The sequence below is a fragment of the Eschrichtius robustus genome, chromosome 3 (genome assembly GCF_028021215.1).
Source record: "Eschrichtius robustus isolate mEscRob2 chromosome 3, mEscRob2.pri, whole genome shotgun sequence".
Classification (NCBI taxonomy): Eukaryota; Metazoa; Chordata; class Mammalia; order Artiodactyla; family Eschrichtiidae; genus Eschrichtius; species Eschrichtius robustus.
The window spans coordinates 19982077-20263963 of record NC_090826.1 but is presented as its reverse complement, the minus strand read 5'-3'; the positions used below and the strand labels follow the sequence as shown (position 1 = coordinate 20263963).

The 281887-nt window shown below is 45.0% G+C and overlaps 7 protein-coding genes and 1 long non-coding RNA gene across 21 annotated transcripts; 4 read left to right on the top strand and 4 right to left on the bottom strand.

Moving 5' to 3' along the window:
* Positions 1-25728: 25728 nt before the first annotated feature.
* On the bottom strand, positions 25729-49846 carry LDLRAP1 (low density lipoprotein receptor adaptor protein 1). 2 transcript variants are annotated; one of them, XM_068539191.1, is made up of 9 exons: positions 49675-49846; positions 40933-41075; positions 40002-40114; positions 37559-37673; positions 32167-32239; positions 31695-31781; positions 31029-31159; positions 29314-29348; positions 25729-27762 (listed from the first exon to the last, which is right to left on the bottom strand). In XM_068539191.1, the coding sequence occupies exons 1-9, from the start codon at positions 49760-49762 to the stop codon at positions 27618-27620; spliced, it is 930 nt and encodes a 309-aa protein (XP_068395292.1). In that variant the 5' UTR covers positions 49763-49846; the 3' UTR covers positions 25729-27617. The 2 variants fall into 2 exon arrangements, with proteins under 2 accessions (XP_068395292.1, XP_068395293.1); XM_068539192.1 differs by having other exon boundaries at positions 29314-29345.
* A 29586-nt stretch (positions 49847-79432) lies between these two features.
* On the bottom strand, positions 79433-135881 carry MACO1 (macoilin 1). The gene is made up of 11 exons (XM_068539190.1): positions 135612-135881; positions 120773-120914; positions 119080-119206; positions 114298-114421; positions 112577-112755; positions 110828-111329; positions 91979-92137; positions 90426-90608; positions 88271-88391; positions 85275-85449; positions 79433-80600 (listed from the first exon to the last, which is right to left on the bottom strand). The coding sequence occupies exons 1-11, from the start codon at positions 135689-135691 to the stop codon at positions 80398-80400; spliced, it is 1995 nt and encodes a 664-aa protein (XP_068395291.1). The 5' UTR covers positions 135692-135881; the 3' UTR covers positions 79433-80397.
* An 8548-nt stretch (positions 135882-144429) lies between these two features.
* RHCE (Rh blood group CcEe antigens) lies at positions 144430-180053 on the top strand. 2 transcript variants are annotated; one of them, XM_068537795.1, is made up of 11 exons: positions 144430-144577; positions 154966-155152; positions 158708-158858; positions 161085-161232; positions 162015-162181; positions 163725-163862; positions 166219-166329; positions 171953-171972; positions 172380-172459; positions 175431-175504; positions 180027-180053. In XM_068537795.1, the coding sequence occupies exons 1-11, from the start codon at positions 144430-144432 to the stop codon at positions 180051-180053; spliced, it is 1251 nt and encodes a 416-aa protein (XP_068393896.1). The 2 variants fall into 2 exon arrangements, with proteins under 2 accessions (XP_068393896.1, XP_068393895.1); XM_068537794.1 differs by lacking the exon at positions 171953-171972 and having other exon boundaries at positions 166219-166352.
* Positions 180054-181845: 1792 nt separating this feature from the next.
* Positions 181846-199817, bottom strand: TMEM50A (transmembrane protein 50A). Its single transcript, XM_068539188.1, has 7 exons — positions 199665-199817; positions 197869-197974; positions 196027-196139; positions 193723-193790; positions 191543-191635; positions 188987-189047; positions 181846-182346 (listed from the first exon to the last, which is right to left on the bottom strand). Exons 2-7 carry the CDS (start codon positions 197959-197961, stop codon positions 182301-182303), a joined length of 474 nt encoding a protein of 157 aa, XP_068395289.1. The 5' UTR covers positions 197962-197974; positions 199665-199817; the 3' UTR covers positions 181846-182300.
* Positions 199731-220736, top strand: LOC137761976 (uncharacterized). Of its 6 annotated transcripts, none has more exons than XR_011073486.1 (6): positions 199731-199997; positions 200671-200993; positions 202677-202826; positions 204650-204731; positions 206450-206504; positions 218950-220736. It is a non-coding gene; the product is annotated as an uncharacterized lncRNA (long non-coding RNA). The 6 variants fall into 6 exon arrangements; XR_011073482.1 differs by having other exon boundaries at positions 206450-206576; XR_011073484.1 differs by having other exon boundaries at positions 199820-199997; positions 200692-200993; positions 204650-205163; positions 206450-206576.
* A 10765-nt stretch (positions 220737-231501) lies between these two features.
* Positions 231502-235333, top strand: RSRP1 (arginine and serine rich protein 1). Of its 7 annotated transcripts, XR_011073479.1 has the most exons (6): positions 231502-231658; positions 231901-232471; positions 232878-233029; positions 233410-233454; positions 233656-234298; positions 234868-235333. XR_011073479.1 is itself a non-coding variant. In XM_068539186.1 (5 exons), exons 2-5 carry the CDS (start codon positions 231961-231963, stop codon positions 235003-235005), a joined length of 885 nt encoding a protein of 294 aa, XP_068395287.1. In that variant the 5' UTR covers positions 231502-231658; positions 231901-231960; the 3' UTR covers positions 235006-235333. The 7 variants fall into 7 exon arrangements, 2 of the variants coding, with proteins under 2 accessions (XP_068395287.1, XP_068395288.1); XR_011073480.1 differs by lacking the exon at positions 233410-233454; XR_011073478.1 differs by having other exon boundaries at positions 233410-234298.
* Positions 235334-239247: 3914 nt separating this feature from the next.
* LOC137761972 (pre-mRNA-splicing factor SYF2-like) lies at positions 239248-253848 on the bottom strand. The gene is made up of 8 exons (XM_068539185.1): positions 253780-253848; positions 253454-253564; positions 250082-250207; positions 249464-249496; positions 241970-242057; positions 241772-241862; positions 240825-240923; positions 239248-239521 (listed from the first exon to the last, which is right to left on the bottom strand). Exons 1-8 carry the CDS (start codon positions 253804-253806, stop codon positions 239356-239358), a joined length of 741 nt encoding a protein of 246 aa, XP_068395286.1. The 5' UTR covers positions 253807-253848; the 3' UTR covers positions 239248-239355.
* Positions 253849-257523: 3675 nt separating this feature from the next.
* SYF2 (SYF2 pre-mRNA splicing factor) lies at positions 257524-264086 on the top strand. Its single transcript, XM_068539184.1, has 7 exons — positions 257524-257579; positions 257811-257921; positions 259844-259969; positions 260387-260504; positions 260852-260942; positions 262106-262204; positions 262993-264086. The coding sequence occupies exons 1-7, from the start codon at positions 257553-257555 to the stop codon at positions 263156-263158; spliced, it is 738 nt and encodes a 245-aa protein (XP_068395285.1). The 5' UTR covers positions 257524-257552; the 3' UTR covers positions 263159-264086.
* The last annotated feature ends 17801 nt before the right edge of the window (positions 264087-281887 follow it).

Here is a 281887-nt window from a genome sequence, read left to right as displayed (position 1 = left end):
GGTCATGAGGAATTATGGGGCGCTGGGGGCAGAGTAAGAGGTAAGGGTGGGAGGAGGGTGAATTTGATTTCATACCCTGGGGTAGACAGGATCCCTTCTGACTTTGGATGTTGGCTTGGGACCTATACTCAAGGATCAAGGGTTTCAGGTAAATGTTAGTTCCTCTTCTATTAATTTGTTATTATGTGTGTGTTATTGTTGCTATACAGCACCCACTGCTTAGAAAATGTATTTCTTCAATTTCCCAATACATCAGGAGCATTTTTCCATGAAGTTAAATATTCTTTTGCCTCATCATTCTGACAGCCAGATAGGATATTTTAAACAGGTAGCCCAAAATTTGTTTACCCAATCCGCTGCCGTTGGACATTAAGATCATTCCCATTCTTAATTGCATTTACCACTCTTACAATGCCTCGGCTCCTACAGAAGGCATGGTCAGAGGACACGTTTAGATGGAGGAAGGTATGATCACCCCACGGCGTCCTTCCGGCAAACTGGGATTTTACCACATACGATGCCAACTTCTGTGGAAGTGAGGAGGACACAGCCTTCTCTGAGCACTGCCAGGAGATCTGTGTGAGGTGAAAAGAGTGTTGGAGACCAAGGGCTGTGGGTGGCACCAGGTTCCACCACTTATTAGTTCTGTGGACCTCTTCTCTGAGCCTCTGAGAATGAGAATAATAATACGGCCCCTTGGTATTGTTGTGAAGATTAAATTAGACTGACTATAAATTCTGGCTAAATAAGACAGATCGAGCACACACACATAACTCCGCTCCCTCCTGACCCTCTGCTAACATGAAGGCAAAAGGGATTTTTTTTTTTTAAGGAAGGCATAAAACCACAAGGATAATTAGCCCAGAAGAGGAGATAACATTAACAAAGTTTGGAAGGCAGAAAAGCAGATCAGTGGGTTGTAACTTAGGGCAACCAAGAACCCTGAACCCTGAACTGCCAACAGAGAAAGCTAGAGGTAACCTAACTTATACTGCAGAACCCCCAAAAGGCTCAGTGATTACCTACAGGGGCCAAGGGTGGGAGGGGCTCAAAACAGGAGAGTGGGTCCCTTCTCTGCCTTGTCTTCCCCTGCACCCAGTTACTGCTCCTGAGGGTCTGAGGATGGGTGGGAGAGAGGCCGTCCCTCGCATGGGCAGGCACAGCCCTCTTGGTGCCAGGCCCCAGGTGTCCGTGTTGGGGGAGGGTGGTGGACACAGAAACCCAGCAGAAGCGGTCTCTCCCAGGAGGGGGACTCTGCAGGGGGCAGCAGAAAGGCCAGGCTGCCATGGAGAGTTAGAAAGAATGAGCAAGGGGCCTGGAGCAGGAAGGGCTGGTGGGCAGAACATTTGCTTCAACCACCCAGGCCAAGATGGGGGCCCTGAGGCCCGAGAGGACGGGACCTGGCCCCAAACCCCTACCCTTTAGCCTGTTCCTGTCACCTTCCCGGACCCCGCTCTCTCTGTGCCTCCCCTTTCTCCACCCAGCCAGACAGTGGCCTTCTCCAGGTCCTGCTCCAGGAGCTTTCTTTTCAGCCTTTGCTCGGAGACACGCAGGAAGGGAAACCCCTCCTTGACAGAAGTTTTCAGGAGGAGGAGAAAAATAAGGTCATTTCTTCTTTGTAGCTCATTAATTCCAACCCACTAAATTCACTCATTCAACAAAGATTTATTGCGTGCCTGCTATGTGCCAGGCACTGTTCAGTAAACAAGTGGACCTACTATGATCATGCTTCGTATTGTCCCCGTTTGAGGAAAACTGCAGTCCAGAGAAGTTAGGTGACTTGCCCAAGGTAACACAGCAGCTAAGTAGTAAACTGGGATTAATGTGTCTGATACCTGAGTCCTTGCTCTCTCCACTGTCGACTCTGTAGAGGTATGGGGCACAGAGAATAGAAGGAACTAGTTAGGTAAAGACCACATAGATTACCAGCAGTCCCCGAGTCATTATAATTTTATCTCCTAAATATCACTGATCATCCACTTTGCTCCCTTTCAATCATTAACCCCCAGCCCCACCCCACTCCCCCTGTCCAAACCAGCTTCAGCTCTTGCCTCAACACCTGCATTCATCTCCAGGCTGGCTCACCTCTCTGGATCCCCCTCCAGTCTGTTCCCCACACAGCAGGCAAGGTGATCCATGTGAAAGGTAAACGCCACAGTGTCACCTTTCTACCTAAAATCTTTCCGCAAAAAAAAAAAAAAAAATCTTTCCGCAGTTTCCCGCTGCTTTTAGAATAATAACAAAACTCCTAACCATGGCTTACCAGGCTCCACATAATCTTCTCCAGCTTCATCCCTCTTCCTCTTACTCCATCTGCCTGTACAAGTCAGTATTTGGGTTATCTATTGCTGCCCAAAAAATCACCCCAAATCTTAGTGCTCTCTTGATTCTTGGGTTTGACTAGGCTCAGCTGTGTGGTTCTTCTGGGTCTGGAACCATCTGGAGGCATGACCGGGCTGGGCTTCCAAGGTGCTCACTCACATGTCTGGTGGGTGATGCTGGCTGTTGCCTGGGAGGTCAACTAGAACTGTCAAATAGAGGCCACATAGGGCCTCGCCATGCGGCTTGGGATTCTCACTGCGTGCCAGCTGGATTCGGAGAGAGTGTCTCAAGAGTGAACTTTCCACAAGGTAAAAAAGCAAAAACTTCCCCCTCTTAACGTCAAGGCTCGGCCTGGAATTGATAGAGTATCACTTCCACCACTTTCTTTTGGTGAAGAAGTCACAAGCCAGCCCACGCTGAAGGGGAGGGGAAACAAGCTCCATTTCTTGATGGGAAGAATGTGTGGCCCTCTTTTGTCCACCACAGTCCAGCTAAGCTTCAGATCACAGAAACCACTGCAGTTCATTTAAGCAGAAAGGAATGTAATACAGGGAAACAGTGCTCACACACTATTGGGAGGGCTGGAGAGGTTGGTCCTAGGCTGAGCTGCCAGAAATGATCCCCAGAGTAACACTGCAGCCTCTGTCATGACTGGGAAGCCGGGAATCTGGATGCTGCCACCACCACTGCTGGCTGCAGGACTATACTCTGCCCTGATCCCTGCCAGCAGGAGGGGTGCCCCCAGCTCTTCGTCTGCAATCACAAACAAGGGGCTAGACACTGAACCCTCTGCAACAACAGCCGCAGAAAAAAAAACAACCCAGTACTCCGCTTGACTGAAAATCAGAGAAGTATGGCCTCAGGCTTCCAGTGTTAACGTCCATGGTTGATAGAACCTAAATCGCATCTGTATGCTTGGCTTCAGAAGTCTAGCTTCTAGGTCTGTCTAGTACAGGAAGGCACACTACGAAAGATGCTGAGTAAGCCAAGCTAGGGTGTCTCCACAGTCCTGGGCCTTCTTTCAGTCCCAGGTAAAGTGCTCTGTTTCCTCTTGCCACAGGGCCTTTGTACATGCTGTTCCCTTCTGCCCACAATTCTTCTCCCTCTCCTCTTCTCCCCCTCTTCCTCAGAGCCCAGCCCAAGTATCTTCCTATTATTTTCTCTCTCCATTTTTACAGACGAGGAAACTGAGGCCCAGAGAGATTAAGCAATTTGCCAAAGAGCACATAACCGGTAAGCAATGCAGCTGGAATTTGCACTCAGGTGGCCTGATTCCAGAGCCTGCCCTTAACAGATGATTATGTTATGCAAAGAGAGTTTACCTGCGTTAAAAGGCCAGGGGCAGGGCATAAAGCTGACCTGCAAACAAGCAAGGATGACACTTCAGCAAATGTTGATGAGCCCAGAAAACTCTGAGAGTGACAGGAGGCGCAGGTGGAAGGTCTCAGGACAAGGTCGGTGTTGTGGAGCTTGGCCCCGCTCCTAGACAACGTCGATAGGCGGCATTTCAAATACCGCTGAGCTAGAGGAGTCCACAGAGCCCTGACACTGCCGCCATCCGCTAGGGAGCGGAGAGCAGCACACACTGTGTGTCAGGGGAGGAAAACATCTCGTGCCTCTCCCAAGAGGGATTATCAGTTTCAGTGGCAAAGTCCACAGTCCCAGTGGACAAAGTGTGCTCTGTGCCCATAACCTTAACAGGCAGAATTTTGTAGAGCAAAGAGATGTTGCTGAGGAGAGGGGGTCATCATAAAAGAGAGGCTGGGGGTAAAATTGGTGCCCCTGCTTGCCTCCTTTTGGCAGCCAGTTCCCAGTGAAGGGAGCCAAGGAATCCTGAGGACCACAGTTAATTTTTTTAATATAATATGTCCTCAGTCCGTAAGTAGTGATTGGGATCATTTGCCCTCCCTAGGAATTCCTGGGCTAGAAGAATAGCATTCCCTCTTCCCTGGCTACCATAACTCAGGTCCCTCTAAAGCCAGCAGATGCTCAGCAAAGGAAAAAGACAAGGCCAGGAAACCTGGGTTAGCACACTTGCTCTGCAACTTACCTGCTGTGTGACCTTGAGCAGGAAGCTTCTCCCCTCTGAACCTACTTCCTTGTCCATGAAATGAGGGCACTGGATGAGAACAAAGGGTTTAAACATTTTTTTTCCTCTTAGCAACAAAACCCTTTGTTCAAAAAAAAAAAAAAAATCCCACATACTCCCATCCTCTAGTTAAGTAGGGCTGTAGGGAATCGGAGACTAGACCACTCACAACACCCACCCTGCGAGGCCCATCTGGAAAACCACGCAGAGATCATGTCTAAGGTTGCTTTGAGGCCTGACATTTTAGAAATGCAGGAGTAGTTTATGGGCACTGGAGGATTTATCTTGAGAAATAAAAAGGTTCCTAATACTGTGACTGGCTCATCCTGTGACCTGCCCACTCTGCTTTCCCATCTAGAAACTGAAAGCTTTGGGCTCAGTGGTCTCTGCCGTCCCTTTCATCTTTGACAATCTAGGACTCTACCCTGGTAAGGTTATAGGAAAATAAGACCCCTGGTGAGGAGGAGTGTATGAGGGGAAGAGGTCAAGGGCAGCAAGAATAAGGTGATTTTCAGAGATTCCATTTGGGGACAACCCAAAGGGAAGCTCGGGGAGGACTGAAGCTTGTAAGAGGCAATGAACACCCAAATCAGAACTCAGCTAAAGGGGTCATAGCCACAGTTTCTATTTTAGAAGGAATAGGAGAACTAGGGGTCAAGACACTAAGTGTGGAATGTAATGTATGGGATGGATGGAAGGATGGATGGATGTTGGATGGATGGTTGGGTGGATGGTTAGGTGGATGGATGGATGGATGGATAATAGGTAAATAGGTAAACAGGGGAATGGATGGGCAATGTTCAGGAGAGCAGTTGTATGGAGGGAATGGGTGCATGTATTTGGCAGGTGAGAAGATACTCAGGTATATGGGCAAGCAGGTGAACAAGTGGGTAAGTAAATGGATTTGTGGGTGGGCAAGCAGATAAACAAAAAGGTGGGTGGGCATACGGGCAGGCTGATGGATGTCCAGGTGGTGGGATGGATGGATGGACAGGTTTTACAATGTAAGAGGAGTGAGGGAATACAGTTTGATTGATTGGCTTGTTCAGTTTTCTTGGCCATCTACCCCATTTTCTCTTCCATACCCTACTTCTGTTCAGTCACAGACATCTGAAAGGTTTATAGTGAGTCTCTGTGGAAATCGTACCACTGGTCACATATAAGATTATTTTATGTCATTATGAAATAATCTTAGAAGAAATCCAGATACAGCTGAAGTAACACTGCCTCACACAGTAAGAAAGATTTTAATATTTCCTTTGAACCCTCTTTGAATCTTTCTGATTATCTTGTCAAGGAGCAAGTCCCGTTTGGTGCTATCTCATCTTTAACAACTTGCCAACATGTTAATCTCTTTTTTTGACAAGAGAAGGTAGACTTTGGAATCAGAACCTTAGCAGATGGTGAAATGGAACATTATTTCATTTTCATTAGGTTTAGTTTTACTGTTAGTTTGTGTATATGACACAAGTTGTTAGGATAGTTTACAAAGGGTTTCCCTTTTAAATGAATGTATTTAAGTAAAATGAGTCGGTTACATGTAAAGTATTAAGTGAATAGTATTTATCACTGGGTTAAGAGATGCCAGATATGGCAAAGTTCCCGAAGATTATGAATGTTTAGAAAACACTGGTAAGCAGAAATATGATCTGGTCATGTTACTTCCTGCCTTATCGTCTGCTCTAGATGCTTTGTGAGCGGACCCCTGCCCACCATCCAGTCTCTTCTGTGCCTCTTCCCCCTCCCCACTCTGATCCAGACACACAGAACTTTTTTACATTCCATCAACTTTCCAGGCTCTCTCTTGCCTTCAGGACTTTAAACCTTTACTTCCCTCTGCCTAGAATGCTCTCCTCCTCCCTCCTAGTTGGAGAATTCTGACTCAGTACTCAGGTCTTGGTTTAGATGTGGCCTCATCCAAGAAGCCATCCCTCATCCTCCCAGCACGGTCCTATGCCTTTCCTCGCTGTCCCTCCCCCCCAGCATCCCCCATGCCTTCATCACATCACTCAGCGCATGACAGAGAAACTGCCCAGTTAGCTGGCAGCGCTGCCTATTAGAAGGGGAGCCCCTTGAGGACAGGGACTCTGTCCAGTTCACCCCCCACTTATTCATTCCGCAGTTTGCTGAGTGCCTACTTAAGGGCCAGGCGCTGTTCTAGGAGATACAGCAGTAAACAGGACAGAAAAATTCCCTGTCTTCATCCTAGAGGGGGGTGTTGGACAAAAATACAAAACAAATAACGTTTTAAAAGGCATATATATTCTATACACAATTTCAGGTTGTAACAAGTCCTCTCAATAAATTAAAACAGAGTTGGGGAATTTGTTTTTAAAGATGGGCAGTGATGGGGACAGTGGCTGCTGTCTTAGAGTGGGGTCAGAAAATGCCTCTCTGAGGAGGAGATGTTTGCACAGACACCTGACGGAAGTGAGGGGAAGAGGGACAATAGGGACAGCAAGGGGGAAGACCCCGAGGTACAAACAGGCTCGGTGTGTTTACGGAACACAGAAGGGGCCGGAGTGGCTGGAGTGGGGTGAGCGTCCAGGAAGCAGCTGGGCTGTGGCCCCCACTCGGGATGTAGGGATGAGGTTCCCCGAGGGCTGAGCAAACAGGAGGGAGGATGCCTTCTTTGCCTGAGTGCCAGCCAACCCCGAGCCCTGCCTGAGAGACCGCCAACATTTGCAGGGGTGCTTCCTGTTAACATTTACCTTGGCTGATGTTTATTAATTGAATCTATTAATAGACTTTTTTTTTTTTTTGGCCTCTCCTAAGGAATAACTTCTAGAAGAAGCCTTTCTCCCCAGTTATCCCCTGCCTCGCATAATACTTCGGAAGTGTAAATTGCTTTTCCATCCCTTATCTCTTGATCTATTTATTTATTCATCCATAACACACGTCCAATTTATTGAGCAGGGAACAAGACAGACTCAGCTCCTACCCTCACGAAGCATATATTTTTGTTGAGAGACAAGTCTGAAGAGGCTTGGAGGCTCATTTTCTTCCCACCTTTGGTAGCTTAGCAGAGAGCTGGCTTGGCTGCACCAGACTAGTCTGCGGGCAACAGCCAACCCCAGCTTTGGTAGGTATCCGTGTTCCTGCCTGCTGACACTCTTCAAGACTCTTCCACATCCTTGGGGTGCAGCCCTGGGCCTTGGCAAGCATACTCCCTAGTGTCCCTAACACCCAGACATCCCCTGTTATATTTCTTGTTACTTAGAGAAATTACACATTCCCTCTTACCTCTTTGGCCAACAGTCCGGAGTGGGTCCTTTCTCTTGGCGACGGTTGCACGTCCAGCTGGCTGGCTGGGGCAGGCCCCTCTGCAGGAGCACTGGCCCTGTGGAGGACATGCCTGCCATGCTGAGAACCCATGAGGGGGATGATGAGAGCTCAGGGCACTGCAGACCCTACTACGTCTCTGCCTCTGAGTTTTCCCCCTGCGATCTCCATATGCACCGTGTGCTGCTAGCGCTGTGTGCATGCCCTCTGCATGACAATTCCAGTACAAGGAGACAGGAAAAAGGAAGGACTCTGCATTCTCATAAGTGTTCTAGAGGAGATGACCAAGTGCCACGGGTGTAATTTAGGGCTTGGCCTGGGGGTGTCAGAGGCTGGGTTCTCTGGAGGTAGAATCTGAGACGGAGGTCAGCATGTAGGTGCTTAGCAGGGAGTGTTCTGAGATCAACACCTGAGGAAGGGAGGGGCAGGAAGGGAGGGGCAGGAAGGGAGTTGTCTGGAGTTGGTCGGAGATGGCTGCAAGGAGGTCTTTGATTCTCCTCCTGCCATCAGTCCCTCATCAGTCACTGGATGTGGGCAGCCCTGAAGCGGTGACCGCTGAAATGTGAAGGCTGCCTGCAGACAGCGCTCCAGACCCAGGGCACCAAATCTTTCACTGAAGGATGATCAGGGCTCATGTTATGTCCACCACAAAGCACTTCAGGAAGGCTGCCTAGAGGAAGGGGCATTTCGCTTTGGGGATGCAGGAGTGGGCAAGGAAAGAAGAGTGGTCCAGGCAAAGGGTCAGTATGTAAGAAGACCTAAAGGCAAGATAGAGACTACATTCTCAGGGAGGTACATGACCCAAGAGGAAAGCAGGTGGATCCTTTTTTTTTTTTTTAATGATTTTTTAAAAAATTAATTAATTAATTAATTAATTAATTATTTTGGGTTGCATTGGGTCGGTTGCTGTGCGCGGGCTTTCTCTAGTTGCGGTGAGCAGGGGCTACTCTTCTTTGCGGTGTGTGGGCTTCTCATTGTGGTGGCTTCTCTTGTTGCGGAGCACGGGCTCTAGGCACGCAGGCTTCAGTAGTTGCGGCTTGCGGGCCCTAGAGCGCAGGCTCAGTAGTTGTGGCTCATGGGCTTAGTTGCTCCGTGGCATGTGGGACCTTCCCGGACCAGGGCTCGAACCCGTGTCCCCTGCATTGGCAGGCGGGTTCTTAACCACTGTGCCACCAGGGAAGCCCAGGTGGATCCATCTTAAGATGAAGAAGCAACAACAGAGAGGCCAGCGGCTTCCTCCCAAATAAGGTTACAATAAATGAGGGAGCCTAGCTTAGATCCACAGCTATGGATTCTGAGTTCGGAGTCCTTCCACCCTCTCCGCATTTGGACAGCAGTACTCCCCTGGCCACTCCCTTCTCTTTGAGATGCCACTTCCTTCTCCACTCTCCCCCTCCGAGCCTCCGTGCACATAGGCCCCACAGCTCTGCCCGGTGAAGCACTAACGTTCCTTCTAGGTCCAACACAAATTCTGCCCTATGAAGGGCTCCTGGGCTCCCACTTGGGTTACATTTCAGGTCAAGGGTTAGTTTGTTGTTTGGAAAGTAGAGATCAGTCTGTGGCCATGGTCACAGTTCAGCCAAGGACTGAGGTCAGGACTGAAATTAGAGCTGGCTCATGATTGAATTTCTGACCAGAGTCAAGTTGATTGGGGGCTAGGTTTAGAGCTTAATCTTTGGTAAGGGCTCAGCCTGGGACCAGGGGCAGGGCTCAGTCTGGGGCTGTGATCAGGGCTTGGAATGGAGCTGGGGGCAAGTCTCAGTCTAGGGACAGTTTGGGATCTTAGCCTGGAACCTGAGTCAAGGTTAAGCCTTGGGCTGGGGCTCAGGGATGTGAATCTGCGTCTGAGACTGGATTAAGGCCCCTGAGGCCTGGAGGCAGAGCCCTGCCCAGGAGTGGGCACGAGAGGCCCAGCGAGCCCAGACACCGCCCAAACTGCATCGCCACTGCCATGCTGGGCCCCAAATCCTGCCACGTGGTGTATGGGATGCAGGGATCTGGGTATGAGACCCTTGGGAACGCTGTGGCACTGCTGGAGCCTGGTGTCTGTAGGGAACGGTCTGCACACATCGATGGGGCCCCAGGGCAATCAGAGTCAACTCCCAGGCAGGCCCAGAGATGGCTGCAGAGAGGGGAGGTGGCTCAGGCTGCGGTCCCCCCAGCACAACTATCATGGGAACCCCAGTGCCACTCATCTTCAGAAAGCTGGGCCTCCGCATCAACTGCCCACAGTGAGTCCCCTGGGACTGGCCCGGCCCAGACTCCTGAGAGGGCAATGGCCAGGGGTAGAGGAAAGAGCCCTGGGCTGGGTGTTGGGGGCCTGGGCGCCACTGCCTTGCCTTCCTTCTCTGGGCCATCTGTAAAATGGGAATAAAATAAATTAAGAAAGGTATTTGACAAATGAGGAAACTGACAATCAGAGAGGGGAGGGACTGACCCCTCAGGACCCACGAAGAATGCACACACGTGCAAGGTGGTGAGTCAGCATTCAGACACCTGCCACGCTGAGGGCACTGGCTGCCAGCAGCATCAATCCACAGAGAGGAGCCCGGCCGTGGGTGGTAACACGGAGCTGTTGCCTGCTGAGCCCTGATTCCTTCAGCCCCTACACCAGAGAGGCTACACCTTAAGAATGGAGAGGGAGGAATGAAGCACTGACACCTGCTACCACATGGACGGACATTGAAGCCATTATGCTAAGTGAAAAAAGCCAGACACAGAAGGCCACATGGTGTGTGATTCCATTTATAGGGAACGTCCAGAACAGGCAAATCCATAGAAACAGAACATAGATCAGTGGTTGGTAAGGTGCGGGGCTGGTCGTGGAAGATGGGGTTGAGGTGTTTAATGGAAGGGAACGTCCTTTTGGATGATGGAATGTTTTCAATTTGATTGTAATACTGGTTGTACAACCCTGTGACTGGACTCAAAACCACTAACGTGTACACTTTAAATGGGTGAATTGTATGTTATGTGAATCATGTCTCAATACAGCTATCATTTTAAAATGAGGGGGATTTAGCCTGGGATGATACAGAAGTTCTGGAGATGGACACTAGTGGTGGTTGCACAACAGTGTGAACGTACTTAATGCCACTGAGCTGTACACTTAAAAATGGGTAAGATGGTAGATTTTATGTTATGTATACTTTACCACAATTTCTTAAAAATAAAAAATTTCATTTTAAAAAGATGGAGGGGGGAAGTATCCCAGAAGAAGACCATGGAACCCCAAATACTCTAAGACACTAGAGTCAGGACACCAGGAAAGAACCAGCATCCCTGCTGCCAGCCCCCCATGTGGGGTAACACACACACACACACACGCACGTGCGTGCAGGCACACACACACATACACACTACTCTCCAAGTCCCATAAGCCTAGTGGCTGGGGACAGAGGAAGGAAAAGCTTTGAATTGCCTCTGGGACTGGGATTTCAAACAGATGGCCTTGTAATAACAAAGTGACCACAGCACCCTGGGATCTGCCACCGCACAGCTGGGGCCAGAGATTGGAGAAAAATGAAACCGCTTCTTGTGAAGCCCCCTGTATGCCGAGAGCTCCACAGACTGCTACAGATGCTCGATATCAGCTCTCCAAGGAGCATAAACTACTTGAAGGCAGGGACCGCTGGGTCTGGCTTGTGCTCGGGGCTCCACACAGAGCCGGGCACATCGTGGGTCCTCAGTCAACATCTGATGAAAGAAGGAAGAGTCTCCCCCATGAGACAGAGAAGAAACTGAGGCCCCGGGAGGCCACAGCCCTACCCAGGGCCACACAACCAGGTAGAGGTGGAGGCGGGGATCAGGACCCAGATTCCCAGCTCCCTGGCCCAGGCCGGCACCGGGCAGGACTGGATTCCACCCAGAGCCCCTCCTCCAGCTGTGCACATCTATCGGCCTCCGTGGGATGAGGCAATTGCCCAGGAACCTGGCCAAGGATGCAAACATCCAGGACAGAACAACCGGAGGCGTTTCCAAGGGGTGGGGTCGGCAGCCCAGGGCCAAGCCTTGGTCCCCACAGGGCTGCCCCCTCCTGCCTGGCTCTGGGAGCTGCATTCCTAAGGCCACACCTCCCCTGTCACCCCAATTCCTCCTGGCTGGGAGGCAAGAGTCCGAGGATATTGTCTTGGACAGCTACCCGCTGGGGGGTGAACTCTGCAGGCGCCTGCCCCTCTCTGGGTCTCAATTCCCCTTCAGTGTGATCAGGTTCCATCCAGCTCTGCTGGTCCTGCTCCTGCAAACTGCATGGCTCTCGCTGACACAGACTTCTCAGAACACTCAGCCCTGCCTTCAGGTGCCCCTGGTCTGAAGGGAGAGACACTCCTCCCTTAGAAGCCCCAGTCGGAGATGGGGGCCATAGCCCTGCACACAGGACCTCCTGATGTGTTGGAAGAGATAACACTCCACTCGCAGGAGCCTCGTCTAAGGAGGGAGACTCCCCGCCCCGACTCAGGTTCAGAAACTCCCGGTCGGATGGGGGAGACCTGGGCCGCCAGCAGGAGGCTCCTGGGTTGGGCTTTGGCTGGCTTCTCCCTCCCTTTCAGATGCCTTCTCCTCTTCCTAGTTGTGGGGCGAGGGGGCTCACACCTCTGTTTCTCAGAACCCAGCATCTCTGTTTACATAGCAGTGGGCACCACCTCAGGCTGTTGGCTGCAGCCAGCTTCGTGACAGACGGTCCATGTCCTGAGGCCCACCAGAAAACACACGTTCCTGACGCACCGTTTGCTTTTGGTGGCTCAGCTGTGTCTGCCACCGTCCCCAGGATGGTGCCCCCTTGGTCCAGGACCTGTTCCAGGCAGGCCAACAGCAGTAGCATCTAGAATTAGGCAGCGCTCAGACTGGACGGGTTCCTCCCACCTCTGTGGCGCCCCATTTAGGGCAACCCCTCCAGAAGCCTGGCTCTGAGGCGTCCAGCCTGGTCTTCACAGTACCCCAAAAGTCTGGGGTTATTACTGATAAAGAAACTCGGAGCTTGTTTCCCTAACTGTAAAATGAGGTTGATAGAAGTAATACCGCTCAGAAAATAATTGTGAAGATTAAGAGATAATTCAGGCAAAATGTTAGCACGGTGCCTAGCCAAGGTGAATATTTGCTGTTTTATGATTTTGTTTTTTCTCCTGCTCAGCATTCAAACCCCTTTCTTGTTTGGGGGACTCCCCTGTGGGGTGAATCTTAGAGGAAGGCAGCTCTGCCCTCCCATTGCAGAGGCTGACATGCCCCCGGGTCAGTAGGAGCAGGCACGTGACCAGACTCCGTCCGTCAATCAGGAGCCCACCCTGAATTCAGGGACCACTACGGTGCTACAGAGGACAGTCGGGGCGGGGCTCATTCCTGGGGACCAGAGGCCGTGCCCAGGCCGTGATGCCCAGCGAAGGCGGCCCTGGCAGCAGCACCAGAACCAGACGCTGCCTACACGGGCCCCTTGCCTGTGTCCCGAGCTGCCAGCCTCCTTCACATCCGCCCTTTCCCTGAGCCTCGCTCTCAGTCTATTCTGCCAGCTCCTTGGTGTCCTTCCAATAAGTTCCTGTTCTGCTTAATGAGCATCAGTTTCCATTGTTTTCAACCAAGAAACTTGACTGGTTTGGAAATTGGTCTGAGGGGGTAGGTTTCAGACAAGACACCCTCAGGGAAAGGAAGGAAATAATAATCTATTCTAGTTGGGGCTGAAGGTGGTGAAAATCCAGTTAGTATCCAGGATGAGAATCTAGCAGCCTGTGGTATGTAGTGGTGAAACAGCTAATTAAATTAAATTAATTAATTAAATTATGGCCTGTGGCCATCTGGAAAAAAGTGCCATTGAAGGCAAAGCTGTGAGGGCCTCAGTGGCCGCAGCCATTGAACACAAGAATGGCACGATTTCAAAGATGGGGTGGCTGCTTCTATGACACTAGACAATTAAAAGAAAAACAATAACAAACCTCAATACCTAAATCCTTGACTCAAGGCATGAACTGGAGCCTAGGAACTTTCTATAACTGGACTAAAAATTCTATTACCTTTTACTGCAGTAGGATTAAGTTTGTGGAAAACCAAATGCAAAGCATGATCCTTTGCATTGTCAAACTACAGTGGCGGTTGATTTCACAGCCTCTTCTTCCTCTGCCCGCTGCATTCATGCTGGTGGTTCCTTGAGGCTGACCCTGGGTCCTCTTCTCTTCTTACTCTGCATCCCCACAGCACATGGGATGCATTTGGCTGCAAGCAACAGAAAACTCTGCGACAGTGGAGGTCCAGGGAAGGCAGACTCCTGGAATGCACAGCTCCCGGCAGCTCCCAGTGCTGTCAGAGGTGCCCATGCTTTTCTCTCTCAGCTCTGCCATCCTCCAGGTTGACTACATCTAGTGGTGCTGGAGCTGGTTCATGATGGCTTGCAAGAGGTGATTGTGTGTATCCTAACTCTGTGTTCAGTGGCATCATGTTGGCAGTTTGAAATTGGCTATGGAGGAGATATTTACACCATGGAAATCAGCAAGCGCTACAAATCAGGGCTTTTTTTTTTTTTTTTTTTTTTTCAGTTGAAGAGGAAAAAACACCAGCACATCACTGGCTTTATCCTAGCTCTCATTCCCTAAGGGGTGGCAATGGAGCCACCTGCTTGTGTAGGTACCCAGGAGGGAGAGGAAGAGGGAGAGTATGAGGAGACAGGGAGGGAAAGGGGAGGAGGAGGGGGGGAGATGGGAGAGGCAGGGGGAGGGGGTGGGGAGAGGGAGGCTCTCCCCTGACTCTGGAACCAGGCCGGCTCTCCAGTCTCACTGAGAACCAGCAGCAGGGGAATGCCATGACCATACTTGGCTGAGTCTCACCAGACCCCCTCTGGAGCTGGTGCGTGGGATCAGCTGCCATGAAGAGTAAGGGCTCTGTTGCGGGCAGATCTCTGAACAAACTGGGTCCTTCAGGGAATGAGGAAAGAGGAAGTGGAGGTGATGGGTGGCAGCAGTGCCCACCATTCTCTCTTGAGGTGCCCACCCACACCAGTGGCTTCACTGATGACCACCAGAGCTAGACCCCCGCCCAGACATGTGTAACTGACCACCCCTGGACATCTCACCTTGGAGGAGAAGAAGAAGAATCCTAAGAGCTAGTGCACATAGCATTGACCGTGTACCAGCTGCTGGTCCAGTGCTGTCCGTGTATCAGCTCATCTAACTACACAAGAGCCCTAGGAGACGGGTTCCGCCGTGGATCTCATTCACAGGTGAGGAAAATGAGGCTCCGAGGGGTGGGGTAACTTGCTAGAGGCCACAGACGTGGCGCTGGGATGGGAAACCAGCCACCTGGATCCAGGTCCTTACTCTGACCTCCACTGTCCCCTGCCCCCCACAGGAGCCTCCCCCCAAGCCTGCTTGAAGCTCTCCTCTTCCTCATCGTAACTGCAACTCAATGTTCAGGTGTCACTGCAGGCCGGCATCAATGTTCTAGAGAGATTTCCACCCCCAGCCCAGGTCAGACACCCGTCTATGGCTGCTGCAGTGAACTCTGACCCCCCGGGGGCACTGGGCTCTGTAACTGTCTGGCTTCTTGTCTGTTTCCCTTGAGGGCAAGAAACGGGTCCTACTCATCTCCACAGGCCCAGTGTCCTCAGGCCGGGAGCCGGCACACGGAATGGGTGGGTGAGAGCCCTGCCCCAGGCCCTCAGCTCCCTTCTCCCCACTGCCAGATCCCTGGGCCCTGGTGGTCCTGGAACATGCAGACCCCTATCCCCAACCTTCCAGGCAAATGTGCTGGCAGCCCCTCCGCCACTCCGCCGCCCAGCTGGGTCTACTTCATACGCTCAGCACAGATTTGCTTACCTCTGCTTCTCAGCCTCCTTCCTGTTTTACTCTTTTATTAAGATTCTAATTAAATAATTCTAATTAAATGTAATGAGCTGAATCGACAAACTTACTGCAGTAAAGCTGCAGCATTCAAGACATCCTCTCCCGATCTTTCCTGGGCAGTGGAATTGAGATGGCGTTGGGCTTTTTCTGCCTGGGGGTGACTCAGCAGGGCTGGGACTGAATGCCATGCTCACAGGACATCGCCATGGGCCAGAGCCACTGGCGGGACACCCACGGCCCAGCTTAGGCCTCCCCTGACTGAGGCACCCTGCAGCCATGCTTTAGGCAGAATTCAGTCTGTTCTTAGAGCCCAAACACTGGCCTGGCCACACTGGCCCTCTTCCGGTCTGTGCCTCAGGCCAGCCTGATGCCTCTGCCTGACAACACATGGCCTCCTCCACACCAGGAGGGGCAGGCAAAGGCTGCAGACCTATAACTGGGGTTTGCTAAACACGTGGGTGTCCGCCTCTCCCTTCAGCCCTGCTCTCTGAAGAGGAAGAAAGGCCTGGACCTGAGGTCCGACCCCTGCCCTTCCATGTGGCCTTAGTCAAGGTCCATCCCCTCTCTGGGCCCCACCCCAGTTTCCACCAAATGTCGGGCTGACAGGGTGTGTTGAGTGAGGCCTGGCCTCAAATCCTGGCCCTGCCCCTTCTTGGCTGTGTTACCTGAGGCAAGTCACGTTGTCTCTCTGAGCCTCAGTTTCCTCATCTGTAAAATGGGACCAACATCACCTACTCTGCAGAGAGCTGTTGTAAAATTACCTTAAAACAAAAATTAGGCACAGCCTAAGTGCTTGATAAATTATAACCATGAATCATCCTAATCCATCTCCCCTTCGCCACAGCAAACCTAGGGGGCTGAGAGAGGACCCAGGTTAGGGGAGCTGAAGGGGGGAGGCAGAACTTTTAGAATCTTCCCAAACCTGGCCCACCTTCCTTCCCACTCCGCCTTAGACCAGACCCACCAGCCAGCATTGGGGACACAGTGCCCTGGGGACCCCAGGCAGGACTTTATATCCTCCACTCACAAGCCCTGCCTGGGCAACAGCCCCGTCATAGCAGTCTCTGAGCTTCTACCCACACCTGACCTCACTGTACCTTTAGACCACCCTTCAGGGAAGGCAGAGTTTGGTTCATGGTCCCATTTCACAGACAGAGAAACTGAGGCTCAGAGAGGGGGGTGGTGACAAACTCACGTCAATCAGGCAGCGGTGGAGTCAGGACTTGAACCTGGCTCTCTGGCTCTGACACCAGGGAGCCACTAACTGCCACCTCCCCCTGCAGGTGCCAGGTGGCCGGGGATACTCTGTGTGTCCTAGTGACCCAGGCCATGAGACCCAATAGCCCTGGAGGCAGGCAGGGCAGGGCAACTGCCCCAGAGTTCAGAGGAGGATGGGGAAAGGCTGCAGAGCAAAGCTGAAGAGCCAGGCCCCCGTTCCTGGGCTGCCCCAGGCTTTCCTGGTCACCTGGCCTCCAGCCTCAGGCCCTGCTCCTCGGCAGAGCAGCACTGACTTTGGGGTCAGGAGGACCCTGGTTCGGTCCTGGCACTGCGTTCACCTGTTGTGTGATGGGCTGATGACCTCACCTCTCTGAGCCTCGGTCTCTTCACAGTGTCAATGGGGTGCATGCTTGTATCCCCAGAAAAAAATGGTGGGCATTATGGATCTTATGTCACAGGCCTGTTTAAGTTTCCTGGGGCTGCTATAACAAAGAACATGTATCCCCCGCTTTTCAAAAGGATGCTTTATGCCACTTCGCGTTTACAAAAGACCTATGTTAGTTCCTGTTTTCACTAACTGAAAGACATCCAAAGAGGATTTTCGGGGACTTCCCTGGTGGTCCAGTGGTAAAGAATCCACCTTCCAATGCAGGGGACATGGGTTCGATCCCTGGTCAGGGAACTAAGATCCCACATGCCGCGGGGTAACTAAACCTGTGCACTACAACTACTGAGCTCGCGCGCCACAACTAGAGAGCCTGCGTGCTGCAAACTACAGAGCCCACGCGCCCTGGAGCCCCCGTGCCACAACTAGAGAGAGAATACCCGCATGCCACAACTAGAGAGAAGCCCAAGCACCGCAACAAGAGAGAAGCCCCTGTGCCACAGCAAAGAGCCTGCGCCGCAACGAAAGATCCCACATGCCTCAACGAAGACCCTGCGTGCGGCAACTAAGTCCTGACGCAGCCAAAATAGATGAATAAAATAAATAAAGAGGATTTTACCATTTACGAAAAAGCAAGAATAGCGTTCAGCGTTTGTTTTGCAGCAGCCGTCATAGAGGCAGCGTGCACCCCGAGGGGTGAGAGTGGCACCGCCAAGCTCCTTCCCGGGAAACTACCCTCAGCATCTCAGCATCAAAGCATCTCAAGCCACTTTAGCTTTGAACTGTGTCTGAGAGCATCTGTGCTTTAACTGGATTTATTTTCTGCATCCGTTAGCAAGATGTGTCCTAAGTAACTGCTTCTTCGCTTTACACCATTTCAGCTTACAAAAGGTTTCATAGGAACTTTGGGATAATGGGGAAACCTATACCGCAAAGTGGGTGGCTTAGAACAACAGAAATGTATTGTCTCACAGTTCTGGAGGCCAGAAGACCAAAATCAAAGTGCCAGCAGGGCCGTGTCCCCCCCTTCACCTGTAGGGGAAGATCCTGCTTCGCCTCTTCCAGCTTCTGATTGCCCCGGATATTTCTTGGCTTGTGGCAGCATAACCCTGGCCTTCACATGGCCTTCTCCCTGTGTCTCTTCACACAGCCTTCGCTCTGCACCTGGCTGGCCCTGTGTCCAAATTTCCCCTTTTTATAAGGACACCACCCTGATAACCTTGTTTTAATTGATCACCTCTGTAAAGACCCTGTTTCCAAATAAGGTCACATTCTGACGTACTGGGGGTTTGGACAAGTCTTTTGGGGAGGACACAGTCAACTTAGGCTGCAAGCTCTTTGGCACACACCTGATCCTTATAGGCAGGCCAGAAATGAGTGTCCTTACTGTACAGATGAGGAAAAATGGAGCTCAGGGAGGGGAGGTGACTAGTACAAGGTCACACAGTGAATGAGTCACAGAGTCAGGGTCTGAACTTCAGTCTCCCGAGTCTGGTGCTTTTCCACTGCCCTCTTTAAAATTTAAAAGGAGAAAAGAGGGTCCAGAGCTATCCTTTGGGGGTCAAGAATTTGATAGCCGTGTGGCATCAGTAATAACAACCACCACTGACCAAACTCCTACCAGAAGTCAGGCACTCGGCTTTATATTCACTGTGTCACGCTGCTACTTTTGAAGTCACACTGCCTATTTCAAACCCAGGCTCTCCCATTCCCGCTGAGTGACACTGGGCCAGTAACTTCACCTCTCTGGGCCTCAGTTTCTTCTTCAGTAAAATGGGGACAGCATCCACTCTAGAGGGTCATGGTGAGGATTTAATGAGGTGATTCATACAAAGCCCTTAGCACAGGGCCTGGCACAGAGTAAGTTCTCATTTAATGCTCATAATGACATCATGAGGTGGCGTCACACTCTACAGAGAGGAAACCAAGCCATCATTTGACCACAGTTATGAACTAGTTACTATGTCTAGTAAGTGACAAAAGTGGGATTTGAACCCAGGTCCCTCTGACTCCTAATTCTGTGCTCTTTCCACAGTGCTGAAGTCCTGGCTTTTCCTGAAGGCCTCCAGGCTTAGGAATCTGACTCTCACTGAGGGCTGGCGGGGCCCAAACTTCAGACAGTCTTCCTAACCAGGTGGTGAAAGCCCTGGTCCAACTCGGTCCCTGTGGAGGGAGGGGGGCCTCTGGGTTTAAAACACTGCCGACGCGGGAACCAGGGGCTGGGCATCCTCCCTACTTCAGCTGTCAGATAACCCCACGGGACAGACCTTCAACCCAAGTCCCCAAGAAGCATATGCCAACCCCCCTGGGTCCCAGGGGCATCTGTTCTGATTTGCTGTAAAAATTAGAGCTGAGCTCTGCAGAACATCAAGAAGGCAGGGGAACTAGATAGTAGTGAAGGGGCCAAAATCAAAGACATTCCCCATTGCTGCCCCCTACAGACAAGCAGGCGCCCACACATGCGCAAAGAAATACACAGGCCTGCTCCCCACCAGACCAGACGTCCACATGCTCACGTTCAGATACGCACGCCTGCAGCACAACACAGACCGCAGAGCTGACACATGCTCACTCCACACTCCCAGAGGAATGACACACGTGCCTGGGGACGCTCGCACTGCAGCCTGACGCCGGCAGGGACCTAGAGACACCAGCCCTCCATATCACACAAGGAGGCACAAGCCCGGGACCCAGACCCCCAGACTCGGGGACGCCTCAAACCCGGGCCTCTGTCGGAAACAGAGGAGGAAGTGCGTCCTGTTGTCAAGCTCCCACCCGCCCCTTTTCTAGCCCTGAGCCCGCTTTCTCTTGGGCCTGACCCTGGACAACTGCCCCGGCCCCCGGGGGTCTCTGCAGCCTCTGTGATCTTGTCTCTCTCTGCACAGACCACCCACTCCATCTCAAGCAAGTCAGAAGCCCCCGCCCCTGCCCCAGGTCCCCGGCGCCCACCTGCTGTCTGACCTCATCTCCCAGCTCTCTCCTTCCGGCCACACTGAGCTCCTCGCCCCTTCTGTTCTCCCACATTTCACTCTCCCACCTGCCTGCGGCGGGGCCAAGGAGGGGGCACACTTGCTGTGTCTTCTGTCTCAAGTGCTCTTTCCTCCCACTTCCGTTAGGCCCTTTGCTCAAACCTCCCTGACCTCCCACCCCTGTATAAAGCGGCACCGCCCGCCTCCCCCTCTATCCCCAGCCCTGGCTTTCTTTTTTCTTCCTAGTACTGAGCACCACACAGATTACTTCTACATATTTGGGGAGCGGGGAGGGTCAGTATCCCCCTCCCCCAGCGGAACGCGACTCCGTGGGATGGGATCTTCGTTGTTTTGTTTGTTGCCACGCTCCAAGCACCCGGCACCCAGCCTGGTGTGTATGCTTGGTGCTCAATCAATGGGTGCTGAATGAATCACCCCTGACCGCCAGCCTGGCTCAGGGAGCATCCAGAGGCAGGGCCCAAGCTGATGTGCAGACAGACCTGGGGTCCAGCCCTGGTCCTGTCACTTCGCCGCTCAGTCTTGTCTCTCACACGGCTGTCGTGAGGATCGAAGATAACACGTGTCAGCTCTCAACACAGCATCTGACAGTCCACACGGTGGTGAGGTTTCCTCTGGCCCAGCCACCCCGGTTTCCCTGTCCCCCACCTCCCACAGGAGTGTCAGGGGAGGACGGGGTGCCCGGTGGTCTCAGCGCCTTCTTCCTTCCTTTCTACGTGCCCTCTCGGGGGCTGGACGCCTGTGAACCACTTTTCGCACCTCCCTTGGCCAGCAGGCTTCACATCGGCTTCTGCCAGTGAGATCGGATCGCACAGAACCAACCCTAGGAGCAGAGAGCTGCCGGGCCACTGGCTGCAGCTCCCTCGGCTCCAGCCTTTCCTGATTCCCTGAACCCTTGCGGGGCCTCCTTCACACCCCCAGCCCTCCCAGTGGTTTTTTTTTTTTTTTTTTAATGACATCGGAGGAGGTCAGAAATGGAGTGACATCCTGCCGAAGGTTTTTTTTTTTAATTTATTTATGGCTCTGTTGGGTCTTCGTTTCTGTGCGAGGGCTTTCTCTAGTTGTGGCAAGTGGGGGCCACTCTTCATCGCGGTGTGCGGGCCTCTCACTATCGCGGCCTCTCTTGTTGCGGAGCACAGGCTCCAGACGCGCAGGCTCAGTAATTGTGGCTCATGGGCCCAGCTGCTCCGCGGCACGTGGGATCTTCCCAGACCAGGGCTCGAACCCGTGTCCCCTGCATTGGCAGGCAGATTCTCAACCACTGCGCCACCAGGGAAGCCCTCCCAGTGGTTTTGTGAGCCGAATCTATTAAGAGATTTACTTCCTACTTGAAACAGCTAGAGTGGAAGGTATTCTTGCCTGAATCCTGACTGGATATCGAAGTTTCTGGAGTTTTTCCTGGGGCACACTTTGATGGTAGAGAAGGGCCAGGGCGTGCACTTGGGTGGCATCAGGGTGGAAGCTGGTGGGACATGTCTCCTCCCCCTTTGCCATCTTTTTTATTTTTCGGGCTGTGTCGTGCAGCATGAGGGATCTTAGTTCCCCGGCCAGGGATCGAACCCGTGCCCCCTGCAGTGGAAGCGTGGAGTCTTAACCACTGGACCGCCAGAGAAGTGCCCGCCTTTGCCATCTCGGGTGGGGCCACAGCCCTGCGGTGAGACTGGTCCTGCATGTCCCCCCTCCCCCAGAAGCCCTCACAGCAATTGACAGCCACAGTGGGCGGAGTTCTCAGCACCTCGCAAGTACCAACTCATTCATTAGCTCCTCAAAACGTCCCCGTGTGGATGGTGCTGTTATCATCCTAGTTTATACACGAGTAAACTGAGACCCAGACTATGAAGTCAATTGCTCTTCAGTCATTTACATGCCTAATAAGTGGCAAACCTGCGGTTCAAACCCAGTCTGGCTCTAGGGGCCATGCTCCTAATCACAGCTCTCTGCTCTCTCTTCCAGGCATCTGTGCCAGCAGCTCGAGCAGCAGATGAGACCTTGGGGCCCTCGAGGAGGCGCAGTGAAGAGACGGGTGATAAGCTGATGCTTATTACGTGCTTGAGAATTCACCAAGGCCCTTTCTCCTGCCTCTTCTTATCATAATCATTTCCACTTCCCCACAAGCCCTACAGACCTCGAGCACATCGGCCCTCCCAGCACATGTGGGGAAGGGACCTCTCTCTCTTCTCTATGGGGTGGATGGGGGACAGGGCATGGGGTCCCTGGAAAAGAATAACACTCCCATCTCAGCTCTGCTTCTCAACTGCCCACATGGCCCGTCCCTCCGTGGGCCCCAGTCCCCAACTGTAAGCAAAGAGGGTGGGCTGGAGGACCATTATGGCTCTTCTAGCTCTGAAAATTCTAGACTCCTGCTTTGAAGACATTTTGAAAATCAAGATCTTTGGTCAGGTCAGAGGAGTGGACCACACGTTTTACTAAACCAGGCTGGGCTGGGCGTGCTTGGCTGCTGGCTGCGTGATGGAGACCCAGAGAGCCAAAGCCCAGTGTGCGTGGGGAAGTTGACCATCGGGTGGCTTTGCCTTCAGAACAGATAACCTGCAAAGTGGGTCTTTGGGCTGCAGAGACTCCAGCCTTGCCTGCCGATCTGAGGCTGCCCCTGCTCTCAGCAGGGTCTCACAGGAAGCTGGGCTGGTTGTCCCCCTTTTGATGAGCTGACTCGAGTCACTGACGGCCACTCTGTGCCAGGTGCTACGCTGGGCACTGAGGTTCAGGTGAATCAGACCCAGGCCCTGGCGTCTCAGAGCTCCCAACCTTTCTCCCCTCCTTCAAGGCCCAGCTGGAACACCCCTCTTCCAGGAATTCTCCCTGGCTTCCAGCTCTGACTTCTAATGTCCCCCTGGTGTGGTACAAACCTAGCCCACGCCCAGGAGCTTTCCAGGGCACCAGGACCCACAAACCCTGGACTGTGAAGAGGTCAAGACAGGTCCCGGCAGCCCTACCCCGTGCTGGGGCTCAGGAGTTGTGGTCAGAATTGTCGCTTGGCAACAAGGACTTACGACACAGCCCACATCTGTCCTGGCTGGAAGCAAAGGCACCAATTTGACCCAGCACCCATGTGTTGGGCTCAGAAGCTCCTAAGTAAGCGAGGACATTGTGTTGTCCAAATGTTCCAAGTAATCTGCAGAGGGGCAGGGTCACCTTGCGACAGTGGAGAACACAGGGGCTCTGCATCCCAGGCCCGCCTCTTCCCAGCTGTGTGAGGCTGGCAGGTCACATAAACTCTGTGGGCCTCAGTGTCATCGTCTCTAAAATGGGCTAATAATGCCTCCTAGCACAGTCACTGTGCAGCAGCTTAAACTAGTTAACGGGTTCAGATGCTGCCAGTGTTCCAGAGATGTGTTCCCCTCCTTCCCGGGCCCTCTGAGGCTGGCATTCACCACCCCAACACACTGAGTCTGCTCCCAGAGGACACCTTCCCCCTCGGAGGGACACCAAAGCTCACTCTGGGCCTCCGCCCACCCCACACAAACATAGGCTGGGCAATGCTGGCTGGGGGCAAGACAGGGCCCTGATGTGATGAGACACGCCCTGCCGAGTCCTCAACTGGTCACGTCCAGAGAAGCAGCCCCAAGGGCACCCCCGAGCAGTGGGAAAGATCTGTTTCCACCAGTCTGTGAAGACGGCCCCTGCCCCAGGTACCTAGCCTGGCCTGGGCCCTGCTGCTCCCATCTGTGCCATGGTAGAGGCTCCCCAGAACAGGACATGGGCAGCTCGGCTTGGGTTTGCCCTTCACTCTACAGGGTAGGTAGTGCCGTGGAAATATACAAGCTCTGGCATCAGGCAGACTGGGGTTCAAATCCAAGGTCCATTCCTTACTGGCTGTGAGACTCTGGTCAATTCACTTATCCTCCCTGACCCTCAGTTGTCCCATCTTGAAAATGGTGCTAGGACCACCCACCTCCTGGCATGGTTGTTTGACTAGTATCTCTGATGTTAGGTATAAAGGACTAACAGGGCCTGGCATGTATGCCCTGGGGAAAAGCTCACTCCCTGATAACAAAGAGGCCACCTCTGTACTCCGTGCACAGGGAGTGGCAGAGGCAAGAAGGCCAGGTGAAGAACAAACCCCAGACAAGCACTGAGGGCCCAGAATTTGCCCAGATTCCCTCTCCGGGCTTGTCAGAAAGTCCTTGGAGAGATTTAATTGGGATGGGCTCTCCCCCTGGGAGAGGAGAGCCCAGCATCCACCCAGTGAAGCTGAAGGTCACATCAAATCTGAAAGGCGACTTTGTTCTCTGCAGCTTCATCCGTTATGCATGAAAGAGCAGATGGCGAGTGCTCAGGATTCATAATTTGAGACATCCGGAGACTAAAGGCATTGGCCAAATTTAAACCGAAAGACGGACTTGTTGGGTGTCTTCTCAGATTATGGGAGAAGAAGAAAGGAGAGAATTTCTTAGTCATCTACCATCCACTCAGAATTCACAGCCAGTCTACCCGATGAGGGCTGATATCAGAGGTCTCCACCCCTGGGTTCCAGATATTTTTATGATCACTGTTTGAAAGGGACAAAGAGATAAATGTCCAAGGAGACCCCCACTGGAGCTTGAAGAGAGCGGCCTTTCTGTGTGGCTCTACAGGAGGCCACAGGCAGCATGACTGCAGACGTGGCTCCCGGGGGATCAGGACGTGGCAGAGTCAAGGGCCACAGAGATCCGAGTCTGGGCTGTGGTCTGTCAGGCACTGGCAGCAGTGCCTGCAGCCTCGGTTCCTGCAGCAGGAAAGGGAGCCAGTACCACGGGGCTCAACAGGAGCGCCGCGATGAGCTAGAGTTGAGAGCCTGGCACGGCCTTGGGCACAGACGAAGAGCTCGGTTAACGGTAGCCCGCGTTATTATCAATTTTACTTTGACTTCCTTACATGTATTTGGTCCAAATTGCCGTTTGCTTTGAGATAAGCTTTGAGCCATCTAAGTACATCACCAACAATATGATAACTGTCACCCGAATCTCACAAAACCCAGGGAAGCAGAAAGGGTGGTGATTGTTGTACCCTTTTCCCAGATGGGGAAACTGAGGCTCAAGGAAAGAAGTGACTGATCCAGTGTCACAGCCCCAGGTGGCAGAGCCAGAGCTAGACCTCGGGTCTCCCAAGTCACGAAAACACACTTTCCTCCACCCCCCCACCCTAGTCCCCAGTCACACCCAAGCCACACGTTCTGAGTCCACATGGACAGGGAGGGTGTCTGGACTGCTGTCCCCAGCACTGAATCCCAGGCCTGGTTTGTGTTTAGCACAAAGTCTGGCAAATGAATAAATGTCATGGACTCATTTGAGAATGTGATGGAAATGAGAGACACCATCCCCAAGAAAAATGTTCGTGTGGCCACACGCATAATGTACATTTCAAGGGGTCACAGACCCTGGTTAGGAGGCCTTGACCTAGGTTTTCAGAGGCCTCTCCAGTGCTGAGCTCACTAAGCTATCCAGAGATGACCTCATCACACAACCTATCTGCCTGGTGGAAAGGGGGCCCTTTGGCTTCATCTAGGGGATCACAGACCATTATCCCCCATGTCTGGGTCTGTGGCCACCACTGCTCCAACCACCCAGGGCAGGGGCTGCCCAAGGCCACACTCCTACGTGGCCACCAGGACACTCCATGCAAGTGCTCTTTGTATTTCAAAAAGAGAACATTTATTACTTATTTTTTTCCTCATTAGAACTTCCTTTACAGCAACACAAAGTAAAGCACAACAAAACTTATCTGTAGACACAAGGGGAGCACACTGACCACTGTTGGCCAGAGACCAGATGAAGGCCCCATGGAGACTCACACAAACACAGCACAGCCTTTCTCAGGGCTCCTGGACCCTCGTGCCAAGGGTGGCCCGTGTCAGGCCCAAGCCCTGCTGCCTCACGACAAATACAGGGGCTGATACCAAGGAGATCTGGGGTGGGCAGCGGGGGTGCAGGAGCTGGGCCAGGGAAAGGAAGTTATCCTCACATTGTGATAAAGGCAATCCCACCCCACCTCTCACCCAGGCACTCCTGTCTCTGTGTTTTGATTCAGATGCTTAGATACGTAGATTCTAAGAAACGGTGTGTTTCCTGGGCTGGTGAAACCTGCTCCAACTATCACCAGAGACTTAAGCTTGGTAAAGCCAGGCCTGGGAGGCACCTGAGGATGAAGAATGTGCTGGCGGCTTTGCTGGGAGCCCCATGGGGGTGAAAGGGGAGGAAGGGAGACTCTGAAGACAGGCTGCTGCTGGTATGTCCCCGACCTGGGGTCGGAGCATCAGGAAGGAACAGCATGATGCTTATGAAGTTTGGTTTTGTTTCACCCTCTGAATTAGCAGACTTCAAACACTTCCATTTTCACAGAAGTCAACAGCGAGATAGCCAGCAGGGCACACAGGCTCATGCCAGTTATGTGAGTAAAGGCACCAGATGGTTTGTTATGAAACACATTTTGGTCGGAAAATAGCTGGGGCTTTTTGGTTCCTGGGAGGGCAACAAAGCTAGAAAAAAGGAGGTGTGAGTTGTGAGAGGTGTGGGTGAGAAGGCAGCTTTGGCACCAGATCTGGGTTCTACTCTTGACTCTACCCCTTCCATGCATGTGGTCTCAGTTTCCTCATCTAGAAACTGGCAACCAAACATTCGCAAACAAATCTAGGTGTTAGGTTTCATGCACTATCTCAGGAAGTATGGGGAGGTGGGGCTCAGACCGAACAGCAGCGCGGGAAAACCTTCATCCCCGTGGAGGGGGAAGGGCAGGGTGGGAGCTCTGCAGGAGGCGGTCACACGGATGACCCCACGGTCGCAGGCAGACTCCGGGAGCCCAGGGCAGCCAGTTACACCGGTTCCAAGCACTGATGGGGACTCTGGGCCTCATCTCTCGGAAGAAGGGCAGAAAGAAAGCTCTACGCAACGAAGCACCATCGAGGAGCTGGGGGCCACACCTGCTGTGCATGCTTTAAAGTGCCTGCCACGTGTTGTCTTTGGTCAGGGGCTGCCCCTCTGTCTCTGAGAGCCCCCAGGGCCAGAAGCCCAAGCCCCGGCCCGCTGGGCCCCCCACGGAAGGCGGGCTGGATGTCACAGTCTTCTCCCGAGGCTGTGTTGCCCTCCTGTGCTCAAAGGATGACAGAAATGAACGATCCGACTACTTTCAGTAAGGAGCAAGGGCACCTCCAGGGAAATCTGGGCCCTTGAAGAGAAGGGACGAGAAATGCTTTGGTCACCATCCTGACACCCACGGTGGAGCAGAGCTCGCTCAAGAGAGGGCAGAAAGCTGGTTATAACACTGAGCTGGTGCCTGATGCAAAACCAGCTTCTGAGTTGAACCAGGAGTCACTGAATAAATATTCAAGGCATCTTTCAGTTCTTAGAGAAAGAACGGGGTTAAAAAAGAATCTCTACTTCCCTCTGCTTGACTGGCTGCAGCTCTGATCTGCAGACTGACAGCGCTGCCGACTGAAGGACAGTGGCTGGGGGTCCTGGAGCTGGCCCCCGCCCCCGACGTGGGTGGCTTTGGTTTGTCACGTGTCCTGCCAGCCCCAGGCCTCAGAAGTTGAAGAGGTCGTCCGGCTCGGCGCCACTGCTGTCAGGCTTGTCCCAGTCGACAGGCGAGAGGCACTGGGCGTAATGAATGTCCTGTGCTGTCAGTCCAGTGTCCAGGACCTGAGGGTTCGTCCGAGACTGGGCAAGCCTGGAAGGCAGAGCTGTGTGAGCTGGGGGCCCAGGCAAGGGGCTGGCGGGACCCCGAGGAGCCGGTCCAGCCTAGCCAGCACCAGGGTCAGAAGTGAGAGGACGTGGGTGGGAAAACGGCAGGACACACGGCCAAAGAAGCAAGACCCGGATGTCAGGAGAGGTGGAGCCTCTAACCAGAGAGCCTACCCTTGAGGGTCAAGCGGCTCAGAAAACTGTGGGGCAGGCAGTGGCGTTCCCACCATGGAGAGGCTGGGGCACCCACACCGTCCACAGCTCCATCAGGAAATGCCAGGAAAGAGGAGAAAGGGCAGCGCTGCCAGGGCAGAGACGGGCATGCGTGGGAGAGAGCCTGGGGCAACCATGGAAGACCACTGGCTTTAACTATGTTCAACACAGTGCTGTTCACAAAGTAAATTCAAAAAGGGGCACAACTGCATGTACCAAGAATAGGGAGAGTTAAATAAATTACGGCCCATGTCCTTAAAAGAACATGAGGCAGTCAGTGAATGAGGTGTTTACAAGGAGTTTTTAACAGCCTGGAGAAATGCTCCTGATACACCAGGAGTAAGTGAAAATCAGGATCCCCAAATGCAAATATGACGAGCTGATCAATGCAAAAAAATGTATATGGATAAGATTAGCGTGAATTAAGCCCCAAAGTCAGGGCTGTGGGATTATGGGATGGTGTTATTTCCTGTTTAACGCTTTGCTGATTTTCCATGTTGTTCATTAAGGGCACAAGACACTTTAGTAATCTGGAAAAAGCGAATGAAAGATTTCCTTCAAACAAGGGGGTTGTAGTCAGCCAGAGAAGCTGGGAAGATGGTAAAAAGAATCATGAAGGGGCCACACACGCCGCTCCCCCGACCTGGGCTGGGTCGAGAGGTTTCCACTGGCTCTGGCAGGAAGGGGATGGGGAAGCGGGGGAGGGCTGTAGGGGGCTGCTGAGGGTCCCAAGGGAGAAAGGAAGGCCTGGCTGACCAGGGCCCAGTGCTCGGAAGCCTGAGCTGCCCGGGCCTCTCCTCAACCAGCCTTCTCGGTGGCGTGTCCCCAAGCTGAAGGTAGCCATGGACAGAGATGGCCCCTGGGAAAAGGGGAAATGCCACCAGCCTCTGGTTAGACCAAATATCTCCTAATGGGCCTCACATCCCTCCTCTACGTAATGCTCCATGGGCTTAATTAAACACTGCCTTCTCCCTGCCCCTTTCCATAAATGCAAAACCTCTGGAAGGAACAAAGCCTGCAAAAAAGCCCATTTTTGAAGGCTACACCAGGTGTAGGAAGAGGAAGCCAACCTGAGCTGTGGTGTGCTCAGTTCAGCTCAGCCTGTGGTAGAGCGGCCACAAGGAATAGCTTTTGATTCAACAGCAAGAACTTTCTGGCAGACCAAGCCAGATAGTGAGCTCCCCAGCCCTGGAGGTATCTGAGTTGAGATTTTTGCTCTGGGGAAGGTCAGAGTTCACATTCTAAGACATGGCAAAGGGCCCTGGAGACCAACCCCCAAGTGCCAGGTCTCCTCCCCCAGCACCAGGAGCCCAGCTAACATTACCTTGAAAATGCTTCATCCAGGCCATCATCCAGCTCCTTGGGGAAAACAAAGCAGGAGATAAGAACCCTCAGAGGGGGAGCCCGTGCTCAGAGCCGGGGCTTGTCCCAGCCCTGGGTAAGCTATAGGGACATGGCGCACAAGCATAGGAGTCTGGTGGGCGCCTAGAGGAACAGGCACAGGCAGGCCTTCCACCTGGCTACTGCCACCAGCATCTCAGCACAGGGACCCAAACCTGGGATGTGGGACAGGAGAAAGGGCACCTAGGTGCCTAAAGACATGGGGGTTCAATTCCCAGCTCTGCCACGACTCAGCAACACCTTAGGCAAGTCACTGCTCCTCTTTGAGACTCAGCTTTTCCTTCCACAAAATGAGGGGGTTGGACCGGACGATCTCTACAGCTGTCAAATTCCAAGAGGGAGGATGGGAAGAAGGTTTTCTTGCTTTCATCCACGTTCAGAAGCTGAGCCCAAAGTGCAAGCTCACAAGGGATAGCTGACGGCAGGAATGCCACAGCCGAGGTGGGAACACAATGGGCAAGGCTCCCTCCACAGCCTCCGGGAGGGCGGGCAGGTGGCAAGGCTGGCTCCCAGACTGCAGAGAACAGGCTCACAGTGCCTGCCTGGGGGACACTGGGTGGCCCCCAACAGGCAATGGGATTTGATAGGTTTTCAAATCCATCAATGTTCCAGATTTTTAAAATTAAAGAGACGTGCATAGCACAGGGAGATCAGCTTGATGCTTTGTGACAACCTAGAGGGGTGGGATAGGGAGGGTGGGAGGGAGGCTCAAGAGGGAGGGGATATGGGGATATATGTATACACGTGGCTGATTCACTTTGTTGTACAGCAGAAACTAACACAACAGTGTAAAGCAATTATACTCCAATAAAGATAAAAAAAAAGATCTTGCAAAAACGTAAAAAAAAAAGAGACATGACAAGTAAAGTAACATGTCATTCTGCAATAGATCCTGGACTAGAAAAAGGATATCTCCACAAATGGAGAAATGTGAATCAGGTCTGTAGATTATATAAGTGTTGCATAAATGTTAACAATTTTGATCTTTGTAACATGGTTATGTAAGATGTTAACAATTGGGGAATCTGTACGAAGAGGAACAGGAATTCTTTGTACCATTTCTGTAATTTTTTTTATAAGTCTGAAATTATTTCCAAATGAAAAAAATTTCTAATTTTTTAAATAAAAAAATTATGTTCCTCTGGGAGATTCTGCAGGCAGAGGTCATCATCATCAATGAAGAAGTGAAAAAGCTGAGACAGAGAGAGGTCAGAGTGCTTGCCCCGGGTCACAGAGTGAGTCAAGGGCCAGGCTGCCTGCCTGAGTCTCAGGCTTCTCGTTCAGAGGGCCGAGGGGGAGAGGCTTCAGGAGCCAAGTGCCCATGCCGAGAACAAGGGGGCCTTTGGCTGGTCCTGCAGTGGGCAGAGCCATGGATGCACAGGCCAAGAGGCCAGGCATTGTGAGGAGACAGCTGTGCTGGGAGCCAAGCCTGTTGGGGGCGCAGCCCTAGGTTCAAAGGGGACATTGTTCATCCCCTACCCTGGGTGTGGCTGCTGCTAGGCTGGGTCAGGCCCTCCTAGAGGCCTGCAAGTCACGGGTGCCAGGGCCTGCACCCTGGAGCTGCCTTAGGCCTCATCCAGGGATCAGGCCGAGGCTCACTGGATCCTTGGGGGGTCCTCAGGCCACACGACCACTCACCCAGACAACGCTGCTGCTGTTTAAGTCTTGAGGTCGCAGTGCCTCGTCCATGTGAGTGGTGTTAGCGCTGACCGCGGACAGCGGGGCCTTGGCTGTCTCTTCCAAGTCCAGCAGGTTCCCAGTGGCGACCACTATGAGGGGTTAGGTGCGTCAGGAGGAGAGGAGGTCCCTGTCTCCCAGCCCCATCTCTTGGCCCCATCCTGGAGCCTCCTGGGCTACCCTGGTCCTCACTCCCTCCTTGGGCATGGCCTTTCCAGGCCTATCACCCAGACCACCCAGAGCCCCACCCTTGCACCTCCCGAAGCAGCTGGACAGCTGCCCATAGGGTGGGAAGCTCTCTCCCACTCATGGTTTAGGCTGAAACCCATATTCACAACAGGTATTAAGTTTTTTAAGAGATCACACAACAAGATGTAAAGTGTATAGGGAGAGATGTATACACAGATTTATATACCTGTATAGAGACATATCTGGAGGAACATGCACCAAAACAAGTAATTTTTCCCCTTTACCTGCATTTGCTAATTTTCTATAATAAACAAGCATTATTTATTTAACAACAAAACAAAGATAAAAACCCAGGAGTTTACCCCAGCCCAGGAGGGAGGTGGACCCTCTGGATGAAGGGCCCCGTGCCATGCAGCCCCTCCCCCGTCCAAGACTCACGGCTCTTCAGCGAAGGGGTGCTGTCTCGACAGCCCCCACCCAGGATGTCCCCTCCGTCTTGGCTGGTTTTCTCCCTCTTCTCCTTCTCTGTGGGACCAAGGCACAGCGCGTTGGAGCCCCCGACCCCAGCACTCCATCCCTAGCCATCACTGGGCAGGGGGTAGGCTGTGGCCAATCTCAGGGGGCAGGTGTTAGGTCTCCAGAACGGGGAAAAGAAACTTTGCATATTTCATTTAATCCTCACAAGGACCCTGGGGGAGGGAGACAACTGTTCCCAATTCTTCAGATGGGGAAACTGAGACTCGGAGGTGAAGGGGCCTGTGCAAAACCACAAACCAGATAGGTGATGAAGCTGACGATCAGTCCAGGCCTGACTCCAGAGTCTTTACCATCCTCCCCACCCCTACTGCTCTGCTGGTCTTCTTCAACGCCCCTGTACACCCCACCCACCATGTCCACAAACAAGACTCACCTTCCCTGGATACCTGCCAAAACTCAAAGGCGACTTTGAAGGCCTGGGCTACTGTGAGGGTGACAGCCTGGGCCTGAAAAACAGGAAGTGGGGTCGGGGGAGGGGTACAGTGTTAGGCAGGTAAAAGCAAGTCTCAACTGGAGGCCCAGGGACTCCAGGCCAGGCCCACCCTGGCTGTCCCAGGCTCTGGAATGCCTGATGGGCGGAGGCAGAGTCCTGGCCCCTCCCACATCACCAAAGCAGATGTAATGAGGCCACACCTTCCCCAGGCAGCTGGGCCCCATCTTCACTACCTGGAGCCCAGCCAAGATTCCCACGGGTACTCCAATCCCCACCTTGGCAATGGCTATTCACCTCTACTTTTTTTCCTTAGCCTTTGAGTTCCCCTAAATGCAATTAACTGTGAGGCTTATTTCCTCCGAGAAGTCCTCCCTAATTACCTGAGGACTGCACACAGTAACTTAGTCCTTAAAATGAGAGAACAGAAAAGCCAGAGTTGGAAAGGACCCCGCCACTGCCTGAATGAGCCACAGCTGGAGAGGCAAAGCTTAGACTCTGGTTACTACTATGCTGGGTCAGAGGGGCTTATAACTGAATGCCAGAAAGGTAGTAGGAGGCTTCTACATTTCCTGGCAGGAGCAATATGTCAATGAGGGCCCAGGGCAGAAGACTAAAACCATCCAGTGCCATAACCCACCTGTAAAGAAGGGCCACACCTTGTCCCTCAACCCCTGGGGGACTCCCATCTACTCCTTCAAACCCAACTCAAATGTCACCACCTCTCGCACGTCACGTCACGTCGCAGGCACTGGGCTCCCACATCCCTGCCTACTTCTCTCTGGTGTCACGCATATGAAAGTGTCACCAGCTCACATGCCTGTGTCACCCCACCTGGGTGCTCCCTGAAGGCAAGCATCGACTCTGAACACCCCTGATTCCCAGAGCCCTCCAGGGGTGTCTAGGATGTTGGCTGAATTGCATGTGCCCGGGGGCAGGTCTCCTGAGGCCTTACACTCCAGCCAGGACCTACCCTTAGCCCACCTTCAACTCAGCCCTTTCCTCTCTGATTCCAGTTCAGGGTTAATCAGCTCAGCTTCTGGGAGTGGAAGTCCCAGAGCTCGCAACTGTAGCCGGAAGCAACATGTAGCCTCCTCTGCAAGCTCGGCCTGGGGAAGAAAGCGCCAGACTCTTTCAAGTGTACAAGTTCAGGCCTAACCAGCCTCAGCCCCACTCCCTTCGCCTCAGCCAGACAACTCAATTTAATTGAGAAATGAATCTGTGGCTACTGCCTTTAAAAATTTTTTTAAATTTAAAATCCCTAAACAAGCTGACTGAGCCATGCCAATTAAATTTCACGAAGTATAAAATCTCATTTGAATGTCTCTGTCATTTACATTTTTGATGGAAGTACGGGTGCTTTATGGCAAAACTTAAATATGGTAATTAAGTATGAAACTCTTCACAGCTGTTTACAATTTAAGCTGTCACGTCTGGATCAAGTTTAATAGACCCAGTTACCATTGAGAATTGCCCATGAAATAAAAATATGGGCTAATTACCAGCCAGAGTCAGATCGCTATACGCCCAAGCAAGGGCTGGTCACCCAGTGTGGCAGGGAGATGGGAACGCCATTATTTTTGCCTCCAGGAAATCTGAGGGCACAAGCCTGACACTGTTTTTGCATAAATCTGCTTGTTCATTTGCGTACATCCCCGCCCTTTCACCCTGAAGTCCCGAGCTGCAAGTTAAACCAAATATAACTCAAGATGCAGATGCATGCAGGTGACTGAAAGCCCAGGCTGGGCAGAGACTGGGAGGGGGTGGGCCCCGTTTTCCTGGGCGACTGCAGGAATCTGGGCACTAGCGATGGAAGGACTGCTCAGGCCTGCCCACCGGAAAGCCCTCCTTGACTCCGCAGGCCAGAAACCTGCCCCTCCTGAGTGCCTCTGGCCTGTGGGTCTGTCTTATTACCCTGACCAGGTACTGCCTTGCCCAGTTTTTCACGTCCCTGTCTTGTTCTGGGTAACCAGGCTGTCAGCTTCTCACGGAGACCAGGTCTAGCTTAGGGCTGCAGACCTGGGCCAGGACCCCGGAATCCAGGACCCCAGCCAGGTTCTCAGACCAAGTCGGGCTAGGTGCCCTGTACAGCCCTGCTGCCCAGAAGCATAAATCACTGCACAAAAGGATGACCTGAGGAATGCCAGTGGCCTGGGAGGGAGAATAGCCCTGCCGCACCCGACCCCAGGTAGAATTAGGGAGTCCACCTGTACTGCAACCCTGGGCTCCCCACCGATGCCAGCAATGGCACCTTCACTTCAGAGCCCAGAGGCTGAAGTGCTGGCTGAGGCCTCCCAGGTGAGCAGATGGAAACATTTCTTTGTACAGAACCTTATCCTGGCCATGCCCAATAGAAGCCACAGGGAAAGAGAAGCCAGGTGGTTGGGCTGCCTGAGCTGAGCTAAACTGGTGGGTGACCCAGAAAGGGACCCATTTGCCCCTCAGTCTGGGTGGGTCCTAGGCTTCGTGCTCATTCAGGCAGCCCAGCAAGGAAGGGTGGGGATGTGGAGACTCTGGGCCCTTGGCCAAAACGACTGAGGGCTACGTCAGCATCCAAATTCAAGGCTCCCCTGAGGTTGACTCTACCTAGCCATCCACCCAGGCTCTGGTGACATCTGAATCCCCAACCCCCAATCATACCACTTCATTTTGCACCTCTGTGCCTTTGCACGTGCTGATTCCTGTGCTAGAGTGCACCCACCCCCTCACCACCCTGCCCCATTTTTCTTGGCCTGGCAAACTCCTACTTACTACTCATCCTTCAAAGCCCATCTCAAAATGTCTCCTTCTCTGAGAACTCTTCATGTGCCACCTCCAGAGTGACTTAATAACCTCCACCTGAGAACCAAGCTCCCTGTATGCCCGTTACTGAATCCCGGCTCTTCTCTCCCATTGCCTCGTTCGCATCTTCACGGCCACCCTGGGTCCCCAGTGCCCGACACAGAGCTCAGCCTGGGACAGGCAGCAGCAAGAATGTGGAGGGACCTGCCAGCAGGCAGGATGCGGACCGAGGCGCCCATTTCACCTCCTGCCTCCTCCTCAGAAACGTCCACTCCGCCCTGAGAGTCTCAGGGTCTCCAACGTGGCCAGACCATGAGGCCATAACACACTGGCAGCTTGGGCTCAGCTGAGGCCTTGGGAGCCACAAGGACACTACACGCATCAGGTGGTCTACTGACATCGCCCTGGGCTGGGCTGTCTCTCCAAGGGGCCTCCCCAGGGCTCCCTGAAATGGGGAGGCCAGGCGGGAAAGGCTGGAGATGGACAAGCCAATATCCAGCCGCTCCTGATACAGATGAGAATGGGCCAAGAAAAGCGAAGAGTCTGGGCCCTGGGTGTCCAGCAGGAGCCCGTCCCTCTGCCCGATGGCTCTGCTGTCAGCACCAAGCAGTGGCTGGCTGTTTTCCCCAGTACCTGACCTCTTGGCCTGGGGCAGACTGGTTTTGTTCAAGCCTGTCTAAAGTCCTCTGGCCCAAGGCCAGGCTCCCTTAGCCGCTGGGCCAGCATCCACTTTCTTTTACCCCCGACCTCCCCATCCCAGAGGAAGCCTCTACATGTTGGGAGCCCCTGCACTGCAGCAATGGCTGAGAGCCAGCTGCCCCTGCCCAGTGCCTGCTCTGGTCAGTGGGGAGGAAGAGACAAACAATGGGGACATAATGAGCTTGTTCTGTGGGAACAAGGCTGTCACGGGAGAAGCCACCGCAGCTCAGGGACCTAGGGCATCATGAGGCCCCGGGTGAGTGGCTGGCGACACCGAGTCTGCAGGAAAGAAACAAGGTGCAAAAAAGAAACTGAGACCTTTCAGAACAACCCTGGAGGTCACTGAGGTGACCTCCTCATTCTGTTGATGGCATGCAGCCCAAAGAAGGTCAGGGTCTTATGCACGGTCACAGAGGATCAGGCCCCTGGTCTGTCTCCTCCTACAGTGCTCCTTCCACAAGACCTGTGGTAGGCTGAATCGTGCTCCCTCCAGCCCACCCCACCCCCGGTAAGATGTCCACATTCTGATCCCTAGAACCTGTGAATGTTACCATACATGTCAAAAGGAACTTTGCAGATGTGATTAAGTTAAGGACTTAGGGATGGGGGATTATCCTGGATTACCCAGCGGGCCCAATCACAAAGGGCCTTATGAGAGGGAGGCAGGAGGGTGAGAGTCAGAAACAGCAATGTGATGACAGAGCAGAGAGGGAGACTGGAAGATGCTCCACTACTGGCTCTGAAGTTGGAGAACAGGACCCTGAGGGGTAGCAGAAAGCCTGGGCGGGGCGGGGGTCACTTTAAGACTGTGATGTCCTGGATATGTCCTTGATGACATGGGGAGGGGAACGGATTCTATCTCCTTGGCTATAAGGACCATAGGGCACAGGAACTGGGGCTCTGGGCTTCGTACACAGAGGTTAACAGAGGCCAATACTAAATCAATAAATGTCGGGAACCTCCTTACAGGGCGGATGCTCAGACCTTGGGGGCCTCAGAAACAAAAACTTCAATGCCAAAGGCTGACTCACTCCAGCTGCTTGCCACGAAGTTCAAGACAAAAGCCCAGAGACCACTGAGGTCCAGCTCGTCCCAGCTAGCTGTGTCAGGGTGGCCTGGAAATGGGGTAAGGGACTCCTGGCTCCTCACAGTCATGCAGGAAGAGGAGAAACGTGGGTTTAGACCCTCTGCTAGCTAACGGCACCCTCTGCTAGATGACAGCTAGCCACATCATCTTCAGCAAGAGAGCTGACCTCTGTGAGGCTGTTTCCTCATTAAAAATAAAAATAAAAACAATGAACGTAGTTACAGCGCCCACCTTGCAGAGTTGTTCCGAGAAATAAATGAGACGGTACCTTAAAGATTACCACTGAAACAGGCGCAGAGTAGGTACCAAAATATGGCCATTTCCCTCCCTTCTCTGGCCACAGCAAGCCAGGTCCTCTGAGGGCCCTCGCCTTTGCCTTTCACACTGGGTACCTCTGATCACCAGTCTCTATAGACTAATCCCTATAAGGCCCTGCACCTTATAGTGACAGGAGACCCCCCCGCCCCAGATCTCAAATCCATCAAATCACATTATAGAGAGGAAGCGGCTCAGGGCACTCACTGGGAACGAGGGCTTGTCGCTGCCCACAGGCCAGCCGAGGGCAGCCCATCCTGACAGGTGGCCTACCTGACTGTAGCCCTACACGGTGCCCTCAGCTCTCAGCACCCACTTGAGGTTGCCAGGGATTTCATACTTTCTTTAACTGATGTCACCTTTGGGTCCTGCCTTCCCCCCAGTCAGGGCCCACAAGGCAGGGCTGCCAAGACGAGGCTAGAGCCTGCCCAAGCCCAGCCCCTCCCCACTGACCATCTTCCGCTTGGTGCAGAGGAAAGCGTGGCACTCAAGATTCTCGTTGTGCTGGCTCTGTGCGATGTATGCAAACACTTTGTCATGCATCTTGTCTGCTGTGCAGTAGGAGATTCTGAAAGGCAAGTGGCAAGTGTCACCAGACTCCGGCACAGGGGCCTGACCACATCCCGAAAGCCCCTTAGAGCATCTCCTCTGAGTTCCAGAAAGCCTGCCATCCCACTCCACCAGGGTGGGACTCTGGGCCTAGCATCCTGGGCCATCCATGGGGTGCGGGAGAGTGGGGAAACCCAGGCTAGGCAAGAAGGAGTGGTGGTAAAGACTGGAGGAAGGGCTTCCCTGGTGGCACAGTGGTTAAGAATCTGCCTGCCAATGCAGGGGACAAGGGTTCGAGCCCTGGTCCGGGAAGATCCCACATGCCGCGGAGCAACTAAGCCCGTGCGCCACAACAACTGAGCCTGCGCTCTAGAGCCCACGAGCCACAACTCCTGAGCCCGCGTGCCTAGAGCCCGTGCTCCGCAACAAGAGAAGCCACCGCAATGGGAAACCCGCGCACCACAACGAAGCGTAGCCCCCGCTCACTGCAACTAGAGAAGGCCCACGTGCAGCAGTGAAGACCCAACGCAGCCAAAAAAAAAAAAAAAAGACTGGAGGAAGGGCACATCCCCCTCTACTGAGTCACATCCGAAAATAGTAGTAGGTGAGCCCTTACTGTACACCAGGCAACGTTCTAGATATCACCTCACTGAATTTTCAGAACTGCCCTCTGAGATGGGTTCTAGTACTATCCCCACTTTTCAGGTGAGAAAACTAAGGCTAAGAGTCTCAGACCACCAGGCTAGTTTCCGGAGGCCGTAACCACTGCCATGCTGCCTCTTAAGAGTTTGTGCTAACCAGCTGGAAAGGGGGGCAGGACACTACCCTGCCCACAGTGCCCTTCACCTGAGTGTCGCCCACCTGCCCTCCCTTTGATCACACACCTGCGCACAGGTCAGATGAGTTACAGGCCCATCTCTCCCAGGGTGACTGAGACTACTGACAGCTTCTCTTAGAGCCGTGGCCAGGGGAAAAGGAGCTGGGAGTAGGGGGGGGGGCCTAGGAGGGAGACACAGCAGCTCCCTCCTCTTGAAACACCCTCTCCCCCCTTGTCTGATCCCTCCCTGCTGCCTCCAGTCATCCTGGGAATCCCAATCAGGAGAGGAGCTGGCAGCCCAGAGGTGGGACAGGAGCTCAGCAGACTCCCTCATCTCATGCGGCCCCAGTTTCAATCACAGGCATTGACAAAGGGATCAGCACCACTTAAAACCTCCAGGTGGGCAGAGGGAGGGGGTGCCAGGTTCCCAACTGCCTCTTCTCCAACCCAGGGGATCCAGCCTCCTGTCCTAAATGCCCTGGGTCTTCGGTATCAATCAACTAGATCCTGCTATTTTTCAAGCCCCAGCAAGGCGCCACCTCCCGTGAGAGGCCCTCCCAAGTTTCCCCAGGCAGGCCTCTCCTTCTCTGCCCTCTTGGGACACACTTATACTCTATCTCCCATGTCCTCTGCTCCATCCCCTCCTAGACTGGAAGCTCCTTGAAGGCAGGGGCTGGGTCTGATTCCTCACCTGGCACAGACCTCATCAGAGCAGGTACTTGGACACCAGCTAGAAACTCTAAAACCACCCCCTCAACACACATCCACCCCCCCCACAAACCCCAGTACTGGCTTTGCTCCAGCCAGCTGAGCCACCTGCTTGGAGACAAGGCAAGAGAGTGCAGGGACGAGTGGCCTGATAGAACTCTGGCCTCGGTGTCCTGGGCGTAGCTCGGTCACTTCTCACCACGTGGCCTTGGGCAATTCACTTTCTGGGTCTCAGCTACCCCACCTGGAAAATGGACCTGAGCTGCCTGTCTCTTCCAGCTCTGAAATCTTACAACTGACCAGCTAAGAGAGAGGCGGGGACAGCCCGAGGCTCCAAGGGCCAGGCCTGTGGCCCTGTGAACAGCGCCCACCTCCTACAGAGATCATCTACACTCTGGCCTCAGACTCTGCCTGAGGCCTCCCTGGCCTCTCTCTCCCATTTCCGCCTGGCCAGATGTCCAGAGCTGAGCTGCTGCATTCCCAGCGAAAAAAGCAGTGACTGCGCAGCTCTCTGCTCCAAACCTGACTCAGCAGCACACTTGAGGGCTGGGGTGGGGGGCAGGGGTGTCCCAGGCCGGCTGCAACTAGTGATAATGGCAGCAGCAACTGCCATTTAGCCACATGCTCACTGTGAGCCAGGCGCTGGGCATCCAGGGCTTCATAACCGCACAGCAGGCGGGATCTGTTTCCAACCCCACACACAGAGGAGGAAACTAAGGCCCCAAGGTCACCCAGATAGGAAGTGGTAGAGTCTGGATTCAGACAAAGCACTCCATCCACTGCCCCGAGCAGCAGAGTGAATGTGCGCAACGCTGAGCGTACCTGTAAATGGACACGTTCTCAATGAGCTGGCTGGTGGTGCTGTCGGTCAGGATGATCCCCCGTGGCGACACCTTGAGAGTCACCTTCTGCAGCTTCTTCCCACTGGCCTTGGCCTTGGGGCAGACGTGGGTCAGAGGAGCCTACCTGCCTCACTTGGGACCCACCCTCGTGGGCTACACCCAGCTGCTCTAAGCCCCAGACGCGAGGCCCACGGGAGGCCTCACCTTAGGTGACTGGCAGACATGATGGGGAAGACAATTCAGCCAACACCTTCTTCTAATAAAAACAGGGACAAGTGTCACTCACTGAGTACCCGCTGTCTGCCAAGCACGGGACCTCGAGTCATCCTCACAGGCGGCAGGGCTTTGCCTCAGGAGAAAACGGGCTCAGAGGGGTTAAGGGAGTTGCCCAAGGACACACAGCTAGGAGGGACCTCAGACTTTGAGGGCTGAATGCGCTATCACAGCCCAGCAGGATGGGGACTCCACGCTCCACCCACCGTACCTGCCAGAGCCTGAGCAGAGGGGGCCGAGACCACCAAGAGAGGTGGACTCATAGGGCACACGCTCACTCAGAGCTGGAGAGGAAATCCAGTCCCTCAGGCCACAGGGCAAGTGGCTGGGTGCCAGCAACCCTCCCGCTATCCCTCCCTGGCACTAAGTTACCCACCCCAGGCCGGTGGCCTGAGCTGAGGGAGGGGAGGCTTAGAGAGGCCATGGCCACAGCAGCTGGAGAGGAGGGCACTGACTGGACCCTGTCAGCCCAACGGCTGCCCTCTCGAGTCTCTAAGCTGGACGCAGGGGGGCGCAGGGGCAGGGCAGCTGCAACACATTCAGTCAGGGTGATACGCAGGGGATGAGTGCTGTCCCCCGACCCCCAGAAGGAGCTACCCCCTCCTCGTGCTCCCACAGCCCGCCCTGACTGGGCTCACCGTGGCCACGATCCTCTTGACAGCGGCGGCCGACAGCTCCTCACCCTTGGGCTGCTCCACCAGCGTCATGCCCAGGTACTTGAGGCTGAAGAGCATGCCCTCGAGCAGTGTCTCCCGGGTGTCTGTCCAGTTCTCGGGCAGCTCTGGGCAGAGGAGGATAGGCGCTCAGACCCCGCCGGGCAGGGCCCACCACAGCGACAGCGCCTGCAGCCCCCGTCTCCTAGGAAGACCCAGCAGGGACACTGGGGTCCCCCCATCCATCATGACTTTTATCTTTAATAAAGGACTAACATTTTCTAGTATGTACCAGGCACCATGGTAGGAAGCGTTACATAAAATCTTCTCATTGACCCTCATGAGAACCTACGAGGCAGACACTTTTATCATACCCATTTACAGACAAAGACACTGAGGCCCAGGGAGGCGAAATCACATGACCAAGTCCACAGAGCCAGCAAGTGCAATAGCCAAGAATCAAACTCTTATATTCAAGTCCAAAGCCCAAACTCTTAACTTCAACGTTAACACTTGCTGAGGGCAAACCATGCCATTTTCTTATTGAATCTTCAACGCAGCCTGGGGAGATGGGTATTATTCCCACTTTACGGATTAGGAAACTGAGGCTTAGAGAGGTGAAGTCATCAGGCAAAGGCCACATACAATGAGTAAAGGGTTGGAGTCAGAATTCAAAACTGGGTGGTTCCCATGGCCCCAGCCTGGCCTGCTTTCCTCCATCTGCACAGCCACAGAGACCAAAAGGTAGGGAGGAGGGGGACCAGGAAAGAGACAGCAGCCCAAGGAGGGCGGGCGTGGGGTAAGGCTTTGTGGGGAAAGGGGGAGGTGACTGCTCAAAAAACATCATATGAAGGCCACTGAATCTGGAAGACCTGGGTTCAAATCCCAGCTCTGCTTCCCCCCACCTGCATGGTCTTGGGGAAGGCCCCTCTCCTCTTTGAGACTAATAATGCCTGGGCTACAGCAATGGCACACAGCAGGACACATGGGAAGGATCCTCTGAAAGCTCTGATCACGACTAAGGTCAGGAAGGTTGGGAAATGAGGGGATGAGCCTGGCTTACTGGGTGGTGAAACAGACCAGGAGGGAGAGTTGGAAAGAGGCCTCCATTTCACCCCACCCACGTGAGAGAGGGCCCTGAGCAGGCAGAGGGACAGGAGGGGAAGTGTGGTCTTCACTGTGGGAGGGGTCACACAAGAATTCACAGGAGTACCTCGTCCCCCAAACTGAGACCCAGGTGAGCAGGAATTTGTTAACCTGTCATCCAGAGCCTGGCATGCAGCTGGCATTCCTGAGTGAAGGAACCCAGACAACCCCAAGGCTTTCAGGCCTGCAATGCCTCCAACCCCATCCTCAGCTCTGGACCCTGGACCACTGCCCTCCAGCCTCTGCCCTTAGGCCTCCACCCCACATGAAGCCAGCCCCCACTGAGAAGACCCCAAAGTGACCCCATCCTCTGTCCCATCAACCATGAGTCTATTTCACTTGATCCTCCAAAGAGAATCAGAAAGTCCCCGAGGTGTCCCAGTCCTGGGTTTGGTGATGGGAACCCTGGAGCAACTCAGACATGGGCCTTGCTCTCAAAGAAACCAAGAATGTTGCCACCATCAGGGCAAAACAGAGCTACAGTAACAACAAAGCAGCAGCTCTTACCATTACCTCTAACACTCACGGCTACCTTGCAAGCTGGCATTCTTTCATTCCCATTTCACAGAGGAGGAAACTGAGGCTCAAAGGACAAGTAATTTGCCAAATTAGTTGTCTATTTGACACTTAAAGCCCAAGTTCCTAACCATTAGGCAAACGCTATTTTGCCATGAGGCAAACTACCCTCAGTTTAGCAAAAGGTCATGGAGAAGTTCCTAGAGGCAGAGGTATATCCCCCCCCCGTAATTCTTAATTCCTGAGGCTTCCTCTCTGTAGGTAGATGCCTAGACCACCACTTTCAACCCGATATTCATCTAAGCAAGGATGGCAGACTATGTGCTGCCATGCCTGTCGCCTGTGTCCTTGGCAGACATTGCTAATCAACTGCAGCCCTATTCCCTCTGATTTAAAGGCTTTGAACTGTTTCTCAAAAAAAGGCTCCTGGCTGGCAATACCAATCCATCAGGGGTGGCCTTGCTCATCTCATTAACCATCCCTGCCCCACGGCAAACATCCTTCCTCTCCCCATTTTCATGTCTTCTCTCTCCCATTTCCGCCAGCTCAGCCCTTTCCTGGCCCCTCTCCAAAACCACTTCCGCTCCCTCCATTCCGAAAGGGCCAAAGCTTGCCAAGGTCACAGACGACCTCTTTGCTGTCAAAACGTTCCCCAGTCCCCCCCTGACCTCTGAAATGCTTGGCATTTTTCTGCAATCCTCCTTCCCTAGCCTGACCCTTCCCCTCTTCTATGGCCTCCTGGAAGAGAGCCCTGGTAGACTGGTTGCCACTCATCAGCCTCAGAGGCCCTCTGCCCGACCTCCTCACTTGACAGATGATAAAACTGAGGCCCAGAGAAGGATGGGACTTGTGCAAGGTCACACAGCAATCAAAGGGACCCCAGCTCCCAAACCACTACTGGCAACTCCCACAAGGACTGTTGCGAAGTGATAGGTTGCCCAGCCTCGTCTCCCCCACAATATCCCTGCACGCAAGCACACGCACACACACATGCACACGCACACACATGCAGGCGCGCACACACAGCAGAGGTTCCAATCAGACACAGCTTCTTCCCATGACGTAACATTTACTTTCCCACTTCTGTGCCTTTGCTCAAGGAGCTCCCTCTACCAGAAATGCCCTTCCCTTTGCTTGATTGAAACCCCTCACATCCAGCCTCCTCCAGGAAGCCTTCTTTGAGGCAGTATAGCCTAGTGGTTAAGAGCAAGGGCCTTAATCCTAGAATCCACTGAGTGAGCCCGAGCAAGTTAATTACTTTCCCTGAGCCTCAGCTGTCTCTTCTATAAAGTGGGAGAAGCAAAAGTCTCCAGCTCACAGGGCTGTGGTGACCCTTTGATGAGATAATAACACAGGATAATGAGACAATAAAATGTAATGTGCTTAGCCCAGGGCCCCACCCATGGTTTTGCCTCCTGGGGCCTGTTCCTCCTGTCAGGGGTTTCTCTGCCCCTCCTGAGCATGGATCTCCTTCTCTTCCTCCCACAGCCATATCACCACCACCAAGCAGCTGCCTGCTGTGTGTTTTCCTGTTGAAGGACTGCCGTGCACGTCTGCCTCCCCCAGGAGCTAGTATGGAGAAGGCGCATCCCTGCTCAGTGCTGCTGCTCTGTCTCATTCTACTTCTCCCTGCCCCTCCCAGGCCCAGCAGAGATCCTCCTGCCCCTCCAGGGAACCCTGCCTCCGCGCCTATACTTCTGGGCATGATTCATCTCTTCAGTGAGGTGTAAGTTCTCTCACACCCCATACCCTCCCTGAAGAAACCAGAACCAAATAGCACTCAATAAAGACAGAGGTAGGGTTCACTGCCACACTGGCCCGGTCACCATCCAGCCACCTCAGATAGGCTGCAGGCCACATGCTCCTTCCCAGGAGGAGCCCAGGGTTTCAGGAAGAGCTCCCGGAGGCCCCCAGGCAAATACAGGCCTGAGTCCACAGCGCTGTTCCGGTCCTGGTTATTTTTGGCCCTGTAGTGGGTAATGACTGCACTATTTTAACTTTACGATTTTACAGATGACCTGCTGTCAGAATTAGCTGGGGATGGATGGACCATACGCCCAGTCTAACTTGTAGCTGCAAACATGTACTCTTTCCTTATTAAGCGGGCCCCTGCCCAGGAGGCAGAGCTCTTGTGCCCTTGTGCCCCTTCTGCTGCCCTGGGAGACCCAGCCTGGCTGGTGCCTGGAACATCAGAGCTGCAGCCAAACCCATGGGCCAGGGGGGAACCTCCAGCAGGGGTCCTGGCCTCCAGCCTCCTCCAGCCTGGTGGGGAGATGGCCTCAGGAGCCACAGAGTGACATCTCAAAAGAGGACCCAAGCTCTGCTGTGACCTGGAGTGTGGCTGCTTCTCTAGGCCACAGTCTCCTTACCTGACAAATGGGCTCAGGCCTGCAGGAGTGTCATCAGAAAAAGGTTTAGCATGTGAGAAGTGCTAGGCAAATTTGAGAAGTTGTTAAGACTATCAAAAGAAAATGATAATTTAAAAAAGGTAATTCCCTGCGGTCCAGTGTTTAGGACTCTGCACTTTCACTGCGGGGGCCCGGGTTCAATCCCTGGTCGGGGAAATAAGATCCTGCAAGCCATGGGGCACGGCCAAAAAAAAAAAAAAAAAAAAGATAATAGCAGCAGCTACCATTCCTAAGTACTTACTTATACTGTAAGAGAAAAATATGCTGTCAGGGTTAAAATGATGAGGTCTGGAGACGGGCTGTGGGGTTCATAGTCACTCTACCTCCCTGGTCCTTGGTTTCCTCATTTAAAAATGGGGACAACAACTGTACCCACCCTATGGGGTTGTTGTGAGGATGAAACTAGCATACACATGAGGTGGGCTTAGAACGGTGCCTGGTAGATACCGAGTGTGAGTGTTGTGTCATTACCAAGGGTCAAGTGCAAAGAGCTTTAATGTGTACATAGCCATTTGCAGTACTTTATGAGAAGAGTCAAGGATATATTAGGACTCCCATTTCACAGATGAAGACGCTCAGAGGTGTCTGGCCACGACTCATAATCCACAGTGCTGGGCCTTGAGTCCCATAGCTGTGCTCGTTGCCCTCTCCTGCAGCCCACCAAGCCCTTTCCCATGAGCAGGGCCAGGCTCGGGATCACCCAGGAAGAATGGGTATCCTGCCCTGGAGGCTGCCCGAAAGGAGCGTCTGGCTCACTTTCAGTGGGCGGTGGGTGACCTGACTCCTTCAAGCCACACGCCCCTCCCTCAGCCGCCAGACCTGTGAGAAGCAGCGTCCCAGCCTCCAGTTAAATGTCCCTTGCACTTGCTGTTCCCTCTGGCTGGAATGCTGTTCCCAGATTCCTCCCTCCTTGTACTGTATTCATATGTGTGTTCACACCTCCTCCGAGAGGCCTTCCCTGACCCCCTGCACTGACACTCTCAGTGCCCCACCTTTATCTCCTCGGTGGGTACCATTTCCACACACGCCACCTGACACGCCACTCTCTGGCTGCCGGAGACTCAGAGGCCCACGCGGGCTGGGGCAGAAAGAGCTCCTGTTCCCAGCAGCCCCACTCCCACCACTGACGGGAACTGCCCCGCAAATGGAGTAACTGCTCCAGAGCTCCCCACAGGTGGCGTCCCAGCCGCCCACAGTGGAAACTGGCTTCATGTTGTCCACTCTTTGGACTCCTTTCCCTTCTCGCTTCTCCTAAGAACATTTCCTGGGATCTCGTCCCAAATAAGTGACTTTACTCAGATCCCTATCTCAGCATCTGCTTCTAGAAGAACCCAAAGACACCACCCATCATTTCCTCACCCGCTTTATCTTTCTCCTCTTGGCGTCACCACCACCCACAAGCACCCCACTCATCTCCACCCTGGTCATGCTGTCTACCTCCTCCCCCAGAGGGCTGGCGCTATCCGAAGAGAGATGGACGCATTCCCCAGACTTCCCGACACCTCTATCAGTGCCCGACACACAGTCAGTGCTCAATACATATTATGGTTTGGGGTTTATCTATATTTTTCATTATAAACATTATAAATAAGGACGAATAGATCTTCCGTCCCCCGCCTACCACCATGAACCAGCTTTGTTGAAACCTGCACCTCAGATTTTTTACCCATTCTCATGGAGTTCTCTGACAACCCCTGGAGGAGCCCGAGGGTCAGAGGGACTCCTCTTGGAAATAAGGGTACTGAGGGGCCAGGGTGAACCACCCTTCCAGGCAGCTGGAAGAAAGGAAAACCCAGGCCAAGGACTGAGACAGAATATTTATGGTTCCCAAAGAGATGGGGGAAAAGCCATGTGTGGGAGAAGGAGAGAGCCCTCCTTCAAAGTCAGCACTAACTGGGAGACACGGGGCCGTGAGGTTCAGGGCAAAGAAGGCTGTCTGCTGCTGGCTTTGCTCTGGGACCTCAGGCAAGTCCTTCTCTGGGCTTCAGTTTCTCTGCAAATTAAACAATGATCATGCTAATCCCAGCTGAGGACCTTGAGGGGTGAGGAGCGAGTCACAGCCGATAGCGGGTATCAAATCTAACCTTGTATACGCCAATGTGTATAAAATGGATGACTAATAAGAAAAAATAAATAAATAAAAAATAAACATTAAAAAAAAAAAAACCTCTAACCTTAACTCCAGTGGCTTCAGTCTGGCCCCAAAACTCAAGCACAGGGCTCAGAGCTTCTTGAGGGTTGGCTCCAAGGCCTGGCTGGGACACCACCACAGGCCAGGCTGCCCCAGCACTTCCACCCCAGACACACCCCATGGCTTCGCTCTCTACTTGTGGCCACCACTGTCCTCAGGGGCTGCCAGCCCTGCCCCAGTCACTCCCGTGGCCAGAGTCCATGAGGCCACACTGGTAAGACCCCTGGGCTACAGATTTGCAGCTGGCTCTTGGAAGCACTCTGTCGGGGCCAGTGACTCCACTTCCCTGAGCCTCAGGCTCCTTTATCTGAGAAATGAATCTAATAAGAATCCCTGCTCTGTCACCTCAGAGGAGCAAAGGCAATAATGGAAGCAAAAACACTATGTAAAAGGTAGAGGGACAAAAGCAGTAGTTACCATTTATTGAACTTTTTCTCTATGCCAGGCAAAACATGATTTCAGTTAACCTGCACCCCCCCAAAAAAATCTGTGGTGGGTACTCCTGTTATTAACAATTTACAGATCAGAAAACTGATTTAATAACCAGGGACAGGTGGGGATTCGCCCTTGCTTATTCTGGGTCCAGAAGGCTCCAGGATGGCACTCTGGGCTTACTGGGGTCTGCCTAATAGGAAGGGGCCTCTCCTCTTCTTTCCTCCACAGACGTAGACAGGCTCTGAGCCCCCAAAACTCTTTCCACCACATTAAGTATCAGGTTGAAGGTCCACATGACAGGCAGCGGGAAGGGGAATGGGGGAGAAGGAAACCACCAGTTAGGTGCCAGAAGGAAGTGTTATTGTCAACAACCTTCTCAACATCCCTACTGGGTTAGAATTGTTATGTCCATTTTGCGGATGAGGAAACTGAGGTTCAGAAAGGACAAGTGACTTGTCCAACATCAGAGCAGGCAAGAGAAACTCTTTTCCACCATCCAAGGTGGCTAACTCTCACCCTTCCCCATATTGAGTGAGGGATACCAAGGGAAGGGGGGCTCCTAAGTTTCCTTCCCTTGCCCAGAGCCCCACCCCCCTCCTTTATCCCTAGAGAAAACTGCAGGGTTCCCCCACTGCAACAAGCCGTCATTCTCAGTCCTGATCAAATCCCACAAATATTTAAAGGAGCTATTTTGGGAGTCAATAAATGTGGGAGATGGGTGCATCCCTGGCCTAGTCCAGTCCTAATGGTCTCTGATCCCACCCCTACCAGTTGACACCAGCCCACGTTCCCAATGCCAGTCTTGTCTTGGTTTAGGAGGCAGGCACAGCTGGAACCACAGAGCCAGGCAAGAGGCGGGGCAGGGCAGGCTCCCTAGGCCCAGACACGCTGGCACTCCTGGGCCTCTCCTGGGCCTAGCAAACTAGGGCTCCCCTGGCGGAGCCCTGGAAGGCCAAGAGGGAAGGGGGTGGGGTGTGACTGTACTGACAGCGGCTTCCTGGTGCCTGGAAAGGCCAGGGTCCCAGGCGGTTGGGGCATGGGGGGCAGTATGCAGGAGTCCTGGCTTTGGCTCCATATCTACCAGGAAGGCTTGAGTGACCCCAGACAAGCCCCTCCGTTTCTCCTCGTGAAAAGGGCCGGGTTTCTCAGGCCTCAGGGGAGGGTGCCAGGTGACGGGTTCCCTGAGAGTAACTGGAGACAGGGAGAGGAGGGGGAGCTGGGTGAGGTTCCTCCCAGGCTCCCAGACGCCCCTGGGAGAGGTGGCGGCAGAGTCTGCCATTCGCCCGGGCGCCCAGGGACATCAGAAGTTCAAGCGGGGAGGTGCGAGAAACAAACAGGTTTCAAAAATAGCCAGGAGGCCGGCCTTGGCACCACCTGGACCCAGCCAGAGGAGGGGACAACGGGGTCTAGATGGGCCGGTGTGTGGCAGGTACCTCCCAAGACCCCAGGTTGAGCCTCGCCCCCAACTTCAAGTAGGTACCTGCAAACCCGGGCTCACACTGAGTCGGTTTCTGGGCGCCCGGGAGTCAAAAGGTGACCTCGTGGATTGGACTAGGGGAAGGGGGCAAGGGGGCTCCCGCCGGCCGCTGACCTCGGGGCCATAGTGCTGGGGTGCGGGATGGGGGTATCTTCCCAAGCCCCTGCCCCATGCCCCCTCCCCCGGGTACCGACGCTGAGCTCCTGCCTCCCGTGGCTGTCCAAAGAGGGGACGTGCTGGGGTCGCGCAGGTCTCTTCCTCTGACCTGCAACCTCCCTCCGACTGCAGCCCGCACCTTGGGACCCCGAGCTCCGGTTTCTTCCCCCAGCTTCTGCCCTTCCTCCCCAGCCGCATAGAATGGGGACGGGAGTAGGAACACAGCTTGACCCTCGGCGACCCCGAATCCCGCAGGGCCGGGTAAGGTCGCTCCCGGCCACAGGGAGCGAGTCAGGCCCTGCCTCTCCCCCCGCCCCCGGGGCTCTGAGGAGGAGGGTCCGTGCGCCCCGACCCCCGCCCGGCCCCCGCCGGGCCCCGGTGGTCGCGCACGCACTCACTCCGGTGCCGGCCGCCGCCCCCCCAGCTCTGCTTGGCGAGGCTGGGGCTCCTGATCAGCGCCCGCCCGGCGGACTTGAGCGCGTCCATGGCAGCTCGGGCCGCCGCCGCCGCCGCCGCCGCCAAAACTCCGTCAGGGAAAACTTTCCGCCGGGGCCAGGCGGCTCACGGGCTCCGCGCTCCTCCCCTCCCCGGCGCGAGGTCCGCGCCGACGTCCGCCGGGGCGGGGCGAGGGCCGGCCAGGCTCCGCCCCAGGCCCCGCCCCGCCCAGTCTCTGCCCCATTTCCCCAAGGCTGTCCAGACAAAGGACTCCCCTGAGGCAGCGAGCCGAAAGCCCTAGACGCCCCCTCTTTTCCTCTCTCTCCCCAAACCCCTTATTTCCCACCAGGTAGGAGGCTGAGGGTCGGAGAGCCGCTGCTCCCGCCGCGGGAGGCGCTGGGCTAGGATTTCTAGACAGCTGAAAGTTACTTGGAGACCATTTTACAGATGGGGAGACTGAGGACGGGAGAGAATGGGCTTGTCCAAGAGGAAGGTGATGCCCACTGCAGTGGGAGGCTTGGAAAGAGAGCTGACAGTGGTAGCACTTTGCTGGGAACAGGGCCGGAGTATAAAGTTTGCCTTAGCAAGACCCGTTGGGCACTTACTCACCCAACAGACTCAGCCTGCTCCCTGGCACCACCTGGGCACTCTGGGCTGCCCCCTGCCCACACTACTCCCCAAGTAGCCTCAGAGGTGGTGTGGCCTTGGTGTTATGCTCTGAGGTGTGGGGAAAGGAGTCTTAGTTCTAGCACTGACTTTCAGTGTGACTGACCTCGGGCAAATCCTTCCCCTCTCTGGGTCTTAATCTTTATCTGTAAAGTGAGATGAGATCCTGTCTCTAGTGATCCTTCCAATCTACCAGACCTTGACCCAGAGCCTGCCCTGCTTGATAGGAGGCACTTCAAGAGGAGTCTGGATTCTAGAATTCCTCAAGCACAGATGTTCTAAGTCCAGGATTTAGAATTCTCTCTAGAATCCTGTACCTTCCTGTCAGGCTTTACCAAAGGGAGTCAAAAGGAGAGCCCATATATCCAGGCCACAGCCTGGCTTCTGGGGGGTGGGCATGTTGCATCAGTAAGGTGAACTTCCATCTCTGGGATTGCTTCTGGCTCAGAAGGCAGGAGTCCTGTTCCCATGTTGGGGGAAAAACAGGACTGTGCTGTCACCAGCGGGACAGGGAGGCTGGCATTCCTCTATAAGCTAAGTGCTTTTTCGGCCATTATGTCCTTTGCTTCAGCAACACTGCAGCCAGCAGTAGACCCACTTTACAGATAAGAGCCCAAGGCCTGGGAGAGAAGCACTCACTGCAGGTCTCTGCAAGTCAGAGGCCAGGATCGAACTCAAACCCAGTGCCTTAGGCTACAGTAGAATGCCAGGAGTCTGAACTCAGCTTTCCTCCTTTTGGTGGTTGTGAATTCACCTTTCTGAGCCTCATCTGTATAAGGGGCAACAATACCTATTCCACAGGGCTGTCTGTAATAAATAACATGAGTTGGAAAGTCTGAGTCTTCTCCTTAAGAAGAATTCACCTATAAACTTGCCTCCTCCAGGAAGCTTTCCCGACTACCATCCGTCAGGCTTCTCCTTGTGGGATGCCACAGGCCTGAGCTTTCAGCAGTGTTGCAGCTGCCTGTTTCTACTCTATTTGCTTCCACCAGACTTTGCGTCCTTCAAGGGCAATAAGTTTTTCTGATTTATTTCTGAATCCCAAATGCCTAGCAAGGGGTCCAAATGGAGTTGGAATACAGTCAGTGTTTCTTTCCTTCCTCCCTTCTTCCCTCCCTTCCATCCTCTCTCGAGCTTTTCACCACATCAGGCTAACTTCTCCTGCAAAGGGCTATGGTGATGTGTAGGGAGGTCTGCAGGGCAGAGTCCCCCAGCCCTGAGCCAGCTAGGCCCTGGGGCAGAGAGAACATTCTGGAGCCTGAAGGAAAAGTAATCACCCAGGGCTGGCTGGTGAAGGGCAGCTGGTGGTGTCCGGCTGGCAGGGGGTACCATATGGGCCTGGTAAGCAGGCAAGCCTGGGCACTCTGTGCTGCAGTGAAGGCTGTTTCTAGGGCCATCGCATCCTCCCGGAGGTGACCTGCTGGGAGCTGTCAGCCATGCATCCCCCACAGAGGGGCAGCCTGCTTGTGCCCCGTCTGCCAGTCCCAGAAACAGAAGCAGAAAGAGAAGGTCAGAGCTGCGAGGGGCCTCCTCTGAGGTCACCATGTCCAAACCCTCATTTCACCAGTGAGGAGCCTGAGGCCCAGAAAAGGGCAGAGACTTGCCCAGGGTCACACAGCAAGCCTGGACCAGAAGCCAAGTCTCTTGCCTCCTAGCTTGGATGCTTATGAAAACAGAGAGGGAGCAAAGAAATCTTGAAAGTACACCAGTATTCAAGAAAGAGTTTTAAGGTGGCTTTTCTTTTTTGTTTTCTTTTTTGTTTATCTGATCTAACTTTGTAAAAATTTTTACAGTGATCATATGTTCTTTAATAATCAGAAAGGAAAAAAAAAAATAAAAGTGAGGGAAAAGCTACCTATGGGAGTAACTGGCTTTTGTCTTTAGGAAAATGGTATCAGAATTGTGATCTTACTGTTTTCTCCCCCACTGGGCCCTCATGGGACCCCAGTGAGATAGTGGGTGCCAGGGAGCTGGGAGGGCTCTCGGCTTCTCTCCAGCTATCACTTGGGCTTGCAGTGGGACCAAGACCAAAGCCTTAGACTGGGGTCAGGAGCCCTGATTTCCTCAAATAATCTGTCTTCCTGAGCTAGTCTCTTCACCTGACTAGGTCTCAGTTTTTCCATCTGTAAAATGGGAGTTTTTACAGCAGAGTGTGTGTTCCGCCGCCCCCACTCCCCCCACCAGCAAAGCATAGTGGTGAAACCCATGGACACTGGAGTCTGGGATCCCATCTCCCCCATTACCCTACTTTATAACCTTAGGCAAGTCATTTAAATTCCACAGTCCTCAGTTTCCTTATCTGTAAAAATGGGTGGCTGTAAGGATTAAAAGAGTTAACATTTGGGACATCTTTAGAATTATGCTTGGCATATAATAAGTGCTATTTATGTCACATATTTTAATAAAACTAAAATCACTTTCCTCACTGGGTGAGCAGTGAAGATGGAGTGGTTATTATTACCATAATTCCCGACTGGCTCCCAGGGATGGGAGCTCTCTTGGGATTGGAACCAGCCTGGCCCAGTCTGAGCTGTGGGTAGTTCAACCTCTCCTCATTGCTCCCCCCACCCCCACTCCCCTCAGACCCAGGTGGGAGACAGCCCTTTCCCAGGGAATCTGAGGGAACCTGGGTTACTGCCCTGGGATTTCTGATTAGACTTGGCTCTGCCCTTTCACCCAGCCCACAGGGCCTCCTCTCCTGCCTGCTGTGTCCCACCGTCCCAGCAGCCCCAACCAGTCGCCTTGGAACGCTTCCCTCCTCAGACCTTTTCCATGCTCCTTCCTCGTGCAGAAATATCCAGCCAGGTCCAGGTCGCCTCCTCACCTCTGCCCAGAACATCTGGTTGGCTTCCTCCCCAACACCTACAGTCACAGCTACCACCCACACACCTGTCTTCCCTCCCCAGTAGGCGTGCACGTGCGCACACACACACACACACACACACACACACTCCTAGACAACTGTTTGACCTTGGAGTTCTATATACCTGGGCTCTAAAATCAGAGCCTCCATCTATATACACGCAACTTTAGCTAACTGGGGCTCGGTTTCCTCCTCTGGACAATGAGGATATTACCTGCTTTAGAGGGCTTTGCAAGGCTGCGGTGAGATAATATATGGGAAATGCTTAGCCCCATGTCTGGCATGTGACAAGTGCTCAGTAAATGGTAACACTGGTTATCATTCATTTTTTATGGTTTTTGGTGAAACTGCTTTCCCCAGCAGCTGAGCATGCCTCAAGCACGGGGGCTGGAAACCGTCCTTCACCCCAGGGTACTTGAGAGCAGCTGACCAGTGCCTGGCACAAGGGAGGTGCTCAATACACATCCAAGGGCTTGACTTAAGTTCTGTCCTCTGGTTCTTAGAGTGCACCCAGCAAGTGGGTGACCCTCTGCAGTTGGAGAAGCAGCAGCACCTAAAGGGGCTGGGGGAGGTGCTCCTGAGGGGTCCCTACTGGCCCAGACCGCCTTGCTGGGTGGGACCAGCAGCTGTCTCCTTCTCAGCCTGGGCATCCATAGGGATGTCTCTGGCTATGGAGCTGCTGAGCTAATTAAGAATAACAAAGCACCGTGTAATTGCCAGCAACTGATGCGTTCCCTGCCTCTTCGTGCCTCTCCTACCCCTGCCCTCCTTGGCACTGTCCGGCCTGGAGGTCATTGCACAGACACGAAGGTAGGCGGAGTGGCGAAACTGAGCACAGGCTGGTGTCAGGAGACCTGGAGGCTGGCCGCCTCTGCCACCCTCTTGCAGTGGACCCTGGGCAAGGAAGTTCCCTTCTTACCTTGACTCCATTCTCCCATCTGCAGGGCTCTTGACCTCGTGTTAAGGGGAGGGATAAGGCTAAGGGACTGGGACAAGGCTCTGCCGAGGGGCTGGGCTGCACCTGCCACGTGGGTTGAGTGCAGCAAGGCAGAAAGCCCCAGGTTTGACTCCCAGCCCCGTCCCTCACCAGCTGTGTGATCCTGGGCCACTCACTTACCTTTTCTGAGCAGCAGATTCCTCATCTCCAGAGTGGGATTTGTTTGAGAGTACTTAACTCTTACTAGGAGAGCCTGTGTTGTCCTCAACCGATGCCTGTAACAAAGGTCCCTGGCCAAGCTCATCTCTATCAAAGTGGGTGCAGAAATTAAAGGTTGAGAACTTGTAGAGCAATTTGATAGAGTAATTTTATCTTGAATCTCATAATGAGAAAAATAGGCTTGTATTTTTTAAATTTTATTTTTCTAGTAATTCATTTTCCTTGTATTTAACAAAAGTATTGGTCTGTGACAGATTAGAAAATTTTAAAAAACAGTCCTTCTCCACAGATGGTTTGAGAAGCACTGCTTCAGGGGATTTTGTAAAAAGAGACATCATAGAAACCCCGCCATAATATTTCCATAGTTCTAGGAACTTTCAACTCCTGTGGCTCCCAAAGCCTGCGGGATAAAGACCCAATCTCTTTGCCTGGCTTTCAAGGCCCTTCTCACTAAAATCCCAACCTTCCTTCCCCATCACACGCTCTCATCAAAGCACCCTGTTCTCTCTTCCCTCAAACTTCCTATGCCCGCTTACAACTCCATGCCTTTTCCTTCCACCTGGCATGCCTTTCTCCACTTTGCCCTAAAACTGGCAAACTCCTATTCATCCTTCAAGACCCAGACCAAATGTCCACTCCTGGGAAACCTTTTCCCATGCCACCCCTGCACCTGCCCTAGGCAGGGTTAGATGCTCCCTGCTCTGTGCCCCAAGTGCAACGTGAAACGTGGAGGCAGGACGTTGCAGTGGTTAAGGCTACTGACAGGCTCAAGGGTCAGAACAATGAGGATTTTAGACCTGACCTTGCCAGCTGTGTGATCCTGGGCAGAGGATTTCATACTATTGGGCTTCATATTTCCCATCTGTACAGTGGGGTGTACGGTGAGGAGTAGAGGTGATGTGTGAAAAGTTCCCAGCCTCATGACACATGGGAGAGACCGTTGTTAGTGTCATCCCTCTGGTCTAGAAATCCCCAGGTTGTCTTTTCTGTCTCCCTGCTAGACTGCTTGCTCCCTGAGAGCAGGGCTACTTGAGCGCGTCTGATGTACCTGGATGTTTCCTGGGCCCAGTGCAGGGCTTGCGCAGAGGCTGTGTGTGGGACAGGCTCCCTGCCCTGAGGTGCCCATGGCTGTGGCTCCCTTGTCGGTGGAGTGCTGATCAATCAGCTCTGCCAATGTCCATGGTGTAAATACGTCCACCGTGGCCAACTTTAAGTTACCAAAAGTTTAACAGCCAGCTTGCCAAATTCCTGAATATTTAACAGTCTGCTCTTGTGAGCCACCCAGCTCCAGCGCCCCTCCCAGTATGACTGCTCTGAGCAGAAGAGCAGCCATCACAGGTGGCCTCCCCTGCCGGCTGCCCGCGCCAGGCCAGCACATCGAGGGCCACCCGGGGAAGGGCTATAAGGTCAGTCATGCCCCACACAGAGGTCCTTACTCATCCCCCTCCCCCAAGCCTCCAGACCCTTTGTTCTCTGGGATAAAAGCCTGCGACCTCCCTCAGAAGGAAGAAGAGAAGCTGGGGTAGTGGGCCCAGCTGACCCATCCATCAGTGGCTCTTGGGGGCCTAAGTGAGGTGGGGGGCTACCTCTGAAGCCAACAGGGGCCAATTTACTATAGTCCTGTCCCCCTAGCTGTTGCAGGCTAACGAAGCCAAGCCCGGTCCCAGTGTCCCTTGGTCACAGTGGGATCCAAGAAAGCTTGTGTACAAGCTCTTCTCACCTCCTGCCCTTCTCTCCTTTAGTCATGCCAGCCTGTGCCCAGGCAGCTCCCTCCTCTTGCAATGCCCTCCCCTTCCCTCCCCCAGCTCCACCCTGGGAGAGCCCTCCCCTTTCAGTGACCAGCCCAAGCCACTGAGCTATACTTCCCAGGCCAGCGGACGTGGTGGATGCGTGTCTCCCTGGGGGCCCCTTTACCGGCTGCTTGCCCACAGGCCTTGCCCCCTCCCCCTACAGCTGTGGTTCCCCTGGGGTGCTTGTTAAAAACGCAAATTCCTAGGCAACACTTTCAGAGTTTCTGTATCCACAGGTGAGGCCCAAGAATCTGTGCCCCAGGAAATCTGGATTTAGAGACTTGAGAACCTGAGCTTGAAAAGCCCTGTCCTCACATGCTGGGACTGTGCCTGATTTACACTGAGGCCTCATAGTGACCCTCATCAGGACCAAGGGCTCAGTAGGCCTCGATTGTATTAAAGCCAGTGTCCGTTACTGAGGCCACCGTGTCTGGAGGACCCATCTTCCTGGCTCAGCTAAGGGCCCTTCTGTCCTCACCTCCTGGGGGCCTGAGCACCGACAGGTAAGTGGAAGGCGTCTCCATTCTCTGAACACTGCTGCTCCAGCTTCAGTCTCCTTACCTGTAAAATGGGCAGAGATAATATCTACCTCCTGGATTCACTGTGACGATTAAATGAGATCATGCCCAAAGGGCTGTTAGCACCATGCTTGACACATAGGAGGTACTCAGAAATGGTCAGCACTTAGAGGAGAATCCCAATGCCTGGCTTGCAAAGGCTGCCTGCCTCTCCCACCTCAGCCTGAAGCACTCTCCCCCTGCCCCTGGCCTTCTCTTTGTCTTGCCTTGGATTGACTGAGCTTGTTTCCCAGCTCAGGGTGCTATGGACTGAATTGTGTCCCCCTCAAATTCACATGTTGAAGCCCTAACCCCCAATGTGATTGTATTTGGAGATAGGACTTTCAGGAGGAAATGAAAGTTAAATGAGGTCATGAGTGTGCGGTCCTAATCTGATAGGATTGGTAGCCTTGTAAAATGGGAAAGAGGAATTTCTCTCTCTCTTTGTGTGCACACACTTGGGAAAGCCTATGGAGGGCGTAGCAAAAAAGGTCTGTAAGCCAGGAATGGAGCTCTCACCAGGAACTGAATTGGTGGGCACCTTGATCTTGGACTTCCCAGCCTCCCAAACTGTGAGAAAAATAAACTTCTGTTGTTGAAGCCACCCAGTCTACAGTATTTTGTTATGGCAGCCTGAGCCGACTAATACACAGGGCCTTTGCACATGCTGTGCCCTCTGCTTGGAATAATTTTCCCCTGATCTCACAGTGGCTCCTTTTTTTTTTTTTTTTTTTTAAATGGCACAACTTTTTTTTTTTTTTAACTTTGGGTTTATTTATTTATTTATTTATGGCTGTGTTGGGTCTTCGTTTCTGTGCGAGGGCTTTCTCTAGTTGCGGCAAGTGGGGGCCACTCTTCATCGCGGTGCGCGGGCCTCTCATTATCGCGGCCTCTCTTGTTGCAGAGCACAGGCTCCAGACGCGCAGGCTCAGTAATTGTGGCTCACGGGCCTAGTTGCTCCGCGGCATGTGGGATCCTCCCAGACCAGGGCTCGAACCCGTGTCCCCTGCATTGGCAGGCAGACTCTCAACCACTGTGCCACCAGGGAAGCCCCAGTGGCTCCTTTTTGTCTCTCAGATTTCGGTCTAAATGTCATGTCAGAGAGGCCCTCCTTGGCCACCCATCTGAGGAAGTATTCCAGTCACCTGATTTTAATTCTATGTAGAGCACTAACATGTCCAATATTTTTCTTGTTCTTCCTTTCTTTGCTTATCATCTGCCTGTACGTCACCAGAATGTCATCTCCATAATAGCAGGAACCTTGTCTTTCCTGCTTGGACCATAGGCAACATACTGGGGGCCCAATAAATATTCGTTAGATTGTTCTTATTAAATATCCAGAATCTGACTACTCATCCTCCAGGCTGGTCCGAGTCACCATCATCCATCTCCTGGATTATGACAGTAGCCCTCTGCTTACCCTCCTGACTCCTATAGTCTACTCTCAACCCAACAGGAGTCCTTGGAAAACCTAAGTCTGATCGTGTCACTCCTCTACTGAAAACCCTTCCTTGGCTCCCCCCTTCTCTCAGACTAAAAGCCCAAGTCCTTAAACTGCCCCCCAGGGCCTTGCACAACCGGCCCCTCCTCCCTGCATCTCCAGTCTTATGGACCTGCTTGCTGTCCCTTGGTCACACCAGGCATGTACCCAACCCCGGACCTTTGCACTTGCTGTTCCCTCTGCCGTAAACATTCTTCCCTCTGAAATCTGAGAGCCTCATTCCCTTTCATTCTTCAAGTCTTTGCTCAAATACCACCTTCTGAACAAAACTTTCTCTGAACATTCATTTAAAATGATAACCTTTCCTCCCTCCAGGGCTGGCTTCTGGGAGCACACCAGGCCGGGTGCTCAGAAGGGCTCCACACTTGGCACTTTATGCTCCACCACTGCTGTTTTGAAATCCTTAATAATTTTATCTTTGAATTTGTGTTTGGTAAGAGAAGTCTGATGGGACAAGGGAGCACCAGAGGCTTGGCCTCCGCTCACATGTGTCCCAGCTCTCACTGCCTGCTCCCCCGTGTGTTAGTACCTCAGGCTCCCCTCTGCTCCCTGCAGCTGTCTTTGGTGCCTGGCAGGACCCTGTGCCCCACAGAGCCTTGGGACAGGGCATGGCATCAGCCATCCCCAACCTGGGCTGGCAGCACCACTGCACACCTTGTGGGTGACTGGCCAGAGGCCACATCTCAGTGGGGGCAAGACCCCAATCCAGGTACTAAGCACATCCTGGGATGGAAATTTAAAGACCCCAGGACATCTCCCATCTGCCAGGGGTTGGAGCCGTGGACCCGTGGGAAGGAGATGCCTGGGTTGATTTCCCCACACCCCACCCCCATCTGGGGTGTCTGCCTCAGGCCAGCATCTGGCAGGAGGGAGGATTTGGGAGGGGGAACTGGGCAGCTGTCAGGCTCCGGAGAGAGGGTGTGTCCTCGTTGGTGGGGCAGCGCCCCTCAGTGTCTGTGAGAATCTTCACCCTGAGGGTATTCCTGTGGCCAGCAGCGCTCCCTCACTCTGTGGCTGGGTCAATGGTTACTTCTTCCTTCCAGTCTTCCTGTTGGCCTCGTCTGGCGGGCTTGGGGCACCCTTGGGGATGAGCCATGAAATACAAATTGTGTGATTTCCATGATTCCACATACGAGTGAAATGCTCTGATATTTGCATTTAAAACTGGCATTGCACAATATAAAGATGGATAGTAAAACTCATGCTAATAATTTAAATTTTTAATTTTTCTTTACTCAGAGAGACATTAAATAGCAAATAGAAACACAGTGATGAGAGAGAGAGACTGACGAAGGAAGTTTCCTGTGTACCATACCTTTTCTCTTCTTTTTGACCAGCAGCCTACGTTTGCATTTTGCACTGCAAATTACATAGTCGGCCTTGCCTCCATCATTCCTGGTCTTGTTGTTTTAAATAGCTCTCATTGCATCTTGATGCTACATGATTGACTTATTCCTTATGGTTGTCTCTTATGGTCTGCTCTTCCCACTAGAATGCGGACTCCTGGAAGACGGAGCTTTTGTCTGTTTGGTTTGCAGCTGTATCCCCCGGGTACAGAGGTGCCGAGTACATTGCAGGTGCTCAGTAAACGTTTGGGAAATGTTGAATGAATGGATGTGACTTGGGAAGGCTGGGGCCCACATCAGTCTTTCCACTCCCTGGCCATCTGGGCTCCAGGCCCTCCCCTTGCCCATTTTGGCTCAGACAACTCACATCAGAACCTTGTGGTTCCGGCATTTCCTTTTCAGACCTCAGTGCTTCAGCCTTTCTGCCTCCTGCCAGTCCCAGCATTGTTGGTGTGAATGGCAGCTTCCCTGAAGGCCGCAGTAAGAGCTCCCCAGATGCCTGGACCACAGGTTTCTCTCCTTCCTGGAATTCCTTAGGTCATTTCCATCCATTGTCTTTGGCGGCAGCTTCTTGAGTTGGTCTTTCCACCTCGGGAAGGTTCCCTTGCTGGTTTCCCCATCTGCTGCCAGGTTCAAATCCTTTTTGGCTCCAAATCCTCTCTTGGGGTTTCCTTGGCCCCTTCTGCCTCTAATGGCCAAGGTGACCTCGGGCAAGCCCGCCACTCTCTTCTGGGGAGACCCTTGTGAATTGAGGGGGGCTGCCTTTGCCCTCCTCCCAGGGAAGGGCAGCAGAGGCCTGGGTCCTTTGGAAGAACAATGCTGATACAATGAAGCTTACTTCTTTCACATTTGAGTCGCCGTCTGTCCTGCAACCCGGTGCCGCGTGCCCCCGCTCTCTCCCCTCCCTCTTTAGTTACACAAGAAACAGCCTGCAGCTGCCACCACCCCCTGGCCACTCAGCCACTCCTCACCCATCGGATGGGACACACCTTGTCGGGTGGGAGTAGTCCAGACTCTGCTTCCGCTTCTCCTAAAGAGAATTCTGGTTTTGATATTCAGCCATTTCTCCCCCTTCCTTCTCTGTTGTTGAGGGATAAGGCTCAACTCCTCTTTCCTGAGGCAAAGAAACCCCCAAACAAAGCAGCTTAAAGAGCACAGAAGTGTATTTCTCTCTCACAAACCTCTTCGGTGAATGTTCCAGGCCTGGAAGGCACACAAGCATGCAGAGACCCAGGTTCCTTCCATGGCATGGCTCTTCCATCTTGTCAGGCTTTACTGTCACCACGTCTGGTCTCAGCCAGCAGGGAGGAAAGAGAGGGCACCCAAGGCCAAGGCCTGAACGTGGCCTCCATCACTGCCATTCACGTTCTAATGGCCACTGCTGCAAGGGAGGCTGGGAAATGTTGTCCAGCAGCATGGCCACCTGCCGTGGAGGAAGAAGAGGACGGTTTGGGAAGACGACCAGCTGATTTACAACACCTACCTTCTCTCTATAAAGAGAGTCTGGGTTTGGGACAAATTGGCTTCTAGGTTTTGTGCCACAGGACCAAGAAAATCGGTGGAGAGAGCCTCAAGGGGAAAGTGAGAGGCAAGGGACAGGGACGTGGAGGGAAGCAGATTTGAAGAGTATTAGACGCAAGTCACAGTTGGAGTTATTTTTAAATGACTTTTGGTTAATGGTCTGTGTCTTCTGAAGTGCTCTGCCCTCCTGGAGCCAAGACGGGGCCTCCTGGGGTCCCAGGACACGTGGGTTACCATGCTCGGCGCACTGTGCCGAGACTGGGCTACGAGAGAGATCCGTTCTCTGCGCTCCAGGAATTCACAGGCCAGTGGGGCAGACAGACACGGGATGAGAGGCGAATCCAAGCTGCTGAAAAGACATCAAGGAGGGAATTACTGCTGGTGGGGGAGGGGCAGACAAGAAAGGGCATAACAGGGACCCCATATTCTAGGCTTACCTCTGCCTGTGGGAAGTAGCTCTCTAACGCATTTTACTAGAGTGATAAAAAGGAAAGGGAAGAAGATTAAGTAAAGAATCAAGAAACTTGAGTCCTAGCCCTGCTGTTCTGTGTCCTAGGGCAAGTACCCGCCCCTCTCTAACCCCCTTCTCTCCCGCTGCCTGCAAGGCCACTGCGAGCGCATCTGATATCCTCGTAGGAAGTACTGAAAGGCACCCTCACCAGTGGACAAAATACAGAAAGTTGCCGCCTCCCGCAGGCTGATGCAGGCCCCGCGACACACAGGGTGACACACAGAGTGGGGACAGGCTGGATTTCAGCCACACTTACCTCTTGACTTCACACCCTTGTGAAGTGCACACCACACACAATTGTGTTTAGGCAGCTGCCTTGCCAACCAGCCTCCCTGAGATATGGTATGATCCCAAGGGGGGCAACTGCTGTGAGAAGGACTCAGAACCCCAGTGACCCCCAGGAAATCCTTCTAACCAGCAGGCGTTCTTTCCCTCACGTTCTGTAGCACTAGCATAGGGCGAGTGAGGTATCTGGGGCGCATAGGTTAAGGAAGCACTCACTTCCAGGGTGACCACTGAGAATGCATGCCTCCATAAATGCTGTGCCCTAGGTACCTCACCAGCCTCACCTTAGTCCTGACTCTGCCCTACAGGATTCCCACAGATATAGGTGGTGGTGTTTTAAAGGACGGTGCCAGAAAACCATTTGAGGGCAGCTTCCCTCAGCAGCAGAGAGCTACACCCAGGAGTCATGGAGGGGGTGAACCTGGAAGAAGAGGCACAGGGCAGGAGGACCACAGTCCAGAGGGCCGGGTGCCGGAAGAGGCTCTGTGCTGGGAACCTCAAATTCACCTGAAAAGATAGGGAGGGAGAGGGAGGGCCAGGTAGTCAGACCCCTCGTTTATCATCTGAGGGCGGTGTAGGAAGAGCTATGGGGGAGGGGTGGGAAGAGAGGAGGACGGTGGTTCCGGGTCCTGAGCCATAGGTGACCTGGCAGCCCGGGGTCAGGCTGGCTGAGCTCACACCCGAGGAGGGAGGATGCAGCACCTGAGGGAGGGTGGCCATCACCCAGGAGCTCGCCTTCAGGGCCACCAGCACCCTCCCCAGAGCTGCTCTGGAGACAGGGAGCCTGACACCCAGATGCTCTGAAGACAAGGCCTCAGGCCACTGGGAGTCAGTTATGACACGTTCAGTCCAGGGTCCTTCCAGCAGGAGGACACCGGGATTAAATCACCCCACCTCCCTGATCCTGAAACCTTGGACTATGTTTCTCAAACCATGCAAACATTCAAAACCACTTTCATTTTTGCCTGTACTGATAGCTATCTGGTGCTTTTTGAAAAATCAACTCATCTTCACTTAAATAGTTTATTTTCAAAGGAAACTATGTAAATGGAAAACTGCATGATTGCCATAAACAGAAGCTAAGCAATGGCATGAGTATGATGTTAATCAAGCAGTGTTCTTAAATTCTAGGTGGACCCTGGTGCCCCCAGGGTTCTGGATTTGAGGGCCAGTCTCTGTGTTCGAAGGGAGGTCAACGGAGGTCAGAAAGGTTTTAAACACGGAGAGGACCCACCCGAGACTCTCCTTTCTCATCAGAAATGGAATCACTTTCTCCCTTGGTGAGTCCGTATCCTGTGCGCCCACTTAGCCCATCTCATGAATGTGTCCCCTCCTTGTGAAAGACTGTCCCATGGAGTCCTGAACATAAGACAGCAAGAGTGACCTCTCGTAGCTGGGCGGGGTGGAGCTGGGGCCCCTGGCTCTGGGTATGGGCTGGGCCCTGCGCTGTACCCCCCAGCCTCAGCCTGGCTAAGCCTGTCTCAGGTGAGTCTTGGACAGGCCGGTGTGGATGCCCTTTAACCTCAGCATGTGGTAGAGGAGCTGGCACACAAAAGGTGCTCAATAAATGCATGAATATAGAGCCCTTGTTAGAGGAGATGGGTCCAACCTCAGTGAGCCTGTGGGCGTGACTGCAGCAATGGCTCCCAGTGGGCTGGTTCGTCTCAGGGTCCAGCCTTATCCCTGCCATGGGGGGCCCACTTCTGTGGTCCTGCAGGGGGACAGAGAGGGACAGAATCTCAGAGAGAGACTGTTGGGAGGGAGGGGCACATGCGAAGGGAAGCCAGAGGGTTTGCTGCTGTGGTTTTGTGGTGACAACTGTCTCCCACGACTAGAGCAATGATAAAAACAGGAAGTACTGAGCGGCTGGGACCTTCCCCGCCTGACTTCAGCTTTCCCTGACCCCAGCAGCCCTCTGTCCCCTCCATATCCTCACGCACCGCTGGTCACCTGTCTGGCGGGAGGAGCTCTGAGAAGGCCCAGGAATCTCTCAGCACTCGCCCAGCCCCGCTGCCTACCCTCTGACACGCCACCACCGCAGGAGGGGCACTGGGCTGGCTGTGGGGCACCTGTGGGCTTTGTCCAGCTCTGCTCACCTCACTGTGTGACACTGGACAAGCCCTCCTTCCCTGGGCCCGTCTTCCCTACAACCGAATGGAAGGGGCTGGATCGCTGATGGCTCTTCCCTCCCAAGCAGGCATCCCCCAGGATCCTGGGGGCAGCAGGAGAAGCGCCCGAGGAGACCAGAGAGGGGAGGCAGCGCCTGCCACGGGTGCCAGTGTATGACCAGCTCCCTGCAGGCTCCACGACCATGCTGCGTGCCCGTGCGCGCACACACACACACACACACACACACACACAGCAGCACGCGCACACACACAGAGGAGCGCACACACACACAGGGCGTGGGCACAGCTTTGTGAGTGAGAGTGCACAGTTTACACACCTGACCCTGCCTGCCGGGATCAGGGACCACAAAGAAGAACAGAAGTAGCCAGGCTCCACCACGGCTTTGAAGGGCTCTTGGGCCAGGGGAGACAGGCCAGTCCACAGAAATGACAACTTAAAGGCAAGGCTCACAGTTTGGGGTGGACGCAAACAACTCTGTAGGGGGAGGGGAGTATTTCTTATCCTTCCCTTATTCATTATTATCATTAGTTATTTATTTTAATTTTTTATATTCTTGAGATATAATTCACATGACATAAACTTCACCATTTTCAAGTGGGTTGTAGTACAGTCACAATGTCGAACAACCATCCCCACTATCTGATTCCAGAACACTTCCATCAGCCCAAAATGAAACCTTGTATCCCTTAGCTCCTAATTCCTTCCTACCCGCAGCCCCTGGCAACCACTAGTCTACTTTCTGTCTCTATGAATTTGCCTATTCTGGATACTTCACATAAATAGAATCGTATACTGTAAGACTTTTACGACTGTCTTTTTCACTTAGCCTAAGTGTTTTTAAGGTTCATCCATGTTGTAACATGCATCAGTACTTCATTCCTGTTTATGGCTGCATAGCATTCCATTGTGTGGATAGACCACGTTTGCTTATCCATTCATCTGTTGATGAACATGTGGGTTGTTTCCACTATTTGGCTATTAAAACCCATCATTTATCAAGTTCTTTCTCCATTCTGTTCTAAGAATTCCACAGTGTCATGTCAGGTAGCCCCTCACACCAATGAGGTAGGTACTGTTCTCATCCCCTTTATGCAGACTGGGAAGGGGATGGGCTCAGGGACTTGCCTCAGTGAGGGGGTGTCTGCATCTGGACTCAAGCAGTAACGTGACTCCCTTCCAGGGCAGAACACTTTACTGCCTGAGGAAAACCCCGAAGAGCCCTCTTTCTCTTGGCCACAGGGAAGAGCAACAGTTGAGTTGGTGGCTGCTCCCTCAGTCCCCGTGCCTGAGTGCCTACCAGGAGCTGAGTCTCAGCCGAGCCATCATGAACACACAGAGTGCCTGAAAGCAAGCTTTGTAGTTCTAAGCTGTGGGCGTATTTGTTACTGCAGCAGAGCCTGGCCTGCCCTGACTGACATGGCCCTCCTGTGGGCTGGGACCCATACAGCCTCTGTGCTCGGAAGCAAGGCCCAGGCTTGCACAGGCACACACGCAGCTTGGGTATATTTTTGAAGCAATTAGCTATGCGCCCAATTGGATAAAAACCAAGATCAAGCTGTGCTGCTTGAGTTTCCAAGGGCTCTGCATGTACATTTTGAGAGCTGATTTTCATGAAAGATCTGCGCAGTGACTGAAACTTTACCCAGAGGAGGAGGAGGCTCTCTTTTGGATTAGCCTCATCCTAGAGGTTGTTTCCAGATGCTCCTTGTGCTCCTTGAGAACAGCTCACCTCGGCAGATAACCAGAGCCAACAGTAAGTATTTATTGAGAATTTACCAGATGCTGTGCTGAGCACTTTTCATACATTTTCTCCTCCTAACCTGTGGAATAGGTGCTTTTATCATCCCCCTTTTCCAGCTGAGGAAACCAAGGCTCAGAGGGGTAGAGAGACTTGTCCAAGATCCCAAAACAAGCAGGTGGAAGAGGTAGAATTTGAACCCAGGTCTGCTTACCTCTAGAGCTCACATTCAACTCAAAAGTCATCTTGATAACTCATGACTGACTCAGCATCGACCAGTGTCTTGTGTTAGAGTTTACGGTCAGGTCTCCTTGGGGAGACACACCATGGCGTATAAACAGAGCCCAGGGTTAAAAGTCAGGAGCCCTGGGTTTGAGTTTCAGATCCAGCTTTAACTTACTCCATGGCTTAGGGCAAACTCGTCCCCCTCTCTGGGCCTCAGTGTCCACAACCATGAAATGGGACCTTTGGACTAGATCACTGGTTCCAGTGTTTGCTGCACATCTCAGCTACCTAACGATCTGGTTAAAAATACTGATTGCTGGGCTCTTTCCCAGACCTGCATTATCAGGAACCCTGAATCCACAGGTGATTCACACCTGAAACAAGAATTGGGAACCCTGCTTTTGGGACTTTCCATAGCTCAGCCTCTGTGAGTCTACGGAGGCAGAGAAGACCAACCCAGTAACCATGCCTGGCAGTCTGAGTCAAAGACCAAAGAAAACAGTTTCTGGACAGTATGTTCTGGAAAAATCTGGAAGAGAAAGAAGTTGGTTGGACTGTGGAAGTTGGGGAAGTAGAAGCAGAAGCTGGCTTTGTTTCATTTTCGTGGTTTCATTTTCTCCTTGTAAGAAAATCACATTTCCAGTTAAGCCATATTTCTTGACCCCCTTGCAGTCAGGAGGGGCAGTTCTGGCCAACAAAATAGGTAGAAGTGAGGGCGTCAGTTCCAGGGCTGGCCATATAACTCTTGTGGGATCCTTTCTGATCTCTGCTCATTCTGTGGTGAATTTGGATGTGAAGTGTTGATGATGGTAGCATTTAAAAATGGAAGGAAAAAAATGGAAGGAATCTGGGTTCCAGGGTGAAAAGAACCTCCCCTGGACTACAGGACGAAGGGGCAATCAATTTAGATTGTGTTACATTACTGAGATTATGGGGTTGTTTGTTATAGCAGCTAGTGGTACTTATCCTGACTAATACAACCTAGAGGAAGTGGGACCAGAGCAGGCTCTTAAAAGGTAAATAAGATTTGGAAACGTGGAGAAGAAGAAAAGGGCATCCCAGAGGGAAGGAATAGTAGGGGCAAAGGGGTGGGAGCTAGAACAGGTGTGATGTGTTTTCACCCTAGAGAGATATTCAGTCTGCTCAGTACTGAGAGCTACACTGGTAGGAGATGAGACCAAAAATCTTCCAAAAGTGGTGTGCTGGAGCCAGCTCATACCAGCTCATGAGAGCCAATTGTTAGCATCTTTTCCCAGCTCTGTGTTCAGTGACAGACATAGCTTTGGTAGCTTGAAATTGGCCATGGTGGGAGTATTTATACCATGGCAACCAGTAAACACTATAAGCCAGGGCTTTTTTTCTCCCGTGGCTAAACATTTATCAGCACGATACTGGCTGCAACCCACATGCAAGTGAGTCCTGCCAACTTGGGAGGCAGTGGAAAGACCAAAGACCCTGCAGCCAATTCTAATCTTCGCCTCACCCCTTCTGAGCTGTGTGGCCTTGGGCAAGTGAACGTTACCTCTCTGAGCCTCACATTCCTCATCTGCAAAATGGGGCTAAGAATCGTACCTCCCTCATAAGGCTGATGTGAGGATAACAATAAATGAAATTATGCATGTGGAACCCTGTCTGCATCCCCTCAGCATCACCATTCCTGTGCACATGACGGCCTCCTATGTAAGTACCTGCAACCTATCTGAAGGCCTTCTCTGCCCAGAGGGCATGCTTGGCCCCCTCACAGGGCATCTGGGAGCGCTGGGAAGCAGCAAAGTGTCTTAGGGAGCAGTCTTCAACCAAAGGTGATGAGAGCTGGTGGATAATAGCCCAGCTTCTCACCTCTTGAGTGGGACAAATCTGAGGCCCATGCTACCCTATCTCACAGAAGTCTCTAGACGGGCCGATCCTCTGTAGCCTATTCTCTGTAGCCTGCAGAATCCCTGAATTGGATTCGTCCTTCCCTGCCTCACTTCCCCACTTCCCCACCAGGGCAGTACTGCCCAACAAGTTCCAAGGGCACCTCTCTCATCCTTGTCTCAGGGTCTGCTTCTGGGGGGACCCGACCCAGATAGCAGCCAAGATTATCAATAACGAGAATCATGTCTTATGTGGGCACGGGGATTTACAAAGGGAGAACACATCTGCTACTGGCTCAGGCCCTACAGCAACCTCAGGAGGCAGGCAGTGGGGATTATCCACTCCATTTTGTGGATGGAGAAGCTGAGGCTTAGAGAATAGCAATGATTTGCTCAAGGTCATACCACCATCGGGGAGAAGGGCTAAAACCGGGGTATCCATATCCCAAGTTTTCAGCTTTGAGCTGCTCTGGGCTCCTGGAGTGCCCTGAGCTGGCTGGGAGGATGGTTTCCTCCCCTCTGACTTCTCTCCCCTGACGGATAAGGCCGACTCTGGCCCCTTTGTGGGCCTGGGACAGTGGAGGGCAAATGGGTTGGTGGTAGGAATGGCTGGTTTTTAAATTCATCTATCACTCAGCAGGCCTGACCCCATTCTGTCCTGGGAAAGCCAGCTTTGCCTGGGGGTGGCCGGGAGGGGAGGGTGGGGTGGGGGGCTGACCCAGCGGGAAGGGGTTAGGTGGGGGCGGTGAAGGCCAGAGGGTAGCTAGGGTGGGATGAGGTCAGAGGCAGCTTCTGGCCGTCTGTGTCTCCACAGTGTGAGGGCGGCCAGGGCCCCAGGGACAGGCAGGGCCATTGTGATGCAGTGGCCTAAAGAGGGGCCTGCCCATTCCCCCATCACTGCCTGAGCCATGGAAGTTCTGAACCCACCAGATCCGGTACCCAAGCTCCAGAAGACAGCGGTTGGAGCAATACAGTGGCTATGACACGAAACCTGGATGTGCCTGTGACTGCCCACTATTTAATGAGCACCAACTGTACGCCACACACTGTTTAATAAGCACCAACTGTTGGGTACTCAACACACGTCTCATTTCATCCTCAGGCTGTGTAGGTAGTGATTAGGGGTTTGAGTTCAGACTCAAGACAGACCTGGGTCAGAATCCAGGCCCCACTCCATGGGTGTTTGTGCACCTCAGTGAGTTGTCTCACCTTGCTAACCTTAGTTTCCACATCTGTAAAATGGGCTTAATAATAACAAGCATCTCATGGGAGGAACGTGGTGAGGATTCACTGCTAGATCATGTGTAACTTGCTGAACTCAGGGCCTGGCACATCGGGCACAGCAGCAAGGATGACGTTAGCACCTACTGTGTGCAGGCGCCACGCTAAGCACTTTCCATGGGTTATCTTACTTAAACTTTACAACCGCCCCAAAGGGAAGGGACTACTGTTAGCCCCTCTCTTATAGGTAAGGAAGCCAAAGCTCAGAGGGGTGAAGTCCCGGGCCCAAGGTCACACAGCTGCTGGCAGCAGAGGTAGCATTTGAATCCAGGTGGTCTCTCTGCCTTGGAGGCCTGATTAGCAAAAAACTCCCTGGCCTTCTCCATCACCCTCCACCCCATATGTGAGGTTAACAACCCACTGGCTCATTTATTTGATCCTTGAAGAGATACTGCTGGGTGAAGCGTTACTGGAGGCCCAGAGAAGACAAGGCACCAACCTGGGGCTGCAGACAAGATGGTGCCAGAGCCGAGACTAAACCCAGGGCCTCTGGCTCTCCGGTCAGGCCTCTTTCGGGACCCGGGATGTCATTCCCAGCTCTGCTCTGGCCTCTCCTCTGCCCTGCCCCCTCCTCACCCTTTCTTGGTGCAGGAGAGCTCCAGGGCTCCCCAGGCCACTGAAGTGTGGGACTGAGGCCCCAGTCTTTTCTTTTCCACTGAGAGGTAAGGTGCCTGGAACACGTTGAGCACGTTAAAAATTTGGTCACATTGCAACCGTCTGGGTTACCATGGTGACCTCATTTTGAATTTGCTTCCCAAGGGAGAGTTGGTAACAATTAATACAGCACTTAGCGCTGGCTGCCCACAGCGAGGGTGGGAGAGGATCACAGAGTCCCCTGGGACCTACATCCCCAGGGGAAGTGGTGCCTCCTCCTCCTCCTCCTCCTCTGAGCAGGGTCCTGGGGTTCCCCAAGGAGGCAGGGGAAGGGAGAGGATGCCCCGACCCTGCCCACCTCTTCAGCAGTCCCAGCAGCCATGTTGCTGGGGCTGAAGTAGATTGGGGAGCTCCGTTTTACAGATGGGGAATATGAGGCTCCACAGAGCTAAGCCTTAACCAAGGCCACACAACAAGATCCAGGCAGCTTCAGCATCGAGCCAGAAAGCTGGTTTCCTGTGCATCAGGACAGGGCTCTGGTAGTTGCCACGGTTGGGGAAGCCCAGCTCCAAAACTTCTCCACTTCTTAAGTGCCTGCAATACTACCTTTTGTGAGCCATTTTAGAGGGTTAAGCGTTGCCCTCTCTGGGCCCCAAGGAGGGGCTGATGGACCTTTGCTCATTCATTGCCCCTTGAGTGCTAAGTGGATTGATTATAAGAGGGTGCGAGGTGCTAGGGCCAGGCTCTGAAGAAATCTGTTAGAGAAGACTGGGTAGACTAGGATGGGGAGAGCCTGGGAGGGAGACTGTGAAAGAGCTCCAGGCAAGGCTGGGCCTTAGCCATTTCTGGATAGGCGCCCCAAGAGGCGGAAGTGCTCCCCTTCCATCCCACTCCTCCCCATCATTGCTTGGTCTCCACCCGCTCCAGCTCTTGTAGAAAGAGAAGTAGAAAGACATATAGTAGAAAGAACAAGAAGTCTCTTGTTCAATCCAGACTCCATCCCATTTTTCAGATGGGGAATCTGAGGCTCAGAGAAGCCTTAGGTCCAGAGACCCACATCCAGTAAGTGGTCAGCAGGGATTTGAACCCACATCAGTCCAAGTGTACCATCTGCACTCTTAACCCTTACACTTGGACTAGGTTCTCTCCATATTCTCACATTCCCTTTTCAGGCTGGGCTAAGGGCTTGCGGATGTGTTAGCACAAATGCAGAGCTGGAGAGAAAACGGGCCTGAGGCTCTCCAGGCCTGGTGAAGGGCAAGAGACAGGGAGAAGGAGCTGGTTGCTTATCTGCTGAGTAGGTGTGGCTCAGGCAAAAAGCTGGGAAATTGGGAGCATCAACTATAGAAGTTGGGTTTTAGTAAAGGGGTGGGGAGAAGAGGAATGGGGGGAATGGCTTTGATATCTCTGGTCATATCCAAAAATTGAGCTTGCAGTGTTTTGTTCATCTCAAACAAAATAAAACAAACCTGTGACTTTAGTATGCTGCCACCAGGTGGCGGTGTGATTTGGCTGCTGCTATCAGATATTGACCTCCATTAAAATTAAAATTTCACTCATTTTTTTCAAAAAAGACAAAAATCTAGGGAGATTGGGAGGAGAGGAGATCAGAGAGGTAGGTGTCCAGGCTGGTGGGACAGTGTAAGGACTCCTTTCTTTGCTGCGAGGAGTATATAGAACCACTGGAAGTCTTTGACATCATCTGATTTGTGATCTAACAGCACCTCTCTGGTTGCTTTGTTGAAACTGGACCATGGGGGGCAAGGGCTGAAGCAGGAAGGCCAGTGAGGAGGTTCCTGCAGAAGTCCGGGCGAGAGAGGATAGTGGGTCAGACCAGGATGGTAGCAGTGGAGGAGGTGAGAACAAGTCAAATTCTGGAAATATTTTGTTTTTCCAGGGGGAGAGCTAACCGGATTTGCTGACAGATTAGATGTGCAGTGTGAGAGAAAGAGAGCAGTTGGGGAGGATCCAGGGGGTAGCCTGAGCAACTGGAAGGATGGAGGAAGACAGATTTGGGAGGAAATTAGGAACTCGGTTTAAACAGATTGAGTCAGAGGAGTTGTCAAGAGGCATCTGGAAATACAAGTCTGGAGCTGAGGAGAGAGACCTAAACTGAAGATTATGAATGATGTGGGAGTCAGCAGCAAAGAAACAAAAGTTTAAACTCTGAATCCTGGGGAGGTGGGATCACCGTGGGGCAGGGAGGGTGAATGCTCAGGCATGGACACACACACACACACACACACACACACACACACACACACACACACGTGAGTGCGCTTGCGGCCATTTAAATGAGCTTAGAGACTTCCATGCCTTAGCTCATATCATCCTTGCAACAAACTCCCCAGCCTACTTCTCTTATGTTCTTCCTAAAACAGCTGAGAGGACTAGTGACGTGATGGGTGAGGTGAAGTGTGAACCAGCCCAGTGCCCGGCAGGTACCGAGAATTCATTGAATTCTCACAGCAACAGTGTGACCTGGGGACCATTTTCATCACCCCCATTTGACAGATGAGGAAAGTGAGGCACAGAGAGTTCAGGTGACTTGGTCCAAGCTCTATCCAACCGCAAGCATCCTAGTGGGTGGGCGTCACATCACCCGCCTCTGCTCTCACAAGGAATTCAGTTTATTCAGAGTCAGGGCTGATCAGTGGGCAGACAGCCTTATGCACAGGGCTTCCCCCACAAAGGCCCTGGTATCTGCTGAACCGCCTGCCACGCTGCCTGCAGTGCCCCGGCTGGGCTAATTCCTTCGGTTCTCAGGACAGTTTTGGCTTCCAGTGTGGCGGCTGGGATGGCGAGCTCTCAGGAACAGGGAGCACGTTAAGCTGTCAGTTCCCATCCCCGGGGGCCCAGCTATATAGAGGCCTGGGAAGTTGTAACATGCTCTCCCAAAGCTATTTTTGATAGTTCAAAAAGGCTGCACAGGTGACTTGAAAGGTAGAATTCTCTTGCTTTTCAGCTCCACTGGCCCCTGCGGTGGATAGGAAGTCCTATGAGCAGTTACCCCCTAGACGAATACAGTATTGGTAGTAATCAATAATACACGCAGTTACTTTTGTTTTTTGGTAAAATCCTTAAACGTGGAGCTCATGGGAGAGGAAGATAATGAAAGGGGCCTGGTGGCGGGAAGGCTAGGACCCACTACCTGGGGCTTCGTCTACTAGAACTATAGGTGCGGTGACTGTTTGTGGGCTTCTTGGTCCCCCAGCCCAGCAGCACCTTGGCTTCTTGTTTGTAACAACCTCTCTATTTTTGTGTGTAGCTTGGGGCAGGGGACACATGCTCTGGCCCCCACCATGAAGCTGAGGGGGCCCAGGCTCCCGCTCTCCACCCCAAGGTTCAGCCAAGGGGAGGGCAGAAGACTCAAGCTTGCACAATTTCTCTCTATCAGGCAGCTTTTGCTGTGGTAACAAACAGCCCCCAACTCTCAGTGGCTTACACCAGTAACTTCTTTTTGTGTTCACGGGCCTGAGGGTTGGTTTTGACTCGGCTCAGCTCCCAGCTAGGTACGGCCCCTCTCTGGGAAGTACTGTTCTCCTGGCAGAGAGAGCCAGAGGCTAGCCTGAACCACTCAGGTTCACTTAAAGCTCCTGCTCAGATCTGGCACAGGTGCTGTCCACTCACATTCCAGAAACCAGCTGGCACCCAGGAGGGTGGATGTATAATCCTCTCAGTGGGGCTGGAGTGGACGGCTGGGAACAATCATACACATCTACCACAGACTCTTGCTCGAGAGAGGCTGGGTCACGGAGTCATTTACCCCAGGGGCAGGGCCCGTGCCCCACTGAGCACTTCCTGCCTGCGAGAGCCCGCACTGGCTGACTCCTGTCTCTCCCAGCTGGCTTCTCAGCTTCCAGACAACACTGTACGGGCTCGCCCCGTACCTTTCCATTCAATTCCCTTTTGGATTTATACTGGCCACTGTCTGTGTCTATGGCTTGCAATATAAAAACCCCAGATAAGAAGAGAACACATAGTAACAACAAATTTAAGGTGATGCTAACAGAATTTCATTTTGGAAACTGGAGGGCTAACAATTTAAACGGGTAAAATCACCGTGATAAATGTGGTTGGTAAGGCGAGTCCAGGACAAGGGCCAGAAGGGAAGCCCAGGGGCCGGACAGCGGAAGAGAGCCGACTAGGGTCTCCGCAGGGAAGGTGGGCAGACAGACCAGCTTCCTGCACAGCTCAGTTTGGCCAGCTAAAAACACCTTCGGTCCTGGCCCGGCCCCAGGCCTGCAAATGCCCGTAACACCTGTCTGAGGCTCCAGACCCCAGCCAGGACTGAGGCTTCCTCTCATTATCCTCTAGTTCCGTTTCTCAGCCCTGACTGTACATTAGAAACCCCTGTGGAGTTTAAGCAAAACAAAACAAAGCCCAGGTTCCTCCCAGCCTGGTTAAATCAGGCTCTTTGGGGGTGGGCCCTGGGGAATGGGCATCTTTACGAGCTCCCCAGGTGGTTCTAACCAGTGGCCAGGGTTGAGGCCTGAGGCCTACTCCTCCGCCAGATTCTGCAGCGCATGGAGAGGGATGCCAACCCCGGGATGCCAAGATACGTAGATTTTTCCGCAGAAAACAGACAAACAAAAATCTGGATGTGAAATCTCCCAAGTTTCAATTGAAATGTTGAGTTGTTGTTTTGGCTTTTAATTACATTTAAAGTGTGTTTTTAAAAACCATTATTTTTTATTATGAAAGTAATATTAGGTTTATGGTGGAAAATTTGGAATATACAGTGAAATGTCAAGAAGAAAATGAAAGTCACCTATAATCTTAACTGCCCCTTGGGTTCTGAATATGGAATGATTCCAGGACGTTCTGAAAGAAAGTTCCTACTTCAACGCGCTGGGGGAGAGGGGCCCCCCGGAGTCTTTTCCTGTGGAAACAGAGTTCCAATTCTTGAAAGCCTGGACATTCAACACCTTTAAAAGGCTGGTCCCTTAGACTTTTCTTTTTTCTTTTTTTATAAATTTATATTTATTTATTTACGTCTTTATTTTGGCCATGTTGGGTCTTCGTTGATGCGCGGGCTTTCTCTAGTTGCGGCGAGCGGGGGCTACTCTTCATTGTGGTGCACGGGCTTCTCATTGTGGTGGCTTCTCTTGTTGCAGAGCACGGGCTCTAGAGCGCAGGCTCAGTAGTTGTGGCATGCAGTCTCAGTAGTTGTGGCTTGCAGGCTCAGTAGTTGTGGCGCACGGGCTTAGTTGCTCCACGGCACGTGGGATCTTCCCGGACCAAGGCTTGAACCCATGTTCCCTGCATTGGCAGGCAGATTCTTAACCACTGAGCCACCAAGGAAGTCCCCCTTAGACCTTTGGTGCTTGTCAGAGACAGACTCTGAGAACCCACCTTATTTTTTAGATCAATATTTCTTCTTCCTAATAACATAATAACAAAAATTACAATCAGAAAGAAAGAAATCTTTAGGGAAGAACCTCTGCTGTCCAGTGGAGCCAGCGCTGGAGGTGAAAAAAAGACCTCTGGCTAAGATCGCATGTGCCCTCTGGTGGCAGCTGGAGGGGATGGCTTCACAGGGCCATCAAGTCAGTGGTTCTCAAAGTGGGGTCCCAGGACCCGGCCTCACCTGGGAACTTGTCAGAAACAACTTCTCAGGCCCTACCTCAGTTCTTTTGAATCAGAAACTCTGAGTGTGGGACCCAGCAATTTGTGTTTTAACAAGCCATTTAGGCACTTCTGATAAGCCCTAAAGTTTGAGAACCATTGTTCTAGGTAAGTACAGGCCTGGTACCAGATAATGTGTCAAAACAGCACAAGCTCGAGGACAAAAGGGAAGGAAATGGTGAAGGCGCTGGTGCTGCACAAACACCTCCTCAAGGTCCCTGCCCACACTCGGCCCCATCTCCCTCTCAGCCCTGAGGTGTCTGGAGGCCGCAGAGCTGGGGAACAGGGGCAGAATGGACCACTGCCCAGAGTAAACCCATCCAGGCTTCTTGGACGGGGCTTAAAAGGCCACACCACATTGTGTGAAGCTAAGCCTTGGATTCTTAGGACAGAGATCAGAGGTATAAGGGCAGGGTGATTCCAGAACCCTAGCAAGCCCATCCTGAGGGGATGCAAGACTTGAACTTCAGGTAGAGGCAGAGGAATGAAAAGCAAACGCTGAGGTAGGAATAAAGCAGGAACAAAGTAAGCCCAAGGAAGGAGGGGGCCAAGAAAAGAAGTGTGCTCCCCTTGGGCAGATATATCAGTCTTTAACCAGATACCTTCCTGGAGGAAATGCTTTATAATTCGATTACTGTCAGAGTGAAAAAGCCCCACATTGACTCAAGATGCAGCGGGGCTGGCACTTGGGGAAATTGGGTCTGAGGCTCCAACTGCATAGAAAACGCCTAGGCCCCCAGCAGGTTCCCTGCAGCGAGGCTTCCCTGACAGAGAAGTGATGGTTTTCAGGGCATCCAGCTGTTTAGGAAATCTCTGCACCTGGCAAAGTCAAGCAGGAGTTTGTAGAGAAAACCTGACAAGAAAAACAAGGTTTCAGCAGAAACCAGAGACAGGCAGATGGAAGCTGTCATGGTAAATACGCCACTTCAAATTTTCTCCTCCCCTAGAAACAGTTCTGTTTATACTGTCATTCTAACAGTAGTATTAAAGAGATGCTCTGATTCAGTTAAGACGCTGTATTTCAGGTTACATGTCCAATCTATTAACTTTATTCACTCAGTAAGTATTCATTGAGCACCTACTGTGTGGCAGTCGTTGTTCTAGGTTCTGGGGTTAAGCGGTAAACAGATGAAAATCTCTGCCCTCAAAAAGTTTACATTCTAATGGAGGGGAGGGGAGAGATAATAAACAAAATAAGCAAAATGTGTAACACTTTGAGTTCTTCATCTCCAGCTTGCCCCTCAAAAATTAAGCTCTTATTCTGAATTTTCAAAGCTGAACTAGGAGAGTGACAGCGTTGAGAGTCTTCGGGTTAGAAAAGTCAGCTCAGGCAGGGCTTCTAAACAAGTCATATGCAACCGAATCACCCGGAGACATTGTTAAAGGGCAGATTTAGATGGGGGCCTGGGGAAGAGCTCCCAGGTGCTGATGCTGAAGGCCCACAGTGCAGACCACGCTGCTGAGGACCCCACTTGGGAGTCAGGCTGTGGGGATGGAGCTGGCCCGGAAGGCAGACTCCCAGCCAGACAGGCCTCACGGCCACTCCCTGCTGGAGCTCCAGCTCCTAACCTCATCGGAGGCCCTAGCTAGTTCACAGAGCACTCCTCTCCCTGATTTCCACAGCAACTCCTTCTGGCAGGCTGGGCAGCCAGGAACAATACTCCTTCTTAAAGGGGAGGAAACAGCACCTACCCCAGGGAAGTTGTGCTGGTGGCAAAGCTGGGAGCAGACTCCCATCCCTGTCTAGAGGGCTTTGCCTGGCCTAGAACAGACTAGGGCCTTTAAAGAGGGGAGATGCTGCAGGCTTGTGAAGAAGCCAGCACAGCGGCAAGCATCACTGAGAGTCACAGAAAACCAGGCATTTACAGGGCTCAAAGGGCCTTTAACCTAAACAGGTCTAGTTGCTGTGGCCCACCTGAAAACGGTTTACTAGCTGGCCTTCACTGAATTGGCTTTGGGGTGGGTTTCCAGTTTACCTGTTTGTCTCCCTCTGGCGTGATGTGAATTTCACAGGAAGCAATCTGATAGCAGCTGTCAGAGATGTTCAGCCCTTCCAGGTGGCTTACCATAGCCTGAGTGATGCAGCCAGGTGAGCCTGGGGAACTGCGATGGCAGGAGAAGGGACTATTCCCTTTCTTTAGGCTGGGAGCCATGAGGAATTGCTCATTCTCATTTTATAGGATGTCTTGGAAAGATGATCACAGAGGGAATGGGCACACAACAGCTATTTCCTTATGTCAAGTTGGGAGACGTCAAGTCAAAACACACTCAGCCCACGCTTTCTGTAAATATTTAACCATCCAGAATGGCAAACACTGCTTTATGGCATGTCATAAATGATACTGTACTAAGACGGAACCATTTCATGATGGGCCTAGAGTAACAAAGACAACAACTGGAGATCTCCTTGGTGGAAAAGAACATGACAATGAGAATGCTTTGGGCAGACACATTCCTTCAGGGAGGGCCAAGGCAAAAGCCAAGCTGCCAAGCCGAGGCGTTTCCCCTGGGGAACTCCGCTCACGGTATTAAGCGTGGTATGTTTGCAAGAGCCTAAACGGCTGAGACTCAGGAAGGCTATCCTGCAATAGGGATGGGGCTGAGGTGCCAAGAGCAGAATTTTCCGAAACTGGAGCCAAGATCAATTGTAACAATGGCCAAGAGAGGAAAACAGAGGCCGAGAGGGGCAGCTGGCTTCTCAGAGGATGAAAACAGACAAAGCCTCTAGAAACAAGGGAGGACTATAGAAGCGGTTACCCTGGAGATCAGTTCAGGATCTGTAGCAGATAGGAAACCCAATAGGGTATTGGTCACAAACTGGCCTGACAAGATTCCGGAAAATGGAAATTTGCTCTCAAAAATTTCTCACCAACTACCTTCCAACCCCACCCCTAATCTGCTTTTTTAGGAAAGGAGGATTGTACCAGAAAACAAGTCAGCCTTGGTTGTACTCAGATGCCAGAGAGAAAGGAAAAGGGAGGGAGGGAGAAAAAGGGAAGGAAAGAGGGAGGGAGGAAGGATGGAGGAGGAGGGAGGGGGAGGAAGAGGGAGGGAGAGAGAATGAGAATGGATACATCCGAAGTAAGACTAGAACGAAAACTACTTGAGAGCCTGGATGGATTCATCCCAAATCCTGTAACCTGCGCCCCGCGGCACCCGTTGCCCGGGACACTGCCACTGTCAGGGTTCGGAAATGAGGACAGAACAAGAGTGAAAATCTAAGGCCCATTCAGAACAATCTACCTTGTTGTGCCCTCCTGAAAAGTTAAAAAGGCAGAAAACTAGTTTTATCTGTAAGAAAATGTTTATTCTTTTGAACCCCACAGGAAAAAAAAAAAAAAGGAATGCAGCCAAGACCAAGTATTTAACCAAAATAGTGTCCCAAAAGGCAGCAAAATGGGGGAAACCTCAACACAAAGTCAGTGACAATTTTCCATGTTTTTGCACAAAGATGAAAAAAATCTGTGACAATTCTGAGTAACACTTTCATGGTGACAATTACACAAGATGATTCAAAAATGCAAAATGGCAGCAACATGCATACCTGGCTAAAGCTAGAAGGTTTTAATCCCAAAATAAGATCAGTGATTAAAAGGAAGATTCTTTTTAACACTTCTATTTTGCTGACTTGCTTGTCCTACTTAATTTGCTTTAAATGAGACGTACATGCCAATTAACAGGAAATTTTAGAAGAACTATGTCCTTCCAGAATCCATGGCAAGGAAGCCAAACCATTCTATTTGGTTTCTTAATTTTCCTAGGTTCCAAATACAATTTTGCTTTGCCCCTCCCTCTCCCAGCCCCTCCCTCCACCCACTCCCTGATTCTTAGACACTTCCAAAGGTTGCCAGTGCAAACACTTTTCTACCAATGTATAATATACACTTGAGACTGAAATCTTTGTGCAGAGTTTTGAGTTTTAAACTCTTTAAAAACAAAAACAAAACAACAAACCTTCCTTGGCACAAGAGCTGAGGAATTGTCAAGTTTCTTTTAAATCGTCAAACACAAGATGACGAAAAGTGGAAAGCACAGTTAAAGGAAATTTTAAAAAAATAAAACAAAACAAAACCTAGAACTGCAGCTTTTATTAGCCGGCATTGCAGTCTCTCGAACACAAACACCGCCCAGCTCCCCTTCCCAGGGTGCTTGCCTCAAGACAAGTCCAGAACACTGTGGTGCTTTCAATGAAAGGAAACAGAAGGTGTGGCTGAAGTGGTAACACACAGCCCAGCTACCCACCAGTTCTACAGCAGGATCCGTAGTGAGCTTGATACAGAGAGAAAGGTAGATGATGGTAAAGGGGGAAATTGTTTAAAATCAAGTTTCCTCTTGAAATGTCTTTTCCCAAGGCACTGTGAACAAGACTGCTGCTAGCAATTTTCTAGGACTAAACACACCGATGGGAAGATACACATTTCAGACACAACCCCTGTTACATTCTCACAGCTGGTCTCATCACCTGAGTCTCTCCCCTCGGCCGAAATGACACTCCTTGAATTTGTTTGGTCCTTGGAGGGGTAATCAACTTTTGTTTTCTGTAATTTTAGTAATCATCTTCTTTAATGCAGCTATAGCATCAAAGCTGTGTTAGGTTATTTAAACCTTTCACGCTAAAAACTAAGTTTTCATTGTCATCCCATGTGAATCCAATGTGCAGGTTTTGCTTGCTGATTTAAGAACAAAACAAAAATAAAGGGTTGAGAAGGAAAAACTCTGCTTTTTTTTTTTCTTCAAGAGGAAACTGTAAGAATACATAAAAGGCAAAATTGGCTACTTGAAATCCAAGAATGGTTTTAATGTATTGGCCGAGAAAAATAAACTGCAAAGTTCTGTGAGGTCTTCTAAAAACTTACAAGAAAAACTGGTGGGCAGTTCTAATCAGACTTGGATGTTATCTTTTCCCCCCTTTTTAAAAACGACAACATATACAGTCCCACAAAATACAATATAAACTTTTTTTAATCTTGACTGCCAGAGACGCTCCTTTGCGATGCCTTCTGATAACCAAAGCCTGGACAAAACACACTGCTGGCCTTCATTTCTTCAGGGGCTGGTAAACAGAGGCATTGGGATCGAGTCCAGAGGGGCTGGTCTCCACAAATTTGGAAGAGTAGTGTGGGGAAACGGGGCTCAAGGGGCTGGTGGCAGCACTGTAGGTTATGCTGGGCATGACGGCCATGACTTCGGCTATCTTCTGTTTTAGGTCCTTGATTTCCTGGTCTTTCTGAAGAATTTGTCCTGGAAGATCAAAGACCCACCATTAGTGAGAAGGGAGGGCTCACCCAACACAATGCCCTCTTGGGCCCATGGATCCCAAATGGATTCAACTCCAGCTTTGATGGTTTGTAAGGGGAGACACACTTTTCCTGTAATGTGCCAAACAGTAAATATTTAAGCACTGTGAACCACATACTGTCCTTGTCGTTTTTTTTTTTTTTTTTTTTTAAAACCATAGAAAACTGCAAAAACCATTCTTAGCCCACGGGTGGTACAAGAAAAGGTGGCAGGCCAGATGTGGCCTACAGGTCATGGTGTCAAGAGGAACTGCGTTTAGGTAGGTGTGACGAAGCAAAGAGCTCAATCTCCAGGAACCACATTTTCAGCTCAGCAGTCACCAGGGCAGCCGAAGAGGGTGCTGCTTTTGAACTAGGGCTCTACCTCTTGCGCGGAAACATTTTTCTGGGAGGATGGACTATCTCTGAGTATCAGACCAAGGAATCCAACCAGCTCCTGCCTGCCGCAGGGCCGCTTCCCTTTCTGTGCTTCTCCCATGCTCTCTGTGTTAACTCGTGAGGCTTCTGTTTCTACTCCCTCACAAAGCTTTCCCTGCTCCTTCCATCTAAATCACACCCTACCCCCAGCCCCCAACTCCTCGATTCTCAACACACCCTAAACTTTCCTTTCTGTCACTTTATTCTTTGTAATAATGATAATAATTACAATAGCTAACACGTATGTGCCAGGTACTGTTCTAAGTGCTTACAAAGACTAACTCATTTATTTATCACAACAACCCTATCAGGTGGGAATTATCATCATCATCATCCATTTTTTTTTTTTTAAGCTGATGTTTTGTTTTGTTTTTTTTTAATTAATTAATTAATTTTTGGCTGTGTTGGGTCTTCGTTTCTGTGCTAGGGCTTTCTCCAGTTGCGGCGAGCGGGGGCCACTCTTCATTGCGGTGCGCAGGCCTCTCACTATCGCGGCCTCTCTTGTTGCGGAGCACAGGCTCCAGACGCGCAGGCTCAGTAGCTGTGGCTCACGGGCCCGACCGCTCCGCGGCATGTGGGATCTTCCCAGACCAGGGCTCGAACCCATGTCCCCTGCATTGGCAGGCAGATTCCTAACCACTGCGCCACCAGGGAAGCCCATCCATTTTATAGATGAGGAAACCGGGGCACAGAGAGGTTGAGTGACAGAGCTGGGATTCAAAACGATGCAGTTTGGCTCTAGAGTCTGCACTCCTGCCGACTGCATTCTTCTGTCTCCGGTGAGTGTTCATTTGGGTGATGATTTGTGTCCATCATCTCTCCACTGGCCCATGAGCTCCATGAGGGCTGAGACTGTCTCCCCGCTTTTGTCCTTGCCAAATCCCTAGTGCCCAGCCCAGTGGAAAGCTGAGGCCCTGCAAGGTATGCATCTTGCCCAAAGTCATTCAGTTATTAATGACTGAGCAGGATTTAAACCCAGGACCACTTTGTTCCAAAGCCCATGCAATTTCCATCATGCTTTGATGCTCCCTGCTCTACTAGGGGAAGGACACTTAGGAGCAGCCCTTCAGAAATTTAAATGCTGAAAAAAGAAAGAGATTGTATTTGAGTTGCACTCACTTTGCGTCCTACAGAAGACGGTAATATATTTAAAATGTAAGAGAGCGTGGTGGCTTATTTTAAAAAATGATATAGTAGATGAAAGCCATTTTGGAACCAAGATGAATCAAATGATATAGAAAGTAGGAAGGAGAAACCCAACAAGGGGCTTGATTTAAATTATAAAGTTGGGTTCTTATTAGAATATTCCAAGCATGAGCATGACACTGGAGGGGAGTAGTGGGGAAGGCGGCAGCAAAGAGCCACCCCCCTCTGGCTTCCTTCATGTCCCCTCAGCTTCAAGTAAGCATCAAATATCCTCCTTCCCTTTGAACGAAGTAAGCCTCAGATGAATAAAATACCTAATGGCATCTGATATATGAGCCACTGTATCTTTTTTCCATGAAGATTTAAGTTTGATTTCTTTAATCAGTAACGTACAAACATTCCCAGAGCTTTGGAAAAGACAGTTAGTTCTCTTTGCTTTACGAGAATTTCTGGGCCAACAAGGAAGCATAATCTGTGCTGGGAAGCCAAGCTCCCCTCGGCTACTCTGAGACCCAGGTGCTGCTTCACTCCAGGAGACAACCTCTTTCAAGTCTGCAAATCCAAGTAAAAGGGATGAGGCAGAGAGAGGGTAGCTACTTCTCAGGGAGCTGAGCCAGGCAGGCAAAACACCAGCGTATGGTCAGAAGTTTGGCTTTAAAGCAGGATTCCCAAGAAAGAACCTTCTTTTTAAATGCCTTTCCCTGAGTCCACAGATTCATAAGCCTGATTCTCAACCCCTTCTCTTCTTGCTCTGCTTCTGCCATCCCAAGCCACTCCTATGGCTTCACTGACTTCTCACAACTTCTACATCCCACCCCCAACCCCGGGGTTCTGGCCTTTTCTCTGGGGTTTAGGCCCCAAATTCCCACTGACTGATGAAGATCTTTCAGCCCAGTGTCCGGTAGGCAACTCCAGATCAAAGCATCCCAAACCAAACTCATTCTCTCTTCTCATTCCTTAATCTGTTTTGTTCTTCTTTCATGGTTCCAGCAACCCTGTTGGAACACGTCACCCCCTTCCTCCTGAAAATCTAGGGGATACATCCTCTAGTACAGCTTCATTCACGGTCCTACTAATCTCCTACTCTCTTCTTCCATGTCCCCCAGCTAGAGGCCACTGGACTGCTTACCTGGACATTCTCAACACTGTCCTTCCTTTGCTTAAATGCCATTCCCTCAGGTAACAATGTTCTTCCCTGCCATTCTCTGCTCTCAGAATTCATCCTTCAAAGTCCACTCAATGGTCCCTCCCTTATGAAGCCACCCTGATCTCTCCTCTGGCCTTTCAAGCTATCTGCCTCTACCTAGTGGCAGCAGGCCTTGTGCATGGCTTTCCCTAGTGCAGCACTTCTCACAGCGTCCATGTTGTCCTCACGCTAATACTAAGACATTTATCCGCCTTCTTCACGTGCATTCCCTCATGAGCCTAAGTGGAGTCTTCCAGGAGCAACATGGCAAGTGAAATTACAATAGACTGAATGTAGAAACAGAGACGAGAATTGAAATATCTTCTATTAAGCCAGAAATTAAAGAGATTTGCTAAATGTAAAACAACACCACCTTTCTCACTAAATTTTTTTTGTTTTGAGAAATAGTTATTTTCATAAAATGTTATGTTAACAAGTAATACGTTTATTATGTTATTTTTTAAATGAATTAATATATGTTTTAGGTTTTAATTTCTAATACATCAATATTGGTAGACATAATTCACTTGAAAAACACCTCCCTTGGGGTACTCAATAATTTTAAGAGTGTAAAGGGGTCCCTAAGACCAAAAAGTTTGAGCACAACTACCTTAGCGGATCCCCAGCTAGACTATGTCTTGTTCGTCTTTGTCTCCCCTTCACCTTCTAGTAAAATGCTTTACGCAGAGCAAGTGTGAACGCTCTGTAAGTACCTGCTGAAATATTCTTTTCCTTCTATTAAGTCAACTGTTTGAAATTTTTTTTTCAGTAATCTATTGGTGGCTTATCAATTTCTTGAACAAAATCTAAATTTATTTTCATCAGGTCATGTCAGGCCTCTGTTCAGAAGTTTTCCAAAGTTTCCCATGTCACTCAGAGTAAAGTCCAAAGTTCTTTCCATAGGCTGCAAAGTTTGGCAGAATGTGGCTCCTGCTACTTTTGACCCTAAAAACTCTCCCCGTCACTCAGGCTGCAGCCCCAGTGGCCACGACACATGTGCTTTTCCCCTAGAGACTTACACGGCTCACTCAGTCTCTTCCTCTCAGTCTCTGTTCAAATGCTACCTATTCAAAGGTTCTTCCATGTCCTCCATGTCAAACCAGCAGCCCTACACACACACACACAGCCTGCATCACCACTGCTTTATTTTCTTCACTGCACCCATCAGATCTTATATATTTGCTTGTTACTGTCTGTCCCCTTAGGGATTTGCACAGTGCCTGGCACATAGTAAGTCTCAGTAATATCTGCCGAGGGAATAGCCTGCTCTCCAGACTTTCCTCCCTCCACTCCCTCACCTGCGACCTTCGCTCCAGCAAAGCAGAGCCAGCTGCCGCTCTGAACACATCACGCCCTCCTAGCTTCCCTGGCCTTGCTCGAGCTGTTTCTTCTGTTCAGATGCCTCTCTACCTCTCACCGCCACTACACCGCTTCTTCACTGGGCTGACCCCTTCTCATCATTCAAGACCCAGCTCAGACATCAGCTCCCCTGAGAAAAAGCCCTCTCTAACTCTCCAGACTGGCTGAGTCCCTGCCTCTCTATGTTCCCACGGGGCCCTGTACATCCTGTTACATCAGCATCTTTTGGTGACTCTGCAGTTCTCTATTTATTTCTTCTACGACACTCTGAGCTCCTTGAGCAGAGAAACTCATACTCCTCCCTGTGTGCCCTGCACTTGGTATGTTCTCATCTCAAAATATGTCTGCAGAATGAATTAATGTGATGATTCCTAGATGTCCATGGTGGGCACTTATCAAACCACTTGGAGAGGAAACGGAAGTGCCTTTGGTTCGAGCTCTAAGGGAGCTCTGCTCTCCGTGTCCCCAGGCATTCTCAGCCATGCCGCGTGACCTGGGCTGTTCTCCTACCTTGGGCAATCTCGAGCTGTCGCTTTGCATCCCCCAGTGCAGAGAACAGGTCCAGCTTGATTCTTGTCTCTGCGCTCAGGCTGTTCTCCAGGTGCTGCGTTTTATCTTGCATGGCTGAGAGGGCTGACATTAACACCTCAGTGTCCTTCTCATTTTCCTTATACTTCCGAAGCTCCTATCAATATCATCAAAGCAGCAATGTTACAAGATAGTTTTGGCATTGATGTCTACAAATTAGCCTGAAATCACAAATAAAATCCCACTATCATTGACCTGGCCCCTAGAACACAGAATTCTGGTGTTTCATGGGTTTAGAACTCGCCCCTTAGAGGGAGTGCAAAGTGTATTTATACAGTGATGTGCACATACAAAAACGATGATTGTATTGGGCTGCTTTGAGATAACTGTGGACTCTGTCTCCATATAAAACACTTCCGGGCTTCCCTGGTGGCGCAGTGGTTAAGAATCCGCCTGCCATTGCAGGGGACACGGGTTTGAGCCCTGGTCCGGGAAGATCCCACATGCCGCGGAGCAACTAAGCCTGTGCACCACAGCTACTGAGGCTACGCTCTAGAGCCCGGGAGCCACAACTACTGAGCCCACGAGCCACAACTACTGAGCCCGTGTGCCACAACTACTGAAGCCTGTCCACCTAGAGCCCATGCCCCGCAACAAGAGAAGCCACCGCAAGGAGAAGCCCGCGCACTACAACAAAGAGTAGCCGCAACAAAGACCCAACACAGCCAAAAATAAATACATTAAATAAATTAATTAAAACTATATATATATATAAAACACTTTCTTACAATCCTAATTCAGAACCACAAAGAACTGTTTCCCTGCTGCCAGCTGCAAATGTTGCTGTAATGCTGTAGTCAAATGTGCCAAAACTCTACTCTCAACCTACACTAAAAATTGTAAAAATGTTAATTATTTTGACAGGGTATACTGCAAAATAAGCCCACTTAAAACATCAGATAATGTAGCCTATATATATGTGTGTGTGTGTGTGCGCGCGCGCGTGTGTGTATATATATATATATATATATATATGCTGATATTTAATTTTTCTCATTTTAAGAGAGAAATCGAAACTTATTATAGTCAATTAAAAAATACTTAAAAGTTCAGAGAAGAAAATAAAAATCACCCAAAATCCCAACGCTGCAAAAAATTTGGTATTTTCTTTGTCTTTTTTAAGTATATGTGTATCTTTCAGCATAACTGAAATCAAACTATATGTACAATTTTTTAAAAACATATAATCTCAACTGTTCTTTGAAAATGCAATTTTTATTGGCTGTTTAATATTCCTACATGTATATGTATCATAATTTATTAAACAAATCTCCCATTGTTAAGATTATTTCCAATTTTTTTTGCATTTATATACCACTATGATGAACGTCTCTGTATATCAATCATCGGTGAGACTTTTAAATGTTTACCTTAAGGCTGGAGTCTGAGGAAAATATTTTTAAAAAATACGTCGTGACCTTTTCCAGAAAGTTACACTTCCACCAGCAACATACGAGGCCTATTTCATTGTATCCTCACCCAGGTTGATATTACCATTTAAAAATTCTTTGCTGATTTCACAAGAGATAAGTGATATCCAATTTTAATCTATCTGTCTTTGGTGATAGATGAGGATATATTCTTACATTGTTATCAGTCATTTATATTTCTTCTGTGAATTATCTATTCATATAGTTTGCCTACTTTCTGTGTATTTGAGCTTTTCTTAGCAATCTTTATGAGCTATTTACATATTGAGAGTATTAATTCCTTTTTTATAATATTTGTTGCAATATCTGTACCCTCCCCAATTGACTTTTTCATTTTTTTTTTTTTTCACTTTGTGATTTAAAACAAAATGGTTTCTTTCCCTGCATTCAACTCTTCCTCTGGAATTTATTTTTGTGTGGTATGAGATGAGCATCTCATTTTATTTTTTCCCATTGTCTAGCTGTTCCTCAGCCTTTCACTGACTAACCCTTGCTGTTCCATCCATTGTTTGTTTTTTTTTTTCCTTTAAATAAATTTATTTATTTATTTTTGGCTGCATTGGGTCTTTGTTGCTGTGCGCGGGCTTTCTCTAGTTGCGGCGAGTGGCGGCTACTCTTCATTGTGGTGTGCGGGCTTCTCATTGCGGCAGCTTCTCTTGTTGCAGAGCATGGGCTCTAGGCACACAGGCTTCAGTAGTTGTGGCACACGGGCTCAGTAGTTGTGGCACACGGGCTTAGTTGCTCTGCGGCATGTGGGATCTTCCTGGACCAGGGCTTGAACCCGTGTCCCCTGCATTGGCAGGCAGATTCTTAACCACAGCGCCACCAGGGAAGCCCTCCATCCATTTCTGATGCCACCTTCACTGAACACTAATTTAGACTTTTTCTCTGGGTCATCTATTCTACCCCACTGACCTGCCACTAATTTCTTATGGGCTCCATATGACTCAAATTACTGTAACTTTACAACTTATGACATTAGCCTTAAACATCCCTTTGAAGACCCAACGCCACCAAATACTTGGCTAAGGTACACACAGCCCCAAAACTGGCTATGCCCACAGCACTGGCAGCTTTCCTCCCCATGCATTGCCTGGAGTGGCCATCTGTGAAGCTCAGAGCCATCCAGAATGGTCAATTCCTTGGCGATGGACAGAGAATTAGGGCTAAGAAGAGGCGTATACGTTCCAAAGCACACTAATCTGGCCTATAACCTGAAAAAGTGAAATGAATCTCCCGTAAGTCAAATTCTGGTATAAAACATGTCAAGGACCATTAACATTTCTGGCTTGTCTTAGAATCCAGATAAACTAAATATGACTTGAATGAGCTGGACAGGCGAGAGCTTCTTTTGGTCATACAGAGATTTTCAGATGCAATGGGGTTTGGCCTGTATCAGAAGGCACCATCTCCACATGGAAGCACAGAGCACCAACCTAACACAGAAGAGGAATTCAAGCGCGATGAAGTCTGTTTTTCCTCCTTTACCTGAACTTTCAGTTCTAGTTCTCTGATCTGGTCTTCTTTCACCTTCATGTCCATTGTGAGCTTCTTGCCCTCTGCTTCTAATTCTCTGATCCGATTCCGTAAGGTTTCGGTGCACTCTCCCCTTATGAAAAAGAAGAGAAGGGAAAAAGAGGATTTAAAAGACTACAGGTCTAACTATATTGCAGGATTGATGTTTTTCTTATACTCCACAGAGTCAGATTTTAGCTTTTGGCTCAGTCTGCTCATTCTCTCTGTTCTTTATAATTTCAAAAATGATCTAAAATAATTATTAATTGGGTGTCTAATATGAGCCAGGTGCCAAGCTAGGTACTTTACCCATACTTCCTTCTTTACTGGGGTAGGGTTTATTATCCTATTTTCCAGAGAAGAAAACTGAAGCTACTTAGATATAATACTAGTTCAAGGTCACCCAGCTTATAGGTCACAGAACTGGGATAAGAACTGAGGTTTTTCCACCTTGCCAATCCAGCAAGCTTCCCATCAGGCCATATGACTTGAGACAATGCACACAAGCTGAGCAAGAGAGAACCAGACGTGTGCTGTCTCCAGCAGGGGGCAGTGAGTTAAAAAACATTTTCACTTTTGAGGGACTGTGCACTGGGAACGTCACCTTTCTTTAGTCATGAAGTTTTGACAAGACTGGAGTAAACAGAAAAAGAAGGGAGCAGCATTAGGTTGCTTCTCAGGGCTATAATAAGGACAAACTTAAAAAGATGATGGCAATGGCCAGTCCAAAGCTGGTGAACTGTTTAGGTTTCAGAAACAGCCTGGTGGAGAAGGTAGGTGTCATTTGCCTACGAAAAGGAAGGCCCAGTGAGAGACTAAAGCCTTGAGATATACTTAAGAATAAAAACAGCCTCTACATAAATGATGGCAAACAAGGACCATCCAAGGATAAGACCAAAGGCAATAAGCTTAACCAAAAGCAAAAGAAATTAAGGGTAGAGACTGAAATCAATGTACTGATTCTCAGGCATAAGAGACACTAAACAATATGGTTAAGAAACTGTCATATCCTCCTCAGGGATTTTTTAAGAAAGAGTAACTGCTGGATGAATTAAGGAGAGCACAAGCCACACCAGATGACTGTTCAGGAAAATCTCCTGCAAGTGTAAGTGCTTCAGGAACGCTCACAAATCTTTAAATGAGTGAACAAACAACCCCCCCCCCACCCCCCGACATCCTAAGCAGGTTAGTAAAGGGTCTTGTGAATCTATATAGATGCTAATGGGCCAAGTTAGCTCAGCCATCTGCAGTACAGAGTCTGCTGGGGGAAGGCAGGATCACGCAGGAGAAAGAGTTCTCTCTCTCCCACTGCTATTTCCTAAAAGATGAAATGATGGTTCACCAATTATTCTACAAATGCCAGAACCCAAAAGAAGGCTATTAACATGCCAAATACAAAAAAGCAAAAAGTAGAATTATATCACATAGACACAAATTTAGGGATAGAAACTTAAAATTAAATAAATAATAATTTACCCTCACCCTGCATCTGTAAACCCATAACTGACCCCCACCATGCAGATGAACTTCACCAGTCAAAAAAACAAAGAAAAAAGAAAAAGTGAAGTAGAAGCCAAAAAGAGAGAGAGACATAAAGAAAGAAAAAGAGGCTCTTAACTCTCTTCCCCATCTTTTCCAGGTCATTTGACAGTTTGCTGATGTCCAACAAAGACATGAGCAGTCAGTACACAGTGCTTGAGGGACCAAGATTTTATCTTTCTTCCATTTTAAGATTAAAAACACCAGAAACACACAACTAAGAGTAGAGCATAATGATAGTTCTATAAAGGGAACAAAAGTCCAGATTGGTTCCCTCAAAGCATTTAGTAATTATCAGTCTTACAGAAAGTGGCTGGAAACCCCTTTTTGAGCAGCATTTTGCCTCCCAGGTGTGGGAGGCATGGAGATTCCCTCATCCCACTTTATACAGCAGGTCACTGAGGGATGAAGTAGTCATGACAGCATGAGCTTGCACAGATGGGGTTTAAACCAGCTAATAAAACAGTACTTAAAAGCAATCCATCCATGCATGATTGTGTATTTCCAGTCCTGCCCAAGGCATCAAATTCCCATTCTCAGTCCAAGGAAAGCCAACCTTGGATTAAGCACTCAGGTGACATCAACATACCTAGACGCAGCAGCAAATGCAACAGCCCGGGCAGCAGTAGCTTCTTCTAACTTCTTCCTTTTTTTCTCCTCCATTAACTGCTTTTCTACAAAACTTCGGGCTTCCTGCTCAGCTTTTAGCTTCTTCTCCAACTGGCTGATATTCTGCTTATCTTTTTGCTTCATTTGCACAGCATTATGTAACCTATATGGAAATGATTGTCATACAAAGTTTTACAATTAGAAACGTCCAATATAAACCCTGGAGAAACATGGCTCCTCTTTATCATTTTGAGGCCAAAGTAAACAGGAGATTTGAACAGCAAATCATAAATGTCAATTCCCAGAGTGTCCAGGGAAAATACATTGTCATTATTATTTAACAATTCCTAAACGCCCATAAACAAGCTGCCTTGCAAGATACAGAATTGGACCTAGCCTCTGCTTAATTAAAGTGATCTACAGAAGGTAATCCAGAAAATAGGATAAAACAAGTTTCTATCAGAGGAAAAGATAACTGTAGAACTAATTCTAGTGCCCCAAAGCACCTTGAAAGAACTTCAGTCTGAGACCAAGGAAGAGCTGAACCAGATCCATTGAAACTGAGGTAAAGGGTGGGAGGGGAAGGTCTTTCTCTGCCTGAATACAATATGCTGCAGCCTACTGCAGCCTTTCCTTTCCAGCTGGGAGATGTTTTCTCAGAGTATCCCAAAATAGATCTTGTAGTTAGAATCACAGGATGCTTAATTTCAGATAAAAATTTCAGCCATATTCCCTTCCCTGCTACTACCACCCCCAGCTTTACGTATCAATATAAGGTGAGTTTCTCTCAATATATCAATGTAAGGTAAGATGTTCTCTATGTAATAATGCTAGAGCCATCAAATACATACGTGAATCAGAAGCAATGGAAAGGTTATTTGCCTATAATGCTCTAGCTTTTGAGCTACATTCCCTGAAAATGATGAAGGACTGCTCTTTCAAGGAAAAGCCCAGAAAGCTCGGCACCTATAATAGTAATCACTACCCCAGACACACATTGCTTAGAGATTAAAAAAAAGACAGACCCACATTGAGTCAAGAAGTAATTCCAGAATGAATTAATGGAAAGCATAAAAGAATTCATGCAGAAGAGCTAGCTTTTTGTCTGCGTCTTCAAATAAAATCAAAGTTCAACATCATTTTTTAGTTCCAGAAATCAAAGTAGATAGAGTCTAATCTTCTGGAAATTTTCACTCAAGGGAACAAGAGTTTCAAATTGTGGCAGAAATACTTCTTGTCAATTTTACTCATATTGTCACAAAAGCTCAATAACTATTTTAAACTAAGAGAAGTTATTAAATGAGAGAAGACAGAATAGTAATATTAATAAACCGTTTTGTTGCAATGAAATTTTTATAGATTTTATAACATGTTGAATATCTGGTCCTACATTAAATATTTTAAACATTTTGTTTAAAAAAAAACCCTCTGCTAGATCCCTTTGTCGTCATGAGCCTTGTGCTCCAATCCCTGGAAACGAGAGCAATGCGAGGCTGCTTGACTCACGGCCAGAGGCCCACAAGGTGCACATACTTGTTCTGCAGCAGCTCATTCTCTTGCCGGAGCTGGCCCATTTCTGAGCGGATCCCTCGCTCGGTGCTCGAGAGGGAGCTGATCTGACTGCGGAGCTCCTGTTCCACTTGCCTGCTGGCCTGCAGGTCGGCCTTTAACTTTTTAATGTCTTGTTCCAGCCTAGGAGAAGGAGAAACACAGCATCTTCATCACTGAGAGGCCACCCCCAGGGCTCTGCGGGAGACCCTGGCTGAAGTCCCTGACTGCTGGGTGGCTGGTGAAGCACCCTGCCAGCAGCTCCCGACATCAACGCAACTCCCGTCTGCAATCAGCCTTTGAATCAGTGCTTCTGCCTGGGTCTCCCCCTTCCCACCAGAGGGTAACTTTTGATTCCTCCCAAATATCTGTGAACACTGACAGGTGAAGATGGTGCCTGTGAGTATCTGAGCTGCTAATAAAGGAGGAGGGGAAGGCAGAGGGAGGGTGCCTGAAGGGCATGGTCCCCTCCCCACTGGTGAATTCCCCATGCCCCTCAGCAAGGGAGATATGCTAGTAACAACCAGCTCAGGACCCACATGCTTTGAGACATCCTGATAGATCAGAATCTACTGTCTGAGATTCCCTCCCACCATGGGCCTAGAAGAAAACAGTGTCTGAGACGGCCTCCTGAAACTGCTAGCATCCTTGCTAAATGATGTTCACACTTGTGGTGACTGTGACAGAAGAGCTCACTAGACTCAACAACAATGAAAAAAGGAACAAATTACATGATCTACGAATCATAAGAAAACTCAATCTGTGAAATGAAGCTTCTCTTTTCAATTCCTTACTCCTGTTCCATCTATTTTCTTTAATGCAGTAATAGTTTCACTTTAAGTGATATGTATTGGGGGACTATTATATGCACATGTAGGACTGAAAACAAAGAATATAAAGTTAAGCCCCCTTCTTCATGAGAGGACTTTACAATTTCACTAGAGGCCAATAAACAGACATTTAAAATGATTAAACCATAATACAGGAAGGCCATGGTTAAAAACATGCTAAAGGGAGTAACTAATATTTAATGAGAACTTACATGCCAGGCACTGTTCCACAGGTTTTAATGGTATGAACGCATTTAATCTGTACAACTATGAGCTAAGTTGAATAACCTTGGCAATTATTAGTCCCATTTTTACAGATGAAGAAATCTAGATTCAGGAAAGGTTCCAGCCCAAGGTCACACAGGCAGCCTAGCTCTAGAGAGCCTAGCTCTCTTCTCCAGCAGGCCAAACTGTGGCTCTATCAGCCACAGCATGGCATGGGGAGAAGTGTCACATGAGTTTTGAGGAGAGAAGATGGGAAATGAGTTGGGCCTCGAAAGTTGGGCAGGATTTGGAGAAGTAGAAGGGGAGGACAAGGCATTCTAAACAAGGGGAAAACATGCTCAAAAGCTCAAAGGTAGCAACAGCCACAGGCATTTGGAGGCAGAGCAATCAGTCTGGCCTCTGAGGAAGGCTTGTACTCTGGGAACAGGGTGAGAAAGGACAGAAGGGACCTGGCAGATTAGACCATGGAGAACGGCACTGAAGTTCAGGCCAAGGATGACTGCCAGGTGAGACTCAGAAGACACCTTTTCCTACAAACTTACAGTAGGCAAAAGTCAGTTAGCTCTGAAGAGACTCTTGTGCATTTCACTAATCCAACATACCAACAGAACCAAGAATTCTGGAGGGCAATGGTGATCTCTCCTTGGAACTGCCAGGTCCATAGACTAGGTCCTTACAGATATGTTTTAGGAAGCACTAAATCCCCAGGGCCCATCCATCACAGTGGTCAACACTTACTAAATACATGTATCGGTTGCCTGGCATTCCTTAGAAAACCAAAGAGCAGCTTTATTTACCTGTCTTACCTTTAGCCAATTGAAGCAAAATCTCAAAACCAAAAAGTCATGAAACATCAATGGTTACCTCCCAGGCCCAGTAGCCAGTCCCCCCGTCCAGTGCCTGGGAACACAGACTAGAGACTTTGTGTTCCAGAAGAGCTGCCGGGTCTCCTGACACAGCTCGCTCCCCAGGGGAGCGTCACAAATGGACATCATGCCACACTTTCCCTATTGCCAGGGTTATTCCAGTTGAATGTACTCCTGGAACTGCTCTAAACAATTACCGACTGGCATTTATACCATCCCCACACCGTCACTCATTCACCCGAAGTTACCCAAGGGATATTTTCTAAAACAGGTCGATGCTGTCAGGTTATCCTCATTAAGAAGTTTGGCTGAAAAATGTGTTAGGTAATTTTATCTTTTTTGAGAAGTCAGTTTCACAGCCCGAGGATTGCATTTTTGGTAAAAAGGATGAGCTTTAAGAAGAGACTAGGGACTTAGCATGGTTTAGAAACGGGGTATAGGATCAGGATTCTCGACTCAGCTCTGGTGCCAGCTCTGCAACCCTGGACAAGGCATATAACCTTTCAGGACTCAGTTTCCCCATCTGAGGCAAACGATCTCTAAAGTTCCTCCCAGCTTGGTCTAGGATTTCTAGGCCTGACACACTTACCACTGGCTGTTGATCTGCTCCTTCAGATTAGCAACCTAAGCTGTATCATATGCAGAGGCCCAGGAATCAAGTTCCACACAAGCAGCCACTGGGGCAAAGCATGTGCCGCAGTTGCGAATGAAAGAAAAGTTAAATCTGCGAAGTCTAGATGTCAAGCATTTTGAAGTTATTACTTTTTTAGAGTTTTTAACCTATAAAAGCCAAATTTCCTACCATGAACTAAGAGTAACAATTTCTGAGTGAAACTTTAGAGTTCCTTGAAAAATGTAAAAAAACCAAGGGGTTAGTGCAGTTAGGAGAGCAAAATGTGCAAAAATATCAAGAGTGTAACTTCTGGAGACCGCAGAACACTAAACAATATTTTTTGTGTGTAGAACTATGAAAATTTTATCAAAGACATATAGCAGCACAATACAAGAAAAATAAAGTGACATGGTTACAAGGGTGTGTTCACTTTTTGAAAATTCATAAGTTGTACACTTAAGATTTGAACACTTTTGTGGATGTGTGTTATACTTCAATAAAAAGCTTATTTTCAAAAATTAAATAACTTAAGTTCACAAGGCACAGAATTAAAATGCTCCAGGATTTTCATAACTGTTGCCATTAGTTCTGTAAAACTCTGAATGACTGTTTTCCAAACAGTTGCAGCAAACCTGTTAGTTAACACAGCATTCCTCAGTTTAAGAAACACTGGTCTATAGGAAACTGCATAACAACATGTAAGATAACTTAATGTGCTAAATGGTAAATTCTCAGTAATTTTTAAAATTAGGGGAAATTTTTCATTGTCTCTCTGCAGAAAACATTAATTTAATGTTGAACGTTCACTATATTTTAAATCTTAACTGAGGTAGGTGGTAAAATGATTTATAACCCCTTATTGGATTTATGTTTTTATTGCAAAAGTGATACCCAGTCAAAATAAAAAACTGCATACAACAGAAAAGTATAAAGAATAAACATATAAATAACTCATAATCCTTTCATCCAGACAGAACCACTATTTGCATTTGGTTTACTTCATTTCTGTATGTCTTTTTCTTTCTCTTTCTTAACATATGTAAACATTTTTCATATTGCTGAGAGAGTATCACATGTATAGTTTACATATCTTAAGCACCTTTCCACACTATTAGAAACTTTTCACAAACAACTTAATTGCTGCATAGTATTACACTGCACAGATGTACTGTACTACCAATCTCTGCATATGCTCAATAAAAAAATGTATACATGAGTTTTTAAAGAATTACATGAATTAGTAAGTTGAACTGACATTTATTAGACAGATAACTACTACTTGTCATAATGGTAAACTTAACCCTTTTGTGCTGAAGGTCAGTACTTACTAGGTAAAATGCAGATATATAATTTATTGTTGTGAAACACCAAGAAGTACTGATTAAATGGTGTTAAGAGGTTAATGCAAAATCTTCAAATGTATTCATGGGATTTTATTAAAATGTCTATAGCTGCAACCTAAATTTGAAGCACGTGGCCAGGAAGAAAATGAGGCAGAAGTAATAGTTTATAACCCTTAAAACTAATTTCAGTAAATAGGAATCAAAAGAAAGGAGGAAAAAATTTCATCTCCAAGCTCAAACCCATTTATCAGAGCTAAATCCTACTCTCCTCCCTACACAGTAGAAGATTAAGGGATAAAAGAGAACTTTCCTCCAGCAGAACTATAAACTCATCCAAAAAAGAGAAATAATGGGTCAGACAGATCTTAACCAAACTTGTAAGGCTTCGGCAGGAAATAAATGTATTCCCTCCTTTCCCAACTCTCGTGGCGCTAGTCACCCTTACGAAGGCTGCCCAGTAGTGCTGCCACTTGGGATACAGACAGGGCCCACAGCAAAGCTGGAGTCTATGTGTCCAATAAAAAAAAAAAAAAGGTCATGAAGAACCTAGTGGCAAGACGGGAATAAAGACACAGACCTACTGGAGAATGGACCTGAGGATATGGGGAGGGGGAAGGGTAAGATGTGACAAAGTGAGAGAGTGGCATGGACATATATACACTACCAAACGTAAAATAGATAGCTAGTGGGAAGCAACCGCATAGCACAGGGAGATCAGCTCTGTGCTTTGTGACCACCTAGAGGGGTGGGATAGGGAGGGTGGGAGGGAGGGAGATGCAAGAGGGAAGAGATATGGGAACATATGTATATGTATAACTGATTCACTTTGTTATAAAGCAGAAACTAACACACAACTGTAAAGCAATTATACTCCAATAAAGATGTTAAAAAAAAAAAAAAAGTCTATTTGGGCCCAATCAGACAAGCCAGGGGTCTAATCAACTCAGAATGTTACCTGTTAGGTCCAGGCACCTTTCCGAGCCACTTTACTCCACTTTACTGATAAAATTTTAAATCAACTTCTAAACTTGTAAGCTACCTCTAAACTCCAGCAGAGCACCTAACTCACAAGCAAGAGGTGGGGCCACTGGAGCAGCCGTTCCTCAGGGGTCCACTTGCCGGCCCAGCTGACTTCAGAGCAAAACCGCCAAGTTGAGGAACGCTCTTACCCACTCCAAACCTCAACTCTACCTCATCTCCTCCCTCATTCCACCCAACTAAGGTAAGCTATAATGTAAATGGTTGATAATTATTTAATTTTAAGGGAAAAAGTTACATTTTAATAAGGGGTAATTTCCTAGCTGACCAAAAGAACGAAGCTCAAACCTGAGTCTTTCAAGGCAGGCTAAGTAGGAAAAATATCTATGAGCATCTTGAAGCACACCTGGTAGTAAAACAAAGTACAGTATTCAAGTGTCAGCTTTTAGTTGAAAGAGGTATTGTTAAGTATCTGAAAAGGTAGGGAGATATTTATGTCTAAGTGTTTGTAATCCTTATCTTTGTGAATTACTTGAATTACAGCCACAGTGCTATGACTTCAATGAAAGTTTAAAAGTCTCCAATGTGTAGAGCCAGTACCTTCATGTTTTTATAAAGCCTGAGGCTTTATGAGGCCTGACTGAGAACACAGAAGAACTTTAAGACTTTGGGGCAGGAAATTTCCCCAGGAAGCAAGTCCTGCAAAAAAGAGGGAGACCTTTTCTCAGCCAGGACTTCACCTACGGATGACTACATACCCATTCCAGAAAATGACCTAAGTGTGTATTTCTATGGGTCGCCAGCTTGACCCCATGAGGCCGTCAGGAAGATGAGGAGCCTCGGCTCTGCTGGTTATCTCTGAGCTCTAAGAAGCTGTGACAGAGATGCTGTAGGCCTTGCACGACAACACAGAACTTAAGAGTGCTGCTTACTACGTAAGAAAAGGGGCTTCAGAAGGTCACCTTCAAACGATACAGCCAAGACTGAAAGATGAGTTTTCTTCACAAACCCATCATACCAGCCAAAACAACCCACTCCTTGTTTCCAGACATCTTCTGCCTTTCATTATACCACCCCTCCCTCCTGGAGGAATGGCCTCCAATTTTCAAATCTCACTCATTCGAGACCCAGTTAAAAAATAAAAACAAAAACCAAACTCTCCACCATGAGGTGCTGATTTCTAAGGGCCCGAAGTTCCCTCTCCTTCTGAAATCTGAAAGCCCTTACTGTTGGTGTTTCTGGTTTGGCACTAAACCATTTCCCTGTGCTGTTTTTAAATTTGTTTTGGTTTTTAATATTTTCCTGTGTATATATCTTATTTCTAAAAAGCCTATAAGTTCTCTGAAGCCAGGGACTGGCGGTGCTCTAAAATTAGAAGCTGGAAGTGTATTTCTAAAGTTTCTTCCAACCCTTCCAAGACCATGTCTCTAACCCTCGCTCTGTGTCCATTTCTTCAGTGCTTAGATTAGAACAGGGTCAGCGTTATGATATATGAGGCTCTGGAAACAACCTATCTACAGCAGGCCGCCAGATTTTTAGTTTAAATAGTGGCTGAAGGAGACAGGGGTAAAGGGGCATTTGCTTATCAGGAAGGCAGGTGCACATGAAAAGACTGAATGAAGAGCAACTGCTTTATCTCGCTAAGTACCTAATTCCATTAGGAGATCCCCTGGCATACGTTAATCATACAAGACAAGACTTGTTTAGGGACCACACAGCTGTCTATGCAGGAAACTGAGCTCATAAATCAAAGCTGTGTCCCCAGAAGAAATACTGTTTACCCTCTCTACCAACTCCTTCCCTTCCCCCCTTTCCAGGTCATTCACCCTGACAGGTTGGGTAGCATGGGTCATTCACATAAAAACACGAATGTCTCTCATCTTAAGTGAGGCCTACACTGACTTGAAGCTGCTCTAGTATATCCTATAAACCACAACTTTGGAAATAAGGAAATGAAGCTGCCTCAGGTCTCACTGTGGTTACTACAATTGCTTACCAGGCACAAGTATCCAAAAATAAGCAACAGCCTGATGACCTGATTGCTAGGTGAAACCATAATACAAAGTACCTTATGTCTCTGCTCCCTAATCTGTCAAACACATTGACAGGAAAGGAAATCTAGAGGATTTCACTGGCCATTCACGGAATAGGAAACTGACTTCTTGAAGCCCTTTAAGAATAAAGCTATGGGTGCCATGAACTAGTATTTTTAATAAGGTCCTTAAAGGATGTGGTCAGATATGATACTCTGTATCAAAAAAGTCTTTAAAATGTTCATATCTGTTAATACATCATCCCTCTCCCACACTGGAGATACACTCAAAGATTTGTGTAAAAGTGTGTTTGTTGCAGCATTATTTATAATAAGAAGAAAAAAAGCAGGAGCACAAATATTCAACAGAAGAGTGGCTAAATAAATTGTATATTCATGTGTCTGACTGACATGCCACCATTAAAAAACCACTGGGGTCTTCCCTGGTGGCGCAGTGGTTAAGAATCCGCCTGCCAATGCAGGGGACATGGGTTCGAGCGCTGGTCCGGGAAGATCCCACATGCTGCGGAGCAACTAAACCTGTGCACCACAATTACTGAGCCTGCGAGCCACAACTACTGAGCCCGCATGCCACAACTACTGGAGCCCGCATGCCACAACTACTGAAACCCGCGTGCCTAGAGCCCACGCTCCAAAACAAGAGAAGCCACCGCGATGAGAAGCCCATGCACCGCAACGAAGAGTAGCCCCCGCTTGCCGCAACCAGAGAAAGCCCACGTGGAGCAACAAAGACCCAACACAGCCAAAAAAAATAAATTAATTAATTAAAAAAAAAAACCACTGAGGAAGAATATTCAATGACATGGGAGAATGTTCATGATACAGTCAGTGAAAAAGACAATTACAAAACATTATACATAGTATGAGCTTCGTTTTGTGAAAAGAATATGTATGTATGCAAGAGAAAAAAAGACTGAGAGGATACACATTAAGATAGTGGCCACCTCTTCTTTATTCTCAAAGTTGGAAGTAATCAACAGCTATAACTTATTTTTAACATTTTAATTATCATTTTATGATTGGGAGAAAAGTTATTTTAAAAGAGGAAGCTGTTAATTTGCTTTCCATGGCTTTTCAACATTCGCTGTTACTCTTACATTTGCCCATGTCACAGGCCAGTTTCAGAATAATCTGAAAGCCTTAGGGAAAACCCAACTCTTTTACTTCCTAAACTTTTTAGGTCACTCCAAGGAAGGGGAACTTAATTTTCTGAAGTAGAAGACGACTCAGTTCCTGAATCTATATCAACTACCTGTACTTCCCATTCATCAGTTCCTATCAAAGCAATAGTTTGTCTAAATCTAGATTCTAGAGCTGCAGTTTACCACCCTGCCCTGGCTCCCTGTAAAAGAAGAGAGCAGGCATTGCTCTGACATCAGCCTTGACAGTATACACACGTTACAGGGGATGGTGCTGGGAGGTCCAGATTCTAAACTGGCTGGTCTGTGAAATCTGCGAATAACCAGTGTCTATGTCCCCTGTTTCGGTGTATTTTATGCTCCAAGAACACGGCAGAAAAACACCTTGGTGTGGAGTAAGTCACCTGTCTTAGACACAGGAGGCCTCTATACCATATGGTTTGAGGAACACCAGAGACCTAAACTACCCTTCTTATCATAAGGCTGTCCCCTCTCCTTCTAAGTGGTCTGAAGGCCTCACGGTCAGGTGTGAGGATGCAACAAAAAAGGTGGCAGTCTTTGACTCTGGAGGGGCACTGTCAACAGGTGCATGTTTTCCAGGAGCACACGGAACTCAAGGACAGGAGAAGGCAAAAAGGTCCCATTAATACATGGCAGATCAGTTCATGGGAATTACCAGATTGCCCCTAACTACAAGTCCTTCCTGCAGGAGTCCAGTTTTTGACTGGTGGGGTCAGTGGGGGATGGAACAAAATACAAGAATGACAGGAAGGGTCAGGTGCAGAGGTTACAGACTGGTGAGCCAATCCGGCCCATGAACATGTTTTGTTTCACTCTCCCCCACATGATGTAAAAATAAATGTTGTGGAACTGTGAGATTTCACATAAAGACACGTATTTTGGCATCTCCCCTGAATATCAGAAGATTTAGCAACACTGGGCCTGCAACACAGCAGGCCCCCACAGCAACACCTGGCTGGGCCGTCTGGAAGGGCATGTGCTTCCCAACTCCCACGTGCCGGGTGCAGTACTGAGTACGAACGATGCCAATCCCGGCCCCCTGCTCACGCCTGTGCCCTGCCTCGCTCCTGTACGTGCCGGAGTCCGCAACACCCTCTCTAGAGCCAGGGGGACAGTAAGGGCAGTGGTCCCTTCCAGTTCATTATACTGTTTCTGTTTCAAATCTGTTACAACACTCTACCAAGAAAGGTGAAACGTACCTTACGAGAGAGAGGAGTTGTCGTTCTTTCCATAAAAAAGAAACTAAAACTTGCTTTAATTCTGAGAGTCCCAGCTGACTAGAAAAGAGGTCTAAGAGATCCCAGAGAGATTTGCACAGACTGAAGTATACCCACACTGGCGGTCAAAGTACTCAAATAGCCAGTTTCTAAATGATAGCGTGAGTAACATTTAAAGAATACAGTTCCTTTTCCTCGGAGTCCCGCCCCTTCAGGGAATCCACCCCTAATTCCCTTAGCTGGAAATCTCAGTTCGTTATGTGCCAGCAGGGGTACTGACTCAGAATTTAACACAACATTTTATAGTAGTTCCTTCTGAATTCTAGGGAGGAAACTTTCTAGCTGGCTAATCAGAAATCCCTGTTGTTAGAATAAACTCTCAGTACTCAACAGAAAAATGTTTCTAATGTGGATTCCCCCCACCAAATAATTTGTGTTATTTCATAATTTATCCATACAACATAGATAATGATCTTTTTTGATCACCTGGATATGCAGACATTAAGTAAACTGCTGGCTTAAATTCATTAATGCCTAGCTTCTAAAGTGCTGCTTGGTTTTGAAGTCACAAAATAGGCTTGCTTAAGTATAAAATTATCATGCTTCTATTACCACATTTATATACCAGAATATTATAGTTTTAAATCACTGCAATGGTTAAAATAAATTCAAACTATATTATGAATTAATATAATAAACAAAGCTAACCAAATAAAACCTACAGGTACCTTAAAAATTATGAGCATGGCAGAAAATGAAAATAAATCAGGTCCAACAATGTATATCTGCTCAGAAACAATGCTAGACTAATATAAATCAAAAACATGTTTCCATGGTGCTTCCCTGGTGACGCAGTGGTTGAGAATCTGCCTGCCAATGCAGGGGACATGGGTTCGAGCCCTGGTCTGGGAAGATCCCACATGCCGCGGAGCAACTAGGCCCACAAGCCACAACTACTGAGCCTGCGCGTCCGGAGCCTGTGCCCCGCAACAAGAGAGGCCGCGACAGTGAAAGGCCCGCGCACTGCGATGAAGAATGGCCCCCCGCTTGCCACAACTAGAGAAAGCCCTCGCATAGAAACGAAGGCCCAACACAGCCAAAAAAATAAAATAAATAAATAAATAAGTCAGGAGCACTTTAAAAAAAAAAGCAAATTAAAAACATGTTTCCACAGAGACACTGAACTTCCTAATAAATAGAAATATGGCTCTACTACTTTTTTTTTCACTTAATAATTTCCAAATAATTTATTTTCACTTAATAATTTCCAAATAATTTAGTAGCAGCTATATCCAACATATTTAATCTAATTCTTTCTGAAATGTCATGTATTTTTACTAAATTTTACCTCTCAGCTAGTAATGATACTGTTACAAATAAATGGTCAAATGCACCTGTGGAAGCGGAAAGGCCTACTTTGGCAGCCACCACTCACGAGGAGAGCGTCAGGCAAGTCACCGTGCAGCACAGGTTGTCAATGCAGGTGACAGGTAGCACACGTAGGGAAAGCAGCCAGGGTAAAGCCCCAAAGCCCCAGTCACTGTCTCCCAAGGTCAGATTTTCTTCCACAAACTATTCCTGACACACAGCAAAATGTATTCAAATGCAAAAGAAAACAAACAAATATACCATTTTCTCTCTGGCACCAGAGATGACATACAAGCAGTCAATGCATTTTCTAACCAGGGGGATTTCCTTGGAGGGAAGGTTGGAAACATGGGATCTAAGCTCTCTCTCCAGCTACCACAAAGACAAAGAGAATGGCTAGAGCTAAGGGGGAAGAGAGAAGGCAAGACCCACCAGGAAAGATGAATAAGACAAGGCAAACTGAGATTTCCTCCGAGTTCTTGGCTGACGTGTGGCTTGTGCCTAGGTTCCTTGGCCCTGAGGAACAACCAACCCACTGGCAGAGCAAATGGCTTTTTTCAAAAGTCCCTTGGAGGAGTTTTCTCCCCTTGCCCTTGTAACTTCCAGAAATTCTTAAACCTCCTCACAGCCTGGAAAAAAGTCCTGACAGAGTACTTAATTTTAAAACTTCCTGGGAAATACCAAGGAAAAGGGCTTAGAGTGGAAAGTCCTTCTATTTTTTAGAAATAAAATCAGTAACAACCTACTCAAGAACAACAAATACTTTGACACTGGATGGCAGGTCCTTGGCCTGGTCTAATGTAATATTTAGGTTTTCCACCTTCAAAAGCCTTTGAGTTGCACTGCACTGCATCTTTCCTCCCCCTGCCCCCATCTAGTATTTTCCCTGCACAAAGGTAATATTCATTCAACAAGTATTTACTGAGCATCTACCCTGTGGCAATCACTGTGTACTGTGGCAGACAAGAAAAAAGGAGGTCCCTGCCCTCGTCAAGCTTACATTCGTTTATGGGCATAACAAGCCCGTGTAAAAATTCAAAGTATGTAGAAATACACAACGTAGAAAGTAAACATCTCCTATAATCAACTACAATTGACCATTTGGTGTATACTATTTCAAAAATTTTCTGTGTATATAAGAATGATACCTAACCATATTTTGTTAATGGTTCATACCATGTGATCTTTTTTGCTATTTCCGCCCCTTTAACAATCAATCTTGGGGTGTTTCCATTACCTTCTTTTAAGATGGGTTTCCACCTTTCAAGAGACTCCTTTGTAACCTTCCCCACTTAAACTACTGTGATTTCCCACGTAGGACTCTTTAGGGACTTGGGAGAGGGCTGGAAAGGTCCATAAAAGGCCACCTCCCCCTGGAGTACCTGTCTCAGGGAATGCTCGTGGGCTCTTCCTCTGGAATTGACTGCTCTGTCTTGTTTCTTTCCCATAGTCAGGTCTCAACTTTGGATTCTACCCTCGCTTTGTGCCTACAATCTCTAAGATGACAGAACAGGGGCTTCTTGGATTCTCTTTACTTTGTTCTTTTGCACAGCTATTCACACCAAAATCATACTGAACCCACTGATTATTAAAAATCAGTATCTAAAAATATGGCCATTTCCTTTCAATGGATATATAATTTTTAATTGTGTGTAGACATCTTAAAATGTGGGAAATGAAAAATAGGAAGTAGTGTAAACTGTCTGTTGTTTTTCCCCAAACAGCAAGACCACACTAAGGAGCCTTCTATAAGGCAGAGGGTTAGATGACAATCTCAAATGCTGGTGTCTGGAGACAAGTTTAAATTCAGAAGTACAAAGACTGAGAACTGCTAGTCAAACTACCTGAGCAATCTGTGGCACCAGCAAGTCCTGTCAAAGAAGAAAGTTGGCTGTTGTTAGCTTTTGCTATCTTCGTCCCCCTTAAGAAAAACATAAAATCATAAAACATAAACACAAGGTTTATATGGGCTAGAAAGTGGAATGAAGACCAGTGACATTTTGCTCACCTACCAGCTTAACCTAGAAAGAGATTAGTCACAAATACTCATATCACAGCTACTAAAAACACAATCAATATACTCATGGATGGATCAGAACATTATAAGGCCTATTTATAAAGTATGTTGTCATTAATCTATATGATCCCAAAATATTTCCCTAAGACCCAGATCTAGTAATATAAGTTAGTTCCTGGGTATGAGTGTAAGTTAAACACTCCTCAGTGTCAGTGAATGAGTTAAAATGTCTTAAAGTGCTTCTCTATCCCTCCTCTCCTCCTCCCTCCCCTCTGAGTCAGGGCTATCACACTTGCTTAGTGATTACTGGAAAAATCCTGATACACGTTTTCTCCTTTTCTCCCAAGGCTCTCAAGTCTCCAAATAAGCAGAACTGTATGAACAAACTAACTTATGAGTAATAACATTTTGGTGTGCTTAAAATAACCAAATGAATTTAGAGAGGAAAAAAGAGTGACTTTTCAACATACGAAAACATATCCCAGATTTCCACTTTCCCCTGAAGATAACCCACCCCACCCTCACCCTCAGAACTTACCACCATGGCCATGCCCACACCCCAGCACCTCAGGCCTTCAAAGCAGTCACTGGTGGGCTTTCCTCAGGGTAAGTTGATGGTTACATCCCCAATCCTAAGTTTTCCAATTCAAGGCTCTTCGGTCTGCTGCTGTCAAGCTAGGCCTACCCCGGATTTATTCCTAAAGGGCAAATTTCCTGCTGGGTGGCTCTAGGCTATCTGAACCAGACTAACTCCCACGTAGCCCTAACCAGAACTGAATTCTCAGAGACCCTGTAAGCTTTCAAGGGTATGAGTGGATGACCCCCTTCTGTTCAGAAATAAGTACACCCCCCCCCCTGCATCTTTGGCAAGAGCAAGAATTTTTAAAACACTTAAAAGAGCATATCTCTAGAAAAATGTAAAATTAAATGAATTCTGAAATTCTAAGCATTTCTTCTATAGATTTTAGCCATGAGAACATAAAATTTAGCTCTGGTGCCAATCCTTATGTCAGCTTTAGCTGTATGTGCGTTTAAAACAAAAACACAAAAACACAAAATTTTTTTAAAAAACAGAAAAATAAAGCAGGTTGACAAAACTTTTTTTTTTAAGCAGCATGGTATAACAGCAAAGGCAGAAGTCAAGAAATTTCGGTTCCGGTCCTGGTAACTGCCACTCTAGCTGGGTTACTTGGACTAGCCATTTACTCTTGTAGGGCTTGTTTACTTCTCTGCTAAAAAGACAAGGTTGGGGAGGCTGGTCTGTCTCTTAGAACTCCTGCAGTTCCAAAAAAAAAACCCATCATTCTAAATTCTACTCAGTTTTGTAAAATGTATCTCTACTAGGCAAACTGTGGATACTTTTCCTTCATGACTCTTCACACCAAACATTATTCAACTACGTTAAAGAGTTGATATCTTATTAAGAATAAGCACTAGAAACAAGAAAGGTTAATCTTCTGTCTTGAACACAAAAAACAAAGAAAGAAAAGGCGGGATGGAAATAAACCAAGAAGAGACTTTTGCTTCCACATTTCTACAGAATATGGATCACTTTACATTTTGTACTCAGTTTTAAATTCTCTCCCTTAACCAGGAAATTGAAACAAGTAACAAACCCCAACAAGAAACCCCACAGTCTTGGGCTGTATTTGAGAGGGAGCTTTGTGCCAAGTACAAACAAAAGTGTTGGCTCTTCTGCTTGCAGGCCCTGAAACTACAGGAAAGCAGCTCAGGTGTCGCACCCTGACCTGCCGGATCTTAGAGTGACCACTGAATGATCACACAGACCTGCCATGGAATATTCCACATCAAGTGAAAACCAGGGTTAGGCTAAATTGGGAAAATGATTTCAATATAATTTAGGTGAAAAAAGCAGGACACAAAAACTACACAAACATAGCGAACAAACTTATGGATACCAATGGGGGAAGGAGGGGGTGGGATGAATTGGGAGATTGGGATTGACATATATACACTACTATGTATAAAACAGACAACTAATGAGAACCTACTGTACAGCACAGGGAACTCTATTCAATGCTCTGTGATGACCTAAATGGGAAGGCAATCTAAAAGAGGGGATATATGTATACATATAACTGATTCACTTTGCTGTACAGCAGAAACTAGCACAACACTATAAAGCAACTATACTCCAATAAAAATTAATTTAAAAAAACCTACACAAACACTATGGCCACAACTATATAAATTTAGTTGATGAAAATACAACAAAAATTTAACAGTGATTTGTGTCATATATTTCCTCCTTTTTCCACCTAAATTTTCTATAATTTTTTCACACTTAAAATATTTTAAAATTGACCACTGAAGAAAAATATTGAGCAAACCTCACTCTAATTTACAGGATTCCTTTCTAACCCAGCACTTACTTAAAATAACTGATCTTCCTCATTGCTTTTTTGTTTATGTCTAGAAGTTTTCTCCACGTCAGAATTAAAAATATTTTTGGCTACCAATATTATAAGTCTGTTTCTAAATAACTTGGGTAAAGAACTCAGAAATCAAGCTGGCAGAAATTGGGTCATTTTGTAAGATACTATTTCTCAAACCGAAAGAGGACTTTGGAGTGGCTTTAGGAAGTTCCCAAACTTTTCCTGGGAAGGAGCCTACAGGCAACACTTACTGCCAGGTTCCCCACCTTCCCCCACCTTAGTGGATCTATCAGCATACTTTTTCTGTTACGGGCTAGGAGCAAACATCTTTGGCTTTGTAGGCCATAGAGTCTCTGGTGCAGCTACTCAACTCTGCCACAATAAAGCAGCCATAGACACTATGTAAATGAATGAGCGTGGCTATGTTTCAATAAAACTTTTTTTTACAAAAACAGGCAGTGGGCCAGCTTTGGCCTGTGTGCAGTGGTCTGCCAGCCTGTGGTGTACAGCACACTAGAGAACATCCTTGGAGCTTGGAGAGACGGTGAAAAGACCTGAAGGACTGCTTGCTCCTTCACAGGGAACAACCATCGAACCTTATTTTGACAGCCACACCGATCTCCAAGAATTCTTTGAAGGTGGTGTACTAATGAATATTCCCCCCAAAGTCAATGAATTGGTTCCTCAAATATAGTAGTTTTCAACCATGATACTGAGACACACATAGCTATGTAGAATGTGCTGCAATTAATTTACTATTAATAATACAGTACTGGTTTTCAAATGATTTAAAAAAAAAGCTTTATAAAAGGGATGATCAGTCTTATCCTTATAGCCAGCCTGGACCTATACACAGCCTTGGGTGTACCTGCAGGAGCAAAGGACTCATGTACATACTGTCAGCCCATGTATGTTTGCATCAGAAGGAGCTTTAGAAACCACTGAGCCCAGCCCTTTCCATCTGAAGATAACAAATCCACTCTATGGCTAACAGCTCAAACATGTCAGGTTTGGATCCGTTACAGTCTTATTAATATTCATCAAAACATACATGAAGTCAAGGAAGAAGAAACAGGAGATAGCCAAGAAGGGCGAGGGATAGTGTGATAATTCGCTAGGATAGATATACTTTTCCTTTTATAAACTTTCATTGTTGTTCATCATAGAAAAACTTGAAAATGCATGAAAGACAGAAGAAAAATTAAAAGCCCCCATACTATCATGGAGCAATTAACTATTGTTATCATTTTGGTTCCTTTTCCTTCAAATCCTTTCTCTGTGTATATTAGAAAGACAAAATGTTTTTAATAAGATTGCTTTCTACTTTCTTCATGAAATATTATGTCATAAGCACTTCCCTATATTATTTAATATGGCTCAGAAATATGATTTTGTAATTTCCGTATTAAAAATCTATGGAATAGATGGACCATAATTATTTAAATTTCTCCCCTATTGTTGGATATTTATATCATCTCTTTATTTTTTATAATATTATATTAAAAGTTGAAAATAATCCTATGGAAGCTTATAAAACTATTTAAATATAACATTTTATATTTAGGTATTTGACAGCAGGTATTGCCTAAAGCAGAGTAATATTCTGGGGCCCTTCAGATCAAGGCACATCAGAGGACACATTAGTGACCACAGGAAGAGGTATATACCCCAGGAGCAGGCACAGGAGCACTGGACCCACGACTGGAAAATGGGCCATCTGAGACCTTGAAATTCTTTACTAAAGGCAGATCAGGTAGTAGAGTCAACCAACATGACAAGTGGGGCCCAAGTGAGGTGGTATCACAAGACTGAGCCTTGACTGCTCTCTCTCTGCAACACCCTACAGAGGAAAACTGTTTTGACTTGACTGCTATTATTAAAATTGTGTAGGAGAAAAAAGGATGTTAAAAAGATGGTGGCAGATGTTTCATTTACAGCATATAGTAAATTTGCGGGATATTCCCTTTGACATAGAAGGTCAACTAATTGGTCTTTCTCTCATGGGCAAATGGAAGAGAGTTCTCTGCTGAGTGTTTTCTCTGCAGGGTATGATGGGGCAGAATGTCAAAACAAACAGATGTGGATGCCAGCCTGGCATCAGCAACAGCATGGTATGCTTCCAGAAGTGGCAGAGGGCTCTGAAACCTCTAGAGACTTCAGCAGTAGAACCCACATATATTTCCCTTCATCTAGCTGCCAGTAAGAAGACTGAAACAAATTAATAATCTAATTCATATAATTCATAACACTAGAAACCTTCCCTCATAAATTGTCTGCTCTGAAGCAAGCCAAAGGAAGAGGAACAAAGATAACTTAGTGGAGGGAAGGAGTTACAAGTGCCCTCTTGAGTTATGTATTTTTAAAAAGCTCCTTGAAATAATGACATTTACAGCAACATGGATGGACCCAGAGATGATCATACTAAGTGAAGTAAGCCAGAGAAAGACAAATACCATATGATATCACTTATATGTGGAATTGAAAATATGATACAAATGAACTTATTTACAAAACAGAAAGAGACACACAGACATAGAAAACAAACTTATGGTTACCAAAGGGGAAAGGGGGTGGGGAGGGATAAATTAGGAGTTTGGGATTAGCAGATACAAACTACTATATATAAAATAAACAACAAGGTCCTACTGTATAGCACAGGGGACTATATTCAATATCCTGTAATAAACCATAATGGATAAGAATATGAAAAAGAATATAGATATATATGTATAACTGAATCACTTTGCTGTACACCAAAAAGTAACACAACACTGTAAATCAACTATATTTCAATTTTAAAAAATAAAAAATAAGGAGAAACAAATAAAAAATAAAAAAGCTCCAATTCAGATCTCAGTTTCCAAATAGAAAGATATGAAGTAAAATGAACATATGTGTATTTTATAAAACACATAAAATACAGCAAAATTAAGTCTGAGCCAGTCAAGGTAATACAACGTTACTCTTTAACTTAAAGATGGGAAAAGGAACATTTCTGATTAAAATCCATGTCTAACACTGTGCAGTTGACCCTTGAACAATGTGGGGGTCAATCCCAGTGTAATTTACAGTTGGCCCTCCATATCCACGGTTCTTCCACATCCGCAAATTCAACCAACCAAGGACTATGTAGTACTGTAGTATTTACTATTGAAAAATAAACACATATACGTGGTCCCATGCAGTTCAAACCCGCGTTGTTCAAGGATCAACTGTATTTACCTATGGAATTTTTAGAAAGAGATTATTTTTCAAACCTAACTTTCCCAGAATTATTTGGGAGATAATTCATATTTTAAGTGGACAATCAAGAACAAGTCCAAAGTGGTAAAGGACAACTTTCGCCACCCCCACCCTCATTTTTCTATCTGTCTGACAAAGATTTGCATGAACAGGACACACACTCTTCTTTTTGTGTCTATGCCACAAGAACTTTGGATACGCAAACAGAAAAGGTCAAGGACTAAAGATATGCCTCTCAAAACCATGAGAAGAATCAAATTACATGTAAATTTGTCAAATGTGGAAAGTAATCACTGTCACCACTCACTCAGAACACTGGAAAGAGCTGGAGTCAATGCTTCTGGACAACGGCACAGGTGACCAACAAACCCATGTGAAAGAAACACTAAATGTCAAACACCACAAAGTTAATTGTCACAGTATCTGATCACAAACAATTCCTACAGGCACACTTGGAAGTGTGTTTTTCAAGACCTAAGTCAAGTTTATGGAAAGTGTTGGTAAGGTCACAGCACACACACTTACCTTACCAGTGCATCTGGTTTGCTTAGCTGGTTATTAGGAATACAGTTTTCCATTAAGTCCTTGTGTGCACTTGGGCTCTTGCTAGGGCATTTCTGCTTCTTCTCGTTTTTACTAGATGAGGAAGGAATGCTCCCATTTGTGGCGCTGTGACTTCGAGGTGAGGAGTTCACAACTCCACTGGCATTTTTGTAGTTTTTTGAGGAAGCAGTGCATGAGTCCTCTTTCAAGAGATTTTCTGTACTTCCCACGAGATCATTATTTAATCTTTTACTATTGATATGGTTTTCCATATACTCAATTTCTTGTATTTTAGAGTCTACAGGTTGTAGAATATTGTTGTTATTTATTCCAAGGTTGTGTTTTTTGGCATCTTTGTCTTTTTCTTTCCCTTTTTCTCGGTATTCTATCTCTGGCAAAGTTGTGGAGAGTTTTTTATTGGCTGGGATACCTCCGTTGTGGTGTATGAGGATTGAGGAATCCATATCAGGTAATCCTTTGGCTGCTACAATACCAAAAACAAACCAACAAGCAAAAAAAACCCACACTGGAATATTTAGTTGTAAAAAAACACAATGGATTGATTCAATAAACTGCATCATCTACACTTAGAAACTCACTACATTAAGTTGCAAACTCATTCAGAAGCAATAACCACACCACATTATGCTAACTTCAAGAAGCAAATCCAAATAAATTTGAGAAGCTGCACATTTAGAAAATCGCCATCATTTATAAACATCAAGCCATTAAAGTTTTGGCCTTGAAAATAATACGAGGATTTTATAATTAAGTCATACTTCACTTATCAGTCAAATCAAACTTGTCTATCATGGGGGTGACAGGACACAGGCAGATCATACTCTTAAAAGGTCACATTTTAAAAGATGCTTAAACAAACTTAATAATTTTACTGCAAAGAAAGAGATTAAATGAAACAAAAAGGTGTGATGTTAGGATACAGGGCATCTATCCTTTGCCTGGACTCTATCATTAAAGTAATAATAAGTCTATTATCATTTACTAGGCCACTTACAAAGAATTTTCTGTATCAGGTCTACATATTCCAACTTGTCAAAGTCTACTTGAAGAGATAATTTTGCACCACACCAGAGAATAAGGTTTTGTCATATATCAACTAAAAACATGACCCTCTCAAACCAAAGAAAACTGGTATTGCTGTCAATTCATCTATTGAATTGGTTATATATTCATGAGAGAGGTTGTATTAGAAAAAGGTCAATCTGAGATCCATGTTGCATTATACAAACCATTTAAAGTGAGACCTAGCCATCTTTGCTCTATTCAGAAGAATTTTGACTTATAAAACAATTATATATGTTTACATCTCTATCTTGCTTATACTTTGGTTCTTGGTTTGCTTCAATTACAAATGCACATAGTTATATACACTGTTTTGTTACTGAGAATAAATATTTTAAAATATTTATAACAAATAGAATATTAAAATAGAAAATAAGCTATAAAAGTGAAATATATAAAAATAATAAAATAAACGTATTTAAAAGCACATGGCCTTTAGACACTAGGTAGAAAACATCACGCACATTCTGTATTTCATGACCAAACAAAGCAACAGCCCTGAAGAGGCACACCAGAAACAGGAAAAGCCTTGGTAATTTTCCAGAGCCCTAGCAACTTTTCTGAAAAAACAAAACAAAACAAAAAAAAACCTGACAGACAAAATAATGACTAACCTATTGAGTCAATAGCTTTAGAGTAAAGACCTACCTTCCTCGGCCTCTTTTTCTTGCTTTTGTAGCATCTGTTGCTCTGGGGGGAGGGCTTGTTGAAGAAGCTGCATGTAAAATTCGTTCTCTTTTTGCACTTCCTTTTGCTTCCTCAACCGCATTTTGTAGCTTACATAACTTTTGAAGCCAAAGCCCAAAGTCACCACGGGGTACCCAATACTAGAAAGAAGACAATCCTGCCAGTAATTGTAAGTTAAAAACAAACAACACGTGCATCAAGCACATGAGGACACCTATGACTGAAATTAAGAAATAAATTCTAGATGATGATGACAGTTGAGCATTCAGTAAACACACACGTAGTGTGTAATGCGTGCTGTGGAAATCAGAGGCAGCTGGCACGTAGAACAAACCCCCAGGGAACAGCAGGACTGCTGGACCGTAAGAGGCTGCCCATCAGACTTCGGCATTCTTCAAATGAACTCAAGGAGTTACCGAAGGGACTGATGGATACAGTGGCTAATGTCTTTGATTAACACTGAACTGCCTTATGCATGATTAGAACTTAGGCATCTGTATGCTTTTAAAAACTAACAGGGTAGGGATTTTATGAGTGGTCATAAGTAAACATTACAAGTGTTAAAAAATCAAAAGGACATCATTTGGTTTTTAATACTAGAAGACAGGGTCAAATTCAGGTGACTAATCTTCTTGCTGCCTAAGGGGTACTGTCACCAGCTATTCCTGGAAAATTAGTTCATACCTAAACACTCTATCAAACATAAGTTCAAGCATCATTTAACTAAGTATCTGATGTTATCAGTGCCAACGTTTGGTTTGTACCAACGAATTAAACCAGCTTTACTTACAACTCTAATCTCTGGGATAAAAAGTTGAAATATTTTCATTCAACTCATCAGTCTGTCTAATATCATTTCAAAGTCTCTGAAAACACTGTTGAAACTCATATTAAGCTTCATTAACATGAAAACAACAATTATAATTAGTCTAAACATGATCACACCACAAATTTAAAGTGACAAGTTTTACTGACCAGGTTTATTTAATTCACTTGTTTGTGAAAAGACTTCAAACATATTGGAAACTATTTTTTTGTTGTTGATTCCTATTTGTTTTGGTTTCTGCCATAAATATTAGCAAAAATTGGTGTATTTAAAAGAAATATACATTACGTGGTTATTTCCGCAATAGATATAAACAAGAATCAAGCTCATTTTAAAACATGTTTCATGGTTTAAGGTTAAAAATAATATTCCTTAAAAAATTATTAATAATATTCTCTTACTTTTGTAAATAGGCAAAGGAAACTGTAAATTCACTTAAGCTCCATGAAATAGCCATATATTTCATTAAGACTTTTTGGAATCATTATCTGATTACAATAAAAATAGATAACATGTATCAGACACCTATGTGCTTGGCATTAAGTTAAACACTTTACATATATCACCTTATTTCATCTTTCCCATGACACCCCATGAGACAGGTTCCCAACATATAGGTAAGAGAACTAAGGCTTAGAGAGGGTGACATATCCAAGGCAACAAAGCTGTAAGGGGGCAGAGCTGGGATTCAAACACCCATCTGCCTGACTAGAGGGCTCATGTTCTTTACCACACCATGTTACGTTGTCTTCTGGATTCATGTAATATCTTTGAGAAAAAATTTACAATTGAAATTACCATTCTACATTAAAAACACTGAATTGGATTACAGATTAAGAATACACATAATACTCACCAGTGAGCAGCAAATGGACGACAAAGGTCTACATGAAAATTTTTGAGATCTTTAAATCTAATTGCTGCTTCAATATAAACAAAGAGTATCCAGAGGGATACTGTGGGCAAACACACTCCCCTTTCTGTGGGAAAGCAGCAGAGAGACAAGCATCAATGAAACATTAACTAATATAACAGATGGGTTGTTTGGGAGACTGGTTCAACTACAGTAACTTTAAGACTTTCAAACTCGGGACTTCCCTGGTGGCACAGTGATTAAGACTCCGCGCTCCCAATGCAGGGGTCCTGCGTTTGATCCCTGGTCAGGGAACTAGATCCCACATGCATGCTGAAACTAAGAGTTCGCATGCCACAACTAAGGAGCCCGTGAGCCACAACTAAAGAGCCCACCTGCTGCAACTAAGACCCAGCGCAACCAAATAAATAAATTTAAAAAAAAAGACTTTCAAACTAATTAAAAAGCAATATGATCCAAACTGAAAGCTTTTGTATGACAAAAGATGCCTGGAATCATAGACAAAAATAAAAACAAGCATTCTGGCAGAAAATATTTACAATATATGTAAAACAAAGAAGTCATAGCCCTAGCATACAAAGAGCTCCTACAAATCAATAAAAAGTCAACTGAAGAAAAAAATTTGAAAGCCATAAAAGAAAAAATATAGATGGCTAAAAAACATGTGAAAAGATGCCAACTTCATTACTGATTAGGGAGATAAAAATTTTTTAAATGAGACTCTATTATTTTAACCTATCAGATAAAGCAAAAATTTTAAAGATGGGTAATAGTATAGGGAAGATATGTGAAAGCCTTCCTTCTCATACTCAGCAATAATATAAATTGGGGCAACTTTCTTAGAAGGCAATTTGGCAGTATAATTAAAAATACTTATATCTTTGACCCAGAAATTCCAATTCCAGGAATTTACCCTACAGAAATACAAAAGAGCCCTGGGAAAAATGTATAAGAATATTCAATGTATTATTTGCAATAGCAAAAATTAGGATTTAGAATTAACTTAAATGCCTATCAACAGGAACTGTTTAATTATGATAAATCTATATAATGAAATATGATGCAGCTTTTCAAAAGGATGAAGATCTGTACTACCATAAAATGATATGTAAAAAAACACAAATTCTTAAGTAAGAATGAGTTACAGCAGTAAGGAATGTTTCTGACATTTAAGTATTACTCAAAAAATTTTTTTTCTTAACTACGAGCTCATATTCCTTCTGTAATTAAAAACAATTTTCAATGTAGGAAAAAGCAACTTGCAATAGAATAAATAAAACTCAAATAATGAGATAATTTTCACTGGGCTTTAGAATCAAAGTCTGTAGGCTATGTCCATCTATGTCAGGACATGACTAATAATAAGATATTTCATGAAGATAGACCACAAAGGTATGAGATCCACTAACTCTGGAAAGATCTCCTTTGAGACCATATAAAGCTAGCAAGTTACAGAAGAGAGAACTGGAGGGAAAACTCAGTGACCTGAAGAACTAAATGGCTTTTTTCTAAGATTCTTTGGGATGAAACACAAGAAAAATTATAGCATCTTGGTACTAGAAAGATGATCACTTAGTCCAACTTTCATTTTATGGAAGAGTAAAGTGAGGCCCAGAGTTTATACAAATTGGGTCCAAATCACAGAGATAATAATGAATCTGCTTCTAAGGAGAACCTAAATGCCCACAGACCTAGTCCATAAGGTAAGAAGATACTCAAAGCTCTGTGAAGGCAGCTAATGGTCTCAACCATTCTTACAGATTTAATGTACTGGAAAAAGGGTATTTTCACAATGTAGGAAGACAAACAGCAACCCTTAGGATAATGCATTTTTCAATTTCATTTCAAAATGCATTTTAAAAAATGTATATTCTGTACTCCCTATATTAATTTCTAAAGTTATCATAAACAAAATAAGCATATTACAGAAAAAATAGAAAAATTTGGATGAACTACCCATATTTCTACACCTATCAAATAAATAAAATCAAACCACGTTGAAAATATTTTTGAGCTAGTATAATAGTTATGTTGTACATACAGTTTTTTTTTAGGTATTCTTTTGGCTTCTGTTATGTATGTATGTATGTATGTATTTAGGTCATGCTGTGCGGCATGTGGGATCTTAGTTCCCCAACCAGGGATCGAACACGTGTCCTCTGCAGTGGAAGCGTGGAGTCTTAACCACTGGACCTCCAGGGTAGTCCCGTACATACAGTTTTATATCCTGTTTTCTCCCTCTTAATAGCAAGGAAAAAAATTAATGATATAATATTTTCACTCTTTTGTGGCAATATATAATTTCATCAACCATTCCTAATATTCTTAAGAAACATTTAAAATTTTAACAACTGAAAGAGAAATTAACCCCAACCTATAAAAACTGCACTTATATTTATTGGGCCTAATGAGAACACAAAGTTAGTTTTTTTTGTTCACTAATCATTCCAAATTAAAACATACTTCATAACTTAGGTATTCCAACATGCATTTCTGAGCCTAGAGCTAAAGAGAGGCCAATATCATTTATAACATTAGCTTCATTGCTGCCCTGTGGGTCACCCACTGAACTCCAATAGGTTCTATTAATAGTTATATGAGTAGTTTTTTCTCAACTATTAAGACATTATTAAAGTAATTTAGGGGGCTTCCCTGGTGGCGCAGTGGTTGAGAATCTGCCTGCCAATGCAGGGGACACGGGTTCGAGCCTTGGTCTGGGAAGATCCCACATGCCGCGGAGCAAATAGGCCCGTGAGCCACAATTACTGAGCCTGCGCGTCTGGAGCCTGTGCTCCGCAACAAGAGAGGCCGCGATAGCGAGAGGCCCGCGCACCGCGATGAAGAGTGGCCCCCACTTGCCGCAATTAGAGAAAGCCCTCGCACAGAAACGAAGACCCAACACAGCCATAAATAAATAAACAAATAAAATAAAAAAAAAAAAAAATAAAGTAATTTAGGGAATCATTATAGTTCATCAGAGTCAGAGATTATCTGAGCTCAAAGGCTCCCTTAAACACTGTCTAGATTACTCTACCCTCACATGACAGAGAAGAAGCTGAGACCTAGAGAGAATGACAAGTATAAAGGGCAACTCACTCGAAACTGAGGGCCAGGACAAGGAAATACAAGTAAAAACTGGTATATAGGAAAATCACTTTAACTAGAGGAAAGCAGACTAAGGAACCAGCATGCTAGCTTATAAATTCAGTCAGATATGAGAGAGTGCTGAAGATGGAGAAAACAATGCTCAAAGTGGATACTTTAAATAACAGAGCTGAATTGTGTCTTCTAACATGGGACAACATCATCCTTATAGCATTTAGAGAAGAAAATGAATGTTGCTCCAGAGAGCTTTTATTAGTTGGTGCTCCAACAGCGGTCAAAATTCTACAGGTTGCAGCTGGGCCTAGGAATCAAGTTTCATGCAGCTTTGCAGAGAAATGTGACGATCTGAGAGCCAATCATCACATCCCCATGCGTCCCATGTGCAGGCTTCATAGTGGACTGGAGTTATCAAAACATCTCAGCTCATCTTAGTTTGTAATAGCAAAAGAATACCTCTAAGAAGAAGGGAGGTGGCTATGTAGCTCCACTCAAGTCAGAACATACCTGAAATAGTACATTTTGGTTTAGAGAGCCACTAAGAACTAGGGAGATCAGAATGGTGCAAGTGCTTAAAATAACATACAAGGAAAAGCTGATGAAATCGGAGATGCTTTGTCTACAGAAAAGAAGACAAGAGGATATGACAGTGTCTTTAAGGCTCTAAAGAAATGTTAACATGGATGGAAGATTACACTCATTCAGAGTGGCTCTAATGCAGGGGTCCAATGTTTGGACTAGAGGGATGGTCTGTAAGCCCTTTAAAATTAAAAAAAATTTTTTTCTGTATATTCCTATCTGTTTTTTGGGGAAAGCCCTTTATATCCTCTAAGTGATCAGTGAGTCCCAAGACAGTCAAGACATGCTGGGTCAAAAGTGTAAGGAGGAAAATTCTGGCTCAGTAGGAGGAAGAATTTTCTATTCCAGTTGCCCCAAAACAACAGTAGTAAGTTCCCTGTCACTAGATTTTCAATCAGAGATTAAAGCACCATGTGCCAGGGATGCTGTGGGGACTCATGCCAAATAAGGGATCAACTAAATGACTTCTGACATTCCTTTCAATACTGAAGCTGAAGGAACATTCTTCCTATTTGGCACATGGCTGTCTTCAAGTCCACCTAAGTAAAAACTGCTGCAACTTTTTTTAAAAAATGGATATCTGCATAATGAGAGTTGGTAACTGAAATGTCTACAATCAAAATATCAAATCATAAAGGCTTAAAGCTTTGATTCAATAATAAAAAAAAATATTTTAAAGGTATATTATAATCTATTATGAAAAGGGGTCTTTAAAATGTCCACATTTATACATTACCAAATGTAAAATAGATAGCAAGTGGGAAGCAGCAGCACAGCACAGGGAGATGAGCTTGGTGCTTTGTGACCAACTAGAGGGGTGGGATAGGGAGGGTGGGAGGGAGATGCAAGAGGGAGGGGATATGGGGATATACATATACATATAGCTGATTCACTTTGTTATACCGCAGAAACTAACACAACATTGTAAAGCAATTATACTCCAATAAAGATGTTAAAAAAAGAAGGATTAAAAAAAAATGTTCACATTAAACTCAGCTCTAAATAATTTATTCAAGGAAATCACCACATTAAAAAAGTTTGAAACTAAGATTTCTATCCATCTAAGAAACCATTAAAACTTACCTGTGTGCCATACGTACTGAACCCACACATATGTACTAGCAGCAAAAAAAAGCCATTGTATGGGGATGAACAGCAGACATATTATATTTGACGTGAATGCTACACAAACAAAAAATACTGAGAAGGCCTAAAGGGAAAAACAAAATAAAAAACATATCTTAGAACATGTTAATTTCAAACAGAGATTATTAAAAGCACGTTGGACAAAATCTCTGAAACTGCTATGCAATAACTACAGAACAAGTTACAACAGGAAATTTTAAATATTTAAAATCACCCATATAAAAAGTAGTCGTTAATTTAGCATTAAAGAGTAATCCTATTTATGGCCTCATATCATGAAGAACTGGACCAGAACAAATTGAGGTTGATTCACAGTGAGTTTACTTGGACTCCACAGGTGGGTTACCTAAAAGAAACAGAATTTTAACACAGAAAAGGCTCCTCTCTCCTCACAAAATATTACTAAAGAGACTCATTCTTAAAGGATAGGCTGTTGGAGCACAGATGAAACACAACTGTGGCAAGAATTACACTGATGTTCATAATTTTAACAATGCAGCTTCCTCTGGACACATCATTATCTATTACTAACAGGACATGAGCTCGAAACCATCTTTTCAAGGCATGGATTTGCTCTGACCAAAGCACCAGGCCTGGGTAGAAGAGGTACAGGTTTAAGATGTGGCTCTGGAACACAACAGAACTACAGGTCAACCAAGGGAGCAAGCCCAGGCCTATGCCCTTGCTCTAATCCAGTAGTTCTCAAAACATGATCTGGGGATCCCTGGGGATCTCTGAGATCCTTTCAGGCAGTCTTCCAGGTAAATAATTTCATAATAATACTAAGGCATTATCTGCCTCTTTCATGCTCATTTACTCAGGAGTAGGGTGGTGTCTTCTAGAAGTTACACGATACGTGATATTGTAATCACCTGAGTTCACAAGTAGATATGAAAATCCAGCTGTCTTCTATTAAGCCAGACATTAGAGAGATTTTCAAAAATGTAGTCAATCTTCTAATTTTTTTTGTTTTGGAAAATAGTTATTTTTCATTTTAAACTGTAATGTGTATTAACATGTAACGGGTTTATTATTGCTATCCTTAAGTGAATTAAGTATTCAATTTTTATTTTAAATTTAAATTTTATTTTATTTTAAATAAAAATTTAAATTTTTTATTTTTATTTAAATTAAATAAGTATTAAAATTTTTTCCAGTTTTAATTTCTAATATAGTAAAAATAGATAGATGTAACCTACATAAATGAAAGCTTTTTGGAGTCCTCAATAGTTGTTAAGAGTGTAAAGGATGTGGAGCCCAAAAAGTTTGAGAACCACTGCTCTAACTCGAACCCAGTCACTAAGCCAGTGATAGTGGCTCCAGAGGTACTTCAGAGTAGAACTGGGCAATTACTGCTTTATCCACTACTCTGTCTTCCTCCTGAAATCCTCCCTCCCTCCCCTTCTTTTCACTGGAATGGTAGAGGGGGGAGTATAATGATTTGATCAGTGGGTTTAGACAAAATAGCCTTAAAGGCTAGTTTCAGTCCACAGACCCTGTTACTCAATACAGTCACCTAAGTATTGCTAATAAAATGTACTTTAAACAGTTTCACTATCGGTTATTGAAGACTTTCTTAGAAGGGTAAATAAATCTTTTACACTTGAAAAATATATATTAATAAACATACCAGTCCCTGGTATCTGAAGGAATCATAGACGCTTCTGATGAAAAGCCAAAATGGCCACAGGTATTCAAATCTGAACTCCAGGACAAAATCTGCCAGGAGGACAAGTGCCCACACTACCAGGAATTTCAGGTATAAAAACGTACTGCAAAATATAAAAGAATTCAAGGTCATTTGTGAAGAGCTAGAAAAAGAAAATTCACTGCTTTATTTAAAAAGAGACAAAAAATATCTTCCTATACTATGAAAACAATGGAGATAAAGGACAAAAAGAGATGCTGCCGTGGCCCACCTGAATTTTAAAAGCTCTGGTGTTCATTCTGAGACCCACAACTATCAAGATAAGATGATGACCCAAAATGCTTAATTCCATTTAAGATGGAAAAGGCCCATTTAAATCTCACCACTATTTTTAAATGTGCTAAGTATCTGACTTCAAAATACCGCAACACTCTCAAAATTAGAGCTTTCAAGCTGTTCTTCATTAGAAGAAATGTCATGGTTGAGTGGCTTGAAATTTACTGTTTCCCCACCCCTCAACATCTGTTTGAAGAGTCTTTGAAATTCTTGATGCACATCCCTACACGCTTGAAGAATTCTGTCTTTTTCCCCCCATTTCTCCTCTTGCCTCTCTCTATAGTATTCATCTGAATTAACCAAACAAAAACCAAATGACTTCCCAAACAGACAGAAATTAACTTAGGGAGCAGATGCCAATCACTTCTAAGGGCTGTGAGGGTACCAAAATGTACAGTAAAGAAAAAAACCCTGAAAGATCCCAGCCTTGCTCTAGCTGAGATGTTAATGTGTGCTCCCACTTCCCTTTGGACTTACGTTAAACAGAAACACACCCTGGTAAGCCAGTCAGAACACATATTTAACCACTGTGATATCTCAAAGCAAGGTAAGGACCTGGATTAAAAAATATATTTTTCATATAATCTAAAAGCCCATTCTTCTAATTCATTAGTTGTATCATAGATAACAGAAGCTTTCAGACTCTATCTATTAATAAGCCCCTAATTCTAGGTCTTTAATCTGGTCAATTCTGGAGCAGGTTAAATTTAGGTGTTTTTTTTTTAAAGGTTTTCTAAGATATACAGATGGGAAGTACCTAAAATTCACTTTGACTCGGGCAACAGCCTTGCATGGTGTTTTGCAATACAAACATTCCAATATTGCTGATTAAATTAGCTGTCTGAATTTACAACATGAACAATAAAATCAAAACTTTTAATAAATAATTTTGAAATATATTAAAATAAGGTACAAAAAGACTTACATTCTTGGGGGTAAAATTAACAAAAGCAGGATCCAGCACTGAGGATTCTTTCTATGCCCTATAAAGCCACACAGGTAAAAGATGTCAAGAACAGACACATATGACCCTTAATGTTACAGTATCATAATGATACATAATTTGCAACTAGGGTCAATTTCTAATACTAATTTTTGGTAGAACTTCTTTGGGCACGACAATAAGTTTTGATTAAGAGGTTTGCTGTAGAATCAAGGAACCCAAGGCAAACCACAACACAAGCTTGAATCTTTTTTTTTTTTTCCCATATATTTCTTTATTTATTTAGAGGCTGCATTTGATCTTCATTGATGCGCGCGGGCTTTCGCTAGCTGCAGCGAGCGGGGGCTACTCTTTGTTGCGGTGCACGGGCTTCTCACTGCGGTGGCTTCTCTTGTTGCGAAGCATGGGCTCTAGGCGCGTGGGCTTCAGTAGTTGTGGCACGCGGGCTCAGTAGTTGTGGCTCGCAGGCTCTAGAGCACAGGCTCAGTAGTTGTGGCGCACGGGCTTAGTTGCTCCATGGCCATGTGGGATCTTCCCGGATCAGGGCTCGAACCCACGTCCCCTGCGTTGGCAGGCAGATTCTTAACCAGTGCGCCACCAGGGAAGTCCACAAGCTTGAATCTTAAGTCCCACCTTTTAGTTTCATTTCATTAGAGTCATGTTAGCCAGGTGAGGACAGAGCTCTCATTCTCATTCATTAAATCCATCACTGATCCAGTGGAGAGTAAGGCATAGTTTGTTAGAAAGAACAACTGAGCCACGCAGGCATTCAGTAGCACAAATCTAGTTTGAAACTAGATTTCCAAGCATGGCTTTAAAAGTGAAAGGTTTTTTCCTTGTTTCTAGAATTGTTTCTAGGTTTTAAAGAAGAAATAATAGCCTTTCATCCATATTCCTAAGGCATTTAAGAAATGGCATGGAAATGTATTTACTTCTCTGATGAATCCTTCTCCCATGGGGCTGTGTCTGGAATGTAGCCGAATAAGACATGGTGGGTGCCTCATCATGTCTAGTTGTCGCTATTCCCCAAGTGGAGAAGACAGAGTTCTACCAGCTGCTCTCTGCCCCAAATGCTCCCAAGCATGGCAGGATCCTAGTCTAGCTGGCAACATACCATTTCACTGTTTAGAAAGCATTATCCTAAGAATGGCAGCCTGTTGAATACTTTTTAATAACTCAATCATTTAAACCTAAGGCATTACAAAAACGATCATCTCTGTTACAGTGACTACTCATTTTCAATTCTGTAACTTCAAGGGGGTTCCTTTTTATATATTTAATTTCTTTTCAAACAGCTGCTTTCATACCTCTGATGTTCCTGGACACCCAGTTCTTATGGAGTCACAGTTTGGAAGTACAGATATCTAAGGAAACTTGATCTTTCACAAACATGTGCTATACCCTCAGCTTTCCTCAGGCTCCCCTTCTAGGTGGGCCTGCCTCTAAAGTCAAGAGGCAATCTTAATTAACAGTTGATTTTACTCTAGGACTATAGTTTTAAACTTTATAGATTCATTTCAATCTAATAGAGTTTTAGAAAGTTTAAGACAGTTGCCTGATTCAGTATTCACTGAGCCTTCTATATCAGTAAATTATGCCTATCATCCTTCTATAGGTACATGTACAAAAGTTAAAAGACAAGTAAACTAAAATGACTGCTCATCAGTGTAGAAAACCTGACTAATTCCTTTCCTTCCATACTCTGAAGGTCGTAAGATTTTGCCAAATCCAAAGAGATGACATTCTAAAGGGGGAGAAAATTTTAGACAGGGGTTTTTTTTTAAATAAATTTATTTATTTTATTTATTTTTATTTTTGGCTGCATTGGGTCTTCGTTGCTGCACACAGGCTTTCTCTAGTTGCGGCGAGCGGGGGCTACTCTTCATTGCAGTGCGCGGGCTTATCATCGTGGTGGATTCTCTTGTCGTGGAGCACGGGCTCTAGACGCACAGGCTTCAGTAGTTGGTGGCATGCGGGCTTCAGTAGTTGTGGCTCGTGGGCTCTAGGCTTGCAGGCTTCAGTAGTTGTGGCACGTGGGCTCAGCAGTTGTGGCTCACAGGCTTAGTTGCTCCGCAGCACGTGGGATCTTCCCGGACCAGGGCTTGAATCCGTGTCCCCTGCGTTGGCAGGCGGATTATTAACCACTGTGCCACCAGTGAAGTCCCTAGACAGGGTTTTAAACCCTTAACATTCCAAAATATTTCTTTTAAACCATGACAAAAATATGATTAAATATAAAATATTTTTATATATATAGTTCATAATATGACTTATGGCTAACTTGCTGTTACTTTAATTCTCTGATCCAAATAAATTTACTAATTACTATAAAATATCTTGAACAAAAATTTAAAGCATAATTGCAACAAAAAGATACTTTCCATAATAATATATTGAAAGAAGGGCAGACCAATAATGTCTTCTGATGGTCTGATTAGCTTCTACTCTGGCTGCCAGTGAAATACAGAAGAGATATGCAAACATTAGGCTTAATGGTGGACTCTTTCACAGTGGATATTAACTATGGGATTCTTTTTTCCCATTCCATTCCCAATAGAATTCCCCATTCTATTCCTACCCTTGCCGTTTACAACCATTTTTTAAAATTGAATCTACTTAGCAATGCCCTCCATCTATGGATTAATCACCTATGATTAATGAGAAGTAGTATTGAACATTCTTCTTTTTCCATGTAAAGTGCACCTTCTCTCTAGTATCTCTAGCTGCTTGTCACTTAGATCATTTTCTGGAGCTCATATAATTACCACAGGGTGGCCATCAATCCTCAGTACCTGACCTTTTCCCTAGGCAGACTAATGGCCATTTAGTTCACTTGGGCCTCGCCACAGAAATGAGTCTGTGGAACATTTCACTGGCTGTGCTAGTAGTCACCTATCACAATCCCCAGCTTTCCTGTCCTCTCCGTAACAGCAACTGTGAATCCCTTTTACCTTTCAGTATGTAGCATGATACTTCTTGAAACAAAGTGCTTTGTCTCTACTGTTATTGAATACTTCTCCCTATTGGACATCACCTCCAGAATGTTTGCCCAGCCTCTTGTCCAGCTGGTATCCTGCAAAGGCTTATTATATGTAATTACAGTTTTGCTACTCAAAGTGTGGTCCATGGACCAGCAGCATCAGCATCATGTATGAGCTTTTCAGGAAAGCAGTATTTCAGGGCCCACCCCAGGTCTATTTAATCTAAGGCTGTGTATTAACCAGATCCCTAGACCCTTTGTGCATACATTAAAATTTGAGAAGTATTGGTTTATTGTATAAACTTCTCATAGTCATAGAACTTCCACTGAATTCCACAATTTCTCAGAAAGAAGACAACGATCTACTCAGATCGTCAGTACTTATCTCCAAACTGTTAGTTGTCCATCCCTCAACTGGGAACATTCCAACTGTTCAGGGTTAATTCTTCCATTTTTCTACATTTCTTTCTGAGTCACAGACAAGAGCCTAACCTAAATACAACTTTAACTAAATGAAGCACTTCCATTACTACTTATCCTTCAGCACGCAGCATGAACATCATTTCTTCAAAAAAGGCCTCCCTGACCCCACAGTAAAGACTGTTACCCCATTATATGTTCATACAGCATCCTGTACCACAAGAATATTATAATTAAATAACATTTTGTATAACTAATTGTTTAAATGTAAAGTCCACAAGAAGAACAAAGGAGCTGCCCATTTTGTTCCCTGCTTTATTCTCAATGCCCAGCACAGAACCCTGCACACCAGAGAAACTTAACAAATAGTTGTTGAATGAATGACCTGCCATGCATAAGAATGTTTAGGACCAACAGTAGGGCTTTTATCAAAGCACACACTTACAGTGAAGGTAGAGGGAAAGATGATGCACAGGTGACTAAGAAGGGTGACTGAACAAAGCAACACCAACGAAGATAACAAATACAGCTTCTGCCTGAAGGATTACCATGCACCTGCTCCCAATCTGTTCTCACTATTTTTCCACTAGGAAGAAAGAAACCTTATCAGCCTTGCTCTTCATGCCAGACTATCACTCCATTTAGCCTACCTGCCACTGGTTCTGACTACTGTGGGGGTCCTCAAAGTATCTTCTATTGAGCCTAACATTAAAGAAACCTGCAAAAATGTAAAACCACACCACTCTTCTCATGCATTTATTATTGTTATTTTTATATGAACTAGTAATTATTTAAAATTTTTGTCTTAATTTCTAATCCAGTAAAAATTTTTAGATATAACCCATACAAACCAAAGCTCTTTGGGATTCTCAATCACTTTTAAGAGTATAAAGTGGTCCCAAGACAAAAAATTTGAGGAACGGTGGTCTACAGAAAGTTGTGCATGAGCCTCAAGACTAGAACCACTGCCACGTTCTGCAACCACATCCTTGTGTAAAATCCAGAAAAGGGGAGCAGCGTGAGAAGACCTAAGCTGTTCTGTACTTTTCTTTTCTATTCTGGGCCTCCTGCAGACTGCAAAGAAAACCATTCTAGAGTCAATCACTCACACACACACACACACACACACACACACACACACACACACACTCTCATACTTATATACATACACAGCCACTGGAATGACAAATCTAACAGTGTGAAATATGTCCAATTTAAAAAGAAAAAAACCCTAGAATGAAAATCACTAAAAAAGCTTTTAAGAATTGTGTTGTATAGTATTTTTCTAAAGTACTATATGACTATTAAGATATCAGGAACAAGTAGTGTAACCTAATGCAACTGGAAAGTTTAAAGTTTTAGAATTTCTGCTTCAAAAACACTGTTAATAGTGCGGACTCTATGGGGTTTGGGATTAAAAGAGGTAAAGAAGACATCAGGAGAAAGAAGACAACCCACAGGCCCTAAAAAATTGTGTTAACATTGTACAAACATTAGAAATTCATTTTATAAACGAATCAAGTATTATGCTTCATATCTTTAACAGTAATAATCATCTACCTAATCATACCTTATGTTTATATCGCACTTGTGTAACTCTTCCAAAAGCTTTCATATTATCTCATTTTATCCTTACAACTATGACATAAGAAAGGCAGTTATTATCATTTTATAGGAAAGAAACCTGAGGAACAGGGAACTAACAGGCTGCAGGACACTGTTGAAAGAGCACAGGAATGGGAGTCAGGAGACTGCAGAGAACAGAGTGAATTCTACATGCACTGCTGTGTTGTTGCTAAAAAATTATAAATAAATTTCTATGTAAAGAAATGGACACAAGATTAAATAAGGAGAAAAACCAAGAAACTTTTGTGTAAAACAGAATTCTATTTTTGTTAAGAAAGAAATATATATGTTTGTTTATATGGATCAAAGCAGAAACCATACTTATAAATTATCTAACAGGGCTCATTCCAGAGCAAGAGGACTAAGCTCTTTTATGTTATACTTACACATTGTCATACTGCTTTAATTTTTTATAACAAGCACGTATTACTTTTATTTTCATAACTCTTCATTTTGAAATAGTTTTAGACTTACAGAAAAGCTGCCAAAATAATACAAAAAACTCCCTTATATCTTTCCACCCAGATTTCACAAATGATAAAACATTTTCTCAAGTTTCTATCATTCTCCCCCTATATATGTATACATAGTTTTTTTCCTGAACTATTTGAAAATAATTTGCAGACATAATGTTCCCTTACTCCCTAATTTCTTGAAAACAAGAATATTTTCTTATATAACCACAGCACAATTATCAAAATCAGGAAATTAACACTGATACAGTACTATTATCTGATCTACAGAAGTTATTCAAATTTCAGTAATGAACTCACTAATGTCCTTTATAGCAACAGATAGATAGACTGATCCATTGATCAATCAATCCCAGTCCAGAATCACATTTTGCATCGTTGTCACACGTATATTGGATTATTTAATGGAAAAGAGATTCTCATTTTGTGAAGGAAAAAAGATTAATGGCCTTGCACAAGACACTCCTGGTACCTGTTGCTTCACCTGAAAAATAAAGATAATGACACCTGTCCTTCATGTAGTAGAGAGTTTGAGAGGACCATAAGAGTTATTACACATAAACACCGTTCAGAAAGGGTGAAGTAGCACAAAAAGTAAAACAAAAAGAGGACAGACTTTGGGGTAAGGCAGATAGAGGTCTCTATCAAGTGGTGAAACCTCCTGTAATCTCAGTTTCCTCACCTGTGAAACTGAAGCTAATATCCTTACTGGAACTAAATAAGAGAATGAAGGTAAAATTATAATAGTAACAGCAAACAACTTTTTGAGCAGCTCTGTCTGTGTCAGGCACTATGTTAAGTATTTTACGTGACTTATCTCAATTATCCTTATAACAATCCTATAAAGTAGGTAATATTATTTACTATCTTCATTTTACAGATGAGAAAACTGAGGGTTAAAGCAGGTAGATGACTTGTTCAAGATCAAATAAGTAGTGTCGGGGACATTAATTGAACACAAGTTCATATGATGTTAAAGCCCATATGCTTATCCATCACATTGGACTTTCTCATCTCTTACTAAATGTTTGATAAATATTATTTCCCATCTTTATATCCCTTTGTGTATACATATTCAAGTTACATAATTCTTTTTTTAAAATAAATTTATTTATTTATTTATTTATTTATTTTATTTTTGGCTGCGTTGGGTCCTTGTTGCTGCGCACGGGCTTTCTCTAGCTGTGGTGAGCAGGGGCTACTCTTCGTTGTGGTGCGCGGGCTTCTCATTGCGATGGCTTCTCTTGTTGCAGAGCACGTGCTCTAGGCACGTGGGTTTCAGTAGCTGTGGCCTGCGGGCTCTAGAGCTCAGGCTCAGTAGTTGCGGTGCTCGGGCTTAGTTGCTCCGCAGCATGTGGGATCTTCCCGGACCAGGGACAGAACCCGTGTCCCCTGCATTGGCAGGTGGATTCTTAACCACTGCGCCACCAGGGAAGCCCCCAAGTTACATAATTCTTTAATTCTCCAAGAGAACCAAGTTTTAAAAAAATGAGCAGATGTGCTTTATGAAAGAATAAACACTCAGTACCTTAATTCATAAACTATGAATTTGTAAACACACTATGAAGCTCTGCAGAAAAAGACGTTAAAAAGTCAAATGCTCTTTACAGAAATAGCTATGGCACAAAAGATGGGACAATTCAAGACTGCTTTCCAACAATATTCATACTCATAGAATGGTCATGGTAAAAGAGAAACATGTAATTTAAAAATAAAAAGACAACTCATTTTTTAAAAAGCCAAAAACACAATGAACCATGAGGTATAGTTTGTCAAGTCTAGAAAAAGACAAGAAAATAATACTTATTACACCTGAGACAGAAGACTCCAGCCTTAGTATTTCTCTCATCTGAGACAGGAGTTTTTGTTTGACCATGAACATGGCCCCCATTTTCTCCAGAGCTCGTGACCTCACTACAAGATGGCAAAGTACTGACTTTAGTACTGAGCAGCTTATTTGGTTTTTAAAAGTGTTTTGAAGATGAGCAAAGTAATAATATAATTTAAAAACAGAACGAGATTATTTCTAGCCACCTCCCCTGTTCTGGGTAGGAAACAGATCCCAAACAGCCTTAATGAGTCAGTGATCTCTATGGATAGACCTGAAGTGGACTAGGTGCACCATTTCCATCCACTAAATGCAAAACCTGTAAAACAGAAATGGCAACAGAGGAGATGGGGTGAGGGATAAATTACTTCTGATGTTATAACCCCGTGAGTCAATGTGAGCATATCATCCTTAAGGGCAGCAGAGGAAAAAATACAAAGGAATGAAAGCCAGTGCTATGAAGGGGCTTCAAAGTCTGGGGATGACAGGCATCTGAGAAGGTTGATGAGCTGAGGCCAATTTGATGTCAGTTAAATTAAATGCCAAAGTAAAGATAGAAAGCCTCAAAGAATATACTTTAACAGCTGATTACATTTTTTAAAGTTTCCATTACCAGAATGCATATGCCTGAAGGTGAGAGACCTTGAGGAAATAGTCACTCCTCAGGTATTTGAAGAAATCCACGATGGGGAAAAAAAAAAGTCCAGCAGAGGATATGTGTTTCTACTGTTGGTAAGTACCATTCTACTTATGCAGCTTGTTGAGCAGAGAACTTATTTTTCTTCTGGACTTATTTCTTGAAAACTATCCAAGTAAAATAATTACACCCAAATCTGGGAAGCCTAGAGAATAAAGTAAAAACTATATTTGAAGAGCACACTAAATTTCATGAAGAAAAGTAATCCAATTATAGTATTTCACTTTGATCTCAACTAAGTTTATAAAATTTCTATCTGACCCTCCAGACTCCACAAGATACGTGTTATATCTCGTTATAGCCCCTTAAGTATATCATCTGGATGGTAGCCTAGAAAATGACAAAACAAAACACACATACATACACATAAAACCCCAAAGGGTTAATATGGAGGAAATCTGGGAGAAATGGCCAAAGAAAAAGACTCTGGAAATAAAAGTGCTTATAGAACATGGATTGGGTCTACAATATATAGGTATATAGCAAGAAAGTGAAAATAATAAGCTATTAAGTCTACCATTAAAATCAGTCTCCAAATCTAGTGAGGTTCAAGAAAAGCCACGAGGTATCAATGTGAAGAAAAAGGAGAGTATCATTAACAAAACAGGAAGTTTTTAAGCCAATAATCTGGAATAGATCACATTCCCTCCTTTCCCTGCCTCAACACACAGCAGCAACTTAAAGGGATTTTCAAAACATCTAATGAAATGAAACTGCCAAGAATGCTCAGACGAGAAGAATCATAAATGAAAACTGGAGGAAAGTACTTTTTTTTTTAAGGTAGCATACTACTAGCAAAAATTAAGTACAAAATTCCAGTGTGGCAGATTTGTTTCAATGTATTTCACAGAAACTACAAATACAAGGGTTTAGCTGAACACCTCACTAGAGGTGAGTGAAAACATTTCAATTTCTAATTTCTCCATTGTACTTACCCCCCTCCCCAATACCCCTCTAAAACAATATTGCATTTATCACTTTTATGTCAAGTCCAGCATAGTTGAAGTTAAGGCCTACCAAGATTACCAAAATGCTTTTAGGCTGTGAGGTTGCAACACTGGTATCTGGGGTTTCAGTTGCAGAACACATGTACACTCAAGGCAGCCAAGGGTCATGCCAGCCTCCAGTGGCTTTAGTAAGCATAGCCCAAAGGAGTCTAAAACCAGGCTTAGGAAACATCATTAAGGTGGGCAGGAAAAGCAGAGAAGTGAAATCTCTGGAGATCAGATTATTTAGACAAGGGTCTGAAAAAGGAAATTAGGAAGCTGAGAAGTATGTAAACTTTGACCATTTAGAAAGTCAAAGGCCAGAAAACTCCTCTCTGAAATAAGGATGGGAAAAGGTACTGTATATACCAGGAAGTCCCGAGTCCTAAAATGTAAAAGTCAGGTACAGTACTACACTGCTTAAACTTCAGGCAACATACTACAAGGAGAACCCAGCACACCATGACAGGAAGTATCCATAAATCCACCAGTGAAGGAGTGCTTCCTTCAACCACCAGTAACAAAGCTATAAAATAATTTCCTGAAGCTTAAAACACCTGCCTTACTTAAAATTCTTATATTACTTACTTGGGTAAGGAACAATTTTAACTGCAGAGACTTTAAACATAAATGTGTCTGCCTCTGTCTTCTACTCACCACACCTTATCTCCTCATCTTCCTACTATAAAATCATTAATTCTCAGAGGGGAGTAGGGAGCCTGGCAAGATGAAAGGTGAATGAACCACCCAGAATTCCCTTACGCTTTTTAAAATCTACATAGCACTCCAACCCCACTTCACCTGGAGAATCAGTGCATGGAGTAATGAGATATTACTTTTGGGAGCGTCTGGTGCGTGTGTGAAGGCAGACACAGGGAGAGAGTCACTGCCCTAAAACCCGAGGACCTCTGAAATGTTATAGTTAGGTAGAGTTATTCATTTTACTTTCTCTTATTAATAACTTTTTTCCATAATTTCCAAAGTACTTTCCTATCTATTTCATTTCAGTTAGAAAATACATATTCCCTCACATAGTGGCAACTGTGTACTTCATCATAAAATAGTACGGGGCAAAATTGTTAATCCATCAGGTGAACCACTAAAACAGCAAGCGAAAATTTAATTCAACTAAAATATTTTTACTTGAACAGAACTCAAAGTTCTTTGGAACCTCAAAACCACTGTACAAATTTAAGAGGGCATTATTATGGCCTCCTAGACTGTAAACTCCTGGAAGACAAGGAACCATGTCTTATCTTGTATCCTCCATAATTACCAAAACAACGCAGGTTCTTAAATGAATAGAATGGATTGGCTTATATTCATTTATTTACTAATTCACTTGCTCAACATTTACTGAGGACTGAATTCCTATTCTCTGTCAGGCTCTATACTGGCTCAGATTTTTTGAAAATGACATTGATTTTAGCTCATAATAACATAAAAGAAAATAATCACCATTCCTATTTCCTTTCTCTTATTTTTGATTACTAACTTGACCAGAATAACGTATTTCTATACATTTCAGTTTTCAAATGACGGGCATATATATAAATGTAGGTAATATTAACATAATGTTAAAATCCATTTTCCATCTACCTTGCCCCTGAAACAGAATTCTACCACAGCCATTATAATGACAATAATGATATCATTTGACAATCACCTCAGTTACAGTTGCTGGATTGGAGCCCATGATTAAAAGCATCTCAGCAACAGGATTTTTTTTCAGCAAGACCAAGCAGAAACTGACCCCTTGTTTTGACTACTCAACTTTTGTTTGATAGTTGTACCAAACCTTATGGTCTTTCCTGACTCCTTAAAAATAAAACAAATATGGTAAACTGCGATAACAACTACATGCTAAATAATGTTTGCATGATAGAATTTACAGAGTTTCACAAACTGTACATTATTTTCTCTCAGTCCTCAAAACTCACTCGACAGGTGAGAGAACAGGGGCTCAAAGCGGTGGATGCCCTGCCTATCCCACATGGCAGAGCTGGGACACTGAGTCTGAACCTAGGTCTCCTGACACTCCCAGTCCAGCGCTCTCTTCACCACAGCTGCCTCCTTGCTACGCCAAGCTCAGAGAGCTGTGCAGACTGAGAACACGAAAATAATAAGTCCATGAAAAGTTATGCTGTGAAACAGTAGGTAGTGGTTATCAAAACTGTCAACAGAGCCTGAGAAAAAAACAAAGCTCTCTATTTAGTGAGACAAAAATTGGCCAGACATTGAGAAACAAAATGGGCAATGGTGTGAAAAACAATTTAGTGTAGACTTAAATGTGATGATTAACAGAAATTTGATACTCACAAATCCTCAGACACCTAATTTGTAACTAGCCCACTCATTCTGTCTGCTTTAGAAATAACTGGAAATTTTCTAAATCTTTTTAAAAACAAAATTGCAAAAAAAACCCCCCAACACTATGGTCTTGTTCTTCAGACCATAATACTCCATAATATAAACTAAGAAACAGATAAGTGAATTGAAACGCTCATGTGATATATGATGCTCCAAGAGAAAAGAAAGTAGAAATATATTTAAGTTTTTTATTAACTTTTAACTTAAAGAATGCCAAATAGAGAAGAGTAAATATATTTGAGAGCTGAAGTACTGTTGGTTTTTTAAACTTTTACAGATGAAACTCTGAATAACTTGCATAGGGCATTTACTATTAACCTTTAGGGTAAGAAAATTCAAATTCCAAAAGTTCATCAGTAAAATAATAGACCTTCATTAGACAATAAATTCACTTCTTCACATTGATGCACACTGATTGAGTGGTTACTATGGGGCAGGTACTAAACTGGGCATATTTGCTCAAATACCAGAGAAGTTGAAATACAACAGAAAACATGTAAACAATATGGGATTCCCAATCTTCTCACTATAAACAGAAGTACATCATCATATGTTACTGTAAATAGCAGCCATTCAAATGGCACGGTTGTCCTTGCTTTACCAACTCTGTTTAATACGCTTTTTCTATTCTTGTGTCACTATTAATATTAAATTGTTCATATCTTTTTCAATAGTCAGGGGGAAAACCCTTCCTTTATTCAAGAATTATAGTGTGTGTAACTTGAAGAGAACTTTCCCCCACCCATTAAATCTGTAGGAAAAATGGTTTTTGCTTTTACAGTTTTAGTTTAAATGGCCAGGTTTGATTAATTCAGCATGGATTTTGGCCTGTTTTACTCACTGCTGCACCCTTACTAGCTAGAACAGGGCCTGGCACATAGTACATATATTTGTGTAATGAATGAACTCTTCCTATGATCTATGGCTCATTACATAAGGATATATCTAAAAACTTTTTACTTCAACTGACTTCTTAACCCTTTTAAGCTTGAAATAAAAAAAACACCCAATGTTTACATCGGTCAGCTGCTTGTGGAAAGGAATCATTCTAAATGTGTAAACAGTAGCATGTGCAAGGTGTACAGCTATGCTAAGGCAACTTGGGTGTTATCAGCTACCTCACGTATTTCTCTAAGTCCCACAGCTAGAAGAGCTAAACTGTAAAACACCACCAGGACTCAATTAAGCTTATAGGCACATCCTGAGAATTCTCCTTTGTAAACTAATTACTTCTCTGAAATCATTTCTTTATCAAGGCAGGTACCATTCAGAATTAACATTGTGAGAACCAGAAAATAACAGTCCTACACAAATGTTGCTTAGGGAAGCTGGGATTCTCACTAAGTTGCCCCATGAACCTGTTGTCCTTCTACTCCTCAGTCCTGAATTCAATTTCTATTTAAAGGGACACTACTTTGTTTTTGGAGGATTAAAACAAACTAAAAACAACAACAACAAACCACGCGAGTTTGGAGAAAATCCTTTTTAAAGGGGTCGAAGAAAACTATCTGCTTGGAATTGTCAAAATAATGCTGCGGAGAAAATGATCATCACTCCTTCTGAGTCTGGAGCGGGGCCACAGGCCATGATTTGGGGGTATCGTCTTCAGCCCTCGGTGCCAAGTTTGAGATCCCATAAGATAAGTAAAAGGCGAAAGGGGGCAACGTGGCCACCTGCCCAGTCCGCAGAGGGACCGCGGGGCCACTGTCTGCTCCCAACTTTGTCAGCCTTCCCCCGCACCAGTGCATATGGTCTACGCGCCTCCCGACTCAGGCCGGCGACTCCCGGGCCGGAGCGGGCTGGGGGACCAGCGGAGGCCCGTCAGCCCCTAGAGCAGCCCCGAGGGCCCGGCGGCGCGGATGGGGAGGGGGTCACCGCCCCTCCCCCTCGGCGGGGCCCGGACAGTCCCAACGGCGGCGCGGCGGCTCCCTCAGCCCGCGCCCACCGCGCCCTGCCAGCCCGGCCGGCGGCCCTCGCCACGCCCCGCGCCCTCGGGGCGGACCCCGGCGGGCCGCCCGGGGCCCCATGGGCAGCGCTCCTCCGGGGAGCCCCCGGCAAGGGCGTGAGGCCTAGTCGGGGTTACATAACGGGGCTCGGCCCCTCCAGAGACGGCCGGGGGCCGCGGGGCCCGCGCCGGCGGAGGCGGGGGCGCCGCCGCTCACCTGCCGTAGATGCCCTCGGTGATCCGGTTCCGCTTTAGGGGGCGGCGGAGCTTACTGCAGTCGGCGTTCCGCCGCTTCATCCTCCCGCTGGGGGGCCGGGTGCCCGCGCCGCCGCCGCCTCTCACCTCAGCCGCCGCCGCCGCCGCCGGCCCGCCCCGCGTCGGGCCTGGACTCTACCCCTGGGGCCGGTCACACAGACATGGAGCCAGCACCCGGGGGGGAGGGGGTGGGACGAGGAGGTGTGGGCTCAGCGCTTCCTCCGCCTTCGGAAACAAAGAAATGACAATTCCGGGGCCCGCCCGCCCCAGCACCAGCCAGCCGCCTGCCCCGCCTCCTCCGCTCCGACGGACGGCCTTCGGGGCCAATCGAAGGCGCCGCTATGCCGCTGCCGGCCAATCCCAGGGCCCGCTGTGGCAAAACGGACTCTAGAACCCGCCTCTTTGAAGGACAGAAGAGTGCGCCAATCATTACGGTGTCTGGGCCCGAGTCCGAGCCTATCAGAAAAGAGTTAAATAGAGGCTTATAAATAGGCCCTATAAATATAACATCCTATATTATGCCTTGTTGCGAAGGAACATTTCATTATTACTGGATTGCATTTCATTGTATTATAATCCACATTAGAGCATACGGTACTGTTTTCATTGTAGGCTATCACTAGCACCCTATGAAATCGCGAGGCCTGGGTTTGCGGCATGTGCGTATCTGGGCTGAACTGTGCTCCAGTCAGTCGCATCATTATGTAAGGGGCTCACAGCACCCTTCTCATCCGGGAGGCGCCGGGGGCCTTTCCTGCGGAGTCTGGAATGCTCGACCAAGCCGGCCGCGCCTGCCAGCGACGGGGGTACGAATGACAAAGCAAACCGCGCGCGCACACACACACACACCCTGCCAGCTTCCCGCGACGTGGTGACAGCGCGGCGGCCTATCGGAGGAGGCGCGGGGCGGGGCCGCTGCAGTCCTGCCTCCTAGAGGTGGTGTCACAGGGGGCGGGGCCGTGGGTGCGCGCGACGTCGCGCGAGGTTGCAGGGGGTGTGTGGGGCGGTGCGGCCGGGGCTCCACGTACGCAGGGCGGGCAAGGCGGCGGGTTTTGCGGGCACCGCGCCTGCTGGACCCGGCGAGCGTCGGCTTCGGGAGCGTCTCTGCCCCCGGGCGGAGGTCTGGAGCTGCGGGGATGCCGGGCCAGCGACCCTTCTCACCTAACATTCCTAGAGCCCCGATTTTGTGCCAAGAACCGTGCTAGGTGCTCTGCATCTATTTGTTCATTTACCCCTGCAAAGTAGGTATGGCAAAATAACAATTAGAAAAGACAGCAAAAAAATTTTTTAAGAGTAAGAAAAAGATGAATGTATGTCGAAAAGAGGAATGCATGTCATTAAAGAAAACTGGGGAAATGTAGCACAGTTGGCTGGGTTGGGGGGAACACCCATGGGTCTCATCACCTTAACACAACTACTGTTAGCATTCTATATTTTTCCCTTTCTTTCCAGTTTTCCCCCATGGATGATATATTATTACTATTACTGTTGTTTTTATTATTAAGCAGAATAGTGATCATATTAGATATTCAATTTTGTATTCTGTTCTTTGGCTAACAAGCATTTTTACATGCTATAATTAATGCACCCTTCCTAAATATTTCTGATGATTGCAAAATCTCCTGTCAAGTGGCTGTACCAACTTAACCACTCACCAACAGTGGGACAGTTAGATGGTCTTACAGCACATTTTAAAAACTTACAGGAAGCAGATGCCGTCTTGTTTTGTCCTGGGATGCGTGGACCTCTCCCTGCCCTGTAATCACCCCCTGAAATAAAAACCCGCCCCAAGAAGGAACTTGTAATTTACACCAAATGCATCATCCTCAACTGCTGCTCTTTTACTTTATACTGTCACAAATCTTCAAGGATCACCCAGTGCCTGAAAGAGAAAACCCATTCTCTTTATTATGGCATCCAAAGATGGTCACAATGGGGACCCACCCCTATTTTCCAGGCCTCCTCAGGCAAGCAAGCCTTATCTACTCACTGTCCTCAAACCCATTAGTACAACCTTATCTTCCCTCCTTCCTGCCTTTACTCCTACAGAGAGCATCTCTGTCAGTATTGTTTCTAACTAGTGGTTTCTTGGGTGAGGCTTGTCCATCCACCTAGATGAAAAGCTTCTTGGGGATTGGATTCATACCCTGTAGAGATGCAGTTTAGAAAAATGGCAAGGATACCTGCTTTTTCAGACCAGGATTGAAATTCCAGCTTGGCCACTTACTAGCTTGGGCAAGTTACTGAATGTCTCAGAGCCTCTCTTTTCACTCAGGTTTGTTTGAAGGCTTACCAGATGATGAACTCTCAGGGCCAGGTATGCAGTAGGTAACAGCAAGTCATTTCTGTTAACAGTATACTTGTTTTTCATCCTTCACCTCTACTCCAGCACGTTGATAAAGTGTCACCGGGCAGCCAAGGATAACATACTCTGTGAGCTCAAAGTTTCACCAAGGCTGCCCATCATTGTGAAATGCTCTGCTTGGAACCACAGAAAAAGACTTAAGTTGCCAGGGCAGGTTGGTTCATGGAGAAGGATACAGGCAGAACCTAAATCAGTATGACTGGAGGCTGAAAGGCATAGGTACATGGTGAGGTCATGGCTCCAGACTCCATGGGGTTCGTCGACCTGAATAGCCCTCCTCTCCATGACTGCAAGTTTCCAGATTACCTGGGCCAGGGACTAAGACAGTCAACTCTGTGAGGTTAGGGGCCATATCTGTGGTCTTTTCCACTCCTCACTGTGTCCCTGTCGTCTAGGACAGTGCCACGGCACACTGCAGAATGGGTAGGTGAATAATCCAGAGAAAAGATGAGAGAGGCACTGAGGACACATGCCAGCTTTCTGGAGCTCACTGTCTAGCCTGCAATCAAATAGGTTCCTGACAAGGGCATTCCATGCTGTGGAGAAGTGTGGAGTGGCTGGGTGTTACTGGAGTGTGTGGCTGGGAGTTACTATTGGGCAACGGACTATCTGAGAGCAGAGGAAGGGCAGAGAGAATCCCAGGGTTGGCCCAAGATGATGCAATCTGGAGGTCTGGGTTCCAGTCGCAATTCAGATGTCAACTCACTGGTGTCCGGAGTTGAGTCACCCGCCCACCCTGTGCCAAGATCACCTCTGGAGACACTTCAAGCCCTATGTTTAGAAGCAGAACATGTTAGCTCCATTTTACAGATGAGAAAACCGAGGCTCAGAGAAAACAAGGTCATGCAGTTGGTATGGTAAAGGAATTTGGCTTGAGTCACAAGCTGAGCAATATGAAGCCTTGATGCTCTGGTGCCTGTACATGGCTCTTGATGGTAAGGATTGTTGATCTGATGATTGGCTGGAGTGGGATGATGGGAAAGGCCTCCTTGTCAAGAGCCCTAGGACAGGCCACAGTAAGTCTGCCCTTCTCCATTCCCTTCCTCTCACACCTCCTGTCCCAGCTGGACCCTGTATTTTCCGGACCAACCATAGCCCAAACCCCTTTGGCTCTAGCCAAGTTTCAGCCTTTCACCTCTGCAACCTGAAAGGACCCTTTGGGATCCTAAGGGCAAAGAACTGGGCTGAGATGAGGCCTGACACAGAGCTCCCCAGTTCCCCACACTGCCACCACCAATCAGGAAGCAGGGGAGATCAGCAGTGGCCATTTTACAGATGAGTAAGACAGGGAAGAGGAAATTATTTGCTCTCATTCAAAAGACCAAGGGCCAGACAGGAATTCAAGGCTGTTCCTCCTCTTCTCCTGGGACTTTCTGATGGCCAAGGGGTTGGGATTGGCGTGTGAGCTTCAACTGAGCTCAGACTGGCTCAGAATAGCCTGGAGAGAGATCATCACACCCTAGTTCACATATGAGGAAATTGCATACCCACCTCTTTCAGCAGCTTCGATCCCCTCAAACCCGCCAGGCACGGCTGGCCCAGCTGCCTTGAGCTTTGTTCCTGTCCCACGTGAGTCACAGAAAAATCCAGACATTGGATGGCCACCTCCTATACGTGTGTCTGTATCCCCCAGAGAACCCTGTTAATGAATGATGTTCATAGTATGTTTAGAACAGAAACAGTTTAGAAATAGCCCAGATATCCCACAAAGGGGGCTGGTCAAACAAATGATCACACATCCTTACTGTGGAAATCAGTGTGCCATGGAGAATGAAGACACATAGCACTTAACTATGTGCAGGCACTCCTCTAAGTATCATATGCATTTTGATCTAATCCTCACAACCATCCTATGACAAAGAGATTACTACTGGCGCCATATTACAGGTGAGAAAACTGTGACACACACAACTACTGAGCCTGAGCTCTAGAGCCCGCAAGCCACAACTACTGAGCCCACGTGCCACAACTACTGAAGCCCGTGTGCCTAGAGCCCATGCTCTGCAACAAGAGAAGCCACAACAGTGAGAAGCCCACGCACCACAACGAGGAGTGGCCCCCGCTCGCTGCAAGTAGAGAAAGCCCGCACACAGCAACGAAGACCCAACACAGCCAAAAATAAATAAATAAATAAATACATTTATTAAAAAAAAAAGAAGAAAAGAAAACTGTGGCACAGAGAAGTTAAGTCATTTGCCTAAGGTCACACAGTAAGTGATAGAGCTAGGATTCAAACCCAGGCAGTCTGGTGTCAGAGCCTGGGCTCTTATCCACCATGATAGTGTTATAGAAAGATTTTTCCTGGCTTGGAAACCGCTTATGATATTCTGTTCATGAAAAAAGCAAGTTACTAAACATTTGCTATATAATCCCTTTTTCGTAGGGGAAGAAACAAGGCATAAATTCACATGAATAGAAAAAAATCTGAAAGGATATATACACAAAGAAGTAGAGCTGGTTTGGGGAGATGATGAAATCATGGGTGCTTTATGTAAGCTTCATGCACCTTTGCATTTTTGAAGTTTTCTGTGGTAAACATGCCAAGCTTGTGCCATAATAATAATGCTAACATTTATGGAGTGTTTTCTACACATGTGACACTTCATGTGCATTACCTCATTTAATCTTCACAACCACCCTGTGAGATTGACCCTGATTTTCTCCACTTTACAGGTAAAGAAACAGACTCAGAGATATTGGTAGTCTTACCGAAGGTCACACAGCTAATAATTTGCAGAGCTAGGATTTGAACCCATGTTGCCTGACTCCAGAGCTCATGTTTGTTAAATGAATAAATTATTGACGTAGCCACACTTTAACCAGGCATGCCCAGAGCAGGATCACACCCTTGGTGTGGACAAGCTTCCAGAGAGGAGATGGAGGGCCTACCTACCTCCTTGGTCACTGCTCATGACTGAGTTTTACAATACTTGACTCAGGTGAGGAGGGCGTGGTGAGTATTCTCACAGAGTCCTGTTTTTTACAGAAAACGCATGATTACATGTGAAAGCTGCAGTCTCTCTGACTTGATTCATCACACCCGGAGGAAGCCTGGTCACTCAGAACAGGAGGCCGCAGTCATGGCACCACTTGCTCACCTTCATTTCCAAAACCCAGGTTGCCAAGCATGCTTACATAGTCTCACATTTATAATAACTCTGTGAGGAAAGCAAAGCAGCTCATCTTATTTGACTCATAAGGAAATTGAGACTGTGAGTTGTTTAGTTAATGGAAGGCAGAATTGCAAAGTAGTTAACAGCACAAGCCATGGCATCAGATGGATGTGGGTTGGGTTCCGACTCTACTGTTTATTAGCTTTGTGACTTTGGGCGCTCACATCACCTCTCTGAGCCGTAGTTTTCTCATCTGTAAAATGAGAGTGGTGATGCCTGTACTCACAGGCTTGAGGGGAAGAGTAGATGAAATAATGTATGCAAAATGCTGGGTCCACTGCTTGGCATTCCAGAAATGGCAGCTGTTATTCAGTCAACAGATATTTATTGAGCACCTACTATAGACTAAGCATCAGGTGCTGAGGATACAACAGTCAAAAGTCCCTGGTCTCCTGTTGCTTGGATCTGAGTCAGCGAGGGTGGGAGCATGCAGATACCTGGGGGGAGGGGTGCTTTTGGCATAGGGAGTGGCAGGCGCACACAGAACCTTTTCCCCCCAACATTTTGTTATGAAAAATTTCAAACATATACCAAAAAAGTTGAAAGAAATGTTCAGTGAAAAGCCATTCACCTCCCACCTAGAGTCGACAATTAACATTTGATTTGCTTTATGACATTTCTGGCCTAGATCGCCTGTGCTTTTTTGTACTAGGGGCCCTGCCTTGAAGATTTGGAGTCAGACTATCTGGAACTGTCATCAGAAAACAGGGGTCTTTTGCAAGAGTTAGAGAGGAAGACAGAAATCTCCCCTTTTGACCAATCTTCTGGGAGAGGCCACCTGTGGGGGGTCCCCTCCCTTTAATAAAAGAAGCCTTCCTGTTCACTGAGGAGCTTGGCCCTCTTGTCAAGCAGTCAGTCCCTCACTGAGGCAGGATCAGGACACACAGGGGGTTAGGATGCCCCTGTGAGAACCAGCTGCCGTCATCACTGAATTTGCTAGCTGGTAAACACAACCATCAGGGGCTCCAGGCACAGGAGCTGGCAGCGACTGGAAATCTTTGGTGTTCATCTGCCTGACATTTGGTTTCCCTGGGCTGCCTGGCTTACAACCTGCTGGTACAGGACCCATGCCAACAGGGGTCACATTCACTTATCCCCCTCACAGGGGAGTCCCTCTTTAAGGAAACCCAGCTCATAAGAGTGCTGATGGCCAGAAAAGGACCAGAAATCAGAACCAGGGCTGACCATGAGGGCTAATCTCTAGAGACCAGGGCACCTACTCCCTTATTTACTGTTGAGATAGCAGAAGGCTTAGAACCCTACATTCCCAGACTTTTAGAAGTGGAAGAAGACTTAGAAGTTATCTGGGCTAAAGTTAAGTGGTTAAACACCCAGGTGCACAAGTCAGACTGCCCGGGTTGAAATCCCAGCTCTATTACTTACTAGTCCCATAAACTTGGGCGAGTCACCTAACCTTTCTGTGCCTCAGCTTCCTCTGTTGTAGTAAAGGCTAATAGTCCCATCTCACAGGCTAGTTAACTGAGTTCATACATGTAAAGTGCCTAGGACAGTGCCTAGCACGCTAAGTGCTTAGTAAATTTTAGCTCCCGAAAATACCTAAAGCAAAAGTAACCAGGTAGTGGTTTGCAGGCCTTTTTTTTCCTATGCATGTCTTAACATACTGTGTCATTATTATTTTACAAAAGTGGGATCATACTTACACACTGTTCTGTAATTTCCTTTTTCACCAAATAATATATCCTCTGTGCCGTTTTTGAGAAACCTTAAAAGCATTTTCCTCTGGATTTCCCCCCATGTTCAGAACCATCATATGGGTGCCAGATTGTGTATCCTGTAGTTTACTTAACCAGTCTTCTACTATTGGACATTTAGGTTATTCTCAATTTTTTCCCTTCTGTAAATAAAGCTGTGCTGAGCAAGAAGTGACTGATGCCAATGACTATATGACCTTGGGTGTGACCTTCTGGGTCTCAGTTTCTTCATCTAAAAACAAAAAGACAAGATTCTACCAGGTGATTAAAATCTCCCTTGATCCAGATATGAATCACATGCCAGACATCTCTGACCAGCAACCATCAGCTTCTGCTTGCATTCCCCCAGTGACAGGGTGCTCACTACCCCATGAATGGTCAATAAAGTATCCACTCATGTTGGGCCAAAATCTGCCTCCCTGCTACTCCCAGCCAAGTTTTAGTCTCTGGGCTTCCATAAATTCAGTCTATACTCAGTGGCCAGTGGCTGGCCAGTGCAGAAGTTAAAAAACTTTGATTCCTCCCTCCCTCCCTTTCTCCATGCTTACTATGTGTTAGATCTTCTGCTGAGCAAATGGATGTGGCCACAGGAAAAGTTAGCTGCAGGGTCAGAACTAGATCTCAGGTGCCCTAAATCCTATTCCAGGGAACTGTCCTCCATTGTGGGTTGGGCATGCTAAGGCCGGTGGCCATCCTCAAATGCACTGCAGTGTTCATGCCCCAGGCAGAGTCCTGGGATGCTCTGTGAGCAGGTGACCAGAATGGGGGACAATTTTAGTCTCTGGCTGGATCAGGACTCCCACCAGGGTTTTACTAGAGCTGGACCCAAGCCTCTTTTCTTTTCTCCCACCTGTCCTTAAGAGATTTAGAAACAGGTCAATTTAAATACAGTTTCAAATAAAAATAATTTCAACTGTGTAGCTCTGAGGAGTTAGTTCTCTGTGGGTCCTATGTCCTCCCCAGGGCTTAGCATTGCTCTTTGCTTTCATTCATTCATTCATTCATTCAATATATCCTTTTTAAGAGCCCACTTGGTGCCCTCTCTGACATGTGGTAAGGTTTTAAAGAGAAATTTTGCCAATCCAAAGCCCCATCTGAGCTTTAGTTTCCCCATTTGTAAAATAGAGGTGTTGAGTTGATCTATTCTTTGCCATTCTTGCAAGATATAGTGAAGGTAAATGAAGTAAGGGGTAGAGAAGGATCCTCATGTTTGGGGATCGAGTGAATGAATGCCCTCTTTTCAACTGAGCACAGTGCCTGCAGTAGGAATGTAGCAACTACTTGTTGAATGAATAAATCAATGAATGATTGAATGAATCAGTTAATGTTGGAATAAATGCATTTTTTTCCTCCTCCCTGTCACTGCCCCTCTGCTCCTGTGTTAACTCCATAGACAGGCCAGCAGGACCAGCCTTGCAGCCTGAGATAAGGCCTTGGGCGGGTGTCTCCCCTATCCCTCCCCCGAGTGGGTGTGGAGCCGAGGTGTAATGCCCGGTGCTGGTGGAACTGCTACACAGAGACGGACACAGGATGGGCTCTAAGTACCAAAAGTCTGTGCGGGGCCCGCTGACCCTGTGGGCCTTTATGCTGGAGGTGACTCTCATTCTCGTCTTCTTCTTTTTCACCTCCTATGAAACTTCTGTAAAGGAACAGAAGAAGCTCCTGAGGACCTATCGAGGTGAGTGTCCAGAGGGGAGGTGGTCACAGAGGCAAATAGCAGGGACAGGGGAAGAGGAGGTCTGTGGTCCTCCAGGGGCCTAGGGGCTCCTTTCCACAAAGTCTCCGAGGAAAGGGGTTCCCTCATCCTCTTCCATTCGTTGCGCAAAGACCAAGCCAACAATACAGTCTGTTCTTTAGGACCGGTGTCACCATCACCTCTTCCATGAAGCCTCCCTTGATTTGTCAGGGCAGAGGGAGGGGCCTCCTTTTCTGTGTTCCTAGAATTCCCTTTGCCAAATGGTCTTCACAATTCTCTGCTTCTCTGCTTCCCCACCCCCGCTTCTCTCTCCTTAAAAGCAATGAATTTCATGTTGCTGTCAGGTTTGGGGGATTTCGTTTCCTTTTTTTGGTCTCTTTTTCTCATTTCTGTACCACCCTCCTTTTGGAAGCTTTCCTCTCACTTAGGGGCTGGGAAGTCTGCTTTCTGCCTGCAAATCCAGAGCCATAAGCTCTGGCTGAAGGGGAATGTAGGATGGTTGTTATTTTATATGCAGCTAAAAATATTCATAGACTGTGATGAGAACAACTCTAAACAAGACAGACATCCACAGTGGTGTGGCTTTTGCTTTTTTTAAAAGTTGAGATGAGTTTTCAAGTATATCAGTGGGTCAATATGTTGTTTATGATAATGGAAGGGCCTCCTTGAGTGAAGTCCCTGGGACAAAGCTGAAACTTGAGCCTCGTTGAGTGCTTGCTTGTTTCTAATTGATGTTAACTAGTTAACTGGAAGCAAAGGGAAGGCATCCCTGGGCCCTCAGCAGCGGAAAGAAGGACAAGGAGATAACTTGGGAAGGGAAGTCCCTACACTGCTTAATGGGCCAGCCCAGAGAGGGCTCTCAGTGCTGGACAAATGAGGCCTGGGCACAATTTTAATTCATTTCAATTTACTTTAATTCTTTTTAATCCGGTACAATGTAATTCAATCCATTCACTCATTCATTCCCTCAACCCTGTATTACAAACCATGTGAGATCCAAACGCATGCTAATCAGGGATGATATTTATTGATTACTTACTAGGTACCAGGCACTATTCTAAATGCTTTACCATAACTCTACAAGACAGGTACTATTATGATCTCCGTTGTTCTTGTGAGGAAACTAGGCACTTAGACATGGAGTGACTTGCCCAAGGTTGTTCAGCTAGCAATAGCACAGCAGATTTAAACTTAGTCAGCCTTATATTTAAAATAGGTAACCAACAAGGACCTACTGTATAGCACAGGGAACTCTGCTCAATACTCTGTAATAACCTAAATGGGAAAAGAATTTTAAAAAGAATAGATCCACGTATATGTATAACTGAATCACTTTGCTGTATACCTGAAACTAACACATTGTTAATCAACTATACTACAGTATAAAAGTTAAAAAATTAAAAAGAAAAATTAAATTGATTAAATAAATAAAACTAAATTAAGGGAAAAAAATAAACTTAGGCAGCCTGGTTTGAGTTTCCATGCCCTTAACCATGATGCTTCAAGACCCCATTTTACAATAAGGTTGAATCTCTTGTCATATAATCAGTAGGCGTAGGAGCCAATATTTCAACTTTGTCGTTTGGGTACAGGGTCCCTCTTCTTTACCCCTAGGCTGTGCTGCTAACATATAATAGATATAAGTGTCCTCAGATGCTCACTTTGTATGGAAGCACAGTAGAGGGCCCACAACCCAGGCAGGGAGATGGTTATGTCAGGAAAGGCCTCTGGAGAGAAGTGACTGCCCAGCCAGGCCTTGGAGGCTCAGTAGGAGTTACCATGTGAAAATGGAGGGTCGAGAGCGCAGCAGGAACCGTTGTGTGTACACTCATCGGACTGCACCAATCTGGGGTTTAACACTGCAGTGCTGTTGGAGCATAAATAGGGAAGCAGGGTGTGGCGGACCCATTGCATTGAATAAGAAGTTTGCCTTTCATTCTTTTGATCTAATAGGAAGCAGAAGTGTGATCAGTTTGGGTTTGGGTTATGGAGAAAGCCATTCCAGGGCTGGCATGGGCATGGGGAAGGGAGCATGACTTGAGGTAGAAGGCCAGTGTGGAGGCTGTAGTGTAGTATGGACCAGGGGGCTTCAAATTTTTCTGATCATGCGCACCATTATTCAAGCGTGCACCGTATTTATACGTACTGCTACATGAATACATTTTGTACATTATTATACATGTACACAACTGAGAAAATTTGAAAGAAATCAAAAGTAAATATAAAATATTTTCAAATTACTGATCATGATGGTGTCAGTCACTCTTAGGGCAAGGTCCATTGTTACTGTTTTTTGGGTTTTTTTTAAAGGAAAGTTGTTTTTTTTTTTCCCACACTATTTTTTAAATATTTATTTGTTTATTTATTTTTGGCTGTGTTGGGTCTTCGTTTCTGTGCGAGGGCTTTCTCTCCTTGCGGCAAGCGGGGTCCACTCTTCATCGCGGTGCGCGGGCCTTTCACTATCGCGGCCTCTCTTGTTGCAGAGCACAGGCTCCAGACGCGCAGGCTCAGTAATTGTGGCTCACGGGCCTAGTTGCTCCGCGGCATGTGGGATCTTCCCAGACCATGGCTCGAACCTGTGTCCCCTGCATTGGCAGGCAGATTCTCAACCACTGCGCCACCAGGGAAGCCCCCATTGTTACTGTTAATGATAGTGGATGCGGACTTCCCTGGTGGCGCAGTGGTTAAGAATCCACCTGCAAAGGCAGGGAACACGGGTTCAATCCCTGGTCCGGGAAGATCCCACATGCCGCGGAGCAGCTAAGCCCGTGCTCCACAACTGAGCCCGTGTGCCACAACTACTGAAGCCTGCGCGCCTAGAGCTGATACTCTGCAACAAGAGAAGCCACTGCATTAAGAAGCCCACGCACTGCAATGAAGAGTAGCCCCCACTTGCCGCAACTAGTGAAAGCCCGCACGCAGCAATGAAGACCCAATGCAGCCAAATAAATAAATAAATAAATAAATAAATGATAGTGGATGGCAATCCATTCCTCGGGGTCTTCTTGACAATTTCAAATTATCTTGCTTGACTTCTTGTCAGATATGATTAGACTGACTTTTTTTTTTTTAAACTCTGAATGTGGCTGACGGAGAGCCTGCACGAGGAGAAGTATCACTCTGCCCTTTTGTTTCTGTATGTTTGGCTGCCATTATTGTTCTGCCTTCAATCTGTGTTTTTTGGCAGGAGTTGTTTGAGCCATTAGTCCATTTTGTGAAGGTTAGTTGACTTAAAGCTAGGTAGCAAAAAAAAAAAAAAAAACTAGGTGGCAATCTGTCAATCCACTTAATCTAATCCCGTCCCTGTAAATGATAAGTTATTTAAACCAGCCAATTCTTTTTTTTTTTTAAACATCTGTATTGGAGTATAATTGCTTTACAATGGTGGGTTAGTTTCTGCTTTATAACAAAGTGAATCAGCTATAAGTATACATATATCCCCATATCTCCTCCCTCTTGCGTCTCCCTCCCACCCTCCCTATCCCACCCTTCGAGGTGGTCACAAAGCACCGAGCTGATCTCCCTGTGCTATGTGGCTGCTTCCCACTAACTATCTATTTTACATTTGGTAGTGTATATATGTCCATGCCACTCTCTCACTTCGTCCCAGCTTACCCTTCCCCCTCCCCATGTCCTCAAGTCCATTCTCTACATCTGCGTCTTTATTCCTGTCCTGCCCCTAGGTTCTTCAGAACCATTTTTTTTTTTTAGATTCCATATATATGTGTTAGCATACGGTATTTGTTTTTCTCTTTCTGACTTACTTCACTCTGTATGACAGACTCTAGGTCCATCCACCTCAATACAAATAACTCAATTTCGTTTCTTCTTATGGCTGAGTAATATTCCATTATATGTATGTGCCACATCTTCTTCATCCATTCATCTGTCGATGGACACTTAGGTTGCTTCCATGTCCTGGCTATTGTAAATAGAGCTGCAATGAACATTGTGGTACATGACTCTTTTTGAATTATGGTTTTCTCAGGGTATATGCCCAGTAGTGGGATTGCTGGGTCGTATGTAAGCCAGCCAATTCTTAAAAAAGACATTTTTAAGACAATCTGGAAACTGGAGAAAAACATCAATATTATATAATATACAGAAATTATTGTTAGTTTTGTTAGGTGTGATAATAGCATAGTGGGTGGTTTTTAACCTATTTAGAAACAGGTTTAACAATTTAACAAATAGTGGGCCCTGTTTGTTAGAGAAGTATATTGAAATGGAATGATGTCTAGGGTCTGCTTCATGCCAAAAAAAAAAAAAAAGAAGAAGAAGAAGAAGAAAGGAAACAAGGATAATAAAAACAAGATTGACCCCATGTGACAATCATCAAAGCTGGGAATGGGTACATGAGGTTCATCATGCTACTCTGTTTTTGTGTATGCTTAAAATTTTCCATAATATAGAGGTAAATTAAAAAAAAAAAATCCCTGTCGTTAGTTGCAACATGATGAATATCGAGAAACACATGTCACCCCCGTGCTCAGTGGCCCAATATTCCCTTAGAACACCTTCTGAAGCTAGGAGACTAAACTGTCTGACATCCTGAGCAAGTGAGAGGAGGCTCCTGGGTTCATCTGGACATTAAATGCTTGCAGAGTTGCAGACTTCACCAAGTGCCTTTAGGGGTAGAAGAGCCTAGATTAGTGGTTCTCAAAATGTGGTCCCCAGACTAGCCACCTCAGAATCCCCTGGGAACTTGTTAGAAATACCCGGGCCCCCATCCATACCTACTGATCTGAAACTCTAGGGTGGGGCCCAGCAACCTGTGTTTTACCAAGCGCTCTAAGTGACTCTAACGCTCATGGAAGTTTGAGGACTACTGGAGCTAGACTGATTCACATCTTGCCTCTGCCTCTTCTTAGCTGTGAGACCTTGGGCAAATCACTCAACCTCTCTCTGCCTCTGTTTTAACCTCTGTCACATGATGATAGTACTTTTTTAGTTGTCGAAAGGATTAGAAGAATGAACACATACCAAGACTGATAAAGAGTATTATCTTTTATTATGAATAAACTTTAATTCCTTAATTTTGTTAGTAAAAATGAATAGAAGTAGAGTGCTAATATCTCTTCTTCCAGCAGCCCCTGTGGATTGTCTGGACCATCTTCTGAGGGGTGTGATCCCTACTCTGGTGACCACTGGCCTGGATGACCTGTGATGAGGCCAAATGGGCAGGGACAAGAGAGGAGAAGTGAAGAGTCAGACTCAAGAGCTATTTAGGAGATAAAATCAGCTGTTCTTGGTGAAAACGAGGGAGGAGTCAAGGATGGCTTCATATGTGAGATTTGGCAGATGGAGGAGCCCATTCCTGAGATGAGAGACACAAGGGGAGGGGCAGATTGTGGGATAAATGAACAATGATATGTTCATTCTGGGCTTGGGATTCAGGTGCCTGTGAGATGCTTGGGGGAAGCAAGTGCATCCATTATCTATTGCTGCATAACAAACCACCCCCAACCTTAGTGGCTCAAAACAGAAATCATCTAACTTGCTCCTGATTATGATTCCATAGTTCAGCAGTTTTAGCTGTACTTGGTGATGCAGTTCTTCTGTCAGTTTTACCTAGGGTCACTATGCATCTCCAGCCTGGAGGTTTGACTGTGGCTGAATGGCCTCAGATAACCTCATTCGCATGTTCGTCAGTTGGTACTGGCTGGCAGCTAGCCCATGTGGTTCCAGCAGACTAGCCCAGACTTTTCACATGGCAGCAAATGAGCTACCACAGTAAGAGAGGGCAAGCCCCAATGCGCAGGTGCTTTTCAAGCCTCTGCTTGTATCGTGTTTGCTAATGTCCCATTAACCAAAGCCAATCACAAGGCTCAACTCAGGTGGGAGGGGTCTATACTGGAAGGCATGATTCACTGGGGGCCATTACTCTGACAACCTATCACACAGAGCCTGCTTGCAAGCTGCCACATTGGGGGACCATCCTGGGCCCTGCACTGTGGCTACCACCCAATTGCCCCCGTACTCCTTAGAAGCAGTAAGCAGAGCTACTAAAAGACAAGAGGGGCTTTGCCAGTGACATATAAATACCCCCAAACCCTGGTACCTTCTATATCTCAGCCTTGACTGCCCCTTTGATTGGGCAATCTCTTTTTCTTGTCCCAGGCTGCTTCAGGGGTGAGGGTGGGGTGAGAGGCTGTGGGGAAGGGGAAGGCAGCATGGGGCTCCGTGGATGGTCCCTGACAGGGGCTGCAGAGGTCCTCCCAGTCAGTGGTGGGGAGCACAGTGTGGAGGCTGAGCCCAGGGCCTGAGGGACAGAAGCTGGGCCTGGCTTCAGAGCTGACGATGCTGAAGTGTCTGCAGGCCAGAGGGAGGGGCTAGGGTGGGTGGGGACACAGAGTGAGACTCCCAGGGGCAGCCAGGCCGAAGGAAGGGGGCACAGTCTTGCCCAAAGTCACAGCTAACAAGTGGCAGGCGTGGAATAATAGTTACTAATACTTACCGTGCACCCAGTGCTAGGCTAAGCAATCCGAAGGAGCCAGAGAGCTCGGTACTCACAGCAAACCTCTGAGCAGGTGCTATTGTTTCACACCATTTTACAGACTAGCAAGCAGGAACACAGAGGTAGAGCCAGACTCTGAACTCTGACAACCTGACTCAGAGGCCCACACTCTTCATTTGACACTATGGAGACTGAAGAATGTATGGAGAGGCAGGATGGTATAGTGGTTAAGCCCAGGGAGTCAGGATTCAGCTCTGCCACCAATATTTGCTAGCTGTGTGACCTGGGCTAATTACAGCACCTCTCTGTGCCTCCCTGTCCCCATCTGTAAAATGGGGATAATAAATAGTACCTCTTGCATGGGCTTGTTGAAGGTTAAGGCTGGCAGGCACTTGGAAGAGTGCCTGGTATGTGGTGGGCACCATGTATGTGCCCGCTGTTACAGTGATGGTAATTATTGTCCTGCAGGACTCCCAGGTTAGACTTTCTCTAAGTCATGGAACTTTCATAAACTTCTGAAGGCCTGCCTTAGACAGTATGTAAAACTCCCCTCTGGGGCCCGGTTGTTGGGGCCCCTGAAGCAATCCTCTCCTTATCACCCCTGGACACCTTAGCATCATTAGCTTATCAGACCAGCAGCTGATGAGGGGCGCAGCACAGGGTCTGAGAGGCAGAGGCTGACACCAGTGGGGATGCCCTGAGCTGGGACCCAGCGCTGAAGTTGGGGTCCAGGTCGTGAGACATGGGAGGAGCAGGGGTGGGCCAGAGCCCTGGGAGGCTGGGAGAGGAAACGGGAGGATGCAGGGGGTGAGAGTAAAGGGACCCTGAAATCAAATGTGATTTACTGACCAGTTTGGGGTGAATGTGCTCTGTCAACAGCTCCCAGAAACTGCCACCCTAATTTCATCCCCCTGGCCGAAGCACAACCCCACCCTCAAGGACACTGTGGGGTCTTGGGAGGAGGATCCTGAGTGCCTATACCTGGCAGCAGGTGTGGCAGCTGTGCCTGATAAAGCTCCCAACCAAGAGCCTCTGACTTTCTATCTTTAGAGCCTCATGTCTGCTGTAATCCTGGTGCCCTTCCCCTCCCCACCCACTGACCCCCTCCTCTGAACACACCAGAGCGGTGAGATCCTTACAGAGTATCAAGTCTGACTCCCATGTGTTACAGATAGGGAAACGGAGACCCAAAGAGGGCAAGGGACTTGCCTAAGGTCCTTTAGTGCGTTGCAGGCAAACGAGCAAGAGACAGCCCAGCCTGATGGGAGGGCACTGCACCAGGAGTCCAGAGCTTGGCTCTGTTACTGACATGCTGTGTGCCCTTAAGTAAGTCACAGGCTGTCTCTGGTCCCCTTCTGTAGAATGAGAGGAAAAGGCAAGCATCCCCCTACTCATGGAATCTTCGATAAGTCTGGACCCTTTGCATATAGCATTGTTGCAAGATGGTGGATGTGTTTGTTTGTTTGTTTGTTTTTTAACAGCAGTGTTTAAGAAAAGATTGAATTTGAATATCTAAAGTGGGGTTCGCAGTCTCCAATTGGCCATAGCCCTCACCACTCCCTAATACACATTGTACCCTTTATATACATAGTTTCCTGCTCAGCTCCTGAAGGAATTTGAGGGATCCCAAGAGGACCCCCTATACAAAATGTGCCCTACCCACCCCCATTCCACCCCCGTTCCTATGGGGATGCAAGCAGGAGATGGAAACATTGCTTCCCCCTCCCTTATGTCAGAGAAAAAAGGTGAAAGAAGTTGAATCCTCCTGATTGTCCACTTCTCACCCACTCCCCAAGTCCCCAGATCCCGTGGAGATGCCCGGGTCTCCTATAACCCGGTGTTTGTCAGACTGACCTGGGATCATCAACACCCACCCAAGTCCTATGTGCAAGATTCTAGGTATGTGTATTTTTCAATGAAAGTGAATTTAAATGTAAATTGAAGAGGCTTTGGAGAGATCTGGAAATGAGAGCTTCCTTGTTATCAGAGCCAAGGGTGGAGACCAGGTGAGTTCTTATTGCTGTGATGGTGATGATGGTGCTGGTGGTGAATAACCACCATTTACTGAGCTTTTTCCATGTGCCAGGCATGGTGCCAAGCTCTTGAACAAAACATTACCTCCTCTGGCTCTCCCAGCACCCTCCGAGGGGGGGATAATTGCCCTTATTTAGCTGAGGAGGAAAGTAAGCAACCCACAAGGCCATGCAGCTAAGAGGTTGAAACATAAAAATTGCCATTTTTATAGGTCAAAATGGTCAAATGTTGGCAATTTAATATGGCTTAACCTAATAGGGAACGATAGAGGTGGAGTCAAACAGAACTGTCTGACCTCAAAGCCCATGCTTTTTCCTTTAAAAAAAATTACTTACTGTCCACATGCTGGCTGTAGAAATTTTTAACACTGAAAATTTTTTGAAAAATAAAACTCTCCTAAACCCAGAGATAATCTCCATGGGGCAAAAAATTCCTTCAAGATCTCTCTCCAGGCATTTGTACATGTATGAACATAGTTGATGTTTGTTGATAAAATAGTCTTTACTATTCTGAGCAATTATGTGTCTCATACTGTTTGATTCTGGCAACCTGATAGGAGAGGTATGATTATTTTCCCCATTTAATAGATGAGGAAAGCAGGAGGGCAGATAGTGTGGTAGCTCAAGGCACAGGCTCCAGAGCAGACCGTCTAGGTTGAAATCCCAACTCTACCAACTGGAGCAGGTTACTTAACCCCTCTGTGCCTCGGTTTTCTTGTCTGCAAAATGGTGATAATAACAGTACCCGGGACTTCCCTGGTGGCGCAATGGTTAAGACTCCACACTCCCAATGCAGGGGGCCCAGGTTCGTTCCCTGGTCCGGGAACTAGATCCCACATGCACGCTGCAACTATAAATTTGCATGCCACAGCTAAGGAGCCCGCCGGCCACAACTAAGACCCGGGGCAAACAAACAAATAAATAAATAATATTAAAAAAAAAAAGCAGCACCCACCTTGAAGGATGCTTGTGAGAGCTAAATGAGATAGTTTATGTGAAGTGGTTAAAACAGTGTTGGCATTTGGTAAATACTTAATAAATGTCGGCTGTTATTAAAACTCAGAGACATTAAATAACTAGACTAAGCCACACAGCTGGAAAGTGCCAGAGCCCTGATATGACCCAAGCTTATCTAGTTCCAGAGCCCAAACTGTTATCCATTTTGCAAACCTGGAATTAATTCAAAGCATCCACCCGTTTCCTTTTGCTGGTCCCCTTCGGAACATTAGCTAAGACCCTTGTGCTCATCTGTCACAGCAGCCCCTGCTGTGCAGGGTCTGAGGCTGGGAAAGGGAGGGTCACCCATGTGGCTCTGGTGCTTTCTGCTGGCCCACCAGGTCCCTTTCAGCAGGGGTCAAAGAGAGAGAGCCGTTTTCTGCGAAGATAATTTTGGTTCTTGCCTATGAACCTCTAGACCCGCTTCTGCCCCCTCTTCTGCATGACCTGAGCTAAGTCACCAGCTTCTGTGGCCTTATTTTCTCTCACACATGATCAGGAGGTTGAACCAGATTCTCAAAAGCAGGAGTCAGTACCTTTACTGAGTGTAAACTATGTGCAAGGACTTGTCCTGATGCTCTACACGTGTTCATATCATTGTGTTTAATAATAACAATAATTGCTGCATTTACTGAGCACTCACTATGGGCCAGGCCCTGCATTAGCTCAGTTAAACCTTCCCTCAAACCTGCATGGTATGTATGTGTTACCCCCATTATTCAGATGAGAAAACTGAGGCTCAAAGAGGGGAAGTAACTTGACTAAGCACTCTTCAATGATCTTTAATGTCCCTTCCAGCTGCTGTTCTGTAAAACTCCAATTTCACACAACCCTCCACCTTGTCTGCTTCTCTTCCTCCTTCTCAACATCTCTTCCCTGAGCAGACTTCCAGGATATTATCATCATGGCAGTCCTTGGCTTGGGTTTCCTCAACACATCTTTGCGGAGACACTGCTGGAGCAGCGTGGCCTTCAATCTCTTCATGCTGGCCCTTGGGGTGCAGCTGACAGTCCTGCTGGATGGCTTCCTGAACCAACTCTCCCTTAGGAAGATGGTCCTCAATCTTTCCAGGTAACTGGATGGCCGCTGGATCACTTTTGGGTCCTTGGGTGTCTGGGGCCCAAGAGGGCAGATTCTAGAAGAGCTGGCTTGTCCCCTTCTCTTTCTAGCACTGACACCACGCAATATTCAGTACTTATTTATACTTACAAATTACTCATTGTTTGTCTAAAATTCAAATTTAACCGGCATCCTCTATTTTATCTGACAACCCTACTCTGTGACATCACAAGGGGCCCAGATCTATAGCCCACCCTGTATCCTTTCTTTTTTATTGATTTTGATTTCATAAACTTATACAATAAATATTAGTTCAAAGAAAAAATTAATAGAGATTAGACAAAAAGAAATAGAAATCTCACACTCAGAGAGAGAGTCTCTTGAAAAGAAGGAAGTACTCTCAGTCCTCAAATGCTGGTGGACAAGAAATAGCCTTGTCTTTAGTTTCTTTAAATTAACTTTGATTTATTTAGATGCCTTTATAAGAACTAGCAAAATTAACCTGTGTTGCTAGAAGTCAGAATAATGGTTACCTGAGGAAGGTGGTGTTTATTGATTAGGAAGGGGCACAAAAGAAGTTTATGTGGTGCAGTAAACATTCTCTATATTATCCTGCGTGATGGTTACACAAGAGTATATATATATACACACACACATACATTAAGTTGTACATACCTGCAAAAAAAGTCATTCACACTTAATAGGAGGAACCAGGTAAAATTTTTCTTTAAAAATTGTTTTTTGGTTTTATCCAATTCTGAAACTTTGTCTTGCCCAGATGATGGGTAAATCCCACCTTAGGTATCTTGGGGACCCCTTCAAGGCCATTCTACCCTCCCCTCTGAGACCCTACTAAACCTCTGGGCACTGCTGTTAAACATCTCTCCATGAACCAGGCTCTGTGCTGGGCACTTCACAAACATTGTTTGTTTAACCCTTCCAAGTAGGGGTCTGATGTGGCGTACAGGCAAGGAACTAGACGCTCAGAGCTCGTAAGACACTTGCCTAGGGTCACATAGCTAACTGGTGGAAATGGCTTCAGTTTTAACTCTGTAACCTTTCCCACACACTGCAGAGTGGTCCTGACAAGAAACACAGTGTAGCCAGCTCCCCACGGGCCCTGAAAAAAACTCTTCACCTTTTTTCTTTTAAACCATTTTAGGGCTAATCCCCATGGGGATTCAATAACCCCAGTAACCACCTGGGAAGTGACAAAGGGCATTCTGGGGGAACTCCAATAGGGTGGTCCTGGTCTGGTGTTTCTGCTGCCTTGGCTTAAGGTCACACAAGCCTTCTGCTTCCTGAGCCTGAGTCTCCAGGCATCTCCAGGCTGCCCCTTCTTCTGACGTCCTGCCTGCAGGAATCTGTTTGCTCTCCACTCAATCCGGAAAGACAAGAAGAGGCCATTTACAGCCCGAGTGAACGCCCCTGCCCTGCCCTGACCACTTGGGTCCTCCCAGCTGCGACCCCCAATGGGGCTGGCTTCACAGATTTGAACAATGGGCTCCTTCCTGGACTTTCCTGCTCTGGCTGGGCTGGTGGGCGGTGTCCAGGCCTGCCTCTCAGACAGGCCCTCTCCCTCTCCTGCGGCCTCACCCGCCCGAGGCCTGACTTGGCACTGAATCGGTTCTGCCTTGAGTCACCGATGACCAGTCCCTTCAGGGCAGGGGCCTGTCTTATTCAGTTTTGTCCTCCTTTGTTTTCCTCACATAGTAAGGACTTAGTAAATGGTTATTGGAACAAAGATGAAAATAAAAAGAACCCTGAAAGTTGTGATATTTTTAATGCTGTATGTTAAAAGGTCTTGGAGGGCCTATCATAGCAATAACCAACCCCCTTACTTTGCTTGACTCACTTTGCCCTCCCAACAGCTCCGTAGGCCTTGCCTCTCCCTTATAGATGAGGACATGGAAACACAGAGTGGTTAAGTCATTTGCCCAAGGCCACACAGCCAGGAAGTGGCTGAGTCAGGATTCCAACCTTGGCAGCCTGAACAAGACTGTGCTAAGCACCGTACTTCACTGTCTCAATACCTCCCTGGTCCCAGCTGGCCCCTGAGGTCTGAAATCCTCCCACTGGCACAGAATCTCTTGAATTAGGCTTTTGCCAGTTAAATGAGTGCTCACCCAAAAGATAACAAGGCCAGCCACAGTGAAGCACTGAGTGACCCTTCATTTCAAATAATTCCTGGCCCCTTCCCCATACCTTTGGCCTCCTCTGGCTTTCCCCTCTGAAGTCCTTGAGCGTTAAGTAGGACACTACCTTGGCAGCAAACAGTGGGAAGTCTGTGTCCAGACTTCAGAACACAGGCTTTGGATCCAGGCCAAATGGGTGGGTTTGAACCTTACATTTGTCATTAACTAGCTGTGTGGCCATTACCAAAACAGTCACCTCTTCCAGTCTCAATGTCCTCACCTGTAAAATGGAGGTACTGAATGGTACCCTAGCACCATGTACAGAGGGCTACCTGGAGGATTAAAATTTAAATGAGGTGATGTACTTGCAAGCCTGTTATACATAATGCTCAATAGATTATTATTATTACTATCACTATTATGGTGGTGGTGGTGGTTGTAGCATCATCATCATCAACTCCCAGGGGGAGGGGTGGTCTCAGCAAAGTGCCAGAGGAGTGTGGGTTGGTTTAACCACAATGGATTGTCCAGCTCAGTGCCACCTCCTCCAGGAAGCCCTCCCTGATGAGTCCAGTTCACATTGCTCTCTCCCTCCAGTGAACCCCTCTGGCCTTGTGATATTGCAGATGGTTTTAATTGACAGGGTCATGATGTCCGCTTTGTCTCCCCAGCCCAATCATAAGTGTCTTGAAAACAAAAATTGTTTTCTCCTTCTGAATCCCTGCACTAAGCTTGCTCACTTGTCAAGGGAAGGAAGGAATCAGTAATAGCACTGAGTTAGTTCTTTGTGCCAGTCATGGTGTGCTAGACACACATGCACGACTATTCCTTCTAATCCCCCGCAACACTCCCATGAGATAAGTATTATCATCCTTCTTATTTTACAGATGAAGAAACAGGCTCAGTGAGATTAAATAGCTGTTCAAGTGGAAAAGCTGGAACTGGAAGCCAGGCTTGTCCTACTTCCAAACCCAGTCTCTTTCCACTACAGGGAGAGGGAGAGAGGAGGGTGCCTGAAGGATGGGCGGGCAGGTGAAGAGTGCCCTCTATTGAGCATCTGTGAGTGATGACAGCAGAAGAGAAGCCCAGGGCAGAATCCTAGTAGTCAGATCCCAGAAGCGGTCCCGTGGGAACAATCAGACATTCCTATGAGAACTTCGGAGCATCCTCAGTACAGATGAGTGTATGCGGATCAATCAGAGTGTGGCTGCCATCCTGGGTGGGGGAGGGGATGAAGGAGACCCCAGACTCGGCAGCCTCCAACCCCATGAGAGCGGAAATTTTGTCTATTTGCTCTCCTACTCCATCCCCAGTTTCTTGAAAAGTTTCAGGCAGAGAGTAGGTCCTCAACAAGTGTTTGCTGAATGAGTGGATGAATGAATGGGAGGCATCCTTACTTCTCAGTCAGCCCTGTCTTGCCCCCTCTCCCCAGTATTCAGATATCCACCATGAGCGCTACATCTGTGCTGATCTCAGTGGGTGTCATCCTGGGGAAGGTCAACCTGCTGCAGCTGCTTTTGATGACATTGATAGAGGTGACAGCCTTTAGTGCCACGAGGATGGTCGGCAAGGAAGTCTTCAATGTGAGTCATGGTGCTGTGAGAAGGGACCTCGGGGATGAGGGCTGAGCAGGTGAAAGGGGAGGGCTCTGTCTCCATTTGATAAAGCTTCTGGGATTAAAAAAATTAAAGACAGGCCAAAATGGGGTTGCAAAAGTGTGGTCTATGCTAAACATTTAAACATAGCAAGCAAATGCTATGAAGGCGGTTCCCACGGTAAAAACTGTCAAGGAAAGAGGTCAGTTCCCAGAGATGGAAAGCCCACTGTGAGCAATGCATTATAAGCCTTTTCCTGCTTTGTTATGGTTTTCATAGTGGTTGTTTTAAAAAGCTGCATTAATTCAAAGCCATCTCCTCTCTTCTCTGCAGCTTCAATGTGTTAGTTTAGCTGGTCCGGGGGAGGGTTTGGCACTGATTTTGAGAGTTCACTGCTTCTCCTCAAAAACTTCAATTCAGCCTGGGTTTGTTGCATGGAAGGGCTCAGGGGAAACTAGAGCCAGAAACCAGAGCTGTTCCCAGTAGAGGCAACTCAAGAAGTGAGTATTCCAAGCTGACGATTCCCAAATGTGGTTTTTGGATTCCTGGGGGACCTCAAAGAGATTAAAAATGCAAGACCTCTTCAGTTCTTACAAGAGAATTCCACAGACTTTCATTTTTATCTGCGACTGAGGGTTCCCTACCATTCATTCATTCCTTTCACAAATATTTATTCTGAGCCTATTATGTACCAGGCACTCTTCTAGGCAGTGGGAAAATGCAGCTGTCGTGGAACTTCTATTCCAGAGGGAAAGACTGCCAATAAACAATAAAAAGGCAAAAGATACAGTGTGTTAGATAGTGATAAGTACTATGGAGAAAAAAATAAAATGAGGAAAGCAGACAGGAATAGCTGTGAGGGAGGATAAAGTGTTAGAGAGGTTGGCCAAGGAAGGCTTCACTGGGCAAATAATTTTTGAGTAAAGAGCTGAAGGCAGCAGGTTTGCAAGTCACGTGGGTATCTGAGGACAGTGGCAGATGGAGGGCAGGGCCGTGGGAGTGGTCTGCCTCTTTCAGGAGGAGGATTGTGTCAGTGACACTGTTTAGAATTGTTGGCACATGATGATAATAAAAAGCAGATGGACTTTTAGTTGCTTTAATTGTTTTAAATTCTCTACAGACAATGCATCCCCTTATTGCCTGTACCCAGGGTGGACCAATCCCTCCACCCTGCACTCCAGGCAGTGGAACAGATGGTGCAAGGTGGTACTGACGTGGGAGCATGAGTGTGGGTTTGAGGAAGAGCAAGGACAGTGTGTGTGGAATGAGCAGGAGGTGAAGTCACAGAGGTTGTGGGAGAGCAGATAATGCAGGGTCCTGTAGGTCATAGTAAGAACGCTGACTTTGACATTGAGGGAGACACTGAGGAATTCCCACCCCCCTCACTGGGGGATTTGAGCAGAAATATGCCATGAGCTAAGATTTTAACAGGGTCTCTCTGGCTGCTACGTGGAGAAGAGTCAGTTAGGGGACAAGGGTGGAAATGGGGAGACCAGTTAGAAGATTACTGCAAAAATTTGGGAAAGTGTTGATAGTGGCTTAAACCAAGGTGGGGGTCAGTGGAGCATGGTGGTAAAAATTCTGCCAAATCTGGACATTTGTTGAAGGCACAGCTGACAGGACTTACCAGTAGCCCACGAAGTGAGTTATGAAGGGTTACTAAATTTGATATTCGTAAAGCAAAATTAGCATATAGCTGGAATTTTCTGAACACTTTAGTTCAGTATTACAAAAATTCTGGCTGCTTCATGTTGCAAAGATCATATCACTCATACTCTACGCAAAATTTGAAATTCTGCCAAAATGTAGGAAGCAGTGGGGTACATGTCCGTGTGGCTGTTCCCCCACCTAAGTGGACTTCAGCCAAAAGTGTTTAAAGCCAACCAGAGGGGAGTTCCCTGGCAGTCCAGTGGTTAGGACTTGGCGCTTTCACTGCTGTGGCCTGGATTCAATTCCTGGTCCTGGAACTAAGATCCTGCAAGCCACAAGACTCAGCCAACTAAATAAATAAAGCCAACCAGAAACCTGTCGGGAATAAATACACAGCAACTCACGGGACTCCTCTGAAAGGGGGGCTGCTGGGCTGGGTCAGCCTCCTGACTTCAAGTCACGCCTCCTACATGAAGCCAGAACTTTCTCCAAGGAACACGGGAGGTTCCCTCCCTGTGGGCAGAAGATGCTGACACTCACTGTTCCCGCTGGGTTTTGTTGCAGATGGACAACCACATAAGCATGATGTACATCCACGTGTTTGCGGCCTGTTTTGGGCTGACTGTGGCCTGCTGCCTCCCAAAGCCTCTGCCCAATGCAGCGGAGGACAAAGATCAGACGGCAACGAGCCCCAGTTTGTTCGCCATGCTGGGTGAGGACAAGGTGGCGTGGGTGGGCTCAGATCTGGGGTGGGCAAGAGGCTCCAAAAGGGCTCTGCAGAAAAATCTCTCTCCTTTTCCAAACTTCTCTGGGTGTCTGAAGCCCTTCGGTAATGATCCATTTCCTCAAGTAGTATCTGATGAATTCACATCTTTGAAGGAAGCATCCCCCTCTAGGGAACTTCTCTTCATTAATATCCAAAGGAGAGGAGAGGCTCATTACATCTCAGTTTAAATAAGGTTATCCAATCCTTTTGTCCTGAACTTAAAGCAGAGAATTGGACACATGAAGAAAGCCAGGCCTGGGAGTGGAGGAAAGAACGGGGGTGGGAAGAGAGGAGTAATAATGGTGTATCAATAGTTTGAAGAGCTCCAGTAAAAGTGATGAACTTAGAGGCTGGGAGAGGCTTAGATGAAGGAAATCAGGCAGTGAGATCGCCAGCAGGCAACTGAATACCAGGCCATTGGGCCAAATGAAAGCATCCCATTAATTTTTAAAAATAAGCATTTAGCCATCAAAGGCCAGGGTCAGGAGGCCTGGGGTTTGGTGATTTCAACTCTCTGGACCTTAGTTTCCTCGCCTGTAAAGTATGTTAGCTGGGCCCTACCAGCTTAAGAATTCAGAGAGGAGACGTGATTTGCCCAAAGTCACAGAGCAAGAAAGTGACAAGAGATGAGACTTGCCAGGTCCAGAATTCTCCTGTCTGAAGTCCCCCTGGCTCAGGCTTTGGAGCAGGAATACTGGTTCCGGCCACTGACCCTCTCTGGCCTCCAGGCACCCTCTTCTTGTGGATGTTCTGGCCGAGTTTCAACTCCGCTCTGCTGGACATTCCGGATGAAAAAAAGAAGGCCTTGTTCAACACCTACTACGCCCTTGCGGTCAGCATGGTGACAGCCATCTCAGTGTCAGCCTTGGCTCACCCTCAAGGGAAGATCAACATGGTGAGGAGGGGGCCTTTCCCTTGGGCAGCACTTGGGTCTTCTAGGCCTGACACACATATTCACACCCCACCCGCCGGCCTCAGTGCCAGCGCCACAGGTCGGGAAAGAGCATATCGGGTGATGGGGTCTTGTCTGCAGCATCGTGGGGCATCAGCCCATCAGCACTGCCTTGTCAAAATGGGCCTGAAACATAGGAGACTGTCAAATGAGCAAAGGCCCTCTGGGGGGAGTGATTAAATCTATCAGCCTTGACATCAAACAAATCCAAGTCTGAACCCCATTTCTGCTAGTTACTGAAACCAGCTCCCATGAGCAAGACTCAGCAGAGAAAAACGGGTAGAATGAGGCATCCTCTCCCCTTCCCCCAAGAACTTTCAAGAATGGAATAAACGGAATCAGAAGTAAAGAACTTTGTTCCCCTAGCCATCTGAACTTGGCCAAGCCACTTAAACTTTTTGAGTCTCAACTCCCTCACATGTAAAGGTGGGAATTGAGAGATGATGCACGTGAAGGGCTTCATGTGGAATAAGTGCTGGGCAAATATTAGCTGCTATTGTCAACGTAGCTGCGAGTCTGTGTGTGAGTTTTCGGGGGAGAGATGGGTGAGATGGTAGACTAAAGACAAAACAAGGTCCCATGATGATCAGGGCATGAGGTCAGCCAGCCAGACATGATGGGAAAAAGTCTAGACAGATCGGGGTGCGGGCGGGGGGGTAAGGGGCAGGGGTGAAGGGGAGAGAAGGTGGCCAAGGATGACAGGTTAACAGCACTAAGGGGAGGTGAGGGTCCCCACAGGTGAGCTCCATGGTCACAGGGAGTCTAGGATCAGACAAGGTAGGGACATCCAGGGAGGCAGGTGTAGGCATCAGGTCAGGGAAGCCCAGAAGCTGGTCCCAGGGCCCAGAGCTCCAAGATCTGGGTAGAATTGAGAGGGGCAGAGAGCAGTAGCATAAGAGCAGGGCAAGGCCGCAGTTCTAGAGGAATGAAGGTCAGAGCAGAGACATGACCCAGGAACAAGGGCCAGCTTCTCGGGATGGGGTCCAATAATACAGGGTGACATAGGCACCAAGTAGCCAATAATAATAATAGTAGAAAACAATAATAATGGCTTATATTTTGGGGGCATTTACTCATGTTCTATGCCAGGCATTGGGCTCAGAGTTTTATATATGGTAACTCAATTTTCACAATGACCATATCAGTAGATACAATCAAAACCCCATTTTTCTGGTGACAAAGTGAAAGCACTGAGTGGTTAAGTGCCCAAGGACACATCACAGCTAAGTGTGAGCATGGCTAGGATCCTGAGTAACTGCACTTTCAGGCTAAAGGACTCCCAATCAGGGTGACTGCTCCCTGAGCCTGAGAAGTGGGGTGAGATAAGACCATTGGTGAACTCCCTGCAGAGGGGAGGGGCTGGTTTCAGGATCAGAGAAGCAGGGAAAATGTTACACTGTTGTCTTGCTACCGGCTTACCAAGTAATTTAGAGAGATGCTGTCCTCTCTATGTCATTTCATTCACCCACAAGCTATTGCTTTGCAGACTCACATCCACAATGCGGTGCTGGCAGGAGGTGTGGCTGTGGGCGCCCCCTGTTACCTGATCCCTTCTCCTTGGCTTGCCATGGTGCTGGGTCTCGTGGCTGGGCTGATCTCCATCTGGGGAGCCAAGTACCTGCAGGTAAGGAGCTGGGCAACGAACACCTGCTGCTTTGGCTTCCACCAGGGTCCGGGCCCCTAGAACATGGCGGGCCATCTTGTAGTGGCAAGGGCTGCATTAGGCAGCCGTTGGCACCTTCTCAATTTAGCTTCAGAGCTTGGGTGAGGGACTCACCCAGGTTGGGTGGTGCATTTGTTAAGATCTGGGGAGCTAGTATCAGAACCTATTCAAGCTTGCTCAGGAATAAGGGGGATTTGTTAGAAGGCTACTGGGGTATCACCGAACCCAAGGACAGGAATGCTGCTGGGAGCCCAGGAAAGGCTGGCACCAGGGATGCGAGTCTTGTGGGGAACCCAAGAAGTCCCTGCTCTTCTTTTTTTGCTTTTCCTGAACATCTGCTTTATTCTCAGTCTGTAGACTTCCTTCTTCTTCTCCTACTCCACACGGTGGAATGTCGTCTTTCTCTTCAAGAAAGCAGCCAGGTGAAATCTCTTGGCCCCAGTTGCAAATTCTTTGGAGAAGGGGCTCCTTGGTCTAACTTGGATAATGTGCCCATCTTTGGCTGGGTGGGAGGTAGGACTCATCATACATGCACGTCTGCTGTCCATGAACCATGTGAATGGGGGTGGGAAGGGAAGCACTCAAAAGAGGGATGCTGGGCTGATAATCTAGGTCACGTCCACTTCTGATTATTTAGTTCTTCTAAGTGGATGGATTTTTCTTCCTTCAATATTCAACATATACTGGTAATATCAGAATGCTCCATTATAGCCGATTTGTTATCACACACTTCTAAGAGAAATATTTAGGAGCAACAGATCTTCATAGGTTTGAAGACCTGATGGAGGAAAAAGGAATAGACTTTTGGGTGACACAAGAAGATGAATTTGGATGAACCGTGGATATTCAGGGAGGCAGTTTCAATCCCAAATAAGGAAGAACTTACCAACAGTTCGATCTGACCAAAAGATGGGGTAGTCTGCTTTTCATCTTTGGAGTGGAAGCACATGTCTTTTATCTCCTCTGGCTTTGAGATCCTCTGATGAAAGTAGGACATATTCAGCAAAACGTGTATCACGGGAATTCCCTGGCGGTCCAGTGGTTAGGCCTCCGAGCTTTCACTGCAGAGGGCCCAGGTCCAATCCCTGGTTGGGGAACTAAGATCCCACAAGCCGTGCAGCGTGGCCAAAAAGCATGTATCACAAGTATCATGAGGCTCAGTGTCCGTCACTTTCTCTATGCCTCAGGTTCCTTGAGTCTATCACTGCGGGAAGGATTCAAAGATGATTCACTGATTTTTTTCATTCATTCATTCATTCATTCATTCAACACATTTGTTTTAACAGTCATCCTGCTTCCCAAGCTATAGTGTAGTGAAGGAAATGGACAAATAAACGCAACACAGTGTGTTAACTGCTACTGGAGCACATCTAAGCTGGCCTGAGATGGGTCAGGAAATGCTTCCCAGAGCAGAGAACGTCTTACCCGAGCATTGACAAAGAACTAATATTAGCCAGGGAAAGAAGTGGGAAATGTACTCCAGGCAGAAGGAACAGTGTGTTCAAAGGCTCAATGGCGAGAAGAGCATGTGGCCCAACCAGGAAACGGAAAGATCTTCTTTGGGCTGAAGCATAAAGTTCATCAGGGAGTGTGCCTCTCACCATAGCCTTGAGAGATGGCAGGTGCTCAGGAATACCTTCTGGGCGAGTTCAAGAGCCTGAATTTTTATTCCCAAGACAAAGAGGATTCTAAGGAGGGAACTAGCCTGATCAAATTTGCGTTGGTATCCACATCTGTTGGCTCCCGGCCATCTGGGAGGCCAAGTGATGAAATGGAAGGAGTACTGACTGGGCGTCCAGAGGTGTGGTCAGATTCTTTCCTTTTAATCAGCCATGTAGTCTCTTGGATGGCAGTTAGGTTTGGTGTAGACCAGTGGGTCTCAATCAGCCCCTGGGGACATTTGACAATATCTGGAGACAGTTTTGGTTGACACACTTGGGAGAGGGGTGCTCCTGGCATCTAGAGGGCACAGGCCAGGGATGCCGCTAAACCTCCTACAGTGCACAGGAGGGGCCCTAGCATAACACAGAACTATCAGCCCCAAATATGAGTAGTGTGGACAACGGACTAGTATTGGTGTCACCTGGGACTTTGCTAGAAATGCAGAATCTCAGGCCCCAGACCCACTAAATCCATCTCTGCATTTTAATGAGCTCCCCAGGTGCTGTGAGTGCACATTCAAATCTAAGAAGCACTTACTTAGTTGAGTCCTAATGCCCATCCCCCTGGATGCCCTGGATGCCAAGGGTCTGTGAAAGGGTGGGTAAGGAGTATCAGTTCCACATGCAGATCTGCTGATAATGGTGTTTGCCCCCAGGTGTGTCTTCAACGAATGCTGGACCTCCATGACACCTATGGCGTGCAATATACCTTCGGCTTGCCGGGTCTACTCGGAGGGATCACCAACATTGTGCTGATGGCGCTTCAGGTCAAGTGGACCAAGATTTCCACGTAGGTCACTTGGCTCAGCCCCTTATCACCCCATCCAACTCAGGAAGGAGTGTGCCCAGAGCCCTTGGCCGGAGAAGGGGAGGGTTACATTTAGGGCCGGGCAGTCAGAGGCCTCAGTGAATATTCGTTGGCCAATTTATTCTGAAATTCTGCCCAGCCCCTACTGCGTATGGACTTATCACCTGTCCAGGCCACTTCTTTCTAAAGCAGGTAGCTTAGGTGCAGAGCAAAGGCAGACAGTCCTGAGTCCTCCCGAAATGCAGACGGAGCAGGCAATCAGGCTCAAGCCAATTGAGCCTGTTTTTCAGTCCCTGGTGGTTTAGGTTGTGGTGAAGTGTGCCGTGGGGTCTTGACCTCTTACTAGCTGGGCCATGCTACCTAACCTCTCTGAGCCTCTGTCACCCGATGGTAAATGAAGATAATGATAATTCCTCCCCTCATAGGGGTGTTGGATGCTACTTGAGGCCAGGTACTGTGTGGTTAAGAGGATTTGATATGTTAATGTAGGAAAATGCTGAGTACAGCCCATCCCTGAGACCCAGAGAGGGAAGGAGCTTGGCTAAGGTCACACAGTGAGGTGGGACCGTGGGTCTCTGGACCAGAGTCAGGTCCTGTGCCCCCAGACAATGGACAGCAATGATCAGAACCCTGGCCATCACCTTCTGGAAGTTGTTTATCTTCTTGTTTCTTTCCTTTTTTTTTTTTTTTTTTTTGCGGTGGGGGGCAGTTGTTTATCTTCTGAATGTGACTCACATATAATGAAAGAGTGACTTGGGCACAGGGATAGATTTTTCCAGATGAACTGAGTTAGTGATAACAATAATAATATTACTGATGACAATCAGTACTGTTTATTGACTGATTTCTAAATGCTAGGCATTATGCTAAAATCATTACGTCATCATCTCAGTCAATCCTCACAACCACCTGGTGAGGTATTATTAGCTTTCCCTAAGAAATGATACTTCGGGGGAGTTAGCTGTCCAAGGTCATGTGGCTGAAACCTGGCGGTAAAGGTTATGAGCACCTGCGGTGGGTGATGAGAGCTCATTGTTGTGGAGGTATCTCAAAGAAATCATGGAGGTCTGCGTCCCTCAGTTCTAACAACAGAGACGACCATAGCCCCAAGTTATAAGAATCCTCTATGAGCAGGTGAGATATACCTCCATGAGCTGCTTGGGGGTGAGGAGGGTCCCATTTGGGGGTGGGGAGGGGATGGTCTGTGTGAAGCAGTGCATCTCTGTAATGGACTCCAATGATATGCCTGCCTCTGTTTCAATAGCTGTGTGACTCTCAGCAAAGCTTTTTCCTCTCTCCGGGCTCCTGAGTTTCCCTCTGTAAAATGAGGGGTTGACCTAGCAGGGTCCTACACTCAGATACCTGTAGGGACCAGGCAGGTAAGGTTAAAAATGAAACCGGTGAGGGGAGGAAACTATGGGCATTTGCTCTTCAGTGCCAGGCAGCTAATACCATGCAGGGTCCCAGGATAAGTGTTGCCAGATCTAATGACTTTTCAAAAGTCAGAAATCCAGAGTTATGCATGTACTCTCCCAAGCATTGGCAAAAGATTCAAAATCACTAGAAACATTGTGTGGGCCAAATTCTGCTCGTGGGCTGCCGACCTGGAACGTCTGGACCGCCTACCCTTCCATCCCCCAAATTCTGTGATTCTGTGGCTCTCCTAGAACAGTGGCTTTCAACAGCATCAGCATCACCTGGGAACTTGTTTGAAATGCCAATCATACCCCATCCCAGACCCACACAATTAGAAATCTGGGGGGCAGGCCCAGCAGTCTGTTTTAACGAGTCCTCTGTGTGATTCTCATACAAGCTCAAGTTTGAGAACTATTGGCCTATAGCAAAAAAAAAACCCCAAAAAACAAAGCAAAACCGTCAACCAGCAGTGTGCTGCTAAAGGATTAACAACTGGCTCTCCAGGGAAACAAAGCCCTGACTTAGAGCATTTGCTGATTTCTCCCTGTCGCCAATTTCAAGCCATCAAGGTAACACCCCTGAACGTGGAGTTGAGAAGAGATGAGATCTATCGGCCTGTGTGTCTGTGTGAGCTGGCTCCAGCACCCCTCTGCAAGTCAAGTCTCATCAGGATGAGACAGCCGAGGACCAAGAAGCAGTCCTCTCTCCTCTGCAGGAACCTGGCAAAGGGAAGGGCACAGTGACAGCAATGACCCCTCTCAGGGTGGCCTCTGGTCTGCTGGAAGTAAAGGGCACAGGCTTCAGGGACAAACAGACCGAGGTCACCTTTACCAGTTGTGTGACCTTAGGCATGGTAGTCAAACTCTCTTTAAGTCTCAGTTTTCTATCTGTAAAATAGGGTAATAAGATCCATGTCCCAGGGCTGCTGTGAAGATTCAGCAACATATAATAATTAAAGGGCTCAGGACAGTGCTTGGCATGGAGTAGACACCCAACACATGGCGCCTTTCTTTATGATGGTTACTGATGCTGCCGCCGCCGTAGGAGGGGCATCTGGATGTAGTGGAAAGATGGGGAAAGGACTGAGCTGGCAGTCAGAGCGCTTTCTGGGAAGTGTGGATCAGCTGCTTTATTAGCTCTGTGTCATTGGATGAGTCAGTTGACTTTACATTCATTCCACAAACAATATTTGTCGATTTCCTATTTGGGTGAGCGAATGTAAATGAGTCAGACGCTGTGCTTGGAGGCTGGATGGAGCATTTTTCACAAATTGTGGGATTTTTTTAAAAATAAATTTATTTATTTAATTTATTTATTTTTGGCCGCGTTGGGTCTTCGTTACTGCGCGCGGGCTTTCTCTAGTTGCGGCGAGCGGGGGCCACTCCTCGTTGTGGTGTGCAGGCTTCTCATTGCGGTGGCTTCTCTTGTTGCAGAGCACGGGCTCTAGGCGCAAGGGGTTCAGTAGTTGTGGCACGTGGGCTCAGTATTTGTGGCGCACGGGCTTAGTTGCTCCGCGGCATGTGGGATCTTCCCGGACCAGGGCTCGAACCCGTGTCCCCTGCATTGGCAGGTGGATTCCCAACCACTGCGCCACCAGGGAAGCCCAAATTGTGGGATTTTAAGTGGTGTGAAGATACACTTAAAGAGCACTGAATCACACAGCGCAGATGCTCTTTTTCACTTCTCATGCAATCCGTTGATTACATCAGGGAGAAAATCTCCACTTGGAGCTGAGTGTCTCCATGCTCTTCCAGCACCCTCTGACCTCTGGTTTAAATAGCTGCAGAGGAACCCTCAGGCTGAGATTTGCCCAGGCTGCCACATCTGGGGGAGAGTAAAGCAATGTTTTGTTTTCATTGTATCTCTTTTTACAGTTACCTCCTATGTCTCTTTCATTTATGCAAGTGACACAAGGTTTTCTTTTAAATACATTTATTTAAATGTTAAAAAAAAAGTCTATTTAAAGAAAAATATTTGTAACAAATAGTATCCCTGGAATTTGGATATGGCAAAATTTGTGAAGGTAACCCTCCAATGCTGAAATTTGGCCACCTTTATGGGTAGACAGACCTGCCTGGTTTGGATCCCAAGAGCCATCCATTCCAAGCCACATGGCATTAGAACCCTTGGTTCACTCTCCTAACCTGGACCTCCCATTTGTGAAAAAGGGACTTTCTCATAGGCCTGCTGTGAGGATCACATAAAACCAGATGGTAAACCATGGAGCTGAGGGCCTGGCACAGGGAGCGCATCCTGCACGGGGAATGTTAATATGGTGATTTCTACTTCATCCATTTCTGCTCTCAGATGGCATCAGGGTAGAGTGAATTGTGGGCTGGAAGTCAGCAGATTTGGGTTTAGCCTTTATTCTTGTTAATTTTTTGAGAAACTTTTTTTCTTGTGGTATAATCTACATCCAGAATAGTCAAATATCCTTAGGGTACCACTTGATGACTTCTGACACACCCGGTAACCAGCACCCAGAACTCCTTCGTGTCCTGTCCCAGGGTAACCACTAAACTGACTTCTAAAAGCATCAGTCAGTTTTGCCTGCTTTTGTCCTTTATATACATGGAATCGTACAGGAGGTCTGCTCTTGTGTGCTTGGCTTCTTTTACTCAACATTGCAGTTGTGAGATTCATCCATGTCATTGAGTATCTCTGTAGATTGCTCATTTTCAATGGCGTATGGCAATGAATTGTGCTTGGGTTTAATTTATAAAGGCAACTGAGTGGCAACACAGAGAGGTCAATGTCATCGAAAGGAAACTTTAATGTTATTCACAGTTGCCCTGGAGATGAGAGGCACGGCATCCACGCAGGGACACATGAAAGCTTATCACATGCAGGTACCAGGCAGTAGAGAGTGAGGGGAACAGAGACTACATCTTTAGGACTTAGTGGCAGGGGAGGAACATAGGGGCGTCCCCTCTTGGGAGGAAGTGGAAACACATATGTTAGAGTTTGTGGTTGGGGGGTTTGTAATATGAGTTTTGCATTCCAATGAAAGCTGACTTACAAGAGAGAGAGGTAAACAACTTTGGCCATTAGTCTGGCCCTGTGATAAATGAGTGCCGAGTAGACAAATACAAAATCTAAGAAAACACAGAACAGAGCTCCAGTATGTGATTACAGCACAATTTATCCATTATTGATGAGCTTTTGGGTTGTTTCTAGTTTGGAGCTATTATGAACCTTCTAGTATTGCCGCCATGAACATTCTAGCACTTTTTTTTTTGAACATACGAATGCACTTCTGTTGAGTATATGCCTAGAAGTGGAACTGTTGGGTTGTACAGTATTCATACAATCCGTGTCAGTGAATACTTCCAGTTTTCCATTGTGGTTTGTGCAGTAGAACCTGAGAGCTTCCTTTACACCATATATTTTCTAACATTCCATCTTTTCCTTCTTTTTAATTTTAGCCATTTAGGCATCAAACTTACTGTTTTAATTTTAATTTCCCTGATGACTAATTAAGTGGAGTACTTTTCATACCTGCTTTGTGGACATTTGAATACCTTCTCTTGTGAAATGTCTGTTCAGGTTCTTTTGCTCATTTTTCTGTTGTGTGTTCTGACTTTTTAAAATTGATTTGTAGGAATTCTTTTTTTTTTTAATTTAATTTTTTAATTTATTTGGCTGCATTGGGTCTTCGTTGCTGCACGCGGGCTTTCCCCCGTTGCGGTGAGCGGGGGCTACTCTTCGTTGTGGTACGCAGCCTTCTCATTGGGGTGGCTTCTCTTGTTGCGGAGCACAGGCTCTAGGCGCACGGGCTTCAGTAGTTGTGGCTCGCAGGCTCTAGGGCGCGCATGCTCAGTAGTTGTGGCACATGGGCTTAGTTGCTCTGAGGCATGTGGGATCTTCCCAGACCAGGGCTCGAACCCGTGTCCCCTGCATTGGCAGGCGGACTCTTATCCACTGTGCCACCAGGGAAGTCCCTCGATTTTTTACTTTCTTAATGGTATCTTTTGATGAACAGTAGTTTTAATTTTATCATAGTCCAATTTGTCATTTTTCCCTCTATGTTTAGCTCCTGTGTGTCATGTTTAAGAACTTTTTGCCTACTGCAAGGTCACACAGGTGTCCTCCAAGGGCCGCTTAATAGTTTAAAGTGAAGCCCTGGGGTTGCTTTGAAGGAGAGAGGACAGGCAAGTATGTCCAAGGGGGTAGGCAGGGGAAATGGGTCTGATGGCCAAGCTATACTCCATCTTGCCCTGATAGAAATAAAACCTTCATCTTTAATTGCCTAATGAGGAAACTCAGGACTGTGAGAGGTTAAGTGCCTAGGGTCGTGCAGCTAGTGACAGAACTGGGACTTGAACTTGGGTTTTCTGACTTCTAGTCTAGTTCATCGTTCATGGGGTCTGAGAACTAAAGTAAGCTAGAGAGGATCTTGAAATCCCTTCTTCCCCTTCTGCATGTCTGCATAGCTTTGTGGGAGAATGACAGGAATGTACTGCCTAGGGAGGGGACATTTGTTCTCCTGGTGGCCCTTCCTGACAGCATCACTACTGATGCAGTCTTTTCTGTCCCCAGTGACCTCTGCAGCCTGATGCCCAATTGTGACCACCTCTGCTTTGTCATTTCTAGGCTTGGCTACCAGATACTCACCGACTCCGGGGCATTCAGCTTCACCATCATTATGGGTATGGGATCTGGACTTCTGACAGGTCAGTGTGAGACCACCCTTCTTCCACCATTGTCCAGGGCACAAGGCCTGGGCCTAGACTGCACCTGCCCCATCCCTGGACGTGTATGTGCCCATCCCATTCCCCCTGAACCTACCGCCTCAGCTCCAGCCAAAGGAGGCAAAGAGCCCAGACCTTGACTTAAAAATAAAGGAACACAGAATTATAAACTTTCATAATTGGAAAGGTCCTCAGAAGTCACCTGGACACTGCAGCCTCTTGAGCCCAGGACTGGTGATTTCATCAAATTTTGCACAGAAAACCAAGGAGACCCTTATGCTACAGAGCTTACCTTTTACTCCCTGAGAACACCTAAATACTATTTTGTTCAGCAAATATTTGTTCAATATCTGCTATGAGCCAGGCACTATTCTTAGGTACTCGGGATACAGCAGTGAACCAACCAAATTCCCTGGCCTCATCGAGTTGACATTCTAGATGCGGAGGGGGCTTTTACCATAAACAGAAAAAAAAAATATATATATATATGTGCTATGTCAGATAGTAAGAAGCACTATGATGGGAAATAAATCAGGGTAGGGGGAATGTAGAGTTATTGTGAAGGTGGGCTGCTCTTTTAGAAAGGTGGTAAGGAAGGCCTATCTAAGAAGTTGACTTTTAAGCAAGGACTTGAATGCAAAAAATGAGGGAGATACCATGTGTTTATTTGGGAGAAGAACATTCCATGAAAAGGGACAGCAAGCGCAAAGGCACTGAGGCAGGAGCATGCATTGCATGTTTGGGGAACAGCAAGGATGTCAGTGTAGCTGATGTGGATGGAGTGACGGGGAGAGTGGCAGGGGTTGAGGATAGAGTGGTAGCAAGGAGCCAGATCATTCTGAGAGATGGGAAGGCATTAGAGATCTGTAAAGAGAGGATTGATGTTGTTTTGCTTCTGCAATATGACAGACCTGCAAAGAATCTTGGGGCGATACCAATTTGCCAGTCTTACATGCTAGGTGAAAACATGCATTCTGTACAGAACTGTTCACTGTTATTCTACAAGCAAACAGCTTTTATTGGTTAGACTTTCATATATTGTATCTCTAAGCATGGAGTGAATGCCAAATAAGAGACAAAATAGCATAAGTAGACACTAAGGAGTTGTGTGATCTTGGGCATGTCACTTTGGGCATTGGCTGACTTCTCTGTAAAATGAAATGATTATGGTAACTAATCATATGGCATCCTTTCAGCTCTAAAACATGTATGAAAGTACTGTTTAGAGTTTTAGAGAGTGAGATTGGCTAGAATTGCTTTAACGTAACAATTAGCCTCAGCTTTCGACAGAGTCTGAGGTGATTCATTCAATACGGATAAGAAAAATGTCTCCAGCCATCACTTTACATTCTATTCATGGTGGCAGTCCAACCCTGAATAGGGTTGCCAGATTTAGCAAGTGAAAACACAAGGCACCCAATTTGGAATTCAAAAGTAACTGAGCATCTTGTATTTTATCTGGCAGCCCTACACCTGCCCTCTCACACCATTTACCACTCTCCCCAGCGTGTGGAGGCTTCCTATGCTTCACTGAAGCCAAGAAAGAGAATAGAGGAAAGACACTCCTATTATTCCTTTCAGAGTTAAGACCAACCAGCTTTCCTCTTCACATGTTGCTTGCCACATGAGGGAGCCAGTGATAAAAAAGGACTTGGACAATGGAAGCAGAAAGAGATGGCAACAAATTGACCCCCTAAAGCCAAGCATTTTACATATGAAGAGACCCCGTTCCGTGGAGCCCGTCTATAATATATGCACTTATTTAAGAAACCATCTTATCAAGCATAGTTATGGGGTTTCCCAGGTCAGGCAGATTAGAAATAGCAGATTAGACGTGGACAGGTTTCTAGAGGCAAGTCACCCTGGTAGAAGTTAGAAGTGAAAGCAGAGAGCCTGGCAGGAGAAGAGAAATTCCTAAAAACCAGTCACAAGAACATGAGAAGCTTGGGCTGCTGGAGAACAGGCCAGTAACCTTCAGCAGCTGTAGCCCTTCTCCAGGTTACACAGCACATTTCATAAAAGGATGTTCCGAGGAACAGTTCTGATTTTTTTGAAAAAAAAGTCTAAATGTGTTCAGTGTTGTCTCATAAGACAAGAAAATACAATAATTTTAGGGGATTTGCATCAGATGAGTAAGCCTCAGCTATCTGGAAAATATATGTAAGCGACAGGGATCATTTCTGAGTAATTCTAGCTAAATGAGGTGTGCTGATTGCACTCTACATGCCAATATCAGTTAAAGGCACGCACTATAAGATGAAAATATAGATAAGCACACACCTACTCTTGTTAATCTTACTATTTAATACATTGGGACTGATCATCATTAAAAATACACAGATAAACCTATCAATGGCATTTCCCTGCTTCACATGAAAGGTAAACACTACTTTATGTACTGGAAATTTGGCAGACTTTGAGCGACTGGGGAAGGCATAGGGCCCGAGCTCTCTGGGCGGAGGAGGGATGGTTGAAAAGAACAGGCACAGAAGCAAGTTGTTATAAACTACTTTCCTAACAAGTGGAATCTTGAGCTGAGGTCACTGGGACTTTATTGGAACCAGTGAGGATGGACCTGCAGGGGTGGCTATTTGAGTCGCTCTCCATGGTAGCTTTTGCATTTTAAATGGATCAGCTCTTAAGTGGGGCACGGTCTAACAGGGTCCTTCTATTCCGTCTTGGGAAGTGTGTTAATCCATGACTATCGTATACCTCCCTGCGTAACCTAAATCCTTTGGATGTAATTGCTCTTGCCAGTTCCTTTTGAAAGATGTCTATAGGATTAATTAAGCTGGTCCAGGAAGGACAGTGCTTCAATTTGTCTATCTCCTGGTTGTGGAAGAAAAAAGGATTTCTGTTGAGATACCATAGTTGACTTATAATATTTTGATTAATTTTGAGATAACAAATGCAATCATCTAAGTGTGTAACATTTAATTATGAATTTAAACAGGTTTGCTCTTAAACCTCAAAATATGGAAGTCACCTCACGTGGTTAACTATTTTAATGACCAAACTTTCTGGAAGGTAAGAGTTTTAACCTATTAATGTCTAAGGTTTTGAGTAAATGAACTTAAAAAGATACCTGGGTATATATGTTAACTTGCTGTTTATGAGAGTAAAGTAACAAACAAACAAATCCAAGATGTGTGTGTGAGCGTGTGTGCATGCGTGCGTGTGTGCCTGTGTGTGTGTGTGTGTTGGTGGGGGGGTGGGGAGGTAGTAAAGGTTCCCATTTCCCTGATGCCTCAAAATCACTGAGGGTCAGGGATGCGAGAACTGTCACTGGCCACATGTCTCCTCCCCACCTGGAGTCACCAAAGCGGGCGGGCGAACAGTTTGACGTGAAGGTGATGGAATCCTGCAGTGCAAGAGCCAGAAGGACCACAGGGGCCAGCGAGTCCAATCCCCTCACTTGATGGACCTCCAAGTGGAGCCATGAGTACCCAAGTTGTCACAGGGAGTGAGTGGCACAGCTGAAGAAATCAGAGCTAGTGGGGACATGAGAAAACTTGCAGGTGTCTGGGGTTATTTAGTCAGGGGACATAAAGCTCAAACAACTCAGCTGCTGCTGAGGGTCTGTGTGACATTGTAGTGTTTGTTGTTATGACTGGGCTAGAAAGGAGGTCAGGGCTCATTCCCTGAAACCCCACTGCCCTCCTCCCTTTAACCTACACTCACAGTTCACAAAGCATTCTGATGTGTGTCACCTTAGGTAATCTTCCAATTGATGCTGAGGTTGGCTGGGCAAGCAGGGACCCATGTTGCCAAGTTATAAATGGGAAGTGGGGGCCGACAGAGGGCAGGCTAATGCCCAGCATCATGCCTTTGTGAGTGGAAGCAGTCCTTCTGAGTCCCAGGCCAACCCTTTCTCCACCCAGCAGGCCAAGATACTGACCACTAAAGGGTCAGAGAACCAGCCTTACTACAGGCCTTGGCATTTGTGTCTGTAGGGGCGAAACAGAGAGAACCTATGGAGAAAACCCACCTCGTCTCCCTTTCCTTCATCTCCGCGCTCTCTTTCCTCCTCTTCCTCTTGAAACAGCTTTCTAGAGGTATGCTTGACAATGAACTGCACATATTTAAAGCATACATTTTGATACATTAAACATGTTTATACACCTATGAAACCATGACCGCAATAAAGGTAAGAACATATCCATCACCACCAAACATTTCCTCCTGACTCTTTGAAACTGGTCCCTCCTGACTCCACCCTGTTCCATCCCCAGGCCACCACTGAACTGCTTTCTGTCCTATAGATTAGCTTACATTTTCTATAATTTTATATAAATGGAAGCACACGGCATGTACTCTTCTTCGTCTGGCTTCCTTTGCTCAGTGTAATTATTCTGGGAGTCATCCACGTTGTTGTGTGTAATCTGCCTCATCTTGCACCAGCTTCCCTCTATATGGCTTCTCCCAACAGCTAGTCTCTCCCAGTCCCCTGCAAGTGTTCTTGCCCCTTTAGCAGAAGCAGTGTAATCCAGTGAAAGGACTCAGAAAACTGGCTTCATCCATCCATTCATTCCACAAGTGCTTATTGAGCAACTATTATATACCAAGCACTCTGCTCATTAACGAGAGATACCACAAATAGGACAAATATCCAGCTCAATTATTTGAGTTGCAATAAATACTTGCTGAACAAATGAAGGAAATCTGAGGAACCCCCCCCTCCCAACACTAGCCCCTTGCAGCAGCAGGTGAAATGGAGATTGTGTCCCTGGAACAAGAAGACCTGGATTCTAGTCACCATTCTGCAAGGTCTGATGTAGGCAAGACCCTTGACCTCTCTCACTGGTAAAATAAGAACAGTAACCTTCATTCTACCTCACTGGGTTGTTTTGAAGACCAAATGGGGTCATAACATATGTGACCACATTATGTAAAATGCAAACTGCCATGTGAATGTGAAAGTTTATTACTAGGGGCTTAGACAAAGGAATGTGTAAGCCTAACAGCTATCATTTATTGCAAGCCTATTGTTTCCGATTCTGTGCTGGATGCTTTTCAACATTATCTGATTTTATCTTCGCAAAAACCCTGCGTAAGAATAAGTCTCCCTGTCTGCAGATGAGGAGTGACTTGTCCAAAATGACAGAGCTAGTAAATGGAACAGGAGGAATTTGAATCGGTGTCAGTTTGGCTCCAAAGACACAGCATGTATGTGTTGTGGGCAGCTACTGGAGAATGGTTATTTCTCCCCTCATCTTCTGATGTATTTTTTTTACAGCTGAGTAGAACTATTTATTCAGCAGCGTAACACTTATAGCTTGCATTTAAAAAGCAAGAATACAAACTTCCAATGCTGATAAATCCAGAGGTGATTTTTTTTTTTTTTTTTTTGGTAAACCATCCAAAAAGACATTTTAAACGTTATGGAATGCCCTTTATTGTATGTCATAGAAGCAGACTACTGGGGGTTGGAAGGGACATTCCTTCACTGGTTGCCCAGACCATGCTCAGCACTTCCTGGGATGGGGCACTCACCACCCCCCAAGAACACCCATCCCATCCTTGGATGATTTTATTAAGATGTACTCATTCATTCACTCATTATTAACTCCATAAATATATTATCTAATATGTGATCAATATTGTATGAAGAGCTGGGGAGACAAATCTAAATAAAATTTAGTTCTAGGTCTTAAGGAGCTGCATGTACTAATCCTTCGTCTTCCTGGAAATTACAGTGATCCTCACCCAGATACTGATTTACAAAAATCCAATTTATAATTTTTCATATGTCTTCTGCCTTCGCTAAGAGGATAAATTCTTTCAACGTTTAATTTCAATTTCATAAACCATGGATTTTATTTCATGCTTTCCAAGGCACAAGGACCCACTGACATCCATTTATTAAAATGAAGAAAGGAACTTTTTTTTGCGAGTCTCCCATGGACAAGCCCCTGTTCTGATTATTGTGTGGATGCAAACAGAGAAAATAGGGGTCTAAGCACTTAGAAGAACTGGATCTTTACCTGTGCACAGCTCTATCTATTAGGTACTAAATAAGTAACCCTGGCAGTAGCTGCTAGTTGAACCAGAGGAGGCAGAGGTCACAAGCTTGGGGAGGTTAGGATTTGCTGGATGTGGCTAAGTGACAGAAAGTGAAAGACATTCCAAGAAAGGGGAGGATTGAGAGCAAACACAGGAGAAGCATGAAGCAACTGGCTCAGGGGCGAGTTGGTGAAGAGGAGGATGAATGGTGGGCAGAGTCACTTGAATCATCCTTCAGGCGATGGGAAGCTCCCAAGGTTTACGTGGGGAAATGGTGCCATAAAATGAATGTTTCAGGGGTGAGTAGTATGACAGGATTAAGCATGTAGGATGGATTCTGAAATGACTGCAGTATACTCAAGGTCATCCATTGCTTTCTGAACACATATTTGCTGTTTATTTTTTTCATGATTGTATTGCCAAGAAATTTAAACACCACCACTGTTTTGGCACAAAAACACGACAAAATGTGTTGAGTTCCTCTTGCTGTTTTATGCAAAACAGCATAGCCTTGTCACACTGGTGTCACCCCTGCTTCTGATTTAACATAGATGTTCTAGGCACACAGTAAGGGTCCAAAAAATGCTCATTCTTCCAAAATGAGGAGAGCTGGTTTTTAAAGCAAAGTAGGAAAACAGATCAGGAGCCTGCTGATTCCTCCCCTTTGGGAGGGGCCCAGTGGAAACAGCCTTATCTGGGAGGCAGATCTGAATTGAGTCCTAGCTCACCCACCACAGGCTGGTGTCCTTGGGCAAGTCACTTTACTTTGTGGGGTGGAAGGGAGGCTCAGTTCCTTCATTTGTGAAATGAGATCAAATTCAACGTTCAGGAGTCAGACAGATCTGGGTTCTACCACCTCTAGCTCTGTGATCTCTGAAATGGAGATATCTCACTAGGTTGTTGGAAGGATTTAAGGGAGGTAACATGTGTGAAATGTTAGCGCACTGATCCATAGAAAACACCGCATAAACTTTAGCTACTCTGATTTCTGGTTCTAGAATTCTGTGATCCAAGGCTACTCAACATGCAGTGATGTTGTATGGCAGTGTACCATATGGCACAACCAAAGAACTGGGGATCGACTTATTTAGCTTGCAAAAGAGAAGACCCAAGGGAGACCTAAGAACAATCTTCAAACACTTGAGAGACTGTCATGTAGAAGAGGGAAAATATTTTTTTCTATGCTTCTCCAAAGAATTTAACTAGGCCCAGTGGGCAATGCAGTATAAATTGCTAACAATTTGAACTGTCTGCAAAACGGAATAAACTACCTCATGTGGTAGTGAGTCTCCTGTCACTGGAGGTGTTCAGACACAAGCCAGGTGACCATTAATGATCCATGTAAAGAGCTATACGAAATGAGATCTAGCTATCTAAGAGATTTTCCAATTCAGATTTTATGAAAGAACTTCTAAGACCTTTGTGATGAAACAACATTTTGGGCAACATAAGTTTCGAAAGATCAAGCCAGAATCAATATGTGTACAATATTAAGCATATAATAAGGGTTCATCTGTAATAAAAAATGTTTGCTTTCCTTTTACAGTTTCCACATTTGGCTGTTGGATATTAAGCGAAAGCATCCAAGAAAAACGAGGCCTGTTTGAAAACAACTTCTTTTCACTGTTGCCCATTTTTTTGTGTGTGCGACAAACACTCATTACAGCAAAGTCTCCTTATGTACAATGAAACAGGTCAGAGATAGATTTGATATTAAAAATAAAAGACTAAAAACATAAGGGATAATTTTATATTATAATAATTTTAAATAATTATGTTTGGTTTCATGAAAGATGATGCTATCATTATTTTCTTGGGTGCAGACACACAGTTCACAAAACTAAGGTTTTGGTTCAATTTTATTGACAATTCCTAGATTCTTTCTTGAGCTTAATAAAGTATTAAGCTATCAGTTAACTCATCTACATCAGCAAAGCAGACGATATAAAACAGGGGAAAACTAAGAACTCACTTAGATTTAGCCCTTGCAGACACTGTGCTTTAATTCCAGTGGTTTTACAAGGAGTTCCTACTCCCTGAGCATATCCTGAATTTAACTGTGGGGAAGACATTCGTGGTCAAACGTGGAGATACACTGCCTCAAGACTTAAAAACTAGTTCTATGACCTTGAGGAAATCATTTAAATTGCCATGGTCTGGGTTCCCTTATCTGTAAGAAGAGAAGGTGAACTTCAACCCCTAAGATTGCCTCCACTTCTCACATCCTGTGGATCTAAAACCTCACCAGGAGTGATTTGCTGTGAGATGACAGCAACACAGCCATTTCTTTGAATAGTTGATGACCAGGCAACATTCAAATTGTACACACTGGGAGAAAACTACGGCTGACATAGAAAGGGGACCACTGGGACTTCTCTGGTGGTCCAGTGGTAAAGAATCCGCCTTCCAATGCGGGGGACGAGGGTTCGATCCCTGGTCGGGGAATATCCCACATGCCACGGAGTAACTAAGCCCGTGCACCACAACTACTGAGCTCGCGTGCCTCAACTAGAGAGCCCGCGTACCGCAAACTACAGAGCCCACACCCTCTGGAACCCGCGCACAACAACTAGAGAAGAGAAAACCCGCTGCCACAACTAGACAGGAGCCCACACGCTGCAACGAAGATCCCGCGTGCCGCAATGAAGATGCAGCCAAACAAACAAACAAACAAACAAACAATTTAAAATAAAAAATAAATATTAAAAAAAAAGGACCACAATTTAAATCTAAGAGATATTTGGCATTTAATGAATGGCTAATTGTAGCAAGTTTTATGTAAGAAAACATTTTAAGCTTTAGTTCTGAAGAACATGTATCCCACAGTTAGCTAGTTTATTAAAGAAAAAATAAATTCCCATTTTGCCAAAGTGGGGAGCCTGGGGGATAACAGAATTCCAAAGAGGAACAGACTAAGAATTTCCAGTAGTTAACATTTGTCATTATAATTGACCCTGCTGGTCTATCTTGAGCTTAGTGGTTCAGTACAGAGACACAATGAAATGGAATCCAATTTATTATCAAACTGACAACAGAATTAGTCACCTGAGTAAAGACCAGTGTCAAATCCCTATCCTCTTCCTCTTTCCTTCCATGGTGGCTGTGGAGTGACTGTCAGCATCCCACCAGGACCAGGTATCACAGCTGAGTTACTACTCACCCCCTTCCCCCCCCACATCAGTGCCACTGAAGGGACACTTTTGAGGAGAATGGCGGCAGGACTGTGGGGCTACTCTCTTTCAACATGTTCACTCACCCCTTGGGAGATGCTCAATAGTTACTTACACTGAAATATTTACAGAATTTGTGGCAAAACCATATAAACCAAACACAAAGTATACTGAGAAAGAATTCTGACCACTGAGTAGTTTTTTAAAAACAACAATATGTTTATATTTCATTTAACATTTGACACAGAAGAGGCCACATTTAAATAAACACATTCAATCTTCAGAGCACTTTAACTGCAGTTTTGCACCTTGGATATGACAAATACTCATATAAGATGCTTCCATAATTTCTTATGTGATTTATTTTTATTTTTACAAATTATACCATGATAAAACATAATAAAAATTTCTCATGTGAAATATTTTTCTTTAACATTTTACAAGTTAAGCAAATGCATACCACAATAGATTTTGCTGTTGTTGTTGTTGTTTAAATAGGGAGTTCTCATGATTTTAGTATTATACAAATTTAAGTTGAGACTACACTCAGAAAGAAGTTTAGAAAATGGCATTACAAAAGACTGGGAGTGAGTAGTGAAAAAAAAAACAAACCCATGCAGGACTTCTCTGCAGTAAGAAATCAGATGTTTTCACTGCCACAAGTCTTCAGTGCGGCCAAACTTAAAAACGAGTCCTCTGTGAATAAAATAAGAAACATCACATGACTAGCTGAGTTTGGTGAAAGAAAGACTGTGTGAGATTTAGAATCGTGGGAAACTAACAACAAAGAATAATTGATGAGTTGTATGGAAAAAACCCATGGGATGTATCAGAACAGAAACTGATCATTCTAAGGTAGTAAGTTCTTTCACTGTGCTCAGCTGTGCTATTTACCATCAGCTTCCCTGCATCCTTAACTTCTGAGTTTGGAGACATATGTCCCTCCTAAAAAGTTAACCAATGTTTTAGCATGTAACCATTATATGCCTGATTTTATCTAATTCATTTAACAAGCCTTTTTTTTTTCTTTTAACATCTTTATTGGAGTATAATTGCTTTACAATGGTGTGTTAGTTTCTGCTTTATAAAAAAGTGAATCAGCTACACATATACATATATATAAATCTTGTGTTTCCTTATTTATTTTCATTTTGGATGATCTGTCCATTGGTGAAAGTGGGGTGTTAAAGTCCCCTACTATGATTGTGTTACTGTCGATTTCCCCTTTTATGGCTGTTAGCATTTGCCTTATGAATTGAGGTGCTCCTATGTTGGGTGCATAAATATTTACAATTGTTACATCTTCTTTTTGGATTGATCCCTTGGTCATTATGTAGTGTCCTTCTTTGTCTCTTGTAATTGCCTTTATTTTAAAGTCTATTTTGTCTGATATGAGAATTGCTACTCCAGCTTTCTTTTGATTTCCATTTGCATGGAATATCTTTTTCCATCCCCTCGCTTTCAGTCTGTATGTGTCCCTAGGTCTGAAGTGGGTCTCTTGTAGACAGCATATATACGGGTCTTGTTTTTGTTATCCATTCAGCCAGTCTATGTCTTTTGGTTGGAGCATTTAATCCATTTACATTTAAGGTAGTTATCAATATGTATGTTCCTATTACCATTTTCTTAATTGATTTGGGTTTGTTATTGTAGGTCTTTTCCTTCTCTTGTGTTTCCTGCCTAGAGAAGTTCCTTTAGCATTTGTTGTAAAGCTGGTTTGGTGGTGCTGAATTCTCTTAGCTTTTGCTTGTCTGTAAAGGTTTTAATTTCTCCATTGAATCTGAATGAGATCCTTGCTGGGTAGAGTAATCTTGGTTGTAGTTTTTTCCCTTTCATCCCTTTAAATATGTCCTGCCACTCCCTTCTGGCTTGCAGAGTTTCTGCTGAAAGATCAGCTGTTAACCTTATGGGGATTCCCTTGCATGTTATTTGTTGCTTTTCCTCTGCTGCTTTTAATATTTTCTCTTTGTATTTAATTTTTGATAGCTTGATTAATATGTGTCTTGGCATGGTTCTCCTTGGATATATCCCGTATGGGACTCTCTGCACTTCCTGGACTTGATTGACTATTTCCTTTCCCATATTAGGGAAGTTTTCAACTATAATCTCTTCAAATATTTTCTCAGTCCCTTTCTTTTTCTCTTCTTCTTCTGGGACCCCTATAATTTGAATGTTGGTGTGCTTAATGTTGTCCCAGAGGTCTCTAAGACTGTCTTCAATTCTTTCAATTCTTTTTTCTTTATTCTGCTCTGTGGTAGTTATTTCCACTATTTTATCTTCCAGGTCACTTATCCGTTTTTCTGCCTCAGTTATTCTATTGATTCCTTCTAGAGAATTTTTAATTTCATTTCTTGTGTTGTTCATCACTGTTTGTTTGCTCTTTAGTTCTTCTAGGTCCTTGTTAAACATTTCTTGTATTTTCTCCATTGTATTTCCAAGATTTTGGATCATCTTTACTATTATTGCTCTGAATTCTTTTTCAGGTAGACTGCCTATTTCCTCTTCATTTGTTTGGTCTGGTGGGTTTTTACCTTGCTCCTTCATCTGCTGTGTGTTTCTCTGTCTTCTCATTTTGCTTAACTTACTGTGTTTGGGGTCTCCTTTTTGCAGGCTGCATGTTCGTAGTTCCTGTTGTTTTTGGTGTCTGCCCGCAGTGGCTAAGGTTGGTTCAGTGTGTTGTGTAGGTTTCCTGGTGGAGGGGACTGGTGCCTGTGTTCTGGTGGATGAGGCTGGATCTTGTCTTTCTGGTGGGCAGGACCATGTCCGGTGGTGTGTTTCGGGGTGTCTGTGACCTTATTATGATTTTTGGTAGCCTCTCTGCTAATGGGTGGGGTTGTATTCCTGTCTTGCTAGTTGTTTGCCATGGGGTGTCCAGCACTGTAGCTTGCTGGTCGTTGAGTGGAGCTGGGTCTTAGCGTTGAGATGGAGATCTCTGGGAGAGCTCTCGCCATTTGATATTATGTGGAGCTGGGAGGTCTCTGGTGGACCAATGTCCTGAACTCGGCTCTCCCACCTCAGAGGTACAGGCCTGACGCCCGGCCGGAGCACCAAGACCCTGTCAGCCACACGGCTGCTGCCATTTTCCCCTGGCCAACAAGCCTTTTTTAAGTCGAGGTGCTAGGTGCTAGAAGCTAGGGCTATAAAAGTAAAGATACAGTCCCTGCCTTCAAGTTGCTCATGTTCTTGATGACACAATGTGGTAGTACAGGGGGTGGGGGTGGGGAGACACATATGTATCACATGTTAAGGGAGCAGAGCACATATGGGAATTTATTTTGCCTGAATGTGTTAGAAAAGGATTTACAGAGGAGGTAATATTAGATGAATTTTGAAGGATAAGCAGGAGTTTGAATGGGAGGTTGGGAGGAACAGGAGCTAGTGGGATGATGAAGGAAGATGTTTTAGGGAGAGGAAAAGGAAAAGTAGATCAAAAGGCAAAGAGGAATAAAAGACCATGGGGCCTCAGAACAAGCCCAGGAGATGGATGTGTCAGGAAATGCCCTCACAGAGCTTACACTCTAGGTTTTAGTTTGGGAAGTATCTATAGTTGTCTTCAAGGCTTCAGTTTAAGAGGGCAGGCTGGAATTATATGCATAAGAATATGTATACACACACATATATATATCTCAATATAAATATCTGTGGTGTAGTAAAGCAGCGGAGAGTCCAATATGGCCAGAGTATAGTTTAAGAATCAAGGAAGATGAGCAACGGCAGTGGCCAGATTTGGTAAGCCAATTGACCAGGGTGGCAAATTGCCCACAGGGGCCTTCGGTGCCTTAGATGAGTCAAGGGGGCAGGCACCAGCCTGTGATCTACTAAAGGGGCAGCTGGTACTCAGGCCCAGGCAATGCATGAGATAGGACTATGCAGAGATGCATCCCCATTAAAAGAAACAACTTTAGCTCCAGCGGATTGTTGCTGAGCAGGGCCCAGGTTGTTAGATCATCTAGCTTTTCAAGAAAGGCCCCAAATTCCAATTTTTGATGAAATCTCTTGATTTTTAAATGTCAGCTCCATAAAACAAAAAATACTGTATAGGCTAAATAATACAGAATTGTGGGCAGAATTTGGCTGGATGGTCACTAGTGGTAACCTCTTCTGTAGACAGCTCCGAGTTTTGAAAAATTTTAAGGTGGGAAATGACAGGCTTAGAGCTTTGTTTAAGAAGGAAACCTGACATAGGAAAACTGGATCCAAGAGAGGGATAGTCAAGGATGTTAAGTGCTCAGGAAGGGATGAGGACGACCAAACATAACAATGGAAATAGACAAAAAGAGAACTGGTTTAAGACAATTCAGAAGCAGACTCGTCATCAGGGCTTGGATGTGGGGAGTAAGTGCAAGGGAGAAATGAGAGGAGTGGACGCTTCAGTGGCATCTGCTGGTTTTCATATCTGTTTTCCAATCTCCAGTGTATACTCAAGGTTAAACCCTCAATCAAAATGGTTGATTTAAAACAGGTTTCATAGGGAATTCCCTGGCGCTCCACTGGTTAGGACTCTGCGCTACCACTGCAGGGGGCCCAGGTTCGATCCCTGGTGGGGGAACTAAGATCCCGTAAGCTTAGCAGCACGGCCAAAAAATTAAAAAAACAGGTTTCATAGGCCTTTATAAAGGTAAACACCTGAGTGTTTTTTGATGAAAACAAAAATGCAACCAGGAAAAAACAAAAAAAAGTGCAACCAGGAAGTCATCTATACCCTCTCTTGGAAGTATATGAATTTCTCTTTATAAAGGATTTCATAAACCTCCAAAAAGTGATTTGATCTCTGCTCTTCCAGGTAATATCAAACCTACTGCTGCAAAAAAAGAAAAACCGAAGTTGGGTATTAGGGTCCCTACTCTCCAGAGAGCTTAAAAGAGATGTGGTAACTTCAGCACACTAGTCACCAGATGTAAACTATAATCTCAATAGTTTCTTGGGCAAGAGCCAGTCCCTCCTACATTGTCAGATGGTCACCTTTGGTACTGACATCAGTTTCTGAAACAGTAATTTCTAAGCTGTTGCTGAGAATTGTTCTGTTATAAATCAAAATGGTAGGCAATCTGGTACAACTGTTCTAACAATGGTGTCTATTAGTTGAATTTAATTTCAGTTTGCTTACAGTATTTTCACAAAACCAAATTAGTTTTTAGACTTAATAGATAGAATAGTAATAAATGAGAAATTAACCAAACTCGTTGCATAGAAAAGTAATTTATTATAACTAATTTGAGACAATGACAAGTCACTGATCGGTTTCCAAGGTTTTGTGAAATGTGATAACTACCATATGAACTTAACGTGTTTCTTCCCTCATTGGAAAAGATAAAAGTTTCCCACAAATCTTCACTCAATCCTCTGGTTCCTCCCTGCTGTGATAGAGTAACTTCTCTGCCAAAAACAGTATCTCAAGGTGGAACTTACTTTATCCTCTACCTCTGCCAGAGAAAATAATGATTAAAATAAAGAAGTCTGTTGTTTGCCCTTCCTTGGCTGGTTCTCGTAAATCCCCTCCCCACCACTCCATCCTGAAACTTTTCTAACCCCTGCCTCTGACCCTGTTACACTGCCTTCCTTTGGCTGAAGTTGTGGGGCACTGAATTCCCCCGAGCACCTCTAACCCTGTGGAGATACTGGAGTAGTGAGCTCAGGGTGCCTGGTCCTTCTTTAAAGATGCCCAAGCCTCAGCATTGCAGCTTGAAAGGAAAAGAAATCATAAATATCAACACTGTCCCTCTCATAAACACAGGCTACATTACCCTATAAAATAACAAACTTACCCATATTTACCAAATTTGCATAACCTGGGGAGTGAGGTTTGTTCACTTTGTATTTTTCATGTACAGTGTTACATTCTTTAAAAAAAAAAAAAAAAAAGAAGGCAGGAGGGAAACAGTACTAAGCAACTGGTTGAAGATTCAGCAAAAGGAGAAAACGTCAATTAAATTCATTCCAAATTTCAAATTTCACCCTCATAGTAGCTGGAGACTGAACTTTGAAGTCAGATAGCCTGAATTTTAGCCACATGATCTCAAACATGAGCTCTGTGCCTGTTTCTCACATATAAAATGGTGATAATAATGGAGCCACCTTCCGAGTTGTGTTGGGGATTAACTGAGAGCACACGTGTAACACTAAGATGATGCCTTGCACGTAAAAAGTGCTCAATAAACTTTGGTCATTATTATTTTCTGCACAAAAATCAATGGACTAACATTTTTTAAAAAACTCTTTGGGTTTTCTCCACTAGTTTCAAGATGCAAGGTATGACCCAAAGAGGCTGTGTATCTTGCCACATGTAAGTTCACATTTTTCTTATTTCTAAACTGATTTTATAAAATTGCAAAAATGCTTTGTGGTAGAATGGAAGAAGTGTGAATACCAGCTGCTGACTATTATTAAAGGGCAACTGTTAGCATTTCATGAGTGGTTCAAGTAGATACGGGGCATCTATTTCCTTTTAGGAGGTGGGTGGGAAGGGACAGGGAAGGAAAAGTCCTAGAATAGACTGTCCTAGAATATACAGCATATAAAGAAGATACAGAATATAAAGGTTTTTTTAAAACCTATTTTGGATTAAGGACATCTTTGAAAATCTGATGAAAGCCACAGACTCTCTTCCCAGAAACAAGCAGAAAAACCAATGTCTTGCATACAGAAATACCCGGTGGTTCCCAATCTTCAGAAGCCTACCCATGGAACGGAAGTTAAGAACTCCTGATGCACAGGATAAAGAGAAGTTTTTGTTGTTGTTGTTGTTTTGGGGGGGAGGGGTTAAGTGGGAGGCCAGGGATAGGGGAAAGGGCAGGCCCTAAGTGTCCAGGAAAGAATGAACATTAGAAAAGATTAGTGATAGAAGTATTAAGGTCTTAGCAATCTTTTAATTTGTCATTGCATCAGAAGGATAAAAAAATGTCAGGGCTTTTCCTCTACCCCTCAAATGTCACAAATTCTAGTGACACCAAGGATAGTAAGAACCATAAAATGCATTCAGAAACAAAATTTTAAGGAGAAATGATTTTAAGCAGGCTTTCATTAAAAGCAACTGTTAGAGATACAGATTTTAAATGAACAGTGCCAGTGTTATGTAACTAAATCTACACAAATCACAGTTCTTCGTTAAAGGGGAGGTGGTGGCAATTTAAAAAATCGATGTATGTTCCCAAGGTGGGCAGCAAGCCAACCCGTGTAGTAAAAATATCTTTCTCAGTCTCATTCTTCGTATTTTATGACACTAACATGGGGAAGGGGCATTAGACAGGGGGAAATTAAGTAACTAAATATAGTAAATGACATAAAATAAACCATTATTTTAAAAAAAGATAGGATGAAGAATGCAAAACAAACTTACCCAAAAAAGATGAAGGCATTTTGGAAAAATACAGCAATTCCAGGGTATACGATGGCTTTTTCTGTAAAAGTAATTGTAATACTTAGAGGTTTATGATCTCAACACATTGTTTCTGATAAACTGGTGCATATCAGTTTTCCTGCCTAACATAATTGATTTTTCTGGTAACTATGGTTGGTGTGGGCATTAAATGGCATAATACATACGACAGAGTGTAGCGCTGGTAGCCTCCTTCATTTATTTAACAAATACTGAGTACATATTATGTGCCAGCACTGTTCAATGTGCTGAGGATACTGCAGTAAATAAAACAGGCAAAGTGTTTGCCTTCACGGAGCTAGAGAATACCAAGAATAAATAAGGAGAAAAAGCAGGAAAGGTATAGGAAATGTAGTGAATGATGATATTTTATATAGGTGGGCAGAAAAACCACATAAGAAGGTGACACTGGCATAAGGACACGAAGAAGGAAGTGGGGGCAGGAGCCATGCAGAAACAGTGGAACAACAAGTGCAAAAGCCCTGGGGTGGGAGTGGGCTGGTACATTAGAGGAATGGTCATGTGGGCCGAAGAGAGAAAAGCAGGAGACAGATCAGAGAAGTATGAGGGGCAGGCTGGGAGGTGCAGATCCTCTAGAGCCTTGCAGTAATGGTGAGGACTTTGATTTTCACTCTGGGTGAGAGGAAAAGCCATCGGAGGGTTTTGAGCAGAAAAGTGACCTGAGCTGACACATTTCAATAGGATCCTTCTGGTTGCTGTGCTGACAGTAGACTAAAGGGGGGAAGGGGAGAAACAGAAACCAGTGAGGCGGCTATTTTAGGAAATCAGGCCAGAGACTATAATGGATTGAACCAGGGTGGGAGCCATGGAGAAGGTAAAAAGTGGTCAGATGCAAGACCACTTTTTTTAATAGCAGAATCAACAGGATTTGCTGATGGACTGGGGTGTGTGGGATGTGAGAGAAAGAGGTGTCATCCTTGACAGGCCTTAACCACCCAGGTTTTGGGCTTAAACACCTGGATGGAGAAAGCAGCCCCTAACTAAGATGGGCAAGACTGCCAGAGGACCATTTTGTCCCCATTTTATCCTCGACTGAAGTTGAAATTCTCATAAATTTCTACTATTGGAACTGTTAATCATCGCTGGCTAATTGACAAACTGAGGCATGATGAATAGATGAATAGCAACTTTTTCTCATAATAGTTTCAAATTAATCTGATTACCACAACCACTGGTTTGTATAAGCCTTCTCTACTAGAAGGCCACATTAAATAACTATTAACACTAGAATGACTCATAAAGATCCTATATAAAGGCAACTTTATAAAATTCCAGATCTGCTGCTAATAATTCTCAAAGCACAACCTGGCTTCAGAAGCCTTTAGGAAAATAACTTAAAAGTCTATGAGATGAACACATTCCTACAAAAAGGGGCTCTGTATCAATAGTTGTATCTAGGAAAGAAGAATTATCAGTAATTTTATTTTCCTCTGAGCTCTTTTATAGTCTCAATTTTCTACAATGAACAAGAATTATGCACTTCACATGATAAAAGGTAACGTTTTTGTTTTTAAAACATGATGGTGATAGATTTTATAGCAGCAAGAAAACTACTTATGATATCATGTTGAATGCAAAAGGCTAGGTTCAAAATTATATTTATACTATGATTATAACTACCTAAAAAACGCAAGATACCAAAGGAAATATACCAAAATATTTAAGAGTAGAAAGATTATTATAGTTTTTCTTTTCTTTCTTTTCTACATTTTTAGTAACATGGTTTTATAATATATAAATAAAAGAAAAAATATAAATATTTAAAACTGCCTATCATTCCTATCTGTAAGATTAAAACAATTTTAATAAAAAATCAGGAAACCAATGATTTCAATCCAAGAATTACATTTTATTCAAAGAAGTAAAATGTTAAAATATGAGCTAGCTTAGATCTCTGCTGGTCTAGTTTGGCAAATCATTAATATTATATTTTTACTATGATAAGCATCGTCAATTTTACCCAGAACATTAAATGGATCTCATGTTTTTCTGGGGTCCCTCAAGGCAAAATTTCAGCCAGGGACCCAAAAGCAGGTCTTTTCCTAGCTTGCCTTAAACTGGCCTTATATAGCAGATACGCCTTAAGGGTTAATTTGCTTTTCTGTCTAAAAGAAGATGCTATCATATTATCATGGAGGCTTAGCTCAATAAATTTCAATTCTAGGATGTTAGAGCTTTGCCTGGATATTATTCAGCAAGTCAAAACTTGCCAAATAGCTGGACAACATGTGTTCTGCTTTTGAGGTTTTTGGAAGCCAAAGAGAAACAAGGTATAGAGCTGTGTTCCATTCCTTCCAGGCTCTAGATTAGAAAATACAGAAGAAAGGCACACTAAAAACATAGCAAACAAACAAAACAAATACAGATGGGGGAGGAGAGTTCCCAGGCACAAATGCCTTGCTAGTATGAAAAAAGCTTTATTCTAAAGAAAAACCAACTTTAACACAAAATTTCAGTATTCCATTGAAGTGAAATAAAAACTGCGTTTTCTCTTACCTTTAGCGACATACCCTCCAAAAAGAATCCACATAGATGCGATCAGAGAGCCAAAGGCCAACATGAAACCAATGAACAGCCAAATGCGAGCACCTTAAGGAAAATAATATTTTACCAGAATTGTTTCTCAAATGGCAGCAGTCAGTTCAATTAACTTTTCAAAAAGAAGACAAAAACCCAAAGAGAAAAAAATGTGTAGTTGTCATTAAAGTCTAAAGCAAGACCAGTGAAAAATGTGCTGAGTATCATCAGTGTGGACGTTGGCCCTTTTCCTGTTGGTTGGTTGGTCTGTATATTCTAAGTGCCTAAGCTTACTTTCCCCAACTATGACACTGAGAAAAACTTCACTCTCCCTTCCTATATAAATCTCACGAAATATGTTTCACTATATTTAGAAGCTCCTTCTCCAAGTATTTTTAGAAATTGTGCTCCCAAGTTTAAAGACCTCCAAGAGAACTTGCAAACAATAACATAGGTATACTTAACAAAAAATTCATACTCCGTGATATGTGAACCTAAACACTACCATATTTCCCTTTCAAGCAAGTCAGGCAGCAAAGCAAATTCAAATTTAGTGTGGCTGGCACTTAGGACTAAGTTGCATTAAAATTATGTTAACAGAGAAAGACAACCAACTTATAAATCACATTATACAATATTTATGAAGATTTGATATGAAATAAATGGAGTTATTAGATGGCCTAAAATGAATTCTGAGATGAGTTTGTTTAATTAGCACAAATACATTTTAATAAAAACACTGCCCTGCTCAATAAAGCACAGCAAATAGAATGTTATACATAAATTTCTGATTTCATACCCAAAACATAAAATAGTTCTGAAATAATAAGCTGTTACTCATAGATGAGATACTAAAACAAATACAACTAGCTCTGGACCCCCAAAGCTGTGCTAGCTAACAAATTTTATTTATGGATTTATTTATTTATTTATTTATTTATTTATTTATTTATTATTTATTTATGGATAATATTATTGGCTTATTATTACCAACACTAACTGCTAACGTTCATCTCTGTTTAGAGTTTACAAGGTTGTGGTACGTCAGTATTTCTGTATCTCTTCTACTTAAGTTGATCTACAAAGAGAGTGAACCAAAGGAGTCTGAAAGCATAGACCAGAGCTGACTACTGCAGTTTCTCCTGTTTCATTAGGGAAAGAAAAAAAAAAGTCACCTGAAATTTGCCTATATCCAGGTTTATTTTTGTATGGATGTAATATTTTAAGTTTACCACTTAAACTGCTCAATAAATATCTGTCCCCTCAAATCTTTGACTAAATTGGACCCTATAGGAAGCTGTGCTATACGTATCCTGTATTCTGCCTACCTTGGGTACATGGCCATGGGGTTCAGGGGATATGAGTTCCTTAGTTGAGCAAGGCAGGCCTGGGTGAATCTAAGCACTAAAATTCTATTATTCTATTCAGTTTTGCAAGATTAAAAGAGTTGCACAACAAAAATGAATGCACCTACTACTGAACTGTATACTTAAATTTTGGTAAATTTTATGTTGTGTATTTTAAAACACACCAAAAAACTATGACTCTAAGCTATTTCAAAATGCTAATTCAATCAAGTAAGGTTTGCAAAAAAGGGAAGAAAATAATTTATATGGTATAGCTTCTTTTAAAAAAAAAAAAAAAATTAATTAATTAATTAATTAGGCTGCACTGGGTCTTAGTTGCGGCACGCGCAATCTTCATTGCTGTGTGTGGAATCTTTGTTGCAACATGTGGGATCTTTAGTTGTGGCATGTGGGCTCCAGTTCCCTGACCAGGGATCCAACCCAGGCCCCCTGCATTGGGAGCGCAAAGTCTTAACCACTGGACCATCAGGGAAGTCCCGGTACAGTCTCAAGTAGCAGAAATTCTATTTTGCACATGTATTCTTTATTATATACTGTTCTTTACCGTACTCTGTATACATTTATATCCACATATTATTGCACAGGGTTATATATTCAAAACTGTGCATATATTTAAAAATACTATTCTGCAATCTTTGATCAAATGCGACTTTTACCTTAGGCCTTGGAACCTATAACCTCTCCTTGGAACCTATAACCTATCTCCAATCTGAAGGAGTCAGACAAGTGGCCCTTCCATGTATAATTCTCATTTTAAGGGTGTATAGTAAGATGTTTTTTGCACCTATTTACCTGTTTGACCCAGGCAACCTTCACTGTAACTATCACCTCGCACTTGTCCATTCGATACTGCATTAATCCTGTGTGAATACAATAAAACCAAGAGATCAGGGTCTCTGACTCTTAACAGGAAATTATCCATGACATCAAATTACCAGGTACAATAAGCTAGAGTTCTGAAAATTTAAGGTAAGTCTTCATAAGTCTTGAGTAATGGGTTTATACACCTTAGGCAAGTCCCCTCAACCAGATATCCTGTAAAGCAGCGGCCATAGTCCCCAGACCAGCAGAATCAGCATCACCTGGGAATTCTTTAGAAAGAAAATTCCCCGGCTCCACCCCAAGTTTATTGAAGCAGAAACGCTGGGTATGGGCCCCAGCAATCTGAATTTTAACAAATCCTTCAGGTGATTCTGATGCTTGTTAAAATTTGAGAGTGAAATTCTCAAAATTATATCTTGTTAAGATTGTAAGGATCTTTACCTTGGTCCTATCTAGTTTTCCATTTGTACACATCAGACATACTCAACATGAAGAGATGCAAGTGGTAAAATCTTGTTTTTTCAATCCCTGTTACACGTTCCAGACATAAGAAGTCTTTTGCTGACTTTCACAGAATACTAAATTGAGATAGCCTTGCTTTCTTTAGAAGTATCCTCTGAAAATTTTAAAATATTATGGGAAACTGTTCACAATACATCAAGAAGTTAGAAAACTATGTATGTGTGTATGTGTGTGTATGTGTGTATGTGTGTGTGTGTGTGTGTGTGTGTGTGTGTGTGTGTATCTCCATTTAACTGTGTATGTGTGAGTGTCTACTGCTAGAAAGACACAGGGGCTGTGTCTACCTTATTTCTCACTTTTAGTCTCAGTGCCTAGCACAGGGATTGGCACATAGTAGGTGCTAAATACATGAACCCTAATTTTTTCACAACAACATAAAGTCTTAATTCATTCATTCAAATCTAAGTTTTAAAAAGAATGATCAAAATACTCTTAATTATTTTCAGTGATCTCTTTTAAGTTATTTGGTACATAAAACAAACACATTTTAAAACAAGTTTCATATTTTTAAACAATGCAGATGTTCTTGGGCTAGTGGCTATTGGCTCTTCTTTTTCCTTGCTGAGCCACCTGAATACACTTCACAGCCCTCTGTGGGACAGCCATGACCCTGCCTCGTCAGTCTTCACCACTAGGCACATCCTCAAAATGAACAACCTCTTTTTGTTCTCTGGTATTACTGGTTTTATACATGTCTCAAACTCATAGAAAAGTCCCAAGTATAGTTCAAATAAATTTGTTTTCCTGAAACATTTGACACTTGCCAACATGATGACCCATAACCCCAGAAGTTTGTATGTATTTCCTACAAATGAGACAGTTCTACCGAACAATACAACCATCAAGATCGGGAAATTAACAATGATCCTTTCCCATTAGCTAACCATCAGACCTCATTCAAGTTCCCCGGTTGTCCCAACAATGCTCTCAATAGTAAAAGGATCCGGTCCAGAACCATGAGGGACATTTTGTTCTCCTGTCTCTTTAGTCTCCTCAGTCTGGACAGTTCCGCAGTCTTCTCTGGCTTTTATGACCTTGACCCTTTACTCCAGCCATGCTGGTCCCCTTGCCATACAGCCTTTGTGCTTGCTCTTCCGTCTGCCTGGAATGATCCTCTCTTCTGTATCTCCATGATCAGATCCTTAACGTCTTCAAATCTGTACTTAAAAATCACCTTCCAGTAAGGCCTTCCTTGACTCTATTTAAAATTTCTGCACCCCCTGCTGACATCTCATATCCCCCCCTCTGCTTCTTCTCTCTAGCACTTATCATTATCTTACGTGCTATATATTTAATTTATTTCTCTTTAGTTACAATCTGCCTCACTCATTAAGGTATAAATTCCATAAACGCATGGATTTTCCTGTTTTATATACTGTATTTACTGTACCTAGAGCAGAGCCTGGGAATATAAAAGCTTAGTAAATATTTGTTGGATGAATGAATAAACAAACTCTTAGACAAAGTATATGGTTTCTGACGTGAAAGTAAAGTTATAAACACTGGCAGCCTAGAAATAAAAGGATAGCTGAGAGAAGCTGGGAGACAGAAGTGGGAGAGGAGAGGTGGAAGGAAGAACAGAAAAGAAGCCTGCTGCTTTTCTTCATCAGCCCTTCTCTATGATTTGACTTTTAAACCATGTCCCATATGTTAATTTGGTAACACTTAAAAAATTTAACTCTACTCAACTGTATGTAAAACATTTTTCTTTTGTGACAATCTGTAAGTCATGTCACTAACAATGACACTTACATTAGGAAGGCTATGGTTGCTATAACACCACAGGCATGGTAGGAGTGGTTGAACTCTTCCATGCTGGGATAAATGACAGCTGCATCTATGATAATCCACCAGCCTGTAAAAAACTAAAACAAACAAACCACAAAAAGGAGAAAGTACAGTTATTTCATATCTTACTGGATAAAAAGAAAGCAAGGAATCTTGCTTTCCAGCAAAGAAAGCAAGGAATCAAGCAAAGAATCTAAGTGAAGAGATCCCTTCTAATAAAGTCCAAAATTTTCTTAAATGTTCCAGCAGTTTCTTGCATATAATTAGTATATGGCTTAATATCTGATGAAAGATTAGATACCCTAAAGTCCCACAGCAATTATTATTTATTAACACTTCTTTTCTAAGTCTACTTTAGTCATTATTTTATGTTGCCATATTAAAGTCTGTAATCTAATTTTGTGAACTAGAAGTTACAATATTTCATGGCAGGAGAAAGGAAAAAAGTGATTCAGACTCCAGCTGACAGGAGGAGTGGCCTGTTGTCGATATACTATAAGCCTCCAGGAAGATATTATTGAAAATGGAAAAAAAAAAGTATTGAAAATAATATAGGGAATAATTATCGTTGATAGAATTTTAGCTAGCCTCTTGGTGTGGTGAAATAAACAATGGCTATGCAGTACTGCTTTCCCTTTTGATGAATTATAGTGCAGTCTACAGATGGTTTCAGAGATTATGCTAAATTCAATTTAAACACCAAATTATAATTTATCTTAATTTCACTTGGTTCTGGACACTATCAACGGCAAACATATAATGAAAAAACATTAAAACTGTACAAATATTTTTATCACATGAGCAGAAACAATAAGATGATATTAAGCAAATACTGACAAGTAGCTTAGAAGGTTTGGAAAGTAACCCCCTTCTCTATCCCCACTTGCAACCCTGACCTAGTTTGCTCTCAGCATTGCCATCTTCAGGGAATTATTTTAAAATAACTATTTTAGGCTAATCAAATTATTTTTATCAGGTTACAGACAGATCCATACTCCATTAATGACTTTTTTACTAGCTAGTGCAAGTACTCTTTCACTGTTTTTTTTTCACCCTTAGCTCAATGTATTCAAGATATTTTCTTCATAGACTAAAATTCAAAGCTTTTTTTTTTTTTAAGAGCAGAATTTCTACAGTAGTTTTATATTTTGACATTACTTTGGAAAAATATAGGATAATTATTTTTCATAGATTATAACTGTCAGAGACTAGGCAAAGAGGACATATTTAAACTTAGAGTTTTGTTTGTTTAAAATTCACTCTTTAGAGCATATGACAACATTAGAGGACAAAACAAATATCAGATACCTTGAAGGATCTGTAATGTAAATAAGAATTTTATACTATAAATTACTTCTAAGCAATATATTTTTATGAGTTCTTTCTATTTTCTAATGAGATTGAGAAGAAAGTTAATGCTGGATCATGGAGAAACACAATCATATCTCTTGAATGGTTTTGACCTGATTGTTTCTTAAACACTTCTTAGTAACTTAATGTACTTATTAAGAGGAAGCATAATCCATGCTATGAGTAAGTGTATAAAATATACTGTCTTACTATACAATTTTTTTCATGCAGTTAAAGTAAAATAATCTAATCAAATTTCAAGCCATAATGTCAACTCTTTAAATGGAATAACTAAACCCTCCCATAAATAAAACAAAATATCAACATTTATTTTTAAAAATTCAGTAGTCAAAGATAAAATAAATAGCACTTACTTAAAGACATCACACAGAGCTTTAAATACATAAAAACAAACACACCAAAATAATGAAGGCCCAAATTATCAAGGACACTTACTAGGATACCAGCAGCAATGGAAGCAATAGTATTGCGCTTTTCCCCCCAATCAATGCATTCTGAGCATCTCAAGCCTTCTAGAAATCCAGACATTTTTTTCAGGTCACTTGAAAAAACAAACAAACAAAAAAAACCAACTAAAGTACTTCTATTGACTTGCTTCAAACCTGACATGTTTCTAGAAAATAATTAACAGTTTAGGAATAATTTAATAAAAGTGAAGTTACAAATACTTTATCTGGCTACATATACTTCAGAATATTTGATTTAGCTTTTGATGAATTTCCACATAACTTTGGAAAACAAAATGTGGACTCATTTAAGTTTTTTTTTTTTAATTTAAAAGATAGTTTTGGTATATTTTAAGCAATATAAACAAAAGTGGGCATCCAAATATTGAAAAAATTTTACACTGATTATTAATTTTAATTCCAAACTAAGTTATTATGTGACTTAGATATTTACAGTCCAGCAGCACTAGCATAGCAAAGAGACAAATGATAACACTTTGGTTCTGAGTTAAAGCATGGACTCAGATGAAAAATATTTCTCTTAGCAATTTACACATTTTGTCATAGAACATGTTTCTTCACACTCAGATTAAGAAATTAAACACTGCACCCGCATCACATCCCTTCACTTCATTATTTTTTCCTTCTCCATGTCTGTCTGTTGGCGTCATTTCTATGTAAAGAACACCCATTTCATTTTAGTAAGCTCTATCTCTGATTCTAACATGTTTTCCAGCCAAAAGAAAGCACAAAATTGAAGTCAATATTAATTCTGACCATAAAAAAAGAAGGAAAGAAAGCAAAAAAAAGAAAGGAAGGAAGGAAGAAATTAAAGAAAGAAGGAAGGAAAGAAAGAAAGGAAAGAAAGAAAGAAAACGCACTGCTATATTACCATGGCTAAATTACCATAGACGACATTTACATAAAACATTCCTTAGAGCTGGGCCATACAAACCTGGTCTGAGACACATCCATAGGATCTCTATTTCAGAATATGAAAAAGCCTGCATTAAGTGTAAATTGTTAATAATCAAGCAAACATCCTAACTCCTACAGTGAATCTTAACCTGTCCATGAAGCTACTCTGTAGCCAGCAACTATGGTTGTTCGAAAACATATTCTAAAAAAGAGCAATGAATCCAGTTGGAAACTCCCTTTTAAAAATTAAATTTAAAACTGTGATTATACCCAGGGCTAATATGCCTTTAGGACAAGTCCAATTTTGAAAATTCACTCGTTTTATTCTTCCCTGGGAGGAACGGCAAGCCAGTATGTTGTTTTCGGTTCACCCCAATGACGCCGCCCCGAATCCGTTTTTCTTTGGTTTATTACCCGCACAACTCGTGCCCAAACTCCGCCCTCCAGATTCTGGGGATCTGAGGTGTAGAGAGTGGCCTGCGACTGGGAAGATGTGGAAACTAGTTCTAGCTCTTATGGCTCGGCCATCTCCCTCGACAAGGGAACCAGCCGGCTTACACTCCTTCCGGGGTGTCAGTTTCTGCAGCTCTCAAGTAGCGGGGCATGCTGAGTTTCAGGGATCCTGTGACGTGCCGGGGAGGGCGCTGTCCGGAGTGCGGAGGAGGTCGCCCTCTCCCGCCGCCGGCCGGACACGAGTCAGCAGGAAGTGGCCAGGAAGGGTCCAGCAAGGCACAGCCTGAGCCTGCAGCTTCCCAGAGGGTGGACCCAACGACTCAGGCAGCATCAGCCGGGCAGACACTCCCGGGTCCCGGCCTCATCCGGCCTGCGGCAGTTCCTCCCCTTCCCCCACTCCTGCCTGGCACTTACGTCCAGCCCCGCGCGTGCAGTCGGTCCAGAGCCCGGTGTCGCGCCGCGCCGGGCCGCCTCACTTTCCCAGTTCCAGCCAAGAAAACAAAACAGCTACAAGCCGCCGGATACCCGGATTGAGCAGCACCGCCCCAGGAGCTCGGTCGCGCATGCGGAGACGGGGCGGAGGGAGCTGCGCGGGGAGAGTAGCACTCGCTGAGGGAGGGCTAGAGAGAGCCACGCCCACCGCCCCGACGTCTCTGCGCATGCTCCGGGCGCCAGCTGTGGGGACTTTTCGCAGCGCTCAGTTCACATGTGTACGTCGGAAGTGATACTTGGGTCCGGCATTCAAGGGTAGGTGTGAGAAGTTGCTTTCCCCTAAGCTTTCGAAAGAAGGCGTTTGTTGGGGCTCTGTATCCGTTTTCAGTGAGGTGGTAAATTTTCTAGTGCTGGGGTCGCTCACACAGTTATCTCAGGCATGGGTCCCGTGTGGTGCAAAACGTAGGTCCGGGTTCGCGGCCCCACAGCACTAATCGGGGTTTTAAAGTCCCGTTTATTTTCTCAGAGCCTGGCCCCGTCCTCGCCGTAGCTTCGCCTCCGTGAGTGGCGGGGTCATTCCCGGGAGGCGGGGACCTCCCGGTTCTGGAAGCGGGCTACCTGGGCGACCCAGAGGGTCCCGGCGCGGTGACCCTCTTCTGAGACTTGACCTTTTTTTTCCGTTTGCTTTAAGGCAGGGTTTCTCAGCCTAGGCACTACTGACATTTTGAGCCAGATAATTCTGTTTTTTGGGGGGGACCAGTCCTGTGCGCTGTAGGGTGTTTATCTGCATCCCCTTCTTTCCCCCAGTTGTGACAACCAAAAATGTCTCCAGATTGCCAGACATCCCCTCCCGGGGAAAATCGTCGGGAGATAGGATTAGGTTTAGGAGATACTCTGGGTTTTGGGGAAGTGACCCTTTTCAGAGCTGGCAGCAACGATGTCTTAGCTACGTGAACGAACTTGTGGCCGGGCTCGCCCGCTCTTCCAGACGCTCTCGTTCCTGTTCCAGCGTCTCGCTGGAGTCGGTCGTGGTCCAGGAGTCAAGAGCCCGCCCGGGAGAAGGAGCAGGTCACGGTCTCGGTCCGAAAGGCGCCACCAGAGAAAGTACGGGCGCCACTCGCAGTCTTCCTCGCGGAGCGGGTCGCGATCCCGTAGGAAGTGTCGCTCTCGGGGAAGGTCGTATTACAGAAGGGCCTTCTCGAACACGCAGGGTGACAGTACTAGGGCTCTGACCCTGTGGTGTACCCGAAAGAACACAGCACTTGGAGGGAGAGATCCAGGAAGAGGTCGCAGAGCAGAACCCCGTTTCCTGTAAGTAAAAAAGGTGGGTGGGACTTAGGTCAGAGAGAATATGGCAGAGCAGAGGTTGTTGAAGCTACAGTGGTGGTGTTTGATCCACGGTGGGCTTTAGGAGCTGTGAGGCAGGATTGCTCTGCCTGCAAGTCAGATGCAGACGCCTGCGCTCTGGACCTCAAAATATAGGCCTGGGGGAAAAAAAAGAAGAAGAAGAAGAAACAAAATATAGGCCTGGAACCTGCTAAGCTCTGTGGCCTCGATGTCTCTGCCAAGAGCTGGTGTCAGGGTCTCTCCCTGTGCTCAGGCCAGGTTGGCAGGGAGGACGTGCCCCCAAGCCAAGGCCCTCCGTGCCTCTTATTTTGTGTGGAGGCAGGAGGGCAAAGCAGGATATCTGAATTCTGGGCGGTGGGACCTGGGCGGGGCGCGGGGCGTGGTGTCCACCTGCGCTCCATTTTTTCACAACAAACAAACCAATCAAATAAGACCTTTCGTTCCTTCAAAAAAATAAAATAAAGTTATTAAACGCCTACAGCACTGAAAGCCACAAACTCTACCCTCATGGCGCTTACAGTCTAGTGGGGAAGAGATACGATAAAATAATAAATATATAAAATATAAATTATCCAGGATATTTCACATTGACTGGTGCTCTGGAGAAAAATAAAGCAGGGAAGAAAAAAAAATAAATAAAAAAATAAAAAATAAAAAAGGTGGGTGGGTTATTTGTGGTTAAGAGAGGCGCACAGGTTCACCTCTTTTTACATGTAGGGCGACAGTATATGAGTAGGCTAGGGAACCAAGGTTGTTGTGTCATTTAATTTCTTTGATTTCTTTTGATGTATGAAATCTCTGTAGCTTTGGGTTGGGGGCGGTATTATCTTTTTTTTAAATAAATTTATTTATTTTATTATTTTATTTTATTTATTTATTGTTTCTGGCTGCGTTGCGTCTTCGTTGCTGCGCGTGGGCTTTCTCTAGTTGCGTCGAGCGGGAGCTACTCTTTGTTGCGGTGCGCGGGCTTCTCATTGCGGTGGCTTCTCTTGTTGCGGAGCATGGGCTCTAGGCGCGCGGGCTTCAGTAGTTGTGGCTCCCAGGCTCTAGAGCACAGGGTCAGTAGTTGTGGCGCACGGGCTTGGTTGCTCCGCGGCATGTGGGATCTTCCCGGACCAGAGATCGAACCCGTGTCCCCTGCACTGGTAGGCGGATTCTCAACATTGCACCGCCAGAGAGGCCCGTAGGGGCGGTATTATCTGCTTAGCAGACAAAACTATACAATCACAATCCATAGCCTATTTTTAAATGGACATCATTCATACCCCTCAAGATTAAAGATTAATTGTGGCTTTAAATGGCTCAGGGTGGAGGAATCTAGTGCAGGCAGTTCTTAATGGAACCTTTTAAATGTCTATTAATGACATTAGTTTACCAGCTCTGAGCAGCTTTAACAAATCTTGCCTTCAGCTTTTAATAAGTTAACTAATGACTGCGGGAGGAACGGTATTAATTTTCCTTCTCTTTTGCGTTTTCTGTCTCCACCCTTTTTTACATTTACTGGCATAACAAGACTGTGGAGTATTTTATAAACATAAGTGAGCATCTTTATCTTGCTTTTATAATAAAGTGCATCCTTAGTTTGTCATTCTTAGCCTTTTTGGGGTATGCTATAGAATTAATGAGTGTTTGGTGTTTTCTTTGTAGGTAAAATGGAGCTATTAGAAATAGCAAAAGCAAGCGCAGCTAAATCATTCGGAACAGCCAACCTTGACTTCCCAGCTAGTCTCAGAACTGTTCCTTGTATCTAAAGAAAGAAACTGTGGAACAGCTGTACTAAATACTGCAAAGTTCAAGGTAAGCCACATTTATCCAAACAAAACTTACAGAAAAACTACCATCAGAAAGATTTGGCTAACCATTTTTATCTGATTTACCTTAGACTATACTTCTCAGAAAGTCTAGCTAAACCTAATTTGCTAAAGTCAAAATAGCAGATCTGAAAATACTAGACAGGCTCTCACTCATGAAAATGAGAGAGTAATGAACTTTATTTTTGGTGACCAACCATACCAGATTGGGACTGTCCCTGAAAGTCCCATATTCCAAGGAATCCCTCCTGGGTAAAAAAATGCCCTGGTTCTCAGCAGTGAGTGCAAAGATTAGCAGGGGAGAGGAGGGGCGCAAAACCCATATTATGGCCCCCCAAAAAAGAGGCTGAAGACTACACCTTTTTTATGAATACGATGATAGTCTGCCTTCTGTTAACCACAAATGAATATGGTGATTGTCAGCCTTCCCTTGACCAGTGATATTGGCAACCATTTGTGTGGTTCACATAGTATATCCATTGTAGCCTTCTCTCAGAGCAACTTAAGTTCTAGTCAGGAATGTTAACAGTCCAATTAACTGTTTGCTCTGTATGGAGATAGTGCTAGTGTAATTTTTAACTTTATGAATATTGTGACCATGTTTTCTAAGAGTTCAGATAATGAAAATGAGAGTGAGTTCCATACCAATGCCAGCATGACCCAGACAATACCAAGAAAGACTAAATGGCTATGTTATTTTAATGACAGATGGAAGGACACTTACTACTGGATTAGGGAGGTAAATAATCCAAAAGGAGCATACTGCACAATATGTAGAAAAGAATTCGGGGTTGGCCATGGTGGAGAAGGGGATGTGAAGACACATATGGGGACCGAATCCCACAAATCCGGGATGAGACAAGCAAGCACTTTTGAATGAATACAAAGTGTTTTTGTCTCCCAAAAACACACCAGTGCCCAATGGAAAATAGCAGCTGCTGAATTAGCTTGGGCATATCATACAAATGAACATGCGTTGTTCTATTGCTCTCTTGATCGCTCTGTGAAGCTGAGTAAAGTTACATATCCTGATTCAGAGGTTGCAACTAAAATGTCTTGTGGGCGAACAAAAGGGGCGATTTTGATCATGGATGTGTTGGCCCCTTACAGTATAGAGCTGATCCTGTCAGATCTTACCAGCAATCGTGCTTTCTATGGTATATCAAGTGATGTGTTGAATCATGGCAATAAAAAGTGTTCCCCCTAGCTCTCAGGTACCTCGATTTGAAAAATGGAGTTTCAAACTGTCTTCTTGACTTCTATGAAGATTTTAATGAAACCTCAGAAAACACAAAACAAAAGACTGTTGATATCCTATCCAAATACAAACTAGACTTTGTGCACCTATCTGCATATTCAGCAGATAGTGCAGATGTAAATTTCAGCCAATTCCATTCAGTCTATAAACTTCTTACCAAAAACAATGAAAATATCTTACCTGCTAAATGTCCTGCACAGCTTGTACACAAGACTGCTAAAAAGGGGTGTGATTTGCTTTCTTGTGACATTGAGGCTTTCATAATGAAGGTTTTGGGTTAATTTTCAGTTTCTTCAAAACATGTAGAAGCACTTAATGAGATTTTTGACTTTGTAGAAATGGAAGGAGAGAGACTCCTTAGACAGATGCCAACAAGATGGCTGTCATTGTTGCCAGCCATAGGAAAGATGTTAAAATGTTGGCCTACTATAGAATCCTATTTTCAAAGTGTGGGAAAAGAAGAATGTCCTTCTCTAATTTGGAAGTGCGTTGAAGATGAGAATGGAGAAAAGGATTACAGTACAACAGAAATTTATATGCTTTTTCTCCAGAACTGATTGATGATCTTTGAAGAGGCCATAAGGAGCCTAGAAAAGGATAAGCTGTCTGCACCTGCGTTATTTGATACTATGTGTAAGTTGTGACAAAAACTCACACAGCAAAAAAATGACTCATTGTTTGGAAAGAAAACTGCTTTAGAACTGAAAAGAATGTCACCAGAAAAGGGCAACCAAATTAAACAGGATTTTCTCAACTTCTTTACTAGAACAATAACTCATTTGGAATCCAATTTCGATTTCACAAGTTCAAATTACCTCTGTGCTTTAAAACCATTTTCCCTGAGAAAGCGAGGTTTCACTTACAAGGACATTCAATGTGCTTCAGGATGTTTAAAAATGATGGACATTTTAGACACAGGATAACCTCTATGATGAATGTATAGATGCAAAGGACCTGATTGACAAACAGCTGGTCTACCAAAATAAGCCTGTAGATAAAAAATGGATGGACATTTTTGGAGAGCTAGAAATTAATTCCTGCGAGTCCCAAAACTTGCTGTTGTTGGTAAGTAAAATCCTAAGTATTCCACCCTCAAATATTTTTATTGAGAGGATATTTAGATTGATGTCATAACATTGGATGGACACCATGGATCAGTGTAATGTGGGTTTGATAAGAGCACAACTGCAAGTCAAAGAGAATTTCACATTTGACTGTATTCAGCTTTACCACTACATAAAAGAAAAGAAGGATGTCCTAAAGGCAGCAGGCAGTTCAGAGAAGTATTATTGGAAAAGGAAACCAAAGGAGTGAAAAGATCCTGTATCATGGGCAGAAAGGAACATGCCATTGTTATTTTTTAATAAATATAACAATGTTTGTTTAATTAATCCTATTGAATTTGCATTCTCCTTTAAAAAATTCTTATGTTTTTATGTCTTAAGAATACAGAATAATATAGCCTATAAAATTTAAATATTCAATTGTTTAAAAAAAGTAAATTGCTGTATCAGAGGAGGGAAATGCATAAAGATATTGTTACATATTTCTCATACATTATTTAATTAGTCCTGTTATTGTCACTATTAACGAGTCCTATTTTTAAATAACAGCATCTATGTAAATGAAGGATAAATTATACAACATATGTAAACACCTGTCTTTCATATTTTTATATTAAAGTAATGACACTTGTGTATAATTATTATCTATTGTATTATGGTGTGTATGTGTATGTTTTTGTTTGTTTTAGCTTTGTCCCAGATTGGCTCTCCCTACACTCAGTCCTTTTATCTTAACTATGGAATTTTGGTCCCTGTTTTAAGTGGATCCTCTTTGGGAGTCCCCCCTCCCCCCTCCTGTACCAATTATCCTTGGCTAAAGAGAATCACCAAATAATTACTTTAGGCTGAGGTGGTAAGGAAGGGCCTTGTAGGTTGAATTGGGTCTGTTAAAATGGAGACTAGGCCTAATAATTCCTCAAGCAGACAAAGCCAGTTAAGCCATGTAAGCAAAACTTAATCTAGCTTACTTCATGAATGTTAGCAAAACTAAATTTAGGTTATTTCTTGCAAATGCCTCTGATAATCATACCCAAAACTTAGTGTCTTCCTAAAATGGTATAAGATAATCACTTTTAACCAATCCCCTGCCATTTGGAAACCCCCATTGTTTAATAACCAATCCTTGTAAAAGTTAAACAACTTCCTCAGTCTCATGTTATTAGCCATCCTATAAACATGCCTTTGAGCTTCTTGCCATTTTCAATCTGAAGTCTCCCAGTTTGTGAACTGTTCTTTTGTGTGCACAATGAACTCTTAACATTTTAATTTGATCTGATTTTTTCACAGTTTCTTGTGTCATAAGTAGCATCTGAAGACTATCCCCTGACAAGCCCTGAGGCCGGTGAGTAACCAGGTCCAGCACCTAACAAGCCCATTGTGCTCACTGCTTTCTCATTGACCATGGAGTTCTAGGGTAAGTCTCTCTTGGATCCAAGCTCTGCTCTCTTTGTGTCTGGAGCTCTCTGACTTTATTGTGCATACTGGCTCATCTTCAAGCTTTTTGGTCACCCTTCTGTCTGTAAAGGGAGAAAACCCATGATTCCCTGGGTTTCTAGATAGCAGTAAAATTCCCACACTCTCTTATAGATACAGTCATTTTTAGGGAATCTAAAGGCAAAGATTAGGGAATTTCCTGGTGATCCAGTGGTTAAAACTCTGTGCTTTCACTGCTGAGGACATGGGTTCAATCCCTGGTCAGGGAATGAAGATCCCACAAGCCACGTGCCACCGCCAAAAAATAAATAAATAAAGGCAAAGATTAGTTGCACCCGGTCTAAAACTCTTTCCCTACCTCCTTCAAAAACTCCTGCTTCTTATGTATATGTACTTAATGACCAGGATCTTGTCCCTTTTTGGAAAAATGAGTGCACTCTACATAGGGTAACTTGGAATTCCAGTGGTCACTTTGGGGAAACTTTAACTTAGATAAGGTAGTCCACCTTAGGGGTACCCCGGAAAAGATATGATCCCAAGCCTTTCAAAACCAATGGAATGCATGGGACTTCCCTTGTGTTCCAGTGGGTAACTCTCCGCACTGCCAATACAGGCTACCCGGGTTCGATCCTGGTAGGGGAACTTGATTCCATATACATGCCTCAACTAAGAGTCCACATGCCGCAACTAAGACCCAGCGCAGCCAAAATACATAAATAATAAATAAATAAGTAAATAAATGTTTTAAAAAACCCAATGGAATGCATTTTCGATTGATATGGAAGCCTCCAGAAGACAAAATCACTCTAAAATAGCCTCTTCTAAAGGAATCATTACAATGAGCCAACGAAAAACTTAAGACCAAAGCTCTGATCGACATGAATGACTTGAGTGACCTGCAGCTAATCCCTCTGCTCCTGTTTATTCTCCTTAATCTGATTATTTCTGAACCCACTAACCCCTTTGATCTTTTACCCTTTCCCCCCAAACCCCCTAAATATCAGATGTCCTTTAAAATAAGTTACTCTAATGAACCAGGGATCAGTAGAATTTAAACCCTGGTCTTGAGCCAAGCTTTGAACCATTGTAAATGATATTCCATACCCTAAAAAGGACCAAACCACTGATAAATTTATAGAAGAATTTCAAAATTCTTGGTGCCTATGACCCTGGACTACCTGATTTTTACCAATTTGTTAACACTGAGTCCAGGAAATGCTCAAAATTGGCTTCAAGAAATATATTGGAAAGACCCTACCTAAGATTTTGAAGGCCCCAACAAACATGCCTCCAGAGGTAGAATAAAAAGAGCAAGAAAATAAGTCAGCAGCTTCTTGAAGAAGTTCCCAAGATTTTCCCTATGAGAATTGACTGGGCCATATTACAATCCTGTTTTAAAAAAAAAAAAAACCAGTGGCAGATTTCTGAATTAGTTTAGAAGTAGTACTTAGACAATATTGTTGTCTCAAAGACCTGGGGACTGGTTTTGCCTTGTGTGCTCATTTTGTCAATGGGCTTAACCCAGAGCTCAAGGGTTTGTTACGGGAACATAAATTAGAATCAGAAGCCACTTCTCTCCCAGAGCTTCAACATCTTGCTGAACATTTTGAAAGAACAACAGAACAGAAAAAGGCTGCTATCAAGAAAATAAATTCATGGCCCTACGACTGCAACAACCTTGACCCAACTTCAAGAGGTCCATTCCTACTCCAAGTTTTGCCCCTATTGGTAGAGATACCTGCAAATACTGTAATCAAAAGGGGCATTGGAAGAACAGCCCACTTTTTTTTTTTTCTTTTTTGGCTGCACCACACAGCATATGGAAACTTAGTTCCTCAACCAGGGATCGAACCTGCGCCCCTTGCATTGGAAGCACGGAGTCTTAACCACTGGACTGCCAGGGAAGTCCAAGAACAGGCCACTTTTAGCAATCCAGTTGCCCTATAAGAGAGAGCTCTCAACTCCCAGATTCTTGTGATGACTGTCAACAATGATAAGGCTCCAAGAAATTGCCCAGTAAGCTACTTTCAATAATTCCTTTAACTCGAGAATGAAAATTAAACTAAACTTAAATGGAGAAATTTCTACCATGTTGATAGATACCAGAGCAACTCTACTTTTTCTTTCTTTTTTTTTTTTTGGCTGTGCCATGAGGCTGGTGGGATCTCAGTTCCCCACCAGGGGTTGAACCTGAGCCATGGCAGCAAAGGCCCCGAATCCTAACCACTAGGCCACCAGGGAACTCCCTTCCCCCCATCCCCCCAACTCTATTTACTTTAAAACCACCATGACACATGAAGAACCTCCTCAGAGTAATAAAAATATCTTAGTAGTGGGAGTTTCCAGTCAAGTTCAAAGAGTTCCTTTATTGGAATCCATAACTGTTGGCTCTTTCTCTGAAAGTCATACTTTTCTATTATGCAGTACTACCCCTGTGAATTTCCTAGGTAAAGACCTGCTTTCTATAGCTATTTACTATTTATAATAGCCAAGACATGGAAGCAACCTAAATGTCATCAACAGATGAATGGATAAAGAAGATGTGGTATGTATACATACACACACACACACACACACACACACACACACACACACACACACACACCAATGGAATATTACTCAGCCATAAGAAAGAATGAAATTATGCCATTTGCAGCGACATGGATGGACCTAGAGATTATCATACGAAGTGAAGTAAGTCAGACAAAGAAAGACAAATATAGTATGATATCACTTATATGTGGAATCTTAAAAAATGATACAGGGACTTCCCTGGTGGTGCACTGGATAAGACTGCGCTCCCAATGCAGGGGGCCTGGGTTCGATCCCTGGTCAGGGAACTAGATCCCACATGCGTGCTGCAACTAAGAGTTTGCATGCCACAACTAAGGAGCCCTCGTGCTGCAACTGAGGTGCCTGCGAGCCGCTACTAAGACCTGGTGCAACCAAATAAATAAATAAATAAATATTTTTTAAAAAAATTATACAAATGAACTTATTTACAAAGCAGAAATAGACTCACAGACAGAAAACAAACTTATGGTTACCAAAGGGGGAAGGGGGAGGGGAGGAATAAATTAATAGACACACACTACTATATATAAATAGATAAACAACAAGGACCTACTATATGGCACAGGGAACTACATTCAATATCTTGTAATAAATAACCTATAATGGAAAAGAATCTGAAAAAGTTATACATATATAACTTTGCTGTACACCTGAAACTAACACAACATTGTAAATCAATTATACTTCAATAAAAAGTTGGTTGTTTTGGAGGGAGAAAAAGATCTGCTTTCTAAATTACAAGGCCAAATAAAATTTTCCTCAGGAGAAATAACCTTAGACTTTCCAGACTCATCAGACATTGAAGCATTATGTGTTCTCCAAGCCCAAATTGATTGTCCAGAGGAGACTACTAAATTCCATAAAAGTATAGATGTTATAGATCTCTCTGAAATCCCTGATAACTTTTTTATCAGGGATAAGAAGTATTAAAATTCAGAATGATCATTAAAATTCAGAATGATCCTTCTAAACTGCTTCCTAACTCACCTCAGTACCCCTTAAAGCCTGAAGCCATATAAGGGGTCACCCCTATAATAGAAGATTTATTAAGTCAGAGGCTAATTATCCCCTGTATCAATTCTTGCAGTGCTCCTATCTTGCCTTTAAAGAAACCCTGTAGATGGGGATGGAGATTTGTATAAGACCTTAGAGCCATAAGTAAGAGCCACTGTGATACTGACGTTTCCAGGGGTACCAAACCCAAGTACTTTGTTGGCAAATATACCAACTGAATCCAAATGCTTTACAGTTGTGATCTTATGCTATGTTTCTTCAGCATCCCTGTGTACAAAGTAAGTCAATATTTATTTGCTTTTACTTGGAGAAATCAAGTCATATCGGACGATAATGCATCAGGGATTTACCGAGGCTCCCCCACACTTCACAAATTTAACATCAGGATTTAAACACTCTGCTGCAATTTCTCAGAAATTCTACCTTGATTTAATATGTAGATGATTTAATATGTAGGAATCGATTCAACATATCTGTTACAACGACTGGCTTATAAAGGCTGTAAGGCCTCAAGATAAGCTTCAGTTACCACAAGAGATGGTTCATTATCTAGGTCATGACTTCTCTGCAAAAGGAATCTTTCTGTCTTTAGAAAGAATAAATACCATTCGGGACTTCCCTGGTGGCGCAGTGGTTAAGACTCTGCAGTCCCACTACAGGGCGCCCAGGTTTGATCCCTGCTCAGGGAACTAGATCCCACATGCATGCCACAACTAAGAGTTTGCATGCCACAACTAAGAGGTCGCATGCCACAACTAAGGAGCCTGCCCCCCGCAACTAAGGAGCCCACCTGCTGTAACTAAGACCTGGCACAACCAAATCAATAAATAAGTAAATATTAAAAAAGTAAATAAATACCATTCAAAATTATCCTAGACCTGTAAGGATTCCTCGGACTTGCAGGATATTGTAGGTCCTGAGTCTCGTATTTTTCTTTATTGGCTTCCCCACTCTATGAACTAAACGTAGCACTCAGGAATCTCTTCCTTGGAAAATAAAACATAAGGAAACCTTTACTGAACTCAAATGGCCTTTACAAAATCCTCCCACATTATTGCCCCCCAAATGTACTAGACCCTTTGTATTGTTCATCCACGAATGGAACAATCGGGCTTTAGGAGTCCTCACTCAAGAACATGGAGCAATAAATAGACCTATAGCCTCTTACAGCCTGCAGTTGGACCCAGCAGTCAGGGCATATCCAAATTGTTTAAAAGCAGTAGCTGCAGCAACAAAAAATTGTAGAGTCTTCCTCGGAACTTTTCCAGGGAAATGATTCATACCTACAGGTTCCTCATGCTACAGAAAGTTTACTAAATACTGAGCATTCACAGCATTTCTCAGTCAGGAGACTAACATCTTATGAGATTCTGCTCCTTCCCGTGTCCTTCAAACCTATGCATTCTTTGCTATAACTCTTTAAACCCTGCTACCCTCCTACCTTTACCCAACAAAGGAGAGACGTATAACTGTATTGAATTGGTTCCTCAAAATTTGACTCCTAGATTAGATTTACAGGAAACCCCATTAACCAATCCAGAATTAATACTCTATGTTGATGGCTCCTATGCCAAAAATTCTGCAGGAAAATATCAGGCTCCTATGTTGTTACTTACCCCAAATGAATTATTAGAAAGGAAAGTTCTTCCCCAATTTAATTCAGCACAACCTGCAGAGTTAGTTGGCCTGACTCAAGCCTGTGAGTTAGCCAAAGATAAAACTATAAATAGGTATGACCAATAGAGAGTATGCTTTTGGAGTAGTCCATGATTTTGGTATACTATAGAAACAGAGGGAATTCCTAACATCAAATGGCATGCCTATAAAAAATGAACCTCAGATTGCTAAGCTCCTCTGCACTATTACTACCTTCACAAGTTGCTGTCAGAAAAGCTGAAGCTTATACAGATCAGATCATGAATATCAAGGAAATGTTATAGCTGACTTTTATGCTAAGGTTGCAACTCAAGAGATTCAAAATGTACCAAAACTCTATAACGAATTAACTCCATAAAATTGATCCAAATCAAATCACTTATGATAACTTATTTAACAGACAAGCAAATTTATCTATATTAGAAAACAAAAGTGGCACCAAGTAGGATGAAAATTTGATATAAAAAGAAGACTGGGAGGCCCTGAGTAGCCACCTGGTGTGTTTCCTGAACCCCTCAAGTTGCCACTTTTGCAAGCACTCTATGACTATTCACCATGGAATTGACAAAATGATTCAAATTATGAAAAAGTATTGGTGGGGTAACTGTTCTAAGATGGTGTGAAACATCTCTAATTAATGTCTAACCTGCCAATCACATAACCTGGGTAAGTCCATTATAGTGGCTCCAGAACTGCTCCCTCACCATCTGGACCATTTGAACATTTGCATTTGCATTTCATTCATTTGCCTCCTTCTATGGGCCATCAGTATGTACTTAATAATAGTATGTCTGTTTTCTAGATGGGTAGAAGCTTTTCCGTGTTGGAAAGCTGTTGCCACCACTATAGCAAAGAAATTATTAGAAAATGTTTTTCCCCTTCAGGGAATACCAAACTTAATTTATTTTTTAAATTTTATTTATTTATTTTTTGCTGCATTGGGTCTTCGTTGCTGTGTGCGGGCTTTCTCTAGTTGCAGCGAGCGGGGCTACTCTTTGTTGCAGTGTGCAGGCTTCTCTTGTGGAGCATGGGCTCTCGGCGTGCGGGCTTCAGTAGTTGTGGCACGCGGGCTCAGTAGTTGTGGCTTGCGGGCTCTAGAGCACAGGCTCAGTAATTGTGGCTCCCGGGCTTAGTTGCTCTGCGGTATGTGGGATCTTCCCGGACCAGAGATCGAACCCGTGTCCCCTGCACTGGTAGGTGGATTCTCAACCATTGCACCACCAGAGAGGCCCGTGGGGGTGGTATTATCTGATTAGCAGACAAAACTATACAATCACAATCTATAGCCTGTTTTTAAATGGACATCATACCCCTCGAGATTAAAGATTAATTAATTAATTAATTAATTCCCGGACCAGTGCTTGAACCCCTGTCCCCTGCATTGGCAGGCAGCTTTTTTTTTTTTAATTTATATTTGGCTGTGTTGGGTCTTCGTTTCTGTGCGAGGGCTTTCTCCAGTTGCGGCAAGCGGGGGCCACTCTTCATCGCGGTGCGCGGGCCTCTCACCATTGCGGCCTCTCTTGTTCCGGAGCACAGGCTCCAGACGCGCAGGCTCAGTAGTCGTGGCTCACGGGCCTAGTTGCTCCTTGGCATGTGGGATCCTCCCAGACCAGGGCTCGAACCCGTGTCCCCTGCATTGGCAGGCAGATTCTCAACCACTGTGCCACCAGGGAAGCCCCTGGCAGGCAGCTTTTTAACCACTGCGCCACCAGGGAAGTCCCCAAACTTAATTTCAAGTGATAGAGGGATTCACTTTACTGGACAAGTTATAAAACAACTAGACAAGGTTATTCAAACGTAATGGCACTACCACTGTCCCTGTCATCCTCAATCTTCAGGAAAGGTTGAATGCACCAATAGCATTCTAAAATTAAAATTGACGAAATTAACTGAGACCACAGGATTACCTCGGCCTAAAGCGTTACCTTTAACTCTTATGACAATAAGATCAGCACCTTTTGGAAAATATAAGTTGACGCCTGATGGACTTATATATACTAACAAATGTAATATAGATAGCTAGTAGGAAGCAGCCGCATAGCACAGGGAGATCAGCTTGGTGCTTTGTGACCACCTAGAGGGGTGGATAGGGAGGGTGGGAGGGAGACGCAAGAGGGAGGAGATATGGGGATATATGTATAGGTATAGCTGATTCACTTTGTTATAAAGCAGAAACTAACACACCATTGTAAAGCAATTATACTCCAATAAAGATGTTAAAAAAAAAAATAAGTTGACGCCTGATGAAATCATTACTGTGTGACCCATGCCCTTAATGATAGAACCCCACATGCTCGTCCAGCTCTTGTGAACTCTGATATGACCAAGTACTGTAAGGCTCTAGTGCAATATTAGAAGCTTATTTCCAGCAGGTCAAAGAGGCCTTTAGAGACCCTCAACCTGATGAGGACTTTCTACCCAACACTTTGGAACCCAGTGACAGTATTCAGGAAAACACATCAACCAAAAGCTGCACTTGAACCTTGATGGTGTCCCATCAGGTTCTTTTAACCTCTCAGATAGTAGTCAGATTACAGAGTGTTGAACCGTGGGTTCATATCTTTCAACTAAAAAGAACTCCCTCAGACTCTCGGACCTGTCAACCTACAGCCGACTTAAAATTAAGGACACCAGGGAAAAATTTTACCCAGAAGCAGACAACCACATGATGTAGACAACTTTCCCAAGTCAATGGAACAAGACCACTGGTGCCAAAATTAACATGCTTTTATTATTAATAATTCTATTAAGCCTTTACTAATGTTAAGTATAAACACCTCTTAATTGACACTGTACAAAAAAAAAATAGCAAGAGTGACTAATTAAGTAGAATGTTGGATATGTACCCAGATTAATGAAGAACCTGATGTATTCTTACAGTTATATCTTGCTAACAAAACAGTTTGGTATCAACCCAGTGGATTATGGACACATTCCTTAAGCCTAACTAACTAGCTCTTCCCAATTATATTTCCTATTCATCCTCCAATAAAAGAAAAATTTCCACTTCATATTTTCAGTAATCAAACAGATTGTCCCTCTTTGGGACTTATCACTCCTCAGTAGTGTAATGAAACTGTTCGGATTAGACTTTCTTAACAAAACTCTAAAGATTCTCTACCTATATTCATTACCAATACTATGACCAAAATAAAATTTCCCTGACTGGATGTTCTCCAATCCCTAATCCCATGGCAAATTCTTCCTTCTGTCTAAATTCAGTAATCGAAGCACTACTTGCTCATGGTTCTTGAAGAAACCTCGGGTAACCAATCCACAAATTGCCCAAGCCAAGACCATCAGAACTTAACTCTGTCCCTAAGAGGAGTGGGGCTTTATTTCCAATGCAACACCACCCTATATCAGGAACTTCCCCTAAACTGGAATGGTCATTGTGGGTTAGAGCTATTAACTCCCAATAGTCAGAAACAAAAAAAATATCTGCACATGAAACCACCAATCTTGATTCATTTATTCATAAGATAGCAGTTCATAAGAGAAATCCATGAAGCACCAAAATCCTCTCACTACACACAATGCTGGATTCCTTCCTTTGTCAGAGCATTAATTCTTCATATTGGCACCTGTAAATTAGAAAAGGCTGTTTTATATATCTCTAAAACTTAAAAAAAAAAAAAGCTTCAGTGACACAGCTAATTCTCTCCAAGCCTTAGATACCAAGGTTTCCAGCCTTGCTTCAGAAGTCTTACAAATAGAAGAGTCTTAGGCACCTAACTGCCCAACAAGGAGGTGCGTGTATTGTCATTGGTGAAAAATGTTTCCATGTTAATAAATCAGGAAATGTTACCCCAAATTTAAAAGATCTTAAAGGTCAGATGTTCATCTTTCGCCAAATAGGTGACACGGTTCATCCACTGATTTCTTTAGTTAAGTCTTGGCTCCTGGGAATCTCTGCCCTAGGGAATTTTTCAGTCCTTGGGTATTCTCATAGTCATCACATTAATTTCCCTAGTGTGTTGCATCTTCTCAAGAGATTTAAATACCTTTCAGCAGCTACTCACGCATCAAATGTCCATCAGGATTAGGCAACTAGAAGAACTCAATGATCCAACCACCCATGTCTACCATGACTATACAACTGTCAGTAATAGTGACTGCACACAATCCACCCCACCCCACCCCCCCCAAAAAAGAAAGGAATTCCCTGGTGGTCCAGTGGTTAGGACTTGGCGCTTTCACTGCCAGGACCCGAGTTCAATCCCTGGTCGGGGAACTGAGATCCTGCAAGCCTCGTGGTGCGTCCAACAAACAAACAAACAAAGAACCAATCCATCCTACCAACATCAACAGTGGTACCCGAGAGTAACCCTATACTAGAACATATACAGGAACAAGAACTTGCTGAGAGTATGACCAAAAGTGGAGACCAGCCTTAAAAATCCCCCGAGCGGGGACTTCTCTGATGGTCCAGTGGCTAAGACTGCACTCCTGATGCAGGGGGCCAGGGGTTCGATCCCTGGTCAGGGAACTAGATCCCACATGCCACAACTAAGTGTTCGTATGCCGCAACTAAAGATGCCACATGCGGCAACGAAGGTCCCGAGTGCCGCAACTAAGACCCAGCGCAGCCAAATAAATAAGTATTAAAAAAAAAAATCCCCTGAGCAGACAAAACCAATTAGGCCATGAAAGGGAAACTTAATCTAGTTTATTTCATGAATGTAAACGAAATTCAATTTAGGTTATTTCTTGTAAATGCCTCTGATAATCATAAACGAAATTTAAATTGTCTTCCTAAAATAGTATAAGATAATCACTTTTAACCAATCTCCTACTGTCTGGAAACCCCTATTGTAATAATCGATCATTGTAAAGGTTGAACAACTTCCTATTCTCGTGTTATAAGCCATCCTGTAAGGACATGCCTCTGAGCTTCTTGCCACTTTCTATCTGAAGTCTACCAGTTTGCGAACTCTTCTTTTGTATGCGCAGTAAACTCTTAACATTTTACTTTGATCTGATTTTATTTTTGACAGGTCTTAACAGAAATGAGGGAGGCTTTCTAGAAAAAGGAAGAGTATTAGGAAAAAGTACAGAATTAGAGAAGTGTAGACATGTCAAAAGAAAATGAGATAGATTAATTTGACCTGAAAGGTCAGTTGAGACCAGCTCATAAAGGGTTTTTTGAAAGCCCAATTTGAGTTAGTAGGCAATGGACTCCCCTTAAAGTTCCTTTGCAGAGGAGAGGGAAATCATCTGAGCTGACCTTACGAATACTTTGGAATCAGTTACTAGGTTACACTGAAGTAGGATTAGACTATCGATCTGGAGACCCCGAAGGTACTTTTGTAAAGATGTAGGCAAGAGGTGTTAAGGAAACATGGGATCCCTACAGGGAGGATGAGGTTTGGTGTGGAGAGTAGGTGTTGAAGTTAGCTTTGCACAAGCGGAATTTTTCAAACAGCTGGAGCCTCAGGTCTAGACCTTGGAGAAAAGGCTAAAGATGTGGGATCCATTGTTCAGAAACCCTTGAAGTAGATGCAAGAATAAAGAAAAAAGGGAGGGTTCAAGACAGCCTTAGGAATTGCCTACATTTTAGGAAGTGGAAGGAGGAACAGTTAAGGAAAATAAAGTGTGATCACAGAAGAACAACTAGGGGAGTTCAGTGCCATGGTAGCCAAGGAAAGAAGAGCTTCAGAAAGAAGGCATTAAGATAAAAAGGATAAAAACAGAAAAAAACTTTTGGCAATTTGGAGGCCATGGAAGATCAACTTTAAGAGAATGGTTCTATTAAAAGATTAATGAAAGAGATTTAAAGGTGTCTTATGGACCTTTTCACACACCATTGATTCCCTGATGTTCACCTTCCCCTGTGTTTAAACTGAAGACCTGTGGCACCATGTGCCCTCCCTAGCTGAGCAGATATAAACAGGGTTCTAGTCATGGCTCCCCTGAGTAGCTGGGTGGCCTCCTATTTGAAAAATAACTTCTGAAAGGGCAGAGGCTTGGGAGAGAACACTCAATTTCCTTCTAGCTTCAGATGCCACGGTACAGAGGTAAAAAAGAAGTTCCATGTACATGAAGCTCAGATCTTATGGGAGAGATAAAAGACATAAACAGAAGAAACAATCAATAACCAGAGGAATCTATCATAAAATACAGGTATAGACAATTAGAGAATGAGGGCGACTCAAGCTACTAACAATGTGAGGTGTGAACCTTCCCTCATGGTAAACACAATACCAGAAATAATAAAAAATAATACTCTTGTCTCCAATGAACAAGGAGGCCATTAAAAGCTTTGGCTTTAGAGCTAGACACACCTGAGTTTAATGCCTGGCTTGGGTACACCTAGGTCTATAATACTGAACAAGTGATGTAACCTCTCCAAGCTGCAGTTTTCTCAGGTCTATAGCACTATCTCTTTCACTGTGGGCTGTGATGAGAATTACATGAGTATGGAAAAGGTACTGGCATAGTTCCTGGTACCTAGGAAAAGCTCAATTCATATTTGTTGAATGAATGAATATGAGCTAGTAATCTTAAGAGCTCTCTGGGGGAGGTAAGACCTTGGAATATATGTGAAATGCAAGGGGAGGAGGGGTTCCACAGACACTAATGGAGGGACAATAAAGCAGGGTGGTTAAGGCATGGGCTTTGGAGGCAGATCTGGGTTCAGATATCAGTTCTGTCACTTATAATACTATGACTGAGGAAATCACCTAATTCTAAACCTTGTGAACAGAAAAAAAAACTGAAGCAAAAATGTCAAACATCTTTTTTTTATTGCAATAAAATGTATGTAACATACAATTTATCATTTTAACTATTTTTAAGTATATGGTTTTGTGGCATTAAGTATATTCACATTGTGCATCCGTCACCACCAGCCATCTCCATGGATACATGGATATGAGTTACATTGTTGGTTTTTTTTTCCTTTTTAACTTGGATTTACAGAAAAAATGAACAGATAGTATAGAAGGTTTCATATTACACCCCCACACACAGTTTCCCTATGAACATTGTGCATTAGTGTGGTACATTTGGTATAATTAATGAACTGATATTGATGCATTATTATTACTGAAGTCCATAGTTTATACAGATTTCCTTAGTTTTTACCTAATGTCTTTTTTCTGTTCCAGGATCCCATCCAGGACAGCACATTACATTTATGTCTCCTGAGGCTCCTCTTAACTGTGACAGTTTCTCAGACTTTCCTTGTTTCTGATACACAGATTTGAGGAGTACTGGTCAGGAATATTGTAGGTGTTGGTTATTTTTTGTATGTAACATTTCATGATTAAAAATTACTAATCAGGGGGACTTCCCTGGTGGTCCAGTGGTTAAGAATCCATCTGCCAATGCAGGGGACACAGGTTCCATCCCTGGTCTGGGAAGATCCCATATGCCGTGGGGCAGCTAAGCCCGTGCACCATACTACCAAGCCCGAGCTCTAGAACCCGCGTGCCACAACTACTGAGCCTGCGTGCCGCAACTACTGAAGCCTGCACGCCTAGAGCCCGTGCTCCACAACAAGAGAAGCCACTGCAGTGAGAAGCCCACGCACTGCAACGAAGAGTAGCCCCGCTCGCCGCATCTAGAGAAAACACTGCGCGCAGCAATGAAGACCCAGCGCAGCCAAAAAACAAAAAAGAACCTAAGAGTGGTGATCATTAAAAAAAAAAAAAGAAAAATTAGTAATCAGGGACTTCCCTGGCGGTCCAGTGGTTCAGAATTCGTGCTTCCACTGCAGGGGGCACAGGTTCGATTCCTGGTTGGGGAACTAAGATCCCGCATGCCATACAGCACGACCAAAAAGAGAAAATAATTACTAATCAATTGTGATAGCAATACCTGTTGGGCCTACCTTAAAACACACACACACACACAAACAACACCTCCGTGCTGTCAATTTAGTGCAAGCCAGCATCATTTCTCACTCTAATCACTGCAGTTGTCTCTCTGCTCTATATTGGGCCTCCACTCCTCCCATCTTTTCTCCACACAGCAGCCAGAGAGGCTTTAAAATATAAATCAGCTTCTATTTCTTCCGGTCTCCAGATGCTTCAATGGCTTCTTTTCTTGTAGACTAAAATACACTACAGGATCCTTCATGCTCTCATCACTTACCACTCTTCCCCCGGCTCACTCTGCTCTGTCACACTGGCTTCCTTGTAGCCCCTGAAACACACCACACTCCTGCCCTAGGACCGTTGCACCTGTCCTTTACCTGGTACGCTCCTCCTCCGCACAGCCACAGGCTCACTCCTCCACTCTTTCTAGTCTCTGCTCAGATGTCACCTCTTCAGAGAGGCATTCCCTCGCACCTTAGCTTGCAGCCCACCCCCCACAAGTTGTCCTCTTTCTCCTTAACTTTTTTTTTTAATTCAAAATATCACTACCTGACATTACATTCTACATCTTAATTTGTTTATTGTCTGTCTCTTCCATTAGAATACAAGTTTCACGAGGCCAAGCACTTAATACAATTTGTTTATTGCTGTATCTTAGGCTCAAAGTTAACACTCAATAAATATTGGTTACATTAATTAGTCAATAAAATACTTTTTTTTTTTTTTTACAAGGAAGTTGGTTGTTAGGTAAGGTGGGTCACAGTCTGGGACTCCTGAACTCCTAGATATCTTTGAAGGTGGCAGTTTTCTGAATTTCTAAAGATCTGGTCAGACTACAATTTACTTACAGGGGGATGGTTCATTAATGGATATATCTCCAGAATCTGGGATAATGCCTTGAATACACTGAGCACGCAATAGAGATACCTGTATTATAATTAACTGGAATGAAATTGGCAATGTGGCAAAGCCAAGTCTTTGTGATGGCAGCATATCTGAAAGGCAGAGGAATACTGAGAAAGTTTATGTACGAGGACAATAATCACACATTAAAATTATATAATGTTTGTTAATAACACTGTTATGGACTGAATTGTGTCTCCGTGCCCCACCCCTCCTCCTGTAGCCCTAACCCCCATTATGACTATATTTGGAGATAGAGCCTCTAAGGAAGTCATTAAGGTTAAATGAGGTCATAACAGCAGGGCCCTAATCTAATAGAACTAGTGTCCTTATAAGAAGAGGAAGAGACAGGTGTGCACAGAGAAAAGGCCATGTGAATACACAGTGAGAAGGCCACTATCTGCAAGCTAGGAAGAGGTCTCACAAAACCAACCCCTCTAGCACCTTGATCTTGGACTTCCAGCCTCCAGAACTGTAAACAAATAAATCTCTGTGGTTTTAAGCCACCTAGTCTGATTTCAGTCACTATGAGTGGTATCATCTCAGAAGGTGAAGGACAATGAGGAAGACACCCCACCCCGTGTTTTGGAGGTGGCTTCAGATTCATTGTTTTATGTACTATATGGGAAGATATCTATGAAATAAAATTGTATTTCGGTTGTAAATAATCAATAGATTGGTTCTCTTTCATTCAAATAATGTTCATAATTTAAAAGTCCTGGAAAAATAAATTCACAATCAAATTTTACATGTGCAACTACATTGATACAAGTGAAACCTCGGTAATTGGATAGCTTGTTCATTTTTTTAAGTGTTATGGAAACATAAAGGACCTTGGTCTGCAGGATTTTCATTAAAAATAATACTTTGGCCAAACCAAGATTCCCCACAGTAATAACCTACATACAGCCATATTTAGTGACTAAATTGTGTTTATGCTTTTCTTAAGCAATGGCGTTCATTTTGACCATCTATCTAAACAAAATACGACAAACAGCAATAGAAAAGACAAACGTAACCCTGGGCTGCATTTGCAATCAATGCATAGAGCTGTGGCATTAGCTTTTGGAAGAGTATTTAAACTGCCACACAGTGTCCAGCTGTGTGTTCTGCCCTTGGTCTCAATGGAAGTCTGAATTACAAGCACTACCAGGTTCACAAGATTGTTAATTCTGCAAAAACACCAAATGGGCTTCAAAAAGGGAAGTATAAAAATCTTAAGACTCTAATAGTGTATCCTAGCTAAAATTCCATGAAGCACATGATTGTAGTTGGGACAAAGTGGTCTTTTTTTTTTTTAACATCTTTATTGGAGTATAATTGCTTTACAATGGTGTGTTAGTTTCTGCTTTATAACATAGTGAATCAGCTATACATTTACATATGTTCCCATATCTCTTCCCTCTTGCGTCTCCCTCCCACCCTCCCTATCCCACCCCTCTAGGTGGTCACAAAGCATCGAGCTGATCTCCCTGTGCTATGCGGCTGCTTCCCACTAGCTATCTATTTCACATTTGGTAGTATATATAAGTCCATGCCACTCTCTCACTTCGTCCCAGCTTACCCTTCCCCCTCCCCATGTCCACTACTGGGCATATACCCTGAGAAAACCATAATTCAAAAAGAGTCATGTTTACCTCAATGCTATGTGGGTCCACATGGGATTAAACTTAGAATCCCCTCCCCCAAACCCAAGACCAGGCCCAAACAGGTCTATCAGCCTCAAGATTTACTTAGATTTAAAAAAAAAAAAAAAAAGAGTCATGTACCACAATGTTCATTGCAGCTCTATTTACAATAGCCAGGACATGGAAGCAACCTAAGTGTCCATCGACAGATGAATGGATAAAGAAGATGTGGCACATATATACAAAATGGTCTTTATGAGCATGTTTACTGTTAAAAAAAAGTAGAAGCCCTGCCAGAAAGACTTTATATATAATGTATTAAACTTATTAATGTTTGAGCTTTTTATTTTCCAAATTTCATAACATTTTCTAATTATCAGTGCTAATTTTATGTGATGCTACATAGGACCAAGTTCTCTAAAAAAACTGGCTCAAATAAAAGTATATTTGCTTCAGGAATTCCCTGGCGGTTCAGTGGTTAGGACTCGCCACTTTCACTGATGTACTTCGAGTTAGGAATCATGTTTAATTTAGTTTTGTTTTTCCTGTAACTGGTAAAAAAAGGATATATGGAGAAAATGCTTGTTGAATGAATTAATGAATAATCAAGCACAGTTCAGAATTTTAGAAAGAAATTTCGAGAGAATACCAACCAGATCCTACAGCTACCGTTTACTTCTAGTTTCCTCCTTTTCTGAAAATAACATGTAGATGGACAGATTCAAAACTAGTTGTCAGTTTTAAATCCTTCTTTATTCAGCAACGTCATCCTCAAGAGAAATAAATGTACTAAAATGAAATCCTTGTTTAATCTAATTACCTCGATCAGAAAAATTGAACTAAGGTATGCTATTCTTTGCTCTTATGTGGTCTTTAATTTAAATAAAATCTGGCATAAAGCATTTCTCTTTGTGCATGCAACATAAACTCAGTATTAACTCACTTTATTTTTCATTCATTTAAATACTGAAAACCTCTATGGTAAGAGAAGATCAGATGTTGGAGAAAAAAATAGTACTGACTGGTCTTCTTTTGAACTCATGATCACTAACTTCAAGTGATGCCTAGCTGTCCTACTCTATCCAGTCAATTTCATCCTAAAAGATTACATTGGACCTTCTTCTTTCTCTTCAGATCTTTAATATCTCCTCCCCCTCCTCAGTCTCAGCTGCTCATTTCACTGGGGTAAAAATCACAAAGGGATTTCCACAAGTGCTCACCACCAAGCTATCATCTTACCTTCATTTGTACTCCTGCTCTGCCTTCCCACCTGCTTTAGTCCATTCGGGCTGCTATAACAAAGTACCACAGACTGGGGGGCTTAAACAAAAGTTCATTTCTCACATTTCTGAAAGCTGGAAGTTCAAGATCAGGGTGCCAATATGGTCAGGTTCTGGAAAAGGGCTTCTTATGGGTTGCAGACTGCTGACTTCTTGCTGTGTCCTCACATGGTAGAAAAGATGAGGAATCTCTCCAGGGTTCCTTTTATAAGGGCACTAATCCCAATCATGAAGCCCCACCCTCATAACCTAATCACCCCCAAGGGCCCCACCTCCTAATTTAATCACCTTGGGGATTAGATTTCAATATATGAACTTGGGCACAAACATTCAGACCACAGCACCACCATATTGGGTAAACTGTCTGTGCTCCCATGTAAGGCCAACTCTTCCGCTTGTCCTCTGGACCTACCCTCTCTCCTACTCAAGAACATGGCTCCACAAATGTACAATCTCTCTCCTACATAACCCATTTCCCCCTCTCTACTAGATTATTACCATCAGTATACAAACATGCTATAATATATCCCATCTTAAAATAAAAAACAAAAACAAAAAAACCTTGATAGAACCACCCTCTCTAGCCACCAGCCCAATTCTTTGCTTCTCTTTACAGCAAAACTCTCTAAATTTATATCCACTATGATGATTATAATTTTTTTTAAAGGAAAAGTGTTGGCAAGGATGTAGAGAAATTAGAACCCTCATACTTGCCTGGTAGGAATATAAAATGGTGCCGTCACTGTGAAAAACAGTTTGACAGTCCCACAAAAAGTTAAACATAGTGTTATCAAATGACCCAGCAATTCCACTCCAGCAATGTACCCAAGAGAACCGAAGACATTTGTTCACACAAAAACTTGTACATGGATGTTCACAGCAGCGTTATTCATAATAGCCAAAAAATAGAAACAACCCAAATGTCCATCAACCAGTGAATGGATAAACAAAGTGTGGTATATACATACAGTGGAATATCATTTAGCCATAAAAAGGGATGAAGTATGGATGCATGCTACAACAGGGCTGAACTCTTAAAACATGCCAAGTGAAAGAAGCCACACACAAAAGACCACATGTTGTAGGATTCCTTTTATATGAAATGTCCATAATAGGCAAATCTCAAATAAATCTTGAAGGGCAGGCAGAGGGAAAGGAAGGAAATATTTTATTTTATTTAATTTATTTATTGGCCACACCGCACGGCTTGCAGGATCTTAGTTCCCCAACCAGGGATCGAACCCAGGCCCACGGCAGTAAAAGCGCCAAGTCCTAACCACTGGACCGCCAGGGAATTCTGGAAAAAAACGGAATGTTTCTCTCTTTCTCCATAGAGACAGAAAGTAGATCAGTGGTTTCAAAGGACTGAGGGGAATGACGCATGTTGCCAATGGGTAAGGAGTTTCTTTTTGGGGGGATGAAAAAGTTCTGGAATTAGTGGTTATGGTTACACAACCTTGTGAGTATACTAAAACCACTGAGTTGTATACTTTAAAAGGATGAATGTTTTGCTATGTACATTATATCTCAATTAAAAAACTCCTCTAATTTGCCCAAACCTACTATCTTGACATCCTCTTTTCTTATTTTTTTTTTCTTGAGTCTATTCCAATCTGGTTTTCATTCCCAGTAACCCATGTAAACTGCTATTGTCGATGTCAACTATGCCCTGTTGTTTTCTGTACTTTTAATCAAAACATTTTCACAGGATGTCAAGGAAAAATAGTTTAAAATTCCTTTAGTGAATGACTTTGTTCTCAGGACAGAGGATTCTGAAAGTTATAGAAAGGAAGCTAAAGGTGTTCATTATGGGCAGTATTTTATCGTTGCATTCTATAGCGCATAATAAGGTGTGAGATTATGCATTTTTATAGTATAGCTGACTGTTTTAGGTGTCTGTTTAAGGGGAGCATATGTTAGGGTTAAAAGCCTTTTGAACCCTATTCCCCAAATCCTGCAAGTGTTTTCTTCCTTCCAATCAAGTAAAGCTATTTACCATCTCAGTGTATTCAGTCAGCTTTTGAAAGGTAGATTCAGTATTCCTGACAAACTAGGACCCTGCTGCTTGATAAGCAGATGTTCACATTCATGGTTCCCCATAATCTGCCCCAATTCTACATCTCCAGCTTGATCTTCCAAAATTCCGCACCACAAACTCGTTGCTCTAGCCAAGCTGGTTTGTTTTCTGTCCCCAAATTATAAAATGGGCAATTCTATTTCTAACATTTTGCTAAGAATTTTGTTCCTGTCTAAAACATTCCGGTTTTTTCCAGAATTCCCTGGCGGTCCAGTGATTAGGACTTGGCGCTTTTACTGCCGTGGGCCTGGGTTCGATCCCTGGTTGGGGAACTAAGATCCTGCAAGCCGCGCGGTGTGGCCAATAAATAAATAAAATAAAATAAAATATTTCCTTCCTTTCCCTCTGCCTGCCCTTCAAGATTTATTTGAGAGTCTATGCCATTTGCTTATTCAGTAAACATCAACTGAGTGCCTTCCATATGCCATGTACTGTCTGGAATACTGGGGTACAATAAAAACAAGCCTGTCCTTGTGTAGTTTATATTCTAGCAGGAAAATGACACATTACAAAATGAATTAAAACGTTATTACAGTTGTGATAAATGCTAAAAATATGAGGCACAGGAAAATAGGATAACCTATACTGGGGAAAATTAACTGGTCTGTGGGATCAGAAAGGCTTTCTCTCAAGACATTGTTGCTTTTTGGAAAGCAATATGGCAATATATTGAATCACACAAAAACTTTAACCCAGAAATCCCACTTTTGAGACTTTATCATATAACAATAAAAATACCAGTACTTAAAGTGGCTTAAAGTGTGACTCTGGCTCCTAGTAAAGTTGCAAGCATTATAATGTATAATATCCCACCAAGCCAGGCTGCCCAAGAGGTCAAATCTCCAAGCCAGACTGGTGGATTGAGGAAAACAAATGCAGGTAACCCAGTATGTCATTAAAAAATATTCAGGTGGGTGGACTCATCATGAGATGCATAGAACATTCCAGAGAAATCAGATTTAGCTCCAATCGCATAATACAAAGTATCCAGCACCTGAAAGCTTGCTATAAGGTCCTGATGGAAGTCTCCCAGTAAAAGTTTATCCATTAATGGGGTTTGATGAAATCGTTATTGAACATGGGGGCGATGGCTAGTTCTGGCTACCTGGAGCATATTTGTCTTATTGGCCAAACTGGCTGATATGTATGGTCCTTTGCCTATGGGAGACAAATTGCTGTATGAGATCCTGTTCCATTGGTAAAACATCACAGTTGCATTGCATTGTACCTTGAAGCAAAGCTCACCTGTTGTTAGATTGAGGACAGAATAGTTTATCTTTACATAGGGCAAGACAAGTGCTGAGTCTCATGAGATAATACCTGTGATTATTTGGTTGTTGAGCCAAGGTTGCAAAAATTGAGTATGGTCAAGTAAAGGCTGTGAGAAACTTGAGGGAGCAGGACACAGAGTAGATTGCATGACATATATCCTTTGAAAAGGAAGTCTCTTAACAGAATCAATAGTGTAGCCTTGTGCAGTATTTTTCCTTTTTCTATTCTGGACCCATTGACATTCTCGTTATTACATTGCCTCTGACTGTGCCTTTACTGAAGTCAAATTCCTTGTGCAGGTCTTATAATCCACAGACGTACAGTTAGTTATGGTTCCTCTGAAGTTCAGGTGGGTATGGCCGAGACGGCTCGTCTGATTGAGGAGCAGCGCTCTAGTGAGCAAAGGTGTGCACTGAAGAGTTATATTGCTGTGCAGAGTAGAGCAATCCTCAAACAAGCAATACAGGTGGCCATTAGGCATGGACACAAATGTCACATTCTTAGTTAGGCAGAGGCACCGATCAGTCCTTATATTGTAATGACACCACTTTTGTGGGTTATTGGGAATGCTATTGACAGGTACATATCTGGATTTGTGTGCTATTTGCTTGCTTCTCCTGGCTTCTGAGTAGACACCCAAAAGCCAAATGACATGGTACAGGAGACTTCCTAACACCTCTCGATGGTGGCTGCAATGGGGACACGGTGGTCAGCTTCCATGGTGATACTGTAGATAACATCCTCCTGTGATAAGTCTTCATGGCAGGAAACAGCTGTGTCAAGCTGCTACATTGAGGGGTGCCTCCTGAATAGCATTGCAAGCCTGGTATTTCCATGCCAGAGCTACCAACCCAAGAAACAGTCATCCGAAGGAGCAGTAGGAATAACAGCCTAGTTATAGTGAGGCTCAGTGATCACAGGCAGTGGAGTGGCGAGCCCACATGGGGTGATGTTTGAACCAATGGCAGGAGTTCCTTGGGACCTCTTGGAAGACAGGAACGTCACATCAGGCTGGAGTTTATTGATCTTTGTGTTAACTGCCTTGAATGCTGCACTGGTTGACTGTAGCTAATGATTCTATAGCAGCTCTAACAACAGAGATGTCTCATCTCAACTCATCTCTGATCTAAGATCAATGAATATGTCTTCTGTGTCAGAATTCCTCTTTGCAGCTCTCACTCTCTAGATGAGCTCCATGGTTGCAAGTTCGTCTTATCCTGTCATCTGAGAGAGCTAAGCTTACTTCCTGAGCTACTATCTCAGGTACTTTGGAGGTAACTCCTCCAGTAGTGCTGGAGTCTTCATTGCAATCAGCTGCTCCAAGTTGTATACTGGACATGGCTCTGTTGACCTTGAAGCCATGTATTAAGAGCCAGTGGAGGAGCTCCACTCTGCAACTGTTCTTATGTTTTTGGACTCTGACTTTGGTTCCAAGGCATAGTTTTTAGTGGTGGAAAAACTGGATACCACATGAATGTCCATGAATAAGCAACAAGGGATAAAAGATTAATTTCTGACTTTTCTAGACAATGGAATATTAGATAGCTGATTGGAAATAAATTAGATCTAAATGGTTTGTCTTAAAGGATATTGACTGTAAGAACAAGTTTCAAATCAGTTTGTTTAGAATGAGCCCATATTCATAAAAAATACCATATGCTTGTATATTTGAAAGAGTTTGAAAATGTTAACATTGGTTACTTCTAAGTTATGGGGAAGAAGAATGGGGACCTCTTTTAGAGGATTCCATACTTCTAGGGAATGGATTATTAGCTTTTACTTTATATATCTTCGGATTTCCTCACCTGTCACAAAATTAGCTGTTATTAAAATTAATGAAGGGGCTTCCCTGGTGGCGCAGTGGTTGAGAATCTGCCTGCTAATGCAGGGGACACGGGTTCGAGCCCTGGTGTGGGAAGATCCCACATGCCACGGAGCAACTAGGCCCATGAGCCACAACTACTGAGCCTGCGCGTCTGGAGCCTGTGCTCCGCAACAAGAGAGGCCGAGATAGTGAAGAGGCCCGCGCACCGCGATGAAGAGTGGCCCCCGCTTGCCACAAGTAGAGGAAGCCCTCGCACAGAAACGAAGACCCAACACAGCCAAAAATAAATATAATAAATAAATAAATAAAAGATTACTATTAAAAAAAAAGAAATTCTTTAAAAAAAATTAATGAAAAAATTTAATTTTGGTAGGGGAAAGGACTACTAAATTTTTCTTAACCTATCCTACACCATCTAATACAGTAAACATTCTATAAATATTTATGGAAGGAGATATGGGGGAGGAGGAACAGGTTAAAATATGTTTCACAGCGCTAAAAAGATAACCCTTAAAGCATTAATGGTATGATGAAGCATTGCAGAACCTCTAAATGAACAGCAGGAGGAAGAAAGAGATACTTGATTAGGCTGGCAAAATAAAATGGGAAGAAGTGAAAAAAGCAAAGTATTATAAAATAAATAATAGACACCAATGGAAAAGATAAGATCAATATTGCAGTTACTCCAATAAATGTAAATGGGTTGAATTTACCTATCGAATGACAAAATCTTTCATACTGGGTGTAAACACTCAGGTAGGTGTTATTCACCTAACTAGATGTTGTGTACCTTTCAAAAACACATAAAACAAAGTGAACCTTTAACAAAACGTGATCTCGGGTGGCCTTGGACTGCAGTGGCTTGCAGCAGGATTTCGGTTCCCGGCCAGAGACTGAGGTTGGGCAGCGGCAGTGAGAGCACTGAATCCTAACCACTAGACCACAGGGGACCAGTGGCCCGGGACAAGGCCCTGGCCCATCAGCTGTGTAGAAATGAATTTCCACATGGAGACGGAAAGTAGTGAAGCAAGTAAACTGTTTATTAGGAGGAAAAAGACTACAGTATGTGCGGATAGACACACGTGCGGGCTCAGAGAGAGAGTCTTGCCCTCCTGGCAGTTTGAATCACTTTTATGGGGCATTTCTTCCGGGTTTCCTTTGACCAATCATCTTGCTTTGCCTGGTTCTAAGTCTGTATTTGGTACCTCTCACTATCCTCCCCTGTGTGCGTGTACGTCTCTTAGCCAAGATGGATTCTAGTGAAGAGGCCTATGGGTAGTTGGCATCACTTACTGTGAGGTGGCGCCCCCTCCCTTTTTGATCTCCAAGGAGCCTTTCTGTGCATGTGTAGTCGGTGAAGTCTCCTTGACTTCAAGAATGAGGAATACGTGGTCTTTTATCTCTTTTCTCGGCAGGGCCCAGCCTCCTCCATCATCCTGCTTTTATGGAGTTTCTGCTATTATGGAGTTTCTGTCCACAGGGGAGAAACTGTTCAGCCTGGGGCTCATCTATCTCCTGCCTCAGAAGGATACTATTTGCAAGCCACAAGTACCATCAAAATATTTTAGAATACACCTAGCAAGACAAGTACAAGATGTGTATGGAGAAAAGCTATAAAATTTTGGTGAATGTATTAGTTTTCTATTGCTTCAGTAACAAAGAGCCACAGACTTAGTGGCTTAAATCAATCCCAACTTATTACCTGACAGTTCTGTAGGTGAGACGTCTCACTGAGGTAAAGTCAAGGTGTCAGCAGGGCAGCGAGTGCATTCTTTTCGTAAACCTAGGGGAGAATCCCCAACACTGCTCCTTTAGGTGTTGGAGGAATTCACTTCTGAGGTCATAGGACTGAGATCTCTGTTTCCTTGGTGCTGCCAGCTGGGAGCCATCCTTAGCTCCTAGACGTCTCTCAGGGGTCCTTGTGGAGACCCCACATTTCAGAAGCAGCAATAAAATGTGGAATTCTTCTCGCGCTTTTAATCTCTCAGGTGATTAGATTAGGCCCACCCTATATAATCCAGAATAAGTGATTTCGTATCTCCCTCCCAAGAAAGTAGCTTTTGTAAAAATGCCTGCAAAGCAGCACTGACTTGCAAAGCAGCTCATAGGACTAATTCTTCTTACATAAGTGGTTAGTTCATTCGATGAAAAATTATTTCAAGGCAATTGTCATGCTTTATTAACAACAATAAATATGTCTAAAATGTATCCTACTTATAAATCCCTGGAAATAAAACAGTCACCATTGTTTAATCCTTAGCACCAAGAACACTGTCCTCAGAATAGACATCTCAGACGTCATTCTGAACCTTTAGACTAACTTAAAGGTCAGCTACGAGTGCCCTTTGCCTTCTGTCTCCACCTTTCTGACTTTTCCTAGCCAAAACACGGGAGTGAAAAACGTTTTCAAAGATAATGCATTGACAGGCATCCTGTGACGTCCCGGGGAAGGCGGCCCGCCGGCCGGACACGGGTCAGGAGGAAGTGGCCAAGAAGGGTCCAGGGAGGCACAGCCCGAAGGGGAGGCAACGACCCAGTTAACATCGGCCAGGCACACAGTCCCAGAGTCCCGTGTAGCCGGCGCGAAGCCGCCTCGTTTCCACCCGGTTTCAGCCAAGAACACCAAATAGCCACCGGCTGCTACCCGGATGGAGCGGCGGCTCCCCCCAACCCCCCCTTCCGTGCTAGGGCGCGCATGCACATCCTGGAGGCCATTGGGTGAGGCGGGGGGTGGGGCTCGGGGTGGAGACAGGAGGGGAGCGGCGGTTGGACGAGAGGGGAGCCACGCCCACCACGCAACGTCTCTGCGCAGGCGCGGGGCGCCAGCTTCTGGTCTTTTCGACACGTCTGCCGCCCCCTCATTCAGTTCGCTTTTGGACGTTGGACGACGGAGGTGGAGGTTGTGAGTCCGCCGTTCAGGAGAAGCAGCGAAAAGCCTCTCTCCGTCCTTAACTTCAGAAGGAAGGCGTCCGTTGGGCCTTTCTCTCCTTGAGTGAGGCGTCGACGGCCCGTGGTGGGTTTTCTGGTGACGGGGTGGCCCTGCGGTCGGTTACCTCAAGGCGAGCGTAGCCGGGGCCCTGTGGGCCCCGCGGGGCGTGGACGGGGACGGTGGCGGGGCGGGAAGGCCGGCAGCAGGCGGCGCCACAGCCCGGAGTTCCGGAGGCCGGGAGGCTCGTTTCTTTCTGGGCCCGAGGCTGCCCGCGCGGCTCACTTCGGGACTTCACTTCTATTTTGTTTCCTCTCGTTTGTTTTTAGGAACTGAGCTTTCGGGCAGGGGTCGTCGAAGAAAAGGAAGCTCGGAAGCTGCCGTCCGAGATGTCCAGCTACGTGAACGACCTGTGGCCGGGCTCGCCGCACAAGGCCTCCCCCTCGTCGTCGCGGTCGGGCCCGTCCAGCCGGCTGTCCTCAGCGTCCGGGAGCCGCTCTCCCCGGAGCTCTGCGTCCCGATCCATCGTCTGGAGTCGGTCGTGGTCGCGGAGCCGCAGCCGCAGCGCGCCCCGGCGGAGGAGCAGGTCGAGGTCTCGCTCCCGAAGGCGCCACCGAAGGAGGTACCGGCGCTACTCGCGCTCCTACTCGCGGAGTCGCTCGCGCCCCCGCAGCCGCCGGTACCGGGAGAGGCACCACGGCTCCTCCAGGAGGTCCTACCGGTCCCTCAGCCGCCCCCGCTCCCGCGGCCGCTCGCCTTACCGGAGGGCCTACGCCTTCGCGCGGGACCGCCGTTACTACGGCTTCGGCTGCACCGTCTACCCGGAGGAGCGCAGAGGCTGGAGGGGGCGATCCCGGACCAGGTCGCGGAGCCCAACCCCATTTCGTCTGAGTGAGAAGGGTGAGTCGAGGCGTTGGGGGAAAGAGGAAGGACTCCAGTAGGTTAATAGTTAAAACTACACTGTAGTGGGCGCCCAGTTTTAAAATGGACGGCATGCTTTCCCCTTGGGATTAACGCTGTGCAAGTTAAATGGCTTGGTGGAGGGCGGTTCTGGGTGGAGCCTTGAAATTGTCAGGGAGTCAGTTATTTACCCACCCTGTGCTTTTACTTGTTATTTAGGGATGCTTGTTTTTCTCAGCAAAATGAGTAGAGTTCTTTTTCCATCAATAGAAATATATCTTACATGTGGAAGTACCGTGTACACGTCTGGATATTACTAGTTTAAAAGCACAAACATAGTTCGTGATTTTTGAGTTTTCTGGAGAAATACTACAGGATAAATGAACATTTTGTGTTTCTTTTGTAGATCGAATGGAGCTGTTAGAAATAGCAAAAGCCAATGCCGCAAAAGCATTAGGAACAGCCAACTTTGACTTGCCAGCTAGTCTCAGAACTGTTTCTGTATCTAAAGAAACCAACCATGGAACAGCTGTACTGAATAATGGTGCAAAGTCTGAGGTAAGTGTTTTAGATTTATCCAAACAAAATCTTCAGAAAACTACTACCAGAAAGATCTGATTAGCCATTTTTATTTGATTTGCCCTAGACTGCTTCCTGGAAAGGCTAGCTAAATATAAATTAAAATAACAGATCTGACAATACTAGATAGTCTCCCCCCGTGAAAATGGGAGACTAATGAACTTTATTTTCAGTTGACACAGTACTAATTACTTTCATAATTGTAGCTGATACTTTGGTGATTTCTATGTAGTTACCACGTTTTTCTAGCTAGTTTTTTACGGAGTATTTATCTGTAGCGCTCATTTGCAGCATTATGTTCCCACAGATTCTGTACTCAACATACAGTATAGTTTATCTGCTTTATTTCTGTCTTATAGAAATCATGAATGTGGTCTCCAGACATTGATGAAGAAAATCTGTTGGTAATTGATACATGGGCAAAAGCATCAGAGGTTTAACTAATTTGAAGTTTATGTTGACACACTGAAAGCTTAGTTTTTTGTTGGTAGATCCCTGTGCATGCTAGAATTTGGGACAGGTACGAAACTAAACAAAAGTGTACTTTGTAATGGTGGGGCATCTGATATAGATGTCCCTTTCATAATATATGCAATATATTCCAGATGTTTTGAGAGATTACAGAAGAAGAGGCCTGCTTCACTTGCAGATAAGTTTATTACAATTCTCCAGAAATGTGCAGCATAAAATTCATATCTTAAAGGTTTAAGGTAGTTAGGAATTGATAACAGTTAACATAGGAAAGATGGGTTATCTCCTGTCATTCAGACCCAGATGTGGGTTTGCCTAAGTATTGTGGTGGACAAAAAAGATCTTAGTTCAGTCGCTTTTTCAGACGGTTAGGTGCCCAACTGGATGGGCAAATGCCATAGTTCTTTGAAACTAGGTGTTTTCTGGTATGACTTGACTTTCAAAGTTACTTGAATTTGCATCGGGGCATACAATACTGCTTTATGGGGAAGAGTGTCTTAAGCCTATCACTGAATCAGTTTTGTTATGGGGAAAACTCAACAGAGTACTATGTTGTTTATTTTAGGATGTTAGCTATTTGGTTACATCCAACTTGATTTGTGTCTCTACAAGTGAATTTGTAATACAATTGGGCTGCTTTTTATACCTACTAGGGTATGGTTTTTTAAAATTTACTTTCTCTTACCTGTCTAGCCGTCGGATAAGTTAATAGAAGATGAGACAGAAAATCCCAACAAGAAGTCTTCCCAGCAGAAAAGCATAGCTTTTAGCTCTAATGTAAGTATATCTAAGCATTGGCCACTCAAAAACTGGCCTTAAACATAATTCTGTTATGTGGGTTTTTATTTTTGTTTGTTCATTGTTTTTATGCTGATAATTCGAGGCCTACTAAGCCACTAAATAAATAGAATTAAAAAAATTTTTTTTGTATGGTTCTTACAAGTGACCAATATAATGGGCTCCTATCTAGTATCTACATTCTCAGTCTCAATATTTTGTCCTCCTTTTAACTATTCCCATTATCCTTTTTAACTGTTAAAATATTCAAAAAACAAGTCTCAGAATATCCTGTAGTCAGAATATTTTAAAATCAGCTAAGGGCTTAATAAACAAAATTTCAAAACTATTTTTAATACTTCACTATTGCAGTGTGCCTTGCATATGTCTGATTTGATTAAATCAAGTTGCAAGTGCGGTCCGTGGCTTTGCATTTATTTGGTTGGTGTCTTTTTTTAAGTTCTAGTCTTACATGGAATTATTTAATGTATTTTGTAAAAAACAAATATTTTAAATATGTATAATAATATTTGTTTGGAAAGCTGACTTAAGAACTTGTTCCCTTACAGAATTCTGTAGCAAAGCCATTGCTTCAGAAATCAGCTAAAGCTACTGCTGAAGAGACCTCTTCAGGATCCCCAAAAATAGATAAGAAGAAAAGTCCATATGGACTTTGGATACCTGTCGAAAAGAACATCAATAGCTAAGGTTGCCTGAAATGCACTTTTTTTTTGCGAGTTTGTTTCCAGCATTATTCCATTCCTTTGAACCATTTAGTGATAATTGTTGCAATTACAGATGACAACACAGAAAGATGTAAATACTTAATATTTAAATATTAACATTTTAGATTTCTCTTGCAGATAGGAGATAGCACAAATGGACCAGAGGTTACGCACAGGTGGCATTCTTGTATATATACTTGTAAATGTTTTATATAATATGGATTGGTTATGTAGAAGTGAAATTTTTAAGACAAACAGTAATTGAACTGTTTGTGTTGTATGTATTTTGTTAATAAATTTGTTTTTATCATTTGTTTTTATTGTGTATATTTTACATAATGGGTTTTTATTTAATGACGAAGAATGAGGTGGTATCTCTTGTTTAAAGCCTTGCTAATCCCAGATCCAAATCCGTGGACTGACAGCATAGGGCTCAGTGATCTTACCTGAGAGTTTGTGAGAAATGCTGAATCTCACATCTACCCCAGAACTGAATTAGAAGCTGATTTGTAAAGTACTCCCGGTTGATGTAGATAATCATTAAAATTTGGGAAGTTTGGCCTAAGACTTAAGAGAATACTGGCATAGTGTTGTCCTGGAAGAATTGAGCTTCACGGCAGGAAACTCAGCCAGAGAAGGGTTGAAACAGAATGCCTCATTGGGCTATAAAATCAGAGGTTTTGTTGCATTTTTTTCTTATTATGTTTTAAAAAGTATTCATTGATTTGAAATTCTTCATTGCTTCTTACTCTAGCTGGGAAAGACCTTAACTAAGCACATAAAAATTTAGAGATGAATGTTACACTTAACTGAAAGGTCTGGGCAGTTGGTTTAAAAGTTAGCTGATTATGGATTTTTGTGGTTTTGCCTGTTAATACATACTAGTGGATACCAAAACTAGGAAGATTTAAGCCAGTTTTAGATGGTCTCTCCAAGTGTTAATTTGACTTAATAGATCAAATGTTTGGATAAAACGTAAAATGCCAGCTTAATGAATTTATTTTGCCTATGTGCTAGGCTTTAGCAACAAAACATGTCTTGCTAGAACCTAAGCAAAAAATAAAAATCCTAGTAGACCAAAAACATGCATGAGGTTTTATTTTAGTGATGGGGGTGGGTACTATTGATTGCTTGAATGTTTTTCTTTTTCTACTCCTTGGAATCTTGCCATAATTTTGAACAGACTCTTTAGTTTGGGAAATAATGAAATAGACTTCCAATAGGCAGGGATAACAAGTTAGAGAATAGGATGAGGAGAATATTAGAAGCAAGACAAAAAACCTGGGAAAAGACAAACACCCAGAAATTAGATAATAGATGAGCAGGCTTAAGTCCTAAATTTGTAAGTAGAAGTTGACTTCAAAAAGATGGTGAAGAATCCTGAAGTGGAATGTAATACTGTATTAACTAAAGCTGTGCTGTCCAGTATTTTACCTGCATTTCCCATTAAGACAGCCACCAGCCACTGTGGCTATTGACCACTTGAGAAGTTGGCTAGTATGACTGAGGAACTGAATTTTAAGTAACCACTTACTGGAAAGTGCAGATAATAGAATACTTCTATGGTAGAACATTGTATTGGATAAGAGCTGCTCTTAAATTTGACCCTATGAAAAATTTAAATGTACAAATTTAGACTTGGATATATACATTCCTGGACATATAATTTCTATTACTATAGTAAAGTTATAGAACTCAAGGATATCCTTGTAAGGGAGACTTCTGCAATGATTTGATGACATAATGCTAAGATCATTTTCACCTTCACTTAGCTGGTAACAGAAAAGCACCTGCTTTGATTATGACCTTATGTAAGAGGTTTGGCTAGTTACTATGGATATGTGCCACTTCTGAGATTTCACTTCTACAGTGGTCTTTTCCTTTGGCCTTGAGACTTGCCTATTTTCTCTTTCTTTATTAGTTCATTTTCTTTTTACTACCCAGTATCCTGAAAAGAATGTACACTTTCTCCATTTTTTTTTTTTCATAATCACCCCATGAAGTCCTGTCAGTCCTTGTCTAACCTGACCTTGTTGTTTGGGTGTGGCCAGGACAACTGTGTTCAGTCTCTCCTAGGCTTTGTAACACAGAAGATAACTCGTGCCTATTCCCAGACTGCCTGTCATTACATAAGTGGGATGCAGTTGCCGAGGTGTGATACCACGTCATTACATAACCCGTGAACAATATAGCAAGCAGGCGCTGACAGTGAGAAATTGTACCAAGAGACTAGATTTAGTGCTGTCCAATAGAAAGGAGAGCTTCAATGAAAAGTAAAAAGGTGAATTCGTTTTTTACCCCAGTAGATGTTAAAATAGTTAAACATATAATGTAGAAAAGTGATATTTTACTTTTTTTGGGTAGGTGGTGTGATTCAGTGTGTATGTTACACTTAAAGCACACCTCAATTTGCCGTAGTCACATTTCAGATGATCACTAGTCACATAACGGTGGGTAGCTACCATTTTGGAAAGCACAGCCCTAGATTGTAGGTTCAGGTGTGTAATGCTTTGCTTTTTTTCTAGAGAAGCCATGATTACTGAACTAACCACAGCATGCTGTCCTTTGGTTTTCTTTGCTGAAGCACTTATTAAGCTTACCTAGCAAAATAAAACTTGTTCTTATGAGGGCTCACTTTTCACTATTTCTTTATGGAGTCCTTTCTCAAATTTTTCTGTCATTCAGGCAGAGATTTCCATGCATTTGTCTTCTTTTCTTTGACCTCTTCCATTATCTACAGTGGCTTTCTGTCCTTTGCCCACTGTTAGGATTCTATCCTTAGCCTACTCCCTCTACAAGCTCTTTTGCTAATTTCCTCCACTCTGCCTTTAACTACCATCTACTAACTGAAGAGTATCAATTTCTGAACTCTAGTTTCCAATGCTTGCCTCAGCTCTTCAAAATGAACTTTTCCTATACTGAGCTTATTACAGTATTGCCTGTTTGAATTAGTGGCTTTTACCATCCACCTAGTCACCTTCAGAGTAGTCTTCAGATCATACTGACATCTTTTTTTTGGTTGGCTATTGGGAGTGCTTTTCTCCTCTGGGGAAATCTTATTTGTCCTTTAAACCCAAGTCAGTATGATGTCTTTGTAGACCTATTAATTTTTCCCTCCCCTCCTTTTCCCTTAATAGAAAGGTATTATTAAATGTTTCTTTGAAAATATAGGAGAAGAAAAAACTACTGGCATGTTACTACTCTTGATAAGATTGGGCAGCATGGGTGTGTATTTGTGTCAAATTATTTTAAAAAATAAGTAAAATTACCACCTCTGTTCCCATTCCCTAGGAGCAATCACTGTAAATAGTATGGTGCACATCCTGGATTTTTTTTCTATGCCTGTACAAACCTCTCTTTATATAGGTAAGAGCATCTATTCATGTTAGATCTGTCTCATTCTATAGTTGTATGACTGTACCACAATGTTAAAATTTCCCTATTCACAGTACATTGAATATACCTTTATTAGCATTTATATTACCATCTTTATAAGCCCGTCATTAGCTAAATCAGAGCTTCCTACTCATTGATCAATAAGTGTGCCCAGCTTATACTGATCTCAATCCTAGGCATGTTTTTATTCACATAACATGGCACAAATAATCTTCACTTTCATGGGATACTCCTGACTTCAGGTTTTCTATCGTCTGTTTCCCATAATTACTACTAAAATCACATGTCCTAATTTTTTAGTTACAGTTGAAATAAGGTTAGAATTCCAGTTAGCCTTTAAAAAAAAAAGATTGTATTATGTATATTTTAATAATACTTTCACCAAGTGTTTTAACTTAACCTTCTTCCAAGGGATATTTGCTTTTTGAAGGATGGCATATTTGTAAAATGCTATTGGAGAATCAGTCTCCCACCCTCTATGCTTGCCCCATAAATGGACCTGGGCTATGGGATAGAACATGGGACAGGCAAGCACCTGCTAATTGTGACCTCTTGGAGCAGGGAGGGATTAGGTTGAATTTCCAGTGACCACTGCCTTCCTTTCACGACCTACCACAGCTTATAAGAAGAATTAGTGCCAATTTAGCATCTCACCTCTGAAGCTCCCAAGTTCAACTCCAGGTCAAGTCAAATGTATGACAGATTTCAGCATGATGATGACTTGTGTTCGTATCTAAGGATTTTAAGCCTAGCAGAGTGCACACATTAAGCACACACTTTAAACACAGAAATAAAAGATTTTTCTAAAACAAATGAATAATAAATATATAAGTATGAAAATACACAGATTTGTAAAACATGTCTTTACAAATTATAAAAGGAAAGAGTCCTGATTTACTGGTACAATTTGGCAGTCAGAACAGTTCCTGAAGGAGATTAGACAGCTGTTCCTCTTTCCAAGTTTTGTTTAATTTCAGCTGTATATTTCCCATAGAATCTTTCTGCCTTCATGTTGAATTTAGCATTCCTTTCATTAATGTAGTCAATATCTGCATCATCATTATAAGGACATCTCCGGCTGTATTTGTCCCGTTTTTCAATTCTGTAATGGAAACAAATATACAGAATTCAAAGCTGCTTTCCTTTTCTTTTTTTAAAAATAAATTTATTTATTTATTTAATTTTGGCTGTGTTGGGTCCTCGTTGCTGTGCGCGGCCTTTTCTCTGGTTGCGGTGAGCAGGGGCTACTCTTCGTTGTGGTGCACGGGCTTCTCATTGCGGTGGCTCCTCTTGTTGCAGAGCATGGGCTGTAGGACCGCGGGCTTCAGTAGTTGTGGCTCGTGGGCTTAGTTGCTCTGCGGCACGTGGGATCTTCTCGGACCAGGGATCGAACCCATGCCCCCTGCACTGGCAGGTGGATTCTTAACCACTGTGCCACCAGGGAAGTCCCTCCTTTTTGTTCTTAATAGTTAAGACTGAAAGCAATATCTTTAGAAAGCATCCTACAAGGATATATGTTCAATGAGCATTCTCCTTGAATTTAATCTTGTAAGTTAACAGTATCATCAGATGATCTGGTCTGAAGTTTGGGAAATTACCCAGGTTCACGCTGAAATATGAGTGGTGATATATTACGTTGAGAGAATTTTTACACGTACTCTAGATTCTGCCTAGTATAACCCCATTCAAAACACATATAAGCAACGTAAGTATCCACCGACAGATGAATGGATAAAGAAGACGTGGCACATGTATACAATGGAATTCTACTCAGCCATAAAATGAAATTTGAGTTATTTGAGGTGGATGGACCTAGTGTTTGTCATACAGAGCAAAGTCAGTCAGAAAGAAAAAATACTGCATGCTAACACACATACATGGAATCTAAAAAAAAATGGTTCTGATGAACCTAGGGGCAGGACAGGAATAAAGACACATGTAGAGAATGGACTTGAGGAGGGGAGTGGGGTGGGGGGAGGGTAAGCTGGGACGAAGTGAGAGAGTAGCACTGAAATATATACACTACCAAATGTAAAATAGCTAGTGGGAAGCAGCTGCATAGCACAGGGAGATCAGCTTGATGCTTTGTGACCACCCAGAAGGGTGGGAGAGCAAGGGTGGGAGACGCAAGAGGGAGGGGATATGGGATATATGTATACATATAGCTGATTCACTTTTTTATACAGCAGAAACTAACACATTGTAAAGCAATTATACTCCAATAAAAATGTTAAAAAAAAACCCACACACATATAAAAGTGGTGGTGAATGGGACCATTCTTCATACTAATAATTCAAATGTTCCTTAACTTCAATCCAGTTGCTACACTTCAAGACCATATAGTTAATTTTGTTATAAAGCATGAATCACTACTAAAACTTTAGGCTGCATTTGTAGTACTTACTGCTTTTCCAAGTCTACGACCATCCTATCAATTTCCTCTGTGGAAGGCACATGTGTTCCATGAAGAAGACTGTTAGATGTTGGGTAGAACTCCTCTCCACTGAAAAAGAGTGAAGTGGTGAGTAACACGAAAAAAGATCCTATACCTTCAGAAGTGGACAACGTTTAGTGGTCAAAAGTGGAAAACTTTGAGATATTTGATTGCAAAGAAATAGAATTCAGACCAAAAAAAAGATATTTAAGAAATATCTACTCCTGGGACTTCCCTGGCAGTCCAGTGGTTAAAACTCCATGCTTCCACTGCAGGGGGCGTGGGTTCGATCCCTGATCCGGAACTAAGATCCTGCATGCTGCGTGGCCAAAACAAAAACAAAAACAAAAACAAACCTCCAAAGCCCAAATGAGTTGGCTGAGGACCACAGGTTAATGGAATTAACGAAGTTCGTACAGTGGGAGAGCTTAGTAACATGCTCAATTGAGGGCACAATTTACAGCCCTCTCCACTCTCTACACTATCACTATTAAAACAGTCTTGATCTTTAGCACAGTACCTGTCTTACATAATTAGGTAAGGAGTGCAGTTTAGCATTGTTTACCGTGCATGATGAAAGAAAGTATTACTGTGTCCCTCACCTGTGGATAAGGGTAATAGCAACAGTAATAATCATGATAAATAATAGCCAATACATATACAGTGCTTTCTGTGTGCCAAGCACTGATTGAGGGCATTGTATGAATTTATTTAATCTTGATAATAACCCTGTGAGGTGGGCACTGTTGTTATTCCCTATTTACAGATGAGGAAACAGAGAAAAATTGTGTGACACAGCTACTAAGTGGTGGAGCCAGGACCTGAGGCCAGGAAGCAAAGCTCCAGAATCAGCACTCTTAAATTCAAGGCCTTCCAGTAACATACATAATGTATGCTTTTAAATCACATCAACTTACTGCTTTTCTCTCAGTCTCTCATATGTTTCCATGTCAGGTCTGATCTGCTTTGTCAACCTATGATACTGGTGTAATTGGGCAGCAGCATAATCTGAAAAAATGAGAACCCATACTATTTTAGATGTTGGGTGGGGCATTATTAGACTTGTTAAATGAGCTATTAATAGGCCCATTCAATAAAGTAAAAGCTATTTTTACCTGAAAATCCCAGATTGGGGTTTTTCCTCCTCTTTTTCCTCTCCCATCTTTCTGCATCTTCTGCACTGATCTCTAGCAACTTCACTTTCTTTTTTTTTAAACATCTTTATTGAAGTATAATTGCCTTACAATGGTGTGTTAGCTTCTGCTTTGTAACAAAGTGAATCAGTTATACATATACAATATGTTCCCATATCTCTTCCCTCTTGCATCTCCCTCCCTCCCACCCTCCCCATCCCACCCCTCTAGGTGGTCACAAAGCACCGAGCTGATCTCCCTGTGCTATGCGGCTGCTTCCCACTAGCTATCTATTTTACATTTGGTAGTGTATATATGTCCATGACACTCTCTTACCCTGTCACATCTCACCCCACCCCCTCCCCATATCCTCAAGTCCATTCTCTAGTAGGTCTGTGTCTTTATTCCCGTCTTGCCACTAGGTTCTTCATGGCCTTTTTTTTTTTTTTCCTTAGATTCCGTATATATGTGTTAGCATACTGTATTTGTTTTTCTCTTTCTGACTTACTTCACTCTGTATGACAGACTCTAACTCCATCCACCTCATTACAAATACCTCCATTTCATTTCTTTTTATGGCTGAGTAATATTCCATTGTATATATGTGCCACATCTTCTTTATCCATTCATCTGTCGATGGACATTTAGGTTGCTTCCATGTCCTGGCTATTGTAAATAGAGCTGCAGTGACCATTTTGGTACATGACTCTTTTTGACCTATGGTTTTCTCAGGGTATATGCCCAGTAGTGGGATTGCTGGGTCGTATGGTAGTTCTATTTGTAGTTTTTTAAGGAACCTCCATACTGTTCTCCATAGTGGCTGTATCAATTTACATTCCCACCAACAGTGCAAGAGTGTTCCCTTTCCTCCACACCCTCTCCAGCATTTATTATTTCTAGATTTTTTGATGATGGCCATTCTGATCGGTGTGAGATGATATCTCATTGTAGTTTTGATTTGCATTTCTCTAATGATTAATGATGTTGAGCATTCTTTCATGTGTCTGTAGGCCATCTGTATATCTTCTTTGGAGAAATGTCTATTTAGGTCTCCTGCCCATTTTTGGATTGGGTTGTTGGTTTTTTTGTTATTGAGCTGCATGAGCTGCTTGTAAATCTTGGAGATTAATCCTTTGTCAGTTGCTTCATTTGCAAATATTTTCTCCCATTCTGATGGTTGTCTTTTGGTCTTGTTTATGGTTTCCTTTGCTGTGAAAAAGCTTTTAAGTTTCATTAGGTCCCATTTGTTTATTTGTGTTCTTATTTCCATTTCTCTGGGAGCTGGGTCAAAAAGAATCTTGCTGTGATGTATGTCATAGAGTGTTCTGCCTATGTTTTCCTCTAAGAGTTTGATAGTGTCTGGCCTTACACTTAGGTCTTTAATCCATTTTGAGTTTATTTTTGTGCATGGTGTCAGGGAGTGTTCTAATTTCATACTTTTACATGTACCTGTCCAATTTTCCCAGCACCACTTATTGAAGAGGCTGTCTTTTCTCCACTGTATATTCTTGCCTCCTTTATCAAAGATAAGGTGACCATATGTGTGTGGGTTTATCTCTGGGCTTTCTATCCTGTTCCACTGTTCTATATTTCTGTTTTTGTGCCAGTACCAAACTGTCTTGATTACTGTAGCTTTGTAATATAGTCTGAAGTCAGGGAGCCTGATTCCCCCAGCTCCATTTTTCGTTCTCAAGATTGCTTTGGCTATTCGGGGTCTTTTGTGTTTCCATACAAATTGTGAAATTTTTTGTTCTAGTTCTGTGAAAAATGCCAGTGGTAGTTTGATAGGGATTGCATTGAATCTGTAGATTGCTTTGGGTAGTAGAGTCATTTTCACAATGTTGATTCTTCCAATCCAGGAACATGGTATATCTCTCCATCTATTTGTATCATCTTTAATTTCTTTCATCAGTGTCTTATAATTTTCTGCATACAGGTCTTTTGTCTCCTTAGGTAGGTTTATTCCTAGATATTTTATTCTTTTTGTTGCAATGGTAAACGGGAGTGTTTTCTTAATTTCACTTTCAGATTTTTCGTCACTAGTGTATAGAAATGCAAGAGATTTCTGTGCATTAATTTTGTATCCTGCTACTTTACCAAATTCATTGATTAGCTCTAGGAGTTTTCTGGTAGCATCTTTAGGGTTCTCTATGTATAGTATCATGTCATCTGCAAATACTGACAGCTTTACTTCTTCTTTTTCGATTTGGATTCCTTTTATTTCTTTGTCTTCTCTGATTGCTGTGGCTAACACTTCCAAAACTATGTTGAATAATAGTGGTGAGAGTGGGCAACCTTGTCTTGTTCCTGATCTTAGCGGAAATGGTTTCAGTTTTTCACCATTGAGGACAATGTTGGCTGTGGGTTTGTCATATATGGCCTTTATTATGTTGAGGAAAGTTCCCTCTATGCCTACTTTCTGCAGGGCTTTTATCATAAATGGGTGTTGAATTTTGTCAAAAGCTTTCTCTGCATCTATTGAGATGATCATATGGTTTTTCTCCTTCAATTTGTTAATATGGTGTATCACATTGATTGGTTTGCGTATATTGAAGAATCCTTGCATTCCTGGGATAAACCCCACTTGATCATGGTGTATGATCCTTTTAATGTGCTGTTGGATTCTGTTTGCTAGTATTTTGTTGAGGATTTTTGCATCTATGTTCATCAGTGATATTGGCCTGTAGTTTTCTTTCTTTGTGACATCTTTGTCTGGTTTTGGTATCAGGGTGATGGTGGCCTCGTAGAATGAGTTTGGGAGTGTTCCTCCCTCTGCAATATTTTGGAAGAGTTTGAGAAGGATAGGTGTTAGCTCGTCTCTAAATGTTTGATAGAATTCACCTGTGAAGCCATCTGGTCCTGGGCTTTTGTTTGTTGGAAGGTTTTTAATCACAGTTTCAATTTCAGTGCTTGTGATTGGTCTGTTCATATTTTCTATTTCTTCCTGGTTCAGTCTCGGCAGTTTGTGCATTTCTAAGAATCTGTCCATTTCTTCCAGGTTGTCCATTTTATTGGCATAGAGTTGCTTGTAGTCATCTCTCATGATCTTTTGTATTTCTGCAGTGTCAGTGGTTACTTCTCCTTTTTCATTTCTAATTCTATTGATTTGAGTCTTCTCCCTTTTTCTCTTGATGAGTCTGGCTAGTGGTTTATCAATTTTGTTTATCTTCTCAAAGAACCAGCTTTTAGTTTCATTGATTTTTGCTATTGTTTCCTTCATTTCTTTTTCATTTATTTCTGACCTGATCTTTATAATTTCTTTCCTTCTGCTGGCTTTGGGGTTTTTTTGTTCTTCTTTCTCTAATTGCTTTAGGTGCAAGGTTAGGTTGTTTATTCGAGATGTTTCCTGTTTCTTGAGGTAGGCTTGTATTGCTATAAACTTCCCTCTTAGCACTGCTTTTGCTGCGTCCCATAGGTTTTGGGTCATCGTAACTCCATTGTCATTTGTTTCTAGGTATTTTTTGATTTCCCCTTTGATTTCTTCAGTGATCACTTCGTTATTAAGTAGTGTATTGTGTAGCCTCCATGTGTTTGTATTTTTTACAGATCTTTTCCTGTAATTGATATCTAGTCTCATAGCGTTGTGGTCGGAAAAGATACTTGATACGATTTCAATTTTCTTAAATTTACCAAGGCTTGATTTGTGACCCAAGATATGATCTATCCTGGAGAATGTTCCATGAGCACTTGAGAAAAATGTGTATTCTGTTGTTTTTGGGTGGAATGTCCTATAAATATCAATTAAGTCCATCTTGTTTAATGTATCATTTAAAGCTTGTGTTTCCTTATTTATTTTCATTTTGGATGATCTGTCCATTGGTGAAAGTGGGGTGTTAAAGTCCCCTACTATGATTGTGTTGCTATCGATTTCCCCTTTTATGGCTGTTAGTATTTGCCTTATGTATTGAGGTGCTCCTATGTTGGGTGCATAAATATTTACAATTGTTATACCTTCCTCTTGGATCGATCCCTTGATCATTATATAGTGTCCTTCTTTGTCTCTTGTAATAGTCTTTATTTTAAAGTCTATTTTGTCTGATATGAGAATTGCTACTCCAGCTTTCTTTTGATTTCCATTTGCATGGAATATCTTTTTCCATCCCCTCACTTTCAGTCTGTATGTGTCTCTAGGTCTGAAGTGGGTCTCTTGTAGACAGCATATATATGGGTCTTGTTTTTGTATCCATTCAACCAGCCTGTGTCTTTTGGTGGAAGCATTTAATCCATTTACATTCAAGGTAATTATCGATATGTATGTTCCTATTCCCGTTTTCTTAAATGTTTTGGGTTTGTTATTGTAGGTGTTTTCCTTCTCTTGTGTTTCTTGCCTAGAGAAGTCCCTTTAGCATTTGTTGTAAAGCTGGTTTGGTGGTGCTGAACTCTCTCAGCTTTTGCTTGTCTGTAAAGGTTTTAATTTCTCCATCGAATCTGAATGAGATCCTTGCTGGGTAGAGTAATCTTGGTTGTAGGTTTTTCTCCTTCATCACTTTAAGTATATCCTGCCACTCCCTTCTGGCTTGCAGAGTTTCTGCTGAAAGATCAGATGTTAACCTTATGGGGATTCCCTTGTGTGTTATTTGTTGTTTTTTCCTTGCTGCTTTTAATATGTTTTCCTTATATTTAATTTTTGACAGTTTGATTAATATGTGTCTTGGCATGTTTCTCCTTGGGTTTATCCTGTATGGGACTCTCTGTGCTTCCAGGACTTGACTAACTATTTCCTTTCCCATATTAGGGAAGTTTTCAACTATAATCTCTTCAAATATTTTCTCAGTCCCTTTCTTTTTCTCTTCTTCTTCTGGGACCCCTATAATTCGAATGTTGGTGCGTTTAATGTTGTCCCAGAGGTCTCTGAGACTGTCCTCAGTTCTTTTCATTCTTTTTTCTTTATCCTGCTCTGCAGTAGTTATTTCCACCATTTTATCTTCCAGGTCACTTATCCTTTCTTCTGCCTCAGTTATTCTGCTATTGATCCCATCTAGAGTATTTTTAATTTCATTTATTGTGTTTTTCATCATTGCTTGGTTCCTCTTTAGTTCTTCTACGTCCTTGTTAAATGTTTCTTGCATTTTGTCTATTCTATTTCCAAGATTTTGGATCATCCTTACTATCATTATTCTGAATTCTTTTTCAGGTAGACTACCTATTTCCTCTTCATTTGTTAAGTCTGGTGTGTTTTGACCCTGCTCCTTCATCTGCTGTGTGTTTTTCTGTCATCTCATTTTGCTTATCTTACTGTGTTTGGGGTCTCCTTTTCACAGGCTGCAGGTCTGTAGTTCCCGTTGTTTTTGGTGTCTGCCCCCAGTGGGTAAGGTTGGTTCAGTGGGTTGTGTAGGCTTCCTGGTGGAGGGAACTAGTGCCTGAGTTCTGGTGGATGAGGCTGGATCTTGTCTTTCTGGTGGGCTCGTCCACGTCTGGTGGTGAATTTTGGGGTGTCTGTGGCCTTATGATTTTAGGCAGCCTCTCTGCTAATGGATGGGGCTGTGTTCCTGTCTTGCTAGTTGTTTGGCATAGGGTGTCCAGCACTGTAGCTTGCTGGTCGTTGAGTGAAGCTGGGTCTTGATGTTGAGATGGAGATCTCTGAGAGATTTTTGCCATTTGGTATTACGTGGAGCTGGGAGGTCTCTTGTGGACCAGTGTCCTGAAGTTGGCTCTCCCACCTCAGAGGCACGGCCCTGATGCCTGGCTGGAGCATCAAGAGCCTTTCGTCCACACGGCTCAGAGTAAAAGGGAGAAAAAATAGAAAGAAAGAAAGAAAGAGGCTATAATATAGTGAAGTAAAATAAAGCTATTATAAAGCAAAGCTATACAGACAAAATCTCACCCAGAAGCATATACATATACACTCACAAAAAAAGGAAAAGGGGAAAAATTAATATATCCTGCTCCCAAACTCCACCTCCTGAATTTGGGATGATTCGTTGTCTATTCAGGTATTCAACAGATGCAGGCACATCAAGTTGTTTGTGGAGTTTTAATCCACTGCTTCTGAGGCTGCTGGGAGAGATTTCCCTTTCTCTTCTCTGTTCGTACAGCTCCCGGGGTTCAGCTTTGGATTTGGACCCGCCTCTGCGTGTAGGTCGCCTGAGGGCGTCTATTCCCCGCCCAGACAGAACGGGGTTAAAGGAGCAGCTGCTTCGGGGGCTCTGGCTCACCCAGGCTGCGGGGAGGGAGGGGTACAGAGGAGGCGGAGCGAGCCTGAGGCGGCAGAGGCCGGCGTGACGTTGCACCAGCCTGAGGCGCACAGTGCGTTCTCCCAGGGAAGTTGTCCCCGGATCACGGGACCCTGGCAGTGGCGGGCTGCACAGGCTCCCGGGAGGGGCGGTGTGGAGAGTGACCTGTGCTCGCACACAGGCTTTTTGGAGGCGGCAGCAGCAGCCCCAGCGTCTCACGCCCATCTCTGGGGTCCGCGCTGATAGCCGCGGCTCGCGCCCGTCTCTGGAGTTCGTTTAGGCGGCGCTCTGAATTCCCTCTCCTTGCGCGCCGCGAAACAAAGAGGCAAGAAAAAGTCTCTTGCCTCTTCGGCAGCTGCAGACTTTTTCCCGGTCTCCCTCCCAGCCAGCTGTGGTGCGCTAACCCCTTCAGGCTGTGTTCACGCTGCCAACCCCAGTCCTCTCCCTGCGATCCAACCGAAGCCCGAGCCTCAGCTCCCAGCCCCCGCCCGCCCCGGCGGGTGAGCAGACAAGCCTCTCGGGCTGCTGAGTGCTGCTCGGCGCCGAGCCTCTGTGCGGGAATCTCTCCGTTTTTTCCTCTGCGCCCCTGTTGCTGTGGGGTCCGCGCTGATAGCCGCGGCTCGCGCCCATCTCTGGAGTTCGTTTAGGCGGCGCTCCGAATCCCCTCTCCTCACGCACCAGGAAACAAAGAGGGAAGAAAAAGTCTCTTGCCTCTTCGGCAGCTGCAGACTTTTTCCCGGACTCCCTCCCGGCTAGCTGTGGTGCACTAACCCCTTCAGGCTGTGTTCACGCTGCCAACCCCAGTCCTCTCCCTGCGATCCAACCAAAGCCCGAGCCTCAGCTCCCAGCCCCGCCCGCCCCGGCGGGTGAGCAGACAAGCCTCTCGGGCTGGTGAGTGCTGCTCGGCGCCGAGCCTCTGTGCGGGAATCTCTCCGCTTTGCCTTCCGCACCCCTGTGGCTGCGCTCTCCTCCGTGGCTCCGAAGCTTCCCCCCTCTGCCACCCGCAGTCTCTGCCCGCGAAGGGGCTTCCTAGTGCGTGGAAATCTTTCCTCCTTCACGGCTCCCTCCCACTGGTGCAGGTCCCATCCCTATTCTTTTGTCTCTGTTATTTCTTTTTTCTTTTGCCCTACCCAAGTACGGGGGGAGTTTCTTGCCTTTTTGGAGGTCTGACGTTTTCTGCCAGCGTTCAGTGGGTGTTCTGTAGGAGCAGTTCCACGTGTAGATGTATTTCTACTGTATCTGTGGGAAGGAAGGTGATCTCCGCGTCTTACTCTTCCGCCATCTTCTCTCCTCTCAACTTCACTTTCTTATAGTCTTCCCCTCTTGCTGTACATTCCTAAAACGAGGGGAAAAAACATTAGCTTTATTGCCTTATACAATTCCTTAATTCCTTTCAAATCAAAGGCCTAAAGACTGCCATCAAGACAGTAAAGTGGCCAGTTTACAAAGAAAATTGTGGAATCTGCTATATCTGTAAGAAATAATACATCTATAAAACTGACACCAAAAATAGCTGTGGGGGACACATTAGGTGTCCATCAAAATCCTTTCTCCCCTCCTTTCTGGGCTCATGGCCGCCCATTTCTCAACGTCCCTTGCAGCTGCATCAGGCCAGGTGACTTGGGCTGCTCAACTGGGAACTGATACAGGAGAGACTCATGAGCTTTATCTTTTCTTATTGTTGGAGCTTTTGTTACTGTAGCTTAACCTTTTACCCTAATATCCATTATGTGGCTGTAATTATGTGCCAGGCAGTGTTGTAAATGTCTTACATATTTTATTCTCACAACTCTCTAAGGTACAGATGAGGAAACCAGAGCTGGAATGCTTAATGCTTAACTACCATGCAATATACCGCCTCAACAAAACACAATATAATATTTGAATACACAGCTTATGAAGGTGGCAGGAGTGCACTTACTTTTTTCTTTTCTTCTTCCTGCAATTCCCATTCCAAACGAGCTTTCTTAGCTTCCCAATTTGCAGGTAATTTAAGTCTTTTACCTTCCTCCACAACTTCCTGGTGATTTAATTTTCGAGCTTCATTCTACCACCAGGACACAAAGTTTGTCAGCAGAGGTATGGAAACAAATCCAAATAAATGTTACCTATCTTCTTGTATGGTAGGCCATCGAAAATGGACTTATGGATTTTATCCTGAAAGGAAGGGAGCCACTGGAGAAGTTTGTGTGCGAGTGTGTTTGTACTGAAGAGATTTCATGTAGGGGGAAGAGAGGTAAACACCAATACCTATACCTTTAAGTATTATTTTACTGCCTTCAAGGAACCATGTGATAAAGATGGAAAGAGCAATAGTTTGGGAGTAAGAAGGCCTGAGAAATATACTGATTTGACTACTCCCTGGCTGTGTGATGTAAGCAAGTCGCTTAGGATTGGATTGAAATAGCATTTCCCAAACTATGAGTTCTACTGTACAGAGGTCCTTGAGATGATTTTAGATACTACTGAATGACATAGTCACATACTGAGAAAGTGATTCCATTTCTCATTCTTTTTTTAATTCAGATTGGGTTGAAGACAAAGTTTCAGTTTTAACACCTCTAAAAACACCTATCTTAACACCTCCTTTAGTCTCCCTTTAAAAACAGAGGGGGCATTCCCTGGTGGCACAGTGGTTAGGAATCCGCCCACCAATGCAGGAGACACGGGATCGAGCCCTGGTCCGGGAAGATCCCACATGCCGCAGAGCAACGAAGCCCGTGTGCCACAACTACTGAGCCTGCGTTCTAGAGCCCGCGTGGCTAGAGCCCATGCTCCGCAACAAGAGAAACCACCGCAATGAGAAGCCTGCGCACCGCAACGAAGAGTAGCCCCCGCTCGCCAGAACTAGAGAAAGCCCACGTGCAGCAACGAACACCCAACACAACCAAAAATAAAATACATTTATTAAAAAAATAAAAACACTGAGCAAGTGGACAGGTGGTCACACTTACAGTATAAACCATGAAGGTGGTATGAGAAGGACTACAATCTAATTCTATTATCTATGAAGTCCAGAAAGTTTTAGGTGACAGAGTTAGTGGCAGAGTTAGGCCAAGAACCCAAATTTCCTGATTTCTAGCTGGTTTTCTTTTCTACCTATAATATTGTAGTATCTCTTTAACCACAATACCATCAGCACACTCCCCAAATAATTCCTTATTATCAAATATCTTGTCAGTGTTCACATTTTCCTGATGGCCTCATAAGTGTTCATTATTATTATTATTATTATTTTAAAGGAATTCCTTTATTTTTATTATTTATTTATTTATTCATTTATTTTTGGTTGTGTTGGGTCTTCGTTTCTGTGCAAGGGCTTTCTATAGTTGCGGCGAGTGGGGGCCACTCTTCATCGCGGTGCGCGGGCCTCTCACTATCACAGCCTCTCTTGTTGCGGAGCACAAGCTCCAGACGTGCAGGCTCAGTAGTTGTGGCTCACAGGCCTAGTTGCTCCGCGGCATGTGGGATCTTCCCAGACCAGGGCTCGAACCCGTGTCCCCTGCACTGGCAGGCAGATTCTTAACCACTGCTCCACCAGGGAAGCCCTCATTATTATTTTTAGTTTGTTTGAATTGGAATTCAGACGAGTCCCACATGTTGCGATTAGTCAATATGTATGTACACCTCTTAAGGTTTATTTAATGTATAGTTTCCTTTTCCATCTTTTTTACCCATTGCTTTTTTGAGGAGTGTGAAAATGACTGTGTTGACTGTCCTATTGTTTCCCAAAGTGGTATCTGCTAGTTGCCTCCCTATAATGTCCTATAACGTATTTTTTGACCCCTGTATTTCCTGTAAATTGGTCAGTAGATCTAGTGGCTTCATCCAATTCAGGTTAGATTTATTTTTTTTTAAGATTTATTTTTTATTTATTTATTTAATTTTATTTTTGGCTGTGTCGGGTCTTAGTTGCGGCATGCGGAATCTTCGTTGAGGCATGCAGGATCTTTCGTTGTGGTGCGCGGGCTTCTCTCTAACGTCGTGTGGGTTTTCTCTTCTCTAGTTGTGGTGTGCGGGTTTTCTCTTCTCTAGTTGTGGCATACGGGTTCCAGAGCGCAGGGGCTCTGTAGTTTGCGGCACACGGGCTCTAGTTGAGGTGCGCAAGTTCAGTAGTTGTGGCGCGCAGGCTTAGTTGCCCCGTGGCATGTGGGATGTGGGATTTTAGTTCCCCGACCAGGGATTGAACCCGCATCCCCTGCATTTTAAGGCAGATTCTTTACCACTGGACCACCAGGGAAGTCCCCAATTCAGGTTAGATTTATTTTTAGCAAGTCTACTTATATGAAACTGGTGCTACATACTTCTATCAGGAGACACATAATCTCTGATTTCATCCTTTTTGTGATGTTCACAGCCACTTACTGTGATCCAGTGACTCATTAAAGATTGCAAAAAGGGGATGTTTGAATTATATCATTGCTTCTTCACATATCATCTGGCCTCCTTTTTTTTTTTTTTTTACAATATTTCAAGTGAATTAAGTATGTCCCACTAGTTTTTAGATTGCGTTTTTCTGGGCAAATAGTGATAACTACCGTCCTCACACATACCTCTTGTCTCCAGCTGCCTACTGACCTCCTATCCTAATGAGGACTTTTCCTTTGCTCTCGTTCCTACTGCTCTATACCACTTCCCCCAACTCCTTTACTCGTCTGATAATATCCTACCCATTTTTCAAGCAGCTTAGTTGTCACCTTAGTCTCTAGTTGTCAGTCTTCTTCTCCGCACTTCTGAGGCACTTTGTTCCTCCCTCTAACATACCATTTACCAAGTCGTGAAGTAGTTATTGGTTATGGATCTGCCTCCATAACTGGGCAGAAGCCTTACCATATTTACCGCTGTATCCACACCATCCGTTGATAGTTGGCTATAGCACACTAGAGGCCATTAGGGGAGGGGCTGTTTTTGGATGAATGACGCCAACTTGCTGCGTGACAACAGACAAGTTACCTTCCATTTCTGGTCCACGGTATCCCCCTCCATAAAAAGAAAGGTTTGACAGAATCACTTGAGCTGAGAGGAGGGTGCGGGGAGAGGATGCTTAAAAAAATAACAATGTGTTTAGAAACTGATCAAATCAGACACCCTGGAAGTGAGGCCTAAGCATGTCTAGCTTTTAAAAGTTCTCAGAGTGACTTCAGTGTGATGCCAGGTTGAGAACCACCGGGACCGAACTTTCATGCAGCTCTGCAGGTCTGTCACACGCGCTGGTGCGGCTTCCTCGTCCCTCCACAAACGCGCACGGGCCTGGCCACGTGACAGGTCTCAGCTGGCCTCTGGGGCGACTCACCCGCTTCAGGTGCAGCTCCCGGAATTTGCGCAGTCTCTGTTCGCGCTTCTGGGCGGCCAACTCCTCGGCCGCCGCAGTGGGGTGCTGCTCCCCTGCGCCGTCCACCGGCACCTGCGGCGGAGGACAAGCTAGAGGCGGGGCCGGTTCGGCTTCTTCCCGGACGGCCCAGGTGATTCCCCGCGGTTCCCGACAGGCCGGGCGCCCTCACCGCCGACCCCGACCCCACAGTGTCTGCGGCCCCTTCTCTGACCCCCTGGCACTGCCTCTTCGTCTAGCCGCAAACGCCCCTACACTCCCAACCGCTGGGCAAGACCAGCCCCACCCACCTCCTCTGCCTTAGCCTTTGCCGCCATCACCCGGTAGCGTTTTTCCCCCAGACTTCCTGCGACAACAACTTTTCCGAGTCTCCACCTCACTTCCGTCAGCCAGCAGCCACAGGTTTCGGGATAAAGCCCCGCCCCTTTCTGCTTCCCCAGCTGAGGAACCAATCCCGCCCTCGATACAGCCTTGGGCTATATCCGATTGGGCCAGGCTTGGGCGCAGGCGCACTGAGTGGAGAACCAGGGCAGCGCGGCGGAGTCGTCTGAGCGTGTTGCTGGCGGAAGAGGGGTAAAAGGAAGAAAACGCCACCAAAAGTGTGAGAAAGCAACCCAGAGCACAGATTGTGCCCATCAAGTGACCAAAGTAGGCCTACAGTCACCATCATACCATCCTATCTTAATCTTTGCGTGGCGGTACAACGCCCGGTACAACGGAAGCTCCAAGAGAACAGGATCTATTTCTGTCTTGTGCACAGCGGATTCCCTGTGCCCCGAACGGTTTGAATGAAGAAAGGAACAAATTGACTGAGGGTATTTGGGATCTCTTCCTCAAGCATCTCCGAGATGCAGAAAGATTTCTTGGATTAATGTGAGATTTTGACTTTCTCAAAATTCGGCATAGGACACCATTCTTCGTATATCTGTCCATTCATTAATGAACTGTATAACCATTCTCTAACTCGTCTATTCTTTGGTTCCTCATCTATGAAAAATGAATAATAAGACAATACCCATGGCACAGAGTAGTTTGAGGACAAATTCGACAATATTTGTGAAATATTTGTGACTTGTGCCTGGCCCATGGCAAATGACCAATATACCAGTTGGGATTAGGTGTGTCCTCCTCCTAAGATGTCCTTAAATGTTTTTCTTCAGGGAAGCCCTAACCTTCACCACCTTAAGGGTCAGTTTCCCCTGTTACAGCTTTTCATACTTTCTTCTTTGTGGTGCCTACATAAATGTAATTAAATCAGCGTGGAATTGACTGTTTAGTGCAGTTAATTTAAATGAGACAAGTTTCTTAACAACTATGAAAGCAGCAAATCTAGCAGTCATAAGCTTATATTTTTTCTATATTATGGATGATTTGACAGAGCAGTCGTAACACGTATTTTTATTCTTTAGGAATACAGAAATGTCCGTTATTTTCAGTATGATCACTTAACCAGAATTACACGGTTTGTAAAAATATTTTATCCGTCAAAGCCCTACATACTCAAACCAAGTAATAAAGGAGAGTTTAATAAAGGGACTGTTTACAAAATTGTAGACTGGGTTAAGAGAAACCAACAAAAGAGTGAAGCATTCCAGGGCTAGCAACAAGGGGGAGCCATTGCTACCCTTAATCCTAAAGAGAAGAATGAAGGATAGGATAGGAGAAAGTCTTCAGACAGAAGATGTGACTCAAGAAATGCAGCCAACCCATAATCCAGTCAGGGAATAGATATCCTGACCATTTATTCTCTTCTATTCTAGAAAGCATCACTTTCCCACTAAATCCACTTGTGAACTTTCTATTCTGTTCCATTTTTTTTTTTTTTTTTTTTTTGGTGGCCCATATGGGGACCGAACCCATGACCTTATTCTGTTCCGATTATGTGTCATTTTCTGTGCAAGTGTTTTTACTGAAGCCTCTTATTAAGTTTTAATTCCTAGTAAGATAAGTTCCTTCTCAGTTTTTTTTTTCCCCAAAAATATTCTTGGCTGTTTGTGTAAAAATTAATTTTTAATTTTGGATTTGGAAATATATTTATATGATTTGAAGTATATATGTATATATATAGTAAATCCCCCCAGATTATCACTTATATTAGCTTCTTGCAAAGCAAAAATATGTTCTTAGTAACCCTAACCCTGCCCATTGCCTCCTAAATATAGCATACTATAACCATATACACAGTTCTGTACCTTGCATTTTTCATTTAGTATACTTTGGAGAACTTTCCAAATTAGTATACAGAGAGCTGCCCCATTCCTTATTTATTTATTTATTTTGGCTGTGCCGCGTGGCTTGTGGGATCCTAGATCCCCGACCAGGGATTGAACCCATGCCCCCTGCATTGGCAGTACAGTGTCCTAACCACTGGACCGCCAGAGAATTCCCTGCCCCATTCCTTTTTACAGCTTCCCCCGAATGTACCATAATGTATTTAACCGGTCTTCTACTGACAGACATTTGAGTTGTTTCCAATTTTTTGCTTTTACAAAAAACTGAAATGAACAACCTTGTACATAAGTCAGTTTATGCCTGTGCAATTGTACCTGTAGGATAAATTCCCAGATAGCTGGGTCAAAGATTAGATGTCTTTGTAATTTTTATAGATATTGCCAAATTGCTCTCCCTAAGGGTTGTACCAATTTTCAGTCCTACTGAGACAGGCTGGGACCTGGGACCACAAGGAAACAATAAGGGACTAAAAATAACTGGGTACATGAGCAGTTGGGGCAAATTATGAACCACACAATACAAAAAGGCCCAAAACCCAACTGCCACTTCTGAGATGTCAGGAGCAAAAGCAGTCTACTGCAGCATGATCCCTGCACACAGCACCACAAATCAGGTGGGCAGACCACCTAAGCCAACCCTCCCGCCCAACCCATGGATCCGCCCCTACCATTTAAAAGGACCAGCTAGCGTGCCCCATCTCCACCACTCCCTCAGGGAGCTAACAAGGGCACCTGTTACTTGTTTTCACTCCCTCCTGCTACAGCAAGAGTCCCAATTCAAGCCTTGCTTGAATTCCTCATCTGGCCTCATCAATTTCTATTGATTAAAGAGTCCAAGAACCCTGGCTGGTAACACTTCACAGGCTCACCGATAGTGTTTCACTGAACTTTTAGATTTTTGTCACAATATTTTACAGTTCCAAAAGAAAAAAACCCACTGAGATTGATGGAGTAATATTACATTTATACTCATTTGAGATACTCTTTTGTGATATTACATTTTTCTATTGTCTTCCAACCAGAAAATGCTTCATCACTTACTGAAATTTAATTTCTTTGTACTATAAATTATTTCATATTTTTCTTCATATTACTGTTTAAATCTTATACCCAGGTATCTTTTCATTTGGGGGATTACTTTTTCATTTCCACATCTAATTAATGGTTTTAGTGAAGAAAAAAATTATTTTCATGTATTTCTCTTGTATCCAGCACCTTACTGAATTATATTAATAACTTTAGCACTATTATTAATTCTGGCGCAGTTTCACCGCTGAACACGGAAGAACGAACAGGATGGGACGGGTCCTGCTCTCCTGCAGTTTACAACGTCGTTGGGGGAAAAAGAAAACGAACAGACGAGAAAAATATCTTACATATATTAGAATGAAAATGGTACCATACGACAGTACTAAGGGCCTACGCGAGACAACGTAGTCAGGGGAGACCTGCCTCGGAGGAGGTGACACAGGTTAAGCGCTGAAAGGAAAGCACTTTTCGCTCAAGGGTGCAGCACACAGTTGAGGTGACTTTCCACAAGGTTCCCAGCTCCACCATTCCTACCTAGCCGCCCTCTACCGAAACCCCCCAGCGCTTCTCTCTCAGCCTCCACCCTTCCGGCCCCCGCCTCTGCGGCCTTTTGCGGCTGCGCACGGCCCTGCCCAATTGAAAACGTCTCACTGCCAAAAGGGGCAGGGATTGGTCCTAAATTCTTGAGGCTGACAGGGAGGGGCGGGGCTTATAGTAGGTTATTAATCTGTATTGACGCTGCAGTCCAAAGGCCGGCGGAAGTGCTCTGGGTTGTTGCCGGAAGTGGGCGAGGAAAGGTTGAGATGGCGGCTGTGACTGTAGCAGAGAAGGTAAGTGCTGCCGGCTCTTTCCAGGGGTCTTTGTTGGGGAGGGCTCTGAGGGACGGCAAGGGCGAGAGGTGGAGGAGGTGCTTGTGTGCCGGGCCAGGAAGGCGCAGATACTGTGGGGCCTGGGTCGGCGGTGAGGGCCCGGCCTGGGCTGTCGGGACCCGCGGGTAATCCGCCTGGGCTCTCCGGGGAGAAGCCTAACCGGCCCCAACTCCAGCCTGTCCTCCACCGCAGGTGCCGGTAGACGGCGGGGAGGAACAGCAGCCCCCTGCGGCGGCCGAGGAGCTGGCCGCCCAGAAGCGCGAACAGAGACTGCGTAAATTCCGGGAGCTGCACCTGAAGCGGGTGAGTCGCCCTAGAGGCCAGCTGAGACCTGTCACGTGGCCAGGCCCGTGCGCGTTTGTGGAGGGACGAGGAAGCCGCACCAGCGCGTGTGACAAACCCGCAGAGCTGGATGAAAGTTCGGTCCCGATGCTTCTCAACCTGGCAACACATTGTAGTCACTTTTGGAAATGGACATGCTTTCATCAAGCTTTCTTTCACCCCCATCTGTTTTAACTTAGTTGGGCTAGTTTGGGGGTCTCTGTTACTAACCGCCTCCGTGCTGTATGATTCTAGTAAACTCTTCATTTTACCTAGGGAAATATGTGGAGCTAGAGACTGGAAGAAACTTGTCCAGTAAGAGAGCTGGTTACCTCTTCATTCAAAAATAATCAGCAAATCTCGGGAAGTCTATAGGGTCAGTGGTTCAGCTAGTAGGTGGGGAACTAGATGAGTAAGATAAGTCCTCTGCTCTTAAGTAGAGGAGACAACGTTCTAGCTAGAAATTATATTGTGATAAATGCCATGCTTGAGTTAGGAACAAAGTGCCTTGGGAGTGCAGTGAAGGAGAGATTGGTATAGTTTGGGGGCCCCCAGGGAGAGCCTCGTATAAGAGGTGACACCTAAAGTACTGCTATAAAGATGAGTAAGATGTTATCAGAAAAATAAAGAAGTTTGAGGAAGAAATATCTAAGCAGAGGGAACAAATGCAAAGGAAGAGAATTCATATCAAGGATAAGAGTCCAGCAAACAACTGGCTGCAGTTGGAGCTGAGAAACAAAAAAGCAGCTCTTGGCTGTTTCACCTCAAAGGGGCCCGACTGATAGCTTGGCCATGGTTTCACAAAACTCCAACATCACTCTGACTATCGCAGTGTGACAAAACAAAACTGTTCAAACCACAGAAATGACCACACAGCACCCACTTCTGTTAACAACAGTGATAAATACAGCACTAGCCTCACTCCATTAATCCTGCTTCCTGTATAAAAACTGAAGATAACCCAATCATAGAATGCCCCGGCTTTCTGACAGTGCCTAATCCAGGGCACAACCATGCTTCCTTGAACCTTTCCCTCCAGTCACCTGATACAAACTCAGATCCTGTAAGTGGCTCCTCCTAACACCCTCTCACTGAAATGCCTCCAGTTCCCCATGGTTTGCTGTTTCCTTCAATGCCATACACACAACTTTGTTTGACTACACATGTGTTCTTGGTGTCTTCAACTGGAGGGCATTGCCAGAGCCAAGAGTATGTGAGGGATGGTTGTTGAGAGAAATGTTCTGGGTTTTTCTCTTTACCCAGAAGAATTTAATAAAGAATTCAACACACATATATTTACTTGGAGGGACTGTGTAAAGAACATGGGGTTGGATATTAAGAGACATGTCTTCCTGGACTAACGGCCACCAGCCTGTAACCCAAGAAACATCTAACTTAAGTTGTCCTTAAGATGGTATACTCATTTTGTTTTATGCAATTATTTAAAAACAGACTCTACATACAGTAATTTAAATGGAAAATGCCTTTCATTTGACATGATGTAAACTGCTAAAATATCTAAAGAGGAGGGGGGACTTGGGAAAGGTTAGAGATATTATGATAGGTATTAAAGCCCCCAGCCCCAAATTGAGGCTTCTTCTTTGCATCAGTCAGGATTAAAAGACAATTGAAAGTAGAATATCTTTCTCATAATGTGAGACATTAACGCCCAGGCCTTTGGCACAGCAAACCAGTGCAGCTCAACACATTTCTTGACTGTATACAAATGCAGACCTAATTAGGCCGTTTCCTTGCTTAAAATCCTCTGATGGTTCTCTTGCTTTTAGGGTAAAATGGAGTCCCCTTGTTAACGTGTCTTACTTGACCTTCCTCAAAGAGGGAAATACTTGTTTGGATTTATTTTCATGTTTCAGCCGATAGCCTTTTTGCGTTTATGGTTTTAGAATGAAGCTCGTAAATTAAATCACCAGGAAGTTGTTGAAGAAGATAAAAGACTTAAGTTACCTGCAAATTGGGAAGCCAAAAAAGCTCGTTTGGAATGGGAACTACAAGAAGAAGAAAAGAAAAAGGTTAGGAACTACTCCGCTATTTTCATAAGTGGTTTATTCAATCTTTTTATAGTATTAAGACAGTAAAAAATGTTTTTCACCAGCTGCCAAGCTTTGGGTGAGTAATTTAACCTCTCTGTGCCTGTGTTTTCTCATCTGTAAAATGGGGCCTGTAATAATTATTTGAGTTAATTATGAATTAAATGAGTCAATGCATGTAAAACATTTAAAAGAGGGTCTGACACCTGATAAATGTTGAATAAGTATTATTTTTTAGATTGATGTACTCACTTCTTGTATACCATAGCAGATTATCAAATTTCCTTCAAATATTAATCATTATTTTTAATGTATTGCTTGATATCTTTATTTAAAATAGGTCAAATAATTGCTTGAATCATATGGGCAGGCATTAGCTTTTTTTCCTTTCTTTTTCAGGAATGTGCAGCAAGAGGGGAAGACTACGAGAAAGTGAAGTTGCTAGAGATCAGTGCAGAAGATGCAGAAAGATGGGAGAGGAAAAAGAGGAGGAAAAATCCCGACCTGGGATTTTCAGGTAAAACTCACCTTTACTTTATTGAATGAGCCTGTGAGATAAACGTTGCCTTCAGTGTTTCTGGTTTTGAGAAAGGATATACCGCTTCATGGAATATTCTCCAAGAGGCTTACTCCCAAGAAAAATACAAATATATCTCATAGGGCAGAAGTAAAAAAGGCTGTGCTTGAGGCAGCTGGATCCCTTTACTCATTGTGCTAGAATTAAAGCCTGTATTATCAGCATCTTCAGGATAGAGGCTCTGCTTAGATTAGTGCGTATGTTGCTAATAATAATTTTGACTTTTCTCTGAATAGTAATGACCAAACAAGGAAATATATCATTTCTGATTCTCATTTTATTTTTAGATTATGCTGCTGCCCAGCTTCGCCAGTACCATCGGCTGACCAAACAGATAAAACCGGACATGGAAACATATGAGAGACTGAGAGAAAAGCAGTAAGTTGACAGGACTAATGCCAGTCCTTTTTCATCCTGAAGTGATTTTTTTTTTTAAACATTACACTTTATTTATTTATTTATAAATTTATTTATTTATTTTATTATTTTTGGCTGCGTTGGGTCTTTGTTGCTGTGCGCGGGCTTTCTCTAGTTGTGGCGAGCGGGGGCTACACTTCATTGCGGTGCACAGGCTTCTCATTGCGGTGGCTTCTCTTGTTGCGGAGCACGGGCTCTAGGCTCGCAGGCTTCAGTAGTTGTAGCACATGGGCTCAGTAGTTGTGGCTTGTGGGTTCTAGAGCACAGGCTCAGTAGTTGTGGCGCACAGACTCAGTTGCTCCACGGCATGTGGGATCTTCCTGGACCAGGGCTCAAACCCGTGTCCCCTGCCTTGGCAGGCGGATTCTTAACCACTGCGCCACCAGGGAAGCCCTTCTGAAGTGATATTGATGTACTTGTGCATGTGTATAAACGTACATACGTAAATACAAACAGACTGCAGTGCTTGGGTATGGGTTATCAACAGCTGTTTAAGAATAGTTTCTGGTCGTGATGACACTATTTATTGCTCATCCACAGCAGTTAAGCTAACCACCTGGTTATCTTTCTAGCTGGGCATTCTATGACTGGGTGTTTAGAGTTTAATACCCAGATTATCATAGTTATTCAGATATTTTGGGACACAATGCTTTAGTGCCAGGATGGGTGAACTTCTGCTGTAAAGGACCAGATAGTAAATATTTTAGGCTTTGTGGGCTATGTGGTCTCTGTCATAGCTACTCCACTCTGTCCTTGTGATGTGAAAGCAGCAGCAGCCTGTAGAGGAGATATAAACAAATGGACTGCGTCCCAGTAAAACTGTTTATAGAAACATGCTGCAGTTTGTTGGCCTGCTGTAGCGGAGAGAGAAATATACTGAGCCTAGAAGCAAGTCCTTTAACCTCTGGCCCTGGGCTCTTTCATCTGTAGAATGAAGGTGTTGGAGTAAGTGATTTCTTACTTCTGTCCCTTCCAATTCTGTGTTGTTTTTTTTTAAAAGGTAAGGTAGGATCCCATAGTATAAAGATATGTATGTATTTTCTCTCTCATCATGAATGGTAGTTTAGTTTGAAAATGTGGAGCACTTGCAGTGTTACTCCAAGTCCCTGTTGCCATCTTTCCAGTGAAGAAGAGTTTTACCCAACATCCAACAGTCTTCTTCATGGGACACATGTGCCTTCCACAGAGGAAATTGATAGGATGGTCGTAGACCTGGAAAAACAGTGAGTACTCCGTGTAACAGCCTGAAATTTTAAACGTTTAATGACAAAATGGACATAATATGCTTAGAATGAATTGAGAAGACAGATATTATACTTCCTAATTTCTGACCTAGCATCTCTAATGGTTTTGGGGACAGACAGTAAGGATGGGTCGAGTCCCTATGATTTGGAATGAAGATGCAAAATATTGATGGAATTGAGTTGTTACAATTGAAAATTATAAAGAAAATTATTCTTCTTTAAGAAATTATTCTTGTTTTTACTTTAACAACCATTCCACTCTTTGATTTGAAGAAGTACAAATGTTCTAGTAAATTTATCTTTGTATGTTTGTGTTTCTTAATACTGATAGGAGTGTGTTTCCTGATGCTGATCAGGCAGAGCAAAATGAATTTATATTATAGGAACTAATACACTTAAGAATTAAGAATAGTGTCTAGTATATACTGTGTACTCTGTTCATATTAGTTGTGGTTATTATTAATATAATTACTGTTGTAATCATTTTCTGTTAAGTGATACTTCATGTGTCTAGTTCCTAGCAGTGTATCATTGCTCTTCTAGAAACATTCTCAAGATGAGTTTGTATTTACTAAATCTCATGGTTCATACCCAGGGTTGTGCTGTTAATTGGCAGTTTCAACTTCATCTTGATGAAACTGGGCTTCCCCCCGCCCCTTCCCAAAGTGTTAGTGTTAAGTGTACTGATTCTATTCTATTTGGCCGTGTTTTATTAAGATCAAAAAAGAAGGCAAGTTTGAATTTTATAAATTATTTTCTTCTCCCAGAATTGAAAAACGAGACAAATATAGTCGGAGACGTCCCTATAATGATGATGCAGATATTGACTACATTAACGAAAGGAATGCCAAATTCAACAAGAAGGCAGAAAGATTCTATGGGAAATATACAGCTGAAATTAAACAGAATTTGGAAAGAGGAACAGCTGTCTAGTTCCTTTAAGAACTGTTTAGAAGCTTGATAATGGAGTGAAAATTTCTACTAGCAAATTGAAGTTCTCTTCAGAGTTACACCAGTAAACCATAACTCAGTCTATGCCTTCCCACTCAGCATTTAAAAATAAATGTTTTTTCTTAAACTTCTACTTCCATGTATATTTCCACATTTTTGTGCTTGGATATAAGATGTATTTCTTGTAATGTACTTGTTTTGTAAAAATCTACTTTGTATAAATTCTATTATTTTTCTATGTATTTTAAATGTGTATGACTGTTGAATCTTTGAAGCATTTTGGCTTTAAGAATGCTGGCAGCATACGTAAATGCAGTCATTGTTACTTTGAATGTTTTTATGAATTTGACAAAATCTAGAGCTGGACTCAGGAACTATTTGGGGTTGTAGACTCCGAAGCTAAGGACGGTGATGAGGAAGGGGGCAGTGGCTGCTGGAGGGTGGGTATAGGCTCTACCCGGGCTGCTTAGGACCAAGTTCAGGAAGTAGCAGAACTGTCCTCCCATGAATACTGACTATGCACAGTTCCCTTTTAAAAAAGGAAATGTCTTGTGGAATAGAATCCCTACTCAATAATTTATCATTTAAAACAAATAATTGTATTTATACATTTATATATACACAAATATACACATACATGCTTCCATTCCACAAACATTAAAAATTTTTCTATTATAGGAAATTCCAAACATATTCAAAAGAAGACAGAATAGTACGAGTCCCATATACCCAATGCCCATCTTCAATAATTATCAACTTATGCCAATCATTGTCTTTATTTCTATCCTCTTTTCCCTGTATAACTCCTGTGTTATTTTGAAGCAAATACTAAATATCTAATTTCGTCTATAAATATTTTCAGTATGTATCTGAAAGATAAAAACTTAAAAAAGGCCACAGTACTATTATCGCAATAATAGTTTAATAAAAGTCAAGAGTGAAAGATTGGTATAATTTTTTTTCTATGTGATGGTAACAATACTAAGTACCTAATTAGGACATTCCAAATTAAGAAAAATCTGAAATTCAGAGAAAGTTTCACAAATATTTCAGCTTTTGTGTTTAATAAACATTTAATACCACTGGTAATTATTCCCTTTTAAAATTTATGTAGTACTTTCTATTTCTGCTCTTATTTTGTTTCTTCTAGCATTTAATCTATGTGCAGTTAATCAGGTCTGATCATAGGGCCTTGATGCTGCCTCTGAAAATAAATGTTTCTTTTCCCATTTCCACTACTTTAGTTCAGGTCTTTAGTCCTGAGTATTGCAATAGCCTTAAACAAAATCACAAGAAACATTGTCAAATAGAATCTGGCAAGGTATTTAAAAAAATAATTCACTATAAGCCGGCAGGGTTTATTCTAAGAATGCAAGAGTAGCTTGTAGACGTGTTAGTTACCTGTCCAATATCAATTCTCTTTTCTTCATAACCAACCAAACCCTGATTTTTTTGGTGAATTTGTGGTAAAATTTCCAGCTAAACATTTGCTTCCCCAGACCAACTTGCTGTTACAGGTGGTCAAATGTTATAGTTCTGGCTAATAAGACACAATCTAGTTATTCTGAGAAATCTTTTGCTTTCCTGGTAAGGGAGTTGCCACTCCCTCCCCCTTTCTTCCAGCTTGGATCACATATGTGAGGCCTGGAGTTGTAGCAGCCGTCTGTGCCATGAAGTAACAAGCATGAGGACAAAGTCAATGTGCTGAGGAGAGTGGAGAAGCGCTTGCATTCCTTTTGGCATTGCTGAGCAGCTGCACCAGCACTAGATGCCTACCTCTCATCTTCCTGTTCCTCACTGCTGAATAAATTTATGACCAATGCATATTTCAATTTCAGGACAAATGTTAATCAATAGTTTTTTCTCCACTGTAGAAATAAATACATAGAAATGGAGATGGGAGGAAATAGTTACAATAGCAATAAAAATAACCTACTGAGACACAAATTTAATGAGAAGTCATAGGACCTACGTGAAGAAAATTATAAAATTTAATGAAAGAATTAACAGGAGTATAACTGAGTCACTTTGCTGTACAGCAGAGACTGGCACAGCATTGTAAATCAACTATACTTCAAAAAAAAAAAAGAGTTAAGACTTTTACTTCCAGCCAAGATGGAGTGACGGGATGGATTTACCTTGCCACTTGAAATTTTAAAAAACAGCAGTTTTCAAGATAATGGAAATCAAGCAAGGAAGGCCAATGGTTCCTAAGGGAGGAAACAAACAGGTGTAGCCCTATGATCACCTCAGCTTACTGTCTTTAGAGAACTTCCAGCCTGTGGCGCATGGCGGAAGAACCCAGGCAGAGCCCAGGGGCGCCCTTTGTTGAGGAGATAGAGCTGAAAGTCTGGGGACACCACGGTGGCAAGATCTTACAGTACAGAGTGCTGGAGAGGTGGGAGCTGCACACACAACTCTGAAAGTCCACAGAGGTCTCTTCAAATATCAGGCAGAATACATGTGTGAGGAAACGACTCGAGGCTGAGGGGTGAATAGCACCTGGCCCTCACGTGTGGCCAGGAATAGTGTTTTCCACCAGCTGAACTGGAAAACTTTGTAATTCATGGAGTAGTACAGTGAAGTTTGCCTCAGTAGTGGAGAATAATTAGTCCTAGACTAAACACTGCTTGGGTCTTGCCTAAAAATCTTAAAAGTTAAGACCTGAAAGAAACTGTTTCTGAATAATTTACAGCCTAAAACAAAGATCAAGAATCATTGTAAAAAAAGACAGAAATATCCAGTACCCAAAAACATCAAGTTCACAATGTCCAGCATCTAACAGAGAAACAGGAAAGTAGGACTCATAATGAAAAGAAAAATCAATCTAAACTTATCAAGAACTGACATAGATGTTTGAATTAAGAGACAAATCAGGGAATTCCCTGGCGGTCAAGCGGTTAGGACTCTGCAGTCTCAGTGCCGAGGGCCTGGGTTAAATCCCTGGTTGGGGAACTAAGATCCCACAAGCTGTGCAGTACGGCCACCAAAAAAAAAAAAAAAAAAAGGACAAATCAAACAGTTACTATAGCTGTACTCCACATGTTCAAGAAGTTAAGAGGAGACAGGAAGATACAAAACAGACCTACATCGAACTTCTCAACATGAAAAGTACATGTCTGAGATGAAAAGTATACTGTATGGGCTTAATCGCAGATTAGACATCATGAAAGAAAGTAATGAACTTGGAGACACAGCAACAGAAACCTTCCAAAAGGCAACATAGAAAGTAAAAGAATTAAAAAGTGAACAGAGCATCAGTAAGATGTGGGACCCTGTATGTGTAATTTGGATTTACCAAGCAGACGCTGCTGCCCATGGAAGCCTCTGGGTCTGAAGTCTGGTCTCTCTTTGTTCAAGTATGAGCAAATATGAGAGGCATTATGAAAGACATATTAGCACCAAGCCTTTTCCTTGACATAGTCACAAGGTTGAGAAAGATTTGAAAAGGGTCTACCTGTCTCAGGGGTGCCCACCTGCGAGACACATCTTGCCCTTTGGAAAATGCTGTGCCAGCAGAATGGAGATGATTTATGTCAGTCCTTTCTAACCCATCCATGGGACTGATGAAATTGAGTGCCTAAAAAAGGAAGGGAGGCCTATTTGGGGTGATGTAGAGGGTGTGGCTGGAGACAGAGGCAATGTGAGCAACCCCTCTTTGACCCCAACCTGACTGCTGCTGAGTCCCCATTAGCCATTGCTTATTCAAAGAGAGAAGGAGGAAACAGTGGTCCTGTGGCCCTGCTGGAGCAGTCCTGGATGGGTATGCCCCTCTGACAGTGCTCCTTCCTACCCTATCCTGCCCATCAGGGCAGAGCTGCCTCTCCACTGGCCCTTTGTCTTCAACACTGTGCTATCTCAGTGCGGACACCTTCCTCATTGGCTCACAATTCTCACTTGGCTCAACTGTGTTCTCATACTTGGGAAACCCAGTTGAATAGTTTTTGGCCAGGTGGTGAAGCTGACCATAACAAAATGATCTCTAATAGCTATAATTAATTGTGGTATAGCATAGTGTTCTCAGCTGGCTCTGGAGTGAGTTTGCCCCACTGGATTCCTCCTAAGGCCTTAGTGAAATGGGGGGGGGTGGTTAATAGCAATAACCTCACAGGATTGTTGTTGGTATTAAATGGATAATCCATGCAAAGCACTTAGCGAGGTGGGCTGGTGCAGAGTAAATGCTTATGTGTGCTGGCAGTTCCTGTGGTCACCGTCATGCTCTCCAATGGGACTCTCCTACTCTCTCCTTTCTCAGGGCAATAGACACTGTACAATAGCCATGAAAAGCATGGACTCAGGTGTCAATACAGTCTGGATTCAAATCTCAGTTCTTCCATTTACCAGGCAAAAGATCTTGGGCAAGTCACTTGCACTATTCACTAGGGCTTCCACAACAGAATACTACAGACTAGGTGGATTAAACTACAGAAATTTATTTGTTCACAGTGCTGGAGGCTGGAAGTCCAGGCTCAAGGTGCTGGCAGGGTTGGTTTCTGGCGAGGGCTCTCTCCTTGGCTTGCAGACAGCCACCTTCTTGCTGTCCTAATGGCATTTTCTCTATGCATGTGTATTCCTGGTGTCTCTGCCTTTTCTTATAAAAACACAAGTTGTATTGGATTAGGGCCCCACCCTTATGACCTCATTTAACCTTAAGGACCTCCTTAAAGGCTCCATCGTCAAGTCTAGTCAAATTGGGGGTTAGGGCTTCAGCATATGAATTTGGGGGGACACAATTCAGTCCATAACATCAACCACCTACTCTGTGCTTCAGTTTCCCCAGCTCTAAAACTTGTTAATAATGCCTACCTCTGAGGGTTGTTGGGAGGATTGAATGAGTGTAATATGCTTAGACATGTCTGGTTTATAGTGGGTACTATGTGAGTTATAATAGTAATAATGAAATGAATAAGTACTGTCCTCATGGATATTTCCTGTACTTTCCTCACTTCCAAATCAAGATAATGCCAAATTGAACATTCAGAAATCTCCAAGGGAAGTAGGATTTCTGTGTGACTTGCTCCCTGCCCCCAAAAGTCTTTGGCATTTTTTTTTTTTTTTAAGGACCAGCAGAGACTTCCTCTTTCTGCCAATCTGAAGTTTTGAAGAGACAGGAAACCCAGGAGCTTTGGAGCCACCCTTCCCCAGGCCTTTTCCTGGGGCCTGCATGCTGCAGCACTGCCCTTGCTCCGTGGGCAAGCTCTCTTCAGAAGCTCACTGCTAATGCAGATTTAACCTTGAGCTCTCCTTGGGCTGCTTCTCCAATCCAAGGATGTTAGACTCAAAGTCCAGTTTCTTTTTTTTAAATATTTATTTATTTATTTATTTTATTTGGCTGTATCGGGTCTTAGTTGCGGTGCGTCATGGGCTTAGTTGCCCCGCTGCATATAGGATCCCAGGTCCCCGGCCAGGGATCGAATCCACGTCCCCTACATTGGAAGGTGGATTCTTAACCACTGGACCACCAGGGAAGTCCCCAGAGTCCAGTTTCTGACAAACGACAACTACTTGCAGAACCCAGGGATCTGAGAATCAGAGGTCCCTCCTGGATTTTTTGCTACAATAGGACCAGCACTTATGGTCAAATCATTAAAACAAAAACAAACAAACAAAAATCCTTATCTATAAAAATGTTCACTTTTTGAATGAATAGTTTAGCTTTGGATCCAGTCTTGTCCCTGCGGATGAGGTTGTCGGATTTTTGTTTGGAAACCTGCAGGCTGTTGGGAGCTCAACAGGCTGGAGGGACCACGAGAAACTGGGAGATGCTGACAACATCTCACCTGGCTGAAACCTGTGTGTGCGTACATGCAAGTGTGTGGTGTGCGGTGTGTGTGTGGTGTGTGGTGTGTGTTGGGAGGGGCAGGTGTGTGTTTCTTCGGCTAGAAATGACTCCTTGAGGAAAGATGCAGAAAATACCCCACAATCTCAGAGGTATGCTCTGCAGTGTATGGAGTCTTCCATACATAGGATATCGGTCACCACATGTATGTAAAAGTAAAACATCTAAAATATACCACAATTTTTACAAAGTCCTGCTTTGGCATTTCTCATTCTTATTAATGTAATAGAAGCCCTCAAATAAGGAGGGGTCTGTCTCTCACCTGTTTCTTAGAGGCCCATGTGCACAGGGACAGAGCCTGAAAGCAGAAAGGGGTGGGGAAGGAAAGCAGGGACAATTAAACAGCCCTTTGGAGTGATCATGGCAATTGTTTAGCTCTCCCTTGTGGGGTTTAAGGAGCATAGTTTCAAAATCAGTCGTACTTTTTTAAACCCAAGAAGAAAGCATTCGGCTTTTTCCTAGTTATAACATTAGTTATCCATAGTCATTTTAGAAAATTATTTCTTCTAATTGGGAGGTGGGGAAGGAAGTATGAAGTTTGATTGGTTTATGAAATCCTTAAGTATGGGAACCACAGAACTAACTTCAACCTCTTGTTAAAAAACCAAGTATAACTTACATAAATGCACAATCTTAAGGTGAATTTTTACATATTTACAACCAGGTCAAGCCTAGAGGGATACCTCATGACCTCTCGCCATCAAACCATCCCCCAGAGGTAACCATTATTCTGACCTCTATCACCTCAGATTAGTTTGCCAGTTTTGAGCTTCCCATAAGTGGAATCATACAGTATCTAGTTTTCAGAGTCTGACTTTCTTAGCCCAACATCATGTCTAGAGTGAGATTTGTCCAGGTTGTGTGCAGGGCCAGCTTAAACTTTAAATCCCTTTCCAACTCTGAGATCATCTAGTTCTATAAGGAGGGAGGAAATGAGGGAAGAATACAATGTGAGAGAGACATGTGATGGAGTTTTAGAGTTGATAGTTTCAGGCTCTTCAAAGAATGAGGATGACAAAAAGGAGATGTTAATGACCTGTCCCCCCATTGCCTGTGGCCCCTGGGGGCAGGTAGATAACTGGTTTATTTAATTGACGACACTTCAGATCCAGAGGAGCTGTGCTCCTTGACTGAACTCCAGAAGTCTCACCTCCGTCTGGACCTGATTTAGATGATAAGATCCTGGACTTTAAGCTGATGCTGTAATGGGATGAGACTTGGTGGTTTGCAGGAGGGGACTAGTGTATTTTGCGTATGGGAGGGAGGTGAATTTTTGTTGGCCAGGGGATGGGCTGTGGCAGGTTGGAATTTCCAAAGATGGCCACACCCCTAACTACCCCGTTCTGCAAGCTCTTCCTACAATATGATGTTGATGATTCTCCATCAAGAGGTGGTGGATTAGTTTCCTAGGGCTGCTGTGATAAAGTACAGTCATCCCTCGGTATCTGCAGGGGATTGCTCAAGTCCCAGAGTTGGCCCTCCTTATCTGTGGATTCCGCATCTGAGGATACAGGCTGATGGTACCACAAATTGGCTGGCTTGAACCACTGACCCTTATTGCCTCACAGTTCTGGAGGCTGGATGCCTGAGACCAAGAACAGGCTGGTTCCTCCTGAGGTCTGTGAAGGAGAATCTCCTCCATGCCTCGTCACTAGCTCTGAGTGGTTTTCTGGCAATCTTTGGCATTTCTTGGCATGTAGAAGTATCACCCTGATTTCTGCCTTCATCTTCATGTGGTGTTCTCTTGGGTGTGTGTTAACTGTCTTCAAATTTCCCCATTTTATAAGTATACCACTCATACTGAATTAAGACCCAACTTAATGACCTCATTTTAACTTGATTAGCTCTGTAATGACCCCATTTCCAAATAAGGTCACAGTCTGAGGTATGGGGATTAGGACTTCAACATATGAATTTTGTTGGGGCATGTGTATAAGAGAAACAGAACCAATACACACACATACACATGTATATGTAGTTTTATGTACATGTGTATATATACAATCTCTATATAAATCTCTCTATGTAGATAGATTTATTATAAGAAACTGGCTCACATGATTTTGGAGGCTGAGAAGTCCCATGATCTGCCATCTGCAAGCTGGAGACCCAGGAAAGCCAGTGGTGCAATTCAGTCTGAGTCTGAAGGCCTGGGAACCAGGGGAGCCAAAGGGGTAAGTTCAAGTCCAAGGGCAGGAGAAGACTGATGTCCCAGCTCAACAGGCCGGTGGGAAGAGGATGGATCCTCCCTTCCTCCACTTCTTGTCCTATTCAGCCTCCCAGTAGATTTCATGATGCCCACCCACATTGGGGAGGGCAATCTGCTTTACTGAGTCCACTGATTCAAATGCTAATCTCATCTGGAAACACCCTCACAGACACACTCATAAAGAATGTTCAATCTGGGGCTTCCCTGGTGGTGCAGTTGTTGAGAATCTGCCTGCCAATGCAGGGGACACGGGTTCGAGCCCTGGTCTGGGAAGATCCCACATGCCGCGGAGCAACTGGGCCCGTGAGCCACAATTGCTGAGCCTGTGCGTCTGGAGCCTGTGCTCTGCAATAAGAGAGGCCGCGATAGTGAGAGGCCTGCGCACCGCGATGAAGAGTGGCCCCCGCTCGCCGCAACTAGAGAAGGCCCTCGCACAGAAACGAAGACCCAACACAGCCATAAATAAATAAATAAATAAATAAATAAAAACAAAAAACAGAAAACAAACAAACAAAAAGAATGTTCCATCTGGGCACCCTGTGGCCCAGTCAAGTCGACACATAAAAGTAACCATCACAGTGCATACTGTGATCCATAACTGGGAGGGACTGTGTTTCCTCTACTTGAACTTGGGTGGACCTTTGTAACTGTGATGGAAGTGACGCTGAGTGACTTCTGAGACTCAGTCACAGAGGCAATATGGCTTCCATCTGGTTCTCTCTCAGGAATCCAGCCACCACGTCAAGAAGAACATGCATAGGTTGTGTGAAGGTCTCAATCAACAGCCAGCATCAACTGCCGGACGTTTGAATGATATTTGCTATTTCAGTCCCCAGCCTTCGGGTCTTCCCACTGAGGCACCAGATGTTGTGTTGCAGAGTCAAGCCATCCTGCCCATGTCTTAGCCACAGAAACTATGAGAGTTAATTAATTATGGCTGTTGTTTTAAGCTGCTAAGTTTTGGGATGATTTGTTACACAGCATAGCTAACAAATACATGCTACCTACCTCATAGTGTTCTTGTGAAGTTTAAATGAACCAGCAGCTGGAATAAATCTGGTATAATGCTTGACATATAGCAACTTAGAAAAAACTTATTAGTAGATAAATTAAAAAGTGGGACATTATAATTTTAAAGTACACAGTAGTTTCTGTTACTACATGTAATTAAAAGAAGAAAAGGGAATTCTAAAAGCCATTTAACATTTAAAAATTTCACTAATTCTGATCACACTTTTGCTCTACTAGACTGATTTTTTTTTTTTTTTTTTTTTTTGCCAGACATGCTAAGAGATGGGATTTTAGTGGCTGAGAAAACAATGATCTTTTCCTTTGTTGTGGATACAGCCATTCTAAATCAGTGACGTGAGTTAATCAGGTTTTCATAATACTTTGTATATTATTAGGGAAAAAAGAATTTTGGTTTCATAATGCAGCCTCACAAAAGTTTTCAGCAAAATTAGACTATATAAATAAGATCAAATTTATGTCTGTACATTTTTCTAAAGAGGTTGTACCAATGGCCAATAAACACACAAAAAAGATGCTCAAAACCATTAACCCTCAGAGAAATGCAAAGTAAAACTACAAGGAGATACACTTCACACCTGCTAGCTCTAATCAAAAGGACAGATAATAACAAGTGTTGGTGAGGACGTGGAGAAATTGAAACTCTCCATACACCACTGGCAGGAATATAAAATGGGGCAGCTGCTTTGGGAAACAGTCTGGAAGTTCCTCAAAAGGTTAACATAGAGCTTGACCCAAAAATTCTACACCTGGGTATGTACCTAAGAGAAAAGAAGACATATGGCCACACAAAAACTTGTAAGCAAATGTTTGTAGCAGCATTCTTCATAATAGCCTAAAAGTGGAAGCAATCAAATGATGAATGGATAAAGAAAATGTGGTATATCCATATAATGGAATATTATTCAGCAATAAAAAGGAATAAAGTACTGATACCTGCTACAACATGGATGAACCTTGAAAACATTTGCTAAGTGACACAAGTCAAACACTAAAGACCACATATATTGTATGGCTCCATTTATATGAAATGTCCAGAATAGGAAAATCCATAAAGCCAGAAAGTAGGTTAGTTGTTGCCAGGGGCTGGGTGGATGGGGGAGGGAGTGATGGTGAATGACTGTTGATGGTTATGAGGTTTCCTTTGGGATGATGAAAATGTTCTAAAATTATATTATGGTTGATGGTTGCACAACCCTGTGGATATGCTAAAACGCACTGAACTGTGCACTTTAAAAAGTGAATTTTATGGTATGAGAATTATATTTCAATAAAGCTGTTATGATTTCTGTTTGTAATCATATCATGAGAAGACTTCCATTGAGTTTGGAAGGTCTGTTTAGTGTGCAGGCTTCACAAAATTCACTTTGGTGTGATTTCCAGGATGCTTCTTGAGAAGACAAAGCAGATTCCCAGAGACACATGTGATGGCCCATCCAGAGAAATATCAACAACTCAATTAAAAATTTCATTTAACAAGCTATACTGAGCACCTATTATATGTTAGGAAGTGTTCTAGAAGTTTGGCTACATCAACAAACAAAATTTAAGGGTTGATTTTAGTTAAGCTGATTCTCACATGGGCAACTCTAAACTGATCACTCCAGGAAGAGTGGCAGCAGTTATCAATTGACTGATATTAGCAAGAATTTGTGACTTCCCTCCTGCTATTTTGGAGAGGTTTGACCAACTTAAAGAAAAAAGAGGGACATGTGAAGATATAGCTTTTGTAAAAGTTCTTCTTTGCCATACTTAAGAGAGTCAATAACAGTTAAGAAAGGCTTTGGCTGTAAATAATAGAAATCCCAACTAATGCTGGCTTGAACAAAGAGAAGATTGTCTCAAAAAATGTGGAGGTAGGGCTTCCCTGGTGGTGCAGTGGTTAAGAATCCGCCTGCTAGTGCAGGGGACACGGGTTTGAGCCCTGATCTGGGAAGATCCCACATGCCGCAGAGCAACTAAGCCTGTGCGCCACAACTACTGAGCCTGCTCTCTAGAGCCTGCAAGCCACAACTACTGAAGGCCGCGAATCACAACTACTGAAGCCCATGCGTCTAGAGCCCATGCTCCGCCACAAGAGAAGCCACTGCAATGAGAAGCCTGCACACTGCAACGAAGAGTAGCCCCCGCTCGCCGCAACTAGAGAAAGCCTATGCACAGCAACGAAGACCCAATGCAGCCAAAAATAATAAATAAATAAAATAAATAAATTAAAAAAAATGTGGAGGTAGGCAATTGTTCAGTGGCTTGAAAGATCACCAAGGACCTAGGATCAGTCCTTTTTTCTACTTTGGCATCCTTAGTGTATTGGCCTTTTGTGTTTGTGTTTGTTTCCTGTGGTCACCAGACGGTGCCTAGCACTAGGTACAATGTCCTCTTACCAGTGCCCAGGGAGGAAGAGAGGGGTAAGGTCCAAAAATATTTCTCCTCTGGAGGCTCAATTTATTCTGGAAACATTTCCCAGAGTATCATGGACTAGAACATGATGATAAGCTGTGTCAGTGCATGATGTATACAACCAGTGGGGTGGCCGGGGTTTGATGATTAAGTCTGGGTTCAGCTGGGCCTGGCTCTGGGCTTCACTCCAGTCTGGGATGGCTCCATGTATCTCCTTCTGAGGCCCATGAGGACAAGGGGGTACACCAATGGCACAAGCACATTTCAAGCCCCAGCTTGGATCACATGGTGAAACATCCCATTGGCTGAAGCAAGTCACATGGCCAAACCCAAAGTCAGGGGACAGGGAGACCCACTCAGTCCACTGTGAGGTCATGGTAGGGGGTGAGATATAATCCTACTTCTGGGGAGTGAAAGCCACACCTGCCTTTCCCCAGACCAGTCAATAGGGCTTGGCTTGCCATGGATGGCTTAGACCAAGCCGGGCTCATGAAGTCGTAAGGTGTAGTTGTTGAGAGCATGGTCTTTGCAGAAGGGCTTCGGGGATCAAATCCTAGCTTCTCCACATACCAGCTGCTTGATCTGGGGCCATCAATTTCATGTCTCAGATTCCTCAACTGTAAAGTGAGGACAACAATAGCCCCTGTTGTGAAGACTACATGTGCTTCTAAAAATGCTCAGCACACAGTAGGGCTGCATAAATGTAGCTCTGATACTCTGGGGCCAGGGGAGGGGAGGGTCTTGCTGCTCTTGCTGTCCCTGGAACTGTAGCTCTGCACGTCTTTCTCATTCCTCCCAAACAGCTCACCAGCTAATGCACCGTGATTGCTTTTTCATTAGTAGCCACAGAATTCACATCCAGTGGCTCTCGACCACTGAGGTTTGCAGTTAATGGTGGCCTCATACTCGAAAAAATGAAGCTGCACGATTCACTCCAGCTTTGTTAGGCTGGAATCGGCCACTGGAATAAAGACTGCCACTGCATTACCTGCTCTCAGGCCAAGCAGGAGAGGAAAAGACTGTCTTCACCAGATGGTCCACGTGCTGGGGCTCCAGACTTCTCAGGGGTTCCAAGTGTGTTCATTCCAGAGAATTCTCAATCAAAGCGCAACCCCAGGCAGACACATTTTCACACTAGCATGCCCACAGCATGTGTGGGAAAAAAGGGGAAGATCTGTGTAGATCTAAGTCAAACTAATTAGCTGTCAGCTGCATTGCATCTGGAGATCAAATATAAACTGTTGGCATCAAAAATCGTTCCGGTCTCTGTCATTTCCGTGCTCTTGGTACCACGCCATCCTTTGTAGCACGGCCCTAATGTGTTTCTCCACAATGACAATGATTCAGCAGCCCGCCAAGCATGGTATTCCAAGTCATCTGCTATTGGCAACTGTAGCGCCCCCTCATTTTGTGCCAGGTGGTGTTAGATGAAACTAACTGGGATGAATAGGTGGGAGTGGGTCATTGCAGTCAGTATGTTGGAATGCAAATATTTACACAGTTACCCATTAACAGGGTCCTTTACCATTGCTACTGTTCTGTGTGTGTAAAGATCACAAAGTCCAGGGTCTGAAACAGGTTCGTTCTGGCTAATCTCCTGCTGAATTTCATCAATTACACCAGGTCGAAGTGGTTCATCGATAGCGGGTTGGAGGGCTGGGGTGTGGATTTTGCCTTTCAGAAGAGGTATGTGCATCTGGCCAATGGGAGAATGGCCAGAGAACAGAGCCAGCAGTGGTTTTATTCTATTTAGATATTTTAAGTGTTTTCCCCCCTGTGGAAAATAATCTGTTTTTAGTTTAAGTTGATTTAAAATTGCTGCCATGTTATCGTAAATAAAATGACATCTCATTTCTTTAAAGAAGTTTGGAATATGGTTATGGAATCCCAAGTATACAAATGACAAATTGGCTTTATGAATTTGATTCTTCTCCATGGCAAAAGATGTGTAATTTTTAGTACACTTTAAAAATCAAAGGGCTTCCCTGGTGGCGCAGTGGTTGAGAATCTGCCTACCAATGCAGGGGACCCGGGTTCGAGCCCTGGTCTGGGAAGATCCCGCATGCCGTGGAGCAACTGGGCCCGTGAGCCACAATTACTGAGCCTGCGCGTCTGGAGCCTGTGCTCCGCAACAGGAGAGGCCGCGATAGTGAGAGGCCCGCGCACCGCGATGAAGAGTGGCCCCCGCTTGCCACAACTAGAGAAAGCCCTCGCACAGAAACGAAGACCCAACACAGCCATAAATAAATAAATAAACAAATACTTTAAAAAAAAAAAAAAATCAAAGAATAGTTGGTGTAGGGTACTACTAAGAACTATCCACTAGGTGGCAGTATACCTCTAGGTTTTTAACATGTAACCCCGCAGTTCTCAAACCATGGTACCTGGACCAGCAGCATCAGCATTGCCTGGGAATTAGTTAGAAATGTGAATCTTTTGGTTCCACCCCAGACCTATTGTATCATAAAGTCTGGGAATGGGGCCCAGTAATCTGTGTTTTTAAAAGTCCTCCAGGCACTTCGCTGGTGGTGCAGTGGTTAAGAATCCTCCTGCCAATGCAGGGGACATGGGTTCAAGCTCTGATCTGGGAACACCCCACATGCCTTGGAGCAACTAAGCCCGTGCACCACAACTACTGAGCCTGCGCTCTAGAGCCGGCGAGCCACAACTACTAAGCCAACGTGTCACAACTACTGAAGCCCATGCGCCTAGAGCCCGTGCTCTGCAACAAGAGAATCCACCACCATGAGAAGCCCACACACCGCAGTGAAGAGTAGCCCCCGCTCGCCACAACTAGAGAAAGCCCACGCTCAGCAATGAAGACCCAATGCAGCCAAAAATAAATAAATAAATAAATTTATAAAAAGCCCTCTGGGTGATTCTGTTATACTCTCAAGCTTAAGAGCCATTGATCTAGTTAAGCTTAGGTCTTTCTGTGATCTGAAAATGCCAGCATTACAGATGACAAAATCTGGTGGGCTTTAGCCATAAGTATTGTGATTGAGAGACACTAAAAGGCACCCATTCTCAACTATCTTTTATACTGGACTTTTCCCAGTGTCTACAATGTCCCCCATTAATCGTGACTTAGGGTTAAAGTATAAAAAGTCCCAGAAGGAAGTGAGGAAGTGAACCTCTAGATCCAATATATTAACCATTATAATCCCATAACACCAAAGAACTATTTAGATTCTTGGGCCAAATCAGGCCCATCGCTTGTTTTTGCAAATAAAGTTTTATTGGAACACGGCCACACTCATTGGCATCTTGTCTGTGGCTGCTTTCACACTGCAGAGGCAGAGTTGAGGAGTTGTGACAGAGACTGTATGGCCTGCAAAGCCTGAAATAGTTACTGTCTGGTCCTTTACAGAAAAAGGTTTAGGTTTAGATAAAGAGTTATCTAGCAAGGCCTTGAGGGATTGGGTCACCAGACGCAGGACAGTTGAGGGACCCAAGGTGGGAGACCTTGAGTAGTAATATGGGCAGAAGTGTGGGGGGTGAGGAGGAGAAAGGAGGAGCAGTATGGGGGAGAGGAGAGGGCTGGGTGAGGGTTGGAGGGACACTGAGATGTTACAAATGCCCCCAAATCCAAATACCAACCAGCAAATCTACTAACTAGAATCATCTTGACTCATCTGCAAATAACAACTATTTATTCATCTATAATCAGCTAAGATGAGTCTTATGGGGACTTTTCATTCACTTACTTTCAAAGGACTTGGAGTGGGCAAGCAGGTTAAAAGTGCAGTGAAAAATAAGATGTTTGCTGATAAAACAGAATGGACCATGTTCGTCAGACCTCTTTCCATTTATTTCCATTCTTAGTACAAGCCATTAGGCTGGAATTTCTTGAGCAATGTTTCCATGCATTTTTTTTTTTTAAACCACAGATGAGTGGGGGTTTTTTTGTTTTTAATTAATTAATTAATTAATTAATTTATGGCTGTGTTGAGTCTTCGTTTCTGTGCGAGGGCTTTCTCTAGTTGCGGCAAGCGGGGGCCACTCTTCATCGCGGTGCGCGGGCCTCTCACTATCGCGGCCTCTCTTGTTACGGAGCACAGGCTCCAGACGCGCAGGCTCAGTAATTGTGGCTCACGGGCCCAGTTGCTCCGCAGCATGTGGGATCTTCCCAGACCAGGGCTCGAACCCGTGTCCCCTGCATTGGCAGGCAGACTCTCAACCACTGTGCCACCAGGGAAGCCCCCCGTGCATTTTAAGCCTATTTTCTGGACAGTTTTCATGCATGTCATCTACTGGATTTCCACAACAGCACTGACAAATATACCTCAATCCTTCCATTTATTGAGAGAGGAAACCGCTCAGAGAAGGCAGGTAACTTTTAGGTCAAATAGTGGACCCTGGACTTGAAACCCCGTGAACTAAGGGTGGCCTTAGTCAGAGCTGGGTCCACTATTTCGTGTTCCCTCTGTCTTGAATGTCTTTCTAATTGTGCTATTCTTGGTGTTCTTTTTATGAACTGGCAGCTAGGCCTTGCAGTCTTATTTAAATTGTTATATTATTATCCTTCCTAGTAAGACTCTAATTAATTAATCATATAGAAATGGTTCCCTGTTTAGTCCATTAAGTTAAATTGAGGTCTTTAGCAGAGCCTTGTGTGAGGCGTGTCGGTCTCATTGGTGGCTCTGACTAAACGTCTCAGAGACACTAGCCAGGGGCATCAAAGGCAAGAGGCCGGTATTCAGAACAGATGCACCTGCAACTTGCCACCGTTGGGCAACAGGAAGAGAATCAGACAAAACCAAGCTCCGTGGGCCAGGATAATTTGTTAGACTCTGTTCTAGGTCTTGACTTTCAGCGTCGGCCTGTGGAAGAACAAATTACCCAGGCCTGGGATGGCCCCCCATCTCCAGCCTCAGACTGACTTTGGCAGCTGGCAGAGGTCCTTTTGGTGAGCAGAGAATCCTACAAGGGCATCTGGAAATAGATGTGCCAGGGAGCACATTGCTCTTTTATTCCTTGGTGTTTAGTTTGTTGTCTTGGGAAGTGTTGACAGGTGTACAAATCAGAATTAATAAGCGTGGGTGCCTTTGGAGAAACACCCGCCCTGAAGGTCTCGGTCTCCTCCATCCTTATTTTTTGCAGGAGGTACTGAAGGCGGAGTAGGGTCATGGCTTATACAGCATCAGGTATGGGTAATTGGACGCTTTCATGGCCTAAAACCCTCCGCCTTCCTTCCCAGTCCGGCCACACTGTTGGAGGATACAGGTCGGTGACATGGTCTTTAGGATCACATCACCTGGAGGCGAGGCAGATCAGAGCACATGTTCCCAGGGGATTTATTTACCTGTGAAACTGACCTCTTGGAAGGCTCCAGAGGACTTGTCCCCAACAAGTGACCTCCAGCCTGTATGGGTGAGAGGTGGACATGGAAGCTGATGACCTTGAGGGGCCTGGGAGCCACGGAGGTTGTCTGCTGGCTGGGCAGGTCCATGGGGATGGAGTGAGGCATGGAAGAGCAGCACACACTGATACAGTTTTAACAGAGGATGCACTGACGGGGGTAGGAGGATCACAGAACTTAAAAAAGATGGAGAGGCTATAAGAAGAGGCCGAAAGATCTATTCCCTGTAGAGGAAACTTCCCACGCAGGAGCTCACTTAGTGTGTATGCAGCCCCATGAGTGGGCGGTGTGGTTAAGGACCCAACCACCAGCCACAAGTCTTCTCAACTTGGCCTGTGTACTGAAGCTCCCCTCAGGGGCCCAGGCTCCATCTTTCCCTCTCCCTGCGCTCCTGCCATCTGTCCTGAGTCCCTGCCTGTCAGAGTTCGGGTCCCACATGGTATTGACCTTCTAATAGGCATGACTTCGCCTGGCTGGGCCCCGCCTGGGAGAACTCTGATTTTCTGTGTCCCACGTGCATGCCGGCCCTGTGGCACTGTTCTGGATGCTTCTTGAGCATGCAGAGAGCTGGCCAGGATCTTTTTGGGGTCTCGGACTGGAGCCGGGGCCCTCACATTCCTGCCGCTTTCCAGAGCTGTCTTCAAACGCCTGTCAGCTGGTGAAGGCAGGAGTTGGGCACAACAGCTGCAGAAATCAGGCTGGGTCAAAAGAGCGTAGCTTGCAGATAAAAGAAAATCGCTTTGGAAAGAAACAAGCTACAAATAACCTATAATGACCAGAGCCGGGCCCTGACAGCTTTGCTCTGGGTTTAGCGAAACATCGCAAGATATTTTTTCAAAGCCCTGAATTTGGCCAAACCTGAAATGTCCTTTGCCAAATGCTTTCCTTGCCTTAATTTTTAAAGTCGAGTCTTTGGAAGGCCATCTCCTCTGCAGTTTCAGATTCACTTATTCTTCACACGTCACGAGGCTGTCTGGTGAGCGAGAGCTGTTAATGGGAGCAGATTTTAGGGATCAGAGGCCAAAGCAGGAAAGATTTGGTCCATCCCCTAAGCACATCCCCCTGCACAGAGAGAAATACATATTCCTCCATAATGCATATTCCTCCAGAAATTCTTCCACATGGAGAGAAAGTTCTGGAAACAAGTGACAGGTTTGGGATCCCTGATGGAGGTGGGGGTACCTCTTCAGTCACCACTGGGGCACCATAGTATCACGAAGGACCCTTTCTGGTGCCTGAAATCCTCCTCACTTTGCTTTTCTCTTGGATTCTAGAAATGCTCCAGAACCCAAACCCCAGACTCCCAGAGGCCTGTCACACAGTGAGCAGCTGGGAAAGAGTTCATATTGATCAGCCTCTTCCCCACCCCCTCCCCAGCTCTTCCCAGCATCCTGGCCCCCGGCTTTTTGGGGGGTCCTGTGATTGGCTTCCGTGGAGCTGACCCAGGAGCCTCAGCTCTGGAATCAGGCCCAGAGCTCCAAGGTCCCCCAGGGACACAGAAATAGAGTCCTGAAGCCTTTGGCTCCTGGTGTCCAGCTGCCCCCCTGGGATCCTGCCTCGCTCCCTGCTGGACTCTGAATCCGAGGTGTAAGAGCAGATGGGGTGTCAGTCTGCCACTCCGCTCAGCGACAATGACTTGGAATTGAACTTGGGATCAAAACCTCGGGGTTTGCTCCTCAACAGCAATGCAGGGCTGGAGACGACGGAGAACAGTATTTCACACACACACAGCCTCTTTCTTTTGGCCTCATGTTGGAAAAATCTGCAACAATGCCTTCTGAGTCAATTCCACTGGGGCTCTGGTGACAAACCACTCTGGTTGTGTCTGGTGGTTTACAGTGTCACCAGAGCCCTTTGATGGAATTATAGTTGTTG

Bases quoted from the DNA above. Each gene is read 5' to 3' on its own strand.
- TMEM50A (XM_068539188.1), bottom strand. From the start codon at position 197,961: ATGTCTGGATTTCTAGAAGGCTTGAGATGCTCAGAATGCATTGATTGG. The intron at 196,140-197,868 runs GTAAGTGTCCTT...TGTTTGTTTTAG, and splicing joins CCATTGCTGCTGGTATCCTA to TTTTTTACAGGCTGGTGGAT. The intron at 191,636-193,722 runs GTAAATAGGTGC...ATTTTCCTTAAG, and splicing joins AGGTTGCCTGGGTCAAACAG to GTGCTCGCATTTGGCTGTTC.
- MACO1 (XM_068539190.1), bottom strand. From the start codon at position 135,691: ATGAAGCGGCGGAACGCCGACTGCAGTAAGCTCCGCCGCCCCCTAAAG. The intron at 111,330-112,576 runs GTAGGTCTTTAC...TTGGTATTGTAG, and splicing joins AGAAAAAGAGGCCGAGGAAG to CAGCCAAAGGATTACCTGAT. The intron at 80,601-85,274 runs GTAGGAGAACAG...TTGATCTTCCAG, and splicing joins ACAGCTCGAGATTGCCCAAG to GACAAATTCTTCAGAAAGAC.
- RSRP1 (XM_068539186.1), top strand. From the start codon at position 231,961: ATGTCCAGCTACGTGAACGACCTGTGGCCGGGCTCGCCGCACAAGGCC. The intron at 232,472-232,877 runs GTGAGTCGAGGC...TTTCTTTTGTAG, and splicing joins ATTTCGTCTGAGTGAGAAGG to ATCGAATGGAGCTGTTAGAA. The intron at 234,299-234,867 runs GTAAGTATATCT...GTTCCCTTACAG, and splicing joins GCATAGCTTTTAGCTCTAAT to AATTCTGTAGCAAAGCCATT.
- LOC137761972 (XM_068539185.1), bottom strand. From the start codon at position 253,806: ATGGCGGCAAAGGCTAAGGCAGAGGAG. The intron at 253,565-253,779 runs GTGGGTGGGGCT...CCTCCGCCGCAG, and splicing joins CAAAGGCTAAGGCAGAGGAG to GTGCCGGTGGACGGCGCAGG. The intron at 250,208-253,453 runs GTGAGTCGCCCC...TCCTGGTGGTAG, and splicing joins GGGAGCTGCACCTGAAGCGG to AATGAAGCTCGAAAATTAAA.
- SYF2 (XM_068539184.1), top strand. From the start codon at position 257,553: ATGGCGGCTGTGACTGTAGCAGAGAAG. The intron at 259,970-260,386 runs GTTAGGAACTAC...TTTCTTTTTCAG, and splicing joins AAGAAGAAGAAAAGAAAAAG to GAATGTGCAGCAAGAGGGGA. The intron at 260,943-262,105 runs GTAAGTTGACAG...CCATCTTTCCAG, and splicing joins GAGAGACTGAGAGAAAAGCA to TGAAGAAGAGTTTTACCCAA.
- RHCE (XM_068537794.1), top strand. From the start codon at position 144,430: ATGGGCTCTAAGTACCAAAAGTCTGTGCGGGGCCCGCTGACCCTGTGG. The intron at 155,153-158,707 runs GTAACTGGATGG...CCCTCTCCCCAG, and splicing joins ATGGTCCTCAATCTTTCCAG to TATTCAGATATCCACCATGA. The intron at 166,353-172,379 runs GTAGGTCACTTG...TGTCATTTCTAG, and splicing joins AAGTGGACCAAGATTTCCAC to GCTTGGCTACCAGATACTCA.
- LDLRAP1 (XM_068539191.1), bottom strand. From the start codon at position 49,762: ATGGACGCGCTCAAGTCCGCCGGGCGGGCGCTGATCAGGAGCCCCAGC. The intron at 32,240-37,558 runs GTCAGTGGGGAG...CCTGTTTTTCAG, and splicing joins TCTGCACCAAGCGGAAGATG to GCCCAGGCTGTCACCCTCAC. The intron at 31,160-31,694 runs GTGAGTCTTGGA...AACCCCTCATAG, and splicing joins CACCCCTTCGCTGAAGAGCC to TGGTCGCCACTGGGAACCTG.